At 43.5% G+C, this 288,358-nt stretch overlaps 1 protein-coding gene and 1 pseudogene across 3 annotated transcripts; both read right to left on the bottom strand.

The window, feature by feature from the left end:
• Positions 1–39,351: 39,351 nt before the first annotated feature.
• Positions 39,352–39,483, bottom strand: LOC147448753 (5.8S ribosomal RNA; annotated as a pseudogene).
• A 31,634-nt stretch (positions 39,484–71,117) lies between these two features.
• On the bottom strand, positions 71,118–215,789 carry LOC147448754 (phosphate transporter PHO1-3-like). Of its 3 annotated transcripts, XM_086521264.1 has the most exons (16): positions 215,666–215,789; positions 215,363–215,573; positions 214,249–214,563; positions 212,456–212,726; positions 154,778–155,132; positions 152,871–152,919; positions 152,668–152,739; positions 152,444–152,573; positions 151,717–151,852; positions 151,244–151,493; positions 98,097–98,201; positions 97,904–97,948; positions 97,668–97,823; positions 71,843–72,121; positions 71,545–71,681; positions 71,118–71,421 (listed from the first exon to the last, which is right to left on the bottom strand). In XM_086521264.1, the coding sequence occupies exons 3-16, from the start codon at positions 214,480–214,482 to the stop codon at positions 71,331–71,333; spliced, it is 2,310 nt and encodes a 769-aa protein (XP_086377390.1). In that variant the 5' UTR covers positions 214,483–214,563; positions 215,363–215,573; positions 215,666–215,789; the 3' UTR covers positions 71,118–71,330. The 3 variants fall into 3 exon arrangements, with proteins under 3 accessions (XP_086377390.1, XP_086377391.1, XP_086377393.1); XM_086521265.1 differs by lacking the exon at positions 215,666–215,789 and having other exon boundaries at positions 215,316–215,454; XM_086521267.1 differs by lacking the exons at positions 97,668–97,823; positions 97,904–97,948.
• Positions 215,790–288,358: the final 72,569 nt, after the last annotated feature.

The raw sequence follows: 288,358 nt of genomic DNA on the forward strand, positions 1-288,358 counted from the left end.
AAAACACCAACATGATCAAAGGGCAAGAGGAAGCGGGTTCAGTGGAAGGATACTGGGTAGTTTCATCTCAGAATCTAATGGTGGATTTTTTGAGCCGTTATTAGAATCAGACGATGGATTTTTCCAGCCAATTTTATAATCAGACGTTGGATTTTTCCAGTAAGGTGTTGGAGTTTCTTTGGCTGGACACCCTTGGAATTACAACTATAGGGGTGTCAAGCACTCAACACGCATGAAGTATGGTATAAAGCTAGCAATACCAGAAGAGTTAGCAACTTCAGAAGAGTACTATCATGAGGAACATAGGCCAACTCATGAGGAACATTGGCCAACCCAGCAAGCAGGCAAAGAGGTTCCTCAACATTTCACTGTAAAGAATGAGGATGCAAGAGAGCTACATAAGACAATCACAAAGCACACAGAGATGGAAAGCTTCTTCTTCTTCTTCACAGAAAAGAGAGTACAAAATGACTAAGTGCTAAAGCTGAAAAGTAGCACATATGTACATGCGGTCACTAAGTGTGAACTCGCTAGAAGCGTACTAGGCTGGCACTATAAGTGTAGTCCAGCTGTAGAATCACTGGCAGAGGTCCTCCGTGTCGGTCACCTAACGCGCCAGTGAGTAAATGCCGTAAGCGGCCAAGACCCGTAGTGGATGCCAGCTCAAGGTGTAGAGCTCGACATCTCAACACTCCCCCTCGAGCTCTGCATGTCGCAGAGTCCAAGCATAGTCCGGAAACGTCGAAGCTTCTCAGCTCCGAGGGCCTTGGTAAAGATATCCGCTATCTGCTCCTCTGTGCTGACGTAGACCAAGTCGATGTCGCCCGCCAACACTCGCTCTCGAACGTAGTGGTAATGGACCTCTATGTGTTTGGTCCTGGCATGGAACACTGGGTTCCTAGCCAACTGCATGCTGCTGAGGTTGTCACAATGGATGAAAATCTGCTGGTCCACCTGCACTCCCAAGTCCTCAAGTAATGTGCGTAGCCAAGCTGCCTCGCACGCCGCAACTGCTGCACCTCTGTACTCGGCCTCTGTGCTCGATAAAGCAACCGTAGGCTGCTTTTTGCTGCTCCAAGTAACAGCAGCACTCCCAAAAGAGAACATGAAGCCACTCGAAGATCTCCTATCAACAATGCTACCTGCCCAATCTGCATCTGTATACCCATACAATGCTAATGGTGCATCTGCTGCATAGAACAATGCGTAGTCAAGAGTCCCTTGCACATACCTAAGTGTGCGTCGTACTCCATCCAAATGTGGCTTCCTCGGAAGTTGCATGAACTGACTCTCCAAGCCTACTATGTAGCTCAAGTCTGGCCTCGTGATAGTCAAGTAGATTAGACTACCCACAATCTTCCTGTACATGTTGACATCCTCAACAACATCACCCTTCTCTGCACTCAGCTTTGCATTCACATCCAAGGGAATAGAAATTGGCTTACAATCAGCCATACCATACTTTGACAACATGTCCAAAGTATACTGTCTCTGTGATAGCCATACACCCTCTGGAGTCCTGATCACTTCAATGCCAAGAAAGTAGCGCAACTCGCCTAAATCTTTCATTTCAAACTCCTGTTTGAGAAGACCCTTCACATGGTCAATCTCCATAGCATTGTCACCAACAATAATAAGGTCATCTACATATATGGTAATGACCACAATCCCCACATCACTCTCACGTACATAGAGTGAATGATCAGCATGAGCTCTCCTAAAACCAATACTGACAAGATACTTGGCAATCCTGTCATACCATGCTCTAGAGCCCTGCTTCAAACCATACAAAGCTTTGAGAAGTCTGCATACATAATCTGGGTAACCTGGATCGACATAACCAGGTGGCTGATCCATATACACTTCCTCTTGCAACTCACCATTCAAGAAGGCATTCTTTACATCCATTTGATGCATAATCCATCCTCTAGATGCAGCCACTGCTATGACAGCTCTCACAGTCGTCATCTTTGCCACTGGAGCAAAGGTCTCCTCATAGTCTATGCCATACGTCTGTGCATAACCCTTTGCGACCAGCCTTGCCTTGTGACGCTCAATGTTACCATCAGCCTTATGCTTGGTTTTATACACCCATTTACAGCCAATAGCTTTCTTGCCACTTGGCAATGGCACCAACTCCCATGTGTCATTTGCTTCCAATGCAGCCATCTCTTCATTCATTGCATCATCCCAATGCACATTTCCAACTGCATCCTCAAAACATGTGGGCTCCACATCCTGTATCACCTTAGCCATGTAGGCTTGGTGATGCGCTAGATACCCATCATAAGTCAATTTCTGAACTGGATTTCTGACTCTATTAGATCTGCGCGGTCCTGGGTCACTCCTTTGCCCTCTAGCATCTTCTTGTACTTTCCTTACACCAGGTGTCCTGACAGCCGGAATTCCAAATTCCTCATCAAGACTTTGTTCAGAACCATCTGAATCCATGTCTACATGTGAAAAACCTGATGATGCATCAACCATAAAGGGAGGTTCATCAACCTTTTCCTTTCCTTTTCGTGATACATTCCCTGTACCTGTTGGTGGAGTAACCTGCGTACGTAGTCTACCATTCCATGGTTTCTCAACAGAGCCACGAGAAGAGGACTCTTGTGGTCCACTCAAAACCTGTGACTGTGGCCTCACATTTTGTACAACCACATCATCTTTTACATCAGCCCCAATAGTGCCATGTGCATTACTGTACCAGCTGCTCATCTCATCAAAGACTACATCTCTGCTCACTCATAATTCTCGTGTAGTAGGATTGTAGCACCTGTACCCCTTTTGTTCAAGGGAATATCCCACAAGAATACATTTCTCTGCTTTAGGATCCAATTTCCTACGCAACTCATCTGGTACATGCACGTAAGCTATGCAGCCAAACACTTTCAAGTGTGCCAAATCAGGCTTTGTACCTGTAAACTTTTCCTCAAGTGTTACATCATGCACCGCAGCTGTAGGTGTCCTGTTCATAATGTACACAGCTGTATTTACAGCTTCAGCCCAGAAATGATGAGGCATGTTCTTCTCATTCATCAATGCAGGTGCAACCTCTGCAATGTGCCTGTTTTTCCTTTCTGCGACCCCATTCTGCTGTGGAGTATATCTGCATGTAAACTGTCTGTGTATACCATGCATTCGCAGAAAATCTGAAAAATCATTGGAGAAGTACTCTCCCCCTCCATCTGACCTCAATGTCTTGATTTGCATATCTGTCTCCTTCTCAATCATGACTTTGAAGTCTTGAAAGTGACCAAACACTTCACTTTTGTTACGCATGAAGTAGACCCATACTTTCCTTGTATGGTCATCAATGAAAGAGACATAATACCTGCAACCATGTATACTTGCAGTATCGGTTGGACCCCAAACATCTGTGTGCACCACCTCAAGTGGACTTTTACATACATTGCGCTCATGTGGAAATGAGCCCTTTGACTGTTTTCCAAACTGGCATGCTGCACACACTTTATGCATACCATCCACCTTGAATTTGGGCAAACCTTTTACAATCTGTTTTGATTGCATGCTGCGCAATCTCTGCTCATTGACATGGCCAATGCGTTTGTGCCAAATGTCAACATCAGCCACAACACCTGTGCCCTGTGTAAATAATGCAGCTTTTACCTCAGGCATGTCTACATTCAGCGTAAACATTCTGCCCACACATTTGCCCTTTGTGATCAGCTTACAGCCATTCTGGAAATCTTCTACATAACAGCCATTTGGATTGAAGCGAACCTGCAAACCCTGCTCAACCATTTGTCCAACAGAAACAAGATTCTTTGTAATGTTTGGGACATGAAGTACATCTGCTAAGTACTTTGATTTCCCACTCTTCGTATTTAGAGGTATGTCCCCTACATGAGCAATGGGGTGAGCTGTATCATCTCCTGTCTGCACATAGCCTGACACATCTGGTTTGCGCATATCTCTAAACCACTCTCCACGAGACGTCATGTGATTAGAGGCACCTGAATCCACATACCAAACATCATCTTGGGTGGAATTCTCATGCTGCATAACAAACATGCTGTCATTGTATTCATTACATGTTGCATAACAAACATGCGCTCGTTTTTGCTGTCATCTGCAACTCTGCTAGTAGATGCATAGTTTCCCTGTTCTCTCTTTCTACTTGCTTTTCCCTTTGGACAGTCACGTGACATGTGACCTCTTTCACCACAAGTCCAACATTCTCTACTATCTGGAGTATGTTGCTGCCTGCTTGATCCTGCACCACGACCTCTTTGACTCCCCCTGCCTTGAGACTGGTTTCCCCTGCCACCTGTATTGTTTTGATTTGATTGACCTTCCAGAAATTGGCCCCTGCAACCCCTTGGGCCTCGACCATGACCTCTACCTCTACCTCTGTTGGAGTTAGAATAGAAGGCCTATTCAGAATTATTTCTGCCATGAGAAGAAGATGTGTCAAGGTTCTTCTCCTCAAGAATAAGCATAGAAATCAAATCTTGGAACACGGGGATGTCTTCTCTTGTATTCGTGGAAGACCTAAAATGTACATACTCATCTCCTAGACCATCCAAGAATGCACGGACAATGTCATCGTCTTCCACTGACACTTTAATAGATCCAAGAGCCTCAATGATACTCTTGATCTTCAAGGCATAATCATTGATTGAGAGGTTGTTCCTCTTAACCTGATTTAGCTCCGACTTTAGTTGAAGCTTCCTGGCCTTGGTGTTCACCTCGAACACTCTGCCTAAGTTTCTCCATGCAATGGTGGGGGTTTCAGCATCCTGTAGATAGCCCATCATGCCATCTGTGATGCTCATAGACAGCCAATACATCACTTTGCTCTGGCCTTGTTGCCAGTCCCTCAAAGCTTTCCTTTGTTCTGCTGTAGCATTTGCCTCGGGAATCTCTGGTTCCTTTTCATTGTCTCCTTCTACATAGTCCCAATAACCTTTTCCTTTTAGGAAATTTGTTATTCTGAACTTCCATGCAGGGTAGTTATTTTTCTCAAGCTTCTCAGTAACAATCTGACTGAAACCGTCAGACATCTTGAAGCACTAAGACAAAATAGCTGCAATCTGCAAAAACCTGCAAATCTGCTGAACCTGCTATCGTGGTTCTTGTAACGCTTTCTACACTCAACGAGTGTCCACAATCAAGCGTACATACAACCACTGTACTTGTACAGTAAATCTCTGTATACTGCACTTTGGAGACCTGTTCAGAAACTTGTGCGAAAAACCCCTAAAATTAGCATCTGGTCATGGATTGCGAACGAAGGGATTGTGATGCTCTTGCTCTCTTAGCCTCTCTTGCCTGCACCAGGCTCTGATACCATGTAAAGAATGAGGATGCAAGAGAGCTACACAAGACAAGCACAAAGCACACAGAGATGGAAAGCTTCTTCTTCTTCTTCACAGAAAAGAGAGTACAAAATGACTAAGTGCTAAAGCTGAAAAGTAGCACATATGTACATGCGGTCACTAAGTGTGAACTCGCTAGAAGCGTACTAGGCTAGCACTATAAGTGTAGTCCAGTTGTAGAATCACTAGCAGAGATTCTCCGTGTCGGTCACCTAACGCGCCAGTGAGTAAATGCCGTAAGCGGCCAAGACCCGTAGTGGATGCCAGCTCAAGGTGTAGAGCTCGACATCTCAACATTCACAAGGATCAGACGGTGGATTTTTTTTCCAAAAATTTTGGAGTCTTACCAAAATTCAAGAAAGGAGGGAAGGATGAAGACAGTGGAGATAGTCTCAACAGGCGTGAATTGTCTCCTGGAAGCCGAATAGTAGACTAGCCAGTAATTACCATGGCGGTTACCATAGTAACCTCAAGAGGCTATAAATAGGACCCATTACATTGTAATCGGGTTGATTGTACTTTTGGCTGCTTGTACTCTTTGACTTCTTACTTCTAGTCTCTTGGTTCTAGTCTTTGAAGCTATCTTGAGTTACAATCTCTTCATTTGTAATTCTACTCTGTAATCATTACTACAGTAGTCAATTGGGCTTCAGTCTGTGATACCTTTTATTCGTTCTTCATAAACTCTGAATCTGAACCTGAAACACTTTTCCAGTCATTCAATCTATTTCTAGTCCCAGTAGAGTATTTCAGTTCAGTTAACTATTCCTACTCAGTTTCTATATTCCATTCCAATTTCACTGATTGAACTGACGACTTCCAGTAACTGTAATTTCTAACACTGGAATCAACTATCTAAAGAGATCAGCTCCAATTCCAATCGTTAGCTGTAAATGTTGTCTTGATGACTGGAAACAAATGGGTCATCTTTGTAAGCATATCAACATCCACAAAAATAGAGTCATATCCCATAGATGTAGGAAGTCCTGTAATAAAATCCATGGATATGCATTCCCACTTCATTTGTGGAGCACCAATAGGTTGATGTTTACGGGGGTATCAAATTCATTCAGCTTTAATACATTGACATGTTAAACATCTTGTAACATAGTTCAACACATCACGCTTTAGTCCTGGCCAAAAGAAACTCTTTCTTATAGTAGAGTAAGTCTTAATGTATCCTGGATGTCCTGTTATAGGTATATCATGAGCTTCCTGTAACATCTGAAGTTTGATCCCAAACTGATTTGGAATACAAAGACGGTTGTAGAAGTAAAGGTCATCACCCTCAACATGAAAGCCTTTGATTTGCCTTTACTGCTTCTCTATGTGATTATTTAGGTTCATCAAGTACTAGATTTTTATGTAATATGGGTCACTAGTCATACCTTCTCGAATAAGGTCAATTAAAGAAGTAGTAGAGGTTGTGACAACTGCTACAATACTCTTCCTGCTTAAGGCATCGATCACAATATTTTCCTTCCTAGGTTTATATTCAATTCCAAAATCATATTCGCATAACAACTCCATCCATCTTCGTTGCTGCATATTAAGGTCAGGTTTAGTATAGATCCACTTTAGGCTTTTATGGTCGGTATGTAGTTCAAATCTCCTTCCAAGAAGATAATGTCACCATACTTTAAGAGCATGCACAACGGCCAATAATTCCAAGTCATGTGTAGGATAATTTAGCTCCTGTAAATGTAACTTACGAGATTCATAATCTAGTGGTTTCCTTTCTTGAGACAAAACGCCACCGATTGCTTGTCCACTTGCATCAGTGAGCACATTGAATGTCTTTGAGAAGTCTGGAAGCTATAGTATTGGAGCATTCACCAAAGGTTATTTGAGTTTCTCAAAACTAGCTTGAGCACGTTCATTCCAAGTAAACAATTTAGCTTTCTTAAGCATATTAGTCAATGGAGACGCTGTCTTAGCATAGCCTTGAATAAATATTAGATATAATGTTAAACAATTTAGCTTTCTTAAGCATATTAGTCAATGGAGACACTATCTTAGCATAGCCTTGACAATAACATCCTGTTAAACCAAGAAAGCCACGTACTTCTTGTACTGATTTTGATGTAGACCAAGCTATAATAACTTCGACCTTACTTGGGTCAGTAGAAACACCATCTTTGGATACAATAAATCCCAAATATTCCACCTTATCAATGAAGAAGGTGCATTTGCTACGTTTGGCATAAAGTTGATTTTGACGGATAAGTTCAAGTACTCATCACACGTTGTTCGTGTTCTGCTTTGTTTCTTGAATAAACTAGGATATCATCAGAGAAGACAAGAACAAAATCATCAAGATGCTCTCGAAACACATCGGTCATAAGACAATTACAAGTTGCAAGAGCATAGCAAATCCAAAAGGCATAACTAAATATTCATAATGTCCAAAACGAGTATTAAATCCGGTCTTTGGTATGTCCTCCTCCTTGATTCGGATTTGGTAATACCCTGACTTAAGATCAATCTTTGTGAAGATAGAAGCTCCATGTAATAGGTTAAGTAGTCATCAATCCTTGGTATTGCATACTTATTCTTGACTGTTACCTGGTTCAATCCACGATAGTCAATACAAAGAAGTAGAGTACCATCTTTCTTCCAATTAAAGAGAACAGAAGTACTCCATGGAGAAACGCTGGGTCGAATGAAGCCTTGTTCAAGAAGTTGAGTTAATTGCTCCTTGAGTCTCGGAGATTTAGGTACTGACATTTTGTATGGCCTACGAGCAACTGATTGAGCTCCTGGAGTAAGCTCTATCGCATGATCAAAAGCATGCTTGGGTGGTAACTGAGAAAGTTCTTTGGGAAATACATCATCAAATTCTGTTATCCATTTGGGTTCAAGTGAATCTATCTTCTTCTCTCTAGGGTTAATCTTTACTGCATAATTTTTTTCATTTTTCCTATGACTCTTCATAAGTTTGGTAAAGTTCACTAGTCTGAGCTTAGGCTTTCCCCGTTTCCCCGTAACTGTAACTCTCGATTTTTGATCATTTTGAAAAGTCAATGAATCATCTTTACAATGTATGTGAACATCATTAGCTTTAAGCCAATCCATTCCTAGGATTTCATCGTAGATTCCTATGGGTAAGAATCTGAAGTTTGCAAAAGTATTATGACCATCCAAAACAAAATTCAAGTTATCCACTGAAGTAGAAGATCTAACCTTCCTACCCGTAGCTAATTCTACTGTAACTAGGTCTATATCAAGGTGTTCAGGAAAAATGAGGTTTCTGATGCACTTAGGAGGTATGAAAGAATGTGTATTCCCTGAATCAATCGATAAGGTAAAATGGTTACCTTAATACTCCGTTGGAGTTTGAATAACTAAAAATTATTTATTCACTCCCTGATGTTCAATTGCAGTATGAACATACGCATTTTCTTGATTTCCTTCACCTCTAGCCCCTTGAGTTCTGTTAGCTTGAGGTCTTCCTTGAGGTCTTTGATTTCGTCCTCCTCCTGGATGAAGTTGACGGTTAATATTTTCATTGTTATTATTGTTGACAGGTGCCCCATTCCGAACAAAAGGTGGATTGCCTGGTCTAAAATTCCCTTGGTTTTGAGGTTGTCTTTGGTTTTCGTTAAAGTTTTGCTGATTGAAGTTCCTTTGAATTGCCGATGGTTTGAGAATTCCGATTCAGATTCAAGTTTCTATGTTCATAATTGTCCACCAATCCTGTGAAGCTTGAATTGTTGAAGGAACAATCCCTGGATTGATGACCAAGATCAAGACAAGTGTAGCATAAATGGTCCTATCTAGCTTTCATACGCCATAAGTTATCTCTTCTTTGTTGTGGATTTCTAGATCTTTGTTCCTCCTCGGGACGAGGTCTTTTGATTTCACGAACATTAAAAAGTTCTAGTTTCCTCTTTCTGGTAGTAGATATCTCTATTTCAATGAGTTTTCGTGTATCAAGGACATCTGCAAAATTGGTAAGGCGAAGAATCTGAAGTCTGGTCTTCATAAGATTATGTTGCCCTGATATGAATCGAGCTACCTTGACCTCTTTAGTCATCCCTGCTGGATCATACTTGACAAGGGTTAAGAAATGTTGGTAGCATGATTTCAAATCTCTCGTTCCTTGAGTACAGTCAAGAAACTCATTCATACGGTCTGAATGATAGACCTTGTTTGGATAGCTCTTCTTAAGCTGGGTCTTAAGATATCCCAAGTTGCAGCATTAGGATCAACATTGTTCTCTGTGCAATGGTCTCTCCACCAATGCTTGGTTGTTTTCTCTAGTTTGAACTTAGCGGTGATATCTTTGTTTACTGTTGATGACAAATGAGCCAAATCAAAGTATTCATTCATGTACTCAATCCAATTTTCAAGAACTTTGCCTACATCTTTGCCTTCCCCGCTAAAATTCCCAGGTTGTGACTTGCGAAGGATAGCATTGATGTCTCTATCGATGATGGTGTATTGAGGAACAATAGGTGCATTTGTGTTAACAGCAGCTGCATTTCCTCTAGGAGGCATGGTAACTTACTGCACCATATCAATCAAGGTCACACCTTAACAAAATATTCTATTCCGCTTGAAGTCCTTAAATCAAATAGAATAGACGTTTAAAGATAAGATGAGAAGAAAATAGGAGAAAGAATAATGAATAATTTAGTCCAATTTCTATATCACAAAACTTTGGGTTTTTGAAAGTCTACAAAGTGTCTTGAAAGTTTCTAATAAATCCTATTGGCTCTAACATAATGCACTTGATAATATCCATTGTGACATCCTTCCACCAATGGAGTATAGTTGTCCCATTCCTTGAGTATGTCTGATGGTTGAGTTCAATAATCCTTTATGATCTTTGGCTGGAACATCTCTTCGTTGGCGTGTGAGTCATACCATTCTTGAGTAAGAGATTTTTTTGCTATAGGTTACCCCATTTCGGTGTGAATAATCGCTTTCCTATACTCGAAGTAGTCATCAAAGAAAACAGATTCCTTTGGAAACACATCCGATGTGTCCCATCTCACTGTGCTATGTATGTTTTCACAATCTGCTAGGCCACTAAGGTCTTATGTAGGCATTGTATAAAATTTTTACATTGCGAGGATTGTAGATTAGTGACTTACCAAATAAGTCAAAGAATAAGTTCCAAGGTACCGCGCTATAGGAATGTCAGTTATTGTTTTTGCACTGCCGTCCCCATACATTAAATATAACAATGTCAAAGCCTCTCATAGCCATTACTAAAGGAAGTATGTTTCTGGCTATCTACGTTTCTTTTGTCGGTCTTAGGATAAGTTCATAGGCATTTATGTACAATATTTCATTCGTGACAACAATCTCCATTCCCAACTTAGATTGTATCCATTCGATGCTCCCAATAGGCGAGGGTTTGTGTTCAGGGGGTCTAAAATCGGGGTTCCCTGTAGCGTAATGATATCAAGCTCAAAAGGTATTTGGTACAATGAAATTTGTAGACATCAACCTTTTCTTCTCTCCCCCGTTATGCATGGTAGTGACAAGCCTTTGCACTTCCACTCAAGTTTGGAAATGCTCTTCCACCATAAAGCGAGAGAGTATATCCTCCCATAACCCTCGAGGTAAACGATCAGTCATCTATACACACACCCCATGACTCATGTAAGTTAGAATGATGAAAATCAAGATTCAAGCTCAAATATTATATCCTCAAAACAATATGTGTTATATCAAAATCAATTTTTTATAACCGCAAAAGACCAAAAAGGTACATAGTGTTTCTAGGGAGATACATTAATACAAAACAGTCCTATGAACCAATTCTTGGTTCCTAAAATTGTGGTTCTTCCCTTATACTTGTTCATATATCGGGTGTCAAAGTTGAACACTTCAACTTGTGCACTAAAAGTTACGTCTTTCTTTTCGTACCATTCTTCCCCCGGTGATACATCCTTGGGTGATAATCCATTAAAGCAGTTTTACATAAGCATGTCATTCATTTACATCATTTCTTTAGAAGTATCTACTTGAGTTCTCTATACTATTGGTTGTGCTCATGCAAAGTCACCAATGCACCTTGGTTTCTCATAGTCATCAAAGGTAATGGTAACATTGTGAGGATTGTATTTAAGAATAGGTCCATTGACTCTATTGAACCAATCCTGGGGCACATAATAGAATTGATTGCCCCCATTTGACTTCTTCCATACTCTAATTATGACCTTCTCACAAAAGCAGTATCTTTGGTTTAGCATAAGGGCCTTCTTACTAAGTATGAGTTCACGAATCGGTATGTCCAAAAGAGAGCATAAGTTAAGGTAAAGAATATATCCTTGCACTTTAACATCGACTTCTTGGATATTTTCCTTCACCCAAAGCTATGGTTTGGTTGTGAACCTATCAGGCACTTGTGTTCAATGTTCAGGCTGAGCTTCAACATATAACTCCCATGCTACATAAGTGTTGGGTACAAGGTAATCTCTAGTCCCCTTTGAAACTCAAACCACTTCAATTTCCCAATGGATACTAAATCCAACCGCATAATTGAAAAAGATTCTTTGTGCGAAATCACTCGGGAGTTCATCTAAACAATTAAGAAATCCATCTAAAACAAGACAATGAGAGAGAAAACTTAGTACACATGTGAACCAAAACTAAGTCTATGCTTCTTTTATTCCTTATCAAAATTTGATTTTTATGATTTCATTACAATATTATGGGTATCTCGGAGCTAATTCTCTAAATATTCTTTCAACTCTCATGACAGGGTATTCTCTCAGACCTCCCACGCGCGACAAAGTGGTCTGTAGTTATCTTCCAACTTCTCTTTTCCTATGACAGCTCCAAGAGCTTCAAACTTCTTAGCGACTTCAACAATCCTTTGAAGGCGATCGGGGAGCACCACATACGGAGAGTGAGAGAGAGAAGGAGACACACGACACATAGATATGGGTGGGGAGACTCAAAGAGTGAGCAGCCCCCTATACACTTATGCTATGTATAAGGTATACAAGTCAGTGGGTGCCCAGACTCTGGGCGGCCGGGCAAGGCACAGACGCCTATACCCCAACAACCTCCCACTTAAAGGTGACTGTGCCTTTAAGCAAGAGAACCTAGTCTAAAGACTACAAAGATGAGAGAAAACCGCTCTCAACCGACGCCCACTAGCTCGCTTTGATCGTGTGCATCCGGTTGTCCTGCTCCTGTGTAAGTCCATACACCACCAGACGTACCGCACACGTACTGCAAGTATGTACGCAATACATGCATATCATCCTCGTGCACTATGCCATCATCAGTCAACAAACGACTGACAACCCCAACTGCAAATGCTCCCACTGCAACTGCGATATCTGGTCTCAAGATCAGCATCTCATACATGAGACCACCGAATGCCGATGCAATGCTAGCGGGCCCTGCTATCTCTACGGAGCATGCATCAACATATATATCCCAGGCAATAGGCATCTCTGACTGACAAGGCGTGTCAGCCACATGCATCTCCTGACTGTCCACAAAAGATGCATCAACCTGTCGTGCAACCTCAGAGCAAACCAGCTGCTCTAGGTGTCTGCTGGAAGACATATCCTGCACAACTATATCCGCATGCTCACTGTCGAGCATAGAAAGGAATGACTGCATAATGGCTGATATCTCAGCCTCCTCTGCAATCATCCACTGCAAACATGACCACTCAATCTGCTGTGACTCACTAGAGCTCTCATGCTCTAACTCCGTATTCATAGACTCTTGCACAACGTCCTCCTGTCATGACTCACTAGAGCAAGACCGCTCTACCTGTCTATCCTGCATAGAAGTATCTCGCACAACTGACTCTCTGCTTTGCTCAGTCACTAGAAAAGCATGCATGTTTGATTCTGTCACCTCTCTGTGTGACTGCTCAAGTCGTGCCCCAACTGTGTGCACAACGAGCTCACTACTCTGCACTCCATGCAAAACACCCTGCAACCCACAAGCAAAAGAGACTCGCTTGCTCTCTCGCTGTCTACCTGGCTGCATGATCACAGAGACAACACCGTCTCTCGCGTGATCCACATGCAATGGGTAACCTGTACCACTCCTGGCACCTCTCGCAATCACTAGCGAACCTAAATGCATCACAAAATCTCGCTCTCGTAGATAAATCTGACATCCACTATCCCGTAACTGTCTGACTGAGATCAAATCCTGTCTCAGATCTGGCACATAATGCACATGACGCAGGGTAAATCTCATACCACTGGGCAAGGACAAACATACGTCTCCTGCACCCTCAATGTCATACAAAAAACCATCAGCCATGTGCACACAACCAAGTCTCCCACTAGAAAACGTGCTAAACCACTCACGATGCGACGTGACATGGAAAGTAGCATCTGAATCTAGTAACCAATGTGAAGACAATGTGCAATCCGATATGCAATCCGTAGACATAAGATCGTCTGAAGACAAGTTAGATGTAAATGTGACATCACCGTCACAATTATACTCAGTAACCACCATACCGATCTCACTAGCATCTGCCATGCCCAAATCTGCATCACGCATCTGTCGCCTCCGTTATCTCAAACGCCTGAAACATCGACGCCTAATGTGCCCTCTATGTCCACAATGCCAAAATGTCAAGTCTCTATGCCGTCGAGACTTACATGTGGGATCAATCTCTCCCATGGACATAGAAGTGGGACTAGACTCCCCTGTAGACATGGATGTCGCGTACATAGCATGTAAACTCTGCCATAAAGCATGAGTTGTAGTCTCCCTCGAGACCTGCCAGTAAACAGACTCAACCAGATGCAAACGAATCGTAGACATTGCTAACTCATCAAGATCCTGCCAATCATCATCACGCATAGACTTGGGCTTCGCCGATAAACCACACAAGGGTTTATCCTGCCCCAAATCCGTCAATGCAACAAGCATATGTTCCTTCCAAGCAACAAAATCTACACCATCAAACTGTGTCAGACCATAACGCTGGAAGTCAAATGAAAAATCAGCCATAATGCTCACAAAAGAGCAACCAACAATGAGTAGCAAATGTCAACCAAATCAGCCCTAAACTGGCTCGAATCGCATCAACAAAAGTCTGCAAATATGGCTGTAAATCAGCCCCAAAATTCAGCTCTTAAACAGCTGCATAAACAAGTCACAAATGTGTCCCAAATCAGCCTACAACTGAGCCATACATGGACACCTGCAAAGAGGAAACAATGGCTGAAAATTCAGCACCCAAATAAGCCCTCAAACCTACCTGTAAACTTGTAAACCTGTAGCTGAAACCTGCTGAAAAACCTCAAGCCATTAGTGCTCGAATCGGACTACCTAGCTCGTAGCCACACAAGCATACATCACAATACTCACTCCTATGAGTGTGCCAAGATACCTGTATGCCTGTCAAACTCATGAGCTAATCACCAAGCCCACAATGTGCGGTATCGATGCATACACACGCACAAATCTCCCATCTGCAGAGAACACCGCACGCAAATGCTGAGTGCAACACGCAATCTCTACCTAGATTGCATAAATGATACGCATAAAACTCCTGGGAAAATTTCGCCAGATTTTTGTCAGTAAAATGGCCACAAAACCAGTAACCAAACTGACAACACGCTCAAAACCATGAGCAACCAAAGCACATCAAACCGCACTCCAAATGCATGCACCAATCTCCACACTTTGCATGCATCATTGCAAACACCTACAAATCTAGTACACAAATATCTGCTTTACCTGTGACTGTCAAAAAACATGCTCGAGGCATACATTGCCGAGCTCAAAATGCAATCACATTAGTCTCCCTGAGCATCAAACCACATAAGGCATACATCGTATCCTCCCACCTGTGAGGAAACTTGCAGCAAATATCACTCTCACATCTGAGAGCAAACCATGTGTGGAATCCTCGACACACAATAAACAACTGCTGCTGCAAAAAATTCAGCGTTCAGAATTTTAAAATTCTGATATGGCGAGCGTGTCCAGAGCGTGCCAAAACCCCAAGGTAGACTCCTGGATCACATGTATCCGAGTCCGGGTGTGAAAGCTATGCCAAAAACCTCCGTTTCGACCCAAAAACGCAGCATAAATTGCCAAAAGAGGGCTGAAAAATGCAGCTCCTCAACCGTAGCTCAAATGAAGTTTTTGATGGCTCGAATGGCTTCAATACGCTAGGACATCTACTGGAAACGCTCTCGGAAAGCTGAATTTGCCGATGCCGAAGTCGAAACCCTGTTTGCACTCTTGAAAGTGCGCGTGCACGTGGACGCGATTTCAGGAATGAAACTAGCTCTCCACTGTCATCGTGATTGTGCACACACGCGCTCCCTCCGCACCTACGCTCTGATACCAATTGAAGGGGATCGGGGAGCACCACAGACGGAGAGTGAGAGAGAGAAGGAGACACACGACACACAGATATGGGTGGGGAGACTCAAAGAGTGAGCAGCCCCCTATACACTTATGCTATGTATAAGGTATACAAGTCAGTGGGTGCCCAGACTCTGAGCGGCCGGACAAGGTACAGAAGCCTATACCCCAACATCCTTAACATTTGAGAATGCATTGCCAAGTAGTAGGACATGTCTTCTAGGCCTAACCATATTCTAAGTTGAAGTAGTATGAGGTTGGCAAGCCAATCTCTTGGATTGTCGTCAATATAGATGAAGAATTGACCGAAGGATTCTTGGTGACGGGTAAGGTAGCTGCGATCAACACTCTTCCAACAAGTTTTGCTTCATGGTATGCCAAAGACTTTGGTCCCAATTTCTAAGTAAAAGAGTTCCCATTCATCCCTGGACAATCATGTCGCCATATTGTTGAACACTATGGTCAAAACCTCGTCCCCCTGGTTAAAGCATTCAGACGTCACTCTGGGAGCCATTTGTTACTACAAAACAAATATTCAAATAAAATTACATCGTCGTTGTTGAACACTTCAATCACTTTACCATAACTCAAACCAAACACTTCCACTCAAGAAGACAAGTCAAACAAGTGCCACCAACCAATGTTACTTATAGATGCATCATGAATATAATATCCTTTCTCAAATAGCATGCATGAATGCATGCACGATGCATAACTAACCCGACTAGTATTACGCTTTGAGCTATCCCCATAACCTTAAGCATTGGATCTGATACCAGGTGAGGGATACGCCTCCCCGAGCATCTACGCACAATATATACAATTTACACCTTTATGCAATTTTCAATATACATCAGAGTTGTGGAAGAGTTTGCATAGGAGAGGAGTTCTCAGCACCTAGCATGGTGTTTAGGCCATGAGTCGGTTTGCATCCAGAGGCACCTAGCGACTAGTACAACCCTTCAATGGGTGTTATGAATGAAAGCGTACTCAAGAAAAATATAACATTGTGGAGGGTGAATATATGTGTACACCGCGTTCCGGGAAGAGAGAGAGAGACAAAATAGTGGAGGGTAAAATAGAGTGCACAGAGACACAAGAAAATGACAACAGTGGATCTTTAAATGCCCATATAAATGGAACAGGAAACCATGTATTAATGCAATGACAAAATCTGGGTATACCATAACATCAAAAAGTTTATGACAAAATAACTAGGAGAGCACCGGACCCTGTGTAGGGATCGGCCGGTCCACCCATCCACTTCTACTCCACTAAGGACAAAGAGAAATTAACTTCATCGGGAGCGAGCCAGAACAACTCCAACCTACCTGAGCCAGACATAGGTCGAGGCCGCTTCACCTCCCTCCATGAACCCAAGCTCTGAAAGGATCTTAAGTACCAGCAGGTGGTAGGGTATCAACACCAACCATACCATTTTAGGCATCACACCTCTATGATGCCCAACACCGCGTGTTTAGGCAAAGCCAAGGTAAAATTTACGATGCGTTAGCCATGTAGGTCATTCAACCCGCGACACACTAACCATGTAGATGAGCCTAACAAAAAGAAGAAGACGTGGCAACATCCCCGATCCAGCAAAGCCCCAGGTAAACGACCCTTTAGTTTAAGTCTAAGCGATATAGGTGATCCTAGTCTTGCAGTGATGTTTCCATGAGATAAAACATGAGTCCAATCATAATAGCTCTTTCCGTATGCACAAACAATCTTTTCCAAGCAGTTAGAATGTACATGGTCTCTACCCTTACATGTTTACCATAAACCATCTTGATCACTTCATGATCCAATCCAAAACCATAAGCCGTAATCCAATCACATCACACGGGTGATTACTCCACCCTACTTGGGTGGAGCACGACCAATCCTGCATAACCACTTTAGAAGATAACATGGCCGTAAAAATTTTGGCAGCATAACCAAATCCAAAAAAAAAAACCATAAGCCACATCTTCTTCCACCATAAAATTTCAACCATAATCCATGAGGGAATCTCAGCCCTTAACCATAAATCATAATCACACTGAACCAACTCCCACACTTGGAGTTTGACACATCCCCTACAATCAATCGGAGTCTACACACATGTGACTCTTAAGACGTGATTATTTCATGCATAAAAAGAGTCCAACCACCAACTAATCATGATATAAAAATCCAATTTTGATAACATTCAACCATGCAAAGTTGATACATCACATCTGCACTTCACCTCTCTAGCACATAGACCTAGTTTTGACCTAGAAAGGTGCAAAGCAGTCATAACCATCCGTATGAGGCATCCACATCAATTCATGAGTTCCCATACATCATATTATAACATTCCAACACCATAAACATGATGCAAAATAGCTACGATCTTTAGGTCAACCATAAATCATAACTTCATACATATGCAAAAAATCATTTTTTGACATTTTCGGGAGCATGCGAAACATGCAAATGAAAGTATTTTATCTCAAACCAATGCATCAAGTTCAGCTCTATAATATAGACCATCACTCTATCACATCACTTTGACCATATGGTACTCACACAACAAACGATAACCCCAAAAGAAAGCCGCTTTAATCATATCTACCTATGCGGTTAGAGATGTTTAATCATACACTCTCACATAAGTTTATGGCCATCTAATAGTTGAAATCAACTCAAAACAAAACCATAAAACATATTAAAACATCTTGGTCAACTCACGACGTCATATGGAGGTCATATGGTACCCCCCCTATACGTGTAAGTAAAATCGGTTATAGAACAATTAATAACTCGCATTTCCGAAGTGATAACGGAGACCTAAATTTATTTATCATCAAGTTTCATCAATCTTTTCAGTTGGTTAAGTAGGTTTGCCCATCTGGTGAATCTATGTAGTGGTTCTCCAAGGAGTCTGGAGTCAAAAAATTTGGTTGTGTAGTGGACATCAAGCTGTTTTTTTACCATATCTCTTAGCTCGTGCGTGTCTTTCACATGACACTTGAGAGAGAAAATGTTCTAAATGATGTGTTTTATCTTTGGCATAAAGGATTTGGGTTGATTCATAATGGTTTGTGATTTATGACCAAAACAGTGTCCCTACCGCCTCTATGACGTGATTCAAAAAGCGCTTTTTATGCACGCACGTGATCATAAACATATCATTGCATAAATTAGCGTGTTAAACATGATGAATAGTCATGGGGAAACTATGTATGTACTCGGTTGATCCATACATGCACTCATAGGTGAAAAAACAATCATCGAGAGGGTGTCTACTCAGAAAAATGACATAGAGAGAGAAAGATGATGGCTATGGAGTTTAAAGATTCTCACCGTGCTTTAGAATTGATTAGGGCCTACCAAAAGGCTTCTTGCTTTGCCACAAGAGATCGGTGATGAGAGCTTTGTAGAGGTATCCGCCACGAACGCTTTCGAAGAGAGTGTACACCATGAAACGAGAGAGAAGATAACAAGCAAGTAGAGAGAGAGTGTCCTTCTTCTTCTTCTTCTTCTTCCTCCCAAGAGAGAAGAGCTTATGGAGATGGTGATGAAGAGCTTACACTACTCCGTATAACAGATACGTATAGCCTTGCGGTAGTAGATGCAACAAACCACACTGAAAACTAAGGCTTGCAGGTGCTTTTATAGGCTCTGCAGCTAGCTCCAATGAGTCCCAAGCATAAATCTAGTGCTAGTTTTTGAGCTAGGAATAGCTACAAGCTTTTGGGGACTTTGCTAAAAACAAGCCTTTGCTTTTAATGGTCAACTCTCCCACTTATCATTCAATGTTTACAACAAAATTGGGTATCTCAACAATATCTGGCCAATTAATGGACACCGTAGCTAGACTATGCCGCATTGTAATGTCTCGACATGATTATGACTTCCCTGTACTGTCCCAGTGTATTTACAGTACCGCTTTTAATAAAAATAATTTTCATAAAAATTCTGTGTGGTCCCGTTTTTGCTTTGGGTGATCATTTTTAAATCCGACAGAAACTAAAATTAATATTTTTACATTTAGGTCATCATAAAAAGCACATTGCTTTTCAAAAACGCCGAAAAACACAAAAAGCTAAAAATAACATAAAAAGAAAAAAAATAAAATTGAATCACGGGTCTTCCTCGTCCACCGGAATAAGAAAGCGGACTCGCTTTTCACTAAAAAGCACTAAAAATCATGAAAAGCTATAAATAGCGTGAAAAGCACTCAAAAAGCAGATTTTTACAAAACTGAACCATAGCTTCCTTGGAACATGTAGATTAAGGATCCGACCTTGCTTTTCGCAAAAAAGCACCATTTGCATAAAAAGCATGAAAAATCTAAAAATAATGGATTTCTCCAAAACTGCACCAAACGTCCGTCTAATCTACTGGAATATGGAAACGGCCTTGCTTTTTATTTTAGAACCTTGCAGTACTGTCAATCAAGCATCTTAAGTAAATATTTGGCAAAATAGATATTGAAAGCTATTTTTCTTATTTTTAGAAGAGACCCAAAAATTGGGAATCTTACAGTGGGTGCGTGCGTCTCTCTCTCTCTCTCTCTCTCTCTCTCTCTCTCTCTCTCTCTCTCTCTCTCTCTCTCTCTCTCTCTCTCTCTCTCTCTCTCTCTCTCTCTCTCCGTGACTCGTGCACACTAAGGAGGGTAGGGCCCAAGTCGATTCCCTCACGCTCTCATCTCTCTCTCACATAGGTCCCCCAATAAGATGCAGGCCTGAGGCCGCATTTTCTCTCACGTGAGGCATTTTCTCTCTATCGAGCGAGGCATTGGCTTCACCGCCCACGCCACGGCATGGAAGAGGTGGCAAGAATTCAACAGAGGGGATTGCAGGATGCAACAGGAGATGCAGTTGAGGAAGAAGGGCATGGGGGGCTTGCTTTGCAAGGAAAAATCTAGAGAGAGGACGAAGGGTGAATCTCTCGAGATTCTCCTTAATAGAACTGGAATAGAGCCAGTATATAGTGACATCTCTAGATTTACAATGCATTTCGTAGGCTTTGGTTTTCTCATGTGACACAAAAATATTGCAAACAACCATTGGACTTTGCTAGCGGCCCTGCTATACACCTATTGGTTTAAAAAAGTTTATGGCTGTTTTAGATTTTTGTTATGGATTTATATATAGCTTTTGTTCTGGTTTTTATTAGGCTTTGTTAAGTCTTTTATTGAATTTTTTCTTAAAACATTGTCGTGTTGTGGCACATTTATAATGCAAAATCAAAATGTTCACCTCAATTTTTTTGCTTTTTAATATATGGGACCAAATACGTGTCATATGCGTGAGAACGATTGTCATGGTTGCAGTCATATATATACCTTGCTAGGCAAGAGAAGCCCTAGACGTGGTGGCACCATTGTGTGTTTTTTCACATATAAACCTGCCTAATTTTCTTTAGAAATGTACATATGTCAAGTGCATCGGGATGGAACACTCATTTAGTATAGTAAGTTCCATGCAGATGATCTTGTCCAAAAATAGCACATTTTATACGCCATCGCAAACAATACATCTAAAGTGCTTGTTATGTGGGAAAATGAGATTCTTTGAGACAAAAGTGATTTTTCCACAAATTTAGGGAATTTTCATCTCATTTGGGATTTTTATCAGAAAAAAAGGACATTTTTGGTCTAAATACGATAAAAAATGGCCATAAAATAGCAAAACATATTCCAAAAAATGACAAAAAAATAACTATAAATGCTAGATCACTCATGGTGGCCATGGCTATTAGAAGGAAAATATCATTTGTGAGAAAAAATGAGCTCTTTTAAGCCTCTCTATGAAGGGATACACATGTTGCTTCTATTGTGTGCCACTGCAGTCCCGCTTTGTTCCTACCATGTATTTGAGTGTGTGGGTGATAATTAGGGTTTTCTCTCCTCAAAAATTTGTGTGGGCTTGCCTATGAAAGTGTTAAATCTTCCATGAAATGGCCTCAACAAAAAATTGAAGGAGGAAGGGAGGGTTTTTGATAGGGCCAACAAGCATTGTACCTGTGCAATTGGGAGCGATGCTATACCAAATCACCACACACAAGAATTTTGACTTGATCTTGGTTCTTTTCTAGAGTGAAGCTTTCATGACTGTAGTTTTGTTCATTTGAGGTGTTTCTCTTGCTTTATAATGCTTACAATTTGCTTGATTTTGCTATGAACCCTCATAGTTAGAGGGCCTACACTTCCCTAGCCGCACTACGCACTTCTTGACACACTTTTTGGTGAACTCGACGTGAAGTATACTAGGGTGAGGGTTTGTGAGTATGGGAAATCAAAGGTAAATGATGCAATTCTCACAAGACTTATCAAGTGCAAGGTCACCATACATTATATAGGTAACTAAAGTCAAGCAAATGGAAGAAGCAGTCGAAATCGCATTACAAGCAATGTATGAAAAATGTGATATCTTTGAGGATTATGATCTAAGAGGATATATTGAGTGCTATGTAAGGGAGATAAGGCTTCAAGGGGTTCCACAATCCTTTATACAGGTAACTAAAGTCAAGCAAATGCAAGAAGCAGTCGAAATCGCATTACAAGCAATGTATGACAAATGTGATACCTTTTGAGGATTATGATCTAAGAGATATATTGAGTGCTATGTAAGGGAGATAAGGCTTCAAGGGGTTCCACAAGGATTCATGATTGTGTCCTTTGAGCAATTAGTTATTCCAGAGCTTATTTAGCAAATCCAAGACCTTGCAAGGGATTATGAAGACAATTGGGATTACTTTGAAGAAGCCATTAAGCAAGAATATCTTGAACATGTAGACTTGGAGATGGAGTGGACTGATTCCACGATGTCAAATGGAATGTTACATGTACCAAGTGATGCATGTGGTCTTAATCAAGTTTGAGAAAAGTTGGAAGCCATTATAGATGAGTGTCTTCTACAAGATGACCAGTATTACATGCCCAAGTTGAGGACATATTCAAAGTTTTGTATGAAAATCTAGATATTCCATTTTCTTTACATGAAGTTTGTGCTTTTGGGGGTAAAGATATGATGTTTCAAGGCTCGCAAAATAGGGCAGAAGAAGTATGTAGAACCCAAAGGAGACTGAATATTCGGTCCTCCTTCCAGCCAAGCTTTTATAGGAGGGCCCATGGCCCTTTGCCCTAAATGGATCCCCTGTCCACACCTTTAGTCCGGCCCTTGGCCTAGGTCCGTGACTCCCCTAGGTCGGGCCCTGCCCTCTAGCCCTTGGCATGGAATTACTCCCCCCTTGGAGAAGTGTTTTCATCCTCAGAAACAAAAGTGGGAAACTTCTTCTTAAGACAACTAATGTTTTCCCAAGTGGCGCCTTCTTTGGGTCAATCTTTCCACTTGATTAAAGCTTGTCGATGTACATGATAGTCAAGAATCCTCTTAGGTTCATGCGGTGGGGTAGGAGGTTCAATGAAATCGACCAGAATCTGTTTTTCAATGACATTGTCGTCCCCATGTAATTGTTGCGTAAACGGTTTATATGAAATAGCGGATGGACACAAGAGTGTGTCAGTAATGAGAGTTTGTAGGCACGATCACCAAATCGCTTAAGTATCTTGAAAGGCCCACAATATCTTGGAGATAATTTAGGTGTTGGTCCACTCTCTGGCACACGCAAAAACATTTCTTTCCCATCCTCAAAGGTAACTTGCCGGCGTTTCTCATTAGCGTACTTCTTATACTGATCATGTGTTTTCCAAACATTTTGACGAGCGAGTTTCAACATATCCATATGGTCTTGGAGAAAATCCTTAACCTGTTGGAGTTTTTTGGCTACCAACCCCACTGTAACGGGTGAACGAGGTTGAAAACCATACATGAGCATGAAAGGACTAAATCCAATCGTGACATGCTTAGCACTGCTGTAAGCAAACTCAAGAAGAGATAGATACTCTTCCCAGTCTGTTTGTTTCTTGCTAACATATGTGCGTAGCATCTCCTCTAGCACTTGGTTAACTCGTTCAGTTTGACCATCCGTTTCTAGATGATCTGATGTACTGAGGTTGAGTTGTGTACCCAATCATTTAAACACAACCCTCCAAAAATGACTGTTAAACTTGGGATCACGATCACTCACAATGTTACTTGGCAAGCCATACAACTTGTATAGATTGTCCACAAATAACTTAGCTAATTTTGGAGTCTTTATGGATGACTTTGTTGGAATAAACTTACATAGTTTAGTCAACCGGTCTACGACCACCCATACTAAGTCATGACCTATACAGTGGTTGGTAAGCCAACAATAAAATCCATAGGGATATTTTCCCATTTCCCATTGGGAATCTCTAGAGGATGTAAGAGTGCTCTGCCTTCAAGGGCTCTGCTTTGTCAACTTGACATTATCGTCGTACTACAAGAGCATAAGTCTTTTTTATACCCGGGTGCCCCGCACTTGAACGTTCATGACATTCATAAAGAATTTGGCACCGAATGTCCGTGTCTGTTGGTACACAAACTCTCCCCTTGTGGAGTAGGTACCCATTATCGATGGAAAAATTCTTCCATAACTGTAGTTCATCACTTGATGGAGGAGAACTGTGTGTCCAGGTTAACAATGCACTATCAGCATTGGAGTGAGAAGGATCCCTCATTTACACATGGCTCCACACTTTGGAGTATGCATCATCATGCTCATATTTTCCATTCAGAGAATCCAAAAATTCACCGCGAAGTTTTGTGAACAAAAGAGAATTGATCTCAGGCATACGACTAAGAGCATCAACCACCACATTGTATCGTCCTTTACGATATTGGAGCTTTGCATCATACTCCTGAAGGATCACAGCCAACCTAGCCTTTCGACCCTTCAAGTCTGTTTGTTGTGTAAACCATTTTATGCTTTCATGGTCAAACAAAATCTCAAACTGAGTTCCATATAAATAATGTTGCCATATCTTTAAGACAGACACTATTGAGTAGAGTTCGCGCTCATAAGCAGAATAATTCTACTGCACTGAATCAAACTTCTTGCTTTCAAATGCAATTGGCATTTCCTCTTGTAGAAGGACTGCTGTAATAGCACGGTTATTGGCATCCGTTTCCCAAAGTGAATGGTTTCAAAGTATCCACAATAGCTAGAATATGAGCTGTAGCTAATGTATCCTTGAGTGTATCAAAACTATGATGCTAAGCGGCCCCCCACTGGAAGGTCTTTCCTTTGCCTTTCAGTTGGTCCGTCATGGGAACAACAATACTAGCATAGTTTTTAACAAACCTTCGATAAAAACCTGAAAATCCCAAGAAAATCTACAACTCTTTCAGATTTTTAGGAGAAGGCCACCTCCAAATGGCATCCACTTTGGATTGATCCATCTGCAGCCTAGTAGCTGAGATAACATGCCCAAGATAGTGAATTTCCTCCTTGAGAAAATCACACTTAGATTCTTTGGCATATTATTTATTTGTTCGTAATAGTTCAAACACCTCCCTTAGATGTTGCAAGCGTTCTTCCTCAGAATCACTATATACAAGAATGTCATCGAGAAAAACAATAACAAATTTGCCCAAGTACAGTCTCAAGACACTATCAATGAGTGTCATGAATATTGCGGGCGCATTGGTTAACCCAAAAGGCATAACCAAAACTCGTAATGTTCAAACCTTGTTCGGAATGTAGTTTTTGGTATATCAGCAAGTCAAATACATACTTGGTGATAACCCGACCACAAGTATATCTTCGTAAAAATACGAGCATGAGTGATCTTGTCGAACAACTCATCTACCTGCGGTAATGGGTACTTGTTCTTGACAGTGACCTCATTTAATCCACGTTAGTCTACGCACATGCACATACTACCATCCTTTTTCTTCACTAATAGGATAGGTGAAGCCCATGGTGAAGAACTCGGTTGGATAAACCCCATGCTAAGATAGTCAACAAGCTGACGTTCCACCTCAGCAGCTTCAAAATAACTCATTATGTAGGGTGGTTTACTGGCTAGTTTACTTCTGCAACGACGTCGATGCCATGTTGCATAGATCGTGTCAGCGGTAATCCGGATGGCAAATCATTAGGAAAAACATCATGAAATTCTGTTAACAAAATTTTCGACTCACTAGCAGCCTTTGCTTGTTGAGAAGTGGCCATTGCTGGAAGAGATGGGAGAGAAGCATGCGGCATTGATGAATCTTCAATATATTCAACATTTGAAAGAAAATGATACAATGAGTAACACAAGAAAACTTTGTCTATTTCATTATCAGAAACGAGCTTCATAAGCTCTGCTATACATATTAGTGGTGAGAAGGCACATCCTTCTCTCCTAACAACAACACATGTGCACATGGGATTCAAATATCAAGCTATTGGGCTCGAGCTACGCTTCAACGTTGGTTTTAGGTTATGCAAACATTCTCTACCAAGTACCACATTTGCCTCTCCATATTCATAACCTTGAAATCCAAGGATGTGGAATAGCCTTGCATTTCCAGTGGTACAACTCTGACTTGAGTATCCCATACTTCGGCATCATAAACATTCATCATTGGTACCTTGTAGTATTGGGAACTCAAATTTTGGGGCAGTTTGAGTTTTTTCACTAATCCATAGTTAATGAAATTGTGAGTAGCACCATCATCTACCAAGATACGCACCTTGTGTCCTTGAAGAGATCCGTGCATACACACTAACTCATGTGGACTGAAGGTCTGTTTCCACATGGAAGTTGTGATACAACATTCGTGCACCACCTCGGTGTGTGTCACCTCCATCGTGGAGAACAGAAGACTCAAGAGGTAGCAGCTTCATTGTGTGCACTGCTTTCTCCTTGTCGTGAAGCAGAAGTATTCCCCTTGGGACAATCCTTTTTGCCATGGCCCCTTCCCAAGCATTAAAAGCATAATTTATCTTTTTTAGCCTTCTTAAATTCCTCAAGAGAGATAGGGCCACGAGACCTCTTGGGTTTTTTAGCTGCTTCAAAATTGACTACTAGAAATTTATTTTTATTGTGCCCATACTGTGTGCGTGTTACACCATGTGTATTAGCAGGCAATTGATCATTATGTGATTTCTTTTCATTTGGATCATCATGAATGTGTGCTTTCACTATGACCTCCTCAAGTGTTTTAGGGTCCTGCGTCTTGACGTCAGACCAGGGATAAACCCACGTACTTGTTGAAAGGTGTCTAGCCCTTCCAACTTGAGGATAACATCCTGATAGTGAGAGATATATTCAAGCAATGATGGGTGTTGGCAGTACATGGAACATGTGTCCCAAGCTGTCCAATTTCTATCTGCCTCATTCATGGGTAGAAACGCTTTTTGAAATGTAGCCTCAAAGGCTGCCCAACTCTGTGGTATGATATTCTTCTCTTTGAGAGACATCCACCATTTGTAGGCCTTGCCTTCCAAAGTTATACTTATCTCTAGTGCTCTGACTGCATCCGGAGTACGCCGTAAGGCGTGAATTCCATCCCACTTGCTGAGAACTGCATCCTTATTGCAATCTCGGTCCTCTCCCTTAAAATTTGGTGGCTTGTTGTTTTTTATCAACTTGTCCACCTCCTTTGTAGTGAGAGAGTGCAGAGAATCTGGATATGGACCTTGTCCATGACCAAGGGCCTTGCCTTTGATCAACAACATGCTCATGCATGTGTGTGTCAACAGTGCGCTTGGCATACTGTTGCATGAATTGTATCACTGAAGTATATAATTTAGTGACATTTTCATTTCGGGATGCAAAATTTGTTTCCATTACTACGACGGGTGCTTGAAGTGCTCAAAATTCTTGGATATGGAGAAATTCATAAGCATCATCTCCTCCCATAGCGTCGCGGACAACCTCCATGAGAGTATCCGATCGAGCCATCATGGGGAGGATCAGGTGTATTGCGCTCAAAATCAAAGGTCATGTTGATATCAGAATCCATGGCAACACTATGCAGTGTGTGAGAGAGAAAGAAGAATACCTTGATTCCAAAAACAACCGCGTAGCCGTAGTATGCACCATCGATTTTGGTAGGTGGTCGAGCTAATCATACCTGCAACTGTATGGTCGTCGAAAGTCTCCAATTCGAGCTATCAAGCTTGTTGTAGAGTCACTGTGTTGTACGATTTTGCAGTACCATTGCACTATGTTGAGCTTTCCTTGAAACAAGGTTGATGTTCTATCTAGAAATATTACCGTGCAGTATTTTGCAACTTCAACGATTGGCAGCTTGTTGAAAGATGTGCCAAGCTACGGCACTGTGCCGGGGTCGGGTGCTAGGTTTATAGTCACGGGCACCTGGGTCCTAAGGATAATTTACCGTCGCGGGCACTTGCACTAAGGATAATTTTCTTGAATTTACCATCGCGGGCACCGGTGTTGGGTGTGAAAGAAACGGCAAGACACAGAAATGATTTGCCTCAAGAGGCCTTGCACACGGGTCCTTCCTCCTTGGCTTCTTCCCTGCCTGGCAAGAGAGGACATGCAAAAAAGACCACGCCCTCTGTCCCCAAAAATAGAACCAGCTCTGATATCACTGTAAAACCCAGAGGAGACTGAATATTGGATCCTTTTTTAGGAGGGCCCATGGCCCGTTTCCCTAAATGGATCCCCTGTCCACACCTTCAGTCCAGCCCTTGGCCTAGGTCCTTGACTCCCCTAGGTCGGGCCCTACCCTCTAGCCCTTGGTCTGACAAAGTATCTATGGATAATATATAGGTTGAAGAGACATCAAAGAGTGAAATGGAAGGTGAGTAGACTTATTTAGATATGGTTTGTGGTGCTATTTTGAATTCATGTGGAGATGCAAAAGAAGGTGCTTGCCATGAATTGATTTTTTTACAGTGTAAGATGAGTTTGGGTTGTCCATGGGTATGAAAATAGTATCCTGGGCATAAAGAGGATGGAAATGTTTTGTCATAGGGTCATTGTAAGTACAAGAACTCCATATTAGAGAATTTGGGAATCTCCCATGTCCCACTTTCAAACATTAACGGTTTTCTCTTTGAATTCAACATTGGGTTTAATTTTTGTACGCAAACGTGATATCCTATTCTCCTAAAGTTTGAAAATCTATGATGATTTCAAAGTTATGTATTTAGTTGAAACTTTGTCCATATTATATTTTATTTGTGACATTACAACTTTACAAAAGCCAAATTGATACCTTTTCTCCTAAATTCTAAGCCAAATTGTCTTTGTTCTTTGTCTAGTGATATAATGAACAAACTTATATTCTTTGTGTTCTTCATGCTTCGGTTTTCTATTTTCAATTTTTGGCTTACATTTCCAAGCTACAATTCATGGAGTAAAACCCTTCAAAATGATTTTCATTAATAGTTTTTTTATTGACTAAGTGGGTCTTATTTCATCTAATCCCATATTTTCTCTAGATTGTTTGTTTATTGGTCAAGTGATCAAATCTTATCTAATTCATAAGAGTTTCCATGGACCATTTGTTTATAAATCAATCATTCCAAATTCATTTAATTCGTAAGGATAGCCTTATGATGTTACATGCTAACAAATTATCAAGTCTTTTTCTATGAGGGAGGATAATCAAATGTGTCATTTGTGGGCCTGAACTTATCTCAAATATCATTATGCTAAATTTAAAGAACATGCATCCAATAGGTAGATCCCATGATACACTAAAATGGTCAAATCTTGTGATATGCTTATAGCTATAGTTAGCTAGCATATTGGGAGAACATGTCTCTTATATTCCAAGCTTACAAAACATTAAAATGGCCAAATTTGATGATATGACCATGGAAAAAATTATCTATCTTTGAAAGACATCTCTAACATTCAAATCTCACAAAACATTAGAATGCTCAAATCTTATGATAAAATTTCATTGCCACAATGCGCACTAATAGTTGACAAAAGAATTTTGTTTCCATTGTTAAATTTCTTGTCCATATACATGTGTTTGCATAGTACAAAAGAGATAAAGTGAAATTTTGGATCACTATACAAGTAGGTCTAGATAGTAGAGTTGAGCTTCTCAAGAACAATGGTGGTGTTTAAAAACACCAGTATTATGCTCCACAATGGAGCATGCAATTTGTTACGAGGCCAAGAGAATTGAAAACAAAAGTCTCAAATAAGAAATTTGGAAAAAATTGTCGAAACACAAAGTTAAAAAGAATTACAAAGTTACTATATTACTAGTTCATGTAATTGCAAATTTTTTATTTTACAAATCCAATCTAGTTGTCCGATTTTTGCTATAGCCCACTAGAATGTATGAATAAAGGAGTTGTAGTGCAGAATTAAAAATAAATATATTTGGCAATGACATCTTGTTAAATTTTCCACAAATATGATCTAATAAGCTGTTAGACTTTCTTCTTCGTATCCATGATGTTTACACGGTAAAAAAGAGATAAAATGAAATTGAGACCACATAGTAAAACTAGATAATAGAGTTCAACTTTTCAACAACAATGTTCGTATTTAAAAACACCCATAGCACGTTCCACAATGGAGAAACAAACTTTGTTATGAGGCCAAGGCAATTTGCAACCAAGACATCAAAACATACTCTCATGAAATTATTGATTTATTATATCACTATAGTTCTCGTAACTACAACTTTTGTAGATTTTGTAAGTATAAACTTTTTGTCATAGCCTAATTGATGAGCAAGGTGCATTGCTTCCATTGTTGGAATTAGGGTTGCAGAGAAACGCACACAGCTTGGAGAAGACGAAGGAAGCTCAAGGCACACAATAGAGAGTGTGTTACTTAGTGTGCAATGGAAAGATAGATAGCCCTAGAGTGATGGGTGTATATACAATTCACGGGGGGAAAAACCTCCTAAAGAGGGAAAAACTTCCCCGGCGGTCCACACATCACTACCACATGTATATGGTAACAAATCCCCCGTGGAGTGATGCGGTGAATGAGAGTTGGCACATGAGTAATGGGAAGTGCCATGCCCTACGGACATGATCAATCCACAAAGGGGAGTAAGCCCAAAGCTTTGCAGAAAGCTTCAAGCTTATCACGAGACAATGCCTTTATAAAAAGATCTGCAAGGTTGTCCTGTGTTGGCACATAAGCCAAGCTGATCTCTTTTGTTGAGAGCCTCTCCCCAACATAGTGGTAATGCACCTTAATGTGCTTTGTGCGAGCATGAAAAACTGGGTTCCTCGCATGCCAATGCGCTTTGACTGTCAGTGTAGATAGTGTTGGAAGTGTCCTTTTCAACACCCAAATCAACCATAAGGTGTCTGAGCCATACACACTCAACCGTACCTGTGAAGACTTCCGTGTACTCAGCCTCACAACTCGAAGTGGCCATAGTAGGTTGCTTCTTACTCAACCATGATATACATGAACTGCCAAGCATGAAACAAAAACCACTTGTGGACTCTCTCGTGTCAAAACAACCAGCCCAGTCTGAGTCTGAAAAAGCATGTAAGTCTGGCGGCAATGATCCCCCTTGGGATAAAACACGCCAAGATCTAAAGTGCCACTAAGGTAGCAAAAAATCCTCTTGATAGCCTACCAATGCTTAGACCCTAGGCTATGCATAAATCTGCTGACTTGTGAGACTACAAACTGAATATCCGGCCTCGTGTTGCATACATAATTGAGGCAGCCAACAATAGTTTGATAAAGAGTGACATCAGCAGGATCGCCAGCATCATGTAGACTCAACTTCAAACCTATTTCCATGGGAGTGGAAATAGGTTTGCAATCCTCAAGTCCAAACTTACATAGCAATGTCTCTATGTAACTTTTCTAACACAAGGCAATACCACCATCACACTGCTTAAACTATATACCCAAGTAATGATGCAATAGCCCCAAATCTTTCATCTTGAAAGTAGCATTCAAATCAGCCTTAAATTCAGAAATATGTCTCTCATTTGGTCCAGTGATCAGCAAATCATCGACATAAAGAACCACAATGAGAAGTACATCAACCTCACGGTTTACATACAATGTGCTTTCTGTTGGACTGTTACGGAAGCCTCGTTTAACCAAATGAGTGTCAGATTTCTCATACCAAGCACGAGGAGATTGCTTCAACCCATACAAAGCCTTCTTACATATGCACACTTTGTCCTCTTGTCCTTTTATGACAAAACCACGAGGCTACATTACATAAACTTCCTCAACTATGTCACCATTCAAGAAAGCAGTAACAATGTCTGATTGATGTACATCCCAACCAAAATGAGCTGCCAATGCACATAGAAAACGCACAGTAGTCATACGACAGGTGGGAGCAAAAGTCTCTTCATAATCTATGCCTTTTTGTTGTGCATAACCCTTTGCAACAAGTCGAGCCTTACGGCGATCGAAAGTCCATGTGTCATTTTCTATAAGTGCATCATATTCTGATTGCATGACAGCCATCTAATTTTCTGAATTCTGTGCTTCATCAAAAGACAGAGGCTCCTCAACATCATGTAAGCTTGACACAGCCAAAGCATAACAATCTGATGTATAAGATGCATGGCGAGAGCCTGAACGAGTACGACTAGACAAAGGTGCATCCAATTTACCATCACGCAAAGTGTGCACCAGCCATTTTGGATACCTCTAGCCTGCTCATTTTCAGCCCTTTCCTCATCAAGTACATCTGCATCAGTAATAGGTTGATCTGTAACATTTTCAAAAACCCCCATAGGCTGTACATTTGCCTCATTGGAACTTACATTCGTATTTCCACCATTGAAAAGAGGCAACAAAGTGTCATAAATGTCCTGTGAGCTTACATAGCTGTCTCTAGTACATGACAGCAAGGGCTGAACAGAATCTTCCACAAACACTACATCCCTTGAAACCAGAATCCACTTTGTTTGTGGGTGATATAACCTGTAACCTTTGCTTTCAGCACTATAACCAACAAAAATACATTTGATAGCCTTATCATCCAATTTTATGCGATGTGTTTGTGGCACCAAAGCATATGCCAAATAGCAAAAAACACACATGTGCTCAATGGAAGTCTTTCTATCTTGCCATGCTTCATATGGAGTAATAGACTGCAAAGCTTTCGTAGGACACCTGTTAAGTACATAAGTGGCACACATGATGGCCTCAAGCCAAAAAGAATGCGGCAAAGCTTGACTTTTGACCATACATCGTGCCATTTTTGTCCGTGACCTGTTTTTCCTCTCAGCAACACCATTTTGGTGAGGTGTATAAGGCACTGTATGTTGGTGTTTTATCCCATGACTAGCCAGAAATGTATTAAATTCATGAGACATATAATCCCCCCCTCGATCGGAACGGAGGGTGCCCATAGTACATTTCGAGACATTTTCAGCCATAGCCAAAAATTGTTTGAAGCATATAAAAACTTCGGACTTCGCTTTAAGCAGAAATACCCATGCATGCGTGGAGTAATCATCAATGAAAGTCACGAAGTAAAGGTAATTGCCCAAGGACGGAGTTTGCATGGGCCCACAAACATCACTATGCACAAGCTGCAACCTGCATGTGGCCCGAACTGAACCATCCTTTGGAAACTTAGAACGCTGCATCTTACCCAAAATACAGCCTTCACAAACATGTTTGATAGGTGCTTCAAGAGGCGGCAAAGAAGCAACCATATTAGATTTCTACAAACGCAGCAAACTAGCAAAATTCAGATGACCAAAACGTGCATGCCAAAGTTTTTCATCCGAAATAGCCCTTGAATCTGCAACAACATTTGCAAAATTTTGTCCACACTTGTCATACAAAGTGATCTTATACAGCCCACGGCACAAAATGCCAGATGCAACAATTTCATCACCAAAACTCAGATCATGAACTGTACATCTGTCATCCACAAATTTGACTACAAGTCCAAGTCTAGCAAGTGCAGATATAGACAAGAGATTCTTTTTGATCCCAAGTACATAAAGTGCATCAACAACTGTGAAGGAACTGCCATTTGCAGCAGTAAGCACAATCTTTCCAACTCCTTGAACCGGATGAGAGGCATTGTTGGCACAAGTGACTGAATTCCCATGAGGGACAGACTCGAGAGAGGTGAACAAGTCACGATGTGAGGTAATGTGCTTTGTAGCACCACTGTCGAAATACCACACATGTGAATGTGCAAAAACTCACAAGCATGCATCATGGATAGCATGATTGTAAGTGCACTCTGTGCTAAAATCCCATTCTACATCCATATCAGCATCACAGTCTCCTTTCACAGAAGACTCTATGGCTGCATTTATAGTGGAACCAGCATTTGTAGTGGAACCACCCTCTTTCTTCTTAGCGTCTTTGGCCTTCAACTTAGGACACAACTTGATCAAGTGATCATTAGCTTTACAATAATGGCAATGCATCTTCTTCTTGCCCTTATCATCAGGATTTCCAGACGAATTGTTGCCAGCAGAAGCATTAGGAACAGAATTTTTGCCACTCGCAACAGAACCATAAGAAGTGGTTGCATTACTGTTACCACCCTTTCTTTGAGAAGAAATAAAAGCCTATTCAACTGCACGCTACCTAGTCCTGTTTTTTCTGGAAGTGACTCTTGCAACAACAATGTGCATAATGCATCAAACTTGACAACTTCAGGATTTCCTTGAGTCATCGGTCTCCAAGTACTAGCAAAAGTCTGGTAGGAATCTAGTAAGTCATCAAGAATAGTTTGCACAAGGGAGCAGTCTGAAATGACTTCACATGCATAAATAAGTTGTTCATTGATATCCTTGACACTAGCAAGGAAAGTTTCCATATCATCTTCCTCATGCATAATCTTTGACTCCAGCTCTACGCAGCAAAGCAATTTTAGCCTCATTGCGACTTGCATAAAGACCAACCAAAATATCCCAAGCTTGTTTTGCAGATTTTGCTAAATGGATGTGAGGAACAATGGTGCACTTCATAGACAACACAATCAATGCATGAGCCTGCGCATCCTTTACATCCCAACGAGCTTGTTCTGTTGTAGGCAAAACAAATCTAATAGCAGCAATCCTTGCAGCAAGACCTGCAACATCGTCAACATCGCCTACATCCTCAAAACCAGGACGTACATCAATGCCCTACACAATATTCCAGTCGCCCTTTGACACAATAATGTGTTGCATCATATAAGCCCACATAGGGTAATTGTCCCCATCCAACCTGTCCTCAGCAGAAAACATCTTGAAGACATCTGTGTTGTTGTCAGCCATGGTAAATGCTGCACTTGATGTGAAAACTGCTTGAAAATAGGAGAAACAGAGCGGGAACAACATGTGCTGTATAGCACAAACCATAGAAGACTGTAAGGCACCTGTTATGCAGAAACGGCACTGACAGAAATTTTGCACAAAATGACAAAATTGCATGTGCAGACCTGCTTATAGTGGAAACTGAGGCTGAAATGAGTATGAATCAGAATTCTGAGCAGAGTAAGCTCTACGAGCCATCTCGAAATATTTGTTGACATGCGAACGCTCGCCAAACCTCACTGTAATCGGAGAAAGTAAGCAGGCGTGTGCTGGAACAGCTGGCGACTAAGCTCGGGAGGACGTAACCTGCTTTGATACCAATTGTTGGAATTAGGGTTGTAGAGAAACACACACAACTTGGAGAAGAGGTAGGAAGCTCAAGGCACACACTAGAGAGTTTGTTACTTAGTGTGCAATGGAAAGATAGATAGCCCTAGAGTGATGGGCGTATATACAATGCACGGGGGAAAAAAACTCCTAAAGAGGGAAAAAATTCCCTGGCGGTCCTAGTGTGTTCACACACATCACTACCACATGTATACGGTAACATCCATGTCTTTCAACATAGTCACAGGGGGTATTTGCTTTTGTATCGACAATTGTGAGATTCTCAATGGCAATGATGGATGACAAGAGGCAATCATTGATGAAGATCCTTGTGATGTAGTTGGTTTATTGAAAGAAGAGATGATTGAAGACTGGATAAATTATCTTTTAAGACTATGTGCAATTGTGGGTTTAATTGACGTAGATGATGAAACCCCTTCATTATATGATGCATTCCATTTATCAATCACAACTTTGAATTATTTGTATAATGCATGTCCAAGTTGAACTGGTTCTTGTCCATATCGATTGCCCTTGACAACTTCTAGTGGATTTTGAGATCCACTCAATTGAGTCAAGTAGGGTAAGAGTTCATCAATCAAGATTGAGTCTCCATGGTTGACATTGAATGGTTCATGGTAGATGAAATTCTCCATAGCATTCAAACATCCTTTGTATGGGCTATCATCTATGAGAATGTTCTTTTGATGAACACACATGTTTCCAAATTCATTACACGCATGCTTTAAAGGCTTGAACATTGCTTCTACTCCCATCTTGTCTGGCATGTATATGGTCTTCAATGGATATCTATGACATTTTTCTTGACCCCATACCATGAAAAAGGGATATTTCCTTTTTGTGAAAACCTCCAAACTTCAATAATTGACATGACATTTTTTTCTAGTGCTGTAGACCAAACCCCTACATGGAACACTGCAAATAAGGCTTCAAGAAATTGTGTGCATCCAGGCCGAAGTACAACATGGAACACTGCAAATAAGGCTTCAATAAATTGTGTGCATCCAGGCCGAAGTACAACCCATTGCTTGCCCATACAAAAACTTTGAAACTTTGTTGATTTTACAAAGCAACGTTGCAAGAGAAGACCATTGAGATCAAGTATGATGCATAGTTGTCCAGCATATCTCCTTGAGGAGACCTCAGGTGTTCCAATTCACTTTGATATTGACAAACCTATTGAAAAGTAAAGTATATCTCTCTTAGTAAAATGCTTGGCTTTTTCACGATACCAAAAAAAAAAAAAAACCATATATTGATGTCTATATAAAGCTTAAAAGATTTTGAGTGATCCAAAACACAATCTCAAGGTTTAATCTAGCTATAACTAACATTCACATAGTGAATTGTAGTGAACTTCATGATATAATATAGTGAAACATGTCAAAATTAGTTCACCCATGGCTATGTCAAACACAAAGTTTCACAACAATAAATCATTACACATTAGCATAGTGAATTGTAATGAAGTTCATGATACATTATTGTGAAACATGTAAACTTAGTTCATCCCATAGCTATGTCAAACACAATGTTTCACAACAATAAATCATTACACATTAGCACAACCAAGGGATCTAAAAGTTACATCTTTAGTGTCAAAAGGTCACAAGATTAGACCTTGTGACCAAAACTCTAGGCACACGTTTAAGATGTCAATGAGATACATCCTGATAGCCACCAAGGTAAGAGAACCTCTATAACTTGACTTTGTGATCAAATATCTAGGTACACACAAGGAATCTATAAGTTACATCTTCATAACTGCCAAATCACAAGATATGACCTTGTGGCAAAACATTTTTCAAAATTGGGACCTCTATGAGTGACAACTTCATACCACTAAATGTAAAGGAACTCTATGAGTTACCTCTTGATAGCTACAAGGTCATAAGATTTAACCTTGTGGCAAAAACTCTAGGCACACCCAAGGCCTTTATCAATTACCTCTTGTTAGCCATTGAGGTGAGAGGACCACTATGAATTGACCTTGTGGAAAAATATCTAGGACACCTAAGGCCTTTATGAGCTACCTACTAGTAACCAAGAGGTCACAATATTTGACCTTATGGCCAAAACTATAGGCACACCAAATGCCTTTATCAATTACCTCTTGTTAGCCATTGAGGTGAGAGGACCACTATGAATTGACCTTGTGGAAAAATCCCTAAGGACACCTAAGGCCTTTCTCAGCTACATGCTAGTAACCAAGAGGTCACAATATTTGACCTTGTGGACAAAAATTTTGGCACACAGAAGTCTCTACAAGTTACATTTTTAAATCCACAAAGGTTACTTGACCTCTATAAGATACCTCTTGACAACCACAACGTCAGAATATTTGACCATGTGGTCAAAGGTCTAGGCATACCCAAGGGCTCTTCAAGTTGTCACATGATATCCACAAGGGTGACCAAATTAGACCTTGTTGCCAAACTATGAATACACATCATTACAAGACCTCTATATGTTACCTCTTGATAATTATAGGGACACAACACCTATATGTGTGAGCTCTTGATGTCCACAACATCCAAGCATTTGCCCTTTCTCCAAAACTCTAGCAACATTGAAGACCTCTATGAGCTAAATGATTTAAACCTCTATGAAAAAAAACTTATCCACAAATAAAACCTATATGGTTTGCCTCTTGATAACCACAAAGTCATAACATTTGATCTTGTGGCCAAAGGTCTAGGCACAATCAAGGCCTCTAGAAGATATATCTTGAGCGCCCAATAATCTAGGCACACCCAAGGCATCTATGAGTTACCTTTTGATAACCATTCAGGTCTCAAGACCTCTATGACTTATCTCTTCATAACCAAAGGTCATAACATTTGACCTTGTGGCCATAACGTTAGGCACACCCAAGGCCTCTATGCGTTACCTTTAAAAACAAGTAAGGTCACAAGATTTGGCATTGTAACCAAACCTCAAGCACACACAAGTCCTCATTTGAGTTGCTTGTTGCTAAGTGATAATTTTTTTCCAACAAAGAACTCAAGTAGCACACAATTCTCAATGCTTACACCATACTTTTAATTGTGACAACAAAAAGTTGCAAAAAAAATTTAAAAACCATTTTTAATTTAGTTATAGAATTTTTTTAGTAAAAAGTAGAGCTTAGGATATAGATTTAAATTAGCTATGTTAGTAGCAAGCTAACTCTGATAACATTTTTTGGAGCTTTTATTATAAAAACACTTATTATTTGATGAATCGGGAATCTTGTAGCTCCTACTTTCCACATATACAGTGTAATTGACTACAAGCTTCCAGATTGTATCAACCTATTTTTAGTTAGAGCTCCCAGATTATTAGTTTTGACCACAAAAACCTTGGCTAAGGTATAAGAGCCAATTTTTGTAAGTATTTTATAACTTTTGGATAATAGGAACATAGTGTGAGCTAACGGCGCTCACTTCTCTCCTTCTCGCGCTTCCTACTCCCTTCTTGGTTATCACAATTGCAGTGCCGTCTGTTGCGTTGCAACCGTAGGCAAGAGCTCTACACATTGATTTAAGCATTTCATGGTAATCGGTAGCTTTTGGTGTTTCCTACCCACGGCCTAATTTCATCATAAGTAGGAATTTAAACTTCAAATCATAAAATAAGTATAAGCGAGGTATTGGGGCATCATTGCTAAGCATTTAGATGCATTCTAGGTCGAAAATGACTAGGTCAAAAACTCACTGTTGTTAATAATTGTGATGTTTTCACTTGACCTAAAGTGAGATTTGAGACCATAAGCATGTATGCTTAAGTCTTATAACCATGTCCTAGAAGTTCCGTAAGGTTTGGATGTTGTTTGATGTTGCAACGGTTATGACTTGTTTGCCGATGAGCGACTAGCTTTTGGTGATTTCTGTCATTTGAGTGTAGCTTGAGTTAGATGCGAGTTGTTTGTTTTTTTTCAAGAAATTGATAATCTCTTATAGACTCTGTGCACTGGTCGAGTCAGCTTTGTCCCATGCATTGACAATTATATTCATGGTTCTCGTTATGTTTACAATAAGATAGGAGTGAGGTTAGACACCCGTCCCACATTTGGCGCCGCTACCGGGGATTGAAGAGACCTAAACTATGGAAAAACACGAGCGTCTTGTGTAGTTGTCCTTTAACTTCCTCTAGGATCACCTAGAGTCAAAACTTTCTTCTTAAAACCACATAGCTTAAGATTGTCGTCTTTTGCTGTGTAGAGGTAGCTTGGAAGTAGGTTGTACTTGCTAAGTACCTTTCAAGATTGTAGAACTGTAGGATTAGATTAGGATTTGATTCACGGAATTATACAATTCACACTGCGTATTGCATTGTGCTGCATTCTTCATCGTTGCAAGAGCCAAGATATCCGTTGCTGAGAGCCGTTTGCTTTACATGATTCGCGGCCCTTGGAGGGAGCCACCTCAATCCAAGATTTTGTTCAGCTGTGTGCATCCCCCCTCGGCCCCCCTTCCCCCCCGTAGTTTAGGGAGGGGGAGGGACAAAAAGGGATCGAGTGGCCCCGTGCCTTGCGGCACGGAGGAGGGGGGCCGCCCGCACAGTGGGGCGAAGGGAAAATGTCCCTGCTCGGTGCCCCGTCGCGCGGCCGATGAACGGCCCAAGATTTGTGCCTTGTCCACTATGTCCCGGCTCGGGCACGGGGGCAAGGCAACGGCGACCATGCCTCCGGGCGGATTGATGGACGAGAAAAGTCATAAGATCAAGGCTCAAAAAACCATTAAAAAACAAGAAAATGAGTGTTTGTGGACAGTTTCCACAACCCCATTACAGTAGAATCTAGGAGTAGGATAAATAGAATCCGAGCTGGGATCTCAAAACATTGCTCACTCCAAAAGAATCAATTGTGAGTTGTGTATGTGAAGTTGCAAAATTTTAGGTCTACGGCTAGAAATAGCACCAAGAGACTGTCAACCACTGAATTTGACAGGAGATTATGCTTTAAAAGTTGTATGAACCAGTGGGTAAGCTTAAGGACGCATTTGAGATAAAAGTTCAAGAGTTTGCAAAAACTTAGATTATTTACTTTTTTTTGACATTTTAGGCCAAATTAAGTTTTGACTTGACTCAGAGGCTTAAAATAGTTCATAAAAAGACTGTCCACAAAAAAATTGAAAAAATGACTCATTTTAGGCCAAAAGTAAATAATCGTGATTATTTACTTTTAGCTCAAAAGTGACAAAGGTTGATACTAGAGACTCTATGCATGTGTAAAAACATCTTTTGTAAAGGCCCATACAATTTGGATCACCAAACTGACCAAAACCTTGGTAAAAATTGAAATCTATACTGATTGTCGAGAACTTGAGTGTAAATTGGAAAAATCTTGTTCAAACTCGGTGAAATTTGACTTATAGGCTTATATGGAAGTGTAAACTAAGTGTACATGCTCAGTTGACCAAAAAGATACAAAAATTTGTCATAAGTAAATAATCGCGATAATTTACTTTTGTCCCATTTTTCAACTTTTTTGACCAACCCTTCATACCACGAGCTGTACATGTTATATTAAGCCCACAAATCAAGTTTGGTAAGATTTGGATCATTGCAGTGAAAATTGTGGCCAAATTCACAAAGTCAGTCTTCTACATACATAAAATTGTTGACCATTTGAACAAGAATTATCCAAACTTGATGGAACTTGGCTAGGGGGCTTAAGTTGAGCTGCTTAATCATTCTGTTTCAACATTGTGACAAAAAATTTCATAAAAATATCAGGAGTAAATAATCGTGATTATTTATATCTGCTAGAAAATTGAACATTTTTGCACATTTGAGTAGTATGCAGACACGAAATAGTTGATAACTTGCCCATATTTTGTTCAAACTTAGTGAAACTTGTCCAGAGACCTTAACAAGTTGAATACTTGGCAAATCAAGCCAGAAAGTGCACAAAATTGATTATTTACTTCTGATACACAGAGACAGAATTTTGGACTTTGAGCTTGTACAGTGTTAGAACAACATAATACAAAGCCACCGGTCAATTTTGGGTTCAATCGGATCCAAATTAGTACATGTTCACTCAGTTTCCAGGTTGCAAATTAGTCCTTTGGCTTTTTCCAAAAGTAGATCTGAAAGTCTCAAGTGATGACTCACTTAGACCAAATTAAAGTGGTACACTTAGATCAGTATCTACAAGTTGAAAACCCTGATGTGATAGACAAATGGGGGTTAGAAGTAAATACCATAATTCCAGATATGCCAGCAAAAGAAGGACCACCGACTTTAGAATTTAAAGCATACGATCAAGTTGATTTGAAGCCTTTGAAACGGCTTAGCACGAATAATCCTGGATTGGAGTCTTTTGTTGGGAGGATAGAAACGTCAAAGATCTTCTATGGACTTCACATGCCAAATCAGGACAGTTAACACCCATGAAGATCATCTATATCTTCAAAATCAAAGACAAGGCTTCAATAGATCTACCAACCTGCCTATTCAGAGATTTTTATAACAATAACTTTGTTATGATGAGTCCTGGGAGGTGGAACAAACCGAATACCAAGGGTACTCCATAAGAGATTGGATATTAGGCCAAGGACCAAAGACTATTCCAAGAGAGAAACTCCATGAGAGATCTTTTGGGAGAAATATTAAAAAACCAAAAACTACCTAAACACGAAGAAAACCAGGTGACTCTAAAGCCAGTCTTGGGCTACACGAGTCACTATTTCCAATAGACTGGTTTGAAGGATTGGGAATAGGACCAACTATCAAGAGACCTTAAGTTGAACCAAATAGGCGTGTCACACCAGCTGATTTTCAAAAATGGGTCAAAAAATACAGTGGATCTGGGGATCCACATGATCACTTAGCCATCTTGAAGCAAGTGCTAAGAGCAAAACACATATTTTATTTCCATACTCAATTCGAGGGATTTGGAATGAGTTAGAAGGAGAAGCACTATCATGGTTCCAAAACATTCTACCAAGGTCAATCATGGACTTATATATATCAAGGATTTGTAGCTGCATGTTCTAATACGGGGATCAAACATAATACTGTAGCTCAAATCTATAGCTTCAAACAAAAACAAGGTGAGTCTGTTAGGGATTGTGCAACTAGAATGAAACAATATATTGCAAGATGCCCAGAAGTAGAAATACCTGCAGAAGAAAGATTAGTATCATTGTTTCTAGAGGGACCACTAAACAAATAGCTTCATGCTATATTGTATAGCAAGAAACACATGACCCTAGTAGAGTGTGTCTCAGATGCTATTGATTTAGGAGACAATTGTGATATTTTCAATGAAGAAGATGTCCCTAAGGATAATCAAAGTGAGAAAACAGCATCCACCAAAGCAGTACAAGTGGGAACGGTTGCTGCAGCACCACTTATATCCATAGAAGACATGCTCAAAAGGATGAATGAAATGATGAATAACATGCAAAACGCGCTTATAAGGGGACCAGGGCAAGGGATACCTCAAGAAGGACAACCAATTAGGCTGCAAACATGGTGTGCATTTGAGGGTCAATGGACCAACCATGATATGATGGGAATGTTCAATACGTGCCTATGAGGCCACAAAGACAACCCATATACAAATATCAACCTAATATGGCTCCAGCTCAAAGGCTACCGATGGGTATGGAAAGACCTCAACTTGTGTTGGGTCAACAACCTCTATATCTTGGACATAATGTAGTGACTTTAAAGTACATGCATTCAGAGGGAGTCGTAGATGAACAAGTACTAGTGCCTGTTACACCCTATGTTGAGCCTAGTCCATCTACAATAATGGTAGAAGGACATTGGTATAATTCATATCCACCACCAATGGAAGAACTTGTGACATACTACACTAGAGCTTGCAACGATGTACTATGTAGCTAATCAAGACATTAGACCTCCGATGGTAAGACCCATGATTAATCCAAGAATTGGGAACTGTCATAACTGTGGTGCAGATGATCATTGGAAAAATGAATGCCCAGAGCATGACAAGAACATTAAGCCAGTTGAATCTTTCTGTATACAATGTTGCAAAAAGGGAGGAAACTTCCTTGAAGATTGTCCAAAAAATCCTTTAAACAAAGGTAAAGTAGTAGTGAACGTAGTCCAAGTGATACCCAGTAGCTCATCAGAAAGTGAACCTATTGCTCCAATCAAGGTAATCACCAGATCCCATGCTAAGAAAAAGAAACATAACTCCTCTGATGATTCAGAGAATACTAAAATTTCCTATCAAAAGACCAAGAGAAGCATAAGCAAAAGGTATGAGATAAGAAAACAGAAACAAAGGGCTGGAATTGAGGAGAAAGCCAAGAAACTATACCAGGAAAAAGTAAAAGGAACTGGAAGTGAAATCAAGGAAACCACAACAAAGTCTAGAGGATCAATTTCGGTAGACAATTTTTTTGAGCCAATCAATGCAGCCTTGGAAGCTTACCAAGCGAGACTTAAAGCAGGCCAAAACATGGAAAACAAATGGAAAAACTATCCTTCTCTAGATATGGAAGCAACTAATTATCTTGAAGCTTATCAAAATTTGGTAAGAATTACTCAAGAGATGTTGGAAAAACAAAAACCCAAGCTCGAGAGTATGGCAAAACCCGAGGAGCTTGTGGTAGGAACCAGTAAAGAGAAATCCAAAGTGGAGAACACCACCTTGAAACAAAAGAGCCAGAACTCATAGTGCTTAACAGTGAAGATTCCATAGATGGAATCCCGTTCATATAAGAAGACTGGCCAGGACACTTGTGGAAAAAAGCTAGAGAAATTAATGATGGGAGCCTAACTTTGAAGTCAGCTCTTATAGAGGAAGTTTGGTTAGACAATCTACCTCCTGATATGGACATGGATGTACAATCCTTATATAAAGATTGTGGCTCTTAATCTTTAGGAATGTCTGAACCGATAACTTTGGAAACACTACCCTTTTACTTGGAAGATAACGAAGACGAATCCATAGTGTATAAAACCACTCAGATAAAAAGAGTGGAGCAGACCCTAGAGGTAGACAACATCCATTCAATCATGTCTACTCCCATTCAATGCACTCTTACTTTAGGAGAACTGTTAAAAATCATACCATAATTATGGAATGATCTACAGAAAACTCTAGAGCGGGTGGGGATAACAGGGCTAATCTTAAAAAATTTGGAAAATTGAAGCACGAAATGGATAACAAAGAGATTAGATATGTCCCAATGAACAAAGTTGGAGAATACTACGAAGGGGAAGAAGGAAACATAACCCTTCTAGTGAGATATAAAGATATAGAAACCATGGCAATACTAGATAGTAGGGCAGGTATAGCCAAAGCCACGAAAGTAGTATGGGAATCATGGGGGAAACCAACCATTAGACAAACTTGAATGAAATTGCAATTGGCTAATGGACACATCAAAAAACCCTTAGGATTGCTTGAAAAAGTGATAGTTAATTCCTTTGAAATTGATTATCAACACACTTTTGTAATAGTGGACTTTGAAAAGAAACTCAATTATGAAATCATCTTGGGAAGACCTTTCATGTGACAAGTACAACTCATCTACGATTGGGGAAATAATTATCTGTACTTGAAGCAAGTGGGATCCATAACAAGGGTCAATCTAAAAGATCACACTTATAAAGTTGTCATGAAAACGCCCATACAAGAATTTGACTCAGTCTCTTTGGCCGAAACTAAGCTTCCATCTTGGTTGAACAAAGACACACCCATTTGGATGTGCGGAGCCTCAAAAAATAGGAGCTTAAAATGAGAAGAATGTATCATAGAAAGGGATTGCACAGATGAAACCTATGTACCCGAACCCTTTTCGGAGCATTTGTTTGAGCCATTTGAGTGGACTAAAATTTTAACAACAATGGATAAGTGTGTAAATACGTCTATGCCTACTCAATTTTGCAACGAGGACGGCTATGACATAATTCCCATATAAATGATCTCAACCCTTCATATTAAAGATAACATTCAAGAATCCAAGGACTTAATGAAAGCTGAACAAGTCTTTGCAGACCTATACTATGATGTAAATGATGAGTTAGAAGAACATTCAGCTACCTCAGATGATTCAGGGTCGAAAACTAAACTACTCATGAAAGGAGGGGAGGAAAAGTTTTTTGACTTTCCAAACTAGAAACCGAGAAGAAGAAATGGTATAGAAGAAAAGAGACACAAGAAACTTGAAATGTAGACCTATGCCATCCGTCTCTGGTAGAACACAATTTTTGATGCAGATAGATATACATGATTGTGTCAAAGACAAAATCACTGGTAGATATACCTTTAAACAAAAAGCCGGAAATATAAACAACATGGAAAAAAACGAGAAAGAAAACTCAAGCAAAACCTAAATAAAAGGTCAAGGATTCAACCATGACACGAGTTAAACGGAGAAAGAAGTATCAAGAGTTGAAGAAAGCTCTAAAGGAGATATATACAACTGAAATAGAAACCACTGAGGAGGAAATTAAAGATGTAGTGAGTGTTCGAGTGTTCCATCCCATTACAAGAAATATACTCTTCAGGACCGAAAGATCATAGTCAAACAACTTGTGCTCCTTGACCGAATCGTGGCACCTCTGTCAAAATTTAGCTAGAATAATAATATTCTTGGCCAAATTAATTTAGTCCCAGTTCCTAAGGATTCTACCTGATTCTAGGTCCAAATTTTAGGTTTTAGCGAGACTTCAACTCAAATTTTACCTATTTTTGTCTAAAATCTGCTATTCTCAACCCCGATTCGCAATTTCGACACGTGAAACTACCATAATGGCTTGATTTTACACAAAAATCTAATTTCGAATTCAGTTTCAAGTAAATGTGTACAAGCTAGTCAGCTTTCGATAAAATCTTGATTTCTCAGTTTTCACGGTTTCGCTTTCACTAACTGCTCGACAAATTATTGAATGCATCCCCTGTCCACGACTCGATTTAACTGTTTTCGTACTTCTCGCTTTTAGCACGCTTTGCGGTGTGTGAATTTTTCTCTATGGTGTTTTTCCCGCTTACTCACTTTTGCGGTGTGTAATTTCCCGACGGTGTGTTTTTTTTTTATCTTCTGCATGTTTCTGGCTTTTTTTGGCACTTTCGACGACTTTCTTTTTATTTTTATTAAAAATTTTGTGAAATTTTGAATTTTCTATTTTTTTTAGTATTTTTATCCTTTTTTGGCAAAGTTTTGATTTTTAATGAATTTTCTGTGAATTTTACAATTTATTGTGATTTTTTAAAATTAATTTTTTATTTTTAATGGATTTTTTAATAAAAAACTTATATTTTTTGTTATTTATTTGTGAATTTTTTATAGTCTTTATGAATTTTTTAAGAGGTTTTTGTTTTTTGGTGATTTTCTTATGAATTTTTCTATTTTTTATGATTTTTTAAATCCCTTTTTTATGTTTTATTGGATTTTTGTGAAGTTTTTTTTTTTATGAGTTTTTTTATTTCCTAGAGCTCTTTTTTCCTAAGAAATAAACTAAATTGAATAAAAAAGAAAAAATAAAATAAATTTTTTTTTACCTGGACTTACATGTGGCAGCACGCGTGGGGTTGACTTCTAGCTCGCAGGGGCGTGGAAGTGTGCATACGGGCTTGAAGGAGCAGAGTCAGCAGACCTGCGTGCGACAGTGAAAGAGAGAGAGTGAGGGAATGCGCGTGCAGCTGCCAGCGGCAGTCAACAGCGCTGATTGAGGGACTTCTCGGTGGCGCGCAGCAGAGGAGACAAGGCGATGATGTAGACGGTGGCAGACCGAGTACGACGGGGACGGGGAGGGTGTGTGTGTGTGTGTGTGTGTATTGAAAACGACAAAGAAGGGAGAGAGAGAGAGAGAGAGAGAGAGAGAGAGAGAGAGAGAGGTTCACGCTAGAGAGAGAGTGAGAGGGGGAGGTGAGAGATTATATTCATTGTGCTTTTAGTGAGAGAGTGAGGGGAAGAGAGAGAGAGGTTGATTATCGGAGTTTTGGGAGGGGGAGGAGAGAGAGTAAGTTAGAGAAAGAGTGAGGGTGTGGGGTGGGTTCACCCAGAGCGAGTCAAAGAATGCGGCAGCAACAAAAGAAAACGAGGATTATTTTAACGTCGTAGGAAACTATCCCAAGAGACCGGGCATCAAGCTCGAAAATCGTCCTTTTATTATTTTTTTAATTTCCAAACGTCCAAAAATAAGCCAAAAATTAGCCGTAAACGCTAAAATTCACCCAAAAAATCCAAATTTTTTTGAAATTGTTTATAAATCTTAGAAAATTATTGACAATCATAATCGAACACTTTCAACACACATAAGCACACCAAAAATAGCAATTTTTATCGAAAAAGCCAAATTGGACAAAATCATCAACCCGGCTCTCGAAAATAGCAAAACGCTCGAAATTTGACGAACAAAAGCCCAAATGTGCTCGAAATCAAGCTGTAAATATACATTCAAAACAGCTTGTAAAGATTGCAAGATATCAAATTTTTATGGAATTAAGCAAAAATTAATGCAAAAACCAGCAAAAAAATACCAAAAGTTGTAAAAATTATCCAAAAAATATCTTTTTTTTTTTGGAAATTCTCCCCCACGTAGAGGATTAATGTAGCCAAATAAAATCACAAAAATCACATCTATTCAATTGCCAAACAATTTAATCATTAAAATCAAAACTAGGCAATTAAACCGTCAAAAGTAGCGACCAAACACTTTAATCAATAAAATCCAAACTAGGCAATTAAATCGGCAAAATTAGCGACAATAGTTAGATCAAAATTTGACGCAATTGAAGTGTGTAAATCCTTGTTTTGAGCTAAAAAACAAAGCAACTAACCATTACACACATCAATTATACAATCAAAATATCGAATTAATCATGCGCATTAAGCACTTTTTAAGCACACACACTAAGGGGACGATGGCCTATGGTAGTGTAATTGTGGCATAATCACATGTGTTTCCTCACTAATTTCACTACTATTTCACTTGTGTGTTTATGATTTTGTGGATTTTGGATGTGTGTGCATGAAGCAATGTGTTCATAATTCCCTAATTTGACACCGTATCTTGCCAATTGTGTGTTTACACATTCTAATTTCACACTAACCCCTTACTAATTTCACTATTTTTTGCTAACTTACTAATTTGTTACGAAGGATTGGAGCATTCAATCATTAATTGATCTTCAATGGAAATGTAATCGAGGTGGTATTCTTAATCTCCCTAGAATCTAAAGATATATAGAATTGTGTAGAGATCCCACCATGATGCAATATAATGTTGATGCTATGTTGATGCAATGCAATGTTAATGTTATGATGCTATGAAATTTTTGGATTGTTCGTTTTCATGCAGTCGTAATGTCGAAATTTTCCAGATTTGGTGGCGTATGAATTTGACAAGTTCAATTGTTGATTGGTGATTGTACATTGCTAATTGGGTGACTAATTGAGTTAATTGCATGCTTGAATGTTCAATTGCAAGTGTGTGTGCATTCTAATTGAGTGTGTGTATGCCTAATTTTAGGTGTGTGTGCACTATTTTGCCCTTGATTGTGTACCTAAAAATCAATGTGTACTTAATGATTTTTCAATGATTGATTTGTGTTACGCTCATGCCCAACTAGAGATTTGTGAAATCACGTTGCAATTTCCACAAGATTAACCCTTTTGTGTGCGCACCTAAAGATTGGTAAAAACTGTCAACTGTTTGTAGACAAGGTCATATGCAGGCTCTGTACCAATTTTCATCAAATTATGAGGTTGAGGTACATGGATTGCGACCCATGTTCAACCACATCTAGACTTGATCTCTTGGTAGCTTGTTGCACTTTATGTCCATAAGCTAAATCTCAATTTTCTTTGGAGTGGACTTGGTTTGATAGATCAAATAGCCAGCACTAGGTTTGCACTGCGGTTTTCAGTCTGTCACCTGTTTTGCACCCTTTTGACCCAAATTTGCTCAATTTTTTTGAAAATTCGACTTGGGGATATGTTTCCTTGTGTATGCACTATTGGTCTAGAAAGTTTCAAGTCAAGCTGTCACTATGGGTACATGGATCGCGATCCATGTTTGGAGGCCAAATTTTCTTTTCTTGGTACCATCAGATTCAACATGATTAAGAGGTCCTATGGTATCAATGCTTTTGAAAATGGACCTCTAGATTGAAAGCTAGGTCAATTCTGGCTAAATCTCAATTTTCTTTGGAGTTGGACTTGGTTTGATAGATCAAATAGCCAGCACTAGGTTTGCACTGCGGTTTTCAGTCTGTCACCTGTTTTGCACCCTTTTGACCCAAATTTGCTCAATTTTTTTCAAAATTGGACTTGGGGATATGTTTCCTTGTGTATGCACTATTGGTCTAGAAAGTTTCAAGTCAAGCTATCACTATGGGTACATGGATCGTGATCCATGTTTGGAGGCCAAATTTTCTTTTCTTGGTACCATCAGATTCAACATGATTAAGAGGTCCTATGGTATCAATGCTTTTGAAAAGGGACCTCTAGATTGAAAGCTAGGTCAATTTTGGCACTTGCTCAAAGTCCTTGGCAGATCTGGGCTTTTGGTTTGGTTTTTGATATTTAAATTCAGTTTTGAAAAGACCACTAGACTCCTTGTGATGCCCTCTAGCTATGGTGCAAGTTTGGTATCAGTCTATGATAAAGGAACATGGATTGCGATCCATGTAATTCTGCGTCAGATGGTAATGAAACTTGACTCACAGCTTGCCCTTTGTCTCTTGATCCCTGCTATATGTTTTTTATGTGATTTGGAATTGTTTAGGTCAGGTAAAAGTCAATCCATAGATCTGATTTAGGGTTTTCCTCTTTGCAATGTTTTTGGCTCTTTTCACCTACTTTTTGAACTTTTGTGACAATGCTTCTTTGGGGACTTTTGTTCACAATGGTCTCTGCTACAGACTTCAAAAGTTTCTATCCAAAAATTTCTCATGGGTACATGGATTGCGATCCATGTTCCACCACTTTTAGATTTGAATCTTTGGTGTGCTGATAGCTTATGATGTTTGTAGCTTACTCCACAAATATTTTGAATTTGGATCAGTTTTGCCCTACCAAAACTGACTTCTACAGTCTGCTCTGGTAGTTTTGAAAATGTTCTATTTTTGGCTATTTTGACCAATTTTTTTGTAACTTTTTTGTATATGGTTCTTTTGGGAAAGTTGTTTGTCTATTCTCAACTATCTACAACTCAAATCTCACCCAAAAAATTTTCAAATGTTTTTCATGAGGTACATGGATCGCAATCCATGTTTGACCTCATTTTGACATGAAACTTGGTCATCTTATAGTCCATGTTATGGTGATACTCTTCCCCAAATCTTTTTGAATTTGGACAAATTTTTCTCAATCAAAAGTGACTTTTTCTGTCTGCCCTGCGGTTTTTGGCTATCTGGCAGAATTTTGGTGTTTTGATCAACTTTTTTAAATTTGTTGACTTAGTTCCTTTTGGCAAAGTTGTTCCACTAGTTATCAGGGATATACTTGTCAAATATCAGCCCCAAATGTCAAAAGATACATGGATTGCAATCCATGTTTGACAACATTTTTTCACGAATCTTATTCTACTAGTTCTCTTTTCCCTGTAGAAGCCAAATCTCACGCCTTTTTGAATTTGGATCCCAAAATCTCAAGATTTGCCTAATTTTGTGTATGAATCCCTGTTTTTGCCCTAACAGCCAATTTGTATGTGATTTTTGAGTTTTTCTTTTAAGAAAAATTGATCAGAGCAATATCCCACTGATGCACAATGTCATTGATCACTTTTGATCAAAAATGATGTCTGGGGTACAGGATTGCAATCCATGTTTCTCCACAGAATCTGGCCAAACTTCTCAGATTGCTCCTAGAGAGTATGTTGATGCCCTTGATCCACAAATTTTTGAATTTGGATCACTTTTGAGGTCTCTACCATCAAATTTTCATAATTTCAAAGTTATGGTCATTTCGGCCAAGCTATGGTTTTCATCATTTTTTTTCTTCAATCTTTTAGCCCAATGATGGTGGTAGTTTCTACTTATCCTACTTCGAGGAAATCCATACACCGAGCAAAAAAAACCGAGCGTGTCATTTTTCGAGCGAAAATAAAGAGAATTGTAACACAAATTTGTTTTTTTATTATTAAGCCTTGCCATACTATCAAGTATAGACAGTCCAACAAAATGGTCAATCCGTAGAGGATTGAAAACTTGAGCATACGAAGGTGATTGTTGCTACAATATAAATATGTGTTTGATTATAAAGCATAATCTATCAAAACTCTAGGCACCCTCCTCCAATGGCAATTGCAAGGAATCCAAAAAATGGCCAATCTAAATTGGACCATAAACCCTAGCCTTGTAAATTTGAGGCTAGGCTGAAACTATGACCCCACCCAATACCTAGAACAACTCCAGTTTTGTTAGTGTATCCTAATGCATAAACTCATGAGCTATAAAGTTAAACCCAAGGACACGAAAATACACAAGTTCATGTGTTTGCAAGGCACACATGTGAGGCATCGATTGTCTTTTTTGGGAAATCCTCACAAGTACATCAAGGGAAGTTTGCAATGGTCATAGCATCTGTCACCCCCTTTTAAAAAGATCCTCAAGTGCTAACAATAAAAACATGCGACACATTAGGTACCAAAATAACCTCTCTCACTAGTTTTGCATGCATGCTTCGACCCAATGTGATCCTTCCATTGAAGTCTTTGGTTAATTTTAAAATCAATATAGCATGCTTTTCATCTTTGAATTTAGCACAGAAAGAGCTAGGTTGTGCTCCACATTGCTCAATAGCTGTTCATCTGTGTTGTTAAAGTATTGCCTTGTAGCACAAATCCATTTTTTTTTAACAACTCAACCTCCCATGAAAGTAGGCAGGTTCCCTCTTCCACAACATACATCCTTGGGTTTGGCCCAGGGGTCCAATAATCATCTCATCAATATTTAAATCATGAGTGTTAATATTGTTGTAAAACCATATGAACCCCTCCATAATTCCTCTTGGTTTGACATCCTTCCCCAAAAACATGGTGCAAAATCACCATTTTGCACATTATCTGAATTGTTGTATCTAAAAGAACACCAAAACACGTCATTTTTCTATCAAACTTTGTGCGTCTAATTGTCCAAACCATTCGAGGCACCTTCTTCTCTAGCTAGAGACTCTGAGAGGCAGAAGCATTGCGCTTGCTATGTGGTACAATTTAAACAAGTGTAGTGACAATAACAACTCTGTTTTGTGGCTGCAAAAACTTTGGCAATTGGCACTTCTATTTAATGGGCCCATATTTCTTGTCACTCTTGGATAATTGAATTTGTGGCTTACAGATTCCAAGATGAGCAACTCATGTCGCCATGCCAACTACGTCGGCCATGCTTGTACGTACGAGAAGAACGACACAAAACCATTGGCAATTGTCACTTTTATTTAATGGGCCCACATATCTTGCCACTATTGGAGAATTAAACTTGTGGCTTATCGCTTCCAAGATGAGCATCTCGTGTCGTCATGCTAGCTAAAGAGGTCAAAGTTGTACGTACATTGGGGGTGCACTGAGAAGACATGCATGAGAATTGCATGTTTTATCTTAAACATGCAAGGTAATGAAATAAATCAAATATTATTTAAACTTTCTGTGTGTGTGTGTGTGTGTGTGTGTGTGTGTGTGTGTGTGTGTGTGTGTGTGTGTGTGTGTGTGTGTGGATGCACTCTCTCTATCTCCCACACGAACTAGCTAGATACGAGGAGCACTTGGATACAGCAGGCACAAGAGTTCGGCACAAAGATGTCTTTTCATAGAGAACATCTTCTCCAACTAAAAAAGGATGAATATGTGATCAGACTGGACTAGTTATGGACACTCATTTATCCTATGGGATACGATGGGCTATTGGTCAGATGCGCACATCATCGCATCAATTAGATATTGAGACAGGCATATTTAGGAGAGTACCAATAGAGGCCAGGACTTGCAAGTTGTGTCATATAGACCCAGAGACAGAGTTACGTCACATTTTTCATTGTCTAGGCTACTATGAAATACGAGGCCACTTTCATTGTCTATTCAGAGAGCGCTTTGGACCGTTGGCTAGAGTCATGAGATATCAGGATTAGAGATGCCTCAGGTTGTTTTTGGTACAGCTACGTAGGCACAGGGAGAGTTTCTTGAGGAGATTAGATAGTGAGAGACATTCATAGAGGCCGATCATTGACTTCTTTAGAGCAAGGACTCGGCAATAAGATGAGCAAGCTTCATAGAAAACTTCAAAGGCCGATCCAATACTTTCTTAAACGACTCTTGATGCTAGAAATCCTCGGTCATTGATGATGATGATGATGATTTTAGTTTTTCGCTTTACCAGACATTGTATTAGATCAACCAAGATTGTATCACTTTGGTCTCATAGTTCATTTTGGCCTTTTGAAGACGGAGAGAATTTAAAAATGCCGTTTGAGAGCATGAAGAAAAGGTCATACACCGTCTGTAATTGGCAATAAACAGGGTAAATTTCTTGCAACATGCCAAAATGTCTAATTTGTTTAATACACAACATTAATTTTCTTAATTTGTATAATACACAACATAAATTTTCATAAGCCTCACAACACGTTTTCTGCCCTTTACCCTCCCGTGCCGACGCGGTACCAGTTAGGGGCACGTCCCGGCATTATAGGGAACAAATGGCGCTAGTTGTATCTGCCAAGAAGGTGTGCGCTCTGCCATGTGGATTTTTCTTTTTGCATCGTTAATCCAACAAAGACATAGCGCGGGACCTTTAGGGCCAGATCTTGGATAAAAATTTTCATGCAAAAGGTCGCAATGATCACGTGCCCGACCAGCTCAGAGTCATGGAGGCGGAAAACCGTAAGGCATGCAGAGCACGGAACACTGAGCAGCTTAGCTTCCCCTCGCCTCAGCTCGGCCCAGATTTCCTCTCAGTACAGCTGAATGAGAGAGAGAGATTGCTGAATGATATTTCCTGGGCATGCATCAAGCACTGCGAGGCTTTCACCAACCACGGGCAGCTCTTACTACACCAGGTGACCAGGTGGTGCAGACAAACGCACAAGGGTCTCTTCCCATGTTGCAGAGTGCAGAATCGCATAGCTTTGTACACGCTCCAATAGGAGTCAAAACTCAACAGTTCTCTTTACCTGTGCATGCATCTTCTGCCACTCCGTCCAGTTGCTCTCTCTCTTCAGACTGCGGAGTCCTCTTTGTCCCTCCTTCCGTCACACACCCACGGTGACACACCCACTAGTCTAGGGATGGCATGCAAAAGAAACTTCTTGTAGGGAGAAGCTATGAAAAGAAAATTACATAGGTGGGCACAGCTCCCCGCCTGTCTCATTCTCTCTCTTTAATAACACCGGGACCTGCCCCTAACTAGTACCGCACCGGCGTGGGAGAGTTAAGGACAGAAAACGTATCGAAATTAGCATTTTTTTACTCTTAGTCTCTCTCATTCGGGCCGCAAGCTGCAGTAGCTCCAAATGGGGTCAGGCTGAAGGACGGGTTATAGCTGGGGAGCTGAAGTAGCTGCTTCTTGTATAACTTGCTCGGCGCTAGTCCATACTGCATCGGCGCGGGACCATAAGGGCCAAAGACATGAAGCTAAAGTGCATGCAAAGTGTTTTTCCCTTTAATAACGTCGAGACCACCCCTATCTAGTACCGCGCCGACGCGGGAGATTTAAGGGCGGAAAACGTGCTATTAAAATCAATATTTTGTATTAAACAAAATGTCGGGACCCGCCCCTAACTAGTACCGCGCCGACGCGGGAGGTTTAAGGACAGAAAACGTGCTATTAAAATCAACATTTTGTATTAAACAAATAAGTGTAAGCATGCACACAACACAGAGCCAGCGTTCAAATTTAGAATAGGAGTGTATGGTTTAAGGAAGGTGTGTTCATTCATAAAGTCATCAATTAAACAAACCAAATTAGCAGTGCCTTAGGAGCAAAGAAGCAAACTAAACATCAAGTGGAACTTGGCCCTACTCGATACCGCATCGGTGCATCTTTCATGGGACACTTCCCTAACTTCTCTCATGCTCGCACGGTACAGTTTAGGGTACAATCCCATTTTTCTATTGTCAAACATTGAATAGGAACATCAACAACACAAGCAAAGCGAACCCAACAGTATCTTGGCTTGGCGGAATCAGCTCACGCACTTCAATGCTCTTTTTGTTTTGGATACGTATTGACTCTTGAGCATGTCAAAGCATGAAGAAAGGCCTAGGTGTGGTAGATAAAGGAATATATGTGATGTTGATTGGGAAATTATTAGCTCTATTTTGATTTACTATGAAATCTCTTTTTTGTAAAATGGGATCATGCCATAACTAGTTCCGCGCTGACACGATATGCTCAATGGCCTTGTCCAGATAGATAGTAAATGCAATGGATTGGGAATTTTGACGATGTGGGATGACAAGCAATTAAAATGGAGCACTCTTGGGACCTTATCGGATTAGCCTCTGCACCAACGCGGAATGCTTAAGGGTCCTGTCCGGATTGAGCTTGAAATTAAATGGAATGAGAAGAGCATATGGGCACCATAATTGGGACTATATCTTAATGGATTTCGTGCTGACGCGCAATGGTTAAGGAGTGTGTCCTAAATATACAGCATAGCGACTTCCCATCAATGTTCAAAAAAATCAATTTCACAAGCATACAAAATTTCCTTTAGGTAGATTCAAGAAGGAATTTTTTCAAAATATATTATGGCTTTTTTAACAATTTAACTCTATTTACTTGAATTTTCCAAGCGGATTTTCTTCTTTCCCCCCTCCCTTCAACAGGTTATTTTGATTTTTCAATTGGCTCAAGGCTAAGCCAAGGCACACTTTTCCCGAACATTGAAGTATCCATGGTTATTAATAACGACCACCTTTTTGGGTGCACAAAGAAGTAAATATGCTCGGGTTGAATTGCATGGGATTTTGGGAGATGGGTTGTCAAGCGCATGGAGTGTTGTGACTCTAGACGTTGTTGTCATTAGTAATGTAAACCCTTGAGATTATTTCCATGGATTTCTCCCTTTCTCATGCTTGAGACGAATTGCATCAAATTCATTGTGATGTAAATGATCGGTGTCTCATTATGAGGTTGCTAAATCTTAGTGATTAATATTTTTCTAAAATAGATATATAGGCGGGATTTTGCAAAATCCAAAGATAATTTGCTACAAAAACTTACGAGTGTGCTTTTAATACCCATCTTGTCTCCCTTGAGGAAGAAAATTGTAGGGCTGGCTACGGTGTGAAAATGAACCCATGGTTTAGTAATTTCATTATCGTTTATAATTGACAGACGCTATTGGCACACAGAGCTTGTGTATGGAATAATTAAAATATTCCATTCTAATTGTTTTCATGTTTCTGTGTAGTGTGATAGTTCAATGTTGTTCTTCATTCATAGGCGTGGTGCACGACCTCCACTATACCTTGATGGGAGCATGCCATTTTTTTGGGCAATGGACATTACTCCTACAGATACCATCATGCGACACTACTTACCAGAGTTCGCTCACACAACTATGGAGTATGGGCTTGCATGGAGAGGATACATGCAACGTAGCCCTTCTTTCATTGCTAGACTTGTGTGGAGCTTTTGTGTAGGCCAAAGGTTCTTTATTTGAATTTTGGTTGTGGGACTGCTGCTGTTCTCAGAGCATGTCTCTCTTCAAGACGTGCTTGTGCAACATTGGATAGTGAGACGACGCTTTGATTTTAATATTTGTGTTGCCTCTTCTTCATCCCTAGTTTAGAGGGCACGATAGGCGAGAGGCATGAGTTCTGCAAATGTAGTGGATGAGGAGAATAGACCTCCCGCTAGGAACCCGTTCAATCATTTATGAGCATTCCATTTCTTTTGGTCATGGACATGTCATTTTTTGAGTGTCTCCCCTTACTTAGATTTTACTTTTGCAAGCTATGTATGTTGATTTCAATATTTGATAGCAATTAGCCAACTATTGATGTGGTTTAGAATGATTTGCAAAAGAAAATCACTATTTGAAGCCCGCTTATTTACTTTGATGTGTTGATTTTTGCCTTGTGAGTGTACATTGAGGTTGCGGCTAAGGATGGTGCGAGATCCATGCTACAATGTTCAAACCGTAATCATGACTTGAAAATGGAAACAAATAATTCCTTCTCCTGTGGTGTGTGTGTGTGTGTGTGTGTGTGTGTGTGTGTGTGTGTGTGTGTGTGTGTGTGTGTATTTTCCCTAGATATCACTCGGTTTTTGTGTTTGCTCGGTAAATCTTGCTCGGTGCTTGGTAGGACTCTCCTACTTCTAAGTACTGAAATGAAACATGAAACAAAAACAAACAAAACGGTACAAAATAAAGTCAAAATGAAAAATGGTACAGCACTCTGAAAGCATAAAGTAAATCCAAAAATGAAATGCTTTTGGCTATCTCACTCACAATTCTCTTTACCTCTTGACAATAGATCTAGAAAGTCCTCGACTTCTAATCTACCAAGCACTAAACCCAATGTCTAGCTACTTCACTGTTAAAGTGCAAATGGAATGGAGAGACAAATCTTCAAAAAAGAACACTCTAAGCACTAGGTCACTCATCATCTAAGGATCATATCCCCGGCAATGGCGCCAATGTTAGCGGGTCGTCGTGACGGACGTTTGCAGCATAGCGATTTGGCACTAACATAATGTCAATACTTAGGGAAGTAACTCGGATGGGGCACAGAGACTCTTTGAGATCATGAATCTCAAGAAGTGAACCTTAAAAAGCAAACACATCAACTCAACAAGCAAACTAACACTCAACGATCAAGCAAATCCGCCTATGTTCTTTCTCACAACTCTAGGTGATCACGCCATTTCGGCACTTGAACGGAGTCGAAATGCAATGAAACTTTAAGAGGAGGTGTAGGACACCTAGTGGCACTATCCTACCAAGTTTGGTCGTTGTCCAACAAGGTACCAAAATCACGATCCATCATGAAAATGGTCTTGAAAACTGCAATAAAACTATCCAAAAAGGTCTCCCTATGGTCTAAGAACACTCTCCTATGGTCAAAACAACTATAAACAATGACTTAAGCACTCAAATCTGAAGCTTAGGCTCATAGATGCGTAGTCGTGAACCACAACAAAACTGACAATGCTTACACTTGAAAAAAAGAGCAAAGAGAGAAGAACACAATGCAAGTTTCAAAACTGAAATCTGATTACCCATTCATTAGTTGCGATGATAACAAGGTGGAGCAGCTTCATAGCTTTAGCGTACATTTTTAGAGGTCCTTTTTTCTCTAAAGATAAGCCTTCTTTCACATTAAGGTTATTGACATTTATACCTAGGGCATTCTAAATGGCCAGTGGTCGCTTCACATGTACCTTTATAATTGTCATTACAGAATTACAACTCAGGGAATTGACTGCTACTCTGGAATTAGGATTTACACAAAGTATCACTACACTAGCTCGACAAAACAAGTGTCCGGACAATTCGGTGTCCGTTTGATCTGTCCTCAAACAGATGCCATGGGAGTGAAGCGTGTTAGGCACAAAGAGGCCTCTCAAAGGGAGGAAAAGATGAAAGGAAAAGGAGAGTCTAGCAAGCAAGCGACTAAACCTTGGTGGAAGATCAACATCATGGATGTTTTGCTAGGCTAGTATGCTGAACCATATGAACTAGTTCAAGATGTTTTGATACAGGATCCGAAAATAACATGGCCCCAATTACTCCATCTTGCACCAAGGATGAGGAGACAATGGAAGAAGATGGTAAGTACTAGAAAGTCAGGACCAAAGATAGCTGGGGCTATCTCTGGGAGGAATCTAGATGACATCCTACCTATCATGTATGTCCACATCAAGGGGCAACACATCTCAAACATCTACATAGATGGTGGCACACAAATATGCGTCATGAGTGAGAAAATGATGCACCATCTAGGTCTAGAAGTAAGTAGGCCGGCACCCTACCGAGCTAAAATGGAAAATAACATCAAAGTGAAGTGCGTAGGCATTGTGAATGCAGCCAAGGTGAAGGCATTCAACACAAAAGTGGAGGTAGACATTTTTGTCATGCCACACAAAGGGGAGGGCTACCCTATCATTCTCGGAAGACCATGGCTCATGGCTATGGAGGCTAAGTAGGACTGGAGCACCGGAATGATCCAGATGAAAGATGCTAAGGAAAATCCCATATTCTACTACATGAAGAGTGGTAAGCAATGCAACATGATCTTGGAGGCCTCGGAAGATGAATTCTCTAGTGACTCTTTGACCACCTCGAGAGAAGAGACGACAACAACTGGAGAGAGACAGTAGCATCGAAGTGATTGGATCATCCTTAGAGATCCAAAGAGATTGACACAGTCTGAAGCACCACTAGAGAACCAAGAAGGACCATTAGGTACGCAACCCTTGGTGGATACAAGTTACATCGGATTCTCTCCAGCGAGTTAGCTAGTGAAGAGAGAGAATAGTACATATCTACGCTGGGTAACTTCACCACACTTCTCATTGATGGCTATAACAAGATCATAGGAATCATAGTGGTGCAGCACCGCATAAGACTCAAAGAAGGAAGTAAGCCTATAGTGCAAAAGCTCGGGAGGCTTGGGGTAATTCAGCAAGAGGTATTGCTCAAAGAGGTAAGGAATTTTCTACGCGTAAGTTTCATTTACCCCGTCAAAGTCAGAGCGGATCTCTTCAATGGTGGTCACGCCAAAGAAGAACGGTAAGTGGAGGGTTTGTGTAGACTACAAACCTCTCAATGCAACAACAAAGAGGGATCATTTTCTCCTCCCATCCCAAGACGAGATTCTCAACAAGGTAGCAAGTCATGAGCGCTACACATTATGTGATGGCTACTGAGGCTACTTCCAGATTAGCATTGCAGAAGAAGACAAAAAAAAGACAACTTTCATAACACCATGAGGATGTTTTTCTTATAGAGTGATGCCCTTTGGCCTCACCAACGCCCCGAACACATTCCAACGCTATGTAACTTTTTCCTTCCAGCCATACTTTGGTAAGTCAATACGGGTTTTCATAGATGATTTCTGCATCTACAACTCTCACTCCCTCCATTTGAGCAAGAAGTGTCACATTGGTGAAAGAAAGGTCACTCTTCTCAGCCATGTAATTTCAGCCAAAGGGATTGAGGCTAGCCCAAGCAAGGCTCAGGCTTTACTATCTTTGTCATCACCCACAACAACTAAGCAATTGGTCTCTTTCCTTTAGAAGGTAAGGTATTTAAGCAGGTTCATTCACTTTCTCTCTCAAGTGGTCCTCCCTTTACAACAAGTCACCCATAGAGATGTCTTCTTATAGAGTGAAGAAAATGAGCAACAGTTAAGCAAAGTGAAACAAATCTTGGCTTCACTTCCCACCATTGCATCCCCTAGATGGGACAAACCATTTTATGTTAACCTCGGTGTAGGAAGTGATACACTTGGGAACGTACTAATGCAGAAGGACCCCCAAACCTCTTTCATGCGTTCTATCTACTTCTCTAGTCGTGTCATGACTCCATCAAAAAAAGGATTCACCACGGTAGAGCATATGGTGCTTGCATTGATTTTTGCCACTACAAAGTTTCGCTCTTATCTATTGCCTAGACCCTTTGTAACTCTAAAAATGGAAGAAGTTTTTCCGTATATAATGCAACACATGGATGTCTCATCTAGAATCTCTAAGTAGCTTGCTAGATTACAAGAGTTTGATTACACTATGCAAGTGGAGAACTCCACCAGAGTTAGTCTAGCAAGTATTCTTACTTATCGTCACTATGAGAAGAAGCTAAAGGTCAACACAGAAGACAAAGGAGTGACACCAATGGTGGAAGTTACGAAGCTAAAACGAGCTCACTCTCTTTTATTTGATGGAGCTTACAAGAGAACAGTGGACTAGGCTGCATCTGATATCTTCATTTTCAATGAGCAAAGGGAAAAGGTCTTCTCTATTGGCCAGCTATTACACTCCCACTCCAACAAAAAAGTAGAGTACACGGACCTAATTCTTGGATTAGAACAATGTGTTTTGCAAGGGGTTCAACGCCTAAATGTGTTTGGCGATGCCATGCTCTTAATAAAGCAGATAAAGGGCACTTGGGTTTGTAAAAATCAGGTTTTGCTTGGCCGATTATGCCAAGTTAAGGATCTTTTAAGAAAGTTTGAAGCGGTGCAGTTATTTCATGTCCCTAGGACAAAAAATCAAGAAGCAGATGCTCTAGCCAAGGAGAGGAAACAAAATGCTCCTATAGGAGCAATCAAACTGAAGTTGCCCCTCTTCCAGGGTAGCGATGCTATGCCTGATATCAACGGCTTCTTAGATACAGAGAATGTCATGAAGGGTATACCAAGGGCCAGAAACAATGTCTTCTCCGAAAGGCAACAAGATACCGCCTTATAACAACACCTTGTACTGCAAGGGCAAAGACCAGATTCTCAGGCGAGTGCCAATCTCGAATGAAATCATGGAGGTAATCTCAAGTTGCCATGATGGTGCTTGCGGTGGCCACTTTGCTCTAGATATTACTAGTAGGAAGATTCTACAAGCAAGATTCTCTTGGCTTAGTTTGAACAGGGATGTGCATCAGTGGTGTAAAACATGCAGAGCTTGTCAAGCATCCAATGATCGAACATTAACCTATGAGCCACAGACCCCTATCATCTCATATAGCCCGTTTGAGAAGTCGGGAATAGATGCAATTGGTCCTTTACCAAGGGCCCCGTTGGGTAAACTGTCCATTCTAGTTGGTGTAGACTACATGATCCGATGGGCGGAAGCAGCAACCACCATACGCATTACAGCCCAAGAAGTGGTGAAGTTCATATTTGAGCACATCTGTTGCCGCTTTGTCACACCTCTGGAGATAATATATGATAGAGGACCAGGTTTGAGAGGCGACTTGGTGGGAGAACTGATGAAAAAGGTAGACATCACACGCCGACACTCAACTCCATACTATCCATAGTGCAATGGTCTAGTGTAAAAGGTAAACGATGTGATTGCCGCTTTGTCACACCTCTGGAGATAATATATGATAGAGGACCAGGTTTGAGAGGCGACTTGGTGGGAGAACTGATGAAAAAGGTAGACATCACACGCCGACACTCAACTCCATACTATCCATAGTGCAATGGTCTAGTGTAAAAGGTAAACGATGTGATCTGTAAAAGGTACTATCCATAGTGCAATGGTCTAGTGTAAAAGGTAAACGATGTGATCTGTAAAAGGTAAACGATGTGATCTGTAAAATCATCACAAAGCAGGTGAATAACCACACAAGTGATTGGAATAAGCATCTCATGGCGGCTCTTTGGGCCTACCACATGACATTTTGAACATCACTAGGTTTCACCCTTTCCATTTGGTATATGGAAAAGAGGCCATTCTACCCATCAAGGTGCAAATAGCCAGCTTGCGAGTCATGGATAACCAATTACAGTGCCCAATTGTCCATCTCTACAACCACATCTTGGATCTAGAAAGGCTTCAGTTAGATAGGGAAGATGCAATCAACTACTATGCGGCGCAAGTAGAACGACGTCGACTCACATTCAATCAAGGGATTAAGGAAAAGGGTATGAAGAAAGGCATGTTAGCATTGAGATACGACGACAGATTCGACACAAGGAAAGATAAGAAGTTCTAGCTCAGATGGGAAGGGCCATTCATTGTCTAAAAGAGATACGCCAATGGTAGCTACAAATAAATGAAAGCACATGGTCAATTTCACAAGACCAAAGTCAATGGATGGAGGCTCAAAAGGTACTTCTTAAGATTTGATCCGGAGTTTATGGTAGATATTCCAGAGGAGGGAGAACCCTCCATGTCACGTGACACATCCAACCCTATGTATCCATGGACAAGCTACAACATAACAGGGTTCAGTCAATCCAGTCAGTAGAAGTAATCTGGCACTTTTGTGAGTCTATTCGTAGACCATGCATGCCCAGTCACTTAGTGTAGATGCATATCCTCTGGTTGCACACAACATGATCATCAGTATTCCCATCATATTCCATTAGGGGACTTTTCCAGTGCATTTAGCCTATTTTACCTATTTTTGGTATTTTTCACTTATTAATTTAAGTGACTTTCCAACAAAAGTAGGTAGGGCAATTTGGGTAAGAAAATATATAAGCAGACCAAAGTTAGCACTGAATGGTTGACGAGGCAGCAGGAGCTCCATGCTCAATAGGCAACTTCTCAGCAAACACCCTCAGGAGACCTAGCGTTTTGCAGATCCAGCATCACCTAGCGTTTTTTCCCATCAGATCAGCCTCGGCTACCGCAGATAGCAAGAGCCCCAGCGTTTTTGCAAGAGATCAGCAGATCAGCCTAGCGTTTTGCATTTTGTAGAACCACGACAGCAGCAGGACCAAAATTCAGCCCTAGCATTTTTGGTTGCAGATCAGCCTCGACGTTTTGCACCTTTACCGCGACGGAAAGTCAAGGAACATTAGCGTTTTCAGTTTTCAGTAGTTAGTACCCGCAGATCAAGTCCCGAACCTCGCAGATCTCACCTTCCTATATAGCAGTTACTCGTCGCACGGCCAATTTCCGCAAGGTTTATAGTTTCAGTCCGAAAAACGCAGATTTTAACATCTGCGTTTTCAGTGCGTCGTCGTCGCATCGTTTCCATCGACGTCGTCATCAACATAGTGTCAGAATTCAGTAGATAGAAGACTAGCATATTTCAGTCCATAGCATTTCTGGACAGCAGTAGAAAGATTGCAGATTTCAGTCCTTAGGTCGACTTCGTCATCACCGTCGTCATCATCGACATAGCCTAGACTTGCATCACTCTCATGCATACCATTTGTACTAGATTGTGCAATCAATAGTAGATCACTCTCGCCAACGAGAGTGCGGTCTTCGGAGGAGGGTTTTACAACGTCTCTGGTGTCGTATCTCTCTTCTCTCTACCTCTTAGTCTCATCCACTTGCACGCACAGTGTCCATTCACTTTTTTGTGATCATAGCATTCTCTCAATAAGAACGGAAGGCTCTACCTTCCATAAGAACAGAAGGAACCTTGAGCACAGTTTGGAGCACTCATCTTGAGCAAAGCACAAACAATCATTCCGCTGCACCTAACATTGGTATCAAAGCTTTGGCAGTGTTCTGTATCACTCGAGGAAAGAACCACAATAATTTTTTTGCTAGTTGCGGTCGCACGAACCTAAGTTCGCTTGGGCGTGTCGATTCCTCATCATGTTTTTGAAGAGTGATAGGAATCCCAGGAAAGAAGGGCTTGTCCAGCCTCCCCTTGTGCCTCATTTCACTCATTGAGAGCGGACCATGCACTTAGCATCCGGCCAATCGACGTGAGGTGGAAAAAAGCAACCTTGGTGTGAGCTCAAGGCCGCCAAGGGGTGCGCCCTCGAAAAAGAGCAGAACTCGGGTGAAGAGAAGATCCTTCTCGAACATGGTTTGCAAGCGAAACAAAAACTCAAGAACCTCAAGACCCTCAAGAACCCAAGTTCCTCGTGAACTTAAGAACCCAAGACCACAAGAACCCAAGAATTCAGTGGATGGTCATCACTCGAAGCAGAATGGATACTTCGCTTGGAGGTGATGAGCATGAGAGAGGTGAAGAAGAATTTTCCCCACCAGGAGGTTTTTCCGACCCTTCTCCATCTATGACAAAGATTGCACTAACTCCTATGGAGGAGTTGAAGCAATTGTTTAAGAAAAGACAGTTAGAACGCGAAGAAAGAAAAGCCAAAAGAGAAGCAGAAAGAAAGGCCTACGAAGAACGAAGGGCAGCCATAGATCGTGAATACGAAGAAGGAATGGCAGCCATAGACGTGACTCTTTTCTCAAGTGCAGGCACAGATGCAAGAGATTCAGGAGAAGGAGACTCTCTCGGTCTCTTCTTCTCCAAAGCATGACACACAAGATTTGCACGATTATGATAAGCATGATGATTTGAATGACAATGATTTGCCTGATGATTTGGATGATAAGGACAAGCATGATGATTTGAATGACAATGATTTGCATGATGATTTGGATGATAAGGACAAGCATGATGATCAAGATGCGATTTCTCACAAGCATGATGATTTGCATGAAGATGTGATTTCTCACAAGCATGATGAGTTGCATGAAGATGATGGATTGCTCACAAGGGTGATGTGTTAGTTGATACTTTCCCTAGTGAAGCTAACCTCATTGCAGATTCGATCAATCATGAAGCACCGATCTTCGCTCTCGAGTCGAGGTCCAAAGAACCCCCTCACGAAGAACCGATCTTGGCTCTCGAGCCTAGGTCCAAAGAACCCTCATAGGAAGTACTATGTGTTCGCATGATTGATACGCACGCATTGTACGAGTTTTTCATTCGTGATTGTTTCCTGTATTTTAGTCAGCGTCTTTATGTGATCCCTTTCCAAAGGCATGGCATATTGTACGTTGAGCACGTTTCCCTCATGAATGAGCACGAATGTATGCGGATTGTTCATGAAAAGCTGAAAGGTATGCATTCAAGGAAGTCACATTCCATGTCTCTTCCTTGGCAGGACACAGTTGTAGAAAGAGCACATGAAAGTATGAGCACCAAGAATGGGCATTTTCGTTGTGAATTGCCACAGTTGATTGCTTTAGATCATAAGAGAATGATTCGATCTCATTGTTTGCGTGTGTATGGTGAACGGTTTGGCACTCCGTCTCTATCTTCATCTACATTGCATAAACAGTCATACAGTTCGGTACCAATACCTCACTTTGAAAAGGAAGCGATTTCACGTGACACATCCAACCCTATGTGTCCGTGGACAAGCTACAACATAACAGGGTTCAGTCAGTTCAATCAGTCTATATTAGAAGTGATCTGGCACTTTTGTGAGTCTATTCGTAGACGGTGCATGCCCAGTCACTTAGTGTAGATGCATATTCTCTGCATGATCATCAGTATTCCCATCAGATTCCATCAGATTCCATCAGGAGAATTTTCCAATGCATTTAGCCTATTTTACCTATTTTTGGTATTTCTCACTTCTTAATTTAAGTGACTTTCCAACAAAGTAGGTAGGGCAATTTAGGTAAGAAAATATATAAGCAAACCAAAGTTAACACTAAATGGCAGAAGAGGCAGCAGGAGTTCCACGCTCAACAAGCAATTCTCAACAGACACCCCCAGGAGACCTAGCGTTTTGCACATCCAGCATCACCTAGTGTTTTTCTCCATCAAATTAGCCTCGGCTACCGCAGACAGCAAGAGCCCCAGCATTTTTGCAAGAGATCAACAAATCAACCTAGCTTTTTCATTTTGCAGAACCAAGGTAGCAGCAGGACCAAAATTCAGCCCTAGTGTGTTTGGTTGCAGATCAGCCCGACGTTTTGCACCTTTACCACGACGGAAAGTCAAGGAACATTAACGTTTTTAGTTTTCAGCAGTTAGTACCCGCAGATCAAGTCCCGAACCTCGCAGATCTCACCTTCCCGCAGCAGTTCCTCGCCGCACGGTCAATTTCCGGAAGGTTCACAGTTTCAGCCCAGAAAATGCAGGTTTCAACATCTGCATTTTCAGCGCGTCGTCATCGCCGCCATCGACATCGTCATCGACATAGAGTCAAAATTCAGCAGATAGAAGATTAGCAGATTTCAGCCCATAGCGTTTTTGGACAGCAGTAGAAAGATTGCAGATTTCAGCCCTTAGGTCGACTTCGTCATCACTGTCGTCATCGTCGACATAGCCTATACTTGCATCAGTCTCATGCATACCATTTGTACCAGATTGTTCAATCAATAGTAGACCACTCTCGCCGACGAGAGTGGGGCCTTCGGAGGAGGGTTTTATGACGTCTTCGGTGTCGTATCTCTCTTCTCTCTACCTCTCAGTCTCATTCACTTGCACGCACAGTGTCCATTCACTTTGTTGTGATCATAACATTCTCTCATTAAGAACGGAAGGCTCTACCTTCCATAAGAACAAAAGGAACCTTGAGCACAGTTCAGAGCACTCATCTCGAGCAAAGCGCAAACAATCATTCCGCTGCACCTAACACTCCAACTCCACTACTAGAGAATTAGAAGCAAAGCTAGAGGCATGAATGCCTTTAGCCAGAAGGGGACGGCTAATGATAGCCAGTTTTTGAATATTAAAAAAAAGGAAAAAAATGCTTCTTTTTCCCTCTATCCGAAGCACGTGCGACATGGCCGATAGCCTCGACAATGCCTTGGTCGAACTAAGTACCACAACTGGCCCAATTCTAAGCGGAGGCCGCAACTCAGAGCATAGACCACCCTCATGGCCTCCAACACCTTGAAAAGAAGGTTGCACGACCTTCGTCCATGGGTACTAACCCCAAAGGGGAGCCTTATCAAGATAACAAAAAAAAAAAAGGTTTTTTTCCACAGCAAGTAGGGCCGCCACTGTCCCCTCCTTGCGCTCGTAACGGGGGCCACGACCCTCCCCCTCTAAAACTCTCTCTCTCTCTCTCTCTCTCTCTCTCTCTCTCTTCTGGCCCACCACTACCCCTCGTACCCCTCCTCGTCCTCTTCCCCTGCTCCCTGTCACCATCCCCTCATCTCGGCCCCATGCTCTCTTGCGCCCTCTCTGGCCAACCCACCCCCGTCACCTAGCCTTCATGGCCCTCGTCACCCACGACACGCCTTGCATCACCCCTTGGCCCCGGTTGCATCACCCTCAGGCCATGCCTTGACCCCTTGTACGCTGCCATACACACACCCCCCCACACACACTCACCCTCCCTCTCTGATTGGCTCTCTCGCGCCCTCACTGGCTCTACTCTTATTATATTCATTTCTATCATAGATTCTTTATGATTCCTTCCATTACATTTGAAGGTTATCATAGGTCTATTGACCTTGCCTCATAAAAAGGAATTGAATTCGAACTCAGGCGGGTGGAGCAGTGACTCCGTGTGCCGTGACCTAACCACTCGGGCAACAAGCGTCATTTGTTCCAGAACGTCGTATTTTTTTTTACATAAAATATAATGTTTGCAGCACAGCCTTGCCATGGACTCCATGAGATGACGCCCTAGACAGGAAGTTCTTTTCTCTCTCTCTCTCTCTCTCTCTCTCTCTCTCTCTCAGCGCGCCTCCTCAGGAGCATCTATCTTGATTCGCCTCTTCTTTTTTTTTTTTACAATTGTATCACCTACTAGCTCTAAAAAGATTGGTCTCTCTCTCTCTCCCATACACACACACCGCCTCTCTTACTCCGCTTTGCATGATCTCGCTTGCCACGTCCTTAGCAAGAGCACCGATCCATCATCCCATTTCCCACTGGCTCGAGTTGAGCACGCCGACCCTCAAGTTCCGAATCAAGCCCCACAACCCAAGAGATTGAATACGTGGATGACCAGCTGACTGAAGCGCGCATGACACAACATGAGATACCACTCTCGAAGAGCGCATGCATTCAGGCAGTTAGAGCGCCATGGCTTGCCAGCGCAATAGTAGTGGCTAGGTGCCCTCAAACAACGTACACACTCTGGGTTCAGAGCACCATGATGGGATGCCAACGCTACAACCAAGAGTCAGAGTGCGGCCGTTTACGTCCCCTCAAGTTGTGGGAGTTGCCACATGGTTTCAATAATTTTACCCTCGAACTGATCAAGAAGCTGCGCCTTTCTACCAAGTCCTCAAGCCCGAACACCCCCTTCACAATATATTAAATGAGTAAACGACTCTACCTTGCCTACCACACACTCCATACATTAGAACTCGAGAGTCCAAAGAAATATGCGTTGTGGACCTGCAAATGATCACTCTCGAGGTTGGCCATGCATGCTTTCATCTCGTCTCCCTTGCAGAGTTTAATCCATGGCCGTGCTTCGTGCAGATTCTGTTTTTGTTTGGCGGGTTGTGAATACTTGCAGATTCGTATGCTTGCAAAAGCAGCATGCAGTTACGAGCGCGTGCAGCGACTGGCTGAACCATAAATGCGAACAAATTGAGGTATGCACAATGCATCAATAACAAGTTGGGATTGCGATATTGTTGCAAACAAGCGGGTTGGGCATGCATTTTGGGTATGGGCATACGAAAAGCTGGTGAGGGCCAGCAACACGAGATGTAGACAAGGGCAACACCCGCTAATTGGATTCAACATATGATGCATAACTCTCAACTCTCGTAACTTTAATAGGTAGTTAAATTTATGTTGCTAATCAAGCAAGTGACGCATTGGGGATCTCTGAAACAACTCGAAGGAGCTGGCACATGGCACAACACAAAAGGTAGTTGTGCTTTATATTGAAGGAATGATTGGCCACCATGACCTCAAACATGTAAATTGGAGCTAGCCAAGGAGTATTGCAACGCTTAACAAAAGCCTAGCAAGTAAGGTAGCAATATGCGGCTTATTATTAAAGATGTGGTGATCAAACAATTGGGGATCAGTTAACGGCTAGGTGCTTCTAATTTAGTCCGTACATGCCTCTGTGTGCAACGAACCTATTGCTTTTGACACCACCTTAACAAGTTGATTTGCCATGGCAAGGGAGCTTTCGTCGATTTTTCCACAACAAAATGCAGAGAGAGAGAGAGAGAGAGAGAGAGAGAGAGAGCCCTTGCCCCACAAGCAGTTACAGAGACGAACGTAGGAGCAATCCCAAGTAACCCCACAAGCAGTTACACAGACAAACGTAGTAGCAATCCCAAGTACGTAGGTTCTCTCTCTCTCGCAAGGAAAGGGGGCTCCAAGCAAGAATGGCCATTCTGCATGAGCCAGAGGGCAAATGGTGCCAACCCTGCAAGGAGACGTTCGTGAGCTATAGGGTTGTCATCCTTGAGTTGTTGGCTTCTAACTTCCTGAGGTGAGGTTGAATATAACAAAGGACCCCTAGCTCCTCCCACCTTGATTGTTCCACCTCCAATCTTGTCAAAGCATCCCACAACACACACACAACCCACAGTAGCAAAGCAATGTGAGTGAAGTCCGGCATGTAAACAAAATGATAGTAAGGCAGCAAATCTCTGTCTCTCTCTAGCTAGATCTTTAAGGTCTCTTGGGATAGTTTCCTACGATGTTAAAGCTCTCTTCTTCTTCTTCTCTCAACTTGGAGAAAGTGAGTTGGGGATTTGGGGATTCCATTCTAGTGTGTCGTCTCATGGATTATGTTGTTTGCAAGATATGCTCTCAATAAAGGTATGGCTAGGATGCACTTGCATAGTGTAGAGCAAGAGATTCTCACCAAACCTGGTATGTTGAAATGTACTCATAAGAGGATATGCCAACATATTCAAGAGAGCTTTGGATGGTTTTCGACAAGAGGGTACAACTCTCGAGACGCAATTAATTTTTTTGAGTGTGGTCCATGTGCTTTTGGTATGATGTGTGTGTGTGTTTTGCCTCTAAGTCTCAAGCGACCAATTGTTGATGAGGGTGATAGAGTGGAGTTGCCAAAGGTAAGCATTGTGCCGGATACAATGATTATGACCCATGTCAAAGGTTCAAGAATAGAGAAAGGTAGATACGCAAGGCCACAATAACAAATATGATTTAAACAAGGCCATCACTCACGCACAAACAATAGACAACGACACTGCTTGTTGTGTGTGTGAGAGAGAGAGAGAGATCGGCAAAGCCTTTTTTTTTTTACACAAGCTATTTTTATTACGAAGCCTTAAAAAAAGCTTTAAAAATGTGTACGCGATTTGAGTCACCTATATCACTACCTACAAGCAAGCAGCGCCAACAATTGTTCATGGTATGTAGATTTCTTTGTTGCTGCCAGAGGCGGCGGCTCTTGAATAACTTGAATAGTAAAAAGTTGCCTCCAAGCAGTCCACTCAAGAGCTACACAAGGGACGGTTAGCTTAAGGATGAGAGAGCTACGCTCACAAATGGAAAGGAAGAAGACGGAGTTGTGTGAGAGCTGCACAAAGTTTTTTGTAAGTAAGAATTCCATGTATGAGTTGAAGTTTGGAGTGAGAGCTTCTCTCCAGAAACTGCAGACAAGGTAAACGCAGGCAATTGTAGCTATATACACACATATTCGCTGTCTTCTGCAGCTGCCCCAAAAAGAAAATAGCGGCAGGGCCGTTTAAATGGCCTACAAGCCTTGGCAAGGATGGAAAATGACAAATCCAAGTAGCCCAACAGATAATGATGGCTGATCAAACACAATTAGCTTAGGATTACATTCAAGCCTTTGCTGTATTGACTCCTCAAGCAAAGATAAGCTGAGCTCCTTATACATTACATTTTCAAGAGAGCCCCTTTACATCATATGATGCACTCATGCATTTGATCAAAAGGCATACATTTGCTTGTTTGCTCTTGACCAATCCCGCTCATTACAGTCTTAATCGTCCTCATCTGGGTTGATAAATGGCAAGGGAATCACTTTGGTTGCTCTGAAATTGCCCACATTGTTCAGATGCTCGTTCTCCAGCCTGTCACAAAAAGTTCTTGGCGGGTAGTTTTTTTTTTTTTTTTGGGGGGGGGGGGGGAGGGGGAGGTTGCATATGGACAGAAAATGGCAAATGAGAAGACAAGAGATCAGCAGCAAAAACTACCTGTAGAAGTTCCAATGAACCCTCCTTACAACTTCAAGAGAAGCAAAAAACCAATTTGTGAAATGCCGATCGACCCCAAAAAACTTCATCTGCGTAACTGACTGCAGCCATGCAAATCTGAGAATGGTGTTCAAACCCTGCATGACAAGAAAACATGAAGATGACTTGCCTGCTGCCCTTGGAATTAAAACACCAGCTAAAACCTTCTCAGATATTAGGTTGAGAGGTTGTAACAGAAAGAGGGATAATTTTTAGCGTCCATTCATGTGCTTCTTCACTCTAGTAAAAAATTGCTTACCATTGAAGCATAGTATAAGCTTTTCCTTCTAAGCATAAGCTGATCTCTTAGCAGGTAGTTCTTTGAACCAGAGCGCAAAAGCCCCCAATCCTTGTAAAGATCCCAATACAACTGGTACACTGCTACCACCGACGAGATCACAATAAAAATAGCCAACCATGTTGTCGTTTTTTGGTGGTTATATGTCAAAGCAACGCCAGCAGCAACTAGTGCAGAAAAATATTTGACCCCATTTGTTATATGTTCTGGATTGCGTTCATCAATCCATCTCCTGATACACTGCTTGCAGGTGCAAATCAATCAGAACTTATCCATACGACTTTGATGAACAAGGTGAGAGATCAACATGCCTTGCATAAGTTGGAGTAGGTTATCAACCAATCTAGAGCGAAATGTTATTATTCCTCACCAAACACAAATCCAAGCATGAAAGTCAGATTCATCATTTTGTTGTGACCTTATATTGCTATCTACTTTTTGTTCAACTTGGATGCACAACTACAAAACAAATCAAGATGGCAACTAAGAAAAGAAAAATAAGAGAGAGAGAGAGAGAGAGAGAGAGAGAGAGAGAGAGTCCTATTGTCACCAGGAGGTGTATTTTTTGTGTTGCCTTCTTTAAATATGTACTACATATTTTTATTTATTTTGATTTTGCTTGTTTTCTCCAGAACCCTTGAAAAGGTGCAAGCCACGACATTGCATGGCTAGTGTGAAACGACTACAGCCAAACCAGTTTCTCACATCGGGAATCTAGGTTGCTCAGTCGAAGACTGGTCGAGCTAGTTAGCACTGAATTTTGATGAGTATGGAAGCTTCTGTGTGCCTAGAATTTGAGCCACTCGAAAAGTCACTAACAATTTTATAAGTTGGGAGGGGTTAGAAAACTTAATTAGGGTTGCCTGAGGAGACACAGAGCATCCAGCTACGAGGCATGAGAGGGGCGCAGAGCATGTGCCAGGACATTCCAGAGGCTTTACCAGTTGAGTGGCTCACCCCTCTAGAGACAGCGGCTCCCAGATGGATGTGGGCCTTCACACGACTGGAGGTCCTCATCACAGTTGTGCTTGCTCAGAGTCCTTACCCCACATGTTCTTTGAGATCCAGGGAGAAAGTCGTCTACACAGAGTCTCAATACAGGCTCCTCGGGTAGCAGAGTGCTGTTTTCAAAGGATGCATGTAGTGGGTATCTGTGGGAGGACGTGTCATAGATCCTAACCCAGTAGAACTTGAGATAGGCCACTGGCAGCTTTGGGCTTGGGAGAGTTGCCGTTGGCACAAGTGCACTGGGACCCTGGAGAGTGGTTTTGGAGAGACTCCTCTTCAGCCGATCACCTTGGGATCACCTTGGGACCCCCTTCTTTCAGTACGATGTTGGTTGTGGTGACACATACTAGCAACATCAAGAGAGGCTTGTCCTGCTACCCCTGCAACACCTCATTGGCAAGAGGAGGGTCTCACAGCTGAGTTCTTGTCAGGTTTTTAGGAGCGGTTGTGTGTCACAAAGTGATGATGTGGATACTGACAGCAGAAACCCTGATTTCTGCCAGAAACCCCAAAAATCCTGCAAACCCTAATTTCTGTCAAAAACCCTAATTTTGCAAAAACCCTAAGTATTGGAAACCCTAACCCTAACTGCTGGCTAGAAACCCTGATTTCTAGCGCGAGTGCCACGTGGCAGCAGGTACGAAAAATTCCGAAAATTACGGAATCTGAGAAAAAACACCAGGCGATGCAATTTGAAGCTTTTGGGCCTTTTTTTTGGCTACGCTTGGAGAGAAAGAGAGAGAAAGAGAGAACTTGCTTTATTTTGACTCTCATTGAGAGAGAGAGAGAGAAAAAAAAAATTGCTTTTGATTTTAAGCTTTTGGGGCTCTGCTTTTGGTCATCCCTTGTAATCTTTTTATACACGGTGAGGGCCTCACTTCTCATAGCATCTGGACCCAAAGTCTGAGAGTGAAACCCTAACCGCTCTTGTACTTTGACATTGACTTTTAATACAAAAAGAAATACCCGAAAGGGGCGCCAGTCTATGGGGCCAATATCTCTAGGCACGGAACTCCGCCGGGTCAGTGCAAATCTATTGTGATCTGTGAATTGTTTGAAGTGGTTATTTGGTGCTGTCGTGATTGATTCTTGACTTGGAGTGTCCAAGTCTGTTACAGTGATATCAGAGCACGGCCGATTTCTCTTCTATGAGAAATCCGATCCCCGATTTTTTTTAACGCGGCACCTATGGCTTCACGCAAGGATCAGTCGACTCCCTCTGCATCTGGAGATGCGGGCAGGGATCACAACGAAGATTCCGGCAGAGAGAATGGCCCATCTCGGCCTACTCAGGCGGAGCAAAGAGAGATGAAGCGTTGTCAATTGATTGGCGATGCAACAAAGATGATGCTCAGTTTTGCGAAGGATCGGAAATTGATAAAATATATGAGCGAGACTTCTTTTCAGAAAGTGCATGCACAATGACAGAAAACCACTACAACACCCCTGAAACCCACTCTCAAGAAACCTTCTAATCACAAACAGTATTCAGAGAAGGAATTACAAGAGGTGGTTGATGCACGGATTGCTCAGCTTTTTGACGCACAAAAGAAAGCCAAAAAGCACAGCAAAAAGCAGAAGAAAAGCACCGACTTTCCGGGATATTTGGGTCGTCGGTCGACTTTTGACAAGGCAAAGAAACAGAAGAAGCGTGTTTGATTTGAAGAAGTACCCAATTCTTCTTCTTCTTCTTCTTCTTCTTCTGACAGTTCTTCTAGCTCTTCAGATTCGAGCGAAGAAGACAGAAAAGGTAAAAAGCGAAGCAAGAAACAAATCTTCGGAAAGGGCAAGAAAAAGGCAAAGAAGGCTAAATCTCGCCCAGAGACTGACAGTTCTACTGAGGACTCGTCTACAAACAGATCAGATTTTGATGATGGAAACTTCTATGCGAACAAGAAGAATTTTTACAAAGCCAACCAGTATGACTTTCTCGAAGATAAAAGCAAGAAAGTCCGAGAGTTTAAGGAAGGTGACCTCTCGATCCAGTTTGATACTTTTTCAAGATATTTAGATGCTTCGAAGGCTTTGTCTTTTATACAGCATTTGACATTGCTTTTGCGGGAAACGCTATTCAGAGCACTCCAAGATTCAAATAGCTACCTCGTACCTTAAGGGGAATGCTCGTACTTGGTGGTCCACGCTTCTTTTAAACAAGACTGCGCCAGTTAAATGGCTAAAATTTAAAAAGCTTTCTATTTCTTCTTGGTTGACGCAAGAATATGAACGAGATATACGAGTTGCTTGGAACCATCTTCGGATGACCAAGAAAGATACAATCAATGCTTACTGTGAAAGATTCTAGAGCTCTTCTCTACCCGCCTCTTCATTCAAGAAGATCTCGGTCAGAGAACAGATTGAGCGGTTTACCTTGGGTCTACCTACAAAGATCCGAGATCACTGCTTGGAACAGAAGTCAGCTTCTATTCAGGAGTTGATGAGTCATGCGAAGCGGGGCTTTGCCATTCACTCTGGCAGTCTGACCTACCCCACAGATGAGGCCATGACACAAGGAGCCGAACAGACTTCTGGGAATGAAAGTAGAAAGAAAAAGAGCAACCCAGAGAAAAAGGATGCACGACCCAAGCTTAACTCTTGAGGAGAGAGCTCGCTTCATCGAAGAGGGGAAGTGCTATGGATGCGGGGAACGTAGACATATCTATGCAAAGTGCCCTAAAAAGGCACAGAAAGAACAGAATGATAAAGACGACAACAGGCCTAAGAGTTCGAGAGCAGCTAAGGAACGTGGCAGATAGAAAAGCAGAAATGGTACCACATGCCGTGGGACCTACACCGAATCAAATGAACGAAAGTACTAACTTTGCCGCTTTTTGGGGCAAAGTGAAGAATGAGGAAGCTCTTTTGAAGAAGCCAAGGCCAGCTTCTTTTCACTTGGAATTGGCGGCTCAATTTGGAATTACGCCCGACAGACTAACGCCACAGGCGGAGGTAGTTCGACTGGCACCCGAATGGGATGTTGCCATTACACCGAGCATTGGCAAAATTCGTTTGCAATGACAAGGGTGTTCAAGGCACGCGAGTGACGTTCTAGTCAGGATCCCTTGGTACCACAAGAACTACGCCGTCGTTGACTATCGGGCCGAGAAAGCGACTTTGACAAATGAAGGGCTCAGAGATTGTACTTGATGAACTTCAGTTTTCTTTACTCATTCTTTTGGGAGAGAAGTGAACGATGGATAAAGGTTGAATATGTTTTGACTTGAACAAAAGAACGCCAAGATTTTTCTCCACACTCATGCCGATTGCTTTTTAGAGGACCTGAAGATCAGACCATTGACCTGATACCTGGAAGCACGTCACCGAACCGGCCACCTTACCGTGTGAGCCAAGTACAGAATGAAAAGATTATGAACCCAGTGAAAGACCTCTTGGAAAAGGGTCTTTTCCAACCTAGTACTTCACCGTATTGCTCTCCACTGTTGTTGGATTTGAAGAAAGACGGATCTTGAAGAATGTGCATCGATTATAGAGCTCTCAATAAAATCACCATCAAGAATAGATTTCGGATTCCTAGGATCGATGATATACTCGAAAGGTTACAGGGATCCTCGTGCTTTAGCAGGATTGACTTGAAGAGTGGATATCATCAGATCCGAATCGCGCCGGGAGACGTCTACAAGACAGCCTTTTGAACGACTTTTGGGTTATTTGAGTTTTTGGTGATGCCTTTTGGCTTAACCAATGCTCCTACGACATTTAACCGGATGATGGACAGGATTTTTCGAGAATACAGGCTATTTGTTGCACTTTCTTTTGATGATATCATTGTTTTCTCCAAGAATGAGGCAGAACACAAAGATCATCTGCTTCAGAGATACACTTTTTTGGGATACTTTGTCTGAGCAGCAGGAGTGCAACTGGATCTGGCCAAGATAGACTAGTACTATCCGTGATTGGCCCAATTTCCAGAATGTCCATGAAGTTGGAAGCTTCTTGGGACTGTGTTCGTACTACAGACATTTCATTCAAAAGTTTGCAAAGGTTGCTTCCCCTTTGCATATCTTGATACAGAAAGGAGTCCTTTTCTCGTGGGGATCCACAAAGGTCACTGCCTTTCAGACATTGAAAGAGAAATTGACTACAGGACCAGATTTGACTTTGCTGGACTTGCACAAGTCATTTGAAGTATTTTGTGATGCTTGTGGTCGTAGTCTACGTGCGGTCTTGATGCAACAAGGCCATGTCATTGCTTACGAGAGCCGATTGTTCTCTAGGCCGGAGATGACAGCATAGATTTATGAGAAAGAGCTTTTGGTGATTATCCATGCTCTTACTCAGTGGCGGCATTACCTACTCGGAGCGGATTTTACTGTCTTTACAGACCATCAAAGTTTGCGCTACTTCTTGTCACAGAAGCAGCTTTCGGAAAAGCAGATGCGGTGGGCAAACATCTTGTCACAATTTCACTTCCAGATTGTCCATGTGCAGGGACAGAAGGATGTGGTGGCAAATGTTTTGTCTCGGAAGCCGTTGGTTCTGGCTATTTCCGCGATACATCATAGGAGCTTCGAGGATATGGTCGATCATTATGCCACAGATACAGATTTTGCAAATATTTTCACACGGATACGGGATGGGGAGACAGTAGCTGGATACTTCCTTCGGGAAGGCTACTTGATGAGAAAGACTATGTTGTGCGTTACACAGCCGTTGAGGGAAAAGGTTATAACTCAATGCCACTGTCCACGTTTTACGGGTCACCGTGGCATTGCTACCACCATGAAGGGGGTAGAGAGATACTTCTTTTGCCCGAGACTCAAAAAGGCTGTGGAAGAGTTTGTGCACAGTTGCTTAGTATGCCAGAAGGTCAAGTTCGACAGGCATAAGGCACAGGGATTGTTACAGCCTTTACCCATACCCACCCATCCCTGGGAAAGTATTGCAATGGATTTCATTTTTGATCTCCCCAGAACACAGAATGATCACGATGATTTTCCGATTACATGGCACGTCTGAGACGATTGTCTCCGACAGAGACCCCAGATTTATGAGTTTGTTTTGGAAGGCAATTTGGGAGAACATTGGCACGTGGTTGCAGTTCTCGTCATCGTTCCACTTGCAGACTGACAGGCAATCTGAGATTGCCAATTCAGTGCTTTTAGATTTATTGAAGTCTTGTATTTCAAATAAGAAGACTCAATGGGAAAAGTACTTACCTTTGGTGGAATTTTCCTACAATAACACGATACACTCTTCGACGGGAAAGGCGCCATTTGAGATTATCGAAGGTGCTATGAAGATTCGACCCTTCCCAAGTACGAAAGATAAGATCTTTGAAGCGGATGAATATACGCGAGATTTGGATACGGCTTTTGCCAAGATTCGCGAGACTTTGCAGGAGACTCAAGAACAACAGAAAAAGGCAGTGGATCGCCATCCTCGCGACTTGAAATTGGAGGAGGATGATTGGGTGCTCTTGCGTTGAGAAGGCACGCCTAAGAAAGAAAAAGGAAAGGAGAGGCTTTTTCCAAAGCTTAGTATGCGATACTACGGACCTTTCCAGATCACTGAGAAGATAAATGATGTCTCCTTCCGATTGAAACTGCCAGATACTTAGAGGATTCACAATGCATTCCATGTGAGTCTCTTGAAATCTTTTAAGGATGATGTGCCTGATGATGGGGAGCATGATGAGCAACCCGAAGTGGAAGAAAACGAGGAGATCCTTGTTCCTGAACATATTTTGGCACATAAGGATACGAAGACTAAAGGTAAAGTCCGAAGGCGGTTCTTGGTTAAGTTCAAGAACTATCCTCCATTTTGAGAAGGACCTAGCAGATACTCCTCGGATTGTGAAACTTTAACTCGATGCTTTGGTTTAGCATAGTCTACTCCAAACGGAACCCAGAATTCAGCTTGGCCGGAGATTTGGTGCAGTGGGATGCACAAGAGGGGAGTCACTCCGCTCCTTTGTCAACAGATGTCTCGATATTGATACTAAAGTCACTGATGTCTCTTTGAGCTTCACGGATACTAAGAGCTGACAGTATTCTGCTGGATAACTTTATGAAATGGAATTCCTGATAATGATACTAATTTGTTCTTGACTTCTTTTGAGTGCAGGAACTGATAGACGAAATGACTGCAGCATTTTGGTCTGATTGATCTCGAATAGACATGGTTGCAATAGGGGTTAGTCAATTGGACATCGATGAGGTCCCGATTGGATCTAGATGCGATTGCTAGCTACATTGCCGACAAATCATGGTCTAAGATCCGAATGAATGTTGAATGTCATGTGATGTCCGGTGATGTCATGTACTGTGCCTGTCGATTTCGTACATGTGCTAGATGTGTGTTCCTAGTACGTAGGTACTAACAGTCAGTGTCTGCTAAGATGGTTTATGGCTTTTGTCAGTTTTGCAGGCGTAATCGCGGTCGATTACAATGCTTTCAAGAGGGAAGTAAGTCACAAAGTGATGACGTGGCTACCGACAACAAAAACCCTAATTTCTGTCAAAAACCCTAATTTTGGAAACCCTAACCCTAACTACTCGCTTAAACCCTAACTGGCTCGAAACCCTAATTTTTTGCGCCAGTTCCACGTGGCAGCAGGTACGAAAAATTCCAGAAATTACGAAAGCTGAGAAAAAGCACCAGGCGACGCAATTTGAAGCTTTTGGGGCTTTTTTTAAGCTTCGCTTGGAGAGAAAGAGAGAGAAAGAAAGAACTTGCTTTATTTTGACTCTCATTGAGAGAGAGAAAAAAACTGCTTTTGATTTTAATCTTTTGGGGCTCTGCTTTTAGGCATCCCTTGTAATCTTTTTATACACGGTGAGGACCTCACTTCTCAAAGCATCTGGACGCAGAGTCTGAGAGTGATACCCTAACCGCTCTTGTACTCTGACATTGATTTTTAATACAAAAAGAAATACCGAAAGGGGCGCCAATCTTTGGGGCCAATATCTCTAGGCACGGAACTCCGTCGGGCCAGTGCAAATCTATTGTGATCTGTGAATTGTTTGAAGTGGTTATTTGGTGCTGTCGCGATTGATTCTTGACTTGGAATGTCCAAGTCTGTTACATTGTGGGACTCCAGATAGACAAGGAGAGTCACTTTGTTCCCAGTGGCTAGTTGCACATAGAGCTACAACAGTGGGGAGCTGGCTAGTACATAGTGGCTTGTGAGTAGCTTGTGCAGCTTGTAACCATCCTTTGGAGAGTGGGACTGCCCCATGGCACAACAGGTTTGGCTTCCGGTACTTCGACCGATGCCAACTCTTACCACAGCGCGACAATTCACTTGGGATGTTGTAGTCTGGTCCACCCTCACAAGACCTGCGCTCCATTTTGAGTTAGCCTCCACCAACAGGATGATAGTGATTCAGGGGGGCTGACCTACACTTAAGCCTGCCACGGAGCTTACCCCCAAGAGAGGTGTAGTGAGAGAGATATGTTGGGAGCTCATCTCTGGCCTGGCACTCCGGTTTATCTAGCGGGCCCGCTGCTTCCGCATCTTCAAGGCTCGCCGTGTCCCACCGACGGAGACTGTACATGACTTTTGGTTGGAGCTGATTCATACTCTTAGTGGTCAACTCTAGAGACTTCATGGCAACTCCGACCGCATGTGGAAGCGCAGAGAGGCTTTCCTCGACACTGGCGTCCAGGACCTCTCTTCTCCATGGTCCAGGGTGCACCCAGATGGCACTACCGGTCACCTGTGTGGCTCTTCCCTCCTCCCATTTTGTGATTTAACCTCATTGTACATATTTTGTTTACTCACTGGGAGAGTCTCCCCATGCCTTTGATGTAGCCCTCTCTAGTAGAGGTGGTTTGTAGCCCTATGGGCAGTTTTATCAACTAATGGAAGGATAGGTTTTAATGGAGAGTCATGCTCCACGATATGTTGGGCATCATGGAATTGATAACAGTGAAAGCAGTTGAGGCATTCTTTTATTGGCCAACCTTACGCCAAGATGCTTACACATTTGTCAAATCATGCCTAGTATGCCAAAATGTCAAATTTGACAAGCAAAAGCAAATAGGATTGTTGCAATCATTACTGATTCGTGGTAGGCCATGGTAAAGCATAGCCATGGACTTTATCTTTGATCTTCTAAGAACGCAAACAAGTAATGATGGGACGTTGACTAAGATTTGTAGGTTCAGTAGGCAGGCCCATTCCATTCATATTAAGAAGAAGACAAATTCAGAACACATGGTTAAGATATTTATGAGAAACATCTTTAAGTATCACGAGATGCTTCAATCTATTGTCAGTGACAGGGATCACGATTGACGAGTCTTTTTGGAAAGCATTGTTTGAGAACATGGGCACTACACTAAAGTTCTCCTTTTCGTTTCATCCACAAACTGATGGACAATCAAAAGAGAAAAATTGTATTGTCCTAGATTTGCTCAAATGTTATGTGTTAGAGCACAAGGTAACTTGGGAACATCATTTACCATTGGTTGAATATGCTTACAATAACACTGTGCATAAGTCAACAGGCAAGGCGCCGCTTGAGATAGTGGAAGGAGGGAAGAAAGGCCCACCCATTTTGAAGACTAAGAACAAGATATTTGAAACAGACAAGTATGTGCAAGATATGGATGAAACATACAAGAAGATAAAGATAGCTCTTCAGAATACTCGAGCTAAGCAAAAGAAAGCCGCTAATTGTCACCGTCTCGTGAACTTGTATTTTCACTTGGTGATTGGGTATTTTTGTGCTTTGAAAAGGCCAAGTTAAGGAAAAGGATAGGCAAAGGAACGTTTGTTTCCAAAGCTCGGTATACAATACTATGATCCTCACATCTCGGACAAGATTGACAACTAGCTTCCAGGTTAAAGCTACCAAAAGACTCGAAAATACATAATGCTTTTCATGTCAACCTTTTAAGGTCCTCTAATGGTAATGGTAATGTACCAGAGAAGATGCTTGATGAGGAACAGCCCAAGGTGGAAGAATTGGATGAGATTCTTGTTCTTTGGCAAGATGCTTCTTTGTGAAATTCAAGAATTATCAATCATTGGATGCCAAATGGATGGAGGAATCTGAATTGGTTGATATAGCTCTATGGAGCAATGAGAGAGCATGGTTCATGATGCTCAAACGAGTAGTTAAGCAATCGTATCTACTCTTTGAATACAAATTCGGGTAGAGAAGTTTGCACTTGAGAGTACACTAGAAGACTTCTATGCTTGATATATGCATAATATGCATGTTGGTGGGATTGTCTAATTGTCCAACGATACATTTTCGGAAGCATGTATATCTTTGATTCCCATCATAGAATATATTTGATATCAGCATATTTTATTGGCATGCAAGCGAGGTCGTTTGCAATATTTCAAGGGCGGGGTATGTCACCAGGAGGTGTATTTTTCATGTTGCCTAGTGGACATAGCATGGCCAATGTTAAACGGCTACAACCAAACCGGTTTCTCACATCGAGAATCTAGGTCGCTCAATCGGGCACTGGTGGAGCCAGTTGGCATTGAATTCTAATGAGTATGGAAGCTTCTATGCGCCTAAATCGAATTTGGGCCACTTGGCAAGTGACAACTTGATAAGTTGAGAGGGGTTAGGAAACTTAACCATAAGGGGCATAGTGGACACATGGCTGAAGGAGAACCACCTGTTGGTCAACACACAATCCAAATGCCTCTTCCCAGCTGGGGCCGCCTAATATAAGTGTGGAGGCTGCATTTTCAGCTTTTGTGAGTGGATTTTCAGCCTCGAAGCTTTAATGGAATGCTTGCGGTCTGGTCTCATATAGCGCAATGATTCCGCTCTCGTGCATCTCTCTCCCTCTTACACATATGGTAATGTCCCACTAGTTGGGCTACTGAGATGACTATGTCCAATCTTGTGGGTTTTATGCAAGTTTTCTTAGACAAGAGCCTTCTAAACACGAACCGGATTAGCTAATTGCTAAATCCCCCATACGTACGCACAGTTCCATCGTGACAAATTGCAAAAAAGAAGAATTTTCTCACATGAAAACTCGTCCAAATCAAAGGGAAGTGTCCCACTGCATGTGGGAGCTCCTAAGACATGCATAGACGTGTTTACTCCGCTCAAAATGATCCAAAACAGAGAATTACAGCTTGCTGCGTTTATTTGCAGCTTTAGGGGTTTTGCACTTAAACTACAAGAAGCACCAGGGAAGACTCGAGGAAGCCTTGGGGTGGTTATACAAGAGTTTTGGCACCTATCGATGACCAAATAGAACATTACAGCATGCTGAAATTTACTTACATCTCACCAGGAAGCTTCTAAAATGCAAGGGAGTGTGTCCTAGGCTTGTACTTTTGACCTACAAAGATTTTGGCATCGTTGTCGAAATTGGGTCGAAAACCTGTAATTTCAGCCCTTGACAGGTTTGGAGAGCTTGGTGAGGGTTTGGTGTAAGTGTTCGGGCCATTTGTTTGCACTTGAATAAAGAAATACCTAAAGGGGGCCAACCTACAAGGTGTCGGTCTTTGTGTGCATAGTGTGTCACGTGACACATCCAACCCTATGTGTCCGTGGACAAGCTACAGCATGATCAAGGTTCAGTCAGTCCAATCAAGTCTAGATTAGAAGTGATCTAGCACTTTTGTGAGTCTATTTGTAGACCGTGCATGCCCAGTCACTTAGCATAGATGCATATCCTTTGGTTGCACACAGCATGTCACGATTGTGACTATGTTAACAACAATACATCTACTCCTAGTTGCAGATACGCGAAATGCCATGCCAAGGAGGACCCCTGCGCTTGGATGGTCACACCCCTTCGCCCAAAGGACGTGTCTCTTCGTCAAAAGCCACACTCCTTCAATGACTGGTCACACCCCTTCGCTCTATGGGTGCGACTCTTCGCCCAATGGTTGCAACTCTTCTCCGAAAGGATGTGTAATTACGTCTAAAGTCGTGTCTCTTCACCAAGAGACGTGTCTTTTCATTTATGTCTCTTCGTCTCCTATATAAGGAGCCCTTGTATCACACATTCAATCAATCAAACACAGAGTCTTCTAAGTCTTGTCTCGAGTACAGTTCAAGTTTCTTAAGTCTTAATCATGAGTTTAAGTACTTAGTAAAGGATTAGTACCTAGAATCCTCAGAGTGGTATCAAAGCAAATTTTTTCCGGGACCCGAAGGTTGTGAGCCTCTCACCCTCGCCGCTACCCTCTACCCCCCCCGTTCCCGGAGTTGTATGGAAACAGAAGAAAGATGGAATTCAACCTCTTCGCCGATGGTCTGAGGTAACTGATTTAATTCTACGCATATAAAAGCAGCATAAACAGAAACGGGACAGCAGTGTGTGTGAATGTGTGGCGTACCCAGAGTATGTGTGTCACGTACCCGGACGTTGCACCCTTTGGCATATGCAACAGTGTACCCCTTGGAGCCAACTCTTCACATGCTCACCCCTTGCGTGTGCGTGGGCAACCCTTCCCACTCGTGACCTTTTACGCTGGCTGCACCTCTTCAGCAATCAAATTCGGCCGTCAACACCCCTTCGTGAATAGGTGTTGCTCTGTGTGTGCCCCTATGAAAGGTCACACCCCTTGCAGACTGAGTGTTCTGGTGTAGGCACCCCTTGGTGCTACCCCTTTACTGGCGCACCCATTGCGTAGCAACTCTTCATGTTTGAGCTACTCATTCACTGGCCCAACCCTTCACGTCGCGTACGGAATTACTAACGCAGCCATCGATTCTGGACCTTCACGCTAATGGCTATACTTTTACACATTATTAAATTGGCCGGACACCTTCAAGTTGACCAAGAACAATTTAATAAAAGGTGTGAAGTCACTTAACTTTAAAAAAAAAAACAACTTCATATTGCTTGAGTAAAAGACCAGCGATCTAAGTTTTTGCAAGCTGCTCCTACCCCATCCTCCAACGCTGGCATGGTGTGCTTCTCCTGCACGCGGTGCTCCCGTCCCAAAAGCTGTAACCGTTTCAAAAACCTGCTTTAGCACCTGTTCGAGTTCCCTTTAAGGTGTAACCATGCCGAATTCTCAAGATGGAGGTGATCAATCTGACGATGCCCTTACTCTTATTAAGGAGCAGATGGCAACACTTTCTGCAAGCCTCACATCACTTCACACTCGCTTGGATGAGATGCACACGGAAAACACTTCTCGAAGTCGACTTGCTGTTTCTCGAACTACTAATGCAGCATCTTCAACACCGTCTTCCGAAGCTTCAGTGGACGAACCAAACGAACCAGATCCAACTGAAGAGGTAGACAATCGCGAACTTCAATTACTTTACAAAAATTTTAATGTTGCACAGAAGAAGAAGCTTGATGTTAAACTGCCGGAACCATACACTGGTCACCGCGACAAGCGCTTGCTGGACCAATGGCTGTTCAAAATGGAGATTTACTTATCGAACACAAACTTGGTCGAGAGTAAAAACGTTGCACTTGCTAGTTCTCTGCTCAAGGACACAGCATTTCTTTGGTGGCAACGACGGGTTACTGATGGTAAACACACACCTTCTTGGGATAAATTCCGGCGTGCTATTCGCAAGGCGTTCGAACCTGCCAATGCGGATTTTCATGCCCAGTCCTCTCTTCGCCGCTTGAGCCAGACAGGTTCCTTGGCCGCGTACATCACAGAGTTTCAAAGGCTAACTCTGGAGATAGAGACCCTTAGTCCCTCTGATAAACTTCACAGTTTTATCGATGGACTCGAACCCAACCTGAAGGACGATGTGCATAAATACAACCCTACCACCTTGGATGCTGCAATTGCCTATGTGGAGCGTCTTGGCGATAATCGGCGCCCTACACGGAATATTCTCTCTGGTGACAGATCTTCAAATAGCGCTCGCTTTTCACAGCGCGATCGCAGAGACAGCTATAGACAAAATCAGCAACATCGGTCTCAGTTCAGACAACAAGCAACGCAATCTTATTCAACTTCAAAGTTCTATTCTCAAGATCGACAATCTGAAAGCAGATCTTCTTCACATGTTCCTCCACTTGATCGTAGTAAAGGACGTGATTTTTCTCAAGATGGGCATTCCAATACTCAGCAAGGCTCTTCGTCAAATGGATCTTCGACTTCAAAGAAGGAAGGATTATGTACAATCTGCAGTGGTGACCATAGATGGTATCAATGTCAAAAGAGACCAAATCCGTCTAATTCGAAAAGAAATTCCAACGCGGAAACATCATCGAATTTTGAACAACCAGACTTTGCTAAGGATAAAGGAAAATCTGTGGTTAATACGATTCATGTCTTAGAGGATACGACTATTCTTATGAAGCATGCTCAGTGCAATTCTTCAGATTTGGAGCCTCTATCAAAGCAATTTTTGAGCCTTCTTGGACTACTCAATGGTCGCTCCATCAATATTTTGGTTGACAGCGAATGCTCGAATAATTTCGTCAGCACTCAGATAGTTCAACAGCTTGGCTTACCAACTCAGAAGACATCTCACTTATATGATGTGGAATTAGCAGATGGATCGATTTTAACTTGTGATCAGACAGTTTGACAGTTGCAGTTCGAGATTCAAACTTATGCAGATCAACTGAATTTTAAAGTCATGCCTTTATCTTATTACGACATGATTCTTGGTCAGCATTGGTTATTCCAATATGATCCAGCAATTAGCTTTCGAGGACATACTATCAATTTGTTCAAAGATGGACGTGAATTGACTTTACACGGGCTTTCTCATGAGGAAAGAGTGATTCAAGCCTCACGTATACTAGTCAAGTGACATGATACAATGGATTATGAAGAGAATATGATTTCCGATGCAGATGCAGATATTATTATTGATGAATTTTTGAATTCATTAACTTCTCCTAAATCAATTGATGAAGACAAAGATAAAGATATAGTTGTAGATTCCGAATCTGAAGACGACTATGCTTTCTTTGATTCTTTATTGGATGATGATATGCCAATTACAAGTCATGAAGTTACAGTTCCAGAAGATGATTCTGAAGAATTTTGGGATTCATTATTGGGTCAAGCCAAGATCCTCTCCAGAGATTACTAAAGTTGAAGTCATCTCATATGAAGAGTACCTTGAGAAGATTTCCTCTTCCCCAAATATTTCACAGTTATTGGAAGATTTTGAACTAGAAATCTTACATCACACGAAGGATATTGAAGATCAACCTCTTGTTGCAGTTAACCTGATTATGCCAGATTCCTCTAAAAAGTCTTTGAATAATGCAATGACATGGGATTTAGCAGTCAAAGCAAAAAAGTTTCGCAAGAAGCAAAGGTTAAAGACAAAGACTTTAGATAACTCAAAGACTGAAGATTTTCGAAGTTTCAATGCTTTCCAAGAGTTCTATCAACATCAGAAGTCATTTCTTTGACACGGGCTCTCATTTTAAATGGGAGGGAATGTCACAATTGTGACTATGTTAACAGAAATACATCTACTCCTAGTTGTAGATACGCGAAGTGCCATGCCAAGGAGAACCCCTGCGCTTGGATGGTCACACCCCTTCGCCCAAAGGACGTCTCTTCGTCAAAAGCCACACTCCTTTGACGACTGGTCACACCCCTTCGCTCTACGGGTGCGACTCTTCGCCCAATGGTTGCAGCTCTTCGCCAAAAGGATGTGTCTTTACGTCTAAAGTCGTGTCTCTTCACCAAGAGACGTGTCTTTTCATTTATGTATCTTCGTCTCCTATATAAGGAGCCCTTGTATCACACATTCAATCAATCAAACACAGAGTCTTCTAAGTCTTGTCTCGAGTACAGTTCAAGTTTCTTAAGTCTTAATCACGAGTTTAAGTACTTAGTAAAGGATTAGTACCTAGAATCCTCACACAGCATGATCATCAGAATTCCCATCAGAATCCATTAGAATCAGTTAGGGGAATTTTCCAGTGCATTTAGCCTATTTTTCCTATTTTTGGCATTTTTCACTTATTATTTTTTAAGTGACTTCCCAATAAAAGTAGGTAGGGCAATTTTGCTAAGTTAATATATAAGCAAACCCAATTTAGCACTTTCTGGCAGAAGAGGCAGCAGGAGCTTCCCGCTCAACAAGCACCTTCTCAGCAAGACCCCCCTCATCAGCACCCCCAACGTTTGTGTTTCCCTCATCGCCACAGTCAACAAGCCCCAGCGTTTTAGTCTTCACCAAAATCGCCATCATTACCAGATCCCTGGCCTTTTTAGCTTCCCATCATCGGCATCCCTAAAGTCCCCAGCGTTTTACTAACGCTACAGCAGAGCCCAGCGTTTTTGGTTTTCAGCCCATTTCGCATCAGATGCACCAGCATTTTCAGCTTTGAAGACGGTAGCAGATTCAGCCCTAGTTGATTGCAGAAGACCCCCATTTTCAGCCCTAAAAAACGCAGCCAAAACAGTCATTTTCAGCCACCGAAACAGTCCCGAAATTCAACAGATAGAAGACCACAGATTTCAGCCCTAAAGTCGTCGTCGCCATCACCGTCGTCGTCATCGGCATAGTCCCAAGTTGCATCAGTCCATTGCATACACATTGTACCACTTTGTGCAATCATAAGTAGACCACTCGCCGACGAGTGGGGCCTTCGGAGTAGGGTTTTACAACGTCTCTGGTGTCGTATCTCTCTCCTCTCTTTCTCTCAGTCTCATACACTTGCACACACAATATCTACTCACTTTGTTCGTGATCATAGTACTCTCCATAAAGACGGAAGGCTCTCTCCTTCCCTAAGAACTAAAAGGAACCTTGAGCAAATATAGATCACTAATCTTGAGAAAATACAACATTCATTCAGCTGCACCTAACATTGGTATCAGAGCTTTGGCAGTGTTCTGTATCACTCAAGGAAAGAACCACAAGAATCACAAGAATTTTTTTTTGCTTGTTGAGGTCGCAGGAGCCCAAGTTCGCTTGGGCGTGTCAATTCCTAATCGTGTTTTTTGAAGAGTGACAGGAATCCCAAGAAAGAAGGGCTTGTCCAGCCTCCCCTTGTGTCTCTTTTCACTCATTGAGAGTGGACCGTGCACTTAGCGGCCGGCCAATCGACGTGAGGTGGGAAAAAGCAACCTTGGTGTGAGCGCAAGGCCGCCAAGGGGTGCGCCCGCAGAAAGGAGAAGAACTCGGGTGAAGAGAAGATCCTTCTCAAACACGGTTTGCAAGCGAAAGAAAACCTCAAGAACCTCAAGACCCCCAAGAACCCAATTTCCTCGTGAACTTAAGAACCCAAGACCACAAGAACCCACAAGAACCCACGATTTCAGAATGGTCATCACTCGAAGCGGAATGGATACTTATCTTGGAGGTGATGAGTATGAGAGAGGCGAAGAAGAAATTTCCCCAACAGGAGGTTTTTCTGACCCTTCCCCATCTACGACAAGGATTGCACCAACTCCTATGAAGGCTATCGACAAGAGGATGATGGACAGGAAGTTAGAAAGCGAAGAAAGAATAGCAGCCATAGAGCGCAAATACCAAGAAAGAATGGCAGCCATAGCGCGTGAGAGCGAGCAAGCATGCTTGGTAGCCAAAGCAAGAGAAGCAAAATTTGATCGCGAGAACAAAGAAAGACTAGCAAGATTTGATCGCGAGAACAAAGCAAGAATGCAAGAGTTCTTGTAACTCTTTTCTCAAGTTCAGACACAGATGCAAGAGAAACAGGAAAAGGAGACTCTCAGTCTCTTCTTCTCCAAAGCAAGACACACATGATTTGAATGACAATGATTTGCATGATGATTTGGATGACAAAGATAAGCATGATGATTTGAATGATATTAATAAGCATGATGATTTGGATGACAATGACAAGCATGATGATTTGCATGATCAAGATGTGATTTCTCACAAGCATGATGAGTTGCATGAAGATGATGTGATTGTTCACAAGGATGACGTGTTAGTGGATGCTTTTTCTAGCGAAGCTAACCTCGTTGTAGATTCGATCAATCACGAAGAACCGATCTTGGCTTTCGAGTCGAGGTCCAAAGAACCCCCACAGGACGATTCGGTCATTCAAGAAGGACCGATCTTGGCTCTCGAGCCTAGGTCCAGAGAACCATCACAAGAAGTCTTATGTGTTCGCATGATTGATACGCACGCATTGTACGAGTGTTTCATTCGTGATCGTTTCCTGTATTTAATCAGCGTCGTTATGTGATCCCTTTTCCTAGGCCTGACATATTGTATGTTGAGCACATATCACTCATGAATGAGCACGAATGTATGCGGATTTTTCATAAAAAGCTGAAAAGTATGTATGTAAGGAAGTCACATTCCATGTCTCTTCCTTGGCATGACACAGTTGTAGACAGAGCACATGAAAGTATGAGCACCAAGCGTGGGCATTTCCGTTGTGAATTGCCACAGTTGATTGCTCTAGATCATAAGAGAAAGATTCGATCTCATTGTTTGCATGTGTTTGATGAACGGGTTATCACTCCGTCTCTATGTTCATCTACATTAGATACACAGTCTTTAGCGAAGACAAGATTTTTTCCACTCACTTTACATGGAATGGGTATGTTCATGGTTTTGTGTTGGAAATGGTTTCAGGAATTTTCAGCCATGGAGATTCTTGAAGACGGAAGAAGCATAACTCTAGACGAAGTTGAAGCATCGAAGGAGCCACAGAAGACTTTGTGTCGCTTTCGGCGCGGCCCAAAGAAGCAAGCGTTGCAGACCTTTATGAAGTTCAAGTACCGCACGACCCACACATCAGCGTAGGCCGGTGAAGAGTCCCTTCGAGGATTCTGGATGCTATTGGCGATCTCCCTTGACGCCATACAGTTCGGTACTAGTACCTCACTTTGAAAAGGAGAAGATGTCACGTGACACATCCAACCCTATGTGTCTGTGGACAAGCTACAACATGATCACAATTCAGTCAATCTAGTCAAGTCTAGACTAGAAGTGATCTGGCACTTTTGTGAGTCTATTCGTAGACCGTGCAGGCCCAGTCACTTACCATAGATGCATATCCTCTGGTTGCACACAGCATGATCATCAGAATTCCCATCAGAATCCATTAGAATCAGTTAGGGAAATTTTCTAGTGCATTTAGCCTATTTTCCCTATTTTTGGTATTTTTCACTTATTATTTTTAAGTGACTTTCCAACAAAAGTAGGTAGGGCAATTTTGCTAAGTTAATATATAAGCAAACCCAAGTTAGCACTTTTTGGCAGAAGAGGCAGCAGGAGCTTCCAGCTCAACAGGCACCTTCTCAGCAGGACCCCCCATCGGCACCCCCAGCGTTTATGTTTCCCTCATCGCCACACACAACCAGCCCCAACGTTTTAGTCTTCACCTACATTTCCATCATTACCAGATCCCTGGCGTTTTTAGCTTCCCATCATCGCCAGCATCCCTACGTCCCCAGCGTTTTACTAACACTACAGCAAAGCCCAACGTTTTTGGTTTTCAGCCCATTTTGCATCAGATGCAGCAGCGTTTTCAGCTTTGAAGACGGTAGCAGATTCAGCCCTAATTGGTTGCAGAAGACCCCTATTTTCAGCCCTCGAAAACGCAGCCAAAACAGTCATTTTCAGCTACCGAAACAGTCCCGAAATTCAGCAAATAGAAGACCACAGATTTCAGCCCTAAAGTCGTTGTCGTCATCACCGTCGTCGTCATCGGCATAGTCCCAAGTTGCATCAGTCCATTGCATACGCATTGTACCACTTTGTGCAATCATAAGTAGACCAATCTCGCCGACGAGAGTGGGGCCTTCGGAGGAGGGTTTTACAACGTCTCTGGTGTCGTATCTCTCTTCTCTCTTTCTCTCAGTCTCATACACTTGCACGCACAATATCCACTGACTTTGTTCGTGATCATAGCACTCTCCATAAAGACGGAAGGCTCTCTCCTTCCCTAAGCACTAAAAAGAACCTTGAGCAAATATAGATCACTAATCTTGAGAAAATACAACATTCATTCCGCTGTACCTTACAGAGTGAAATTCCAATCATTGGACACATTTGTGGTCTCTCTTTTTCTCAATCCTCTGTGTAAAGTTAACAAGTAATTTAATTAGTACTGCCCTCTACTATGTATTGTCCGGTTATACCTATAGCCCTTGCCAGCCAAGGTCCCTTGGCAATGTTCAACCTGAATGTTGAGCACTACAAACAGATTGAGAAAGCAAAGAAATGATGACCACGAGGGGTCGACCATTGCAAAGCTTGGGCTAAAAATCAGCAGACCTACACGTTTTAAGTAAAGTTGCCACAAAAAAGGGAGTCTCAAGGATAAGAGAGGAGGCATCAATAGACCCAAAAGAAGAAACAAACTCGCAAGCCTAACCAAGGGTTTATGGTGATAGATAGTTATTAATTTGATGGTGATAGATAGTGGTATCTATTTGATAACCCCCTTTAGGCAAGGTTAATCTAATGCCTCTTCTTTCGGCAATCAAAGAAGCCCTCGCCTCCCCCAATCTGTATTGCCCCTTGCACAACCAAAGGAGCCAATGACCCGTCACCCCCAACCCTTTGCATGCACTGGAGAGAGACAACCACTATAGGTCAAGACACTACTAATGAAGAGCATTGTGCCTTGTGGTTTACCACTTGAAAAATGCCTTGTGGTTTACCACTTGAAAAATGCTGCTCTGGAAGAAATTTGTGAATAACCTCTCAGTGCGCCCTTGCCTAGAGCATGTCATCGTGTGTAGTAGAGACCATCTCTGTCTCCATACCTCCAACAAGAAAAGCCAAGGCGTCTCTGATCAATATAATCCATCACCATAGACAAAGGTTTGAAGAGAGAATGAAATCGTCCCCAGATCTCATTATACGCTAGGCATCAACACAAATAGTGTTCCTCTATCTCTGGCTCTAGGTCACATAGCTCACATGTCCTCTTTTTCAAAAGTGTCGAAATGTATCTCTCTATCTTATCTGCAACTGATGGGAGGAGGTACGAAGTCTATCTATCACACATCAAAGGCCGTGCGAGGTGTGAATCCATGTATCTCGGTCGTACAATGAATCCATTCTCAGTAGTGTTTTAAGAAAATGCTCTTTGTAAAAAGCCATTTTCTTTCCCAACTCATATGGAGGTCCTATCTGAGTAAGATCCTATCTGACTATCCTATTGATCTCCGAGCGAGTCAATGCAAGCGATAGTGCATCCAAGGAGTATTGAAAAGGTGGCAATCTATCCATTGTGAAGCCGTCTAACTGAAACCAAGCTGACATCTGTGCATACCAATATCTGGAGCCTCCCCCCATAGCTAGTTGGCGAGAAGACTCGAGAGCCAATCTAGCATAACAATGACATGGGAGATCCCACAAGCTATGTATATAGTTTACTGATCTGGAAAGCACCTCAATCACAACTAGGGTAGCTGACAACTCTACACTAGAAATCTCATGTGGTACTACGGCCTTACATCAGGGGATCAACTTGGAGATCATAGTGACAAGAGGTTTCTCGATTCCTCTCCACCCATTAGATGTTCCATCAGAATTCATGCGATGATCAAGACTAGGTCCCCATATATGTACCGCATACAATAATGTGGATGTCACTAGGGTATCAAACAACCATAACCTAGTTCGGGCTCTTGAAGTTGTACCAACAAGCACGTCTGCTCCAAGCGTGCAAGGGCTGCATACCCTGGTGTAAGTCTAGAGTCTTTTGCCTCTCTCATAGAGAAAGCGGCTCCCCTAAACACAACTCCGAGTTATGTGTAGTTCTGTGTAACCTCTACCACCTCCTCTCCACAAAGAAAAGAGAGAGAATGCCTAATGGAGACAAGGTGGAGCTAAAAAAAGAGATTAAAACTATGATGCTTTCTACACAATATGAAGCCTTCAAACACACATAACAAGTGGATGCAATGGAAATAGAGATAGAGAATGCACAAGAAGGGTTTCATCACATGGCACTGTGATGTACATGCCTTATATAAACTAGGGACCACACACAGCCTCTACCTACATGGTGGCCCCAAGCATAGCAAAGGAGGTATCTACATACCTTGCTGCTACACCGAAAGGAAAAATCACCCACTAGCTCGCTGCATAGCATTCATGGTGCCATGCGTGCAATTCTGGGAATTCATAGCTTCCATCCACCAACGAGGAATCTTCAGCATCCGGTAACAAAGGGGAATGTGGCTTCCATGGCACCACATGGGTAAGCTAGACCAGGTTACCAGGTCCATCCCCTCTGCCACACACACACCAAGAAGACCCACATTTACACATAATCCATAATACATAATATATACCCTAAACCAGGCTAGTAGGCCTATACATGGCAAGAATCGGGGACAGATGATCCAATGGTCCAAAATTTGCATCAAAATAACGACATCTCTCTATAGCCTTCTGCAAGCCAGAAAGAATTTATTTTGACAATGACAGTAGTGGGGGGCACTGCTCGAAAAAAACCATTTTCTTGGCCATGCTTTTTAAGAATAAACTAGTCAGACAACTGGGATTTGTGCCAAATCCTAAGGTAATCTTTGGGATTTTTCATTCTTTACCAAGAAATTTAGACTACAAACCGCAATATGTGAGCATTGGTGGGGGGTCTATTTACAAACTCAAGTCTTTGTAGTTGCATCATGCAAGCATATGAGTGACGCGAAGAAAGAAAGAAGAATATATCTATCATCTATTAAGGGCTGCAAAGAACTGATCTTTGAAACAAAGTGAGAAAGGAAAGAAAGAGCGAAAGACTATATTGACATCTCAAGGAGGCCAAGCGGACTATCAGACCAAATCACTGCATACAATAAAAATGTAGCTCTTATTTTTTAGAAATAAAACAAGAAGCGTAAACCTAAAAGGAATATAACTTCCTATCCACAAGTACATCTCTGATCCAAAATATAAAAGTCTTCATTCAAAAGTTGTTTCTCAAGGTTTCTCTCCCATGGGAAGATGTACGTCAACTTGATTTGGATGCCTTGGCATCTCCTCCTATGATGGTGAATAATAGCTTTGATCTGTCTATGATGCAGCTGATGGGGTCTTCTCCAAGGTTGGCTTGGGCATCTCGCTTTGCTGAGCACCACTGCTCTACAAAGCATGACACCTTCAGAAGATGCAACCTCTTAATGTTGTATCCCTGAAGGTGTTGATGAAGCCTGTATGGTGTAGCAAGTGTGCTATAAGGGCATAGTGGCTGCCTCTGAAGCAGAGTAAGTAATTGTGCTCTGCCTGGATGGGCTTGATTAGTGAGGTCTTCTTTCCCGCTGAGTTTCAAGAGGAAAACCTCTGGTGTTCTACCTCCACGACCTGCCAAACTGGCCCAAAACACTTTGCAAAACAAGCAGTGGTATCGCCCTTGGATGATAAATTAGTACACTGTAAATCTGCAAATGTAATGCTCCTCTGTGTGTGGCTTTCTTTCACATTCCTGGCAGACCCGCTCCTTGATCTCTATACCCTCCCCTCTACCAATCTCTACCCTCAACCAACGGGATGATGTATGGATCTGATGAATAGCTCTGCGTCATCCACGTAGCTTGGTATCCATGTAGCTTGGTCAAATGATCAACCTGTCCATGGAGAGCTGAAGAACGTGATTGGAATTGTGCAATACTTGTGCCAGGAGGGAAAGCGGCTCTGATCCAGGTCCTCTTTTTCTCCACTCTCACTATGTTTGTGCTGCTCTAATTACCCAGTTAAACTTTTAGCTGCTTCGCACAATTGTAGGGCAACGTAAAACAAATTCAAGCTGTCGGCCTCATGGAGAATGATCTCTACATGGATCCCACCCATCATAATACTCACTCTCTGGCCCATCATCCTTTGCCAGTGATTGTATCCACCTATGATGAAGGCCTTTGTTAGTCTATCACTCCATGTATGGTAAAGGCCTGGTCTTCAAATAGATGCTCCATACACGAGTGTGGAAGTGATTATTCTATCAAAAATCCACTGCGCAGTCCGTGGCTGCACACTGCCTCTTTAATGCATCAAGTGCTGCATATGCTCCCGATGGTAATCCCCATATACACATACTATTTGACAGATTCTTTACGCTCTCAAGTTCCCCACAAAGGCAAATGGATATACAGGTCTTATCACCCGAGCATCTCACGTGTTATAAACAATAACTTTGGTCTTTTCACCCTCAGATTTCTGTCTGGGAAAAAGACCTGCAATGCATTTAAATGGTCTTATAATCCCTTGAGTGAGTTTGATATAAACTACAATATCATCCGCACGAAGAAAATTCGGTATCAAAACCTAGGCTAGTTTAGCTCGCGCATCCCCTCTCCACTTTTTACTAATGGCAAAAATTATATGATTGACCAGCTAGCTAGAAACTTCTTGCAAACTGCCTTATTGAGTACAAGGGTCAATGTTAGCACCAGTAATCCACAAGCATGTGCCAAGTATTCCACTACCAAGCTATCATGGCCATGGGCTCTTCCAATTTTCTATCTCCAATGCCACATAGACATGCTACTACGTCTTTAAATCCAAGGTTTGTCTACAAAGACCAACGGAGGCAATTTTGAGAGCCTTGGAGGACTGCATATCCGAAGAGTCCATTAGATTTAGTTTTCCAGTTTGGAACCCTCTTATGTATATGGCTTGTACAGGTTTTTGATGGTTGTTGTTACAATTCGATGGGAATCCAACAACACGGACATGTAGATTTAGGCTAGAGGAACCGATCAATCCAATTCCCACGACGATCGGGTTCCTCAGTTGGGACGTGTGTGGTAGTTTCACCAAAAACTACGCATATCCATAATTATTAACGAAAGCCTTAAGAGTTGATTCATTAATTCAAGTCAAAGTAATCTGCCTGGTCCAGACTGAAGGAAATCAAAACGCAGTCCTGTAGTATAAAGGGACCACAGATCCTCACCATCTGACAGAAGATTTCCAGCCTCCACAGTGCCCTCATCTGGCCTCTCTCTGGCATTTTTCTGGGATCGACCTCTCCCTTCTGCCAGCTTTTTTGCAACAGTCAGTGCCCTCCCATTTGCAGCCTTTGACCAGCGATTTTTCTGCCATCTCCTCTCCTCCCTTCTGTCACCCCATCTGAACCTTAGACGAGCATCTTCTGCCCATCAACCGGTCTATCAACGGGGACATTTTCAGCCTGCGTTAACGATTTGTTGTGTTCTCAGCATCGCAGTCTGCGTTTTTGCAGCCAGCATTCAGCCCTTAAACCTCTCACATCGAATTTGCAGATCACCCCTTGGTAGCCATCCACAACCCACATCAAGGCAGATCAAGGTGGATCGCCCCAGAGGTGCTTTAGTTTTGAAGAGAGTTACCGCATGTCATATGCGCATTGCAGTTGAGCCAGTTGGACACGCTATTGCTACAGGTCAGCATCAATCTTAGTTACTATAGCTTAGGATCTAGCCCGGCTCTTTGTGAGACTCTATAAGGACGTGCATGATCAGGCACGTCATAGTTTCCTACCCTTCACTTGTACAGTACAATCACTTAAGCATATAGGCATATAACCAGTCACTTAAGTGATTTATTAATGAGTGACTTTGACATGCCACTTATAAAAAGTAGGTGTCTAATTAGCTCCCTGTGCTTAGCCAATGAGTAAAACCTCATGATCAAGCACTTGGAATGGTTTATATTGGTTGCTTAAACATGACAACCGATCACTGGTTTTTCAATGTGTCATGAGGCCTTCTTTATTATTATAGAGATGGACAGCTAGCCCAAGAAACCTTTGTACGTCCAAGATGGGCCAATGCAATCTTCATACCTAGATTTTCATTATGCATCCCCATTCAATCTTGTGGTTGGCTCTATTTGAATGCCTCACTAATCTCTTTTCTCAAAGGCAAGAAACAGTAAATATTCTATGATTGCTAGTCACTTGAAGACCTATTGACTCTTGCAAGGATGTATTCCTAACAATTTTCATGACATACCTGTGCCAAACGCCACCAATAGGGTACCATGGAGACCACATATGCAATTATCAAAAAATCCAAGTTGTCACTTGTACAGCTGTCAATGTTCCCTTCTTTAAAATGACCAAAAATGCTGTAACATAAAACATATTCTACATTCCTGAACATGTACATCTACACCCCAAAAAAGGCCGTGAATTAGAGTGGCTTCTTGCAGATAAGAGCATGCACACCATACAAGATGGTATGTTTACCTGACTCGTCAATTGGTCGGCCAGAAAAAAATCTACCATTACAACCTGATACCAGACTTAACAAAATCAAAAAGACTCTTAACAATTATTCTTCGTTCTTTGCTATAACTTTCTAGTAGTATATCACAAAATATCAATTCACATGTACGTTTACATGTTTTATTTACCTTGTAAATGCTACATGTTCATTTACCTTGTAAAAGGGTGCCAAAACAATATGCTTGAGGCAAGTTAGGAAAAAGAAGCGAGTTGACCGATAGCATATGTTGAGGGGACAAAGAAGTAACAGCAGGAAGACCTGTACAAAGTCACACCTTGTTAGATAGCAGTATGCCTCTTAAATAGCGACATTCACACCTTGTTAGATAGCAGTATGCCTCTTAAATAGAGGCATTCACACACAAAGAGACTATTTAATAAGCATTGGTCTAAAAAACGATAGATCAGAAATATGTAAATCTAAATCCTGAAATGAATTACAATTAATAGCTTACAATCTGATGCATGGAGAAATAACAAGAGACAAATTTTTGTTTGCAACTCTAATTTGATCAATTGACAAGTGGTTAATTAGAAAGTGGAACACAGAGCAGGATTGAGATCTCCAGCTTGCTGGTGCATTTACGCAAGCATATGTGCCGTGTAGCAGGGCTACACTGTTACCTGCAGAGGACAAGAAGTTACGGTCTTGGATTCACATTGGGATGGACTCTTGCCTGGGCAGTGACACGTGGCAGACACACGAGTTGTGGTCTAGTAGACACCATGGCCGGTTCACTACTACCACAATTCGGAGATAGACATAAGTGGACTGTCAAGAATATTTTGCTAGCCATTGGTGGCTCTTCATGATTATATATATGTATAGTTGGTTCTTGTGGTGGTATGCTTCATCTACTTTCTATGGTCTAGCATCTTTAGTAGTGTCTTGTGTCCAATACCGCACATTTGCATCCTCTGCACATTGAAGCCTCGACACCCCCAATGTACCTGTGAGTCCGGGGCTTGGAACTTAGTGTGCTGCCAACCAAAGTCTGTACTGGTTCCATGAGTTAGTGGAGTTTCATTGAGTTTGAGTTCTGCTGTTGTGTTTTTGAGCCCACCCAATGAATAACCCTCTTTGAGAGGTTGACAAGCCATCCCCTACTGCCAAGATAGGGTCTTCATCTCTGCTCTCCGATATTGATAGGGCTTTCTTGGAAGCAATAGCTGACCTACAACAGATCAACGTACCACAGAAAACACTAGTACAAAATGAAAAGCCTACAGCAGGGGATATCTTTTTTCCGAAAAAGGGATCTTTCAATAGTTAATGAAACTGCCCGTAGGGCTACAACCACCTCTACTAGAGAGGTCTACAAAAATCAAAAGGGGGGACTTTCCCAATGAAACAAAAGCATATGTACAATGAGGCTAAATCGGGAAATGGAAAATCCACACAAGTGGACGGTAGTGCCATCTGATCACACCTTGGACCATGGTGAAGAAAGGCCCGGGGCGCAAGAGTCGAAGAAACGCCTCTCTACGCTCCCGCATGCAGTCGAAGCTGCCTGGAGTCTCTCGAACTGTCCCCTGAGAGTATGGATCAGCTCTAGCCAAAAAATCTCAAACACTCTTCGTTGGTTGCACAAGACGAGCCTCAAAGATGCGGAAGCAGCGGACCGGCCAGATGAACCAAAGTGTCAGGCCACAGACGATCTCCTAACACTCCTCTCTCTCTCACTGCACCACTCTTGTGGAGTAAGCTTTGTAGCAGGCTGGAGTGTAGGTCGACCCCCCTGTATCACTATCATCTTGCTAGTGGAGGATAGCTCAAATTGTAATGCAGGGCCCGTGAGAGTGGACCAAGCAGCTACCCCCCAAGTGTACTATCATGTTGTGGAAAGAGCTGGCATCAACCGAAGGACCCGAAGCCAAACCTGTTGTGCCATAGGGTAGTCCCACAGACAATGACGCTGAGCTAAAATGGAAGTTAGCCTAGGGCCCTGGAGCAAATAAGGAGTCTACAGGAACAAAGGCTCATTGTCAGTCCGAGCGAGGTCTGTCTCGGTCACCAGCTCGCTGCTGCTCCCCCCCCCCCCCCCCCCCCCCCCCCTCCCCGGCCGCCCCGCAGGCCTCGCTTGAATTGCCTTGCAATGGATTCACCGTTGGATTCTTCTTGCCGAGTTCTTAAGCGATAGCCTTCTCGCCCTCCCTTCTCCTTCAGAGCAGCAGACACTAATGGAGGCTCATGCTCTGCCCCAGAGGGACTCCTCCGAAGCCCCCTCGCCCGACTCCGCTCAGCCCACCATTCGACTTGCTCTTTCGCTGACAGAGCAAGCGAGCCTAGCCGCAAAGGTAGAGCGATTGCAGGCGACTTCGGTCATCTGCAACATTCTAGGCACCGGACCTAGCAGAGGAGAGCTGCATGACCTTCTCCAGGCCCGCCTTCTTGCAGAGGTGGGCAAGATCTTGGACGTACAGATTCTCGGACGAGGTTACTATCAGATCGAGTTTGAGACCTCCGAGATGGCGTCCAAGGTCATCGTCATGAGTCCACTGACCCTCCGAGCAGCACGTGCCGACTTTCGACAGTGGAGACATGGTTTCGTTTGCAGAGGGAGTACTTACCACTTTTATCCAAGATCAGCTCAGCCATTGGGACTGTCCTAGAGACACCTCACACAACAGCCTCAGTAGCTGCCAAGGCGGCTGGCATTCCCTCAGTTTGCGTTTTGGTCAGAGACACCCACACGCTCCCGAAGGTTATTCTTCTTCCTGGGGTGAGTGGGGGTTGGTTTAGACAGAGTGTGGAGTATTCGGGCCTCCCGAACCAGTGCTTCATTTGTCGACAGATGGGGCATCTAGCGAAGGCCTGTCCATGGAGGAAGCCTCGACCTACACCACAGCCTCAACCCCAGCCTGCAAGGGCTGGCCACTAGGGCTCCAGTGGAGGAGGGATGGCAGCACGCCCGTGGCAGACGACGACAGGGGCCGCAGCGTCAGCCTGGCACTCAGAGTGGTCCTCAGGGCGCCTACTCAGTAGCAGTAGGTTCCCACGGGAAACCGTTTTGGTCCTCTTGAGCAGGAGGAGGTCCTTGCTCCAGCCCCCACCCCAACTTCACCCTCGACAACCCCTCCCCCCCAGAGTTTCCCCCCTCTTCCTCATCCTCCCCCACGCCTCCTGCTCCCGCAACCTATTCCCCCCGCCCCTCTACCTCTGTCGCCCCCTCCCGACCCTCTTCTCCACTGCTCCCCCCAGCTCCATCTCCCCCCCCTCCTGCTCCAGTTCCACAATCGACCCAGGGGGCAGAGCCTTCTCCAGCGGCTAGGAGATCTCTTGGGAGCGCCTTTGCCACGAGTCGCCTAGCGAGAGAGGGACAACCTTTCTTATGGGCCCCTCTGCAGATACAGACATCTTCCCTTGCAGCTATCCCTCGTGGTCTGACGAGCATTGACATCCGGCACCGATGGGACTTCTTCGACTACGGTTTCACTCGTTTTCTCGGCGATCCCTCAGCAGACCATGAGATAGCCTGCTTCAGGGTCCATGTTCTGTTCCTTGCCGCTAGGGGGACAGAGGCCTTGGACTCAGCAGTTGGTTTCTCCTTCCCTCTTTGCGGCAGGGCCCAGATAGAGTGGACTCTCGACTCAGTGTTGGGATGGTTGCACACACAAGTCCTACAGTTCTCTCACCACATGGGAGAACTAAGAGTTACAGACATGCTCCAGACTTGTGGCCATTGGCCAAGTTTGCGGTGACACCTCCAGACTCAGCAGGATGTAGGCACACTATGGTTTACTTCTTTGCTGATACACAGTGCTTGCCATGCTATGTATACATTCATGAGGACTTCTGGACAGACGAGGTTCCTTTACGCACGGCTCGCTCTGCTTGGGCTTGGGCTTGGGCTTGGGTTAGGCACTCACTACAGTCACGCCTATCTAGAGGACGCTCGGATGCGGATTACTCCCCATCCAAGCCAGCCTCGAAGACAGCCCGTCTAGCTGCTATGGCAACATCTATTCTCTCTCGCTCCCCATGAGAATCGTCTCATGAAACGTGCAAGGACTAGGTGGGCCCCAGTTTCAGCGTCAGCGAGGCCGTTTGCGTCAGGAGCTTCAGCGTTGTCTTGTGGAAGGAGAGATTGATCTCCTTGTGCTTCAGGAGCACCATCTGTGTGAGAGCCGCATTAGACGTTGTGGTCAGCTCTTGCGTGGACGATACGATACTTTTTGGTCAGCTGCTTTTGGACCTGGAGGCATCCAGGGTGGGGTATGTATGACTATTGCGGACTCTTTGCAACAGGCCATTGTGGGCAGAGAGATTATTGTGCCAAGCAGGACTCAGTGGATTACTATGCAGGTTCAGGGTGGACTAGTGGGTTTCCTGAACATCTATGCGCCCAATGTGGCGAGTGCTCGTGCAGAGTTTCGGTCACAGATAGTTGACTCTCTACCGCAGGCAGAACATTGGTGCATAGGAGGGGACTTCAACATGTTGGAGGACCCTTCTGACAGGATTGGTGGTAGCCACGCTACTGTGCATGGAGTTGAGTTGGCAGCTTGGGAGAGGTTTTGTATGACTCTGAGGGTCTCGGATGCGTGGCAGCACTCTGGTTTTGTGAGGCCCCCAGACAGTCTTGCCTTCTCTCGATCGGACCGCAGAGCGGGAGGAGTGAATCTATCACGGATAGATCACTTCTACACCAGTGACCACTTCAATGACTTGGGAGGGTCAGTGGGCATCTTGGCAGGGACCTCCTTCTCGGACCATGCACCAGTGATCCTCAGAATGGTAGACAGGCAGAGGAGTGGAAGCACGATGCTTCGCATCCCAGAGAGGGTCTTGTTGGACTCAACACTCAGAGAGAGAGTAGAGGCTCTCTGGACAGAGGGCTTGGACAGACAGGATTCTCTTGCTGTTAGAGTGGCCTCAGGCCTAGCTCAGATTAGCCATTTTTTCCTCCAGGAGTCTTTGGCTCGCCGGCCTGCAGCGAGAGAGGCGGAGCAGCGTCTTAGACGGGGCATTGCTTCGTTACAGAGGATGCAAGAGCAGCATCCAGACAGTCCTTGGTTGGAGGAGCAGTTACAACAGGCTCGACAGGAGCTCACTAGCACAGAGGAGAGGCGACATGAGTTTGCTTTCCATCGACAGGCATCTCAGTGGACCCAGGTGGGCAACAGAGTGACTGGTGCTTTCTTTGAGGCAGTGGGACCTAGGCACTCGCATGCCAAGGTCAGTCAGTTGAGGAGGCCCGACGTGTCAGTTGCTTCTGAGCCCGAGGATATGTGTGCAACTGCTAATGAATTTTACCGTGAGTTACTGTCTGCAGAGTCCCAGTCAGAGCGTCAGGATGCATGCAGGGAGCAGGTTTGGGCACAGATGCCTTGTCTTGAGAGTGAGGAGATGCGTGAGAGGCTTGAGCTGCCACTTCAGCTTGAGGAGCTGCACACGGCTCTTAGGGCCCTCCCCCGTGGTAGCTATCCAGGCGAGGATGGGTTGACTCCCAGTTTTTTCTTGGAGTACTGGGACCTGCTTGGCCCATATCTTTCTAGTGCTTTTCAGTACATTCTTCACACAGGAGTGATGCCTGACAGCATGAGTGAGGGCCTGATCTACCTAATTCCCAAGGAGGGTGGCTCCTTGGATGAGATTCGACAGTGGCGTCCCATCACCATCCTCAACTCAGCCTACAAAATTCTTGTCAAGGCTATGAGTTTGAGGATTCAACCACTTCTAGAGAGCCTTATACATGGGAGCCAGAAAGGTTTTGTCAAGGAACGCAGTATCCTTGACAACATCTTTACTTTTTGGAAGGCTTCTGCCCTAGCACGGCTCCCAGGTGAGGACCTCATGATTCTTCTTCTCGATTTTGAGAAGGCATACGACAAAGTTGACTAGGACTTTCTAGAGGACACTCTACGCAAGATGGGCTTCTCAGATGCTTGGATCAGAGGGGTGTCAGCCTTATACAGACAGGCTCATAGTCAAGTACTTTTGGCAGGAGGTAGAGGTGGTCGCTTCATGCTTACACGCTCGCTCAGACAGGGCTGTCCTCTTGCCCCCTTCCTCTTTCTGTTCTATGCGGAGGCGATGAGCACATTTTCTGTGTCGCAGCAGGTTGGTCTACAAGGCTTAGCACTCCCTAATCGGGGAGATGAGCTACTGGACGCTGAGTTTGCCGACGACTCAGCCTTGTACTTAGATGGCCAGGAGGCCAACCTTCACACGTGTGAGCAGGCTCTGGAGACCTTCTCTTGTGCATCAAGCGCACTGATCAACTGGAGAAAGACAGTGCCTTTCTCAGTTGGTAGTGGTCCTGGATGCTAAGGAGAGGGTTTTAGGTGGATTCCCCAAGGGACTGCAGTTCAGTACTTGGGCTGTCAGGTTGGTTTGGACTTGTCTTCTGAGCAGCAGATTGCTCCCCTTCTCCTGTCTATCAGGAGAAAGTTGTTACATTGGAGCTCAACATGACTTTCTCTGGCTGGCAGAGTAGTAGTTGCCAACCAGGTGTTGTTGGCGACTATGTGGTATATCACTTCCTACTGGATCTTCTCGAGTTCTTGTATCGGCCAGGTAGAGAGGTTGATCAAGAACTTCCTTTGGTCAGGACGTGACACTCAGATAGCCCGAGCCAAGGTGGCTTGGGAGGTCATCACTCTTCCTTGTTCACAGGAAGGGCTTGGGATCATTGATCCAGCACAGCAGAGCACAGCCCATCTTGGGAAGTTCATCGTCAGAGGAGTTCTTCCAAGTGAGCAGCCCTAGAAGGAGTTCTTCCTACAGAGGCTTCGTTCTAGGGTGCCTCAGGCAGGAGGCCCTTGGCAACCTTCGACCAGATGGATCTTTACAAAGATGCGCAGAGTTGGTTTGAGCAGGAGACAGGAGGACCGCTTCGTTGTGAGTTTGCTTCGATCTTGGGAGCTCTTGCGGCGTGGCCTGGAGCAGAGACAGCCTACGTGCACGGAGGAGCGCCCATGGCAACCCCTCGTCTGGAACCCGATGGTTAGCACTCAGAGAAACCACTTGGTTGGTAGTCGGCCTCATGTTTCCTGGGTCCCCATGACAGCAGGCCCAACGCGCTCTTTAGGTGACTCGCTAGAGTTCACAAGTTTGTCAGAGGAGGTGCAGGGTCTCCAGCTACAGGGCATGAGAGGGATGCAGAGCATGTGTCAAGACATCACAGAGTCAATTCCAGCTGAGTGGCTCACGCCTCTTGAGCTAGTAGCACCCCGGTGGATGGGAGCCTTCACACGACTGGAGGTTCTCATCTCAGTCAAGGCTTGCTCAGAGACTGTCCCAACCCTATTCTTCAAGCTTCAGGGTGGGGGACGCCTACAACGAGTTACAGTAGACGCCCCGCAGGTAGCAGAGTGTTGTTTTCAGAGGATCCGAGTAGTGGGCATCTGTGGGAGGACTTGTGTCATAGACCCTGACCCAGCAGCTCTTGAGACTAGACACTGGAGGCTGTGGGCTTCGGAGTGCTGTCCACTAGCACGAGCACAGTGGGATCCTGGTGAGTGGCTATGGAGGGACCCCTTCTCTTCTGCAGACCACCAAGGAGTCCCTTTCTTTCAGTACACTGTTCGACTGGGACATTGTCAAGAAGTGCGCAATGCGACTAGGAAAGCGCCGGGCCTCTGACTGTGAGGATTCGTAGCAAAATCAAGCAAGGCGTGGACGATTTGAAGCCAAAAACACACTAAAAAGAACAAAACTCCAGCCATGAAAGCTCCACTTTGAAAAAGAACCAATAGTAACTCAAAAATCTTGTGTGTGTGAAGATTAGGTGTAGCCTCGCTCCCAATTGCACAGATGCAGTGCTCATTCAGCCTGTTAAAAACCCTAAATTTACACTTCGATTCTTCGTCGGGACCATTTCATGGAAGCTTCAGTACTTCATTGGAGAAGCCCAAGTAGTTATTTGAGGAGGGGAAAACCCTAATTGGAGGCCTCACAGCCTCAACCATGTAGTGGAAGCAGCACGGGACTGCACTAGCACCCTCTAAAGGAATGGCTGTATCTCCTTGCTCTTGAAAGCATATCTGCAACTGGATTATCTTTCCCTGCAATATGCTTAAATTCTGGATTCAAGGACTTTATGTAGGCAATCCATCTCAACATAGCAATGTCAGGAGTTGAGCAGCTTGTGATCATTCCAAGAAGGGGTAGACAATCAATCTCCACTATTACATTTGCTCCTATTAAATACTCTTTGTCACATTTCAAAGCTGTGACTACTCCCCATAACTCTCTTTTTACCTGTGGATAGTTGCGTTGACGAGCACTTAGTACTTTTTCTCCAAACCTCACCACATATCGCTTGCCATCATTATCATCTTGCCCAATCGCCCATCCGATTCCTGTGGGGCTGGTATCCACTGTCACAATTACATATCTTCCACACTCATAGTTTGCTTTCCTCAAAGTTGGGGACATAAGCAGCAACTTCTTTAATTTCCTCATGGCATGTGTATGCATTTCTTCCCATTGAAACTTTTGGTTCTTTCTCAAAAGTTGATACAAAGGCTCTGCTACATGTGCATAATGCGGAATCCAGATAACATAAAACACGCATGCACCCAAGAACCTTTGAACCTCAGTGACATTTATACATTTCTCTTTCATTCTCTGGATTACATCAATCTTTGCAGGACAAGGCCTTCTACCATATGGCCCGCACATATGTTCACAATAAGAACTTCATTCACACCAAACACTAACTTTTGGCCAGAGAAGGTAAGGTTCACCTCTTCCAACCTTGACAAGATATTATCACAATCACTGATATGGTTTGCCACATACTTTCGGCACCCCCTCGAGTCTAGAGGCACATCTTTATCACTTACATCACATCCTTTGATTGGCACATCATCAAGGAAAGGCATTGTAGTTTGTGGTATGAAGTCACGTAGGACTTTGTTCATACCATTCATCATGTGTGCAACTGAATTCGTTGCCCCCTGAGGTAAGGTGCAGATCCTTACTAAACCCAAGGGTGTCCTCATGGTAGTCAGGTCCCTGCTTTCCATTGCTAGTTGGAACTGATCATACCCTGAGTACAAATCTCCCATAGAATATATTGCCTTTCCTGCAAATGCCTCTGCAAACTCATCGACAACTGGCCCTATACCCACATTTCTGATTGTCACCTTGTTTACAGGTTGCATATCTTGAATAAAGCGTAAAGAACCATTTTTCTTTGGAACAGTGAACCGGCTATTTGAATATGGAGCACAAGAAGGCTCCAAAATACCCATCTTTATCTTTTCATTAAGCAACTCAATGAGTTTTGGCAAATGAGCCTTTGGAACAGGAATAGGCCTCAAGTTCCAAGGTACATGAGGGATAGTGAAGATCACCATAGGAGCAACAATGGATGGATCAACACACCCTATCTCATAAGGCTCAAATGCAAAATCTTTTCCGTGTTTGGCAAGCATGTCTTCAAAGCATATCTTTTCAGCTTTTGTCAAACTGTCCTCGCAACGAGCCTTTAACTCTTTCAAAGAATCCTTTGCGAACTTGTGTCCAATCTTGCTTGGGTCACGAAGGCTAGGTTGCAAAGCAGCTTGTTCCATCTTATTTGTGCAGTCTTTTGGTGTAATGCCACTGGTTTCACTTTCTTTGCCACAGACTTATACTTAGTCTCCACTCGTACATCAACACTTTGAGAGTTTTTGAAATCCTCAATGACTTTGTACATTTCTATTGAGCATACTTTCACGACCTCACTTCCCACATGAAAATTACAATCCACTAAAGACTCCAAATCTTGCATAGTATCCACGAAAGAACACTCATCAAACACACCTGCAATGCATTCTTTGTCTTCTAGCAAACCATTCATTTTCAAACGTCTTTGTACACTATTTACATGTTGTCGCTCACCCCGCTTTAAGTCCTCACACTCTGTAAAAGCAATAGATCCATAGTTTGATAATCCTACAAAACCTGTAGAAAATGTATCCTTTGCATATACATCATGCGGGAACCTTTCTCTTCTTGTACCACTGTAATCCTGCTCTACAATGGTACATGGCCAAAACCCCTCATATCCCTGTAGTCCTTGAATTCTTTGTTCATGTTTGGCAAGGGTTGCTCTCTAAGACTTTCACGGTTCCTTTCATGGTCTACACAAACAGTAAGGAACTGTACTGCACGCTTTCCATCCCTGCTCCTTATTCTTGCATAAGCTGACCCATCATCCATCACCTTGGTTTCCATGCGAGTAGCAGTGATGTATGGCTGCCCAAGGATAAGAGGATATGTAAACATCTCTTGTACAAAGAAATTTTGGTTATGTTTCACATCCCCAATAGTCACCTTTACATTTGGACAAGCTCCGTACAGCTCCCCTGATGAGTTGTTTTGTTGCACGAATCATCTATCCATGATTTATATCAATTAGCCATTTTCCTTTTTGATAAAGACTCTTTGACATGAGGTTAATTTCTGACCCATGATCTATCAACGCAATGTATGGCTCTTCCAAGTCTCCCACTTTTACCAGCGTCTCAGTAGTTGCTCTTGCCCAGTGACTATTCAAGTAGTAGCTCTTGTGAGTGGTCTCCACTTCATCTTCATCATCCAAGAAGCGAACGTGTTTTACTCCTCCCCTAGACTTGTAGCATCCAACAACAGTTTCTTCACCTTGCTCGCCATAGACCTGTACACCCTGTGCATTTAAAGTCTCTTCTTCACCCTGTACATGGATAGATTCAGTAAGAGACTGCCGCTTTCTCTTTATGATATCAATTATTTCTTCGTGGAATTCTCACTTTGCTATACCATGGACCTCGCCCAAGGTAAATTCCACCTTACTGTTTAGAATCCTCTCTTCCAAAACCTTTTTGAGATACGTTGCTGCCTCTATATCGGATTGGAGTTTGTAGGCCGGACCCTTTGCTTTGGATTTTGTTGCATCCTTCTTCTTTTCTTTAGAGGCTTCTTGCATGGGCACTTCGGGAACATGCATCTGTTGCAGGGAAGGTGATCTAGGAGGCACTGTGTCATTTCTACCTCCACTCCTTGTTGCCCTCTTTGAAGGCCCTTCATCCCCATTCTCGCGCCTACGTTTCTCTTCAACAATGGCCTCATTTGCTCGACATTTGGCAATATATGCATGCACTGACAAAGAGTCCACAGGGTCATTCCACCCTGTTTCAAGCCGAAAGCAATCTCCAGCTTCATGTAAAACCTCTGTAGTCATTTTACCCTTCGTAGCAGACTCTATAGCACATGGCCATAGCTCTCCAATACCATTAGATTCCTCTTCTCCAACCTTGATTGATCCTTTTCTTTTAATAGGATCTACCTTCAACCCATAGGCAGCTGCCTCAACCATTGAGATGGCATGGCCAGTAGCCATGTCCTCAACTAGTTTCTTCATCCCACCTTTGCCAAAGTTTGTTCCCAAGAGCTTACATGTTTCACTTAAGTGAATATTTCCATCTTTAAAGAAAACGAGCTCCTTTGTCAAAGCGTCTTTAAAACTTTCACAATCCCTCCTTCCATGGTCAGTATTGTCGCACCATATGCATCTATTGACAAAGCCTTCTCTGGTTTGCTGTCGTTGCCCTGTAGATTGACCCGATGGTTGCCCCTTTTCTTCTAGCCTTGTAAGCTTTAACTTGAGCTCTTGCATTCCTTTGACAATATCATCTAGGATGGATTTGTCACTCTTTGGAACCACAATCACAGGCTTTATAAAACTCTCAAAAACACTTGGGACTTAAGTAGGGTTAACTATCATCTTGTCTCTTCGTCGTGGACGCTTAGTTAGCAGCGAAATGGCATCTTCAACATCATTCCAATTAGTCTTTAAGCCTTGTTCCGCATCCTTATCCTCAAGTAGTAGCTCTAACTTCTCTTGAATCTCTTTACCTGCGGCTTGCAAAAACAGCTCTGTCTTCTCCGAGTTTAGAGTAGCCTTTTCAGTTCTTGAAAGTTGATCATAACGGCGTTCGAATTCCCTTACCAGTTCGGTAGGCGAGAGCCCCTCTTTTGGCCGAACTACCCACTCTAAGAAAGTCCTCTTTGTTACCCTTTCGGAGTCCTCCATGAAATACTCTTCCTTCAAGCCCAAGTTGCCCCATGCTCATTTTTAATTCCCCTTACATGCTCTCTGATCTCGGAAACCACAGCAAGTTCAAAACTTTGCACCATCTCTGCTTCGGGCACTTGATGAAGCTCCATCTCTTTTACATATCCACATAGATACTTTGTTATATCTTTACCTTTGAATTGGTCCATTTTCTTTACCACAGATTGAAGCGCTTTGGTTGAGGAAAGCTCCCTCCTTTCTGCAGCTTGCTGCTGCTGCATAAACACTGCAAAAGCTTGAAACATTTGCATTGTGACTGGATCAAACCGAACCCCCTGTTGCTCTTGTTGCTCCATAGCTTTAAACCTTTGTTTTGAGACCTACAATGAGGCTTTTGAACCCTCACCCTAGCCTACTTCGCGTCGGGTTCACCAAAAACGTGTCAAGAAGTGCGTAGTGCGACTAGGAAAGCGCCAGGCCTCTGACTGTGAGGATTCATAGCAAAATCAAGCAAGGCGTAGACGATTTGAAGCCAAAAACACACTAAAAAAGAACAGAACTCCAGCCATGAAAGCTCCACTTTGAAAAAGAACCAATACTAACTCAAAACTCTTGTGTGTGTGAAGATTAAGTGTAGCCTCGCTCCCAATTGCACAGATGCAGTGCTCATTCGACCTGTTAAAAACCCTAAATTTACGCTTCGATTCTTCGTCGTGACCATTTCATGGAAGCTTCAGTACTTCATTGGAGAAGCCCAAGTAGTTATTTGAGGAGGGGAAACCCTAATTGGAGGCCTCACAGCCTCAACCATGTAGTGGAAGCAGCACGGGACTACACTAGCACCCTCTAAAAGAATGGTTGTATCTCCTTGCTCATGTACCCAAATGAGCTCATTCTTGGCTCTAAAAATTCCCACACAACTTGAGCAACAACGCCAGTGTCATTGATGTGGCATTTTGAGCTATTTTGAGCATTTTTTAGGCTATTTTTGACCATTTTTAGCCCAAAAATGTCACTTTTTGTCCGTAAAAAGCCCAAACGAGCTGGGAAAAATCCCTAAAATTGTGGGAAAATCCCATTGGACTCAAATTTCATGTTGAACCTCATTTTCACACTTGGTAAGCACTTTGGATACGTCTTTTACGCCAGCGCACGAAACCTGCTATTTTTGGCCGAGATTGCCCGCATTGAACTTTCTAGGCAAAACGAGCGTGGCACTTCGAAACACTTGACATTTGTACATTCCCAAAGAAAATTAGACATATATTTATGTGTAAAAGCGTTCCATGGTGCCACATGTACGGCCTCGCCCGCCCGGCAAGGTATGTACACGACTGCAACCGTGACATTCATTTTTGCATATATCACACTATGTACATTCTAGCATTCGGTCCCACACATCATAATAATTAAGAGTGAGGTAGATACTTTCATTTCACATTATGAACGTTCAATGGCACGACAACGTCATATACTAGCAGCACAGAGAGAGGCCCGCCCCGCTGCAACACCTCATTGGCAGGAGGAGGGTCTCACAGTTGAGTTCTTGGCAGCCTTTTGGGAGAGGTTGTGGGACTCCAGACAGTAGAGGCGAGTCACCTTGTTTAAGTGGCTGGTCGCACAGAGCTACAGCAGTTGGGAGATGGCTAGTGCATAGTGGTCTCTCGGCCGCATCTGCAGCTTGTGACCATTTGGTGGAGAGTCAACGTCGCTGTCTTTGGGACAGTCCCTCGGCCTAGCAGGTGTGGCTACGGGTTCTTCGGCTGATGCCTGCTCTCTCCACGGCTCGACAGTACACTTGGGGAGCAGCAGCTTGGTCCACCCTCTCAGGCCCGGCACTTCAGTTTCAGCTATCTTCCACCAGCAGGATGATAGTGATGCAGGAGGGGCGACCTACACTCCAGCATGCTATTACAGAGCTTACTCCACAGGAGTGGTGCAGTGAGAGAGAGGAGTGTTGGGAGCTCATCAGTGGCCTGACACTCTGGTTCATCTGGCAGGCCCGTTGCTTCCGCATCTTTGAGGCTCGCCCCGGGCCACCAGCAGAGACTGTTAACGATTTTTGGCTAGAGCTGATCCACACTCTTAGAGGACAGCTCGAGGGACTACAGGGCACCTCCGACCGCATGCGGGAGCGCAGAGAGGCTTTCCTTCGACTCTGGCGTCCTGGGCCTTTCTATACCATGGTCCAGGGTGTACTCCGATGGCATTACCGACCACCTGTGTGGCTTTTCCCTCCCCCCATTTCTTGATTTAGCCACATTGTACATATACTAGTTTTTTCATTGGGAGAGTCTCCCATCATGGTTGTTGTAGCCCTCTCTTAGAGAGGTGGTTGTAGCCCTATGTGCAGTTTTAGTAACTAATAGAAGGATCTTTTTCTCATGAAAAAAAAAAGACAATGACGCTGACTCTCTAAAGGCTAGTCACAAGCTGCGCATGCTACCGAGAGGCCACTATGTACAAGCCAGCTTCCTACTGTTGTAGCTCTATGTGCAACCAGCCACTGGAACAATGTGACTCGCTGTGGCTGTCTGGCGTCCCACCTCCTCACCCAAAAAGCTGACAGGAACTCAGATGTGAGACCCTCCTCCTACCAATGAGGTGCTGCAGCAGGACGAGCTTCTCTCCGTGCTGCCAGTATGTGACGTCCCAATCGAACAGTGTACTCAAAGAAAGGGACACTTGGATGGTCGGCTGAGGAGAAAGGGTCCCTCCAAAACCACTCTCCACGATCCATTGCACTCGTGCCAATGGTCAGCTCTTCCAAGCCCACAACCTCCAGTGGCCAAGAGTCTCAAGAACTGCTGGATCAGGATCTATGACACAAGTCCTCCCACAGATGCCCACAACTTTGATCCTCTAAAAGCAACACTCTGCAACCTGTGGGGCCTCTACTGAGAGACTATGTAATCTACCCTCGCCTTGTAGCTCAAAAAACATGGAGGGTACAGTCTCTAAGGAAGCCGGAACTCTGATGAGGACCTCCAATCGTGTGAAGACCCCCATCAATCTGAGCGCTGCTGACTCGAGAGGTGTAAGCCACTCAGTAGGTATTGTCTCTGTAATGTCTTGACACATGCTTTGCACCCCTCTCATGCCCTGTAGCTGGATGCTATGAAGCTCCTCTGACAAACCTAAGAACTCTAGCCAGTCACCAAAAGTGCGTGTTGGACCCTCTATCATGGGACCCCAAGAAACATGAGGCCTACTATCAACCAAGTGGCCTCTCTGAGTGCTGACCATGGGGTTCCAAACAAGGGGCTGTCTCAAGCGCTCCTCCGTGCAAGTAGGTTGGTGCTACTCCAAGCCTCTCCGCAACTGCTCCCAGGAGCGAAGCAGGCTCACAACAAAATGGTCCTCTAGTCTCCTGTTCAGACCAACTCTGCTCATCTCTATGAAAATCCATCTAGTGGAAGGTCTCCAAGGGCCTCCAGCCTGAGGTACTCTAGCTCTAAGCCGTTGAAGCAAAAACTCCTTCCAAGGCTCCCCCCTAGAAGCAATTCTCTGACAACAAACTTCCCAAGAAGGGCTCTGCTCTGCTGTGCTAGGTCTATGATCCCCAACCCCCCCTGAGAACAAGGTAGAGTGATGACCTGCTAGGCCACTTTGGCCCGGGCTATCTGAGTGTCGCGCCCTGACCAAAGGAAATTTCTAATCAGCCTCTCTACCTAGCTGATGCAAGAACTCGAAAACATCCAACAAAATGTAATGTACCATATAGTAGCCAATAAAACATGGTTGGCCACTACAACTCTGCCTGCCAAAGAAAGTCGTGCCGAGCTCCAATGTATCCTGATGGACAGGGGGAGGGGAGAAATCTGCTCCTCAAGAGACAAGTCGAAGCCGACCTGATAGCCCAAGTATCGAACTACAATCCCTAGAGGATCCATCTGAAACCCTCACCTGGTAGCGAATCAGGCGTAAGAGCACTGCCAACCAAGAAAGTCATTGTCTTCCTCCAGTTGATCAGTGCGCCTAATGCACAACAAAAGGTCAACAGGGAATATCTTGAAGGATATCTTCCAACAAGTGTTACTCTATGAATGCTTCGCTAGATGCGAATTTTCGTGTGGCACCCTTGTTGTTATTCAGTGGCTTTACCCCAGAGCAGGTCCTAGTGGCGAACACCTTCCAATGCAACCCTCAAAGTCCTACATGATCTCCCATCCTGCTGCTCCTCTCAGAGTCCTCGTCTAATTGTGTCCATTCTAGGGTGCCAATTTTCAAGTTTAATAGTGGATGGTGGATTTGGCATCAACCTGATGCTGGAATTCACAATGTTGGCGTTAGGCATGCATCCTACCCAACCCGTCCCCTTCACAGTTACTTTAGCCAACCAGAGGACAGTCTACCCACTCAACTGGGCATAGTGGACAAGGTACAAGAATTCACCTTTAGCTTGGATTCTATTGTAATTTGTCTTTCCTACCGCTTTCTAGAACACAATCATGTTTGATGTGGCCTATGTTCCAGAAGAAGATTCACATCTCTTTCAAATAGATAGAAGAGTCAAGCACTATTGATTTTGCAAAAGATTGGCTTGTAAAACTTCTGGCAAGACCAGTGATTGTATAGCTAGCAGATCCTACTGACTAGAATCTTCATAGGAGATTGCTTGCATGGGCTACAAAGGGGTTACGGGGATGGATAGGGGTGAGGGGGGCTACGGGGAGTGGGTAGGGGCGAGGAGAGTTAGGGGGTGGGTAGGGGACGAGGGGAGATAGGTAGAGGTGAGAGGGGTTAGGGGGCGGGTAGAAGCAAGAGGGGCTAGGCCCTAGGGGGTGGGTAGAGGCGAGAGGGGTGTGTAAGGGCGAGGGCGATGCGTAGGGACTAGGGAGAGAAGGCTACATGGGGACATTGAGCAAAATCCCTCATCTAGTAAGGCCACAACACTAGAAATGTCAAGTCTAACCTTGTTATGTAGAGAGATCGTAGAACAATTTGTTCCAGAATTTGAAAGAAACCCCTACCCACCCCCTAGCCTCTCTACTCGTCCCTATCTAACCCTCACCACTCCCTATCCGACTATGAATTATCTTGGTCTACCTAGCAATTTTTAGTGTTCTCTCTCAAGGAGACAGTGAGTGGTTTTGTGGTGAGCAACATGTAGCAAGGTTATAGTGTCAATTGCACAGGATAGGTAGTTACAATTAAGTTTGGTCTTGTGTTCACATTGAACTGACTCTCGGCTGGGCAGCGATACGTGGTAGAGATTTAGGTCTAGTGGACACCGTGGCCGGTTAACCACCACCACAGTCCGGAGAAAGACGTAGCTGGACTATCAGGGATAATTTGCTTGCCGTTGGTGGCTCTTTATGATTGTATATGTATAGTTGGTTCTTGTGGTGGTATGCTTCATCTATTTTCTATGGTCTAGCGTCTTGAGTCATGTGTGTTGTGTCCAACACTGCACATCTGGACCCTCCCTGGGCATTGGAGCCTCGACACCCCCATTGTACCTGTGAATCTTCTGCCAGTCAGAGTCTTCTAGTTCCATGAATTAGTCGAGTTCCATTGAGTTCTGAGTCTATTGTTGTCTCTTTGACTTGCTCATTCCATTGCTCTATCGTGTTTTCTTTCGGTTGCAGTGAGGTTTCACACATTGCATTGAGGAGCACTCACAATAGAGCACGACACACTTTCTACTACATGCCGGTATCAAGACAAGACGAGGACATTGTGGGCGCTACTTAATCATTTGAGAGGAGATTGGAGCTACTTAATCATGCTCTCCTACTAAGAACACGGGAGCCAAGGAGTGAGCACTTCGTTGCAATTTGATTTACATTTTCTCTCTAGTGAGATTAAGAGTAGCCTAGACAAGAGCAACACAACCCCATTGTGGATCCTTTCTACCATTCTTAATCTCTTCAATAGTACATATACTACTCTCTACATGTTTTCTATGATCACAATCAGTTTTCTTAGAACCATAAATAAAACAAGGATACAAGCCACCCCCTACATTGCCTGAGATATTGATGAAAGGACCTCATTCTGGCCAGATCAAAGGCAAAGGAATCTAAGAAATATAAATCCTTGACGTCATCTTAGCTCTAGCTCATCTCTAATATAAGGATCGTTTGGCCTACTAGTGGCAAAGGCCTTGGTGTTTGATTGGTTATTTTAGCTTTGGGAATAAAGTATTGATGGTTTTAAGTGGATACCTTCAAATCATTGTTTGTTACTTAATGCTAAACCTTGAGATTGAGAAAACCAAGACCATTCTCTTTTCTTTTCCACTCATTCCTCTCTCTCTCTCTCTCTCTCTCTCTCTCTCTCCCCTAAGAGCAGAATTTGCAAGTTATGCGGAATGGAGCCGGAGACAGAATTACACTACATATGCCATTGCACCGTATACAGGGTAGTTTTCGTACGTCGAACGGAACCTCTCGTTCCGTCCGGCCGGACCCGTCCCGTCCCGTGCGTTCCGTTCGTTCCGTCCGGTGACTTTTTTCAGCAGTTTATGACCGTTGGCAGCTTTTTGACCGTTTTGCAACGTCCAGTTTGTAGGCCTTTTGGAGCCGTTTGCGGGCAGTTCTGAAGCCAAATGCCATTCTTATTGCCCATGGGCCATTGGCACATTGCCATGCTTATTGTCCAAGTTCCAATGCTCATTGCTCAAATGTCAAGCCTCACATGCTCTTTCTCTCCTATTTAAGCAACCCTTCCCCTTTGTTATCCAACACAACCTACAACTACAAGCTACAAGCTTTAGCCCTAAGCCTCTCAATGCTCTACCCTCTCATCTCCATGTGCTTCCATTGAAGCTTCAAGCTCTCAAGCTCTCGAGTCTCCATTGGGTCTACCATCTCTCTCCTTCAAGCTCCCTTGGGTGACACCGTGACGGGTCTCTCCTTCAAGCTTCCTTGGGTCTCTCTCTCTCTCCTCTCTCTCTCTCTCTCTCTCTCTCTCTCTCTCTCTCTCTCTCTAATCTATTGATACATCATACATCATACTAGTAGCTACTAGCTACATACTACATAATGCCGCCTCCTCTTCATGAAGCCTTTGAGAAGCATTGCCGATATTTTGAGCGGGTGGGGGGCAAGCAAAACTCTTGCAAGTGGTGGTGCAAATATTGCCCAAAAGCTATGACCTCTTCCGTCACCCGTCTCATCATCCACTTGACAAAGATGGGAGGACAAGCGGGGCCATGTCCTAATATCCCCGAAGATATCCTTGCGGAATGCAAGAGAAAGTATCTTCCATTGAAGACACGCAAGGGTAGAGTCACCTCGGATGAGTTCGTGTCGCCGGATGTTGATAGCTCCGATTCGGAGGAAGAGGCCTCTCCAACTATGTCCATGGCTACCGGTGCCACCGCGGCCTCATGTGATGGTAGTGCCTCCTCCAAGAAGTCCAAGAAGTCCAAGGGGTCTTCAAGTGATGGTGGCCGGCCTCCGAAGATGGCAAAGCAAACTTCTCTTGCGAAATCGGTGGGTGGATGCTCCGGCCCCTTGTCTTTCCTCAAGGAGAGACAAAGAATCGCGGAAATAGAGATTGCCCGCACGATGATTGAATGCAATCTCTCCTTCAACATTCTTCGTTTGGAGCGATGGAAGAGGATGATCATAGCAATTGCGGCAGTTGGTCCATGCGAAGGGTGGACGGGTGTGTCATACCATGACATGAGAACAAAGAAGCTTGATGAAGAGAGGGCAAGGATTGACAAGTCACTTGAGCCCGTACGTGCGGGTTGGGCAAAGTATGGATGCTCTATCCTCTCCGACGGATGGAGCGACCGCAAGAAGAGGGGCATCATCAACATTCTTGTTTCTTGTCCTCTTGGCACGTACTTCTTACGGGCGGTGGATGCGGGTTCGAGAGGGAAGAAAGTGACCGGGGCATTCATTTGGAAGCACATCGGCCAAGCCATTCTTGAGGTAAAACCGTAAATCGAGCCTTTATATCTTGAGCAATTGCCAATGAGTCCTATGTTTTAATTTTTAAGTTTTAACTCTTCTTGTCACAAATGCCTCTTGTGTAGGTTGATGCAGAGCATGTCGTGCAAGTGATTACCGACAATGCTTCAAATTGCAAGGCAATGAGTAAGAGGCTAGAGAAGGAATTCCCATCCATAGTATGGACTCCATGTGCCTCTCATTGCCTTGACCTTCTCTTTGAAGACATAGGGGAGCTAGGTTGGGTGAAAGATATCCTCAACCAAGCACTCTCCATCATCAATTTCATCAACGGCAAAGTGAGGGTGCTTGCCATTTACCGCACCTACTCCGACCTTGAGTTGAAGAAGCCATCGGCCACTCGCTTTGCCGCCATGTGGCTACTTCTAGAGCGGCTCTATGATGTGCAAAACAAAATACAAAAGACCATGGTCTCCGATGAGTTTAAGGAGTGGATGAATGGAGAGTCCGCCGCTTCCCAACAAGATGCAAAAGCCATCCAACGGCTTTGCTTGCGGGAGGAGTTTTGGCAAGAAATTAAGGGTCTTGTCGTTGCAATCTTGCCCTTGTACAAGGCTCTCCGCATGACCGACATGGAAGGGGCAACTATTGGGCTTCTATGGAACTTCATGGAGGAAGCTTACAAGGAGATTGAGAAGGCTACAATCCTAGATGGGGCTCCCGATGGAACACGGTATAACTACATATTTATTATTACATATGTCATTCTCTATATATTTAAATTCTACATGCTTGTTTCTCTACTTAGTACATTTCCTCTCTCTTCTTGTAGTGATTACCTCGAGGACTCTTCCAAGAGAGACGACATTCTCCTCCTAATCACAAAGCGGTGGGATTGGATGAAGAGACCTATCCATTACTTTGCGGCTCTCTTGCATCCGGCTTACAAGAAGCCCGAACTCTTTGCAAATCAAGAGCTTATTGAGGAGCGCAACAATTACCTCTTTAAGGTGCTAAAAGAAGAGGACATTGGAGCATTTCTCCAAGAGGTAATCAACTATAGCGACCAACGAGGCACCGCATTTACTTCCAACTTGTGTTGGAAGCGGCAATCCTTGGTGAAGCCTTTATTTTGGTGGGAGAGCTTTGGCTATCAATTGCCTATTCTCAAACGACTTGCTTTGAGGGTTCTTGGCCAAGTAAGCGACAAGCCTCAACCTTTTACATTTTATGCTTAATCTCTTCGACTATAGTCTCTTATAGCTTATGCCTCTCTTGATGTGTTTTAGGATTGCTCATCGGGAGCATGTGAGCGTAATTGGTCCGCATACTCCCTCATCCACACCAAAATCCGAAACAAGCTCTCAACGAAGCCATTAGAGCGACTTATCTATTGTCGCTCCAATTTACGCATGTTGCGCTCTATGCATGAGATGCCTATGGCTCGACAGGTATAAATTATAAATTATAATCACTACTCACTCCATTTTCTATACTCTAGAGTCTAGTCTTTAATTAGTTTGAATATACTAATTATGTTTTCATTGTCCAATGTTGTAAATGTCAAATAGGTCAACGTGGATGAGCTCACACTTACGATTGACACTCTAAAGAGTGTCAATAAAGAGCAAGACCCTGAGGAGCAAATGATTTTTCGTGAGCTCTACTTGGAGCTTGAGGAGATTGATCGTCGGGTTTCTCGCACACGATCACGCAAGAAGGTCGTCATCCATGGAGTTACATCGGCTACAAGAGGCAGAGGTGCCAGGGCTACAAGAGGTAGAGGCAAAGCATCAACAACACCCACGGAGGCTCCTAGGACCTATGTGCGGCGAGGCTCCGGAAGCGGCTCTTGTGCGGCGGCCATCACTTCCGAGGATAGAGAGCCTCGAGAGCCAGAGTATGATGATGAAGGCCACCTCATTAGTGATGGAGATTATGAGCCGTCATCCTTCGACTCTTGTGAGGAAGAGGATGATGTTGATGAGCAAGGCTCAGAAGAGGAAGATGAGGAAGATGATGAGAGCACTAGTGACTAGTGACTTTACTATTTAGTCTCTCTATTATGGTGTGCCACTTTTTGAGTACTTTGTAGCCCTTGCCACTTGGTCCCCCCACTTTTTTGTATCCCTTGCAACTTTTTGAGTACTTTGTAGCCCTTGCCACTTGGTCTCTACTTATCAAATTTCAATGATCATTTTGGTTTATGTAATGCTCATTCTCTTTAGTCTTTGAGTCTTGACTCTTTACATTGTACTATGTACTATGTAGTATTGTAACTACTAACTTGTAATCTATACAAATGTCAAGCTTCTATAAGTAAGTATTAAGGCCTAAGCCTTAGGCCCTTAAGACTTGAGAATTATTTGTTTTTTTAAATTTGAACGTACATAACGTCGTCGTACATCATAATTTTTTTTAGTTCGTTTAGTACCGCACATCATCGTACGCGTACAAAACGTACGGGACCGTACGAGACTACTATGACCGTATACTATGAGATACGTGGGCGTTTCCATTGCCTATTCAAAGAAGTCTTTGGACCTCGAGATAGAGTCATGCAATACCAAGAAAAAATGTGCTTAGGTCTGTACCTACTGGAACTACATCGGCACAGGGATAATCTAGTGAGAAGACAAAGAGCACTACAGCCTCAGAGGCAGATCACAGATTTCTTCAGATCGAGAGAAGCAAGAATGGAAGGAGAAGCAAGAGGCCAGCAGCGAGCACAAAGGAGTACCCACATTCATACCAAAGGCACCCTCATTGACAAGGCGATTGAGCTTAGGAAATCGAGACGACCACGACCGAGATGCAGAAGCACACTTCACCGGAGGAGACTACAACAAAGGATTAGAAGCATTCTAGACAGACACCCAGAATGCTCCTAAGAAGTCTATCTAACACTTTGTAGTTAGTTTTTCGCATTTATTTTCACACTTTCACACTTTTCAGACATTGTAACAGATTCACCACTTTTGTATCAGTTTGGTCTCATAGGTCACTCTGGCCTTTTTGAAGACGTTAATATAATATTTCATTTCATTTCATTTCTCTCTAACATCATTTTGGCCTTTTGAAGACGTTTAATATAGCTTCTTCTTCTTCTTCTTCTTCTCTTCTGGTTATGTACGTACTCCAGAAGGGGATTCCAACATTGTTCATTCCACCGTTGAAGTAAAGCAGGGATGTCCATTGTCCCCTACTTTATTTGGTATGTATATAGATGAGGTATCAGATTACATTGATAGAGAGGGTGACAGAGGTGCTCAACTTGCAGGGTCATGGATCCCTTTGTTGTTGTATGCAGATGATATTGTATTGATAGCAGAATCACCAGATGGAATGCAGAGGCAGTTAGATGCATTACATAAATTCGCGGAGGACAACGGACTGTCGGTGAATTTGGGTAAAACCAAAGTTATGGTGTTTAACACCACACCGCAGTGGGTTAGGAGATCAGCACCTACATTTGCATATGGCCAGGATACAGTAGAGTACACAGATGCATACACATACCTTGGTGTGGTATTTGCAGGACCGAAGTTTACTCTTAAGAAAGCAGCAGAGGCTAGATTGTCCAGAGCCTCAACGGCCTTGGGAGGGTTGGAGAGGATGTGTTCACAAGTGCAATTTCAGGAACCACGAACAAAACTTTGGCTCTTTGATACTGTGGTGGCTTCGGCTATGCTCTATGGGGTCCAGATTTGGGGACCATCTGTGGATCAGGATAATTGGAAGCCAATGGAGAGACCTTTGGTATCTATGATTTCCCGAATGATTAGAGCTAAGGCCTCCGTACCACACGCGATTATCCAAGCGGAACTAGCTGCCCCTCCGATAGAAATTGAAGCTCTTACCAGATCAGTGTCCTTTATACATGGTTTGTGAGATACAAATAGTTGCCGCTATACTAGATTGGCCCTCGAATCCTCTCGACAGTTAGCAATGAAAGGGGATACATCATGCTGGTATGCGCAACTGTCTTCGTGGTTTCAGAGACACGGGTTCAGTATGGAAAGATTACCCCCCTACCAATACTCTCTTGAGGCTCCATCACTGGCAATTACACGAACGGAGATTAATAAAATCATCTGTCAGGATCTTATACAGTTGGATACTAAGAGGACATGGGTAGACCCTACACAAGAATTGGGCACGAAGATGGCCGACTACAAAGAAAACTTCCTACAGCTATCTGAAGATGGATTTGTGACTCGCCCGAGCTACATGGATACCCACTTGTCTCATGGTTTGAGATGTGCTATTGGTCAGATTCGTACATCCTCATACCAACTGGAAATCGAATTTGGCAGATTTAGGGGAATCCCACCTGAGAGCAGAATTTGCAAGTTATGCGGAATGGAGCCGGAGACAGAATTACACTACATATGCCATTGCACCGTATACTATGAGATACGTGGGCGTTTCCATTGCCTATTTAAAGAAGGCTTTGGACCTCTATATAAAGTCATGCAATACCAAGATCAAAGATGCTTAGGCTTGTACCTACTGGAAATACATCGGCACAGGGATAATCTAATGAGAAGACAAAGACCACTACAGCCTCAAAGGCAGATCACAGATTTCTTCGGATCGAGAGAAGCAGGAGGGGAAGGAGAAGCAAGAGACCAGCAACCAGCACAAAGGAGTACCGACATCCATACCAAAGGCACCCTCATTGACAGGGCGATTGAGCTTAGGAAATCGAGACGACCACGACCGAGATGCAGAAGCACACTTCACCGGAGGAGACTACAACAAAGGATTAGAAGCATTCTAGCCAGACACCCAGAATGCTCCTAAGAAGTTTATTCAATACTTTGTATTTAGTTTTTCACATTTATTTTCACTTAGTACTTTAGTACTAAGGTACCCAGACTTTGTAACAGATTCACCACTTTTGTATCAGTTTGGTCTCATAGGTCATTCTGGCCTTTTTGAAGACGTTAATATAACATTTCATTTCTCTCTCTCTCTCTCTCTCTCTCTCTCTCTCTCTCTCTCTCTCTCTCTCTCTCTCTCTCTCTCTCTCTCTTCGGATAGATCTTTAAGGTCTCTTGGGATAGCTTCCTACGACTTTAAAATTCTCTTCTTCTTCTCTCTCTCTCTCTCTCATAAGAATTCTTGAGTTCAACTCTTCTCGTCGGATAGATCTTTAAGGTCTCTTGGGATAGTTTCCTACAACATTAAAATTCTCTTCTTCTTCTTCTTCTCTAGGATCTCCTCAAAGATAGATATGCTTGCCTAGCTTTGGAGTCTTCTCAACAGCTTGCCTCACAAGGACACACATCTTGTTGGTATGTACAGATGACATCATCCTTTCAGCTACATGGATTCAGTATATGGACAGACTACCCTCCTTCGATTACTCGCTGGATGCACCCTCCTTGTCCCGCAGACGGATCGAGATTACCTGCCTCATTAGACAGGATTTGACTCAACTAGACACCAAGAGGACATGGACAAAGCCAACATGAGAGCTTGGCCCGAAGATGGCTTTCTACAGAGAGCATCTTCTCCAGCTTACACAAGATGGATATATGATTAGACCTACCTATATGGACACTCATTTATCCCATGGGATACAATGTGCTTTTATTCAACTAGAGATTGAGATTGGTAGATTTAGGATCGTACCAGTAAAGGCCAGAATTTGCTAGTTGTGTCATATACAGCCAAAGACTGAGTCACATCACATTTGTCATTGTCCGGTATACTATGAGATACGAGGCCGCTTTCATCACTATCTATTTAGAGAGGGCTTTGGACCACTCACACTAGTCATGAGATATCAAGATCAGAGGTACCTCAGGTTATTTCTGCTAGAGCTACGCAGACACAAGGTGTCACGTGCACATCTAACCCTATGTGCATGTAGACAAGCTGTTCCTACTTCTAGGGTTTAGGTAGCCTAGGAAGTGTTTTGGCACCCTTGTGAGCATGTACGCGGGCCATGCATGTCTAGGAACATAGAGTAGCTGCATACGCTCCGATTGCACAACCCATAGCATGAGCATTTTCCACATAGGAACCCATTTCGGCGACTGCATATGAAACACCCCTAAGAAGTCAATTAATTAATAAGTGATTTTATTAATTCCAGAATCATGAGGCATCATGATAGCTGCTCGACCCAGTTTCTGTCAGCTATATAATCAAGGCTAGTGTGCTAGCAAGAGGCAGAGGAAGCAGGGAGCACAAGGAGGTTCACCAATCAACAGCACCTCAGGCTTCTCAGCGTTTTTCTTTAGAAGCAAGGCTAGCGTTTTGCATCGCCAAGACCTGCATTTTCAGCCCATTAAACCAGCATTTTCAGATCAGCCCTAGCATGGCCATACTGCACGCATCCGGTAGCAAAACCTCGCCACAAACTTTCTGTCACAACAGATCATCTAGCATTTTTTGTTTTCAGCCAGCCGTAAGCAGATAGCGTTTTTACATTCTCAGTCCTTGCAGGCCTTGGTGATAGCGGATCAGCCCTCGCCTCGCACTAGTAGCAGATCCATAGCACCAAAACCTATCGTTTCCATTTTCATCCATCAGCCTTCATCATCGTCGTTGAGATTGTCTCATCAACTACCACAACATCTAGAAGCATTGTACCAGACTTTGTGCAATCTAAAGCAAATACCCTCTAGCAATAGAGAGAGGGGCCTTGGAGGGGGGTTTGGGATCCCATTTGGTGTCGTCTCTTCTCTCTCTCTCTAGCACTCTCATGCACTTTGCACTCACAATTTTTGTCAAGTACACATCTAACCCTATGTGCATCTGGACAAGCTACTTCATGACAAGGGTTCAGTTAACTTAGCTTAGGAACTGTTCTGGCACTTTTGTGAGTCTGATCGCAAACCGTGGATGTCCAGGCACTTAGAGTAGATGTATATCCTCTGGATGCACACAGCATGATCATCAACAGTACCATCAGATTCCATCAAGAGCATTTTACAGCGCAAAAAACCTATTTTTCCTATTTTAGCCATTTTTCACTTATTGTTAACAAGTGGTATTGTTGGGAAACTGGGTAGGGCAATTTGACCAAGCAAGTATATAAGAAAACCTAGAGCTAGCACTTTCTGGCAGAAGAAGCAGCAGATAGACTCTGAAGTTCACCTTCTCAGCAAGACCGGCACGAAGACCTAGCGTTTTCAACCATCAGAATCAGCTTGGCGTCCCCAACGTTTTGCCACTTGCAAATTAGCCTGGCGTTTGAAGATTTCCTAGCGTTTTCTACAGAGACACATTTTCAGCCCTAGCGTTTTTGGAGTTGCAGATCAACCCTAGCGTTTGCAGATCCTTGACAACAAATCCCAATTGTGCATCAGTGTTTTCAGTTTTCAACAGTCCGACTCCGCACCACAGCCCCCAAACCTCACAGATTTCACCTTCCCGCAGCAGATCCTCGCAGCACGATCAGATCAGCCAAAGTTTACTGATTCAACCCGCTATTAGCAGATTTCAGCATCTACGTTTTCAGCGCGTCGTCACATCGTTGTCACTGACATAGAGTCAGAATTCAGCAGATACAAGATTTGCAGATTTCAGCCCTTAGCATTTTCAGTTTTCAGCCCGTCTTGTCGTCGTCAACCTCGTCGGCAAGTCCATTGGATTGTAGAGATTTGTGCAATCAATAGTAGACCGCTCTCACCATAGAGAGTGGGGCCTTCGGAGGAGGGTTTGACAACTTTTCTGGTGTCGTATTCTTCTCTCTCTATCTCTTAGTCTCAACACCTTCATTCACAATGTTTATCCACTTTGTTAGTGATCATTTGCACTCTCTCACTAAAGGAACGGAAGGCTCTCCCTTCCGTAAGTAAAAGGAACCCTTGAGCACAATTCGGAACACTCATTTTGAGCAAAGTTCAACATTCACATCCGCTGTACCTTACATTGATATCAAAGCTTTGGCAGTGTTTTGTATCACTCAAGGAAAGAGCCACATTTTTCTTTTGCTTCTTGTGGTTGCACGTAACCCAAGTCCACTTGGGCGTGTCGATTCCTAATCGTGTTTTTGAAGAGTGACAGGAAACCCAAGAAAGAAGGGTTTATCCAGCCTCCCCTTGTGCCTCTTTTTTTTTTTCCCGAGAAAAAGATCCTTCTATTAGTTAATGAAAGCTGCCCATAGGGCTACATCCACCTCTGCAAGAGAGGGCTACAACAAACATGATGGGGAGACTCTCCCAATGAAAAAACAGCATATATACAATGGGGCTAAATCAAGAGATGGGAGGAGGGAAAAGCCACACAGGTGGACAGTAGTGCCATCTGAGCACCCCCTGGACCATGGAGTAAAACGGCCCAGGGCGCCAGAGACGAAGGAAAGCCTCGCGGCGCTCCCGCATGCGGTCGGATCTGCCCTGTAGTCCCTCAAGCTGTCCTCTAAGAGTATGGATCAGCTCTAGCCAAAAGTCACGAGCAGTCTCTGCTGGTGGTACAAGGCGAGCCTCAGAGATGCGGAAACAATGGGCCCGCCAGATGAACCAGAGAGCTAGGCCGCTGATGAGCTCCCAACACTCCGCTCTCACACTGCTCCACTCCTGTGCAGTAAGGTCTGTAGCAGGCTGGAGTGTAGGTCGACCCCCCTTTATCACTATCATCCTGCTGGTGGAAGATAGCTCAAACTGAAGTGCCGGGCCCGTGAGGGTGGACCAAGCCGCCGCCCCCCAAATGTACTGTCGAGCCGTGGAGAGGGCAGGCATCAGCCGAAGAACTCGTAGCCACACCTGCTGGGCCGAGGGACAGTCCCAAAGACAGTGTCGCTGACTCTCCACCAATTGGTCACAGGCTGTACATGCGGCCGAGAGACCACTATGTACAAGCCAGCTCCCTACTGCTGTGGCTCTGCGTGCAACCAACCACTGGAACAAGGTGACGCGCCTCGGCTGTCTGGAGTCCCACAGCCTCTGCCAAAAAGCTGCCAAGAACTCAACTGTGAGACCCTCCTCCTACCAATGACGTGCTGCAGCGGGGCGGGCCTCTCTCTGTGCTGCAAGTATATGACGTCCAAGCCGAACAGTGTACTGAAAGAAAAGACTCCTGGGCGGTCTCCAGAAGAGAATGGGTCCCTCCATAGCCACTCACCAGGATCCCACTGTACTCGTGCCAGTGGACAGCACTCCCAAGCCCATAGCCTCCAGTGTCCTGTCTCAAAAGCTGCTGGGTCAGGGTCTATGACGCAAGTCCTCCCACAGATGCCCACAACTCGGATCCTCTGGAAACAACACTCTGCTACCTGCTAGGCCTCTACTGCAACTCTCTGTAATCGTCCCCCACCCTGAAGCTCGAAGAACAGGGCTGGGACAGTCTCTGAGCAAGCCCTGACTGAAATGAGAACCTCCAGTCATGTGAAGGCTCCCATCCACCGGGGTGCTACTAGCTCAAGAGGCGTGAGCCACTCAGCTGGAATTGACTCTGTGATGTCTTGACACATGCTCTGCATCCCTCTCATGCCCTGTAGCTGGAGACCCTGCACGTCCTCTGACAAACTTGTGAACTCTAGCGAGTCACCTAAAGAGCGCGTTGGGCCTGTTGTCATGGGGACCCAGGAAACATGAGGCCGACTACCAACCAAGTGGCTTCTCTGAGTGCTAACCATCGGGTTCCAGACGAGGGGCTGCCATAGGCGCTCCTCCGTGCACGTAGGCTGTCTCTGCTCCAGGCCAAGCCGCAAGAGCTCCCAAGATCGAAGCACACTCACAACGAAGCGGTCCTCCTGTCTCCTGCTCAAACCAACTCTGCGCATCTTTGTAAAGATCCATCTGGTCGAAGGTTGCCAAGGGCCTCCTGCCTGAGGCACCCTAGCATGAAGCCTCTGTAGGAAGAACTCCTTCTAGGGCTGCTCACTTGGAAGAACTCCTCTGACGATGAACTTCCCAAGATGGGCTGTGCTCTGCTGTGCTGGATCAATGATCCCAAGCCCTTCCTGTGAACAAGGAAGAGTGATGACCTCCCAAGCCACCTTGGCTCGGGCTATCTGAGTGTCACGTCCTGACCAAAGGAAGTTCTTGATCAACCTCTCTACCTAGCCGATACAAGAACTCGAGAAGATCCAGTAGGAAGTGATATACCACATAGTCGCCAACAACACCTGGTTGGCAACTACTACTCTGCCAGCCAGAGAAAGTCATGTTGAGCTCCAATGTAACAACTTTCTCCTGATAGACAGGAGAAGGGGAGCAATCTGCTGCTCAGGAGACAAGTCCAAACCAACCTGACAGCCCAAGTACTGAACTGCAGTCCCTTGGGGAATCCACCTAAAACCCTCTCCTTAGCATCCAGGACCACTACCAACTGAGAAAGGCACTGTCTTTCTCTAGTTGATCAGTGCGCTTGATGCACAAGAGAAGGTCTCCAGAGCCTGCTCACACGTGTGAAGGTTGGCCTCCTGGCCATCTAAGTACAAGGCTGAGTCGTCGGCAAACTCAGCGTCCAGTAGCTCATCTCCCCGATTAGGGAGTGCTAAGCCTTGTAGACCAACCTGCTCCGACACAGAAAATGTGCTCATCGCCTCCGCATAGAACAGAAAGAGGAAGGGGGCAAGAGGACAGCCCTGTCTGACCGAGCGTGTAAGCATGAAGCGACCACCTCTACCTCCTGCCAAAAGTAAGCATGAAGCGTGCTCGAGAGGCGTGAGCCAATCAGCTGGAACTGACTCTGAGATGTCCTGACACATGCTCTGAACCCCTCTCATGCCCTGTAGCTGGACAACCTGCACCTCCTCTGACAAACCTGTGAACTCTAGCCAGTCACCTAGAGAGCGCGCTGGACCTGCTGCCATGGGACCCCAAGAAACATGAGGCCTACTCCCAACCAAGTGGCCTCTCTGAGTGCTAACCATGGGGTTCCAGACGAGGGGCTGCCGTAGGCGCTCCTCCGTGCACGTCGGCTGTCGCTGCTCTAGGCCACGCCGCAATAGCTCCCAAGAACGAAGCAAACTCACAGCGAATCGGTCCTCCAGTCTCCTGCTCAAACCAACTCGGCGCAACTCTGTAAAGATCCATCTGGTCGAAGGTTGCCAAGGGCCTCCTGACTGAGGCACCCTCGCACGAAGCCTCTGCAACAAGAACTCCTTCCAGGGCTCCTCGCCTGGAAGAAGTCCTCTAACGACGAACTTCCCAAGAACGGCTCTGCTCTGCTGTGCTGGATCAATGATCCCAAGCCCTCCCTGAGAACAAGGAAGTGTGATGACCGACCAAGCCACCTTGGCTCGGGCAATCTGAGTGTCGCGACCAGACCAAAGGAAGTTCCTGATCAGCCTCTCTACCTGGCTGATGCAAGAACTCGAGAAGATCCAGCAAGAAGTGATGTACCACATAGTCGCCAACAACACCTCGTTGGCAACTACTACTCTACCAGCCAGCGAAAGTCGTGCTGAGCTCCAATGTAACAGCTTTCTCCTGATGGACAGGAGAAGAGGAGCAACCTGCTGCTCGGGGGACAAATCCAAACCAACCTGACAACCCAAGTACCGAACTGCAGTCCCTGGAGGAATCCACCTGAAACCCTCTCCTGGCATCCAATCTGGCACAGGAGCACTACCAACTCAGAAAGCCACTGTCTTTCTCCAGTTGATCAGTGCGCCCGATGCACAGCAGAAGGTCTCCAAAGCCTGCCCACATCTGTGTAAATTGGCCTCCTGGCCCTCTAAGTACAAGGCTGAGTCGTCGGCAAACTCAGCGTTCAGAAGCTCATCTCCCCGTATAGGGAGTGCTAAGCCCCTCAAACCAACCTGCTGTGACACCAAAAATCTGCTCATCGCCTCCGCACAGAACAGAAAGAGAAAGGGGGCAAGAGGACAACCCTGTCTGACCGATCGTGTGAGCATGAAGCGCTCACCTCTACCTCCTGCCAAAAGCACCTGACTGTGGGCCTGTCTGTACAAAGCTGACACCCCTCTGATCCAAGCCTCTGAGAAACCCATCCTGCGTAGCGTGCCCTCTAGAAAGTCCCAGTCAACTCTGTCGTATGCCTTCTCAAAATCGAGAAGAAGAATCACAAGGTCCTCCCCACGGAGCCGTGCAAGGGCAGAAGCCTCCCAAAAAGTGAAGATGTTGTCAAGGATACTGCGTTCCTTGACAAAACCTGTCTGAGTCCCATGTATAAGGCTCTCCAAAAGTGGCTGAATCCTCAAACTCAGAGCCTTGGCAAGAATTTTGTAGGCTGAGTTGAGAATGGTGATGGGGCGCCACTGTCGAATCTCATCCAAGGAGCAACCCTCCTTTGGAATGAGGTAAATCAGGCCCTCACTCATGCTATCCGGCATCACTCCTATGTGCAGAATGTACTGAAAGGAACTACAAAGATCTGGGCCAAGCAGGTCCCAGTACTCCAAGAAGAAGCTGAAAGTCAGCCCATCCTCACCTGGACAGCTACCACGAGGGAGGGCCCTAAGAGCCGTGTGCAGCTCCTCAAGCTGAAGAGGTAACTCAAGCCCCTGCCGCATCTCCTCATTCACAAGACAAGGCATCTGTGCCCAAACCTGCTCCCTGCATGCATCCTGTCTCTCTGACTCGGGCTCAGCCGACAGTACCTCACGGTAAAAGTCAGTAGCAACTGCACGCATATCCTCTGGCTCACAAACAACTGACCCATCGGGTCTCCTCAACTGATTGACCTTGGCATGTGAGTGCCGAGGTCCCACTGTCTCAAAAAAAGCACCTGACACTCTGTCACCCACCTGAGTCCACCGAGATGCCTGTCGGTGGAAGGCAAACTCATGGCGCCTCTCCTCTGTGCAAGCAAGCTCTTGTCGAGCCTGCTGTAGCTGCTCCTCCAACCATGGACTGTCTGGATACTGCTTCTGCATCCTCTGTAGTGAAGCAATGCCTCGTCTGAGACGTTGCTCCTCCTCTCTCGCTGCACCCCGTCGAGCCAAAGACTCCTGGAGAAAGAAGTGGCTAAGCTGAGCTAGGCCTGAGGCCACTCTGTCTGCAGGTGGAGCCTGGCTGTCCATGCCCTCTGTCCATAGAGCCTCGACCCTCTCTCTGAGTGCTGAGTCCAACAAGACCCGCTCTGGAATGCGAAGCATCGTGCTCCCACTCCTCTGCCTGTCTGCCACTGTGAGGATCACTGGTGCATGGTCCGAGAAGGATGTCCCTGCCAGGATGCCCACTGATCCCCCCAAGTCACTGAAGTGGTCACTAGTGTAGAAGTAATCTATGCGCGATAGATTCACTCCTCCCACTCTGCGGTCCGATCTAGAGAAGGCAAGACTCTCTGGAGGCCTCACAAAGCCAGAATGCTGCCATGTATCCGAGACCCTCAACGTCATACAAAACCTCTCCCAAGCTGCTAACTCGACTCCATGCAAAGTAGCATGGCTGCCTCCGATCCTGTCAGAAGGGTCCTCCAACATGTTGAAGTCCCCTCCTACACACCACTGGTCAACCTGTGGCAAAGACTCAACAATCTGTGACCAAAACTCTGCACGAGCACTCGCCACATTGGGCGCATAGATGTTCAGGAAACCCACAAGGCTACCCTGAACCTGCACAGTAATCCACTGAGCCCTGCCTGGTACAATAATCCCTCTGTCCACAATGGCCTGCTGTAATGAGTCCGCAATAGTCATACATACCCCACCCTGGATGCCTCCAGGTCCAAAAGCAGCTGACCAAAAGGTATCATAGCGTCCACGCAAAATCTGACCACATCGCCGAATGCGGCTCTCAGACAAATGGTGCTCCTGAAGCATAAGGAGATCAATCTCTCCTCCCACAAGGCAACGCTGAAGCTCCTGACGCAATCGGCCCCGCTGTCACTGAAACTGGGGCCCACCTAGTCCCTGCACGTTCCACGAGACGATCCTCATGGGGAGCGAGAGAGAACAGATGCTGCCGCAGCAGCAAGACGAGCTATCTTCGAAGCAGGCTTGGATGGGGAGTAATCCGCATCCGAGCGTCCTCTAGATAGGCGAGACTGCAGTGAGTGCCTGGTCCAAGCCCAAGTAGAGCGAGCCGTGCGTAAAGCAACCTCCTCTGTCCAGGAGTCCTCATGAATGAATACATAGCAAGGCAAACACTGCGTATCAGCAAAAAAGTACACCACAATGTGTCTACATCCTGCTGAATCTGGGGGTGTCACCGCAAACTTGGCCAGTGGCCACAAAGTCTGCAACAAATCTGTAACGCCAAGTTCTCCCATGTGGTGAGAGAACTCGAGAACCTGTGTATGCAACCATCCCACCACTAAGTCGAGGGACCACTCTGTCTTAGTCCTGCCACAGAGGGGGAAGGAGAAACCAACTGCTGAGTCCAAGGCCTCTGTCCCCCTAGCGGCGAGGAACAAAGCGTGGACTCTGAAGCAGGCTGCCTCGTGGTCTACTGCGGAATCGCCAAGAAAACGAGTAAACCCGTAATCGAAGAAATCCCAGCGGCGTCGGAGGTCAAAGCTCGTCAAACCACGAGGGATAGCTGCAAGAGGAGATGTCTGAATCTGCAGTGGGGGCCGCATGAAGGGCTGACCCTCTCTCGCTAGGCGACTCGTGGCGAAGGCGCTGCCAAGAGATCTCCTGGCCGCCGGCAAGGGTCCAGTCTCCTGAGCCGACTGTGGTACTGAAGCAGGAGGAGGGGGAGAAGGGGCTGGGGGGGGCGGGGGAGAGGAGAAGCGGGGTGGGGCGGCAGAGACATGGGGGGGGCGAGGTGGGGAGTGAGAGGTAGCAGAGGGCGGGGGAGGGCATGAGGAGGAGGAGGGGAGATCGGAAGGCGGAGCGGCTGGCGAGGGTGAAGCGGAGGTGGTGGCTGGAGTAGGGGGCTCCTCCTGCTCAAGAGGACCAAAGCGGTTCCCCGTGGGAACCCACTGCTGCTGAGTAGGCACCTGGGGGCCACTCTGAGTGCCAGGCTGTCGCTGTGGCCCCTGGCGTCGACGGCCACGGGCCTGCTGCCACCCCTCCTCCGCTGGAGCCCCAGGCTCGGAGGGTGGCGCTGAATCTGTGCTCTGTGTCGCTGGCCGTGGCTGCAGCCCAGCCTTGGCAGGCTGGGGCTGAGGCTGGGGTGTGGGTCGTGGTCTCCTCCGTGGACAGGCCTTCGCTAGGTGGCCCATCTGTCTGCAAATGAAGCACTGGTTCGAGAGACCCGAGTACTCCACACTCTGTCTAAACCAACCCCCACTCACCCGAGGCAGAAGGATGACCTTCGGGAGTGTGTGGGTGTCTCTGACCAAAACTCGAACTGAAGGGATGCCAGCCGCCTTGGCAGCTACTGATGCTGCCGTACGAGGTGTCTCCAGGACAGTTCCGATGGCGGAGCCAATCCTGGAGAGAAGTGGAAGGTACTCCCTCCGTAAACCCGGAAAGCAGACTGAGATGGGGATGTCCGCCTCCTCTACTAGCACATCCGAAGACGGGTCAAAACCATGTCGCCACTGTCGAAAGTGGGTGCGTGATGCTCGCATGGCCAATGGACTCATAGCTATGACCTTGGAGGCCATCTCGGAAGTCTCGAACTCAATCTGGTAGTACCCCCGTCCGAGAATCTGGACATCCAAGATCTTGCCCACCTCTGCGAGGAGGCGGGCCTGGAGAAGGTCTCGCAGCTCTCCTCTGCTGGGACGAGTGCCGAGAACCTTGCAGATGACAGAAGTCGCCTGCAAGCGTTCTACCTCTGTGGCAAGGCTCGCTTGCTCTGCCGGCATAAGAGCAAGTCGAATGGTGGGCTCAGCGGGGTCGGGCGAGGGGGCTTCAGGCGAGTCCCTCTGAGGTGAAGCTGGAGCCTCCATCTGTGTCTACTGCTGAGTCGAAGAAGCGGACGGCGAAGAAGAAACCTGCAAGCAAGTCAGCCAGGCACTTCTCCGAAGAGAAAGTGCTGCCGAGCCAGGTGCAGAGGGCCTTCGGGAGCGAAGAGGATGGGGGGGGGGGGTGATGAGGAGACAGCGAGGGCGAAGAGGGCAGCTGTGCAATGTGCGGGTGCACAAGCAGCAGCGAGCGGGGGGGATGGAACGGGGAAGGCAGAGCAAGAGGAGGGTAGCGGGCTGCGGCAGCTAAGGGGCAGCGCGCAGACAAGGGGGGGCAGCGGGCTGCGGCAGCTAATGGGGCAGCGCGCGCAGATAGGGGGGGGGCAGCGGGTGGGTTGAGAGGCAGTGCGTAGGGGCTGAAGGGGGTGGGGGGGCAGCGAAGGGGCAGCGGGGGGAGGGAGGAGGGGGGGGGGAGGAGAGCGATGGCGCAACAGCAAAAGGCGGGGGGGGCGAGCAGTAGTAGCGGGCCTTCCTTGTACTGTGATTAAGGCAGGCTATCTTCACTCAAGCCCCCCTTGTGCCTCTTTTCACTCATTGAGAGCAAACCGTGCGCTTAGCGGCCGACCAATCGACGTGAGGTGGGAAAAGCAACCTTGGTGTGAGCGCAAGGCCGCAAAGGGGCGCGCCCATGGGAAAGAGTAGAGCTCAGGTAAGAGAAGATCCTTCTCTAACACAAATTGCAAGCCGAAGAAGAAACTCAAGAACCCAAGAACCCAAGAATCACAAGAACCCAAGTTCCTCGTGAACTTAAGAGCCCAAGACTTCAATGTATGGTCATCACCCGAAGCGGAACGGATAGTTCGCATGGAGGTGATGAGCATGGTAGTGGCGAAGAAGAATTTTTCCCACCAGGAGGTTTTTCCGACCCTCCCCCCTCCCCATCTATACCCAAGATTGCACCAAATCCTATGGAGGCTTTAGTCAAGACGATGATGGACATGATGTCACAATAAGAAGCGCAGCGCGCTGCCTTGGAGCGTGAGCGCGAAGAAAGAAAAGCAGAATTAGATCATGAGCGCGAAGAAAGAAAAGCAGACAGAAAGGCATACTTGGAGCGTGAGCGCAACCAAGCGCGCTTGGTGGCCGAAGAAAAAAAGGACGACTTAGAACGTGAGCGCGAGCAAGCGCGCTTGGCGGCCGAAGAAAAGAGGGTAGCCTTGGAGCGTGAGCGCTAGAAAGCGCGCTTAGCAGCCGAAGAAAAAGGGTATCCTGGGAGCGTGAGTGTGAGCAAGCGCGCTTGGCGACCGAAGAAAGAAAGGCAGCTATTGAGCTTGAGCGTGAGCAAACACGCGAAGCCGAGCACGTGGTGGCCGAAGATAGACGTGCAACTGTCACGTGACACATCCCAACCCTATGTGTCCGTGGACAAGCTACACCACAGCAAGGTTCACTCAATTCCATCAGTTTAGAATAGCAGTGATCTAGCACTTTTGTGAGTCTATTCGTAGACTGTGCATGCCCAGTCACTTAGCATAGATGCATATCCTCCTGTTGCACACAGCATGATCATCGAAATTCCGATCAGAATCCATTAGCATCAGTTAGGGGAATTTTCCAATGCATTTAGCCTATTTTCCTATTTATTGGGATTTTCACTTGTTATTTTTAAGTGACTTTCCAACAAAAGTAGGTAGGGCAATTTTGCTAAGTTAATATATAAGCAAACCCAAGTTAGCACTTTCTGGCAGAAGAGGCAGCAGGAGCTTCCCGCTCAACGGGCAACTTCTCAACAGTACCCCCCCTCAGTAGTAGACCCTCGCCATCCACTCCTTCCCTTTGGCATTTCCTCCCAGCAAGCCATCACCGACAAGTCCTCTTGCCTGGCGTTCCAACCTAAGCAGATACATCCCAGCCAGCGTTTTTCAACCCTTGACAAAAACGCCAGCATCATTGCAGATTCAACGTTTTTTCAGCCCTTGACAAAAACGCCAGCATCATTGCAAATTCAGCGTTTTTTCAGCCCTGTCAAAAACGCCAGCTCAGCAGTAGCAAAAACGCAGAATTCAGCAGTTGGCTTCTCGCAGTTTTCAACCTATGACGCAGTAGCAGATCAGCCCCTAGACAGTTGCAGATGTTCCCCCCATTTTCAACCAAGGAAACGTAGCCAAAACAGTCATTTTCAGCCACCAAGAAGACCATGAAAATCAACAGATAAAAATCCACAGATTTCAGCCATCGAGCCGTCGTCGTCATCACCGTCGTCGTCGGCATAGTCCATTGCATCTGTCCATTGCATACGCAATATCCACAAAAGCTTGTTTAATGCATTTGTACCCTCAAAAGCACACTTTTCCGTGATTTCAAATGCAATTGTACACCTTTGTGCAATCAAAGTAGACCACTCTCGCCGACGAGAGTGGGGCATTCGGAGGAGGGTTTTACAACCTCTCGGGTGTCGTATCTCTCCTCTCTCCTTCTCTCAGTCTCATTCACTTGCACGCACATTATCCACTCACTTTGTTCGTGATCATAAAATCCTCCATAAGACAGAAAGCTCTCTCTTTCCCTAAAGAACTAAAAGGAACCTTGAGCAATAAAGATCACTAATCTTGAGAAAATACAACATTCATTCCGCTGCACCTAACATTGGTATCAGAGCTTTGGAAGTGTTCTGCATTACTCAAGGAAAGAACCACAAGAACCACGAGTTTTTTTTTGCTTGTTGCGATCGCACGAACCCAAGTTCACTTGGACATGGCAATTCCTAATTGTGTTTTGTTGAAGAGTGACAGGAGTCCCAAGAAAGAAGGGCTTGTCCAGCCTCCCCTTGTGTCTCTTTTCACTCATTGAGAGGTGACCGTGCACTTAGCGGCCGGCCAATCGACATGAGGTGGGAAAAAGCAACCTTGGTGTGAGCGCAAGGCCGCCAAGGGGTGCACCCGCAGAAAAGGGTAGAACTCGGGTGAAGAGAAGATCCTTCTCCAACGCGATTAGCAAGCGAAAGAAAACCTCAAGATCCTCAAGACCCCAGGAACCCAAGAACCCAAGTTCCTCGTGAACTTCAAAACCCAAGACCCTCAAGAACCCAAGTCCCTCGTGGACTTAAGAACACAAGAACCCACAAGCACCCACGACTTCAGAATGATCATCACTCGAAGCGTAATGGATACTTCGCTTGGAAGTGATGAGTATGAGAGAGGCGAAGAAGAATTTTCCCCACCAGGAGGTTTTTCCGACCCTTCCCCATCTACGACAAAGATTGCACTAACTCCTATGCAGGAGTTGGACCAAGAAAGAGAAACAGGAAGAAAAACCTACGAAGAAGATATGGCAGCCATCGAGCGTAAGTACCAAGACGGTATGGCAGCCATAGCACATGAGACCAAAGCACTACCAGAACAGAGCGACCGACAAATCAAAGAGTTCCTGCGACTTTTTTCTTAAGTACAGGCGTACTTTGCACAGAATCACGGAAAGGAGACTATCTCCGTCTCTTCTTCTCCAAAGCAGGATACACAGGATTTGCATGATTGTTTGAAGCCTTATGATGATTTGAATGATATTGCTAAGCATGATGATTTGAATGACAATGATAAGCATGATGATTTGGATGCCAATGATTTGGATGACAATGACAAGCATGATCAAGATGTGATTTCTCACAAGCATGATGATTTGCATCATCAAGATGTGAATTTTCACAAGCATGATGAGTTGAATGAAGATGATGTGATTGTTCACAAGGATGATGTGTTAGTGGATGCTTTTCCTAGAGAAACTAACCTCGTTGTAGATTCGATCAATCACGAAGATCCGATCTTGGCTTTCGAGTCGAGGTCTAAAGAACCCCCACAGGACGATTCGATCATTCAGGAAGAATCGATCTTGGCTTTCGAGTCGAGGTCCACAGATCCCCCACAAGAAGATTCGATAGATCCCGAAGAAGCGATCTTGGCTCTCGAGCCTAGGTCCAAAGAACCATCACAGGAAGTATTATGTGTTCGCATGATTGATACGCACGCATTGTTCGAGTGTTTCCTTCGTGACGGTTTCCTGTATTTTAGTCAGCATCGTTATGTGATCCCTTTTACTAGGCATGACATATTGTATGTTGAGCACGTTTCTATCATGGATGAGCACAAATGTATGCAGATTGTTCGTGAAAAGCTGAAATGTTTGTGTGTCAGGAATTCGCATCCCATGTCTCTTCCTTGGCATGCAACAGTTTCCGAAAGAGCACATGATAGTATGAGCACCAAGCATGGGCATTTCCATTGTGATTTGCCACAGTTGATTGATTTCGATCAAACAGAAAAGATTCAACCTCATTGTTTGCATGTGTTTGATGAACGGGTTGTCACTCCGTCTTTATGTTCATCTACATTGCATACACAGTCTTTAGAGAAGACAAGATTTTTTTCCTTCACTTTACATGGAATGGGTATGTTCATGGTTTTGTGTTCGAGATGGTTTCAGGAATTTTCAGCCATGGAGATTCTCGAAGACGAAAGAAGCACAACTCTAGACGAAGTTGAAGCAAGAAAGGAGATTCAGAAGACTTTGTGTCGCTTTCGGGGCGGCCCAAAGAAGGAGGGGTTGCAGACCTTTATGAAGTTCAAGTACCGCACAACCCACACATCAGGGTGGGTCGGCGAAGAGTCCCTTCCAAGATTTCTGACGCTGTTGGCGATCTCACTCAACGCCATACAATTCAGTACCAGTACCTCACTTTCAAAAGGAGGGGTTGTCACGTGACACATCCCAACCCTATGTGTCCATGGACAAGCTACACCACAGCAGGGTTCAATCAGTTCCATCAATTTAGAATAGTAGTGATCTGGCACTTTTGTGAGTCTATTCGTAGACCGTGCATGCCCAGTCACTTAGCATAGATGCATATCCTCCGGTTGCACACAGCATGATCATCGGAATTCCCATCAAAATCCATTAGCATCAATTAGGGGAATTTTCCAGTGCATTTGGCCTATTTTTCTATTTATTGGGATTTTCACTTATTATTTTTAAGTGACTTTCCAACAAAAGTAGGTAGGGCAATTTTACTAAGTTAATATATAAGCAAACCCAAGTTAGTACTTTCTGGCAGAAGAGGCAGCAGGAGCTTCCCGCTCAACAGGCAACTTCTCAGCAGTACCACCCCTCAGCAGTAGACCCTCGCCATCCACTCCTTCTCTTTGGCGTTTCCTCCCAGCAAGCCATCGCCGACAAGTCCTCTTGCCTGGCGTTCCAACCTCAGCGAATACATCCCAGCCAGCGTTTTTCAACCCTTGACAAAAACGCCAACATCATTGCAAATTCAGCGTTTTTTCAGCCCTTGACAGAAACGCCAGCATCATTGCAGATTCAGCGTTTTTTCAGCCCTGTCAAAAACGCCAGCTCAGCAGTAGCAAAAACGTAGAATTCAACAGTTGGATTCTCGCAATTTTCAACCTATGACGTAATAGCAGATCAGCCCCTAGACGGTTGCAGATATTCCCCCCATTTTCAGCCAAGGAAACGTAGCCAAAACAGTCATTTTCAGCCACCAAGAAGACCATGAAAATCAGCAGATAAAAGTCCACAGATTTCAACCATCGAGTCGTCGTCGTCATCACCGTCGTCGTCATCGGCATAGTCCATTGCATCAGTCCATTGCATACACATTGTACACCTTTGTGCAATCAAAGTAGACCACTCTCGCCGACGAGAGTGGGGCCTTCGAAGGAGGGTTTTACAACCTCTCGGGTGTCGTATCTCTTCTCTCTCCTTCTCTCAGTCTCATTCACTTGCACGCACATTATCCACTCACTTTGTTCGTGATCATAGCATTCTCCATAAGACGGAAAGCTCTCTCTTTCCCTAAAGAACTAAAAGGAACCTTGAGCAATAAAGATCACTAATCTTGAGAAAATACAACATTCATTCCGCTGCACCTTACAACAGCCTTGGAGTTAAGAGCGTGAGGCACAGAGAGACCAACGCATGCAAGAGTTGGTCCTACAGGTACTCATCTCAAAACCCGAGTTGGCCAAAGATGTTGGTGGTTCATCAAGTGGAGGAAGCCGAGATTCGGACTCCAACAACCCTGTCACCAAGAAGTTGACATTTCAATAAGTATGACGGTAAAATAGATGCTAGTGTTATTCATTCTTGGTTACATCACTTTAATGCTTATTTTGCGACAACTAAGAAGACAGGGAATAGCAGGGTTTTGACGGCAGCCATGTACCTTGCCGGTGATGCCATTAATTGGTACCACGCATGGCAAGAGGCACATTTGGCCCGCACTTAGAGGCAGCCGACGAAGACACGCCCCTTTCCTTCACTTGGGCCGACTTCCAAGACAAGCTCAAGGCGCGGTTTATGCCTCCTCAGTACCTAGCGCGGTTGAAAGAAGATTGGCACAATCTCAAGCAGAATAGTATGTCAATCATGTCTTTTTCTAACCGTGTTTTGCAGCCCGGCACCCAATTACGCAAATCGGATGATGAGCGCAAAGAGGCTTTCCTTTTTGGGTTGGATGAATATATCATGTTTGATGTAGAAGTCTTCGACCGTGCGGATCTCAACAAGGCAGTAGCAATTGCTCTCTCCCAAGAGATGAAGCACAACAAGGGAAAGCCTAAGGAGAAGAAGCCCTCTCAAAGTACCATTCAGACTTCTCAGAACCCTCAGAATGGTAAGAACGGTAACTCTTCTAGCTAATCTTCCTCTAATTCTTCGAAAAAGAAATCTAACAATGAATCTAAGGGTAAAGCTAAAACGCTTGCTAAACCTAAGCTAAGGCCTGATGAAAAAACCGCAAAAGGAACTATTGGAGAATACATAACGGCAGAAGAACAAGTCATTTATGCTAAGGAAGGTTATTGTTATCAATGTCACGTCAAGGATCACATTAAAGCGGCTTGTCCCAAGACAGCCCCACCTAAAGAACCCAAGGCACCCGCAGCAACCACAAGCAATTTAATGAATCAAGCTGAATCTTCTCATCCTCTGACACACACATTGATGAGTCTCTCATGAAGTGTTATGGTCATGTAAAGGGTCAACGTTTTGTCATATTGTTTGATCCAAGCAATATGCATGATGTGATTAGTGCCTTTCTTGTAGAGAGAACCCGCCTAGAGATTAGTCAGACATCTCCTCTCGAGGTGTCTGGCTTCGCTCCCTGTATGGACTCTTCATCACGCAAAATTGCCTTGATGTGTTGTTTACAGTTCAACAAGCTCCTTTCCGTAGGAAATTTGTCGTGTCTCCTCTCTAAGGATGTGATACGCTTTCGGGCATTAGATGGTTTCGTGAGCATAACCCTCTCATTTATTGGGAGAACAACACTCACATTAAATGCCAAGAGTGACTCTCACATGATCATTCGTGCTGAGGAGGGTCTGCATTCTTTGCCTCTCGTTTCTCATCTGCAGGTAAAGCGTGGATTACGACGAGGAGCACAAGCGACATTCATCTATGTCTCCAGTTACCCAAAGCATTCAGGCTCCGGACACGTATTCAGCTTTGTTTACCAAGTTTAAGCATCTCTTTTTGGCACCCCGTCTCCCATCCGAGCGGTCGGAGGACCATTGCATCGAGCTTACGAAGGAGGCACAACCTGTCAGTAAGGCTCCCTACCGTTTGAACAAGACACGGGAAGAAGAGTTAGAGCAGCAACTCACGGAGTTGGTGGCTAGAGGATTCATACGTCCTAGTGTAAGTCCTTTTGCTGCTCATATTTTGTTTGTCTGCAAGCAGGATGGTTTGTCTCGTTTGTGTGTTGATTACGGGGCATTGAACAAGATGGCCTTCAAGAACAAGTTTCCGATGCCTCGCATTGAGTATATCCCTGATAGGCTCAATGAGGCAAAGGTTTTTAGTAAGGTCGATCTCAAAAGTGGATACTATCAGGTAAGGGTATTCAAAGGCGACATCTATAAGACCGATGGAATGGGGGCAATGGGAGTATGTTGCTATGCCTTTTGGATTGACAGGTACCGTGGGTACATTTAACCGTCTCATGGTAGGCCGTTTCGGCGATATGGTTGGTGTATGTGTGTTCATCTTTCTTGATGGTATTCTCATTTTTTCTACATCGTGGGAACAACATGAAAAGAATGTAGAAAGGATACTAGCCCATTTGGATGAGTGTCAGTTATACATTGCAACTAAGAAATCTGAGTTTTTTCTCATGAAGTTACTTATCTGGGTTATCTCATTTCTGCAAAAGGCGTCAAGCTAGACCTCGCGAAGGTGGAACAGGTACGTAATTAGGATCTGCCCAAAACTGCATATGATGTGCTTTCTTTTCTTGGTTTATATCAAGCATATAGTTCCCACATAGAGAATTTTTTACGCATTGCCGCACCTATGACTGATGTTTTGAAAGGGATAAAGACTCACCGACAGCGCGTGGAATTACCCGAGGCAGCCATTGAGGTTTGCGCAACTCTCAAGGTTACGGTGACAGAAGCACCATGTCTTATCCTTGGCTCTTGAGATGACCCCTTTGAGGTGTGGACGGATGCAAGAGAAATGTATCCATAGGCGTTGTGCTTCAAAAGCATGATTGTGCAGTAGCTTTCCTTAGTTGGAAGCTCAATACTGCAGAAAAGAACTATTCAGTTTATGATAAAGAACTTTTGTCTGTCATTCACTCTCTTAAGCATTGGAAGCATTTTCTTTATGGTAGAGAGTTTACAGTTCGCACAGATCACCAAGCCCTCAAGTGGCTTCAGTCTATGCCTAGTGTACATCAGAGTGATCGCCAAGCACGATGGTCACAGTTTCTTGAGCACTTTGGAGGTTTGATTAAGTATGTGCCTGGAAAAGCTAACCCTGTTGCAGATGCGTTAAGTCACAAAGGACAGATCTTGGTTCTTGCGTCAGGGTCCACAGTTTCTCTTCAAGGTGTACCTTTCAACAGCATGAAGAACCAGTATGCGGATTCCGAGTTTGGTAAGCAATGGTTGCAAGCTCTTGCTTCCCAAGGACCAAGCAACTAACTATCTCATTCGTGATGGTTTGTTGTATTTTCGTCAACGTCTATCTGTGTTGTCCTCTCTCAGGACAACCATATTGCATGATGCACATGACTCTCTCACGGGTGGACGCAAGAGAATGAACACCACTCTGAAAAAAATAGAAAGATTCTTTCATTGGCCTAAAATGCGAAAAGATGTGTTTCTTTATGTCACACAGTACACTATTTGTCAAAAGGTAAAAGATCCTCGAGGGAAGCAGCAAGGCCTCTTGCTTCCGCTACCTATTCCCGATGGAGCTTTTCAAGATATTTCCTTGGATTTTGTGACTAATCTTCCACCTAGTTTGCATTCAAGGAACACTCAATGTTTGACAATTGTTGATCATTTCAGCAAGTTTTGCATGTTGATTCCTTGTAAGGCCAGAGTCACCGCACAAGATGTAGCACGGTTGTTCATTAAGCATTGGTACCCCCTCTATGGTTTGCCAAAATCGATTGTTTCAGATAGGGATGTGATGTTCACCTTCAATTTTTGGCGCGTACTCTTTGAAAATTTTGACAATAAGTTGAATTTTTCATCGGCTTTTCATCCACAGTCAGATGGTCAAACAGAGATTTACAATCAGTTGGCTTTTGATGTTTTAACGTCATATGTGCATGATCAACAGTCTCATTGGGAGCTCTATCTCCCATTGGTTCAAGCTATTTTGAATGACTCTTTTTCCTCTACCATTGATCGAACTCCGTATGAGCGAGCTTTTGGCCGTCCGTTCCAGTCACTTTTGACTCACTCGGTCAATCAAATGCCTGATGCCAATGCTGAAAGTCAGTCGTTGGATGAGATTTCTGAGAGTGTGAAGCTTCGACTAATCAAGGCTCGGGAGTCTTACTCATGGCAGGCTAATAAGCATCGTCAGGATGTTTCGATCAAGGAAGGGGATTGGGTGTATTTAAGAATCATGAAGCAACGTCTTAAGCAAGTTAGAAAGAAGTGTCCAAAGTTGTCTTTTAAAATATATAGTCCATTTCCTGTCATTAAAAAGATAAATGAGGTTTCAATGAAATTACAATTGCCTAACTCATGGTCAATGCACAACGTTTTCCATGTTTCTTGGTTGAAAATGTTTAAGGAAACACCTCCAAAGGACATTTCGGAAGAAGAAAAACCGGGGATCATAGATGAAGCTGAAGTCATGGAGCCGGAGCAAGTGTTGTTGCATCCGTTTCGCCATGGTTCAAAGAAGCAAGTGAGATAGTACTTTTTGAAGTTCAAGGATCGAGACACCCACGAGGCAGTGTGGGTTGATAAAGAGTTTTTCAAAGATTATCCCGGATTGTTGGCAGCCTACAAGGAAGCCATGCAGATCGGAACCAGTACCTCACTTTAAAAAGGAGATGTCACGTGCACATCTAACCCTATGTGCATGTGGACAAGCTACTTCATGACAACGGTTCAGTTGGCTTGGGTTAGGAAGTTTCCAGGCACTTTTGTGAGTCTGTTCGCAGACCGTGCATGTCCAGGAATTTAGAGTAAATGCATATCCTCTGGTTACACACAGCATGATCATCAACAATACCATCAGATTCCATCAGGAGTATTTTATAGTGCAGAAAACCTATTTTCCCCATTTTTAGCCATTTTTCACTTATTATTAATAAGTGACAGTTGGGAAACTGGGTAGGGTAATTTGATCAAGCAAGTATATAAGAAAACCTAGCGCTAGCACTTTTTGGAAAAAGAAGCAACAGATAGCCTCTGAAGTTCACCTTCTCAGCAAGACCGGCAAGAAGACCAAGCGTTTTCAGCCATCCGAATCAGCCTGGCGTTTTCATCAAGTGCAGATCAGCCCCACCGTTTTGCCACTTGCAGATTAGCCTGGCGTTTGTAGATCTCCTGATGTTTTCTACAGCAGACACATTTTCAGCCCTAAGTTAACACCTGATCAAATGTTTGCTCAACAAGGAATCGTAGCAGTAGGCTAAGTTTTGAAGAATGCACCGAATACCAAAAGGACGGAAGATGTTTTGAGTGTCACACTTTATTAAGGTCACATTAAATGAGATTGTCCTCAGAAAGCACCTAAAGAACCCACTGAATCCACATCATCTGTGAATTCACTCAATGAGAACACTAATGTGTCCGAAGTTTCTCATGATCATGTTGATGAGTCTTTCATGCAGTGTTATGGTCATGTGAATAGTACACGCATTGTGATCTTGTTTGATTCGGGTAGTATGCATGATGTGATTAGTGACTCTCTTGTGAAGAGTGCACGTTTAGAAGCTCTTCCCGTAGATCCCATTGTGATCTCTGGTTTTTCTCCTAGCATGCACTCTTGTTTTACGCATGAATGTGCTCATGTGACAATGTTAGTTCAAAATGTCGGTTTTCGTCCTAGATTTGTGGTTTCCCCTCTCAAAGGATATGATTTTATTTTTGACATCAAGTCGCTTAAAGGTTATAATCCACGCATTGATTGGAAAGAAAACACTCACTCTCTCCCTCTCACAGTTGAAAGAGCACCTCCCATGGTCCTTCACTGTGACGAAACCATTCCATCTTTGCCATTAGTCTCTCACTTTCATGTTTTGAAAGAGAATAAAACACGTAGTATAATTTTTTCTCTCAGTACACAGTTCCATAGTCTAGAAAAGCATGAGTCATTGCATGAAAAGAACTCTTGTTGTCATGTCTTCTCCGAAGCATGACACGCATTTTGTGCATGATAGCACTGTGATTGTTCGTAAGGATCATCAAGTCTTCAAGTTTCTCCGGTCTGTATCGAGTACACCTTTGAATGGTCGTCTAGCCAGATGGTTCCAGTCTTGTGAGCAGTTTGGTGGTTTGGATGATTCTGTGCCTAGTAAAGCTAACCTCATTGCAGATATGATCAGTCACGCAAGACTGATCTTGGCTCTTGAGTCGAGGTCCAAAGAACCCATTCAGAAAGTATTTTGTCTTTGCAGGATTAGTTAGTACGCATTGGCTAAGTTTCTCATTTGTGATGGTCTCTTGTATTTTCGACACCGCCTTGTCTGTTCCCTTTTCACAGGTATGCCGTATTGCACGATGCACATGATTCCCTCACGAATGAGCACGGATGTACGCAAATCACTAAAGAAAGAAAATTTGCTTTCAAGGAATTCGCAATGTCTCGCGATTGTCTGTTGTGTCAGTCACTTTTGCATGTTCATTCCTTGGCATCACACAATCACAGAAAAAGCACGAGGACGATTGTCCATCAAGCACTAGTATTTCTGTTGTGACTTGCTACAGTTCATACGTTTAGGTCGAAAAGTCAATATTAGATCACACTTTTGGCATGTATTTGGTGAACGGTTTGACACTCGGTCACTTTGTTCATCTGCATTGCATGCACAGTCATTTGAGAAGAATAGTCATTTTCCAGTCATTCTACATGGAATGGATATGTTTATGGTTTTGTGTTTTAAGTGGTTTCAAGGATATTCTGCAATGGAGATTCTTGAAGAAGGTGGACCCACAACCATAAACGAGATTGGAGCATTGGAGACGCAACAGATCATTCTATGTCGCTCTCGGCGCAGCCCACATGAAACAAGCATTGCAAATTTTCATGAAGTTCAAGTATCACATGACCCACGCAGCAAAGTGGGCCGACGAAGTGTACTTCGCAAGATCCCAGGAGTTGTTGGCGGACTCTACGGACGCCATACAGCTCGGAACCAATAGCTCACCTTGAAAAGGGAGGGAAGTCACGTGTACATCTAACCCTGTGCATGTGGAAAAGCTGTTCCTACTTCTAGGGTTTAGGTAGCGTAGGAAGTGTTCTGACACCCTTGTGATCATGTACGCGGGCCGTGCATGTCCAAACACTGAGAGTAGCTGCATACTCTCTGATTGCACAACCCATAGCATGAGCATTTTCCACCATAGGAACCCATTTCGGTGACTGTCTATGAAACACCCCTAATAAGTCATTTAATTATTAAGTGACTTTATTAATTCTAGATTCGTGAGGCATCATGATGGCTACTCGACCCAATTTCTGTTATCTCTATAAGCAAGGCTAGGGCGTTAGCAAGAGGCAGAGGAAGCAAGGAACACAAGGAGGTTCACCAGTCACCAGCACCTCACGCTTCCTAGAGTTTTGTTCCAGAAGTAAGGCTAGCATTTTGCATCAGCAAGACCTGCGTTTTCAGCCCATTAAACCAACGTTTTCAGATCAGCCCTAGCCTCGCCGTACCACACCCATCCGGTAGAAAAACCTCGCCACAGACTTTCTATCGCAGCAGATCATCTAGCATTTTCTGTTTTCAGCCCTAAGCAGATAGCATTTTTGCATTCTCAGCCCCTGCCTTGGCGGTAGCAGATCAGCCCTTGCCTTGCAACAGTAGCAAATCCACAGCATCAAAACCTAGCGTTTCCATTTTCAGCCATCAGCCTTCATCATCGTCGTTGTCGAAATCATCCTCGTCGTCATCAAGTACCACAGCATCTAGAAGCATTGTACCAGACTTTGTGCAATCTAAAGCAAATACCTCTCTGACAATAGAGGGGGGGGCTTCAAACCCCCCATCCGGTGTTGTCTACATTGCATTGAGGAGCAACCACTGTAGAGAGCACAACACATTACCTCTGCTACAGGTTCACAGAGCTCGACTGATGCAAAGCATTTGATATGGTTCTCGGAGCTTGACTGATGCAAAGACTACAGAAGATGGGAGTACCCACATAACTGACCTAGGCAGTCATGGCTTTATACAGGACAATCATGGGGTAGATTCGTACTCCCAAGGGGTTATCTGAGCATATTCACTACATTGTTGGCAAGGTTATGGTGTTCAACACCACATCACAGTGGGTCAGAAGGTCATCACCCACATTCACGTATACCTATCTTGGGGTAGTCTTCAGTGGACTCGTGTTTCAGTTGAGGAGAGCAAAGCAAACAAAGCTCTTGCTTTTTGACACTAGTGGCTTCAGCTATGCTTTATGGAGTTTAGATATGGGGAGCCTCAGTAGACCACCAAGGGAGATCTGGCAACACGGATGGATGAAGATGTATAGAGAGGCCTTTGATCTCTATGATTTCTCGGATGATTCGGGCTAAGGCCTCAGTGCCACATGAGATTATCCGCCGAGCCGAGCTAGCCAAGCTAGCCAAACCACCCTATTGACTAGATCAATATCCTATATACCCAATGTATGGGACCTCCCCAGAGACAGATACGCTCACAGCAGGGTGACACAGCATGTTGGTATGGGCAGATGACTTCATGGTTTCAATCACATGGTTTCAGCATGGATAGATCGTCTCCATTTCAATACTCCTTGGATGCACCCTCCCTATCTTTCACACGGACAAAGATCACCAGACTCACACGTCAGGATCTGATTCAGGTAGATACCAGGAGCACATGGATACAGCCATCATGGGAGTTGGGCACAAAGATGGATTTCTATAGAGAGCATCTTCTCCAACTCACGGAGGACGGTTTTGTGATTAGGCCTGCATACATGGACACACTTATCTCATGGGATACCGTGTGCTATTGGGCAGATACGCACATCCTCACATTAGCTTCAGATTGAGACTGGCAAATTCGAGGGGTGCCAGCAGAGGCTAGGATATGTGATTTATGTCGCCTAGAGCTAGAGGCAAAGCTACGCTACACGTCACTTTTCGGTGTACTATGAGATACAAGGCCACTTCCACTATCTGTTCAGAGAAGGTTTTGGACCATTTTCTAGTCATGAAATACGACGATCAGAGATGTCTTGGATTGTTTCTACTAGGCTGCGCAGATATAGAGAGAGCTTGCTGAGGACATCAAGGGAGAGAGAGTCTCAGAGACAGATCACAGACTTCTTTATACCAGGTAGGGGACAGCCAGAGGAGCATTCATCACAACAGATCTCAAATCCCACTTACACCAGAGGTGCGCTGATTGACCGAGCCATTGAGCTAGGCAGATCTAGGCGCCCACGACCACGGGGGGCCTCGCATCATCGATGGAGGTGGCAGCAGAGGATTCAGCTCATCCTAGCTCGACATGCGAGACAACAGATCAAAGTATCGACCACGGAGGATATTGAGGAGATTCAGCAGCGATCAATGAGGGATCTCGTCTGAGCTTGACCCGCCTACCTCCGATGATTTGTATCTCATTTGCATTTGTGTCAATAGTGATGTGTATCCATCAGCTAACCCATTATATCATCCCTCACCCCATCACCCTTCCCCGCCTATTTCGTTTCAGCTTCATTTTTTTCAACTCTTTGTACTTTCTGTACTCAACATTATATCAGATTCACCAATTGTAAATTTTTGGTCTCATAGGTCACTCTGGCCTCTTGAAGACGTTAATATAACATTTCATTTCATTTCATCTCTCTCTCTCTCTCTCTCTCTCTCTCTCTCTCTCTCTCTCTCTCTCTCTCTCTCTCTCTCTCTCATATGGTTGGGCACAGGCAGGGTTGTATGCATCCATTCTTGAGCAGCAATTGAGTAATTGGGCAGAGGGTGAGGGTGTACGGGCAAAGGGCCGGGCCGGTTTCAAGAGGGGTTTCTCCACTCTTGATCATACGCTGACACTCAGAGCCATCATTGAGGAGGACAGGTCACATGGAAGACGGATTTATTGTAGCTTTGTGGATTTCCGCAAAGCATTTGACATGGTACCGAGAGCTCGATTGATGCGCAGACTGTAGGAGATGGGGGATACCCATAGTGTTGATTTGGGGGATTATGGCTCTATACAGATCAATAATGGGACATGTACGCACCCCGGAGGGGATATCTGATTTAGTTCACTCCACCATTGGGGTGAAACAGGGTTGCCCATTGTCTCCTACTCTATTTAGTATGTATGTTGATGAGGTGTCTTATTACATTGACAGAGAGGGTGATAGAGGTGCCCAGCTGATAGGGACGTGGATCCCATTGTTATATGTTGATGATATTGTGTTGATCTCTGACTCACCAGAGGTGTATGCAACGACAGTTGGATGCACTACATAGTTTTGTAGAGGATAGTGGATTGTCTGTAAACCAAGGTTATGGTGTTTAACACCACACCACAGTGGATCAAGAGATCAGCACCGACTTTCACATATGGTCAGGAGATTGTAGAGTATACAGATGCATACACTTATCTTGGGGTTGTCTTCACTGGGCCGAGGGTTTCTTTGGGAAGAGCAGCAGAGACTAGACTGACTAGAGATTATGCAGATTTGGGAAGCTTGGAGAGGATGTGTTTACATGTTCAGTTCCAAGAACCTCGAACAAAGTTATGGCTCTTTGATACTTTAGTAGCCTCAGCTATGTTGTATGGGGTGAAGATATGGGGACCTTCTCTAGGCCAGGATGGTTGGAGACGTATAGAGAGGCCTTGGTATCTATGATCTCTCGATTGATCGGAGTCAAACTTTGTACCCCACGCTATCATTCGAGCAAAGCTAGCTACCCCTCCCATGGAAATTGAGGCGCTTACCAGATCAGTCTCCTTTGTGCACAACTTGTGGGATACCACGAGAGACAGATGTGCTAGACTGGCCCTTGAGTCTTCCAGACAATTATCTCTTCAGGGGGACACTTCATGCTCGTATGCATAGATGACATCATGGTTTTAGACGCATGGCTTCACCAAGGACAAGCTACCCCCTTTCCAGTACTCTCTTCAGGCACCCTCGATGTCTCTTACACGAGTGGAGATTACTACACTCATTCGTCGAGACCTGATCCAGCGAGATACTAGGAGGACATAGATAGAGCCGCCACAGGAGTTGGGCACGAAGATGGCTTTCTATAGAGACCATCTTCTCCACCTCACAGGAGACGTGTTTGTGATTTGACCCAGCTATATGGACACACATATATCTCATGGTTTGCGATGTGCCATTGGTCAGATACGCACATCCTCACATCAGCTGGAGATTGAAACTGGTAGTTTCAGAGGGATACCAGCAGTCAGCAGGATATGCCGCTTATGCCAGCTAGAACCAGAGACAGAGCTACATTACATATGTCATTGCACAATGTACTATGAGATACGGGGCCGTTTCCATTGCTTATTCACAGAGGGGTTTAGTCCTTTCTCTAGGGTCATAAGTTATGAGGATCAGAGATGTCTTGGGCTATATCTACTTGAGTTACACAGATATAGAAACACTTTATTGGGGAGAGCTAGAGAGAGACAATCCCAGAGACAAATAACAGATTTCTTTGCACTAGATATGGGACAGCCAGAGGAGCAGCCATCGCTGCAGATCTCAGCCCACACTCATTCGACCACTACTGGCACTCTCATCGACCGAGCACTGGAGCTACGGAGATCCAGACGGCCACGATTGAGGAGGGACTACACAACATCGACAGAGACTAACTACAGCAGAGGATTCGATCCATACTCTCGACATCGAGAGTGCAGATGAGGATGGATTCTAGTAGTAGTATCTTTGTTCTAGTTCTTTTGTACCCAAGCATGGCATCCAATTCACTATTTTGTAACAGATTGGTCTCATAGGTCATTTTGGCCTTTTGAAGACGTTAATATAACATTTCATTTCATCTCTCTCTCTCTCTCTCTCTCTCTCTCTCTCTCTCTCTCTCTCTCACACACACACACACACACACACACACTCACACACACACACAGCCCTTAGATATACTATTCTTTATTTATTGAACATGACTTTTCTTTCTAGGCACGCCTTCATAAATTCTTGAAGATTTCTTATGCTTGTTTTCAAAGCATCACACAAAACAATGAGCAAGTCCTAACGAATAAGAGGCATGTTGCAGCCCACTGAGGTGAAACATACCACCAAAATAGAAAAAGGCATGATAGCAGTCAGTAAATTTGATGTCACATCAGTATAAATCATGAAATGAACTAGTAGAGTTGCTGTGACTAATGTTGCAAGACCCATGGCTATTATTAGGAGTTCTCTATACTTTATCTCCAATCCAGGTGGAAGTCCAAAAATAAAGGCATAATTAACTCGTTTCTCCCGCCATGAGTAAAGGTTCCAAGCGTATAAGCATAGGTGTAGCAGCACCAAGGCCATTATGCTGCAAAGATAAATGACATGTTGGTAATTAGTACAAGCTAGATATCAAGAGTGGCAGTGCTTCTGAGGTCAATTATTTCATGCTTTTGAGCTTGTGGACTGTAGCTGTCATATGTATTAATGATAGACTGGGCCAATCTCTACTTCTTTTACTGATAAGATGCATTTCAATGCACTGCTCATGAGGTTGTCATGCCGTTTAGCTTGCACAAGATGACACTTACCTGAATAAGGGATATATAGCACTCAGGTACAAATTCTTTGCATTTTGTAAAGAGTTATCGGTAGCCTGAATCCACTTTAAATCAAGCAGAGCAAAGAAAGCCACAAGACAAGCGAGCGAGAATCCTGTGAATAGACCTGCATATATCATAGAATAACAGTTATGCTGATAAGGGACACATACATGAATACAAAGTCCCAGATCACATCAGAGAAATGCACGAGTATATTGTGCTGGTTTGTAGTAGGCAAAAGAGGAAGAGTACAGACATGCAAAAGATACAATAGGATGTAAAAGCTACATGTAATATATGCAATGTTAAGTCATCCACCCGGGGGTCCACCTTTCAAAAATACCTACACCACATGCATCAACATGTATTTATAGAACCCCTCTATACACACAGTTCACCATGAACTAAAAGACCCTCTGTTTCATAAACCTCTAAATTTTTTGAGAACATTTATTTCTAAACCCCTCTTGTAGATGTATTGTTGTAACTCTTTGTATTGTTGTCACGTGCTATTTTGAGGTGGACCCCCCACGGTCACCAATGAAGTGTTTTCTAGAACTGAACATTATGGAACTGAGAAAGATGATGATGACAAGTTATTTTGACAGCTTGCCAGCATGATTCAAGGATGAATTCTGAATATTTGAATGAATACATGAAGGAATTATTTTTTAAAATTGCACCAGTCTCAACTTTCCTGTCACAGACTTCTTACCAAGGAAAAAGGTCACTTTGTGTGAAGCTGATTTTGGCACAGGCCTCAACAAAGCCATGGCCCTCTTGTGGTTACCATCTGTGAATATTTCGATGAATATCTTTTCCAAACCATCCATCATTTTCAAGACCTAGTTCCCGATGATTAGAAAAGTTAGATAAACTGTTAATTACAGCCACTCTAAAGACAAGCATAGAAGTTTTGAAAGCAGCCATGTAGATTACCTTGTCAGAAGAGTGAAAATATGCATCCTCCACCACTTTCATGTACACAACTGAAGCGTCTCGGCCAGTTTTCTGTGCAGCATAAAATAGAGATGAAGCTAATTCTAAATCTACAAGAAACATAGATGCTATTTAAGGTTGTCACTACACTGATTCTTGCTGCCCCATTTTATAGGCTAAGAAAGGCCACCAAAAGAATTTACCTTGTCATATTTTTTTAAAATCTTTGAAAAAGCTGTGACATTCAAAGAGCTGCAAAGTGAAAACAAAAACTGTGTTCACTGCCTCAATTGCAAAAGAATAGAAATAGATGAGAACAATTGACGACACCAATGAACATAGCTACACGCTCATAGAAAGAATGAATAATAACCACATGTTGGTAGGCTCCGATGATGCAGTTTACAGACAAGCTGGAAAAGAAGCACTTGATAGATGCAAATGCATATAGCACACAAAATTGCATTTTCGGCAAATGTCTGAGTCATTAGCACGTATGTTGGCAGGCTCTAACATCAAATCACTATCAAGAACTCATGAAGCACTAGTGGATGGTTTAGAACTTCAAAGATTGTGAGCGCTACATAATACTCTCACAAATCTGGGAGTTTATGATGTGGCCAGCGTTATTCATCATGATTCTTAAATGTAGCATCCCTAAACTTGGCACCAGCAATGCTCACACGTTCAAAAACTTGAGCCAGTCACTCTGCTTAGGAAGAGAATTGTCCTAACAAGTATTCATAGAATCCATTTGCACAAAGAATGGGCTTAGGGTCGAACACACTCTTCCTTCCACTGATTCAGAGTATGTATATTCCCAATTGCATCTCCTCAAGCATACCAATATCTTGCAGCCTCCTCATAACTCTCATAAGTGGCAATATAGTCTCCTTCATAGAGCACATCTCTCCTCAATCAAGCTTCGCATAGTGAGTATATAATCCATGGTGAAGAATCCCCTCTTGAAACAAGCCTGTCCCATCGCTCTTTGCCGATACCTCTTAGCCCAACAGCTCCACTCATGATCCAAGGTAGATCCATAATTTTGACAAATAATGGTCAATCATGATAGTGTGATAATTACTAGGAACAATGGGGGATCTCCACTTTTTGGGACAATAGGGTTTTCTGTCCAATTCAACAGAAAACCTCACACATGGTCTAACTCAATATGTGGGCCAAAACAACATCATAAGTATCTTTTCCACGTAAGAAATGTTCTTTTTCTGACTGTCAATTTGGGGGGCAGCAGCATAGTCAGCCCTCTCTGGTACGCTGGCGCTTGGCTAGGATACCGAGCCTCGCCAGGCTATTAGGCCTTGGGCGGGATGGCCTCAGCAGTGGGCTAAGGCTGATATCTCGACACAGCAAGAGCTGATCAACACTCTTGGTCTCTGGTCTATATGGAGGGCTCGAAATTACCGAGTTTTTGAGAGATTGCCCGAGTCACTAACAGTGACTATTTAAGCTTTGCTCGAGTTGATCCACTCACTCAGAGGGCAGTATGGTAGCATCTGGGGCAGCTCTGAAACGATTGAGAGGCATCGACATAGTCTGTGGCAAGGACCTTTCTTCGCGGTGGAGCACAGCCTTCACTAGCATTACAAGACACCAGTTTCAATCTTTCTACCTCCTATTTTGTGATTTGTGATGTAGTCATTGTTTTGTTTGTTTCATACATTTTGGGGGAGTCTCTTCACTTTCTATATTTTCCCTCATGGTAGGAGTTGGCAATATAGGAATCTCTTAGCATAAACACAAAAAATGTTGTGTTGTAAAGCCACCATGGTTCTGGGCCCTCCCACTGTGTAATCTATCAACTATATCAAGCATCATCACTCTATGATGAAATTGCTACAGTCCAGCCAAGATGATGAGGGGGACAAAAATGGGTATATCTTCTAAAAGCAATTCAAAACTCATAACAAAGTGCCGCACATCCAAGCGAGCAAGTAACCACTATAACATGGTGCACCATAGACAACATAAATGTTAAAAAGCAACCTCATTGAAGCTATACTATATGAAGATATTTTGATGATCAGCATGTGGATGTCTAAACAAGATAGAGAAACTTGGGTTCATCAAAAGAGTGAGAATTCCCAACCTGAACCTTCTCAAATATCCAAGCCCTCGATATAACTCCATGCATGCATCTCGCAAGGTTTTTTCCGCATATTGTACTCTCTTTCGATCAAATTTGGTGAAACTACTACCCGGAAGTACCTCATCAGCCGTCGGTTGGCGGGAATGATTGGATATGTCATCCATAACCTTCTGCTTGAGTGCTCCAATTAGTAAGGAAGGGGTGTCTTGAGGTACAACAAGACCAAAGTCGCGTGCAAGAGCAGGTGCGGACATATTGCCCTTTGCAGCAACTTCTTCCAGAGATGCATCATTTTCTGATATTGAACTCAACTCAACATTCAGCATCACAGAGTCAGCATTACTATTGTTTGAACCTGTGAGAAACCCATAGAATCTTTATTTTAGGCTAGAAATTCAAAATCTGCAAGTAATCTAAGGAAAGACACAAAATGATGACAAATCTTTTACCAAAATTTAATATTGCTTTTTATTTGAAAAAAACAATGTGAAGGTTTACGTTGGCATTCTAATAAAAATCAAATGAAAAGGAACTCATATGAGATTCTTAAATGAAAGCACCCATTTATAACCCAAAAAGACAAAGAAGATTACAATGCTTTACATGCAAATGTCAAATGGTATGCCTATCTCCCTTCTTCACTAAGGCTTGTTTAAGAAAGCTCAAAATCTGTAATAAACCGACAGATGCAGAACAATGTACGTACCTAGATGAATCTTGGATAAGCCCAGAGTCACCTCTAAAGGAAAGTGCAAGGTATAGACTCATGGTAGTCATCCACAAGTCAATATAATCATCAGCTTCATCATGCATATTATTGACTAAATACTAAGATATCCCCACTAACGTCATCATTGCACAAGAGTGTTTGTAGAACAAGGTACCAATATGTGCTCACCTTGAGTGATGGGATACCATTGGGAGACTACTTGTAGGCAAGATGTGCAATCAGCGCATAGAGGACGTGGGTCAAGAGGTGTGGCAGTCCTATTCAGGGAGGAGCTTCAGCCCCTTATTTGTATTGTTTGGAGAGATGAGCAGGCCAGATATATGTTGGTCAAAGTGAGAGTGGAGACGAGCACGCCACTCTACATTGCAATATGCTAGTTTGCCTCCAAGACATCTCATTATGCATCGCCCAAGGGACAATCGACCTACATGATATTGGATGAGGACATAAGGGAGTTCTCTAGGGATGTAGATGCCATTCTTCTCGGAGACTTTGATGCTAGGATGGGCTAGTCTCAGACAGTTGTCTACGATACCTCCGAGGAGATGTTGAGAAAATTGGATGTCAATGATATGGGATTGGCTAGGTGTTCACAAGATGAGGAGCACACTGAGTATGTGGGATAGCTAACAAATATGGGGACTACACATGGACTAGCCATTCAAGATGGCCTATAGAGATTTCCAGCATCGAGTAGGTTCATTTGTTTTCCTCATAGACATGGGGCTAGCACAGTGGATTATGTTTTGGCTCAACCCAGTTTTATACCCTCTATATAGGACTTTACAATCGGGCCCAGGTCTATCGAGGTAGTTGTACATAATGCCCTCCTCACATATACCGTATCATTCCAGTTCAGGACAGCCCCCGACTGGCACAACCATCTACGCATACCCCATACACTTTTACTTCAGAGACTGATTCTATCTACATAGATGGTATCTACAAACGCTTATGCATAGAGGATCCGGGGAGACCTCTAGAGGAGCTCACTTATATATTGACAGAGACATTGCATGATGTAGCAACATAGACATACCCACACACTGAGCTTGGGCACCGATGACGTCCTAAGAGCATACCCGATATAAATGAGTGGAGGGAGGTACTTCTAGGAGTCATCACTCACAAACAATCACGGATTGCTTCTCGGCGTTTAGTGCGACAAAAGAAGAGGGCGTTTCTAGCTCGATTAGAGCAAGATTTATACCAGTTGTTTTTGAGCTGGGATTCAGGCGGAGCCATGGCGATTCTTCCATAGGGTATTTTCCCCCACCGGTCATCACTACTACGGAGGTTTGGGGTCAATATGCATCATCTCTCTACACAGTCTCAGGCTGTCACCTCTTCCAGATCCGTCAGAGCCATGCCCACACACACGTGCTTTCTTTACCACCAAGATGGTAAAGAAGGCCATTGACAGGATGAGGACTAGGAGAGTATATGATCATGATGGCCTAGTGTTGGGGTAAAGCCCCATGTGGCCGGTTAGGCCAGGTGGCCGTCCACTATACTTATTCATCATATACATAATAGAATAAGCGGGATCACATGTAGAGAGTGAGTTTTAGCCCCTGCAAACACAAGGTCTCCTCTCTTCTCCATGGCTGCTCAAGTTGAAGTGCGCAAGTGGGAGCGTGTGTGAGTGTGTGCAGCAACGGAGAAGAGAGGAGAAGAGACCTTGTGTTTGTAGGGGCTAAAACTCACTCACAATATGTGAGTCCCCTTATTCTATTATGTACATGATGAATAAGTATAGTGGGCAGGCACCTGGCCTAGCCGGTCACATAGGGCTTTACCCCAACAATCTCCCATGTAAAGGCCAATGTGGCCATGAGAGAAAAGAAAACCGTACAAAATCTGTACAAGGCCATCACAAGTATGACCTCAGCCAACGCCCACTGGCTCACTGAATCTGTGTGCATCCAGCTATAATCGTAGAGAAAGTATAGAGCAATCGACACCATACTCCTCACCAAATCCGCACACATCCTGCAGGTATCTCACCATACACTGCAAAGTGCCCCTATGCTCAAGCCCAACGTCAATCACTGCATGACTAACTGCTCCCACTGCAAATGCACCTACGGCAAATGCAATCTCGGGTCTCGAGATGAGTATCTCGTACATGAGACTCCCGAATGCCGATGCAATCCTAGCAATATCTGCCAATTTGACCATCTCAATCAAATCTGGCCGAGAACTCCACTTATCAAAATCACCCTGACACCCGAACTCCGATCCTTGGAATCCATCCTCGTGTCCATCACATGTCACATGCGCACCAAGAGCATCTATCTGTCCTAAACCCTGTGTGATAAGAGCAATGCCTAGCTCTAACTCATACAAATCAGCCTCTGGCCTAAGCATATCCATGAATGATTGAGTCACGGCCGAATCCTCAGTACTCAAGCCATCCATATCTGTCATCATATCCACGAATGACATGCCCTGCTACACAACTGGCTCAACATGCTCACAAACCGGAGCATCATGCAACCTATCCGCAAAGGAGATATGCCTCGTCTCTCTCCATGGCTGCGTACTCACAAAGACTGTGCCCTCTAGTACGTGATGTACTCGCATGAATCGTACCAACACTAGCACCTCTCACTATGACTAGCTGACCATGATGCAATCTGAAATTGTGCTCATCCAGCACTACCTGGCATCCGCTGTCTCGTAACTGACCCACAGAGATCAAGCTCTACGTTAAACTTGACACATGGCATACATTTCGCAACACGTATGATGCACCACTCAGCAACAATAGTCTGACATCTCCTGCACCAACTATGTCATGCACCGAATCATCAACTAGATACACACGTCCAAGCATACCACTAGTATATGTGCTAAACCGCTCACGACTCAATGTGACATGAAATTTAGCACTCACATAATGTGTCGTCAAAAACCGACATAAGAAAGTCAAGAGTAAACATGGAAGCAAAGGAGACATGTCCGTCATGCGTAGCCACATACGCTACATCTGCTCCCACATCATCCAAAGTGATAGCATCCCCTCTTGTGCTATCTCCTGCGTTGTCTCATCCACCGAAAACAACGCCTACGTACATGCCTTGTATAACCACAATGCCAAAACACAACATCTCTATGTCTGCAAAATCGTCCTTTGACTGTAGGCATCTCTCTAGACTCATTTGTGCCAAAAGCATTGCACAATCTTTGCCATCACTCTCTAGCTGTATATGCATCCAAACCAATGCAATAGACAGACTCACCAAGGTGTAACATGATCATTGAACGTGCAAGCTCATCCAAGTCCTCCCATTCATTGTCAGTCATAGACTTTGGCCTAGCAACACTTGGCCCAACCAAGTCAAGACATCATGCATACCTGCTTTCCAATGCTCAAAGTTTGAACCATCAAACTTTGTATGGAAAAGCACAAACCCTAACAATGATGTACATGCCAAATCCATGGCAATAACTTGTGACAAGACCAAGCACAAATCGATCAACTGACAATAGCCAAATCCTGGCTAACTCATACACCAAGTACTGTCAAAATACAACATAAGCTGGTATAAGCTGTCTGAGAGAAGTATCAACAAATATGGTGACCAATGTAACGAAACAAAATGAGCAAAACCCGCACTAATCCAAGAGCACTATGTGATAACCGATGAAACTATCATCAACAATCTCCCTCGTGAAGAGATTACCACATATATGTCAAATGACGTAATCTGGTGAGCAAACACTCTCACAATGCGATGCCAAAACACTATGGCAAAGCAATCATTGAGTGTCAAATGCAATCAAAACACGATTGCAAACCATCTCGCAAGAAAAATCCGGCAGAGTTTCGACAATATTTGGCTATTTAACCATAATAGCCATACATGCCATAAACATGCACAAAACCATGAGCAAATCATGCGCAAAATCTGCACTCAAGCATACATGAGTTGCACCAAAGTCTCAACTCCCTAAACTTGAAAAACAATCCTTTAGTCCGAAACACAAAGTGCATCAACCGGAGTCTACAAGCGAGGCATATATTAGCATGAACTTGTATGCAAACCAACCAAAATATAGCATAAATTGATGCTCAAAACAGTTGAAAATCAGTCCACATATGCCATTGCAAGGCGAAGAATCTCATCCGCCGAAAAGCGCACATCATGTGCATCCACATGGCAATATAAACGAGCATCAAGCATGTACTGAATGTGTATCAAATGAGCATCCAAATCAACTCACAATCATGCTAAAACTACTTGCAAATCCGTGCACCACACTTTCCGAAATCTGCTCAATCGCATAAGTCAATGCTCATAACCTGTGATGAATCCACTCTCCAACCTGAGAGTCCACAAGAATGCTTACATCCACAAAGTGTTCTCAATGTATGCGCATAAATTTGTTAAAAATCTCAACCCACACTCTCTTCTCACTAAAAACAAAACATCAATGCGCAAACAAGAGACTGACGAAGCTCAATCCGAGCTCTCCGAATGTAGCAAATCACCACATTAGGCATACATAATCTTCAACTTTCTGAATACCCTACAGCCAATCAACCCATATCTCCCAAAACGTTCAGAATTTGTAGAAACTTCTTTCTGCAAATTTGTAGACCACGCAAAAACGATTGGGAATTGCGGGTATGGACCTGAAATGTGATGTTTTTATAGGTTGAAACAGATTTATAAAACTCTGTAGCTGTGTACCCTAGACGTGCAGGCAGTCTAAGTGACATATCTCAAAATTGGTAAAGATTTTAAGAAAACTTTCTTTTGCAAAGTTAGAGGACGAAAAATCGGTCACGAATGGCGGGAATCGGTTTGAATGAAGACGTTTTGATAGCTCAAAACAAATCTGCAAAAACGTGTTGCAGTTTTTGTTGCTTCTCTATCTGCTTCCTCGTTGAGCTCCAATGGTGCTCCCAATCCCTGAGCTCTGATATCAGTTGAAGTGCACGGGCAGGGCGGGAGCGTGTGTGAGTGTGTGCACCAGCAATGGAGAACAGAGGAGAAGAGGAGACCTTGTGTTTGCAGGAGCTAAAACTCACTCACAATATGTGAGCCCCCTTATTCTATAATGTACATGATGAATAAGTATAGTGGCCGGGCACTTGGCCTAACTGGCCACATGGGGCTTTACCCCAACACCTAGTAGTAGAGCATTTTATACATGCCAGAGATCTTCTTGCAGAGATTCTAACAGTGATGTTCAACCGTGCCATGTGCGAAGGCCTACTTGATACTTGGAGTTTGTCTACTATCGTACCTATCTTCAAGTCAAGGGACCCTATGGAGCCTCGGAGCTACCGCACTATCATGATTGGACACACATTGGCACGGTTGTACAATCCTTGAGCAGCAGTTGAGTAGATGGACAGAGAGAGAGGAAGTACAAGCAGCAAGACAAGCGGGTTTCAAGAGAGGTTTCTCTACTCTTGATCATATTTCTGACACTCAGAACCATTATTGAGAAAGGAAGATCACCTGGGAGACGGCTCTATTGTTTCTTTGTGGATTTCCGCAAAGCCTTTGATACAACACCCAGAGCTAGATTGATGTGCAGACCGCAAGAGATAGGGGACCCATAGAGTTGATTTGGGGGATCGTGGCTCTATACAAGAGAGTAGTGGGGCATGTACACACTCTAGAGGGGATTTCTCATTTGGTTCAATCCACTATCGGGGTGAAATGAGGTAGCCCGCTATCTCCTACACTATTCGGCATGTATGTGGATGAAGTTGCTAACTACATTGAGAGGGATGGTGATAGAGGAGCACGGTCGCAAGAAATGGATCCCACTATTGTTTTATGTTGATGATATTGTGTTGAATTTTGACTCCTTGGAAGAGATGCAACGTCATTAAGATGCTTTGTATACATTTCCCATGATAGAGGATTGTCTAATAACATGGGAAAAACCAAGGTTATGGTGTTTAAGACCACACCACAGTGGGTCAATGTCATGTGTACATCTAACCCTATGTGCATGTGGACAAGCTACTTCATGACAAGGGTTTAGCCTAGCTTAGGAATTGTTCTCGCACTTTTGTGAGTCTATTCGCAGACCGTACATGCCCAAGCACTTAGAGTAGATGCATATCCTCTGGTTGCACACAGCACGATCATCATCATTACCATCAGAATCCATCAGGAGCATTTTCCAATGCACAAAACCTATCTTCCCTATCTTAGTCATTTTTCACTTATTATTTTTAAGTGACTTTTGTTGAGAACTCGGTAGAGCAATTGAACTAAGCAAGTATAAAAGAAAACCTAGCGCTTGTGCAATCTGGCAGGAGGAGGAAGGAGAGCACAGGCACCCAGTCCAGCAGACCCTCTGGAGAGCTTCTCAAGCAAGATCCCTCCACAGAACCCCCAACATTTTCAGCATTGGAATCCAGCATTTTCAGCCTGAAGTACAACGCTTTTCAGCCTCATTAGACAGTGATTTTCAGCCTGCATCAATAGCGTTTTTCAGCCTCTGGGACAATGTTTTGCAGCCATTAGCCAACGTTTTTCAGCCCCCATTGGTCCAGCACTTTTAGCCAAAATTAGCAGCAAATTCAATGGTCTACATCAGCGTTTTTGCAAGGCATTAGCAGCGTTTTCTCAGCCCTAAGAGCAGTGTTTTTCATCAAGCCATCAAGTACGCAGATCAGCACCAACTTGGTGCGACAAGGACCGACTCACAGCATTCCGTTTTCAACCCTAGCATCGTCAGCATCGTCGACTTCGACATTGCATCATAGCCTCACGACTTGCATCAACATCTTGTACCAGATTTGTGCAATCAATAGCATAGACCTCTCTCGCCATCGAGAGAGGGGCCCTTGGAGGAGGGTTTGACAACTTTCCTAGTGTCGTATTCTTCTCTTTCTCTCTCTCTCTCAGTCTCAGCACCTTCATTCACAGTGTTTATCCACTTTGTTTGTGATCACTTGCACTCTCTCATTAAAGGAACGGAAGGCTCTCCCTTCCGCAAGTAAAAGGAACCTTGAGCACAATTCGGAGCACTCATCTTGAGCAAAGTTCAACGTTCACTTCCGCTGCACCTTACATTGGTATTAGAGCTTTGGCAGTGTTCTGTATCACTCAAGGAAAGAACCACAAAAAAAAATTTGCTTGTTGCGGTCGCACGTAACCCAAGTTCTGTAGGGCGTGTCAATTCCTAATCGTGTTTTTGAAGAGTGACAGGAAAACCAAGAAAGAAGGGCTTGTCCAGCCTCCCCTTGTACCTCTTTTCACTCATCGAGAGTAGACCGTGCACTTAGCAGCCGGCCAATAGACGTGAGTTGGGAAAAAGCAACCTTGGTGTGAGCGCAAGGCCGCCAAGGGGTGCGCCCGCAGAAAAGAGCAGAATTCGGGTGAAGAGAAGATCCTTCTCTAACACAGATTGCAAGCTAAAGAAGAACCTCAAGAACTCAAGACCCGAGACACGCAAGAACCCAAGTTCCTCGTGAACTTAAGAACCCACGACTTCAGTGTATGGTCATCACCCGAAGCGAAATGGATACTTCGCATGGAGGTGATGGACATGAAAGTAGCGAAGAAGAATCTCACCACCAAGGAGGTTTTTCTGACCCTCCTCCTTCCCCATCTACGCCAAGGATTGCACCAAATCCTATGGAGGCTTTGGTCAAGTCGATGATGGACATGATGGCAAACCGAGAAGCGCAACGCGTTACCTTGGAGCGCGAGCGCCAAGAAAGACAAGCATCCTCAGAGGAACGGATGATTCGCGAGCGTGAACAAGTGCGCTTGGCGGACAACGAACAAAAAGAAAGAAAAGCAGAAAGAAAGGCAGCTTTGGAGCGTGAGCGGGATCAAGCGTGCTTGGTGGCCGAAGCGAGACAGGCAGCTATTGAGAGTGAGCGTGACCAAGCACGCTTGGCGGCCGAAGCAAGACAAGCCACTATTGAGCTTGAGCGTGAGCAAGCGCGCTTGGCGGCCGAAGAAAGACGAGTGGCCTTGGAGGCGGAGCGTGAGATGCAGAGAGACCTATGCATGCAAGAGTTGGTCCGACAGGTTCTCACCTCAAAACCCGAGCCGGCCAAAGATGTTGGTGGTTCATCAAGTGGCGCAAGCCGAGATTTGGACTCCAACAACACCGTCACCGAGAAGTTGACTTTCAGTAACTATGATGGTAAGAAGGATGCTATTGTTATTGATTCCTGGTTGCATCAATTTAATGCTTATTTTGTGACAACTAAGAAGACAAGCAAATAGCAAGGTTTTGACGGCGACCATGTACCTTGCCAGTGATGCCATTAATTGGTACTGCGCATGGCAAGAGGCACAGTTGGCCGCGCACCTAGAGGAAGCCGACGAAGACCCGCCCCTTTCCTTCAATTGGGCCGACTTCCAAGACAAGCTCAAGGCGCGGTTTATGCCACCACAATACCTAGCGCGGTTGAAAGAGGATTGACGCAATCTCAGGCAGAATGGTATGCCAGTCATATCTTTTTCTAACCGTGTTTTGCAACTCGGCACCCAATTACGCAACTCGGATGATGAGCGCAAATAGGCTTTCCTTTTTGGGTTGGACGAATATATCAAGTTCTTTGACCCCGCAGATCTCAACAAGGCGGTAGCGATTGCTCTCTCCCAAGAGATGAAGCACAACAAGGGAAAGCCTGCACTGGCAGGATAGTGCTCGTCACGGTTTTTTGCAGCGAAATTACTCTATCCGCTTCTCCGACACAGCAGTAGACACAGATGAGGGCTCCAGCTCTGCCACAAAGGGACTCTTCCGAAGCCCCCTCGCCCGACCCCGCTGAGCCCACCATTCGACTTGCTCTTTCACCGACAGAGCAAGCGAGCCTAGCCGCAGAGGTAGAGCGCTTGCAGGTGACTTCTGTCATCTGCAAGATTCTCGGCACCCGACCCAGCAGAGGAGAGTTGTGTGACCTTCTCCAGGCCCTCCTTCTCGCAGAGGTGGGCAAGATCTTGGACGTACAAATACTCGGACGAGGCTACTATCAGATCGAGTTTGAGACCTCCGAGATGGCGGCCAAGCTCATCGCCATGAGTCCATTGACCATCCGAGCAGCATGAGCCCACTTTCGACAGTGGAGACATGGTTTTGACCCTGCTCCGGATGTTCTGGTAGAGGAGGCAGACATCCCAATCTCTGTCTTCTTTCCTGGTTTACGGAGGGAGTACTTACCACTTTTGTCCAGGATAGGCTCAGCGATTGGAACTATCCTAGAGACGCCTCGCACGGCCGCCTCAGTAGCTGTCAAGGTGGCTGGCATTCCCTCGGTTCGCGTTCTGGTTACGGACACTCACACGCTCTCGAAGGTCATTCTTATGCCTCGGGTGAGTGCGGGTGGGTTTAGACACAGCGTGGAGTATTCGGGCCTCCCGAACCAATGCTTCATTTGTCGAGAGATAGGCCATCTCGTGAAGACCTGTCCACGGAGGAGGCCTCGACCTACAGCACAGACTCAGCCCCAGCCTGCAAGGGCTGGCCAATAGCCACAGGCAGAGACACAGCGCACACATGCAAAGCCACCCTTTGAGCTTGAGGCTCAAGCGGAGGGATAGAAGCAGGTCTGTGGTCGAGGACGGAAGGGGCCGCAGCGACAGCCTGGCACTCAGAGTAGTCCTCAGGCGCCTGCCTTGCAGCAGTGGGTTCCCACAGGAAATTGTTTCGGTACTCTTGAGCAAGATGAGGTCCCCGCTCCAACCCCCACCTCAGCTTCACCCTCGACAGCCCCCCCCCCCCCCCCCCCCCACAGAGTTCCCCCCCTCCCCATCATCCTCCCTCCCCGCCGCCTCTTCCCCCCGCCCCTCTTTACCTCTTCCCCCTGCTCCTACTTCCCCCCCCTCCTCCTGCTCCAGTTCCACAATCGTCCCAGGGGGCAGGGCCATCTCCGGCTGCTAGGAGATCTCTTGGCAACGCCTTTGCCACGAGTCGCTTTGCGAGAGAGGTACAACCTTTCTTGCGACCCCCTCTACAGGTACAGACGTCTCCCTTCACAGCTATCCCTCGTGGTCTGACGAGGATCGACATCTGACTCCGATGGGACTTCTTCGACTATGACTTTACTCGTTTTCTCGGCGAACCCTCAGCAGACCATGAGGCACCCTACTTCAGGGTCCATGTTCTGTTCCTTGCAGCTAGGGGGACAGAGGCCTTGGACTCAGCGATTGGCTTCTCTTTCCCCTTTGCGGAAGGGACCAGACTGAGTGGACTCTCGACTCAGTGTTGGGGTGGTTGCATACACAGGTCCTAGAGTTCTCTCACCACATGGAAGAACTAGGACTTACAGACATGCTTCAGACTTTGTGGCCATTGGCCAAGTTTGCAGTGACCTCTCCAGATACAGGAGGATGTAGACACATTGTGGTTTACTTCTTTGCCAATACACTGTGCAGCTCAGCATAACCGCGAAACGTTTCAAGACCGAAACGTTTCACCCTGAAACGCAACGTTTCACCCTGAAACGCAGCGTTTCATCACGAAACGTTTCAGTCCAAAATGAGAGCACAGTGAAACGTGAGACCGAAACGTGCGTTTAGCGACTTTGAAACTAAAACTATGGTAACTTGTTGTTAGTGAAACGGCTTGTGTTTCACTTGGTGAGCGAAACGTTTTAAGGCCCGAAACGTTTCACCTGTCCTTACCTGTCGAAACGCGTTTCATGGTGACGCTGACTATGCTTGCCATGCTATGTACACATTCATGAGGACTCCTGGACAGAGGAGGTTTCTTTACGTACGGCTCGCGCTACTTGGGCTTGGGCCAGGCACTCATTGCAGTCTCGCCTATCTAGAGGACGCTCAGATGCGGATTACTCCCCATCCAAGACACCCTCGAAGAAAGCACGTTAAGTTGCTGCGGCAGCATCTGTTCTCTCTCGCTCCCCATGAGGATCCTCTCATGGAACGTGCAAGGACTTGGTGGGCCCCAGTTTCAGCGTCAGCGGGGCCGACTACGTCAGGAGCTTCAGCGCTGCTTTGTGGGAGGAGAGATTGATCTCCTTATGCTACAGGAGCACCATCTGTGTGAGAGCCGCATTAGACGTTGTCGTCATCTCTTTCGTGGACGATATGATACTTTTTGGTCAACTGCTTTTGGACCTGGAGGCATCCAGGGTGGGGTATGTATGACTATTGCGGATTCTTTGCAGCAGGCCATTATGGGCAGAGGGATTATAGTGTCAGGCAAGGCTCAGTGGATCACTATGCAGGTTCAAGGTTGCCTTGTGGGCTTCCTGAACATCTATGCGCCCAATGTGGTGAGTGCACGAGCAGAGTTTTGGTCACAGATAGTTGAGTCTCTGCTGCATGCAGAACATTGGTACATAGGGGGGGACTTCAACATGTTCGAGAACCCTTCTGACAGGATTGGTGGTAGCCATGCTACTGTGCAGGGAGTTGAGCTGGCAGCTTGGGAGAGGTTTTGTATGACTCCAAGGGTCTCGGATAAGTGGCAGCACTCTAGTTTTGTGAGGCCCGCAGACAGCCTAGCCTTCTCTCGTTCGGACAGCAGAGTGGGAGGAGTGAATCTATTGCGGATATATCGCTTCTACACTAGTGACCATTTCAGTGACTTGGGTGGGACAGTTGGCATTCTGGTAGGGACTTCCTTGTCGGACCATGCACTAGTGATCCTCAAAGTGGCAGACAGGCAGAGGAGGGGGAGCATGATGCTTCGCATCCCAGAGAGGGTCTTGCTGGACTTTGCACTGAGAGAGAGAGAGTAGAGGCTCTCTGGACAGAGAGCTTGGATATACAAGATTCTCCTGCTAACAGACTGGCCTCAGGACTAGCTCAGACTAGTCGTTTCTTTCTCCAGGAGTCTTTGACTCGCTTGGCTGCAATGAGATAGGAGGAGCAGTCTCAAACAGGGCATTGCTTTATTGCAAAGAATGCAGGAGCAGCATCCAGACAGTCCTTGGTTGGAGGAGCAACTACAGCAGGCTCGCGAGGAGCTTGTTAGCACAGAGGAGCGACGACATGAGTTTACTTTCCATCGACAGGCATCTCAATGGACACAGATGGGCGACAGAGTGACTGGTGCTTTCTTCGAGGCAGTGGAACCTCGGCGTTCGCGTGCCAAGGTCAATCAGTTGAGGAGGCTCGACGGGTCAGTTGCTTCTCAGCCAGAGAACATGCGTGCAGTTGCTACTCACTTTTACCGTGAGTTACTGTCTGCAGAGCGTCAAGATGCATGCAGGGAGCAGGTGTGGGCACAAATGCCTTGCCTTGTGACTGAGGAGATGCTTCAAGGCTTGAGCTGCTACTTCAGCTTGAGGAGTTGCACACGGCTCTTAGTGCACTCCCCCGTGGTAGCTGTCCAGGTGAGGATGGATTGACTCCCAGTTTTTTCTTGGAGTACTGGGACTTGCTTGCCCTAGATCTCTATAGTGCTTTTCAGTACATCTTGCACATAGGAGTGATGCCTGACAGCATGAGTGAGGGTCTGATCTACCTCATTTCCAAGGAGGCTGGCTCCTTGGATGAGATTCGACAGTGGCGCCATAGTTACAGGGGACGGGGGGGACGGGCCCTAGGACGGGGGGACGGCCGTAACCGGGCCGGGAACAGCTGGGAACGCCGAGGGACGGACGGAAAACGGGCCGGACGGGCGAGTCACAAGGGGGACGGACCGGGGACGGCCGGGGCCGGACGGACCGGACGGGGACGACAGGGGTCGGCCGGGGTCGGACCGGAACAGATTCAAAAAAATGGCCGTTTTTGACCGTTTGCAACGGCTCTGTGCAGCCCCAACTACCATATTTTTTAAGCCTTGGCCCTTGGGAGGCTATAAAAGGCTCCCTTGGGCCTCTTAATACTCATAGTCTCAATGCTCAATGCTCATTCCATTTCCCTCAAGCTCAAGGCTCAAGCCCAAGGCTTGCCGTGGAGCAAGCGGCCCAAGCAACAAAGGATTTGTGGGAGACCAATGGCATCTCCCTTCTTGTAGATGGATGGAGCGACACCCGCAAGCGGTCCATCCACGGGGTGGTGGCCTACTCTCGGGGGGAGATGTACTTTGTGGAGTCACATGATGCATCCGATAGTGGCAAGGCCGCCGAGATGCTTGCTGCGGAGTGGACAAGCACCATAGAGATCACCGGCCCGGAGAATGTCCTTTGTATGGTTGCAGATGGAGAGGCGTCAAATAGGGCAGTCGGAGCTATCATTGAGGGCATGTATCCCAGCATCCATGTCACATTTTGCATGGCGCATTGCCTCAATAACCTCCTCAAGGACATAGGGAACTTGTCATGGATTTCACCCACCATTGGTGACGCCTCTCGAATTGTCTCCTTTGTGCTCAACCATCAAAAAGTGCGCCATGAATTCTCAAAGAGGAGCCACTTGTCTTTGCTCAAATATTCAGAGACAAGATTTGCATTCAATTGGCTTATGCTAGGCCGCTTGTCTACATGTGGCGGAGCCTTAAGGGGCCTCTTTCTCAGTGATGAGTTCCAGGCCATGCTGGAGTCTACATCAGCAGTAGGATTGAAATGCCGAGAATGGGCCGACGACGCCGCTTGGTGGGAGGAGGTGAAGACTCTTGACGCCATGGTCAAGCCTATTCTACACCTACTTCGAGTGGTGGATGGCTTGCAGCCATGCATTGGCAAAGTCTACGAAGCCATGGATCGGATGATAGAGGCACTTGAGAAGCTTGTGCCTGACCCTGTTCAGTATGCGGAGATTCATGGCTTGTGTGAGTCGAGGTGGAATGGATACTACTCTCCACTTCATGCGGCAGCTTATGTGCTTGACCCTGAGTTTCAAGGAAGGTGTCAAGAGACCGACAAGGAGGTGAGCAAAGGATGGCTGCTTGCATTGGAGCGCCTTGAGCCTAGCAGTGACATTAGGCACAAGATTAGAGACGAGCTACAACTACAGGCAAAAGAAGGGCGCCTATGGATGTGTAGATGCACATCTTGATCGCAACAAGATTGGCTCGGTTTTGTGGTGGGAGGACTATGGAGGAGATGGCCCACATTTGCAGCGCTTGGCTGTTCGTGTCCTTAGCCAAGCATGTACCACTAGTTGCTTGGAGCAACTATGGAGTGTGTACAGCCACATTGCCTCTAAGAAGAGGAATCGCCTTGGGGTTCAGAGGGCCAATGATTTGGTGTTTGTGAGCGCTAACTTGCGCATGCTTGCCAAGAGCGTCACACACAAGGCAGATCCTTTTATTGAGTGGGAGATGGCACAAGAGAATCCATCTATGGCCGATACTCTTTTGGAGGAGCTAGAGGAGGATTTCGAGCCTCAATGCGAGCCTCCCGAGCCGGAGCCCTCATACATCGCTGACGACCTCGACTACGACGACGATGTGGAGATTCAGCAGGCGAGCACTTCTTGAGTTTGATGCTCATTGATCACTCGACTCTCGAGTCTAGACTCTTGAGTCTACGACTCTACCTACTACATAGCCCTTTGTACTTTTTGTTATCCTTGAGGCCTCAAGCTTGTCCTAAGTCCTTTAGGCTTTTTGACTCTTGAGCCCTTGTGGCATGCACTTCTCATTTTGTATCCATCGATCATCAATGTTTTATTACCACATTTCAACCTATATGACTCGTGTTCTGTAAATTTATGGTCAAAGTGATGCTCTATGTGTGTGGCATGTGTGTAGGTCAAAAAATGCCAAAAAAACTCTCTTTTTTTTTGCCGTTCCGACCCCCGTCCCCGTTTCTTGACTTTTGCCGTCCCGACCTCGTTCCGACCCCGTTCCCAACCCCGACCCGCCGTCCCATGTAACTATGAGTGGCGCCCCATCACCATCCTCAACTCAGCCTACAAAATTCTTGCGAAGGCTCTGAGGTTGAGGATCCAACCACTTCTAGAGAGCCTTATACATGGGACTGAGACAAGTTTTGTCAAGGAGCACAGTATCCTTGAAAACATCTTTACTTTTTGGGAGGCTTCTGTCCTAACCCGGCTCCGTGGTGAGGATCTGGTGATTCTTCTTCTCGATTTTGAGAAGGCATACGACAGAGTTGCCTGGGACTTTCTAGAGGCCACTCTATGCAAGATGGGCTTCTCAGATGCTTGGATCAAAGGGGTGTCTGCTTTGTACAGACAGGCACACAGTCAGGTTCTTTTGACAGGAGGTAGAGGTGATCGTTTCATGCTCACACGTTCGGTCAGACAGGGCTGTCCTCTTGCCCCCTTCCTCTTTCTGTTCTATGCTGAGGCGATGCGTAGGTTTTGGTGTCGCAGCAGGTTGGTCTACGGGGCTTAGCACTCCCTATTCGGGGAGATAAGCTACTGGACGTTGAGTTTGCTGACGACTCAGCCTTGTACTTAGATGGCCAAGAGGCCAACCTTCACAGGTGTGAGTAGGCTCTTGAGAGCTTTTGTTGTGAATCTGGCGCACTGATCAACTGGAGAAAGAATGTGGCTTTCTCGGTTGGTAGTGCTTCTGTGCCCGATTGGATGCCAAGTGAGGGTTTCAGGTGGATTCCCCCAGGAACTGCAATTCGCTACTTGGGTTGTCAGGTTGGTTTGGACTTGTCTCCCGAGGAGCAGTTGATCCCCTCCTCCTATCCATCAGGAGGAAGTTGTTACATTGGGGCTCCGCACGACTTTCTTTGGCTGGCAGAGTTGTAGTGGCCAACCAAGTGTTGTTGGCTACTATGTAGTACGTCACTTCTTGCTGGATCTTCTCGAGTTCTTTATCAGCCAAGTTGAGCGGCTGATCAAGAATTTCCTTTGGTCAGGGCGAGACACTTTGACTGCCCAAGCCAAAGTGGCTTGGCAGGTCATCATTCTTCCTTGTTCTCAGGGAGGGCTTGGGATCATTGACCCAGCACAACAGAGCAAATCCCTTCTTGGGAAGTTCATCGTCCGAGGTCTTCTTCCAGGTGAGGAGCCCTAGAAGGAGTTTTTGTTACAGCGGCTTCGTGCTAGGGTGCCTCAAGCAGGAGGGCCCAGGCAACCTTCGACCAGATGGATCTGCACAGAGATGCGTAGAGTTGGTTTGAGCAGGAGACTGGAGGATCACTTTGCTGTGGGGTTGCTTCGATCTTGGGAGCACTTGCGGCGAGGCCTGGAGCAGCGCCAGCCTACTTACACGGAGGAGCACCTAGGACAGCCACTTGTTTGGAATCCCATGGTTAGCACTCAGAGAGGGCACTTGGTTGGTAGTCGGCCTCATGTTTCCTAGGGTTCCATGGCAGCGGGTCCAGCAAACTCTTTAGGTGATTGGTTACAGTTTTCAGGCTTGTCAGAGGAGCTACAAGACTTTCAACTACAGGGCATGAGAGGGGTGCAAAGCATGTGTCGGGACATTTCAGAGGCAGTACCAGCTGAGTGGCTCACGCCTCTCAAGTCAACAGCACCCAGATGGATGGGAGGCTTCACGCGACTGGAGGTTCTCATCTCTGTTCTGGCTTGCTCAAAGACTGTTCCCTCCCTGTTTTTCGAGCTACAAGGAGAGGGACGCTTACAGTGAGTTGTAGTAGAGGCCCCGCAGGTGGCAATGCTGCTTTCAGAGGATCCGAGTGGTGGGCATCTGTGGGAGGACTTGTGCCATCGATCCTGACCCAACAGCTCTTGAGACTAGACATTGGAGGCTGTGGGCCTGGGAGTGTTGTCCACTGGCACAAGTACAGTGAACCCTGGAGAGTGGCTTTGGAGGGACCCTTGCTCTTCTTCAAACCACCCAAGTGTCCCTTTCTTTCAGTACATTGTCACATACTGGCAGCACAGAGAGAGGCTCGCCCCGCTACAGCACCTCATTCGCAGGAGGAGGGTCTCATAGCTGAGTTTTTGGCAGCTTTTTGGGAGAGGTTGTGGGACTCCAGACAGCCGAGGTAAGTCACTTTGTTTCAATGGCTGGTCGCACACAAAGCTACAGCAGTTGGGAGTTGGCTCGTGCATAGCGGTCTCTCGACCGCATATACAACTTGTGGCCACCTTGTAGAGAGTCAGCGTCATTGTCTTTGGGACTGCCCTTTGGCACAGCACATGTGGCTTCACGTTCTTCGACTGATGCCTGCTCTTTCCACGGCTCGGAAGTACACTTGGGGGGCAGCGGCTTGGTCCACTCTCACGGACCCGGCACTTCAGTTTGAGCTATCTTCCACCAGCAGGATGATAGTGACGCAGAGGGGACGGCCTACACTCCAACCTGCCACCAAGCTTACTCCACAGGAGTGGTGCAGTGAGAGAGAGGAGTGTTGGGAGCTCATCAGTGGCCTGACACTCTAGTTCATCTGACGGGTCCACTGTTTCTCCATCTTTGAGGCTCGCCCTGTACCACCAGCAGAGACTATTCGCGATCTTTGGCTAGAGCTAATCCACACTCTTAAGACGACAGCTAGAGAGACTCGAGGGCAGCTCCGACCGCATGCGAGAGCGTAGAGAGGCCTTCCTTCGACTCTGGCGTTGTTAGCGTGCAAACGACAAGGAAAACAAGCGCCTCTATAGCTCTGCATGAGTCACACCGTTGGAAAGAAACCCTGTATGACGGTAGAAAACACCAAAGTCGAACACTTGTGAAGATGGACAAGAAACAGCTCTAACTCAAACCATGGCTAAAATTTTAGAAAACCGAGACCATGAAGACGAAGCTTGTGTCGTGAGGATCTCCGTAGAGCATCCATATGCTTGATTCTGATAATCGACGAGGAAGTTACAAGATTTTGAAGATGGAAGGTCTCTCAAAAGCTTCAAAAAACAAGTCTCTGTAAGCAAAAAAGGATGTGCAGGAAAATACAGCTATTAAAGGGGGATGTTTTTTATTCTTATCCCAAGGGATTTTCTCTCTCTTCTTAGCCGACTTCATTTCCCTCTTTAGGCACCTTTTTATTGGTCCATTTTTGGCCTTTTTTGGGTCAAAAATGAGCTGTCGGCCACTTTTTGACCAAGGCAAGTGGGGAAAGGGGATGTCCGATGGACCAAAAAAGTGGCCAGGCGCTTGGGCAGCTGGTGTGGACTGAAAATGGCACCCCCTCTCTCCCTCAAAGTCCACGAGCCCTCACAAGAAAGGCCAAGAAGCTCCATTAGCTCCTTTGATACACCCTTAGGGGGTACCCACTCCCCCCCTTATACCCTCCAATTTTCACTTTGTCCCCCCCATGTGGGATTACTCCATTGCCACTTGGCACCATCCTCCCACCTCCCCAACTTCTCAAAAATTTCTAGCTTCTCTCAAAGCATGAGGGGACTTCTCGGACAATTTTCCCCGAGGCATATCTTGTTACTCCAGTCACCGAATGACGCACCGTAACACACGGCTCGAAGCCCATCACCTCGGCTATCTCCAGAAATATAAAACTTCAACGTTTCTAAACTTAGACCCCCAAGTTGGCCTAGTTGCCCTTCTCGCATGCACCCGCAATCACCTTCTAAGTTGAGACCGCCCGCTTCGGATGCTCATAATTCATGACGTACAAGTCCAATTCACAAGCTGTTAAGCACGGTTGAAAACCCTTATTAAAAACCATATTTTGGAGTCTCGAACAACCCAAAACATCAGCCAATAGCTTGACCAAAACCAAGCCTTTGTACAGGGTTTTTTACACGGACACTTTCAAAGTTGGAAGCACTATGTACATATATATACATGGGGATGGTCACCAAGTTTTTTTGGCATCATCTATGGCTTTTGTACTCATCCAAAAAATGCCTGACATAACTTGTCAACCCCCCCTAGCCTGCTTGATCATTCATGACAAGCAGAGGTCCCGAGGGTGAACAATTGCTGCAGCTCATCCCCAGAAACCTCATCCACCTTTTGTGGCGCATTCACACTCTTTGTTTCCATTGATAGCATCTCATCTGTCACAATAGTCATCAACCGTGCTAAATACTTCTTAAGTCTATAACCATTAACACGGTAGCTATGTAGTGTACCATCTAAATCAGCCAACTGATATGTCCCATTATCAAAATTGTTTACAACAGTAAAAGGACCCTCCCACTTGATCTGAAACTTCTTTGGAAAGTGTGGTCCAATTTACTATTGTATCGCAAAACAAGATCTCTTTTCTCAATTCCCTTATCTTTCATGCATTCATTAGCTCTTTTCTGAGCCTTTTTACATATTTCTTGATAGTAATCCAAGGCCAGAAGCCTGTCTAGCTGCAGACATTGTAAATCCAATAACCTTTGTTGCCAAGTATCTTGTTGCTCTTCATCTTGCAATGACAAAAACATGAGTGCAGGGATTTCCACTTCAATAGGCATCAAGGCTTCTTTGCCATAAACCAAGTGATATGGTGAGAATCCCGTGCTAGTTTTTATTGTCGTTCTATATGCCCATAACGCACAAGGCAACTCTCAGTCCCAAGTTTTGGCATGTGTTAAAGTCATTTTTGTCAGAATCTTCACCAATTCTCCATTAAACCTCTCATTAAGTCCATTGCACTGCGGATAATAAGGGGTGTTGTATTTATGCTCTATGCCAAGCTTCTTGCATAAGAAATCGAACATTTCACCTCTAAACCCTAGCCCTCTGTCAGACAGTAACTCCAATGGCACCCCGTACTTACAGCATATGTGCTCATACACAAATTTTCTCATTTCCTTGCTGGTAATTTGTTTGACAGCCTTGGCCTCTGCCCAACGTGATAAATAATCCACCGCTGTCAAAATATACACATGCCTCTTACTTGAAGTGGGTAATGGCCCAATAGCATCGAGGCCCCATTTTTCAAACACCTCATTAGCCAGGATTGTCTTTCGCAGCTCAGGTTTAAGAACCCTTTTACCCATCTTTTGACAAGCCAAGCAAGATTTACACCAGTGATTGACATCCTGTTGAATACTAGGCCAAACATAGCCTTCTTGCAAGATCTTGTGAAGCATAATCTTCATAGCAAAATGACCTCCGCAAAACCCTTCATGGTTTTCTTCTAAAATTTTGTAAATCTCCTCCTTCCAAGACACATTACGTAACACCAGATCACTTCCTTTCATGTAAAGCATATCACCAATCATTTTGTACTTTCTTGCTCTTCTCATAAAAGCATACTTTTTAGATGAAGGCAAGTCTTCAGGCAAGAGACCGGTCAATAAGAAATCCACCTCTTTTGACAACACCTCTCTTCCATGATACAAAGGGGCATCCGCTTTCAACACAAACACACAAGTAATCATTGCTTGCGCGGCCTCATGCGCTTCCTCATTTTGAGTCCTTTCAACATGCTGCAAGCTCCATGCCTCAAACGTTTTGAGTAGCGATTTCACTTTGAAGAATAGATTCTTCAGTCTAGGATTCTTATTCTTCCATACTCCCAACACCTGCTTTACCACTAACAACGCATCACCTCTGATTTGAAAACGTTTGATTCCCAATTGTAGACAAATGTGTAACCCGCCTTCAAGAGCCATATACTCCGCTTCATTATTACTCTTTGCATTAAGTTTTAACCCTTGCTTCCTCACAAGATTTCCCTGCGCATCATAAATAACAACCCCACCAAAGCAGCATCATGACTTCTTCGATAAGAGCCATCAAAATGTAGCAGTGAAGCATTTGATATAGCAAAGGTTTCTACTTTTTTCCTTTAGACTACCTCCTCTTTAACCAAAACAGGAGTCTCTTTATAAGTGAGTAAGTCTGTCAAAGTAGCCCGAGTGCTCTCTTCCACTAGAAAAGTGAATTGGAACTCTTGCAGCTCAATAACCCATTTCATCACTGCCTTTGATATATTTGAGTTATTGAACAATTGAGGAAGCAATGAAAAACTAGTGAGAAAGGTGAACGATTTCTGCAACAAGTAATGTCTAAACCGTCTACACGCATAGACCATGCTAATCATCACCAATTCAACCTCTGAGTACTCTCTTTCATGAGGAGTTTTCACCCTGCTAGCATAATAAACAGGCTTCATATACTGAGACTCTTTCCCTCTTTGCAACAACATAGCCCAAATAGCATCTTCTCCAACTGACGGGTTAACATAAAACTCCTTCTCCCAATCAGGGGCCTGCATAACAGGTAAGGTGCTCAACACTTCTTTAACTTTGTCAAAAACATCCTCACAATCACGTGTCCACTCCAAAGGATCATTTTTTATCACTTGCTGCAAAGGATACAACAGCTGTGACGCTAAAGGTATGAAACGAGACAGAAATTTAACCTTCTGAATGAAAGTAGCCAATTGTCTTGTATCCTTTGGGAATGACAGCAATAGCAAAGCTTCTACTTTCCCTGGATCTGCTTCAATTCCATTTTAAGAGATCATATGCCCAAGAAGCTTCACCCTTGGCTGTGCCAAATGACATTTTTTAGAGTTTAACTGACCCCCGCATTCATCATACCTTGCAAAATTCATCTCAAGCTTTTGAACATGCTCCTTGCATGAGCTGTACACACAAAAATCATCTATGAACCCTTTGACAAACTTTCCAAGGAATGGGATAAAAACCCAATCTACCTTTCTCTCAAAAGCCCCAGGCCCATTTGTCAACCCAAAGGAAAGGCAAAGAAAGTAAAAACAACCCCATGGAGTGATAAAAGTAGTCTTCTTCTTATCTTCAGGAGCAAGGATAAGCTGAAAGTATCCTAAATAACCATCACACACGCTATACCTTTCAAAACCAACCACTGTATCCAAGAGTTGATCAATAAAAGGCAACGGGTAAGGATCCTTTTTGGTCACTGCATTTAATGGCTTATAATCAACACAAACTCTCCAACGCCCATTCTTCTTGGGAGTGACCACTACAGGGCTGACCCACTCAGCATTATCGACTGGAACAATAAACCCTGCATTCAAAAGCTTATCCACTTCTTCTTTTAAAGCATTCATTTGCTCCTTACCCATTCTTTTTAGTTTCTCTCTCACTGGCTTTGCTCCTTCTATCAACTCAATCTTCACTGGGTCCCCAACAAAACCCCTTATTTCTTGATATGATGTAATGAAAAGATTCGGAAACTTGTCCAGCATCTTCAGGTATTCTGCCCTTTCTTTTTGTGACAAATCTGTACTTAGCATATTTTGAACAAGTCCTTTCTTCACTGATAGCTCCTACTTGGGCTGCATTAACTCTTCAAGCTGCTCCAATCGACTTGACGCATTTATATCCTCTGAAATCTGTAGCACTTCGCCATCTTCTTTCTCCTCTTCATTTAGTAACAAAAAGGACACTTCACCCTCGTACTGGAACTCGAAGTAGCACTACTATCTGAATCCTCTGAACTTCCCTCACTGGTGATTTCAGATTCATCATCTTCAGACACCTCTTCTAATGCCAGAGGCTGTTTGGTAATCATATCAAACATCCTCTTCTCTCCCTTCTTGCTATACACAGGGATTGTGCCCTTGCCCCAATCTTGTACAGCACCAACAGCTCTTAACCAAGGTCGTCCCAATATGAGAGGAAAAGCTCCTAAACCTGCCCGCATAACGTGAAAGTTCACCATAACTTTCACATTAAAAACATCAATCTCCAAACCTTTGACTAGTCCCAAACACTTAACTTTGGCGTGATTTGCTAGTCGAATCTTGAACCTAGAGCTTCCAGACATGATCAAGCCAAGTCTCTCGACACATGACTGTGTGATCACACAAACTTGCGCACCTCCATCAATGTAGGCCTCTCCCATGCCCACACCTTTGTGCCAAGCGTTCACCACAGGACAGATGTCGGGTAACTCCTCCAGAGACAACACTCTAACATGACCACGCTTCGGCTCTTTTTCAATAGGATTCACTAACGACTTCCACTACCTCTTAAATTTGGGCACCATATTCATCAACTGTCCAAAAGTACAATTTACTTTCCTCCCAATCACATCCTCCTTGAGACTATAAGCTATCTGACCTTCTCCCAATGGCAAATCCGCTACTTCAAACTTCCTGCGAGGTCTCCTTTTCTTCTTGGTCTTTGCATCTTCACCCTCTTTCTCCTTCCCTTTCTTCTTGCTAGGGCCAGCACCATTTGGTGCCCTTTCACGCTTCCCCAATGGCATCATATCTGCCTCTTTATTCTCAACTTGCACAATACCCACGTGACCACCTGATGTTGAAGCTTGATTCTCTTGTTCAGTACCACGATCCTCTCGTATATCCAAGGCATAATCATTAGACCTGTCACAAACCTGCTGGGGAAGTGGGTACATATCACCTCCCATCCTCTTTGGCTTTGTACAATGAGTGTTGATATGTCCCAGTTCACCACAATTATAACAAGTAGAGATAAACCTTTTTGCTGGCGGAGGAGCACCTTGTCCACGACTCGCATTGGCATTAGGTTGAGCTTCATATGGCTGGGCCACCCCTCTACCACCGCCACGACCACGACCACCTCCGAGGACATTGAGCCGTAACTCCTGTATCATGGTCATCATGTCTTGCATATTATGATGCAATTGCTCAATGTCTACAGCCCTTCGCATAGGCTGAACTCCAGCCTCTACCTGGCTCTCCTCATTTTGGCCACCATTAACCTGTCCATGGACCACTCTCCCATACTCGTTAAGTCTTTGAGCTTTTTATTCTTTCCCCCTGGCAATTACAACTGCTTCTTCAAAAGTGGTAGGCCGCTTCAACTCAACTTTAAACTTCAAACTCTCCTTCAAGGTTGCGACAAAAGGGTCCTTTTCTAACATGGCGGGAGGGGTTTCATTTCCCAATGCTTGGGCCCATTTATCCCAAAGGCGGGTAAAATGCATGACAAAATCATCCACACTCTGATTAGCCCTCTGAGTGTAGCCCAAAATCTCATGCCAAACTTCATCAGGTGCTTCGACATTCCTGTATTGTGCCAAAAATGCCAGCTTCACATAATTATAGTCCAACACAATCCCTGGTGTTTGTGCCTGTGCCACCTCTCCATAATTTTGTAGACAAGCTTTTGCTTCATCCTGTAAACTGTATTGCAGTAGCCGTAACAGTATAGCCGGATCCTGTATGTCCCGAAGCAAGCAAGTAACTTCCAATTTCTCGATAAAAGAGTACGCATTTTCACTAGGCAATCCATGAAACTTAGGAAACTCGTCTGCCATGTTTGATTGCCACACAAACACTTACATGTGACATCGAAACTGCAAGGGATGTCGATGGATCGCTCCAGTACCTAATCCACCTCACACTGGGTAATTCTTTTTGCTTTAAAATTTGCAGCTTAGCTTTCTCTTGAGCATGGGCTTGATTAGCTTGGGCTTGATTCTTCATTTATGTTGCATTGTGTATCTTTTATAACATTTTTGTGGTTAGTGGTAGATGATATTTCTTCAAGTTGCAGCCACTAATCTAGTTGGGTATCTCTTCTCCCTCTAATGTTACAAGTTTAAGGGCTCCACTCGATGATATATCATGAATCACAAATGGGTCATTGCCTTGCTTTTTTAACTTCTTAGAGTGTTGTTTTAATGTGTATACTAATACATAGTCACCCTTCTTGAACTCCTTATTGATCACATGTTGATTGTAGGACTCCTCCATGCGTCATTTTTGTGCATGGATGCATGCGGAAATTCTCAAGCATGCTTTGTCTAGTTTTGCAAGAACATCTACCCTTTCTTACATCTCATGCCTATCCACTCTAAGTTCTTCGCTACTCAAAGTGATGGAATCCAGAATTCTATGGTAGTATAGCATTAAGTCCAAACACTAAGTTAAAAGGTATCATTCTATTTATTGATTTGTAAGCTACTTGGTATGTCCATGTTAGGGAATATGACGTAGCTAAAGTATATATTTGATTAGTTCACTTAATGGAGAGAGATATTGTTTCACACAAGAGAGATTAGAGAGAGAGAGAGAGCACATGATATACGTGGTTCACCCAATGTGAAGCACGTCCATCAAAAAGCAGCCACTTAATGGCTTTAGTACTTCAAAACAAGAAGTAGATAACAAAGGGATTATACCCTTTTGGAGCTCCCACCTTTCTTCACTCTCACCACCTCACGTCCACCTTGTTGCATCAACTTCAAAATAAATCACAATGATTCACCTCTTCAATCGGTTTTTTTGTGTAGAAAAGGCCTCCTTTTATTGGCCAAAAGGGATGCCCTCGCTCATGAGAGGTAGCTGTGTGTAGCCACCCTTCTGTAGACAAGTACAAGTTGAATTCTCCCATGCACCCATGTGTGGCCGCCCTTGAGAAGACAAGTCTGATTTGAAATGGGCCACTAACCATTGACTTCTTGCCACCAGCAATTGGCCATTGACTATCGACCACTGGTCAACCGGCCATTTTTTGACCACTTTTCGATCGACGTCTCTTCTGGCCATAATATTCCGACGAAAAAGAATATTTTGACGGTCATGGAAATTTTTGTTTTCCAGTGAGTGATTTTTCTTCATGCACGATGGCTTCTCCTCACAGCAAGGGCCTTGCAAATGTACGTTTTCAATTAAAAAAATAACAAGGGGTAAATCAGGCTCCATACTTAACAATCTCCCACTTGGAGATTGATCTCCACACCAAACCTGTGACTGCTTTCCATCATGGTTTTTATCCTTGAATGCCCATTGAAGATGAGCAAAAGCTCAACTTCTCCTTGTTGACCACGTTTGTAAACATGTCTGTAGGATTTTCACTTGTATGCACCTTTCCTAGCTTTAGCTGTCCCTCTTCCAAAAGAGTGCATATGAAGTGATATCTCACCTCAATGTGCTTTGTCCTTGAATGAAAGGCCGAGTTCTTTACAAGATGGATAGCACTTTGGCTATCATTGTACACGACACAATAGTCTTGCTTGAATCCAAGTTCTTCTAAGAATCTATGAATCCACATAATTTATTTTCTTGCCTCTGTCATTGCTACATACTCTGCTTTCGTGGTAGAAAGTGAGACCACTTTTTGCAGCTTTGCACCTCATCTTATAGTTGTGCCTCCAATCGTGAAAATAGTGCTCCTTCGAGTATCTTTGTCACCTGCCATATCTGCATCAGCATACTCTTGCATAAAAATATCAGCTCCTCAAAAATACAAAGCATTTGTTGTTGTTACATTTTTCAATTATCCTTGAAAGGTGCTTTCCCCGTGGAAGTATGTACAGTGTTATTGTAAGCATACTCCACTAAGAATAAGTACTTCTCCCATTGGGACCTTTGATCTACTTCCGTTACGTAGGCTTTCGGTAGACCAAGAATTGTTAGGTTAAGTATTTCACTTTGGCCATCCATTTGCGGGTGATAGGCCGAAGAGAAATTTAGCCTTGTCCCTAAATTCTCAAAGAGACCCTTCCAGAAATTACTGGTCGTTCTAGGATCTCGACACTAAATCTCAAGCGATAAGCTTGCAATGCTTTGTTCTTGCTCCATGATTGTTCTGTACATGATTTTTGAAATGCCAAGTTTTTTAGGCTTCCTTGGGGTTGTCCTTTGCCTCCGAATGCCATTGCTAGCACAAAAGCTCTCAAAAGCTTGACATTCGGAGGAATTTAACCTTGGTACCTGTTTCATTCTCCACAAAGGCTTTCCACCTTTGAAATATGGAAAACACAGAAGATTTATTCTTCATTACATAAACCCATGTTTTCCTGGGTAGCTGGTGTGGACTGAAAATGGCGCCCCCTCTCTCCCCCAAAGTCCACGAGCCCTCACAAGCAAGGCCAAGAAGCTCCATTAGCTCCTTTGATACACCCTTAGGGGGTACCCACTCCCCCCCTTATACCCTCCAATTTCCACTTTCTCCCCCCCATGTGGGATTACTCCATTGCCACTTGGCACCATCCTCCCACCTCCCCAACCCCTCAAAAATTTCCAGCTTCTCCCAAAGCATGAGGGGACTTCTCGGACAATTTTCCCCGAGGCATATCTTGTTACTCCAGTCACCGAATGACACACCGTAACACACGGCTCGAAGCCCATCACCTCGGCTATCTCCAGAAATATAAAACTTCAACATTTCTAAACTTAGGCCCCCAAGTTGGCCTAGTTTCCCTTCTCGCATGCACCCGCAATCACCTTCTAAGTTGAGACCGCCCGCTTCGGATGCTCATAATTCATGACGTACAAGTCCAATTCACAAGCTGTTAAGCACGACTGAAAACCCTTATTAAAAACCATATTTTAGAGTCTCGAACAACCCAAAACATCAGCCAATAGCTTGACCAAAACCAAGCCTTTGTACAGGGTTTTTTACACGGACACTTTCAAAGCTGGAAGCACTATGTACATATATATACATGGGGGTGGTCACCAAGTTTTTTTGGCATCATCTATGGCTTTTGTACTCATCCAAAAAATGCCTGACAGCGTCTTGGGGCCTTTTTTCACCATGGTCTAGGGAGTACTCAGATGGAACTACCGTCCACCTGTGTGGCTTTTCCCTCCTCCCATTTCTTGATTTAGCCCCATTGTACATATGCTGTTTTTTTCATTGGGAGAGTCTCCCCTTCATGGTTGTTGTAGCCCTCTCTCGAAGAGGTGGTTGTAGCCCTGTGGGCAACTTCATTAACTAATAGAAAGATCTTTTTCTCGAAAAAAAGAAAGAAGAGAAAGCCTAAGGAGAACAAGTCGTCTCAAAGTACCTCTCAGAACCCTCAAAACGGTAAGAATGGTAACTCTTCTAGCCAATCTTCCTCTAATCCTTCGGAAAAGAACTCTCAAAATGAATCTAAGGGTAAAGCTAAAACACCTACAAAACCTAAGCTAACCCCGGATGAAAAAGCTACACAAGGAATTATAGGAGGATACATAACGGCTTAAGAACAAGTGATTTATGCTAAGGAAGGTAGATGTTATCAATGTCACGTCAAGGGTCACATCAAGAAGGCTTGCTCTAAGACAGGCCCACCTAAAGAATCTAAGGCACCCACAACAACCACAAGCACTTTAATGAACCAAACTGAATCTTCTCATGTCTCTGACAAACACATTGATGAGTCTCTCAAGAAGACTTATGGTCATGTAGGGGTCAACGTTTTGTCATATTGTTTGATCCAGACAGTATGCATGATGTGATTAGTGCCTCTCTTGTAGAGACAGTATGCATGATGTGATTAGTGCCTCTCTTGTAGACAGAGCCAGCCTAGAGGTTAGTCCGACATCTCCTCTCGAGGTGTCTAGCTTCGCTCCCAGTATGGACTTTCTCATCACGCAAGAGTGCCTTGATGTGTTCTTTACAGTTCAACAAGCCTCTTTCCGTAGAAAATTGTCGTGTCTCCTCTTTCAGAATGTGATATGCTTTTGGGCATTAGATGGTTCCATGAGCATAACCCTCTCATAGATTGGGAGCACTTTCACATTAAATGCCAAGAGTGACTCTCCCATGATCATTTGTATTGTGGAGGATCTGCATTCTTTACCTCTCATTTCTCATGTGCAGGTAAACCGTGAATTACGACGAGGAGCACAAGCGGCATTCATCTATGCCTCTCCAGTTTCCCAAAGCATTCAGGTTCCAAACACGTATTCAGCTCTGTTTACCAAGTTTAAGCATCTCTTTTTGCAGGATGATCTTCCACTCCGTTGTCGGGAGTTTTTTGGAGCAAGGGATTGCACATATGTACATATACATGCATGGTGCATCAAATAAAGAATTGCCCATTTTTCAGAGTCAGGTGGTTATGTGGGGCCGACATGTGTACAGGTAGGACAGGGTGTACATAATGCATCGATTTTCAATATTACCAGTTCCGGTGTGTTTTTTCTACAATAAGGAGGATTTGGTAGCGCGTAAAACTTCTCGAGGAAGCTATCCGCGGGCCGACGACATGAGGTAAGCAGGTGCGTCAGATGGCATCTAGTGGCGTCAGGAGGCTGAACGAGGTCAATACTTGCACGTGGATGAGTACGGACACAACGTGGATGTTTTCTTGTGATAATTATGCACAAAGGTCATCATGAGGACCATACTTTGGGGCCACTTCACATGGTGGCAGGATGCATTATTGAAAAAAGCTGAGTGCCAGTTGTGCGGATGATGCAAAAAGGTGACAACTATGCACTGTGAGGTCAGTTTTTGGCCTGTTCGAGGTCCGTTTGAGGTCAACTAAAAGGCCAAGGGTGCCCAAGTGATAAAGCTAAGTGTGGGAACTAAAAAAACTGAGAGAAGACCAGAAAAAACGTGGAGAAGAGAGGAGAAACAGCCGTAGGTGTGTTTTTGGGGTTTTTGGAGCCTGTTTTGGTCGTAAACTGCTCATTCGATGTTGGATTTGAGCACTTTGACATTGTAAACTAGGGTTTTGGGCCGTTCCGGATGCGATGGCACTGTCCATTTTGCCAAATTCCTCATTCTTTTTCTGTTTTTTTGGCTGTGTAAGTTTCTCCTATGAGCGAAGCTTCTGCTCCAATTTGTGATTGTATCTGGTATCTTTTACCTATATTGTGTGAGCTATTTGCCCTATTGGTGTTGGCCCAAGCTCAATCGTATCTAAACATCAGAAATTCTCCTCTTTTGAGCTGAGTTTTTTGGGTGTGTGTACGTGTATGTGTCTGTGTCTGTGTCTGTATGGAGTGGGCAAGTGGATAGTCTCTCTCCTCTCACTCCAGAGGTGTGTTCCCTGTCTCGGCCAGGTGTGTTGTGTAAGCCGAGTGGTGCCCCATAGTGTGTGTGTGTGTATCATTCCAAGAGTGTGTGTCAAGTCGTTATAGAGGCGGTGTGTGTGTTTTCATCCCGCTCACATTCTTTTGGCGCCCCCACGGAGGATCTTCTTCGAGTACCTTCTGCTTCGAGCTTCGAGATTCGGGATTCGGGATTACAGGTTGCAAACTACAGGTTACAGGTTACAGTGACAGATACATGTAGAGGTGATTCACACAGGTACAGGTAGCTGGAGTACAGTGATATACTAGCAGTGATGTCACTTGCAGTTGTTGTGGGTATGCATCACTTGGCGCCTGTTTGAGCTCATTGTCTGCTGGATTGTACGTTACTTGTGGAAACTGCCTTTGTGAAGCCATATTTGGTTTTATTTGGCAGTCCCAGCCATTTCTGAGACTAGGTCTGGAAGATAGTCATTTCTGAGACTTGACTATACGCGATTTGCATGAGCCTTCGTGTGAGGGTCGATAGCGTGAGGTTTTATTGAGCTGAGGGATTCTCAGATATGGAGATCCTTTCAGTGATACAGGTAGCTGGAGCACCCTTTTCATGACCTCGCCATAGGCTATGTACTAGTGATTCCTAATTGATGCTCGGGTTCTATTGTTGACAATTTATGCATACATATACAGTCTATATTTTGGGTTGTCACTGCTCTACTTCTGGGGAAACTCTGTCAAAATTTTTCCAAGTTAGGATGGCTGGTGTTTTGGTCTTTTGAGCCATTTATGCTGTTATGCTGCTGAAATTTTGGCAAAATCAGAGGATAAGACAGGTGTTCCTTTTTGGGAGCTGCATGGTTGACTTTAATGGATGATCAAAATGGACCTCAATTCACTCCATTTCATTTAACTCAAAGAATCCAAATAAATGTTCATGTGTCCAGGAAGATCTTTTTCCAGCAGCGCATAGTCTTTATGTTCAGGCCAAGAAGATTACGAGAGATCTTGGAATGTCCTTTGCCTGTTGTAATTCCGATGATCAACGATGAAAACTCATTTGATGTGCATGTGTTTGTCCTTATCTAAAGTTGAGCTCCATTGAAGTTTCTAGGAATTGAGTAAGTAAAAGTTTTGGGTTCTTGCACGTGTGTTCAAAGGGGTTCTCAAAGCATTGTAACTTGGGTGGCCATGGCTTTCTCCTATCCGGAGTTTCATGGAAGAAGTGATGAAGATGTGGAAGATTTTTTGGAAAAGATGGAGGTTGTCTACATTAGCAACCAGATTCATGACACTACGTAGATGTTACGTCTTCTCCAAATTTGTTTGAAGAGTGATGCACGAGTCTGGTCCAAAACATTTGAAGAGGAGTTGCGTGCAGTGGATCCACCTGTAAGATTGAGTTGGGACAATCTAAGGCATGGGTTGGAAGTGGAGTTTGTGAAGATAGAAGATCCTGACAAAGTGTGGCAAGAAGTACAAGGTTTGGTGCAAAAGGAAGGTGAGCCAGTAGATGCGTACATACGTAAGTTCTCATTGGCATGGGAGCGGATGTGTAAGGCCTTAGCACCACAGGTACCCCCGCCTGACATGATGAAGAAGGACAGGCTCTTGGCTGGTCTTTGGGAGAATATACGTTGGAGAGTGGAGCTAAAGAAGCCTAGGACATATGAAGATGCACTAGAGGTAGCAAGGAACATAGAGTGGAAGTTGAGGAAAATGAGCCAGTTAGAGGTGGAGTCTTTGCCCATGAGGTCTGAATTTCAGCCTATAGAGTCTTTACAAGGTCGCATGTCAGGGGTTCATCATGAACCAGTGGTTCCTGTTACTACTTAGGTTATGCCAGCAGTGGTCACTACATCGGTGCAAGATGATGGGCTAAGGCAAGACATGAGGCAAGTGGTAGATTTGATGAAGAATCTCAGCCTAAACATGCTAGGTCAAGTGGGAAATAATCGAGGTCGAGGGAGGTTTGCAAATCAGCCAAGAGGTGAAGAAAGTCCTAGGAATGGTGTTGGACAAAGCAATGGTAGGTTTTGGAGGCAGACGCCCACATGTTACAATTGTGGAGAGTTGGGTCACATCAACCCGCAATGTGATAAGCCACCAAGGATAGGGGGAGACATGTATCCATTGCCAAGACAGGTGTTAACTAGGTCAAATGATTATGGCATCAAAATTAAGGGAGATGAAAGAACCAGTGGATTAACCCAAGAGGAAAAGGGAAAGACAAAAATGCTAAGTGTAGTCACCTTGGAGAAGGCATCAAAGTTAGAGGATACATTAGTGATGCCTATTGGGAAGAGGACCACAAAGGATAAGGAAGAAAGAAGTACCCCAGGTCCTAGTAAGAAGAAAGGAAAGAGCCATGAAGGCGAGGATGTCAAGGCCAAGAGGAAAAGGAGAGCTCGTCGAAAGTTTCATTTTTCAGATTTAAGCTATGACTTGAAGGAGGATCTGACGAGCAGGAAGGCAGATGTTACTTTTGGGCAACTTATAGAGATGGTGCCTAAGCTAAAGCGACAGTGGAAGAGGATGGTTAACCCAATGGAGAAAGAGCCAGAGAGAGGTTCAGTAAAGGTGTTGGCAATGGATGAGCTACCAGACATTTGTCCAATAGTAGATGTGTGGCATAAAAGGAAAAATTTGGGACAAGGTTATGTGGATGGCGGAGCCCAAATATGCGTCATAACACACTCATGCGTTGAGAAGATGGGTCTGACAGTGGCTGGGGTGTCAGGTTTTCGGATCAGATTGGCAAACCATCAAAAAGTAAAATGCTTGGGTGTTGTAAAGAGCTTAGAAGTGGAGGCATATGATGCAAAGGCAGTGGTTGATTTTCATGTGATGCCAGCAGGGTTGGGAGCATATCCTATTATACTGGGCACACCATGGTTACGTGCAGTGGGAGCTGCTCAAGATTGGCGACATGGTACGATTAGCCTCTATGGAAAGACAGGTACCAAGAAGCTTTATAATATGGACACAAGGAACCGATTAGAGAAGCTTTATGAAGATGAGGATGAGTCTAGTGATGAAGACTATTCCACGGTGACAGATCAGGACAGTGATAACACTACCAGCAGTGATGAGGATGCTGATGTTGCATTTCTTTTGATGGATAAAGAAATCCAGGAGTCTGGTTTAGTTGCATTTGCGAATGAAGTTGAAGATGAAAGTGAAGGGCCTTATAAAGTGATTGAAGGGCTGATGCAAACCAAGGTTGAATTGTCAAAGAAGCAGGAATTGATGACACAAATGATCAATGGAGACCTCTCAACTATGGAGAAGGAGATATATTTGCAAATGTTGGCTAGTTTTCCTGATTTGTTCATTACTTCATATGAAGAGATCAGAGGGTTCAAGGGCGAAGAGATGCATATAGAGCTGAAAGAAGGTGCTAAGCCAGTACGGCAAAGGCTAAGAAGGATGGGTCAAGAGCAAATGAAAGCCTTGCGAGAAGAGGTGGACAAGTTATTGAAGGCAGGGTTCATAGTCCCTGTGGAGACCACAGAATGGGTGAGTCTAGTTGTAATCAGTCCAAAGAAGGATGGGGAGTGGAGAATTTGTATAGATTTTAAACCCTTAAACGCAGCCACTAAGAAGAACCCATATCCTCTTCCATTCATCGATCAGATCTTGGATTCAGTGGTAGGTTATGAGAGGTACAGTGTGTGTGATGGTTTTTCAGGCTATTTTCAATTGAAGATTGCTCTTAAAGACCGCACAAAGACCACTTTTATTACGCCATGGGGCTGCTATTGCTACACAGTATTGCCATTTGGGTTGTCAAATGGGCCTTCCTTCTATCAAGAGAGAGCAAATTGGGTGCTGGAACCATTCATTGGTAGTTGTGTTAAAGCTTTTATGGATGACTTCTGTGTTTATAGCAGTAGGGCTGAACACCATGAGAAGCTGCAGATGGTATTGGCTCGATATGATGAATGTGGAGGACAACTAAATCCAAAGAAATGTCATCTAGCACAGCCAAGGGTGAAATTATTGGGCCACATGGTGTCAGAAAATGGCATTGAGGCTGATCCAGACAAGGTTTAGTCTATTATTCTTCTTCCATCACCTACGATTACGAAGCAATTGGCAACCTTTATACACAATGTGAAGTACATGGCACGGTTTATTCCATTGTCTTTGCAGCTTCTTTATCCATTATAGCAAGTGGCAAAGCATGATCCATTGCAATGGGATGACAAGTGTGAAGAAGTGTTTCAAGAGGTGAAAGAGGTGTTAGGGGGGTTGTCAGCCATACAGGCTCCTGATTGGGAGAAAGTGTTTTATGTAAATCCATCAGTAGGGGATGATGCCATTGGAGCCATGCTATTGCAAAAGGGGAAGGGCAGCCATTATATGAGGCCAGTGTATTGTGCAAGCCGAGTGAAGTTGGTAGCGGAGAGAAAGTTCTCGGAAGTAGAGCTAGTGATGGCCAGTGTAATATTTGCTTATCGACGATTTCGTCATTACTTGCTACCACGACCTTTTGTTTTCTTGACGAGTTATGCCTTTTTGCCACAATTAATTAATGGTACTAACATGTCAAATGTGGTGAAGAAATGGGTAATTGAGCTGCAAGTGTTTGAGTTCTCTTTTCTAGTGGAAGATAGTACAAGGGCTACCCTAGCTGATTTGTTGACCTACAAGGAGAATCCCCTTATTGTTAAGGAAGAGGTGGTGAGAAAGGTAGTTGAAGAAGTGCCACAGATCAGCAATGCACATGTGTTGTTCTTTGATGGTTCATACAGAAAGAGCCATGATGCAGCTTCAGGGGGTATAGCACTTTATGATCCAGAGGCGAAGCTAGTATGCAAGAGAGGGTTCAAATTGGATGCTCATAGTAACAATGAGACTGAATATGCTACTCTGGAAGCCGGATTACACATTTGTTTGAAGCATGGGGTTCGAAGGTTGAGCATAAAAGGTGATGCCTTGTTAGTGGTGAAGTAAGTGCTGGGTGTGTGGAAGAGCAAGAACACCTCATTGAAGGAAATGTGCTTCAGAATTAAAGGCCTGTTAAAAAAGTTCGAAGCATGGAGCATCAGACGCATTGAACGTGCTCTAAATGGAGAGGCACATGAAGCAGCTCAAGGCATGATTGGGGAGCCATTTGTGTTGAGGACCACTTTACCTCTTTATCATGGCCGGGAAAGTTTGGCTCAAGAAGAGGAGTTTTTGCTAACAGGAATCATTCCAAAGGAGATTCAAAAGTCTAAGAAGTATGGTTTTGTGCGTAGAGCATACAGGTACAAATTGATTAGTGATGTCTTATACATGAAAGGAGCTGATCTCGTGTTGAGACGTGTACCTTGGCGGGAGGAGCTTTATAGAGTGTTGGAAGAGAATCATGAAGGCGCATGTGGTGGCCATTTTGCTCTAAAGATCACCTTGCATAAGATTTTGCAAGAGGGGTATGTATGGCCTAGTTTGCACAAGGATGTTCACCATTGGTGTAGGTCTTGCAATAGGTGTCAAGCATTTGGGAAGAGAGTGTTGAAGCCAGAGCTACGAAAAACCATTATGAGGTTTGCTGTGTTTGAAAAGTGGAGGATTGATGCAATAGGCCCGTTACCTATCACAAGCAGGGGCAAAAGCTATATTTTGACTACAGTGGACTATCTCTCTAGATGGGCAGAGGCTATAGCAGTAAAACAGATCACTGCAAAGGATGTGGCAAAATTTGTGTATGATGAAATATGTTGCAATTTTGGGGTGCCATTAGCGCTACTTTCAGATAAGGGGCCAAGATTTAGAGCTAAACTGCTAGACTTCTTATGCGCAAAGATGAAGATTAGGCACCAGCATACCACTCCTTATTACCCGCAGTGTAATGGCTTAAATGAAAGATTCAATGGTGAGTTGGTACAAATTCTTTCTAAAGTGACAGAGCACCAAGGAAAGAATTGGGACTTGGAATTGCCTAGTGCATTATGGGCTTACCGTACTTCGGTGAAGACAGGTACAGGGTTTACTCCATTTCATTTGGTGTATGGAAAAGAAGCACTATTGCCTGTGGAAGTAGAGTTGCCTGCGGTTAAGATGTTAGAGAAGTTGCTTGGGCCGCCTAGTGATGCATTTGAAGAGAGGCTCTTACAGCTACAAGAGGTTCAGCTAGATAGGATGAGTGCATTGGAACATTATGGGCAGATGCAAGATAGGGCTTTGGCAAAGATAAATGAAAAGGTCAAAAGTAAGGATATCAAGAAGCATGACTTGGTTTTGCGCTACAACAGTAAGCTGGACAACACCTTCCAATAGAAGTTTCAAATTAAGTGGGAAGGCCCTTTCAAGGTAGTGGAGTGTTTCCCGAATGGTACATATCAGTTGGCTAACCTGGATGGGTTTCTACATAAGTCAAAGGTAAATGGATTGCGTCTTAAATTGTATCATGCTAGATTGATGATGGTGGAGCAAGATGAGCTGTCTGTGGATCAAGCAGTGTTGGTGAGGGATGAGGAGACCTGTGATGGGGCGAGTCTCATATCTCTCTTTGCTGCTGCTGATCATGAATGATCTAGCAGGCTAGGGGATGGACAAACTATGTCAGGAGTTTTTTGGAGCAAGGGATTGCGCATATGTACATATACATGCATGGTGCATCAAATAAAGAATTGCCCATTTTTCAGAGCCAGGTGGTTATGTGGGACCCACATGTGTACAGGTAGGACAGGGTGTACATAATGCATCAATTTTCAATATTACCAGTACTAGTGTAATTTTTCTACAATAAGGAGAAGTTGGTAGCGCGTAAAACTTCTCGAGGAAGCTATCCGTGGGCCGACGACATGAGGTAAGCAGGTGCGTCAAATGGCATCTAGTGGCGTCAGGAGGCTGAACATGGTCAATACTTGCACGTAGATGAGTACGGACACAACGTGGATGTTTTCTTGTGATAATTATGCAGAAAGGTCATCATGAGGACCATACTTTGGGGCCACTTCACGTGGTGGCGGGATGCATTATTGAAAAAAGGTGAGTGCCAGGTGTACGGACGATGCAAAAAGGTGACAACTATGCACTGCGAGGTCAGTTTTTGGCCTATTCGGGGTCCGTTTGAGGTCAACTAAAAGACCAAGGGTGCCCAAGTGATAAAGCTAAGTGTGGGAACTAAAAAAACTGAGAGAAGACCAAAAAAAACGGAGAGAAGAGAGGAGAAACAGCCGCAGGTGTGTTTTTGGGGTTTTTGGAGCCTGTTTTGGCCGTAAACTACTCATCCGAGGTCGGATTTGAGCACTTTGACATTGTAGACTGGGGTTTTGGGCCGTTCCGGACGCGATGGCGCTGTCCATTTTGCCAAATTCCTCATTCTTTTCCTGTTGTTTTGGTTGTGTAAGTTTCTCCTATGAGCGAAGCTTCTGCTCCAATTTGTGATTGTATCTGGTATCTTTTACCCATATTGTGTGAGCTATTTGCCCTATTGGTGTTGGCCCAAGCTCAATTGTATCTAAACATCAGAAATTCTCCTCTTTTGAGCTGAGTTTTTTGGGTGTGTGTGTGTGTGTCTGTGTCTGTGTGGAGTGGGCAAGTGGATAGTCTCTCTCCTCTCACTCCATAGGTGTGTTCCCTGTCTCGGCCAGGTGTGTTGTGTAAGCCGAGTGGTGCCCCATAGTGTGTGTGTGTATATCATTCCAAGAGTGTGTGTCAGGTCGTTATAGAGACGCTGTGTGTGTTTTCATCCCGCTCACACCGTCTCTCACTCGAGCGGCCAGAGGACCATCGCATCGAGCTTACGGCGGGGGACACAACCTGTCAGTAAAGTTCCTTACCGTTTGAACAAGACACGGGAGGAAGAGTTATAGCTGCAACTCACGGAGTTGGTGGCTAGAGGATTCATACGTCCTAGTATAAGTCCTTTTGCTGCTCCTATTTTGTTTATCCGCAAGAAGGATGGTTCGTCTCGTTTGTGTGTTGATTAAAGGGCATTGAACAAGATGACCGTCAAGAACAAGTTTCCGATGCCTCGCATTGAGTATATCCTTGATGGGCTCAATGTGGCAAAGGTATTCAGTAAGGTCGATCTCAAAAGTGGATACCATCACGTAAGGATATTCAAAGGCGGCATCTTCAAGACCGCTTTTAGCACAGAGCAAGGGCAATGGGAGTATGTGGTAATGCCTTTTGGATTGGCAGGTGCCGTGGGTACATTAAACCGTCTCATGGTAGGCCGCTTTGGTGATATGGTTGGTGTATGTGGGTTCATCTTTCTAGATGATAGTCTCATTTTTTCTGCATCGGGGGAACAACATGAAAGGGATACAGGAAGTATATTGACCAGTTTGGATGAGTGTCAGTTGTACATTGCATCTAAGAAATCTGAGTTTTTTCTCACTAAAGTTACTTATCTGGGTAATATCATTTCTGCAAAATGCGTCAAGCTAGACCCCGCGAAGTTGAAACAAGTACGTAATTGGGATTTGCCTAGAACTCCATATGATGTGCGTTCTTTTCTTGGTTTATGTCAAGCATATAGTTCACACATAGAGAATTTTGCACGCATTGCCGCACCTATGGTTGATGTTTTGAAAGGGGTAAAGACTCGCCGTCAGCGTGTAGACTTGCCCAAGGCATCCATTGAGGCTTACGCAGCTCTCAAGGTTGCGGTGAGAAAAGTACCGTGTTTTATCCTTGCCTCTTGGGATGTCCCCTTTGAGGTATGGACGTATACGAGAAATGTCGTCGTCTGCGCTGTGCTTCAACAGCATGGTCGTCCAGTAGCTTTCCTTAGCCAGAAGCTCAATAGTGCAGAAAAGAACTATTCAGTTTATGGTAAAGAACTTTTGTCTGTCATTCACTCTCTTAAGCATTAAAAGCATTTTCTTTATGGTAGAGAGTTCACAATTCGCACAAATCACCAAGCCCTCAAGTGGCTCCAGTCTATGCCTAGTGCACATTGGAGTGATTGCAACGCACGGTGGTCACAATGTTTTGAGCAATTTGGAGGTTTGATTGAGTATGTGCCAGGAAAAGCTAACCCTTGCAAATGCATTGAGTCGCAAAAGACAGATTTTGGCTCTTGAGTCAAGATCCACGGTTTCTATACAGGGGGTGTCTTTTGACAGCATGAAGAACCAGTATGCAAATTTCGAGTTTGGTAAGCAATGGTTGCAGGCTCTTGCTTCCCAAGGGCCAAGCAACTATCTCATTCGTGATGGTTTTATGTATTTTCGTCAACGTCTATGTGTGTTGCCCTCTCTCAAGCCAACCATATTGCATGATGCACATGATTCTCTCACAGGTGGGCACAGGGGAATGAACACCACTTTGGAAAAAATAGAAAGATTCTTCGATTGGCCTAATATGCGAAAAAGATGTGTTTCCTTATGTTACACTGTCACGTGACCCATCCAACCCTATGTGTCCGTGGACAAGCTACAGCATGACCAGGGTTCAGTTCAATCAAGTAAGTCTAGAATAGGAAGTGATGTGGCACTTTTGTGAGTCTGTTCGCAGACCGTGCATGTCCAGACACTTAGATTAGATGCATATCCTCTGGTTTCACACAGCATGACCATCAGATTCCAATCAGATCCGATCAATAGCGTTTTTACAGTGCATAGACCTATTTTCCCTATTTTTGACATTTTTCACTTATTATTTTTAAGTGACTTTTGTAGGAAAGTAGGTAGCGCAATTTTGCTAAGTTTGTATATAAGCAAACCTAGCGCTAGCACTTTCTGGTAGAAGAGGGAGCAGGAGTACCTTGCTCAACATGCAACTTCTCAGCAAGACCGACCCCATGACAACTCTAGCGTTTTCAGCATTGCAGAAGGCCTAGCGTTTTTTGCCATAGATCAGCCAGCGTTATTGCACTTGCAATTTTCCACTTAAAGGGTTTTTCTAATCATTCACGGCGACAGTAGATAGCAGATCAGCCCTAGCGTTAGCAGATTCCCCCACAACAACAGATCAGCCCTAGCATTAGAAGTTTTCCACCGCCAGAACCCCAAATCAGCCTAGCGTTTTTAGATCAGCCAGAGACCTAGCGTTTTTGCAGATCTTCGCGACAGAAGCAATAGTAGCACCAGCGTTTTCAACTTTCAGCAGTCAGACTCCGCAATAGAACCCCTAAACCTCGCAAATCTCACCTTCCGAAAACAGATCCTCACCGCACGGCCAGATCCCGCAAAGTTTGCAGTTTCAACCCAGAAAACGCAGATTTCAGCATCTGCGTTTTCAGCGCGTCGTCGTCACATCCTCGTCACCGACATAAGAGTCACAATTCAGTAGATAAATATTTGCAAAATTCAGCCCTTAGCATTTTCAGATTTCAGCCCGTCTCGTCGTCGTCCTCATCACCGTCGACATCGTCAACAAGTCCAAGCATTGTAGAGATTTGTGTAATCAATAGTAGACCACTCTCGCCATCGAGAGTGGCGCCCTTGGAGGAGGGTTTGACAACTTATTGGTGTCGTATTCTTCTCTCTCTATCTCTCAGTCTCATGCACCTTTACGCACAGTGTCCATTCACTTTGTTTGTGTCGATTGCATCTCTCATTAAGAATGGAAGGCTCTCCCTTCCATAAGAACAAAAGGAACCTTGAGCACAGTTCGGAGCACTCATCTTGAGCAAAGTTCAAACATTCACTCCGCTGCACCTTACATTGGTATCAGAGTTTTGGCAGTGTTCTGTATCACTCAAGGAAAGAACCACAAGAACCACAAAAAAAAAATTCGCTTGTTAAGGTCGCACGAACCCAAGTCCGCTTGGGCGTGTCCATTCCTAATCGTGTTTTTAAAGAGTGACAGGAGCCCCAGGAAAGAAGGGTTTGTCCAGCCTCCCCTTGTGCCTCTTTTCACTCATTGAGAGTGGACCGTGCACTTAGCGGCCGGCCAATCGACATGAGGTAGAAAAAAGCAACCTTGGTGTGAGCGCAAGGTCGCCAAGGGGTGCGCCCGTGGAAAAGAGCAAAACTCGGGTGAAGAGAAAATCCTTCTCTAACACAGATTGCAAGCAAAAGAAGAACCTCAAGACCCTCAAGAACTCAAGACCCTCAAGAACCCAAGAACCCAAGACCCACAAGAACCCAAGTTCCTCGTGAACTTAAGAACCCACAACTTCAGTGCATGGTCATCACCCGAAGTGGAATGGATACCGGGCATGAGAGTGATTGGCAAGAAAGTAGTGAAGAAGAATTTCAACAACAAGGAAGTTTTCCTGACCCCCCCCCCCCCCTTTCGCCATCTACGCCAGGAATTGCACCAAACCCCATGGAAGCTTTGGTTAAGTCAATGATGGACATGATGGCAAACCAAGAGGCGACTTGCATTGCTACGGAGAGTGACCGCCAAGAAAAACAGGATCACGATCGCTTGGCGGCCGTGGAATGGAAAGCAAAAAAAGCGGCAAGAAAGGCCGACTTGGAGCAAAGCTCGCTTGGCGGCCGAAGAAAGAAAGGCTATTATTGAGCGTGAGCTTGTGCAAGCGCGCTTGGCGGCCGACGGAAGAAGGAGAGCAGCCGAAGAAAGAAAGGATACTTTGGAGTTAGAGTGTGAGACCCAGAGAGAACAACGCATGAGTGACTTGGTACTACATGTCCTCACCTGGAAACCCGAACCGGCCAAAGATGTTGGTGGTTCATCAAGTGGCGCAAGCCAAGATTCGGACTCCAACAACCCCGTCACCGAGAAGTGACAATCAGTAAGTATGATGGTAAGATGGACGCTAGTGTTATTCATTCTTGGTTGCATCAATTTAATGCTTATTTTGCGACAAACTAAGAAGACAGAAAATAGCAAGGTTTTGACGACAGCCATGTACCTTGCCGGTGATGCCATCAATTGGTACCACGCATGGCAAGAGGCACAGCTAGCCGCGCACCTAGAGGAGGCCGACGGAGACGAGTCCCTTTCCTTCAATTGGGCCGACTTCCAAGACAAGCTCAAGGCGCGGTTTATGCCTCCTCAATACCTAGCATGATTGAAAGAAGATTAGTGCAATCTCAAGCAACATGGTATGCCAGTCATGTCTTTTTCTAAGTGTGTTTTGCAACTCGGCACTCAATTACGCAAATCGGACGATGAGCGCAAAGAGGCTTTCCTTTTTGGGTTAGACGAATATATCAAGTTTGATGTAGAAGTCTTTGATCCAATCGATCTCAACAAGGCGGTAGCGATTGCTCTCGCATAGGAGATGAAGCACAACAAGGGAAAGCCTAAGGAGAACAAGACTTCCACAAGTACCTCTCAGACTTCTCAGAACCCTCAGAACGATAAGAATGGTAAGAACGGTAACTCTTCTAACAATCTTCCAATAGTCTCTCAGAAAAGAACTCTCAAAATGAACCTAAGGGTAAGGCTAACACAATTGCTAAACCTAAGCTTACTCCAGATAAAAAGGTAGCACAAGGAATTTTAGGAGGATACATCACGTCGGAAGAGCAAAGCACTTATTCTAAGGAAGGTCGTTGTTTTCATTGTCACATTAAAGGTCACATAAAAAGAACATGTCCTAAGCTTGACTCTAATGAATCTAAAGAATCCACAGAACCCACTTCCTCTGTCAATGCAATCACTAACAACACGTGGTATGACAGGGCAGTGTTTTGTCATATTGTTTGACCCAGGCAGTATGCATGATGTGATCAGTCCCTCTTGTTGAGAGAGCCCGCCGCCTAGAGGTTAGTCAGAAATCTCCTCTCGAGGTCTTTGGCTTCGCTCTTGGTATGGACTCTCTCATCACGAAAGAGTGCCTTGATATGTTGTTTACAATTCAACAAGCTGCTTTCCGTAGAAATTTTTTTGTCTCTCCTCTCTCAGGATGTGATATGATTTTGGGCATTCGATGGTTTCGTGAGCATAACCCTCTCATTGATTGGGCGGAAAATACGTTCATTTTCAATTCCAAAAGTGACTCTCCCATTGTCATTTGTGGAGAGCAAGTTGTTCATTCTCCCTCTCTCATTGCTAATGTGCAGGTGAAGATTGAACAGATTCAAGAGAAGGAGACTCTCTCAGTCCCTTCTTCTCCAAAGCATGACGCACAGGTTTTGCATGATGATTTGCATAACAAGCATGATGATTTGCATGATGATCAAGATGTGATTTCTCACAAGCATGATGATTTGCATGAAGATGATGTGAGTTCACAAGGATGATGTGTTAGTTGATACTTTCTCTAGTGCATCTAACCTCATTGCAGAGACAATTAATCACGAAGGATCGATCTTGGCTCTCGATCCTAGGTCCAAAGAACCCTCACAGGAAGTATTATGTGTTCGCATGATTAGTACGCACGCATTGTTCGAGTGTTCCATTTGTGATCGTTTTTTGTATTTTAGTCAACATCTTTCTGTGATCCTTTTTCCTAGGCATGACATATTGTACGTTGAGCACGATTCACTCATGGATGAGCATGGATGTATGTAGATTTCTCATGAAAAGATGAAACGTATGCATTCAAGTTAGTCACAATCCATGTCTCTTCCTTGGCACGACACAGTTGTAGAAAGAACACAAGAAAGTATGAGCACCAAGCATGGGCATTTCCGTTGTGAATTGCCACAGTTGATTGCTTTAGATCAGAAAGACAAGATTCACTCTCATTGTTTGCGTGTGTGTGGTGAACGGTTTGGCACTCCGTCTCTATGTTCATCTACATTGCATGCACAGTCTTTAGAGAAGGCAAGATCTTTTCCAGTCACTTTACATGGAATAGGTATGTTCATGTTTTTGCGTTGGAAGTGGTTTCAAGAATTTTCAGCCTTCGAGATTCTTGAAGAAGATGGACCTACGTCCATAGACAAAGTTGAAGCATTGAAGGAGCTACAGATCATTTTGTGTCGCTTTCGGTGCGGCCCAAAGCAGCAAGCATTGCAGACATTTATGAAGTTCAAGTACCGCACGACCCACACATCAGAGTGGGCCGGCGAAGAGTCCCTTCCAGGATTCTGGATGCTATTGGCGATCTCCCTCGACGCCATACAGTTCGGTACCAATACCTCACTTTGAAAAGGAGGGGATGTCACGTGACACATCCAACCCTATGTGTCTGTGGACAAGCTACAGCATGACTATGGTTCAGTTCAGTCAAGTCAGTCTAGAATAGAAAGTGATCTGACACTTTTGTGAGTCTGTTCGCAGACCGTGCATGTCCAGACACTTAGATTAGATGCATATCCTCTGGTTGCACACAGCATGACCATCAGATTCCAATCAAATCCCATCAGTAGCATTTTTACAGTGCATAGACCTATTTTCCCTATTTTTGACATTTTTCACTTATTATTTTTAAGTGACTTTTGTTGGAAAGTAGGTAGGGCAATTTTGCTAAGTTTGTATATAAGCAAACCTAGCGCTAGCACTTTCTGGCAAAAGAGGCAGCAAGAGCACCTTGCTCAACATGCAACTTCTCAGCAAGACCGACCTCGCGACAACTCTAGCATTTTCAACATTGCAGAAGGCCTAGCGTTTTTGCCACAGATCAAGTAGCGTTTTTGCACTTACAGTTTTCCACTTAAAGGGTTTTTTTAATCATTCACGGCGACAATAGACAGCAGATCAGCCCTAGCGTTAGCAAATTCCCCCCACAACAGCAGATCAGCCCTAGCGTTAGCAATTTTCCACCACCAGAACCCCAAATCAGCCTAGCGTCTTTGGATCAGCCAGAGACCTAGCGTTCTTGCAGATCTTTGCGACAGAAGCAGCAGTAGCACCAGCGTTTTCAGTTTTCAGTAGTCAGACTCCGCAGTAGAACCCCCAAATCTCGCAGATCTCACCTTCCCGCAACAGATCCTCGCCGCACGGTCAAATCCCGCGAAGTTTCCAGTTTCAGCCCGGAAAACGCAGATTTCAGCATGTGCGTTTTCAGTGCGTCGTCGTCACATCGTCCTCACTGACATAAGAGTCACAATTCAGCAGATAAAGATTTGCAAATTTCAGCCCTTAGCATTTTCAGATTTCAGCCCATCTCGTCATCGTCCTCATCGTCGTCGACATCATCGGCAAGTCCAAGCATTGTAGAGATTTGTGTAATCAATAGTAGACCACTCTCGCCATCGAGAGTGGGGCCCTTGGAGGAGGGTTTGACAACTTACTGGTGTGGTATTCTTCTCTCTCTATCTCTCAGTCTCATGCACCTTTATGCACAGTGTCCATTCACTTTGTTTGTGTCGATTGCATTCTCTCATTTAGAATGGAAGGCTCTCCCTTCCATAAGAACAAAAGAAACCTTGAGCACAGTTCGGAGCACTCATCTTGAGCAAAGTTCAACATTCATTCCGCTGCACCTTACACACACAATGCACTATATGTCAAAAGGTAAAAGCTCCTCGAGGTAAGCAACAAAGGCCTCTTGCTTCCGCTGCCTATTCCTAATGGACCTTTTCAAGATATTTCCATGGATTTTGTGACTAACCTTCCACCTAGTTTGCATTCAAGGAACACTCAATGTTTGACAATTGTTGATCGTTTCAACAAGTTTTGCATGTTGATTCCTTGTTAGGACACAGTCACTGCACAAGATGTGGCACGATTGTTAGCATTGGTACCCCCTCTGTGGTTTGCCAAAATCGATGTTTTAGATAGGGATGTTAAGTTCACGTCCAATTTTTGGCGCGCACTCTTTGAAAATTTTGGCACTAAGTTGAATTTTTCATCATCTGTCACGTGACACATCCAACCCAATGTGTCCATGGACAAGCTACAGCATGATCAAGGTTCAGTTCAGTCAAGTCAGTCTAGAATAGGAGGTGATCTGGCACTTTTGTGAGTTTGTTCGCAGACAGTGCATGACCAATCACTTAGATTAGATGCATATCCTTCGGTTGCACACAGCATGATCATAAGTATTCCCATCAAAATCCATCAGAATCCTTCAGGGGAATTTTCCAGTGCATTTAACCTATTTTTCCTATTTTTGACATTTTTCACTTATTTATTAAGTGACTTTTGTTGGAAAGTAGGTAGGGCAATTTTGCTAAGTTAATATATAAGCAAACCAGAGTTAGCACCCTCGGGCAGAAGAGGCAGCAAGAACTTCACGTTCAATAGGCAACTTCTCAACAAGACCCTCCACGGGCGGTAAACCCTTGCGTTTTCAGCCACAGTCAGCTCAGCGTTTTTCATCAAGAGCAACCTAGCAACAACAAGACCAAGCAAGACACCTAGCATTTTGCATCAGCACAGCAAGACACCCGGCGTTTTTGCAGATTGATCAGCCTAGCGTTTTTGGGAGCAACATATCCACCTAGCGTTTTGCAGTTCCTCCGCGGCGGCAGATCAATAAAGAGGACCAGCGTTTTCAGTTTTCAGCAGTCAGATCCCACAGTACGACCCCCAAACCTCACAGATCTCACCTTCCCACAGCAGATCCTCGCCGCACGGTCAGATTCCGCGCAGTTTGCAGATTCAGCCCGGAAAACGCAGATTTCAGCATCTCCGTTTTCAGTGCGTCGTTGTCGTACGGTCGTCGTCGACATCGTCATCGACATAGAGTCAGAATTCAGCAGATAGAAGATTTGCAGATTTCAGCCCTTAAGAGTTTCTAGATTTCAGCCCGTCTCGTTCTCATCCTCATCGTCATCGACATCGTCGGCAAGTCCAAGCATTGTAGAGATTTGTGCAATCATAAGTAGACCGCTCTCGCCATAGAGAGTGGGGCCTTTGGAGGAGGGTTCGACAACATTCTGGTGTCGTATTCTCTTCTCTATCTCTCAATCTCATACACTTCCATTCATTATGTCCACTCACTTTGTTTGTGCCAATTGCACTCTCTCATTAAGAACGGAAGGCTCTCCCTTCCATAAGAACAAAAGGAACCTTGAGCACAGTTCGGAGAACTTATCTTAAGCAAAGTTCAAACATTCATTCCGCTGCACCTAACATCATCCACAGTTAGATAGTCAAACAAAGATTTACAATCAGTTGGCTTTTGACGTTTTAAAGTGATATGTACATGATCAACAGTCTCATTGGGAGCTCTATCTCCCTTGGTTTAGGCTATTTTGAATGTCTCTTTTTCCTCTGCCATTGGTCGAACTCCGTATGAGGCAGCTTTTGACCGTCCATTCCGGTCACTTTTGACTCGCTCGGTCAGTCAAATGCCTGATGACAATGCTGAAAGTCAATCATTGGATGAGATTTCTGAGAGTGTAAAGCTTAGGCTAAGCAAGTTTCAGGAATCTTATTCACAGCAGGCTAATAAGCATCGTCAGGATGTTTCGATCAAGGAAGGGGATTGGGTGTATTTAAGAATCATGAAGCAACGTCTTAAGCAAGTTGAAAAGAAGTGTCCAAAGTTGTTTTTTCGAATGTATGGTCCATTTCCTGTTATTAAAAAGATAAATGAGGTTCCAATGAAACTGCAATTGCCTAACTCATGGTCAATGCACAACGTTTTCCATGTTTCTTGGTTGAAAGTGTTTCAGGGAACGCCTCCAAAGGACATTTCGGAAGAAGAAGAACTGGAGATCGTCGATGAAGCAAAAGTCATGGAGCTAGAGGAAGTGTTGTTGCATCGGTTTCGACATGGTTCAAAGAAGCAAGTGAGACAATACCTTTTGAAGTTCAAAGATCGAGGAACCCACGAAGCAGTGTGGGTCGACGAAGAGTTTTTCAAAGATTACCTAGAGTTGATGGCAGACTACAAGGAAGCCATGCAACTCGGTACTAGTACCTCACTTTAAAAAGGAGGGATGTCACGGGCACATCTAACCCTATGTGCATGTGGACAAGCTACTTCATGACAAGAGTTCAGTTAGCCTAGCTTAGGAAGTGTTCTGGCACTTTTGTGAGTCTCGTCGCAGACCGTACATGCCCAAGCACTTAGAATAGATGCATATCCTCTAGTTGCACACAGCATGATCATCATAGTTACCATTAGGATCCATCAAGAGCATTTTCCAATGCACAAAACCTATTTTCCCTATTTTAGCCATTTTTCACTTATTATTTTTAAGTGACTTTTGTTGGGAACTGGGTAGAGCAATTGAACTAAGCAAGTAAAAAAGAAAACCTAGCGCTAGTGCAATCTGGCAGAAGGAGGAAGGAGAGCACAGGCACCCAGTGCAGCAAGCCCTTTGGAGAGCTTCTCAAGCAAGATCCCTCCACAGAACCCCCAGCGTTTTCAGCATTGGATTCCAGCGTTTTCAGCTTGAACGGACAGCGATTTCAGCCTCATTAGACAACGATTTTCAGCTTGCATCAATAGCATTTTTCAGCCTCTGGGACAGCGTTTTGCAACCATTAGCCAGCGTTTTTTAGTCCCCCATTGGTCCAGCAGTTTCAGCCAAGATTAGCATCAAATTTAACGGTCTACATCAGCGTTTTTGCAAGGCATTAGCAGCGTTTTCTCAGCCCTAAGAGCAGTGTTTTTCATCAAGACATCAAGTACGCTGATCAGCCCCAACTTGGTGCGACAAGGACTGACTCACAGCATTCGGTTTTCAGCCCTAGCATCGTCAGCATCGTCGACTTCGACATTGCATCAACATCTTGTACCAGATTTGTGAATCAATAGCATAGACCTCTCTCGCTAGAGAGAGAGGGGCCCTTGGAGGAGGGTTTGACACCTTGTCTGGTGTCGTAATCTTCTCTCTCTATCTCTCAGTCTCAGCACCTTCATTCACAATGTTTATCCACTTTGTTTGTGATCACTTACACTCACTTATTAAAGGAACGGAAGGCTCTCCCTTCCGTAAGTAAAGAAATCTTGAGCACAGTTCGGAGCACTCTATCTTGAGCAAAGTTCAACATTCACTTCCGCTGCACCTTACAGTCTAGAGGTCAGTACCCACATACCACATTTACATATGGCAAGGAGACGGTGGAGTATACAGATGCATACACCTATCTTGGGGTAGTCTTCAGTGGACCAGTGTGTTCACTGAGGAGAGAAGTAGAGACTAAATTGACGAGAGCTTATGCAGCCTTGGGAGAATTAGAGAAGATGTGTTCGTAGGTTCAGTTTTAGGAACCTCGAACAAAGCTCTAGCTTTCTGACACTAGTTGGTTCAGCTATGCTTTATGAAGTTCAGATATGGGGGCCCTCATTGGACCAACATGGCAGACCTGGTAGCACACACGGATGGAGATGTATGGAGAGGCCTTTAATCTTTATGATCTGTGATCAGACCCCCTACATAAACACTCATTTATCCTATGGGATACGATGTGCTATTGGTCAAATGTGCACATCATCGCATCAACTAGAGATTGAGACTGGCAGATTTAGGAGAGTACCAACAGAGGCCAGGATATGCCAATTGTGTCACATAGAGCCAGAGATAGAGTTACAGACTCGGCCGCCAAACGAGCATGCTTCATAGTAGACTTCAGAGCCCATCCATACTAGAGGTATATTAGTTGATAGAGTCATTGAACTCGGGCAAGCTAGACGTCCACGTCTACGAGGGCGACCATGACATAGATGGAGGCTCCATCAAAGGATCAGGACTATTCTTGCACTACATGGGTGACGCCCATTACGACTATTTATAGAGGCAAACATTGACGAAGCTCTTCAATGACCCATGCAATACTTTCTCGGACATCGATGGAGGCTCCATCAGAGGATCAGGACTATTCTTGCACTACATGGGTGATGCCCAGTACGACAATTTACAGAGGCAAACATTAAAGAAGCTCTTCAGTGACCCATGCAATACTTTCTCGGACAACACCCGATGCCGGGCATCCTTGGGCATTGATAACGATGATGATGATGATTTTAGTATTTCACTTTACTTCGTTATTTATTTCACTTTTTTGTACCCAGACATTGGATTAGATCTACCAAGATTGTATAAGTTTGGTCTCATAGGTCATTTTGGCCTTTTGAAGACGTTTAATATAACATATCATTTCATTTCATTTCATCATCTCTCTCTCTCTCTCTCTCTCTCTCTCTCTCTCTCTCTCTCTCTCTCTCTCTCTCTCTCTCTCTCTCTCTCTCTCTCTCTCTCTCTCTCTCTCTCTCTCGTATGCAACGACAGTTGAATGCATTACATAGTTTTGCAGAGGATAGTGGATTGTCTGTAAACCTTGGTAAAACCAAGGTTATGGTGTTTAACACCACACCACAGTGGATCCGGAGATCAGCACCGACTTTCACATATGGTCAGGAGATTGCAGAGTATATAGATGCATACACTTACCTTGGGGCTGTCTTCACTGGGCGGAGGTTTTCTTTGGGAGAGCAGGAGAGACTAGACTGACTAGAGCTTATGCGGCCTTGGGAGGCTTGGAGAGGATGTGTTCGCAGGTTCAATTCCAAGAACCTCGGACAAAATTATGGCTCTTTGATACTTTAGTAGCCTCAGCTATGTTGTATGTGGTGCAGATATGGGGACCTTCTGTAGGCCAGCATGGTTGGAGACGTATGGAGAGGCCCTTGGTATCTATGATCTCTCGACTGATCAGAGCCAAGGCCTCCGTACCCCACGCTATCATTCGAGCAGAGCTAGCTGCCCCTCCTATGGAAATTGAGGCGCTTACCAGATCAGTCTCCTTTGTGCACAGCTTGTGGGAGACTACTAGAGACAAATATGCTAGACTGGCCCTTGAGTCTTCCACACAGTTAGCTCTTCAGGGGGACACTTCATGCTGGTATGCACAGATGACATCATGGTTTCAGATACATGGCTTCACCATGGATAGGCTGCCCCTTTCGAGTACTCTCTTCAGACAACCTTGATGTCTCTTACACGGGTGGAGATTATTAGGCTCATTCGTCAGGACCTGATCTAGCTAGATACCATGAGGACAGGGATAGAGCCGCCACACGAGTTGGGTACGAAGATGGCTTTCTATAGAGAGCATATTCTCCACCTCATAGAAGATGGGTTTGTAATTCGACCCAGCTACATGGATACACATAGGTCTCAAGGTTTGCGATGTGCCATTGGTCAGTGTCATGTGACACATCCAACCCTATGTGTCCGTGGACAAGCTACAGCATGACCAGGGTTCAGTCAGTCAAGTCAGTCTAGAATAGGAAGTGATCTGGCACTTTTGTGAGTTTGTTCACAGACCGTGCATGCCCAGACACTTAGAGTAGATGCATATCCTCTGGTTGCACACAGCATTACCATCAGAATCCATCAGGAGCATTTTCCAAGGCATAAAACCTATTTTCCCTATTTTTGATATTTTTCACTTATTATTTTTAAGTGACTTTTGTTGGAAAATAGGTAGGGCAATTTTGCTAAGATTATATATAAGCAAACCAAAGCTAGCACTTTCTGGCAGAAGAGGCAACAGGAGCGCCTTGCTCAACAGGTAACTTCTCAGCAAGACAGACTCCGCGACAACTCTAGAGTTTTCAGCATTGCAGAAGGCCTAGCGTTTTTACATTAGATCAACCAACGTTTTTGCACTTGCAGATTCACGGCGACAGTAGACAGCAGATCAACCCTAGCGTTAGCAGATTCCCCCACAACAGTAGATCAGCCCTAGCGTTAGCAGATTTCCGCCGCAGAACCCCAAATCAGCCTAGCGTTTTTTGGATCAGCCAAAGACCTAGCGTTTTTGCAGATCTTCGCGACAGAAGCAGCGGTAGCACCAGCGTTTTCAGTTTTCAGCAGTCTGACCCCACAATAGAACCCCAAACCTCGCAGATCTCACCTTCCCGCAGCAGTTCCTCGCCGCATGGTCAGATTCCGCAAGGTTTACAGATTCAGCCCGGAAAACGCAGATTTCAGCATTTGTGTTTTCAACGCGTCATCGTCGCATCGTCACCATCGACATCGTCACCGACATAGAGTCAGAATTCAGCAGAAAAAGATTTGCAGATTTCAGCCCTTAGCATTTTCAGATTTCAGCCCGTCTCGTCTTGTCCTCATCGTCGTCGACATCGTCGGCAAGTCCAAAGCATTGTAGAGATTTGTGCAATCAATAGTAGACCGCTCTCGCCATAGAGAGTGGGTCCTTCGGAGGAGGGTTTGACAACATTCTAGTGTCGTATTCTTCTCTCTCTATCTCTCAGTCTCAGTACTTCCATTCACAGTGTCCATTCACTTTGTTTGTGTCCATTGCACTCTCTCACTAAAGGAACGGAAGGCTCTCCCTTCCGTAAGTAAACCCTAAACCTTGAGCAGAGTTCGGAGCACTCATCTTGAGCAAAGTTCAAACATTCATTCCGTTGCACCTAACATTGGTATCAAAGCTTTGGCAGTGTTCTGTATCACTCAAGGAAAGAACCACAAAAACCACAGAATTTTTTTGCTTGTTGAGGTCGCACAAACCCAAGTTCACTTGGGCGTGTCGATTCCTAATCGTGTTTTTGAAGAGTGACAGGAAACCCAAGAAAGAAGGGCTTGTCCAATCTCCCCTTGTGCCTCTTTTCACTCATTGAGAGCGGACCGTGCACTTAGCGGCTGGCCAATCGACGTGAGGTGGGAAAAAGCAACCTTGGTGTGAGCGCAAGGCCGCCAAGGGGTTTGCCCGCGGAAAAGAGCAGAACTTGGGTGAAGAGAAGATCCTTCTTTAACACACATTGCAAGCGAAAGAAGAACCGCAAGAACCTCAAGACCCTCAAGAACCCCAAGAACCCAAGTTCCTCGTGAACTAAACCCAAGACCACAAGAACCCACAAGAACGCCACGACTTCAATGGATGTTCATCACTCAAAGCGGAATGGATACTTCGCTTGGAGGTGATGAGCATGAGAGAGGCGAAGAAGAATTTTTCCCACCAGGAGCTATTTCTGACCCTCCCCCTTCCCCATCTACGCCAAGGATTGCACTAACTCCTATGCAGAAGTTGATGTAGTTGTTTATGGACAACAAGTTCGAATGCGAAGCAAGAGAAGCAAAAAGAAAGGCCTACGAAGAAAGTATGGCAGCCATAGATCGTGAATACAACGCAAAAACGAAAGCCATAGAGCGTGAGCACGAGCGCGAGAACAAAGAAAGACTAGGAAGATTTGATCGTGAGAACAAAGCAAGAATGCAAGAGATGATGCGACTCTTTTCTCAAGTGCAGGCACAGATGCAAGAGATTTGGGAAAAGGAGACTCTATCAGTCTCTTCTTTTCCAAAGCATGACACACAGGATTTGCATGATGATAAGCATGATGAATTGCCTGATAATGATAAGCATGATGAATTGAATGATAATGATGAGCATGATGATTTGAATGACAATGACAAGCATGATGATTTGAATGACACTGACAAGTATGATGATTTGGATGACAATGACGAGCATGATGATTTGCGTGATGATCAAGATGAGATTTCTCACAAGCATGATAATTTGCATGATCAAGATGTGATTTCTCACGAGCATGATGATTTGTATGACCACGATGTGATTGTTCACAAGAATAATGAGGCAGTTGATACTGTTTCTAGTGAAGCTAACCTCATTGCAGATTCAATCAACCACAAAGAACCGATCTTGGCTCTCGAGCCTAGGTCCAAAGAACCCTTACAGGAAGTACTATGTGTTCGAATGATTCGTCAGCACACATTGTACGAGTGTTTCATTCGTGATCGTTTCCTGTATTTTAGTTAGTGTCTTTATGTGATCCCTTTTTCTAGGCATGACATATTGTACGTTGACCACGTTTCACTCATGGATGAGCACGGATGTATGCGGATCTCTAATGAAAAGATGAAATGTTTGCATTCAAGGAAGTCACATTCCAAGTCTCTTCCTTGGCACGACACAGTTGTAAAAGAGCACATGAAAGTATGAGTACCAAGAATGGGCATTTCCGTCGTGAATTGTCACAGTTGATTGCTTTAGACCAGAAGAGAAATATTCGATCTCATTGGTTGCGTGTGTGTGGTGAACGGTTTAGCACTCCGTTTCTTTGTTCATCTAAATTGCATGCACAATCTTTGCGGAAGACAAGATTTTTTCCAGTCACTTTACATGGAATAGGTATGTTCATGTTTTTGTGTTGGAAGTGCTTTCAGGAATTTTCAGCTATGGAGATTCTTGAAGCAGAAAGAAACATGACTCTAGACGAAGTTGAAGCATCGATGGAGCCACAGAAGACTTTGTGTCGCTTTCGGCGCGGCCCAAAGAAGCCAGCGTTGCAGACCTTTATGAAGTTCAAGTATCGCACGACCCACACATCAGAGTGGGCCGGGCGAAGAGTCCCTTCCAGGATTTCGGATGCTATTGGCGATCTCCCTCGACGCCATACAGTTCGGTACCAGTACCTCACTTTGAAAAGGAGGGAATGTCACGTGACACATCTAACCCTATGTGTTCGTGGACAAGCTACAGCATGACCAGGGTTCACTCAGTCAAGTCAGTCTAGAATAGGAAGTATCTGGCACTTTTGTGAGTCTGTTTGCAGACCGTGCATGCCCAGACACTTAGAGTAGATGCATATCCTCTGGTTGCACACAACATTACCATTTGTATCAGCTCACCCTTTGTATTCCCTTTGTATCAGCTTTCACCCCACCCCTACCCACTATTTTCTTTTCAGTTCTTTATACTTGTTGTACCTAGACCTGGTATTAGATTCACCGCATGTAACCTTTGGTCTTAAAGGTCATTTTGTCCTTTTGAAGACGTTAATATTACATTTCATTTCATATCTCTCTCTCTCTCTCTCTCTCTCTCTCTCTCTCTCTCTCTCTCTCTCTCTCTCTCTCTCTCTCTCTCTCTCTCTCTCTCTCTACAGCCTCAGAGGCAGATCACAGATTTCTTCGGATCGAGAGAAGCAGGAGTGGAAGGAGAAGCAAGAGGCCAGCAGCCAGCACAAAGGAGTACCCACATTCATACCAAAGGCACCCTAATTGACAGAGCGATTGAGCTTAGGAAATCGAGACGACCACGACCAAGATGCAAAAGCACACTTCACCGGAGGAGACTACAACAAAGGATTAGAAGCATTCTAGCCAAACACCCAGAACGCTCCTAAGAAGTTTATTTAACACTTTGTATTTAGTTTTTCACATTTATTTTCACACTTTCACACTTTTCACACTTAGTACTTTAGTATTAAGGTACCCAGACGTTGTAACAGATTCAACACTTTTGTATCAGTTTGGTCTCATAGGTCATTCTGGCCTTTTGAAGACATTAATATAACATTTCATTTCATTTCATTCTCATCTCTCTCTCTCTCTCTCTCTCTCTCTCTCTCTCTCTCTCTCTCTCTCTCTCTCTCTCTCTCTCTCTCTCTCTCTCTCTCTTTTCTGTTTCAGTAGATGAGAGATGTATTACCAGATGTATAGTTTCTTGTCTCATGGGCCATTTTGGCTCTTTCGAGACGTTAATATATCTTTCTTTCTTTCTCTCTCTCTCTCTCTCTCTCTCTCTCTCTCTCTCTCTCTCTCTCTCTCTCTCTCTCTCTCTCTCTCTCTCTCTCTCTCTCTCTCTCTCTCTCTCTCTCTCTCTCCGTCTATGATCTCTCGGATGATTCGGGCTAAGGCCTCAGTTCCACATGAGATCATTTGAGCTAAGCTAGCTCCCCTCCCTCTTGTGGAGGAAGCCCTTACTAGATCAGTTTCCTTCATGCATAATTTATGGGACCTTCCCAGAGACATATGCTCGGCTAGCCCTTGAGTCATCCCAACACCTAGCGCTACAAGGGGACACAGCATGTTGGTATGGGCAGATGACATCATGGTTTCAATCACATGGCTTCAACATGGATTGACTGCCTCCATTCGAGTACTCCTTGGATGCACCCTCCATTTTTCTCACACGAGTAGATACCACTAAACTTGTACGTTAGGATTTGATTCAACTAGATACCAAAAGCACATGGATACAGCCGGTATAAGAATTGGGCACGATGATGGCTTTCTATAGAGAGCATCTCCTCCAACTAACAGAGGATGGAGATGTGATCAGACTGGCCTATATGGACACTCATTTATCCTATGGGATACGATGTGCTATTGGTCAGATGTGCACATCATCGCATCAGCTAGAGATTGAGACTGGCAGATTTAGGAGAGTACCAACAAAAGCCAGGATATGCAAGTTGTGTCATACAAAGCCAAAGACAGAGTTACATCACATTTGTCGTTGTCCGGTATACTACAAGATACGAGGCCGCTTCCACTGTCTATTCAAAGAGGGATTTGGACCGTTGGTTAGAGTCATGAGATATCAGGATCAGAGATGCCTTGGGTTGTTTTTGCTAGAGCTACGCAGACACAAGGAGAGTCTCTTGAGAAGACCAGGTAGTGGGAGACATTCACAGAGGGAATGTCTCCCACTGACTTCTTTAGAGCAGGGACTCAGCAGCCGGATGAGCATGCTTCACAATAGACTTCAGAGCCCACTTCTACCAAAGGTATATTAGTGGACAAAGCCACTAAGCTCGGGAGAGTTAAGACGCCCACGTCTACGGGGGCGACCTTGACATTGACAGAGGCTCCACCAGAGAATCAAGACTATTCTAGCACGACAAGGGAGACCCCCAGTACAACTATCTACAGAGGCGGACATTGACGAAGCTCTTCAATGACCGAAGCAATACTTTCTTGGACAACGCCCGATGCCGGGCATCCTCGGGCATGGATGATGATGAGATGATGATGATGATGATTTTCAGTCTGACTTTTTAGTCTTTTAGTTTTAATCTTTCACTTTACTTCTTATTTTTGTACCCAGACATTGGATTAGATCCACAAGAATTGTATCAGTTTGGTCTCATAGGTCATTTTGGTCTTTTGAAGACGTTAATATAACATTTCATCTCTCTCTCTCTCTCTCTCTCTCTCTCTCTCTCTCTCTCTCTCTCTCTCTTTGAGGTCTCTTGGGATAGTTTCCTACGATGTTAAAATCCTCTTCTTCTTCTTCTTCTTCTTCTTCTTCTCTCTCTCTCTCTCTCTCTCTCTCTCTCTCTCTCTCTCTCTCTCTCTCTCTCTCTCTCTCTCTCTCTCTCTCTCTCCCCTCCCCCGAGGCTCCACCAGAGAATCAAGACTATTCTAGCACAACATGGAAGACACCCAGTACGATTATTTACAGAGGCGGATATTGATGAAGCTCTTGAACGACCAATGCAATACTTTCTTGGACAACACCCGATGCCAGGCATCCTTGGGCATGGATGATGATCATAATGATTTTCAGGCTGACGATTTAAGTCTTTTAGTTTTAATCTTTCACTTTACTTCATTTTTATTTTTGTATGCAGACAGACATTGGATTAGATCCACAAGGATTGTATCAATTTGGTCTCATAGGTCATTTTGGCCTTTTGGAGACGTTTAATATAACATTTCGTTTTATTTCATCTCTCTCTCTCTCACGCACACACACATGAGCATACATTAACAATACAAATATCTGCTACTGAGCTTCTGTCATAGCTCTAGAGATGCAAAACAAACTGAAAATAGTAGCAGACATTCATGATTTGATGAACATCATAATAGAGAGCATAGAGAATAGGCTCTCATCATTATTATGTTGACACAAGAACTACTTTCAATGTGCATGACCACGGTTTATCTATCATCAAATTAATTCCAAGACCATGCAAAATGGGGGGTTGATCCGAAAAATTTCATTTGCCCACATCTTATCTGAGATATTGGAGGCTCTGTTATCCAAAGATAAAGTAATCTTTACCATTATAATATGCAGTGCCAGTGCCATGTGGCCTTGGATATGCAGAATTAGTTCATACTAGTAACAACAGCCGTGAAATACAGACCTTTCTCATTTGAGGGGTCAGAATCTTCCTGCTCCTTCAACAACTTGCGCATGGTAACAAGCTTTTCTAGCTGCTGTTTTATTTCGTCTGCCTTCTCATAAAACTCTTGTTCCTTTTTCTTGTAGAATAGATTCACCTTGTTAAGCTGCCCATCCAGCCTAGCAAAAAAGATCCTTTCATTCTCTACCTCACCATGGGAGAGACCAACTAGCAATTCTGTCTCATACAATTCTTTATCAGCATCATCAGCCGGAAGATGCCGCATATGTACCTATGTGAATGAAACACAGAAAATGCACTAAGTGACTCAGTATCGAATGGAAGAATGTAATTTGGTTCTTCCCATTGCACACGATTGAAGAGGTAAGAACTTAGAATTTCATGAAAGAATTCAGAAGACGTACAAGAGAAATTTTAAGATCGTAGGAACATTTCCAAGAGAGAATCAATAAAAAAAAACTGCACACAAAGCTGGCATTGAAGACTGGCATTTGCAACTGTTTCAGATTGTGGTAGTGAGCAGGTGGTGGAGCTTTTGCCTTTGAGATGGTGCTGTCTTATTGTTTTGTTGCAGTGCTTGGCACAAACACGAGGTTCAACCTCAGTTTTCTCCCAATATCAGGGGTTACCCCCTCTGTTTCTCTTGTATTTTGACTTCGTATGTTTTCTAACTGCTATGAGAGTCAAGGTATGCAACCTCCTTTTCTTCAAAAGAAAGAAAGAGAGATACTATTGTCTCTAGAGACCAATGTGGCCTATGAGATCAAAACAGTTCATACATTGATGATTTTATCTCTCTTCCGAGAAAGCTAAAAACCAAACCTAAAGCTGAAGTCAATTGACTGCCAATCTAAGCAGTACATCCATACTACGAGATATCTCAAGCAGTGTCACACTCCTCAAAAGATATATCAGATGTTTCTCTATGTGGTTTATATGCTATGGCATCCTCCACCTATGGTGCTCAAGAATAGTCATGATCGGATGGAAATGGGGGTGTGAGTCTCCTCCTTGGTAAATGTGGACATCTCGTTCGACTGAGGGCCAATGCCCACTCACAGGGGACTCCTCTTGTGAGAGCTGAGTATCCATATAGCTTGGCCAGATAATAAGCCATCTGGAAAGAGCTAGTGAAAGTCGCTCTGGTAGCATACCATCCTCGTGCCATGGTGAAGAGCAGTTTTGGTCCAAGTCATCTCTATGTCCCGCCACAATATGTCAGCTCTGATGATTCTGATCGGGTCTGACCGGCACATCAGCTTGAGTGTAGGGCAATCAAGATTGTAGGGACAGTCCATCAACTGAGATGACACATAATACAAAGCTTTGTAAAGAGGTTGTAGTTGTGGAAATGGAACAGAGCCTCAAGGCTAGACGGGCCAAAAATGGATGCACACTACTCTGTGAGATTTTACTTCATGCCATTCCACAGTAGATATCATTTTCAGACATATAGGCAGGGCTATCCAGGCAATGCATCCAAAGAACATAGTCCAGATCATCACAAACAGTGGCTTCAATTGTGTGTCCTTCAGTAGGTTGCCACAAGACAAACTCCCTATGATTGTCTCAACTCTTTGTGCATCATTAAAAACATGCCCCATGAGCACTGTTTCTACTCCCAAAGGGCAAAAGGAGGAAATTTCATATAAAGAGAGCAAGACCTCAATTCTGGCTTGATGTATGTTAAAGTGGGTGTATGCAAGAGTCAAATGCATCAAAACCGTCAGAATTTTTCCAAGTATAGTCAAACTACAATTAGATGTGATGATGAGAGAAGAAAATCTGCACACCTTAACTGCAGCATTTCTTAAACGGCCACTTATCCGTCTGGTAAGACTGCCCAACTGTCGAAATGAAGGAGCCTGATACGATTGTCGACGAGGGCTGATGGCAGTCAGTAGATTTAACCTTTGGGGTTGGGCCTTTATGTTCTCAAGGTCCTTCTTCAGCTGACTGTAGTCACAAAATGCATGCTTCCACTCTGGCACTCGCTGGCTCTCCAGCCTCTCAGCGAAGTTAACCATGTTTTCTCGCTTAGTAAGTTCTAGCCTGAAATCCTGGTTGTTGGACTGTGACTACTTCAGAAATTTTCCACTTCCAAAACTCTGCAAGGCATAGAGGTAAGGTGAGTGTCAGTACTTTTCCTAGAGATTAATTAATCCTTACTATGCCATAGTGCTATGTCTGTGAGCAACATAATTAAAATACCAATATATGTTCATCATATACACGCCCCCACAGATACATACATGTGCATACATATATGAATGAAAACCAATCAAGCATTCACAAGATTTCTCTGCCTTTTAAAGATGCCAGAAATCAAGAATGACGAGCTGTGTTTCTATTCGGAAGAGGCAGGGATTGGCTGCCAAAATTTGATGTTTGTACCTTGAAATGCTTCAGAACCACACACACTTTGTTGTGGGTGGGGTTATCAAAACAAATATGCCAGTACGTGCTTTTCAAGACCCACTCGAATCATTCAATTTCACATAATCCATTCCCCCTAGTTTACTGATATCATTCATTACTTAGATTCCATGGGCTACATGGAATTGCAGCATCCAACCTACACAACTGTGTCATATATGCATGCACCTCTTGGCATGGACTCGGAAGCCTGTTAATACATATGTGGGTAGCTGTAAGCAGATATATGAACTGTGTTGCATACAAGCCAATTTCCCTTAAGACATGATGATGTGTGCAGTGCAGATTTAGGTGCAAGACAACAGGATGTGTGCAACTTTTTTGTTCGCTTATTATGAGCTCAAATACATTCAAAAAATGTTACTTTGTCCTTGCCAATTCCTTTTGTTTTTGGGATTTTTAATGGTAAAACTGTGTACTTAACCATTGCTTGGCCACACACATATGTGTAAACTCTTATCCTGTCTAGACCTTCATTCAATGAAATTTGTAGGCAAATGTTCGCGTGTGGTTGCAAGTGTGTGGGCAATCATAGCTGTGTATAGGTTTAATGATCCCAATGCATTAAGCAAAGATGTTGCCTCCTGAGTCCTTCTTGCAAGCTTTGAAAGGCACCAGCTGCAGCTGCAGCTGCAGCTGATCTTCAACTATTGGGACCTTCTTCCCTGTTGTAGGTATGCAGCTGCAGAGAAACAGAAACAAAAGTATGTAAATGGATGGCGCTTTGACAGAGTGCAAGAGAATTGATGGAGAGAAAAGCATACAAACGAATACCTATTACGAGCTGTGCTTTGCGGTTGTGGGAGAAGAGGAGGGAATTGGGAATTACAAAGGATTATGGGTGACTTTGTCACGTGAGATGTGAATATGGATTTTGGTGACTCTCTCTCCGGGCCTGTGACGCGCGGACATGGCGCGGGAAGATATTTTCAAATATTTAAATCTTTTACTTGAGTCGGTGGCTGGTGGCTGTCCTGTGACGTGTCTTCCCTTGGGCCTTCAACTGTTCAACATAAACAAAATCCTCTCTCTCGCTCCGACAGACAATACAATTGCCGATTTGTTTGATGACGCCTGCGACTTTTCCCGGACGACATTTTCAATCTAATAATCTGGATTTTGTCCCATATGCCTGAATTACAAATCTAAACGCTTGACGTTTTCAACTAGGCTAGTACTCATCCATTGACACTTGTGTCATTGTCTGGCGATTCTGTCATTGTCTTTGTCAGCTTAAGATTTGAGTCTTGACCTCCACAGTCCACTATGCTTTGACCTGCATTTTCCCTTCTTTAAGCCCTTTTGGCATGCCCCAAAAGGGCACTGAGCCCTTTCCCCTTAGGCCCGTGTCACACTGGGACAGGCAGTTCACGGCCATGCTGAGATGGCGTGTGGGAAAACTGAAAGTTGGCCTCTCGAGATTTTCAAAGGGGCGGCCTAGCTTGCTCAACCAACTTTTGATAATAGCGGTCAACTTTCAAAACTGAGCGCGTGAAGAAAGCTGGTAGGGTTTGAACCCAGGCGACTAGCCCGAACTGCGAAGGCACAACCAGTTGGCTACACGCGGCCAGTTGACTGAAAGCTGGTGCACTTGTATAATTGCCTAGTGTGACACGAAATGCCACGGCCACCTGACGAGAGTGGGCGCTCCACTGTGTGACAGGGGCCTTAGTGATGCCCCTAAGCACTATCTCACACGAGCATGGGCTGGATGGGCTCAATGCCCCGTGCCTTTTTTGAGAAGCACAGGCACCGTGGCCCATCGATCTTGCAAAACCCCAAATTTACCAATTTGCTCAAGTTTACTAAACTGATCCAAATTCACAGTGCGGCAAGTTCATCCTAGAAGAAACCATGTTGGGATTTGGAAAGGGAAAAGTGAAAGTTGGCCTCTTGAGATTGTCAGAGGGGCGGCCTAGCTTGCTCAGCCAACTTTTGATGATAGCAACCAAGTTTAAAAACTGGGCGCACGAAGGAAGCTGGTAGGGTTTGAACCTAGGCGACCAGCCCGAACTGTGGAGGCACAACCACTTGGTTACACGCAGGCTGGTTGACTAAAAAAGCTGGTGTGCTTGTATAACTTCCTCGTGTGACACAAAATGCCACAATCACCTGTAAAAAGCAAAGGGGGCGGGCGCCCCAGTAGTGTGACAAGGGCCTAAATGATGCCCCGCAGCACTATCTCCCACGCGCATGGGTAGGAGAGGATCAATGGCCCACGCCTTTCTTGGGGAGCACAGGCATCGTGGTCCGTCGATCTTGCAAAACCCCAAATTTACCAATTTGCCCGAGTTTACTAAACAGATCCGAATTTACTATGCGACAGGTTCATCATAGAGGAAACCCTTCTCCCAATGCTTTCAACAAGCATGCCCAAGTGAGGTGGTTAAGGTGATAAGCTTGCAAAAGCAACGCCCCGAGATGATAGATTTAGAATCTCCAATGGACACGGCACAAAGTTAGCAATCAATGCAAGGAAATTCTCCAAAAGCTATCGCTACAACAACCGAGCACGAGGAGAAAAAAACTAATCCGTACAGAGCAGCAACAAGTCCCACTAAAACTACCCAATCCTCCTCCAGTTGACAAAAAACAAGAAGAAGTGAAAGATCAAGGTGAAAAGAGAGAATCTGAATAAAAGAAGGATGAAGTTCAAACAGAGCTCAAAGATTTTGAAACCACAAAATCCGACCAAAGCAAGCAAGAAGAAGAACAAGGCAGCTAGAAGACCGGTTGAATCAAGATCAAGAGAAGAAAGAACGGATTCCGGAGGGCTCATAGCAACCAACAACTCAAGTACGGAGACTCAGTACCACCTCTCTCAGGAGGTGAAGATGAAGCCGCTGACAAGCTTATTAGAGAGTTTGATTTAGAAGAACATGTGGAGATGATTCGGCTACAGTCCCAGTGCCAAAGAGCGATATCCAACCGGTGAAAGTTGGATATCCAAGATGCAAAAGAAGAATCCAATGTGGCTATTAGGGAGATTGAGAGGCTTTGCCAACAAATAGAGTGCCTGAAAATCTAGAGGTTGCCTTGGAACGAGAGAAGCAAGATGTGGCTAGCATCTTCCATGATCTTGAAAAGTAAATTGAGGGCAATATCGAGTTCAAGTAGAGCATCAAGCCCTAAAGAAGACCTTGGCAAGAGAGCAGAGGAAACACTCTAAATTGTGTGAATCAAATGATGTTTTCAATCACACATTGTCAACTCTCCTGGAATGCAAGAAGCCACTGCTCTTGCCTTGACATCTCAAGCTCCTACATCTATGGCAGGAGAGGTCAAAGCACTTAAACTGGAGCTTGCCATGAGAAGCTTCAAAGACAAATGATGTTGGTTGGACAGATGGCTACACATACACAAAGGGATCAAGAGATCAAGGAGCTCCAAGGCCAATTAGCCAAAGCCAAACCGGATCTAACTAGCCAAGCGGAGAGACATGCTAGGGAATTGCAAAGTAAAGATGAGGCAATAAGTGCCCTACAAACCAAGCGAGTTATACATTTCCAAAAAACACAACAAGTGGTAGAGTTTGAAAGCACTAATCTACCCCCCTGTGGACTTACCAAACACATCAACCAAGGGAGGGTTGCATGATTTTGAAGAGGAGACAGAGCAAACAGATGCCCGAGATGAGCTAAAGAAGTGCATTGAAGGTATGTCCAATGGCTCACACAAAGGATACATGCTATATGAGCTCAAGGTGCTCAAATTAGTTGCTCTACTTGTGATAAAGCCAAATGAAGTAGCCAAAAACTTTGTCCATGAAATGATGAAGCAGGAGGCAGTATTGTGGAAGAAAAATATGTTACCCTCTTGGAATCGAATGCCAAGGGTGACTACGAGAATGTTTCATTGACAACAGATCATGTACTACTCATTTTGGAAAGTCAACGCTTGTGGAGAAAGAACTGCTTCGAGAAGAGACCTCAAGATGAAACAATGTACAAAAATGCACCGCAATATCTTAGGATTGACCCCACCTATTGTCCAATTCCTAGATGGAGATCATGGGATGTTTATTACATATGGAAGAGTCAAAGACCATCAGTCTTGAATTACCCAGTGCTTTCCAAGCTGATCAACAATTACAAGCCAACAGAGTCATACATGGTCCATACCATGAATGCAGTGACCGGCTTACAAGGCTAATCTGGGCTCAAGATAAAAGAATACATCTCGGAGTATATAGTATACGGCTCAAAAAATATGATGTCTCTTTTATATAAGGTTTTTTGGGAAAATGACATGAACTACATCAAAATTTTGGGCATTGAGGTGGTGTGGTCAGTTAGGAGGGTGCTCATCATTTGTATCTGCCAAACATTCTCCCTTTTCTAGCCATTGTGAATCCTAGCTTGTGCAAGCTTTGTCCTCATGTCGTTAGTAGTCAAACTGCCGCTTTTCTAGTGTCTTTGTGATGCACGTAAACTTGGCAGCCGTAGCTACTATGTCTACTTGTAATGAGAGATCTTTGAATAGATTGTTGAGGATGGGCTCTGGTATGCTATGTGCCACCCTTGCATATCTTTTATGAGGGGATTGAAGATGGTGGAATTCATCTCCAAAACCCCCTTCACAAACGCCTCCTCAAAGGTTTACATATAGTGCGAGGGGAGGAGCATTATTCCGGCATACATCTCCATAAGTATGTTCCTGTTGGGGGCTTCAATCTCTAAATTCCATCCAATGCCTTCAATTTCTTCAAGGAAAACCTGGCATGGATGCTTTGATGCATCAATGTCTTCAAAAGCTTGTATGCATGTGATTATATCTTTGATATCTTCATCAGCATCTGGCAAGTCAAGTCCGGCACATCCCTCGTCTGAACTACGTGTTGCCATCTCTCCTTGATGGAAACAACTTTCTTTGATCAAAATCGATGAGCAATCAGTTGCTCCTCAGTGGGGGCACTAGAAGATGGAGAGGGGGAAAACAAGGAACACACCCAACAGACAACACAATGCCTCCCTATAACTCAGGGTATCCACATCACCCCTAACCTCTCGAATAACACCTTCAAATTGGCTGATTTGCACTAACAGACCCACCTTTGCACACAAAAAAACAACCTCCTACTTTGCAGAAACACCACTCAGCACGAATGCACCTATACAACTCGACTCACACAACTCCCCGATTCTGCCCTCTTTGCAACATAATTCACGCCGCAGGTACACACCTCCGGAAGCACCGACATGTACACAAAGAGCAAGAGAAAAGGAGGGGGGTGGGGAGAAGCGACACAAGAAAGTGGGGTAAAGGTTTAGTAGTATTGAGCAAGGAGATAGTAAAAGCAAGTTTGCAGCTCCAATGGCAAACTTCCAATACAGAGACTTGTAGGCCTTCAAAAGCTCCTCCTGGCAAAAAGCCCCTAAAAATTCACGATTACATCCTTTTATAGGGGTTGGCTAAGAGACCCAAAAAAAGAAAAAAAGAGGACTTCGGTAGCTCGTACACTTCAACTTGAGAGCTCTTTAGAATTTTCTTTGCATTGCTAGTATTTGGTTCACTTTCTTTTTGGAAACTATTGCATGGGGGCACATCCCTTTGTCCTTTGTCAGTCCGGTTCTTCCGCCACCCACTTCCTCCTCGCACTTGCCCTTTGGGACCCTCCTTTGAGTACCCATGTGAACCCCTTTGGCTCTCTCTCTCTCTCTCTCTCTCTCTCTCTCTCTCTCTCTCTCTCTCTCTCTCTCTCTCTCTCTCTCTCTCTCTCTCTCTCTCTCTCTCTCTCTCTCTCTCTCTCTCTCTCTCTCTCTCTCTCTCTCTCTCTCTCTCTCTCTCTCTCTGGCTCCACGAGACACCTCCCCTTCTTCATCCTTAACTGCCCCTTCACCGGCCTTGGGTCCTCCCTCTCACACCCTGTCTACTACCACAGGACCGTCATCCAACTCCTTCTCTACCTCTTCTTTGACTACCATGGGACACATCCCCCCCTCCCTGAGAACTAGCGATATCTCTAGTGGGGGGATTGTGCTCGATTTCCTTCAAAAGAGGGGGGCGCTGATGCGTGTGAATTGCCCCATCCCGGTTGAACCCAACTGCCACATCATCACTGCGTACCACCTACCAAGAGACACCGGATGCCGCTAGATGCTAGCACGCCACGGACGCAAGGCAAAAAACGTCGGGCTCAACCCCCGGGTGCCACCGCGCAGAGCCCACAGGCATCCGCCATCGCTAGAGCACCAGAGGAACTCCCCTCATGCCTTCACGCTCGAACGAGGACACGGACCAGGTCATATATCCCTGCTACATTCCACCCACCATCGTATATGGGACCACTCCTGCTGCCATGTGGAGCCCTCCTGTGAGCTCCCTCCAAGCCTTCAAAAAAGTTCATTTGATACAAAAAACCCCATTGGGTGCCCCCCAATTTCCAAGCTTTGCCATTTGTGACTCCGATGTCGGACTGCCAAGCCGCAAGGCCCGGCCAAAACTTCACTATGTCTACTTGAAAGCCCCCAACTCCTACTGCATTTTGAGATTCCCCAAGACTCCAAACCAAGGCTGCAAAAAGTGAGAAAATCATATGTAGCCAACTCCGAGCAACTACGCCCGATCTTCCGACTTCTATAACAATCCGCTCCGGGCTCCATTTGACGAGCAGTCAACTCTTGCTAGCTCCATACACTACATAGCACCTTCTCAAATTGATCTGTTGCAGCCCAAAAACCACTTGAAGGCATGAATCCCCGTGCGGTCAAGTGGACACCAACCCGGCCCTCGACAAAACTTCAACTGGCCATAACCTGCAATCCATAGCTTTAATGTGCAATCTGAAAATACGGACATGCTCCTCAATTTGAGCACTGCACACCTATACATTGATATCCACTTGGGCCACATGTCCCCAACTACCCTGTGCGGAAAGAATCTGCAACACACCGCACCTTCAAACTCAAATAGCTTGGGCTCCATAGCTCGGTTTGATGAGCCATCTGGACCTGCTCCTTCATTACTTCAAGCTCTACATTTCTAGGCCCAAAGACTTCACCTTGAACCTCCTTCATCTGCTCCCCAAATTAGCCCCTCTTGGAGCATTCCTTGGCCTATAAACCGCATCAGCCATACATATCCGCTACTACTTGTCTGCCCATGATCTTTGTAGTTGATCTAGCCCTTTGCCATGCTTCTGCTAGTCTGCACATACCTGCCCATGCCATCTTGTATGGTCGACAAAATTTGGTTGCACCAACGTGGTCCGAACAAAAGTATCAAAAGATGGAGCACTCTTTCTTTAAAGTATCCACCTACCAATCCAAAGTTTCTTTGTAAGTTCTCATACATGGAACACCTAGGATGAGTGTTTAGTTAAGATGTGTGTCTGCCATGGCATAAAATGGATGAGGGCATTGATGGCCATTGATGTTGATTCATAAATTGGATTTACCTCTATTTGATTTTCTGTTAAGGGTACATGTAATAGCTTCATGTATGTAGAGTACTTGATGGATAAATTGGATTTACCTAGAAGCTAGCCATCTTTTCTTGATTCACCGTTCAAGCTCTATTTGATTTTTTGTTAAGGGTACGTCTAATAGCCTCATGTATGTAGAGTACTTGATTGATAAATTGGATTTACCTAAGCTAACCATCTTTTCTTCATTCACCGTTCAAGCTCTATTTGATTTTTTGTTAAGGGTACATCTAATAGCTTCATGTATGTAGAGTACTTGATGGAATTAGCTTGAGCTCTATTGTCTACAAGTGCTCCCTCTATGGATCCATTCAAAAGCTGTGTTTAGATGCATACATCCATGTCTCTATGCCAATTTTTCTCTATCTAAATTGCTTCAATTGGAGGAGGTGCTACTGTAGTTTGTGGCATCACTTGCAAGTTGTTGCAACATTCTTTTTGCTTTAAAATTTGCAGCTTAGCTTTCTCTTGAGCATGGGCTTGATTAGCTTGGGCTTGATTCTTCATTTATGTTGCATTGTGTATCTTTTATAACATTTTTGTGGTTAGTGGTAGATGATATTTCTTCAAGTTGCAGCCACTAATCTAGTTGGGTATCTCTTCTCCCTCTAATGTTACAAGTTTAAGGGCTCCACTCGATGATATATCATGAATCACAAATGGGTCATTGCCTTGCTTTTTTAACTTCTTAGAGTGTTGTTTTAATGTGTATACTAATACATAGTCACCCTTCTTGAACTCCTTATTGATCACATGTTGATTGTAGGACTCCTCCATGCGTCATTTTTGTGCATGGATGCATGCGGAAATTCTCAAGCATGCTTTGTCTAGTTTTGCAAGAACATCTACCCTTTCTTACATCTCATGCCTATCCACTCTAAGTTCTTCGCTACTCAAAGTGATGGAATCCAGAATTCTATGGTAGTATAGCATTAAGTCCAAACACTAAGTTAAAAGGTATCATTCTATTTATTGATTTGTAAGCTACTTGGTATGTCCATGTTAGGGAATATGACGTAGCTAAAGTATATATTTGATTAGTTCACTTAATGGAGAGAGATATTGTTTCACACAAGAGAGATTAGAGAGAGAGAGAGAGAGCACATGATATACGTGGTTCACCCAATGTGAACCACGTCCATCAAAAAGCAGCCACTTAATGGCTTTAGTACTTCAAAACAAGAAGTAGATAACAAAGGGATTATACCCTTTTGGAGCTCCCACCTTTCTTCACTCTCACCACCTCACGTCCACCTTGTTGCATCAACTTCAAAATAAATCACAATGATTCACCTCTTCAATCGGTTTTTTTGTGTAGAAAAGGCCTCCTTTTATAGGCCAAAAGGGATGCCCTCGCTCATGAGAGGTAGCTGTGTGTAGCCACCCTTCTGTAGACAAGTACAAGTTGAATTCTCCCATGCACCCATGTGTGGCCGCCCTTGAGAAGACAAGTCTGATTTGAAATGGGCCACTAACCATTGACTTCTTGCCACCAGCAATTGGCCATTGACTATCGACCACTGGTCAACCGGCCATCTTTTGACCACTTTTCGATCGACGTCTCTTCTGGCCATAATATTCCGACGAAAAGGAATATTTTGACGGTCATGGAAATTTTTGTTTTCCAGTGAGTGATTTTTCTTCATGCACGATGGCTTCTCCTCACAGCAAGGGCCTTGCAAATGTGCGTTTTCAATTAAAAAAATAACAAGGGGTAAATCAGGCTCCATACTTAACAATCTCCCACTTGGAGATTGATCTCCACACCAAACCTGTGACTGCTTTCCATCATGGTTTTTATCCTTGAATGCCCATTGAAGATGAGCAAAAGCTCAACTTCTCCTTGTTGACCACGTTTGTAAACATGTCTGTAGGATTTTCACTTGTATGCACCTTTCCTAGCTTTAGCTGTCCCTCTTCCAAAAGAGTGCATATGAAGTGATATCTCCCCTCAATGTGCTTTGTCCTTGAATGAAAGGCCGAGTTCTTTACAAGATGGATAGCACTTTGGCTATCACTGTACACGACACAATTGTCTTGCTTGAATCCAAGTTCTTCTAAGAATCTATGAATCCACATAATTTATTTTCTTGCCTCTGTCATTGCTACATACTCTGCTTTCGTGGTAGAAAGTGAGACCACTTTTTGCAGCTTTGCACCTCATCTTATAGTTGTGCCTCCAATCGTGAAAATAGTGCTCCTTCGAGTATCTTTGTCACCTGCCATATCTGCATCAGCATACTCTTGCATAAAAATATCAGCTCCTCAAAAATACAAAGCATTTGTTGTTGTTACATTTTTCAATTATCCTTGAAAGGTGCTTTCCCCGTGGAAGTATGTACAGTGTTATTGTAAGCATACTCCACTAAGAATAAGTACTTCTCCCATTGGGACCTTTGATCTACTTCCGTTACGTAGGCTTTCGGTAGACCAAGAATTGTTAGGTTAAGTATTTCACTTTGGCCATCCATTTGCGGGTGATAGGCCGAAGAGAAATTTAGCCTTGTCCCTAAATTCTCAAAGAGACCCTTCCAGAAATTACTGGTCGTTCTAGGATCTCGACACTAAATCTCAAGCGATAAGCCTGCAATGCTTTGTTCTTGCTCCATGATTGTTCTGTACATGATTTTTGAAATGCCAAGTTTTTTAGGCTTCCTTGGGGTTGTCCTTTGCCTCCGAATGCCATTGCTAGCACAAAAGCTCTCAAAAGCTTGACTGCAATACTCGCCTCCATTATCAGATTTGAGGAATTTAACCTTGGTACCTGTTTCATTCTCCACAAAGGCTTTCCACCTTTGAAATATGGAAAACACAGAAGATTTATTCTTCATTACATAAACCCATGTTTTCCTAGTTGCATCGTCTATGAATGTTACATAGTACAATGAGCCACCAAGGGATGGTCTACTTGCAGGACCCCAAACATTAGAATGAACCAATTCAAGTTTTTTTATTTTTCCTTACATTTCTACTTTTAGAAATTTTACTCTCTTTTGTTTACCATAAACACAATCTTCACAAAACTCTAAATCCACTTCTTTCAAACCTGGTAGAAGCTTCTTTTATTGAAGGATTTGCATTCCTTTGGCACTCATATGGCCAAGCTGGTAGTGCCACACCACACTGTGGACTTTTCTAGTTGTGGCACAAGCTGAATGTTTTGTGCTGATAGTACACAAGTAAAGTGTACCAACTTTTTCTCCTTTGGCAACCACCAAAGATCCCTTTGAGATCTTCCAACGTTTGTTTCCAAATGCAATGTTGTCACCTTCATCATCCAATTGCCCTGTAGAGATTAAATGTGTGCAAAGAGAAGGAAAATGCCTAACATGTTTAAGGTTCCATTCATTTTTGTTAGCAGTTTTGACACAAACTATACCTTTACTAACAATTTCACAAGCTTCATCATCTCCCAAGTATACATACCCAAAATTACCTTAGGTGTAGTCTTAGAAATGCTGCTTGTGTAGTGTTGCATGGAATGAAGCCCCAGAATCTACTATCCAAGAATCACACACATTGCAATGAGAGAATTAGAGCGTCTTCCTCTACTTTACCTGCCACAATGGCCTCCAATGTTGCCTTGTTGTCTTGAGATTTCGACTCCTTCTTCTTCTTGGACCAGCAATACTTCTTGATGTGGTCCTTCTTACTGTAGTTCCAACATTCAAGAATTGAATTTGTACGTGACTTGCTCCACCTTGAGCGATCATGACCCTTTTGTCTTTTAAACCTCTCCTTAGGCCTTCCTCTTATTTCCATTGACAGTGCAACACTTGATGATTTACCTATGCTTCCATTTGCATTTCCTCACTTAGGAGAACCCCACAACATCATCAAAATTAAGAGTATTTGTGCCAGAGATAGAGTTACTTACAACCATCACTAGGATGTCCCCACTATTTGGGAGAGACGATAGTATAAGGAGAGCTTGCACTTTGTCATCGAAATTGACTTTCACCGATCAAAGTTGAGTTATGTTGGTGTTAAATTCATTTAGGTGTTGTGCAACTAAACCATTCTCTGCCACTTTAGATTGAACAAGCACTTCATAAGAAATACCTTATTGGATGCCGACGGTATCTCGTAGAGGCTGTCAAGTGACTTCATCAAGTCCTTCGTGTTCTTCATCTCCAAAACGTTGAAGGCCCCCATTGACGCCAAGCTAACCGGATTTTTTCTAATGCCTTTAGGTCAAGGACAATACATTCTTCATCTATCATCATTGTGGGCTTCTTTGCAAGATTGCCTAGTGGCGAATAGAGGTCCTTCTAGTAGAGATAGAATTCAATTTGCATCTTCTAATGTTGGTAGTTCTTGCCGTTGAACGTCTAGATCTTGAGCTTCCCTTCCTCCCCCATTACTCACACTCAATTCAAGGAATCCTTTGCTTGAGATACTTTAGCTACAAGAAAACCTTGCTCTAATACCAATTGTTAGGGAATATGACGTAGCTAAGTAGATATTTGAGTAGTTCACTTAATAGAGAGAGATAAATTTTCACACAAGAGAGATTATAGAGTAGAGAGAGAGAGAGAGAGAGAGAGAGAGAGAGAGAGAGAGAGAGAGAGAGAGAGAGAGAGAGAGAGAGAGCACGATATACGTGGTTCACCTAACGTGGGCTAGTCCACAGGAAAGCAGCCACTCAATGGCTTTAGTACTTCAAAACAAGAAGTAGATTACAATGGGATTATACCCTTTTGGAGCTCTCACCTTGCTTCACTCACCACCTCACGTCCACCTTGTTGCATCAACTTCACAATGCATCACAATGATTCACCTCTTCAATCCATTTTTGTGTGTAGAAAAGGCCTCCTTTTATAGGCCAAAAGGGTTGCCCTCTCTAATGAGAGGCAACCGTGTGTAGTCGTCCTTGTGTAGACAAGTACGAGTTCAATTCTCCCATGCGCCCATGTGTGTCCGTCCTTCAGAAGATAAGTCCAATTTGAAATTGGCCACCAGCCATTGAATTCGGCCACCGGCCATTGACTTCGTGCCATTGGCCAGCACACTACCGACCAACGGACTGGCCATTTTCCGACCACTTTTTGCCGATCGCTGTCCGACCATAATATTCTGACAAAAAGGAATATTTTGACCGTGGAAATTTTAGTTTTCTGTAGAGTGATTTTTCTTCATGCATGATGGCTTCTCCTCATAACGGGGGCCTTACAAATGCGAATTTTTAATACAAAAATTACAAGGGGTAAATCAGGATCCATACTTAATAGTCTAAAGAGTTGAATGTAGCTTTTGGAGGCTTGTCTGCTCTTGACTCACTCACTATCTTTGTGAGCACTGTGTATAGGACTTTTTCCATGCGCTCTACTTGTACATTAGCTTGAGGATGATAAGGTGTTGATTTGTGATGATGAATTACCATGAAAACATCCAATAAAAATTCAATCACTTCGTTTAGAATGTGAATCCCTTTGTAGATAACTTTTTCTATCGATGGCTTGTATCTTGCAAGAATTGCATTGTCGTTTTTGCATCATGACTCTATGTAGATTTTGCTTCAATCCATTTGGTCATATAGTTTGTGGTCACTACAATATACTCATTCTGTGTATGATAAGTGGGAGGTGCTATGGGTCCTACAAAGTCTAAGCCCCACTTGGCAAAATCCCTTGCCCCCATCATCGATCGTAAAGGAATTTTGTCTCTCCTCATAGGTACTTTCATTTGCTGGCATTCATCACATCTCTTCACATATGCTTCAACATTCATGAACAAGGTTGGCCACAAATTCCTACAATAAAAATTGATTTTATTGTCTTGTCAATAGAAAAATGTCCACCTACTTGTCTAGCATGAGCTTGCTCAAGAATCAGACCTTCTATGACACACATCCACAATTGAGTATCTTGTCCTCTCTTGTGGAGTGATCCTCAATCAGCACATGTTTTTTTTCATTGATTTGAATGGATTTCATTCTTTCTCTATTCAATTCCTCTTGTAAGGCCTCTTTTGTCAGGTAATCCACAATGTACGAGCTCCACTTAGGTGCTACCGTCTGTCTAAAGAATGTTGCATATTCTATAGGTGCTTGAGTTACACAGATATCACATGAACCAATGTAATCATGAACAATTCTTTGCATTCTAGGCCAATATACACCAATTCACATTCGTTTGTGGAATGTTTGTGCTATTCCATTGTGAATTCTTGTGTTTTGCACATGAGATTGAGTCAAGTACACATTTCTCTTAGTTAGATCTATACACAACCACAATATACAATCATTTTCTTGCTTGTATAGTCCTCCAGATATTAGCATGAGTGTTTGTGTTTTCTCGATGACTAATGGTTGCTTGTATGTCAATATGTGGTGATCCAATGGTGACCAAAGTTATGACACGTTCACTCCACCTTGGCACCATGTCAATGTTGAAAAGATAAGAATCATGCAAGTCATCATCAACTTCTATGGAAGCTTCTCTATGAGTCAATCTTGGCAAATGGTCAGCCCTCCCGTGATGTGTTGCTCCTTTCTTTGCTACCACTATGAATTCAAACTCGTGTAATATAATAAACCATCAAAGAATACATCTTGTATTGAAAGGTTTATTCACCAAATATAATATTGTTGTATGGGTCCACAAAAAAATACAAACTTGCTCACAAGAAGGTAGTGTTTGAACTTCTTCTTAACATCGACCATTTCTAGCCCTTTTGTCTTCGTGGGCATGTAGTCTATTCTGCACTATTTAGGTGTTTGTCGGAATAATAATAGATGGAAAAATATGTGTTTTTCTCTCCAAGCTATGCCAAAATGCATCCTGTAGCATAGGTTGATGCATCGATGTGGACATGAAAGATCTTTGTCCAATGGGGAGATTTTAAAATTGGAGAATAAATCAATCTCTGTTTCAATGACTAGATTGCTTCTTCACATTCAATGATCCACTTGTTTTTTTAAAGAATAGAATAGAGAGATTTGGCGATGATTGCATAATAGATGAATCTTTTATAGTATTCGCAATGGCCCATGAATGGTTGTACTTCCCTAACTTTTGTCAGTGTTGGTAGAGCAACAATCACTTGAATCTTCTCAAGATCAATGGAAATGCTATTCTCGAACACTATGTATCCTAGAATTTTCCCTTGCCTTACCACAAAGACAGATTTATCTAGATTTAAATAAATGCAGTAGTTTTTCACTTCTTAATTCAAATGCTATATATGCTCATTTATTAAGAGAGAATGCAGGTATAAGTCATCCATCTAGATCTCTAAGAATTGTCTTAGTTATTCCTTAAAAACATGACTCATCAACATTTGGAATGTGGTAGGCAGATTGGTCAAGCCAAATAGCATCACTCTATAAGTGAATATACCCCATTTTGTGGTAAAGGTTGTCTTATGCTGATCCTCTAGCTTTATAGCAAGTTGGGTGTAGCCTAAAAATACATCAAGAAAGCTATAAGCTTCCTTGCCTACAACTCGCTCTATTACATGATCAACAATTGTTACAGGATAGGTAGAGGATAGTTGTCTCTGATGGTACTCACATTTACATGTTTGAGATTCACACAAACGTGCAACTTCTCCATTCTTCTTAGACACTAATACAATCAGTGATGCCCAATCTATGTGCTCAATCTCATAGATAAACCCCGCTTCCTTAAGTCTTTCTATCTCCTCCTTGATTTTTTTAGAAAATGTTTCATTTTATGTATAGGGACGTTGTCTGCGAGCCTTCATATCACTCTTAAGGAGCATGGTGTGTTGAATTATACTTGGATCTATACCCTTAAGGTCTTTGAATGAACTTGCAAACACATATCTATATTGTTTGAGTGTAGTTATTAATAGTTTCTCTTCCTCCTCTATGAGGTCAGTGAAAATGTATGCCGAATTTGTTTACAAAAGTTTGACCGACATCTCTATAGCTGTGGTACTTGATGCTAATTTAGATGGTCCTATCCCCAATCTTGTCCCATTTTAAGCTGATGTATGAACGATATTTGTAAGATGACATCAAAGTTGTTTCTTTGCCAAAATCCACTATGGGAAAGGTATGCTCGAACTCTATTCCGCATGAGGATACTATGATTTGTTCCAACATACCCACCGGTCTTTCTACGTACCCATCTACAAGTTATAGTTATTGAGAAGACAGAGGAAGAGAAGAATAGGGAGAGAATATGTAGATATTGCAACCCCAAAGTGTGTAGAATATGCACACAAAATGGTATATATATAGGTGGCCCATGACTATATTTAAAGTAGCTTCACATATAAGCTCAACATCCTCACTCAAATAAGGGTCCCTAACTGTGGATGAAACAACCCTTAAAGACTCAAGGGAAAAACCCACAGGCCTATATATACCCACAATTATATTAATATATTGGCTAATTCACAAAAATGGTTTATACTAGAGCTGCATCACTCCCGTTACATACTTGAAGATAGCCTCAAAGACTCAATGAAATGATTTTTTTAACTCTCCAAATAACTTTGTATTTGAGTTATGTATAATATGTCAATATCACAAAATCAAAGAGCACAAGATAGAAATCATATCAACGTTAAAAAATACACCCACATAAATTTTTTTAATCAAAGAGCACAAGGAGTGAGAAAACCTGCACCGTGCCCTTTCTCCTCCAAACTTGACTACACATACTCTCACCTTTGGGAAATCCCTCCTTGGTTACTTGACCGCCTTTGACCCCACTTAGCTTCGGCCTAATTTACTCTTAACCACTCCTTTGAATCCCTTGAACCCACCATTGGAGCTTTTTAAATTGGCTCTCTCTCTTTGGTTCATCTACCCAATCACCTCCCATTGGTGCCAGTGGGGGGTGTGTTGCGGGCCTTTGCTTCCTCAAAATATTGGGCACCCTCAGGCCCATGGGAACTCACCCCTTATGGGTGCCATGTTAGCATTGCATAGCCACCCAAAGACGACGTAAATATACCCACCGCCCCTCAGCGACCGTTGGAACAGGAAAAGGGGATACACACCCAAAACACACTAAATGCCTCTCTACTGCACTAGGCAAACACAACACCCCTAACCACTAGGTTTCACCTTCACAGTCGACACAAAATCACTTGCACACACCTATTTTGATGCGTTGACCCACACGCACGCTTCTCAGGAAGCTCCAACATATATATACTTAAAACCTTTGTTCCACACCAAAAACACACACAGTACTCTCTCTCTCTCTCTCTCTCTCTCTCTCTCTCTCTCTCTCTCTCTCTCTCTCTCTCTCTCTCTCTCTCTCTCTCTCTCTCTCATTTTGCACACCAAGACCTAGGTTCGGGGTTGCAATCAACCACACTGACACCGAAAATGCATGCAAAGAACACAAGCAAAGCGAAAGGAGGGGGAGTGAGGAATCAACACCAAGACAAGGGTAATGGCAAGCTTCTTCTTTCCCAAGAGTTTACAAAGTCACCATAGCTTATACAGAGCAATCTATTCTTTGCTCTCCTTGGCTAAAAATCCCTCATAATCTAAAAAAGAAACCCTTGTATAAGGTGCTTTATTTCAAAAAAAAAGAGAAAAAAAGAGGTTTCTTCTCGCTCATGCAGCTCAAAGAGCTTCAATTAGAAGTTTCTATTCATTCTACACATTTGGTACACCCATTTTAGCATCATTGCATGTGGCTTCCATATCTGTAAGATTTCCATTCTCACTCTCTTTTACACTACATAAGAGCCGCCTCTTATTGCCATTTAACTTGCACTCCAAGTCACCACATGAATAACCCCTAGGAGCAACGATGATGCAGTCGTTGCTACCCAAGGTCCTCCTAAAAAAGGAATTGGGAGTAACAGGCGTGTGAACCACCTCTCTATCAAGTCTGCTAGAGCCACTGACAACCAACACAACTGTTGCCAAAAACACCACCACAATGCCAACAATGGCTCCACGTACGTGCAACCAATCGCCCACGCACAATGCCCTTGATGGCACCGCCATGGCCAAGGAGCAAGAAGCTCCTCTATCTCTCCCACTCATTGATAATGGGGGCACCCCTTTGTAGTCTATATACTCCATGATTTGGGGTCGTGGTAGCGCATATGGGTTCTTATCCCTACACAACATGGCACACATCCCTTGACTCCCCCTCAAAGGGCTCGAAAACCCCCCCAAGTTTATAAAAAAGCTTCAAAACAAACCTTGTTTTTCTTCCCTAACTTTTCCTGCTCCCATTTGTTCCACACAACTCAAATCAACGGGCCGTAAAGACCAGGAAAAACACTATTAGCCAACTCTAGAACTCCAAAACTGTTCGCATTTGATATTTTCCGGACCACCCAACCGTTCCGATCAAAAGTAAAAAAAACCATCTGGACATGCCTTGCCGCCAACTGGTCCTGCCTTACTCTTGCCATATCTCCATGATCCGGTCTCCATTTAATGTGGTGTCACTTCATGCTATCTCCATATGCTATCCATTACCTCTGTGAACCATGTTGAGATTCAAAGACACATGATGCCATGCTTTCCAAAGCGGCTCAGAACCAATCCCCGACACAACTTCAAACACTTGTAACTTGTCAACCAGGACTCCAATCGTCGATTTGAAAAGACCGATAAGCTCCACAATACAAGCTCACCACAACTATCTATTTTAAAACCAACATTGACCACCTTCCATCACCTGTCCTGTCCGTCGGAAATTTGCAATGCACTTCATCTTGAGACAGCCATAACTCGCAAAGCATAGCTCCGTTTGAGGAGCCGTCTAAACCAACTTCTAGATCACCTTGAACACTCCATTCTAGAGCATTCATCCAACACTTGAAACACCTGGACCTTCCATTCAAATTGTCTCTTTCTGGAGCCCCTTTGGCCTAAGAAACCACATAAAGCATACATTTTAGTTGCATATTTCCTGCCCATGCCTTATATACCTGCTTTAGTTCTTTCCCTTGCACTTGCCAGCATCTCTAGCTCTGTATGGCACACCTTTCCTCACCAACCAACTTTGGTCGTACCATCATTGCCCACCCCCTGTTGAACATTTATGACCAAAAAGAGCTCTATTGAACTTGAAATCTGCAACACTTTGCTTGCACTCAAACAAACAAAAAAGAAGCATAACCATATGTACAATATGTACAAAATGACATGTCCATCACACTCAATCTTGTTTAGGTGGGAAAAAGAAGCATAACCATATGTACAATATGTACAAAACCACATGTCCATCACACTCAATCTTGTTTAGGTGGGTTTCCCAACCCCCCAAGCTATAATTTTGTTCACATCATGTACCAGACTCCTATCAAAGTACAGCTTAAGCCACACCCCATTCACCCTGTTTCTAAGCAGCTTGCCATTTGACCATGCCAACTTATAGGTCCCATTAAGAAAATATTTATTTACCTTGTATGGACCCATCCACTTCTTCTTAAACTTCTTTTGGAAGGTGAAATCAAAGTAGCTCTCGTACTTCATCATCAAGTCTCCTTCTTCTATCTTCTTATCTAGCAAGCTGGAAAATATTCTCCCCATTTATCCTTTTCAATGTCCTCCATTTCAACACATTATTTGAATGCATGGATGTGAATGTCGGGATCATCCTTCTTTCCATCCTTATATAGGAAAAGCAATCCTTAGATCAGTGGAAGACTCAATGTGTCTAGTTCAATGATGGTTTGAGTCATGATCCACATTTTAGGATTTTTTCTATGAGTTTGACTTCTAGTCTTTGGTGTGATGCTTGCTATAATGGTTGGGACCTGAATCCCACTTATCGTTGTGTTGATAATTGGTTTCTATGATTGTGTTTATCTCATGCTTCCTCTATGATTTCCTCTGTGCTACTCTGCAACTCCATTTTTTGTTGTCACATCATTTTGATCTTTCACTTGCCCTTATCTATCCTTTGATATCTATGCCAATTGATATCTATGCCAATTGAGAGTGTCTCTCAGATCTCTCTAAATATTGTCTCCTTGAATGAGATAACTATTGGGAACCCCCAAGTCCCTCAACCTCCCCCTGGTCGAGGTGAGAATTCATATCATTTTTGAGGTTAGGTTCAGTGCCATAGCCTCCTTCCAAGTCCTCAACCATTATGTTGACGACGTGATCCTGCTTCTCCATGAAGACAATGGTCAGTCTCCTTGCGCGTCCTACTCTTTTGGGTGGCATTGTTGAACTGAAACTATCTCAAAACTCCAGCTAGGAGATATGTTCTCTATCAAGAGCATAAGCTCACCATTGTGATGCCAAAATGGAATGAACCGCTTACTTCTAACAACTAATCTAGGTTAGAGACTTGAAAGTAGTCAGATCAGATTAGATGTTCAGACAATAGGTATTGTTGAACGGAAACCAGCTCAAAACTCCAACTAGGAGATAGGTTCTCTATCAAGATAATAAGCTCACCATTGTGATGCCAAAATGGAATGAACCACTTACTTCTAACAACTAATCTAGGTTAGAGACTTGGAGGTAGTCAGATCAGATCAGATGTTCAGACAATAGGTATAGACTTTAGATAGCAAACAAGCTAGACAAATTTTGAAAACAAACATGAAGATAAGATTTTGGATATATATTTAGATACTGAAAATTGTATAACTCGCACCAATTAAAGCTACAAAAGAGATAAATTATCGTTGAACTATAACAAAAGGGTAATTCTAGACTCCAAAATGTTTAACCCAAAAAATGAGGTAATGGGTCTGATTTGTAGGTAATGGATCCTATTTATAGGTACTGGACTAGGTTTTCACTAACTGTACATTGTACAATTACAATGGTAAATATATCTAGTAACTGATTGTAAAACTTGTATTGGCACCCCATCTATTCCCACCGTCTACAGATCTTTATGATTTCCAAGAATCATTTTTTAATTGAACATTGCTTGCATATTGCATGTAATCTCCTACAAGCACATGTTCACAAATTTTCCATATTTTGCAACACAAACAAAAAGCATAAAGATTGGAAACTTCCTTGGAACACACGACCTTGGTGGCAACTTAAAACTGCTCAAATGTATGAGGTACTTCTCTCTCCCTTGATTGTATTCACATTTGGGGCATACATAGGCTTTCTCATTGGTGGATTTAGAGATTGCATAGCATTGGTCTTGCATGTCTATATAAGGATAGAGTTCTGATGTTGTGGAGATTTACTATTGGATCTTTACCCATAGGGGACATTCTTGCCATCATGAAGCAAATCATTGATGGAACATGTACACATTATGTGAAGCTTGAAACAAGTAAACACTTGTTTGGAATTGTGCAGATGTTTCTCGATGAGGAAAATGGATTCAGAGTCAGTCCATGAAGACGTTGCAAGTTCACATCACTAAATTTATCTCTACATTCGGTTTTATGTTCTTGTAGGACTTAGCTATGCAATTTTACCTAGTATTATTCAGATATTGGATTCTTTAATTCATTTGATCCATTAAGAACTATGCAAACTTTGATCATTCTATCAATTGATATTTCCATGGTAGGTAATTGTAGATAGAGTTTGTGAGGATGTTATGGCCTTGGGAAAAGTTCAAGACCCTCAATATAAGAGGATCCTACAAAGGATGTGATATGTAACATGTAATATATGTAGATTTTGAGAGAGAGAGAGAGAGAGAGAGAGAGAGAGAGAGAGAGAGAGAGAGAGAGAGAGAGAGAGAGAGAGATTTTCTAGTAGCAGTCAGTCCAGCAATGTTCTCCTCATTAAAAGTACATCCCTAGACATTGTAGTTTTGACATACTTAGAAGCCTTAATCACTTCACATTTGTTCTACTTTGTCACAACCTTCCCTACATTTTTGATACATCCCTACATCTCTATTCACGAGTATTGCCAAGCTATGCTCTTCCAAGATTTTCTTTAGCATGCTGAAATCCAAGAATGCTAGATAGAGAATTCATAGGATCATTAAGGAGGATGGGAGTGTGGTGATTGACCTTGCTAAGATAATGGGGGAATGCAAAAAATACTACGCTTTCAGAGTATTTGGATCAAGGATGTGGATCAGTCTCTTGAGAGAAAGCGAGATATTGATTTGTTGTTCTTAGTGGTGGATCCATATATTGAGCCAAGCAATGCCAGAAGGTTGGAGGCTCCTTTTGATGAAAATGAACTACTATGGGCTCTCAAAAAATTGGGGAATGATAAGACCCCTGGTATCTATGGATTGACAAAGGAATTTTTACTAGAATTTTGGGACGAGTTGGGCCCTTTGGTTTTGGCAACTATCAACCAAATTTGGCTAACTCAATGCATGGACCCCTCACTGAAATAAGGAATCATTATGTTGCTGCCTAAGAAGAATAATTATTCCTCCCTCGCTAGTTGGAGACCAATTAGAATGATGGGCATTCTACATAAACTGCTAGTAAAGGCAATTGTTGTAAAAAATTCTCCATTTTTGAGAAAACACATTCATGAAGCTCAGCTTGGGTTCATTGGGGTAGATCTATTTGGACAATATATTTACAATGATGGGCCATGGTGGGCATAGAGGGATGTAAGAAAACCAATCAAAAAATGATGATGTAGCAGTTAGACTTTGCCAAAGATTTTGGTTTTGTCATTTGGGAATTTGTGGTCAGAGCTATGAGGAAGCTTGGGGTTGGTAGTAGAATATTTGCATGCATATTTCTTCTGGGAATGGGTGCAATGTCTAGCATATTGGTTAATGGGAGAATGCAAGATGCAGTGTCTATGACCAAGTCACTAAGGCAAGGCTATCCTTTAAGTCCCTTGCTATTTGCAATGGTCACTCATGAATTGTATTGTTTTGGAAATGAACATGCCACAAATGGTAATATTAAAGGCTTGCAAATTGGTCATGATAATGTGGTTGCTTTGGGCTTTGCTGGTGACACTATTGCTTTTCTGCAGACTAAGAATATGAATATAGAGAAATGTATGAATTACTTGAGTTTGTATTCTTTGGCTGCTGGGTTGGATCTAAATCTTGCTAAATCTCATCTGATTCATATCTTTGTTGAGAATTTTTACAATCTCATATGGGGGGGAGAGAGAGAGATAGATAGATAGATAGAGAGATAGATAGATAGAGAGAGAGAGAGAGAGAGAGAGAGAGAGAGAGAGAGAGAGAGAGAGAGAGAGAGAGAGAGAGAGAGAGAGAGAGAGAGAGAGAGAGAGAGAGAGAGAGAGAGAGAGAGAGAGAGAGAGAGAGAGAGAGAGAGAAAGAGAATTCACAGGGGAAATGTTTCTAGGCATATTGGATACCTGATTGGCATGGATGTTACCAATAGATAGTTGACTATCTAGGTAGAGGAAAGGGTATGTAGAAAATTGCCAAGCTGACATTGTGACAAGTGAACTTTCCATGTGAGAGTGAGGATTATACATTGAGTTTTGCTTTCATATATGTTGTTTTTCCTCCCATTGTTGGATTGGTTAGACAAAGCCATGGATAGATTTAGATCTCGGATTTTGCAATTTTTGTGGGGCTCCTCCGATAAAGCCTGCATTGCCTAGGACTATATCACTTCGTGTGCTAACATCAGCGTTTTGGGGATACTGAATCTAAAATACCATATGATGGCTAGGAGATCCACCATCATTAAACACATGCTCAATTCTGACACATGTTGGTCTAGAATGTTGTGGTGACTGATTGACAAAGCAGTCGTATACTTTCATGGCACTTGGGATTTGAAATCTTGGGATAAATTGTTCTCCATTGCACCCCTTAAAATGTGTGGGAAAACACGCAACATGCTAGCAAAATCTTGGAAAAAATCTAGGTTCTAATCTTGTGTGGGCCAAAAGGATCAGATATACTAGGAATTCCTTAGAGCAAGAACCATATTTTTGGAGTTTTGTTTTAAAAAAACCACCTACATTGTTATCAGGGATGAAAGCGTTAACCCTCTTCAAAAGGGGGCTCATCTCAATTGAACAAGTAATGGACTCTAACAGAAATTTGGTGGCTTTTTTGATTGCCAGGAGAATATGCAAATTGGGGAATGGGCTCAGAGTGCCATGGGGGGCATGTGTGTCAAATTTATCATTGCCATGCAATCAGGACACTACTCAAAGATTTAGTGATTGGGAACTACCAAATCACTCATCCAACTGGTGGAACTCACCTACAACCTTTTTCTATTAGATACTTCATTCTAAATGTTCGATTGAAATCAAATGTAACAGGATATGGGGTCTTTCTAAAAATAGAGATTGGTGGCTGCAAAGGATTCAATTAGTGTGGAATGTTCAATGCTCATACAAGGATAAAGTATTTATGTGGAGAGTGCTCACAGGGGCTCTACCCATTGGGGAACTGTTGTATAGGAAAAATGTAATGCTGGGGAAATGGATCACATATAACCGAATGGAAACTATGAAACATCTATTTCTTAATTGTGATGTACAATCTTGGTGGCAGGATTTGCAGGATATCTCTATGCTCCATTGAAAAGTAAAACTTACTAAGTTCAAGCTTGTTTTTGGCTTAGTTCAGCAGTCTGAAAAGCCCGACCTTGAGTTCTGCTTGTTATACATCTAAATTTGGATGTTGGTCCTTATTTGGAGTGCTAGAAACTTTGCAATTTTTGATAAGTCTTCTTTCAATTATTTGTTGCCATGGACTCATCTTAAGAACAAACTTCTCGAAGATTACTTTGCATTGCCCAAAATTTTCCAAAGGCAGATGCAAGAACTCATTGGGATGTTGTGAGAGATGTAAAGAGAAGCTTAAAGATGTAAAATACATGACAATGTAATATAAAAACAAAGATTTCCCCCAAAGAAATGCGCGCGCACATGTGTGTGTGTGTGTGTGTGTGTGTGTGTGTGAGAGAGAGAGAGAGAGAGAGAGAGAGAGAGAGAGAGAGAGAGAGAGAGAGAGAGAGAGAGAGAGAGAGAGAGAGAGAGAGAGAGAGAGAGAGAGAGAGAGAGAGAGAGAGAGAGAGAGAGAGAGAGAGAGATGCAAGAGTACATTGATGTATAGTGGGGGATGCAAAATGTAATATGTAAAAATGTACATACATCAAACAATGTAATATAGAACAACAATTCCACACACACACACACACACACACACATAGAGAGAGAGAGAGAGAGAGAGAGAGAGAGAGAGAGAGAGAGAGAGAGAGAGAGAGAGAGAGAGAGAGAGAGAGAGAGAGAGAGAGAGGAGAGAGAGAGAGAGAGAGAGAGAGAGAGAGAGAGAGAGAGAATGGCAAGCTAGGGCATGTTAGGGCATGGATTCATCATTGATCCCCTGCACCCTAATCACGTGCCCGCAAGGAGAGAGAATGGCAAGCTAGGGCATGGCTTCATCATTGATCCCTTGCACCCTAATCACGTGCCCGCAAGGAGACATCTTCAATGTAAAGTCAAGCTCCACGGGATTGAAAACAACTATGTAAGGTCCCCTCTTGCGCTCTTGCGCTCTTGCACTATGTATCTCCCCCATGCATTTCAACTTGACCTGTGTACTGCGGTAGGCCATGCTGTGTTGGTTGGGCTTATAAGAGCTCTAAAAAATTTGACCTTGTTGTAATGGCAAACATTTTGAGGGATGCCCTAACTCTTGAACCTAAAATTAACGGGAAAAGTAAGGTGTGTTTGAAGTCGACTCAGGTATGGTCTAAGTTGTCTATATTTTGTGAGCGTGCTACTGTATTATTCTCCACTGGCAAGTTGCCTGACCTAATTGTCATAGCTAATGAAATTGACTTTGGATTTAAACCTGCAGTAGTAGATAAAACTTCTTGGGGTCTCACTTGTTTGAAATTCTATTTTTCCAAGTGGACGATAAACTAGCTCTCCTCTCTGCACCCACCATTATACTGTGTGGACAAGTGTTCACATTTTGCCATGGAAACCATCAAATTGATCAAGGACAAAATGTTGTCAAAATCCCCTGTCTAGGTGGAATTTTTAGACCTGTCAACCTTCCTATGGCCTTGTACTGGAGATTTGGCAACCTCCTAGGGAAAGTACTCTTTTCTCCAACCATCCATTCCCCTAATAATAGGAACAAGGAATGTGTGTTGTGGCAAACTGATAAAAAGTTTAGAGAGACTCTTGGAGTTGATCTAGATACTGTTGGTAAACTAGTTATTTGTCTTGAATGGGGAAATTAGCTGGAGCATGCTTCCATTGCAGAAATTGGGACACTTCTCCAAAATGAGCTCCAAAAGTTATCCTATGATCAACAAAGATTCTGATCTCATTCCATCATATATTGGTAGTAAGATTCTAGTCCCTAGGGAAAAAATATATGGAAAACCCCCGGGTAAATGGGAGGAGAGAAAAGGGGGCAATGCCCAATCCAAGATTATCTCTTCCATACGCTCATATGCCAGAACCTTTTGTGCTTGAGCTCCCTCCAATCCAAGATCCCTCTTTCGAGGTCAAAATGCACCTTACCTTGGGGCCTCCACCTCTAATACCACCAAAACTCAGGAGAATGGGAAAAGGGTGGTAGACTCAAAAGGTTTTATCACTTCCAAGAAAACATTTAAAGTTTAAGGGTTTTCATCATGCTATTCTTCTCAAAACTTCTATGAGGTGCTTATGGAGAATTTGCCTTCTCTTGAGAAACTAGATGCAATAGATAATATAGCTGAAAAGCACGACTTCAGTAAGAAATCCAGAATGCATGAGGATGATGGGGGTACCAATGGAATTCAGATTGAGGTGCATATGTAGGAGACTGAGGTAGTTCACAATAACCCTCAATGAAGGTCTCCGCTTTTAATGTGAAGGGGTTGAAGGAACCCACTAGATTATACACTTTTAAAAAATGGTTCCTGTCTTCTATTCTTGATATTTGTCTTGTCCAAGAGTATAAGCATGATAGAGTAGGTAAGATGTACCACTATCGGGGTATGCAATGTTTCTATGGGCGGGCTCAATCTATCTACTTAGGGGTCCGTACTTGCATCAAGGCTTCTCTCTTAACCTCCAATGGGTGCTAGACCATCCTAGTGGGAGATGCTCAATGTTTTCCATTGACAATAAGTGGGAACATAAGTATTTGGTTAATATTAATGCTGATAATAATCCCACCTTGAGACAAGAACTCTGGCAGTGGATGTTTGATATTAAATCTGTCTGCTGGCTTAGTTGGAGGGGATTTCAATATGTTATGTTATTCTAGGGACACAAATTCAATTGGAACTGTCATATCTAAAACAAAATCAGGAGCTTGGGATAATCTGACTACAGGAAAATTGATAGAGTTTTGGGAGGCATCTATTGTAGCCATTGCGAGTTTTACCTTGACACTGCTCTAAATAGGATAAGGTCTAGATACTTGCAATTTTTATGGTGCTCTAGCCACAAGGCTTGGTTTGCATGGGATTATGTTGCTCTGCCTCTTCATATTGGAGGCCTGGGAGTACTGCACCTGAAACTTCACATGGTAGCTAGAAGGGAAACACTTCTCAAGCACATGCTGATCTCTGGTTCAAGTTGTTATGGTTTTTAATTGATAAGGCTATTGTATACTCTTATGGTATTTGGAATATGTTGTCTTAGTATAAGCTGTTCTTTGCTGCCCCCTTAAAGTTATGTGGATTAACTGGTAATGTTGGGGGTTCACTAAGAAAATGTAGAATATCACGTGAGTTCAATAAAAGAGGTTAATTTCTCTTATGAATTAGGTTATAGAAAATATACATACTGAAGGGGGTTTTAAATTGAAAAAGTGAAAATTTTGGCACATAAGGGGTCTCTATATACCTCAGAAAAAGTAGAATAGGGGGTTTTATAAATACCTCTTGAATGCACGTGCTATACAAGAATATAGTGAACCCCTCCAACTGATATATGCACTACAAGAGGTTCTTCATATTAGCAACATTAGCAGTGCGACGCTCAAATGTGAAAATCCAGGGCGTCGCTATATTATTTGTTGCATAGCGACGCCGACAGGGTAAAAAAATAATCCGCGAGCGCCAAAAACTCAGATCTCAGATCCGAGTTTCGGTGCTCTAGCATAACAAGCATTCGAGATGGATGTTCTTTTTAGAACGTTTCATGAAAACGCTCAAGGGATATGTGCGTCAGAAAGCACGTCCGGAGGGTAGCATGGCAGAGGGTTGGTTGGTATCAAAGTCCCTAGTTTACATTTGATAGTGGCTAGACGGATTTGATCGTACTTGAGATACACTATGATGAACCATAGATGATGAGTACATATCTGGGATTGTCATGTGCAATCTCCGTGTTGAAAAAAATGACGGAAGATCTAGAGGCTAAGATCAATCGATTTTGCATGCTTCACAATCCAGTGATGCAAAAGTGGATTTCACAATATGAGGATGCAAAGCAAGAGCGACAAAGGGTACGAATAGAGTGGAGACGGGGAAGATGACCATCGATGCATTATCTAGCGGGTCTTGAGAGCCTATTAACATTCATGAGCTTAAGTGGTTGCACAACCAATTGAAAAGCGTATTGAGGAGGAGTGGGAGCACTCTCGGGGTTGCGCGATCGAGATAAGTTTGCAATGTACGACTTGTGGCTTTCTAGATTTTTGGACGGCCACTCATTATCTTTGTTGGTTATCGTATAAGTCACACACGGTAGCATGGTGTAAAGGTCGATAGTTTAGGGTAGAACGGATCGACAAAAAGCATTTTACACAAGATTTTGGAATCATGGCAAAATTCAAACAATCTAGTCAATGACGGTTCTCTGATGCAGATCCTGTGGTGGCGAAATTCACTTTCTTTGGCCACTACAAGAGGTTTTGAGGATCGATTATACAGGATTTTTTGTGGAGACGCCACTTGAGGCCCCTGTTGAGACACCCAGGTCCATGCGTCACAGGCGAGAGGGCTTGCCGTACTCGATCGACATCATCGGCATCATCATCTTGGATGACGATGGCAAGAAGGTGATCTTGTGCATGCGCGGCCTTTGCTCTCAGGTGTTTCGATACTACATACTAAACACTTAGAGTGAAGTGTTAAATGAATTAAAAGACAGAGTCATCAGCATGCTGCATGACGAGTTTCCCGTTTCAAATCAGGATGAGCACTTCAATGAAGACCTGATGAAGGTACGGATGCGTGTATACTGCAAGCATAAGTGTTCTGAAGTGCTTAAAGCATGGGTGGAACATGTCAGATTGGTTGACCAAAGAAGATTGGAAGAATGCAAAGCGAGCAGCGCGCGAGAATCTTGACAAGTGAAAGCAACAAAAGAAAGCGCGAGTAGAGGTAGGGATCTCACACCACTTGGGAAGCGACGGATGGGCATCATTTGAGGCCGACTTTGTAAGTGTTTTTGCATTTCCCTTTAGGTTTGGTAGTTATAGATAATTGTACTTTTAAATTCTAACATAACGTATTCTTTGTATGAATTGAATAGTGGTTGATGACAGGACATGAACCCACACCGTACGAGTGTGAGTAAAAAAGGACTTAAATGCCCTTATGGACATTCTCAGTTCTCGCTCCGACATGCTTAGTAATTTAATTTCACTCTCTTACATTTGTTGTATTTTAATGATAAGCTAAAAAATAGATTGTTTTGTAATTATATATTTATACTTACAAAAAGTCTTATTGTTTTTTTTTGCAAAATCCGACAGATACGCCGCTTGGACGCGATGAGACGTCTGATTAGACAATGTCAATCTAGCTGTAGCCAGATAGCACTAGTTTTCTTTTATCATAGCACGTATAATGAGATGACGTGTGTACGTTATTTTTGTAACTATTGGTCAATGATGTATTTTCTCAATAATGACAATTGTGTTGCATTACAAGAGGCTATTCATATTAGCGACGCTCACACAGCGACGCTCAAAAAAAAAATTCCCGGCGTCGCTATGAGCGTCGCAAATTTACAAGTAAATTTGCGACGCTCATAGCGACGCCGGCTGGGCTAAAAAAAATAACAGAGAGCGCCCAAAAACTCAGATCTCAGATCTGAGTTTTTCGGCGCCCTCAAGCAAGGAGCAGGTAACGCTCTCCCTCTCTCTCTCTCTCTCTCTCTCTCTTTCTTCTCCACACACACACACACACACACACACACACACGAGGAGAGGAAGGAGAGCCAAGTATGCTGCTTCCCTCTCCTCACTCTTATGTTCCCTTCCCCTCTTTCTCTCTCCCTCTCTCTCTCTCTCTTTCACACACACACACACACACACACACACATAGTGTTTTAGAGAGAGAGAGAGAGAGAGAGAGAGAGAGAGAGAGAGAGAGAGAGAGAGAGAGAGTACAAACATAAACAAAAACGCACACACACATACATAAACAAAGAATGCACACACACATTGAGAGAGGAAAAGAGAGAGAGAGCATGCATAAACAAAAAACGCACACATTGAGAGAGGAAAAGAGAGAGAGAACATGCATAAACAAAAAAACGCACACATTGAGAGAGGAAAAGAGAGAGAAAACATGCATAAACAAAAAAACGCACACACATTGAGAGAGAAAGAGAGAGAAACTAATTTAACGTCGTAGGAAACTAATTAAAATTAAAAGACCTAAAGATCTAGCCGACGAGGAGTTGAACTCAAGACCTATTATTCAAGAGGGAAATGGCATAACCAATCTATCATACTTGGCATGGGTGATAGAAAGGTTATACCATTTATCTCTTTTTATTGGCACACACATCCACACACGCGCACACACACAAGAAGAAGAGAGTTATAACGTCGTAGGAAACTATCCTAAAAGACGTTAAAGATTAGGTTAGATGTAGACTTACGTTAAATTAGATTTAGGTTTATTTAAGTTAAATTAGATTAGATTTAGGTTTATTTTTAGTTAGATTTACGTTTATTTACGCTAGATTTAGATTTACGTTATATTAGATTAGATTTAGGTCTCCATAGACTGCGATGCCTGCATGAAGCGGGTGAAGAAAGCCCTCAATGGAATATAGGGTATTGCTGCCTTCACTCATGGTGGGCTCCGTCGATCCAAAAGTACTGGTGAAATGTCTTCAGAAGATAGGGAAGAAGGTGGATCTTCAGGGCGGCAAGAGTCACTACATCCCCGACAATGACCATCTAGACAACCTCTAGTCATTCAACAGCAACTTCAAAGTTAGTAACAAGAGCAAGAACGGTCCAAAGGGCCAATTGCTGTCGTCAGATGTGGATGGAGATGAGGCAGCGTCACCGCCGGAAGTTAACTCTCACATCTTTAGTGATGAGAATGCCAACTCTTGCCGAGTTATGTGAAAAATTATGTGTTAAATCAGTTTTAAGGTTCTTATAATCCTTGTTAGTTTAGTTCTTTGTTTTTAATATAACATAATTTACGTTAGATTTAGATTTATGTTATATTAGATTAGACTTAGGTTTATTTAGGTTTACCCACACACACACACACACACACAAGAAGAAGAGAGTTTTAACGTCGTAGGAAACTATCCCAAAAGATGTTAAAGATTAGGTTAGATGTAGACTTACGTTAAATTAGATTTAGGTTTATTTTTAGTTAGATTTACGTTTATCTGGATTTATGCTTATTTACGTTAGATCGAGTCCACGCAAGAATTACTTACGGTTTAGGGTTTAGAGTTAGACGAACAGTGAAAAGATCTACTATGAAAAGATGTTAAGATGCTGTGAAGTGCTACAGCTAGAGAAGAGGCAAAGGGGTTTTGTCCACTACATGCAGTATCATGTAGACGTGGGTCTGTAGATTTCTTGTACCCACAAATATAGGTATTTACCAATAAAGACGAGATTATAACCCTGTGGTTCTCATCTCCGTGCACCTCTAGACCGAGGTGTGCGGGGATTGGACATGACTAGAGAATGTGAGGTAGAGAGAGAGAGAGAGAGAGAGAGAGAGAGAGAGAGAGAGAGAGAGAGAGAGAGAGAGAGAGAGAGAGATAAGACGAAGAATGCCAATAGAATATTAAATTTGTTGTCCAGGTTATAAGATTTTTATCCTCATTATGAGTAGTGACGAGGATGTGGGACCGTCCAACCGAAACACCTATCTCTCAACGAGGGTCTTATGTCCTTGTAATCAATGCAAGCATGCTGTGCGACGGACAAGACGTGTTTCTTTGCAGCACGTTCGCGAATTTGGCGAGTTCGATCCATATATTATAGATCGAGTTGTTGCCAATTATAACTCGTCGGACTCTGACGCTGGCCAACAAGCAGCAATCTTGCAACCCAATAGACGTGTTCGCAGGCGCTTTGGTCAAGCAGCATATGTGAGGCCACAAGATGTAGCCTCTAACAGCTCGGGGGATGATCATGCAGAGCACATTCCCAACGAGGCAATGTTTGAGCCCGAGATTGATGAAATGATCGAGACGATCATGGATTCAGAAAGGCTTATCTATGATGATATGAAAAGTGAAGCTGATACGCCATTGTATAATGGAGCACGTATGTCTAGATTGAAAGCACTCCTGGTTCTTCTCAACATGCAGGCAAAGTTTGGATGGAGTGACACTAGCGTCACAGCGCTTTTCAGGTGATCTATTACAATTAGTTTACTTTAATAAAACTCTAAATGTATAATGATCTGATAGATTTTTACACGACTGTATCGTATTTTTATGTTGTGTAGATTGCTTAAAGAGCACATACTACCTGCTGACAATGTGATGCTAGATTCCCGAGATGAAGCAAGAAAGATTTTGCGAAACTTGGGGATGGATTACAATTCTATCCACGCTTGTCCTAATGACTGCATTCTTTTCAGAGGGGAATACATAGGCATGGAGAAGTGTCCGAAATGTGATTCCGAAAGATATCGAGTAGATCTCCACGGGACAAAAATTCCACAAAAGGTTTTGCGATATTTTCCTCTGCTTCCTCGCATCAAGCATTTCTTCGAATGTAAGTACATGGCCGCCCTAGCATCATGGCATGAGGAGAATAAATCTTCGGATGGTGTGCTACGAATTCCTGCAGATTGCGCAGCCTGGAAACATATAGATGGAACATGGTCGGATTTTGCCAAGGAAGCTCGAAATTTGCGCTTAGGCCTGGCTATGGATGGTGTAAATCCATTTGGTCAAAGATCAACATCTTACAGTGTATGGCCCGTTGTCATCGTCAACTACAACATTCCCCCATGGTTGACTACGAAGAAGGGGCACCTATGGCTAAGCTTGATTGTGCCAGGGCGATATAAAGTGGAGAATATGGATGTGTATCTTCGTCCACTATTGGAAGAGCTACAACAATTGTGGATTGGCATAGAGGGATATTTTACCTTACATTGCTGCACATACTTTACAGTTTATTTTACCGGTTTGCATTGAGGGATGTTTGTCTCTCGACATCCGTAACACAATCTACAAACTTGCAAAGCTGGTGCAATGGATCTCACAAAAGGAGATCAACGTAGACTCCATACCATTCGCCAAACTAAATGCTACGGAGCTTGTGTGCATGTTTGAGAAACATTTTCCTACTAACATGCTAACCATTCAGGTGCATCTTCTTGTTCACATAGTTGATGAGGTGGAAATAGCTGGCACAGTTCATTCCAAATGGATGTTCTTCTTAGAACGTTTCATGAAAACGCTTAAGGGATATGTGCGTCAAAAGGCACGTCCGGAGGGTAGCATGGCAGAAGGTTGGTTGGTATCAGAGTCCCTAGTGTACATTGGAGAGTGGCTAGATGGATTTGATAAAGCCCGGGACACGCTATGGCGAACCATAGAGGATGAGCGCATATCTTGGATTGTCATGTGCAATCTCGGTGTTGAGAAGAAGATGACGGAAGATCTAGAGGCTAAAATCAACCGATTTTGCATGCTTCACAATCCAGTGATGCAAAAGTGGATTTCACAATATGAGGATGCAAAGCAAGAGCGACAAAGGGCACGAATCGAGTGGAGACGGGGAAGACAACCACCGATGCACTATCCGACGGTTCTGGAGAGCCTACCAACATTCATGAGCTTAAGATGGTTGCACAACCAATTGAAAAGCGCACAACAATGCGGTGACGAAGTGACTAAGGAAGAGTGGGAGTACTCTCGGGGTTGCGCGACCAAGGTAAGTTTGCAATGTACGACTAGCTAGTGACTTTATTTCTAAACGTTTGAACGGCCACTCATAATCTTTGTTCGTTGTAGTATAAGTCATACACAGCAGCATGGTGTAAAGGTCGACATTTTAGGGTGGAACGGATCGACAAAAAGCGTTTTACTCAAGATTGTGGAATCATGGCAAAATTTGAAGAGTCTAGTCGACGACGTTCCTCTGATGCAGATCCTGTGGTGGCGGAACTCACTTACTTCGGCACGCTACAAGAGATTTTGAGGATCGATTACAGAGGATTTTTCGTCGACTTGTTCGACGTGCAATGGTTCAAGATAATCATGGAGGGTCGCAACGCTACTGTGCGTAGAGGAGAGTCTAGTTTTCTTGAGGTGGATTCTACTAAGAAATGGACTGACCTAAGAGACACTTTCGTACTACCCGAGCATTGTGAACAAGTAAGTATGTAAATAGTTAACATCCCCCTTTTACAAGTTATGTGCTTGAAAGCTCTCATGTAAGTTATGTGGCTCTGGCAGGTAATATTTCATCCTACAAAGTCTACATCAAACTGGTGGTACGTCATAGAGGTAGCCCCTCGTAGTGCAAGGACGTATGAAGGCTACCATGTGCCAATCACAACGGCATCAATGGAGGAGATCAGAGAAGATGCTCAATCAGAAGCCGCTGCGGTGGTGCCAGACGAGCATCAAGATGCTACTACTCTATATGGGGTGCATGCAGAGGAGCTACAAAATGAAACAGAGGATATGTGTTTAAACGGAGAGCTCTATATAGCTATAGGAAGTTATGCTGAGTTATGCGAGGATGAGAGAGAGATCTCTTAAAGCCACAAATATTGTATTTGAACAATTTTGCTCCGTGTTGTAAAAGCTCTGGCTCTCTAAGTACCTTCCATGGTGTATGACGCTCTTTTCTACTCGCGCTCACATCTTTTGATTGAAAATTCTGAGTTTTCGACTTGCCTCTTCTATCACTCAATTCATTGCGTCATTGTATTTATATGCGTCATTACGTCATTGTATTTAATGGTCTTTGTGTCATTGTCTACTCTATTCATTCAATATTAAGTTTAAATATTCGTGTGTTTAATGCAGGTATGGATGATGAGGAGTTTCTTTCTTCTTTGTCACCGCAGCAGAGACAGTGGTACGTGGAGCGTCATTGCTCTGGCGTCATCGCTCTGGCGCATCATCGGGCATTCCTACTCCATCCGCATCTCCCTCTCTTTCGGAGCATTCGACGCGCTCCGAAGCTTCGGTGTCGACGAGACGATCTTCACACTCGTCTAGACACCGGCGCTCTAGTGGTGGCGGTGGCGGTGGCGGTTGTTGTGGGGATTCCGCCGCCGATGCCTCCACACCGCCTCGTGTTCGACGAGGCTCTTTACCCTCCCCTTCTTTGCCCGCCCCCACACCAGCTATAGCATCGCCATCTACGCCAGGTTTTGCGCGGCTGACTGTTCCTAGCAGCTACACACCTCTACCTACTCCGCCAGGAGCCACCCCACTCGACACTCCTCGCTTCGGGGCCCAGACGCCGGTGGAGACACCTGACGTCCGTACCCCCATCGACATGCCGCTAGAGACCCCTGCCGGGACACCCAGGTTCACGCGTCACCGGCCAGAGGGCTTGCCTTACTCCGTCGACTTCAGCGGCGGCATCATCATGGATGATGACGGCAAGAAGGTGATCTCGCGTATGCGTGGTCTTTGCTCTCAGCCGTTTAGACACTACATACTAAACAAATGGAGTGAAGTACCAAGTGATTTAAAAGACAGAGTCATCAGCATACTTCATGATGAGTTTCCCGTTCCAACACGGGATCAACGCTTCAATGAAGACCTGATGAAGATTCGAATGCGCGAATACTGCAAACACAAGCGTTCCGAAGTGCAAAAAGCAATCAAGCATGGGTGGAACACGCCAGATTGGCTGGCCAAAGAAGATTGGAAGAATGCGAAGAAAGCAGCGCGCGAGAATCCCGACAAGTGGAAGCAACAAAAGGATGCAGCCAGAGCGCGAGTAGAGGCAGGGAGCTCGCACCACTTGGGGAGCGGTGGATGGGCATCATTTGAGGCCTATTTTGTAAGTGTTTTCGCATTGCTCTTTATGTTCGATAGTTTAGGGTTTATGAGTTTTTTAATTCTAACATAATGAAATCTTTGTATGTTTTGACATTGGTCGATGACAGGACGTGATCCCACACCGTACGAGCGCGAGTACGCAGGCAGGAAGGGCTTAAACGCCCTGATGGACATTCTCAGTTCTTGCGGTGGCATGGTTAGTATTAGGGTTTACTCTTTTCTATTTTTTGTATTGTTTTATAAATGTCGTTATATGTTTATACATACTGAAAGCTGTCTTATTGTCTTTTTTTGCAGAATCTGACAGATACGCCGCTTGGACGCGATGAGACGTCTGACTAGACGACGTCAGTTTAGCCGTAGCTGGATAGCATTAGTTTAGGGTTTCTCATAGCTTATGTATCATGAGACGGATTTTATACGTCTTTTTGAACCATGTATATTATTACATTTGTCACCGCAGTTCATTTTGCCAATCAATTTTTTATGCCTATGATGTTGTACAATTGTCATTATTACATTTGCCAATCAATTCATTTTGCCTATGATGTGTACAATTGTCAATTTTATGCTTGTCAATTTTGCAAACAATGCGTCTTGCGGGTGACTATTTTGGGTCTATTATCTACCCTTGCACTTTTTTTAAAAAGTGAATCAAGTACAATATGGTTGATGGGTGGCAGGGCATTCAATGCCCTGTCACCAAAAAAAATTTCTCTCGGGCGTCGCTATAACCGTCGCTATTTATGGCTCTGGAGCGTCGCTATAAGCGTCGCTATAGACTTCTGTGTAAACGTCGCTATAACCGTCGCTATGAGCGTCGCTATGAGCGTCTCTATATAGCGACGCTTATAGCGACGCATATAGCGACGCTCTCGTAGCGACGCTATTAGCGACGCTTTTAGCGACGCCGGGGGTTATAAAAACCCAGTGTATTTCCGTCGCTAACAGCGTCACAAGAGCACACAACCTCTTGTAGTGTTGTAACTATTATGTTTTGGTCGAAGCTTAACAATCAAGTGATTTTGCCTATGATGTGTATAATGTTGTCATTGTATTACTTTTGTCGAAATACTTTTGTCAGTTTTACATCTTTATTCTGGAAACTATGTTTAATATGGCTGCAGATTGCCTTGCTACCCAATGTTTTTTAATTCTCGAGCATCGCTATAGGCCTCTCTATTTAAGGTTCTATTATAGCGTCTCTATGACCGTCGCTAAATTCAAAACTGTATGCGTCGGCTATAAGCGCGGCTATATGTGTCGCTATATAGAGACACATATAGCGACGTTCTATTTTCTACGCTTGTAGCTACGCTTTTAGCGATGCCATGGGAAAAAATAACCCATTGTATTTTCATCACTACAGCCGTCACAAGTGCACATAACTTCTTGTAGTGATGCTCGTGGAGTCATGGAAATATGTATGTTCCAAGTTGGTGTGGGATCGCACATGGAATCATGCTTTTGGAGTTTTGTTTTTAATAAACCCCTTGGCATTGCTATTAGGAAACAAAGCATTATCCATGTTTACGAGAGGTTTTATTACCATGAGACTCTAACATCCAGGTTATGGCTTTTTTGATAGCTAGGATAATCTTTAGGATGGGGGATGGATTCAAAGTGCCATGGCTCTGTTATGTGCTTTGACTATATTCCATCTCCACGTTGTCGGGGGATATGTGTTCAAAACGTGAGCTGGGTAGGCGCCGGGCCTCTGGCTGTGGGAGGTGTCAAGAGAACAAGAACAACAGGTGAAAAAGACTCTGTCAATCACCGTAACCTTCACTTAATCAATTTAAGCTCTGAGTACATTCTGCTAGCAATAGCCAATTCGGGCTGTTAACAGCACCGACACTTAGGTTCACTGAAATCAATGAGTTTAGGTTCCCGTTACAATTACCCGGGCCATTAACGGCTCCACGATTCATCAAAAAGAAATAACTAATTTAAGTTGCCAGTGACAAACAAAATCTTACTGTGCCAGTTTTCTTAGATCGGTTGTTCTACTACTTGATATGTCTTCAATTAATGTCTTCAAATCCCTTCTTGCCCCCTCTTTAGCTCAAGAACGAGAGATTCTCTTGTCCAAGCTCGGAAGAGAGAGAGAGAGAGAGAGAGAGAGAGAGAGAGAGAGAGAGAGAGAGAGAGAGAGAGAGAGAGAGAGAGAGAGAGAGAGAGAGAGAGAGAGAGAGAGAGAGAGAGAGAGAGAGATTTTCCCTTCTTGACCTCGACTCGAGCTTCTCACCTTACTTGCTTGCTTTAACCTCTACAAGATTCTCTTTGCTTGCTTCAACCTTGGTTGCTTGTTTAATCTTGACTTACTCCTCTGCTTGCTTTGACCAAGCTTCAAGATCCTTCTTCTTCGCTTTGCTTCCTTGCCTCGACAAGCCTCAACAAGATTCTCTTTCAAGCTTCCTCGTCCAAGCTCCTTCGGGCCTCTTCTTTAGCTTGAGAATGAGAGAGAGAGAGAGAGAGAGAGAGAGAGAGAGAGAGAGAGAGAGAGAGAGAGAGAGAGAAGAGAGAGAGAGAGAGAGAGAGAGAGAGAGAGAGAGAGAGAGAGAGAGAGAGAGAGAGAGAGAGAGAGAGAGAGAGAGAGAGAGAGAGAGAGAGAACACCCCGTTATCAATCTTTGGATGCTTCAAACCCTCCCTTCCCCATGATCTTTCCTTTGCTTAATGCTCTTGGTTGCTTTGGATCCTTGGTTCCCAAGCTCTCCCGGGCCTCTTGCTCTCTCAAGCTTCAACCATGGCTCGCCTTCGACCAAGCTCTCCGCCTTGCTCCTTCTTCCGCTCTCTTCCCAAGCTCTTCAACCTCTCTCGCATGTGAATAATACTCTTCCCTTTCATGCAAAAAGCACCCTATTAATAGCGTGCCCTCTCCCTTAGCAACGACGGCGCCGTCGTTGCTAGGGAGGCATAAAAACACCTCTTGATGATGTTGCAGCTCGGGCATTCAACCTGCAAAAAATTCGACGGTTACAACACCGAAAGGGTGCACCCCGGCATGTCCAACAGATTTCGCTGCATGGTTGCACTCATCCAAGCTTGATACTAGACGCTACGAAGCGTTTTCTTTCCTGCGCCATCTCTCCACGCTGCTTGCTACGCCATCTCCTCTCTTTTTGATTTTCACACCCACTTAAAATTAGGGCCAATAGTGGTCGACCAAACCCTTACTCAATTGGACGGGCGGCCCCTTATTGCCTTGGGCAGCCATTGCCTTGGATTTTGGTCTTGACATTGTCGATGGTGTCACAGCTTTCCACCTCAAGGGTGATGGTCTTGCCTTGTTGGGTATATCCCGCAGTCAATGCATTCCAAGAGATCACATTCCGATTGGGTATATCCCCCAATCATTGGATTCCAAAAGAAGTCATTCTGGTCATGATACTCCTAAAGCACTTACTGCTCTCGCATTTCAATCTGGATGAAGCTCAAAAATTCCCAAATGGCACTCCGACCGAGCGGAGTGGATTGGTACGGAGCCAGCCCCCGGTGAATCTTTAACGGCTAATATCTTGGTAACCGGAACTCCGATCGCTAATCGGAAAAGACCAACACGCTCCACAAAATGATCACTTTAAGCCCGTGCATTCATTTCATTTCTGTCACCTCAGCTACAGTTGCCCAATCTAGTACGAATCTGCTTTAACTCAAACTTCAAACTGCCATAACTTCTTCATCATAGCTCCAATAGATGAGCCGTAAAGACAGGCTCGTAGAGCACTTCAAGCACTGCAGTTTGAGATCATAATCTCCCATCTGTGCTCACTTGAAGCATAATCATTTTTTGGCATCATTAAGACATCTGTTGGCCCTTTTAAGCCGCATCTGGCATACATTAATCATTAAACTTGGCCTGTTAACAAGCCTTGGTCACTGGCCATTAATCAAGTAAGCTTTAAATAAGGTCGATACGTATTTTTGTGGCATCTTTCTTAGCATGGGAGAGGAGTTGTACGACATCCACCCCCTCTGAACCTGCATAGCCTCTGGTCTATGCCAGCCGCACTTATAAAGCATCATTAAGAGCATTATCAGACTCATGTAACTGTACGAAAAATGAAATAAGGCTTATACCCTATCATCAATGTTCTAGCTTGATCATTAGGTAGTTGTCCATCAAAAATCTTTGAACTGTATCTACCGTATCTTCAAAGCATTCAATTATGGATAACCTGTTTAGTGAACCCCGCCAAACTCAAGTGCTCTAGCTAATGATGCACACGGCTTGACCATTAATCTCTCTTTAAGTAACCCTGTCAAGCTCAAGTATGCCTTACTCTGTCTGCACACGGAATGGCCGTCAACTCCTTTACCTCAAGTTTAGGTAGCAGAGCCAACTCAAAAGATGTAAAGATACTTCAGCAATTATCCAAAGAAGTCCACTGGAAGCCAGCCATGTAATCTTATTGACTGCATAACCAAACACTCTTCTAACTTAGCATAATCTAGAAAACAAAACCTTGTATCATGCAGCCTGCTACATCAGGCATCTGGTATCCTCTCTATCTGCAATCTGCACTTTAGTAACCCCCAGGATCAAATGGGATAACAAGAAATTGCCCAAATATTAGAGCAACATAATATCCACATGAGCATACATTTGCTGTATCTATCAACATCAAGAATTTTTGGTGTAGATATGCTACCCTTGGTTCAAATAGCACGCAATTACTATGCATACTGATCAGTATCCATCCATATTGAATCTTCTTATGAATATCCTTAGAATCTCCTGGGTCAAATACCATCGAGATCACATAGCATTGATGGGCTCCGCAATATACTAGAGCTTCACCTGAAGCATAGTGCAACACCCACATCCCATAAACTGTTGGCAACTTAAGCTCGTTACCAGAAAGCATTAAAGAAATCTGACTCCCTTTTACTAGCAGCCAAGACATCACTGACATAAGCATCAATAGGAATAACATCCAAATCCATCTACATTTGGCACATTGTCCAAGTAAATGAAAAACCCTGTGCATTTTTTGCAGTATAAAGGATGATTTAGCATCATCACTCCCTCTAGATTCATAGCCATCACGAAAAACCTTGGGAGTTTCTCGACCTATATCATCAGACAAATTTTCACCTGTTGGGATTTCAGCTTGATCATGAAAAACAGCTTTATCATGTAGATCTTCATCTATAACATCCTCGGGAAAATCACCCTTGGAAGTCTCAAAGTTAATCAAAACTGTAGGAGTTATCTCCTCATGCAGCCCATGTACAAGCATAGATGTAAAATCCTTGTCTATAATCTGTTCACAATCAGCATGATCCGAGCAATCTTCATACTCATTGATATCATCCTCTGCTTCCTCATTTGCATCCATGTTACTTAGCAATACATCATAGCATTGTAAAGGCTCATCTGGCACCCCCTTTGAAGAGGTACAAGCATCAAAAAACTCTTCTATACTGTCATAATCATCTCCTTCAAATCTAGATAAGAAATCATTGATTATGGCATCTTCTTCCATGATAATAGCATCTGAAAACATATGGTTAGTAGCAATTATAGGTTCATTGACATCCTCAGGCTCATCCTGTACTGGGTCCACAATCTTGGTCACTTCATCAGCTACTGTGTATATAATAGCTTTGTTTATGCAATCATCTGTAGCAAACATGTTTTCCTGCTCGCCTATAGTACTGATAGTTTTAGAAATATTCTGTAGAGGCGTATCTGCTTGATGAACTCGTTCAAAATAACCCATGTCAAGGTCAACAACTTGTGAACCACTTGCTGTACAGTCTATGTCTTCACTGGAACCATTATTAGAGGTAGTGTCCATGCGAGCAATCTTTGAAAAAAATTCATATAAATCTGTTCCAGCATTAAATTCATTGTTTACCTTTTCTTCGTTGCTCAAATTATGCTCCTCTAAAACTAAATCCGCTACTTCCAGCTCAGCATTTTCTTTGGCTTTACTTCTTGCAAAAATATGCTCCCAGAATTCATCATAGTTGAGGAACTGCATCTGATCCCCTTCACCTTTACTGAAGACAACCTTACTTCGTTCAGTAATCTCCTTTATTTCCCGATCTAGAATCCTTGAGCTTTTGTAAATAAATTCCTCTGCAAAATACTCCCACCGTGTGGGATATGCTTTTGCCAGTTCTTGAATCTGCTTTTTAAAATCCGAGTTTACAGCCTCTTCAAAAGCTGCAATCATCTGCTTTTTTGGAACATTTCGGCTCTTCATCTCAGCTTCATAACATGCAATAAAACCTTCTGGATCATATCCCTGATCAAAAACACGATACTGCTCCCATACAGCATCAAGTGCTAGCTCTACAACATCATCAATCTGCTTTTCTACCTGCATGGCTTTTGCTTCCTGCAGATACCCCTGAACCAGTTCCATCATTTTTGGCAAATCTGTAACTGCCAGATATTTATCAAATCCATTCGAACTGAAATCGTCAATAAACTGCTTTAATTGTTATGGCATCTCCATCTTTACCTCCCACCCCGGCTCGTTTTGCGTCGGGTTCACTAAAGATGTCGGGGGATATGTGTTCAAAGTGTGAGCCGGGTAGGCGCCGGGCCTCTGGCTGCGGGAGGTGTCAAGAGAACAAGAACATCAGGTGAAAAAGGCTCTATCAATCATCGTAACCTTCAATTAATAAATTTAAGCTCTGAGTACATTTTGTTGGCAATAGCCAAGTCGGGCTGTTAACAGCACGGACACTTAGGTTCACTGAAATAAAGGAGTTTAGGCTCCCGTTACAATTACCCGGCCCGTTAACGGCTCCGCGATTGATAAAAAAGAAATAACTAATTTAAGTTTCAAGTGTGACAAACAAAGTCCTACTGTGCCGGTTTTCTTAGATCGGTTGTTCTACTGCTTGATATGTCTTCAATTAATGTCTTCAAATCCCTTCTTGCCCCTTCTTTAGCTCAAGAACGAGAGATTCTCTTGTCCAAGCTGGGAAGAGAGAGAGAGAGAGAGAGAGAGAGAGAGAGAGAGAGAGAGAGAGAGAGAGAGAGAGAGAGAGAGAGAGAACACCCCGTTATCAATCTTCAGATGCTTCGAGCCCTCCCTTCCCCATGCTCTTTCCCTTGCTTAATGCTCTTGGTTGCTTTGGGTCCTTGGTTCCCAAGCTCTCCCGGGCCTCTTGCTCTCTCAAGCTTCAACCATGGCTCGCCTTCGACCAAGCTCTCCGCCTTGCTCCTTCTTCCGCTCTCTTCCCAAGCTCTTCAACCTCTCTCGCATGTGAATAATACTCTTCCGTTTCATGCAAAAAGCACCCTATTAATAGCGTGCCCTCTCCCTTAGCAACGACGGTGCCGTCGTTGCTAGGGAGGCATAAAAACACCTCTTGATGACGTGGCAGCTCGGGCATTCAGCCTGCACATATTCGACGATTACAACACCCAAAGCGTGCGTGCGCCCCGACATGTCCAACAGATTTTGCTGCATGGTTTCACTCATCCAAGCTCGATATGAGCCGCTACAAAGCGTTTTCTTTCCAACCCCATCTCTCTACGCTGCCTGCTGCACCATCTCCTCTCTTTTTGATTTTCCACCCACTTAAAATTAGGGTCAATAGTGGGCGGCCAAACCCTTACTCAATTGGGCGGTTGGCCCCTTATTGCCTTGGGCGGCCATTGCCTTGGATTTTGGTCTTGACATTGTCGATGGTGTCAGAGCTTTCCACTGCAAGGGTGATGGTCTTGCCTTGTTGGGTATATCCCGCAGTCAATGCATTCCAAGAGATCACATTCCGACTGGGTATATCCCCCAATCATTGGATTCCAAAAGACGTCATTCTGGTCATGATACTCCTAAAGCACTTACTGCTCTCGCATTTCAACCTGGATGAATCTCAAAAGTTCCCAAATGGCAGTCCGACCGAGCGAAGTGGACCGGTACAGAGCCTTCCCTGGGTGAATCTTTAACGGCTAATATCTTGGTAACCGGAACTCCGATCGCTGATCTAAAAAGAGCGACGTGCTGCAAAAAATGAGCACTTTAAGCCCGTGCATTCATTTCATTTTTGTCACCTCAACTGTAGTTGCCCAATCCAGTACGGATCTGCTTTAACTCAAACTTCAAACTGCCATAACTTCTTCACGGTAGCTCCAATCGATGAGCCGTAAAGACAGGTTGGTAGAGCACTTCAAGCATTGCAATTTTAGATCATAATCTCCCATCTGTGCTCACTTCAAGCATAATCATTTATGGCATCATTAAGATATCTGTTGGCCCTTTTAAGCCGCATCTGACATACATTAATCATTAAACTTGGCCTATTAACAAGCCTTGGTCACTGACCATTAATCAAGTAAGCTTTAAATAAGCTCGATATGTATTTTTCTGGCATTTTTCTTAGCATAGGAGTGGAGCTGCACGACAACGTACTATGTAATCAGGTTATACCCAAAGGTTCAGAGACTTGGAGCCTCCGAACACATCTGTTAATTGGTGGACATCCAACTCGATAAAGATATTTTATTAGATGCTTTTGCCAGAAAGTCAGATCCATGAGAGATGTAACGGGATTTGGGATTTTCATTCACTCTAATCACTAGTGGTTAAAAAAATTTCGATTTAATTGGGATGCTCATTATGCTTACAAACACAAATTTTTTCTTTGGAGGATCATAACAGGTGCCCTATCTATTGGAGAATGTAATACATGGGAACTTCATCAAATGTAATAAATTAGAGTCGACGAAACACTTATTTCTTGATTGTACTCAAGTTAATAGATGGTGGAGAACTCTTCAGGAGTAATGTATGTTATGTTGGCAAACTAAAATCACCAAGTATAGGTTGTTATTTGGATGATTGCATTTTAGGATGAGGGTCTGCATTTGTGCTTGATGTCACTTAGAGTGTGGATGGTTATAACATTCATATGGGAAGCTAGAAATGTTGCCATCTTTGACAAACATTCTGAAGGTTCCCCACTACCATGGGGCCTCTTGAAGAATAGACTTATGGAGGATTATCTAGCTATGCCTAGATCTACGCAGAATAAGATATATTGAAGCCTTATAGGTATGTATACAACAATGTAATATAGGCTAGGTTCAGACTCAACCGGCGGAAGAAACAAGCCTTCCGAAATCTTCCGTCGCCTAGTGTGAACAGTGTGGAGGAGGAAAAGTGAAAAAGTAATGGGGGCTGAGAGAGGCCATCAACTCTTCCGAAGGGGTGGGGGGGGGGGAGTGTCGGAAGAAAAACGGAGGGCCCGGCAGAAGAGTGCCTCAAACTCCAACCAATTGAATTTTTCCATGGAGGATCGACGCCTCTTTTCATTTTTCTTGCGCCGCCTACGCTGAACCCACACATAGAAATAGGTTTCCCCGGGGCGTCCACTAGGAAACATGTAAGATAACATGTACGAACAAAATAAGAGATTTATAATTAGGTACATTTACAAAAAAATGTACTTATATAAAGAGTTTTTTATTGAGAAAGTGATTTTTTTAAAACATTAAGATTAATCTTTTTACAAAAGTGCATACATAAGGGTAACATACAATACTTAAAAATATACAAGTAAGAGATTATTTAAATACCTTTTGTTCGTTTGTGGTATATGCAATTTTAACATAGTGGACTCCCCAAGGAGGTTTCTGAAGAGAGAGAGAGAGAGAGCCATGAATTCCATGTGGAGGGTGTTATTGAAATGGAGAAACTATCTTCAATTAGCAGGCATTCTTTAAAAGTCCTGGTAGGTACTGAGGATTCACCTTTGTTCAGCTTCGAAGTGCCTCGAGATTCCCACCATCAGATTAGGGATAAATCATTCATAGGAATCAAGTTTGGTTGCAAAAATGGAAAAAAAAACCCGAACGTCGTGTAGGGTTTCGACGGGAGGCTCGACGGGAGGCCAGCCGGCAACACTACTTCCCATCATGCCTTAATTCTCTGGTGGAATATAGAGCCCATTACTTACAGCGATCAGTGTAGCCAATGCTGCACGGTTGTTGTTTTACGTTGTTTTGTGTATATATATGCACCGGCTAGCGTGCGCAATTACGTCGTCGCAGTGGAAGGTCTCTCTCTCTCTCTCGCTCACACACACACACACACACACACACACTCACTCCCTTATATACACGCCATTACCTGAGATTAGACAAACACATGCGAGTGCCATTCATCTCGATACTAGTAACCTCAATATCGTGAATTTGAAAAACGCAGATAGAAGCTGGAGCAGCGACTGCAGTACTACTTCAACCAGCTTGGGGATGGAACCAATTACATCAGATTTGCATGACCACGAAGAGGTTATCAACGAGCCAATATATAGTACTCATCTCGTGAAGGAAGTCGATGAAGACGGTGGGAGAAATGTGCTTGATGATCAGCGCGAGCCAGCTAGCTGGGCCGAGAAACGTGAACCTCAGGCTAATGTTGCAGGGGCTGCCGACTTTATATCTGATGATGATGCTGCTGATTATGAGCTTGTGGAATATTTATCACCTGAGGCATTAGATCATGACCCCACACCTCCAGCTTGGGCAGGCCATGGAGGCAGCTATGAGCTTATCCCTGACTACTTTACTGGTTCTCAACCGCGGACAATAACAGCTGCCAGCGGGGTTAACGTCAATGCTGAGAAGCAGAATGTAGAAGCATGCCACAATATTTATCCCCTTCTCTCTAGGGTTTTTGAATCTATGCAGCCACCTTCCAAGATAGATCAGGATAACAATCAAACTTCGAGACAAAAGATAACATTATTGAAAGATGAAACTCTGTCAGCGTTAGATTTTGATGGAATGAAAGATAAGAGTGCCCAAAATCTCAATGAACTGAGCTATGGATTCTATCCATCTGAACCTTGTCCGTCAGATCTAGTTAGTGGGACCGTTGAAGAGGTCCTGTCGTCATCGGATATGAAGGAATTAGGCCCTAATGAGAACAATCCAGATAAGAATGAACAGCTCTTGTACACCATGAAAGCAGAACTCCCATTTCAAGATGAATCAGTGGAGCCAGTGGTAGATTATACAAAGGATGTCCTGCAAACATCTACCGACAACAATTTTGAAGAGGTTAGCAATATGACACGGCCATCACTTGTTGATGTATCATCAGTTGTTGAAAGCACCATGCACGGTAATACCGACATTGGAAGTAGTGAATCTCAATATTCATCTCAACCGTCTCCCTTAATATTACATGCTGATGCTGATGTTGCCGAAGGTGTTACGGAAGAAGAGTCGTCAACGTCGGATTTAGTGGAGGAATTAGTCACTGACACTGAATGTACATTAATGGAGAACGTTGAAAAGGAATCGTGTCACTCAGCACGTCAGGATTTAGAGGAAAAAGACCCATTGGGTGCATGTGCTAGTGATAAGCTCATCGAAGGGGAGATCAGTGAGGCAGCTAGCATTACTGACATGGATGAAGGCAATAGTACTATTAATAATGAGGCTCAGCCATCGGTCGGGTCTAAAGAGAACAATGCGGATACGAATGAACAGCTCTTGTACACCATGAAAGCAGAACTCCCATCTCATGATCAAGATGAATCAGTGGAGCCAGTGGTAGCTGATTATACAAAGGATGCCCTGCAAACATCTACCGACAGCAATGTTGAAGAGGTGAGCAATAGGACACCATCACTTGTTGATGCATCATCAGTTGTTGAGAGCGCTATGCACGGTAATACCGACATTGGAAGTTGTGAATCTGAATGTTCGTCTCTCTTAATTACACATGCTAACGTTGCCGAAGGTCTTACGGAAGAAGAGTCGTCAACGTCGTCGGCGGATTCAGAGGAATTAGTCACTGTCACTAAATGTACAATGGAGAAGGTTGAAAAGGAATCATGTCAATCAGCAGAACTGGATTTAGAGGAAAAAGACCCAATAATGGCTGCATGTGCTAGTGATAAGCTCATCGCAGGGGAGATCAGTGAGGCAGCTAGCATTAATGACATGGACGAAGGCATTAATGACACGGATGAAGGCAATACTTGCACTAGTAGTGAAGCTCAGCCATCGGTCGGGTCGTCACGTATTAGCTCTGACGCAGCAAGCAATCATGATCAGAGGCCGGGAGAGCAAGCTGAATTGCCCACGTACATCCCCGTAGAATATAGTACTGCTTATATGGATGAAAGGCAGCCCAATCCTGCGCCTTACAGGCCTTTCTGGGCGGCCCATGATTTGAACGGAGCCCAGCGAGGTCTGCAACTCCTCGTAATGAATCCTGCCCAAAACGGCAGTTCAGCTAGGAGGAGCCGGGCAGATTTTCCGGCCGGCAGCTGGCGACTGCGCGAGACCAACCCCCGTCCATGGTTTCTTAATTTGCCAATATTGGCAGAAGTGAGGAAGTCCCTTACTAAAATAGGTAGTAGAAATGGTGAGAACAAAAATTGAGGAAAGAGTAGCTGGTGCGCTCTGAGAATGCTCGAAGGATGTTTGACGCAGCAGCTTGTTTTCATTTTCGTTTTGACAATTTGTTAATTTTTTAAGGCGTTTAAATTTCAACCCTCTTCTTAATTTGGACTTCATAAAAAAAAAGCTATTTGCATTTACTCGCATTTAGAAATGCATGTGTTTTTGGTCGAATAGCAAAAGAGACTCTAAATGAGAGTAAATGCAAATGGCTTTTTTTAGCAATGGTCGATATACTAATGCATGATGGGTTATGGTGAATAAAGTAATGTGGCTTTTGTTAGCAATGGTCGATATACTAATGCATGATGGGTTATGGTGAATAAAGTAATGGTGTAATCAGAATGATGTGTGTGTGTGTGAGAGAGAGAGAGAGAGAGAGAGAGAGAGAGAGAGATTAGTTGAATTTTAGAAGAGATTAGAATGTAGACACACACACTTGACCATTCAACTTGAGAAAATGATTACAAAGAATTTTCAAAGAAAAAGGAGAGAGAGAGAGAGAGAGAGATTAATTAAGGATTAAACCAATGCACAAGAGATTAGAATGTAAACACACATAGTAATGTATCCAATATTTTTCAATAAAAACTATTTCATTTACTTTGCAAAAATGTTCAAGGTTCGTATTTTATTAAGATATAGAGAGTTTTAATGAAACAATGGGATCGAAAATCGGACTTTGGAACCATTAATTATGGCCCTTATTTACTTGAAAACAATTAGTGGATATAGAAAACTTAAACTTCAAGACTATATCCAAGGATAGATAAGAGTTGACCCTTTTGAAAGGAGGAGCAATTTTAGAAGAGAGAGAGAGAAATTTTTGGAAAGGAAAAGTAATTTTAGGAAAGAAAGAGTATAAGGAATATTTGTAAAAAAGGAGTATTTTTAGGGAAACAAGAGAAACAAGTCAAGTTTAGAGCTTTTTTTCTTGGAAGCCAAACTTCTCCTAAAATCGGAGTCTCAAAATCGCACATCGAGATAATGTGTGCTCGTAAAAAAATTAAAAATAAATAAATAAATAAATACATATTTAAATAGCCGCGAACGTGCGAGAACTAATATCTAGGAGGGCTTGCTAAATTGAGGGAATATCGAGCGTGTGCATGGCGGCTTAGGCAAGGAGAGAGTGACACTTGACCTCTACCAAACAGAGTGCGAGCCGGCTCATTGGGAGCGCAGGATAGGGGGAGCAAAACCGGTTGCAGCCGTAGGCCTCACATAGCAACATAGATCTCTCTCTCTCTCTCTCTCTCTCTCTCTCTCTCTCTCTCTCTCTCTCTCTCTCTCTCTCTGACCTCTCTGTACTCTCTCAAATTTTTCCTCGCGCTGTTGCTATAGCTCGTCGCCATGTCCATAAAAGCGCTTTTTTTTTTTGCACTTATTTTCTCATTGGTGGTCGTCCGTGGCCAAAGGGTGACCACCCTTAAGCCTTTGGGAAGGGTATACACCCCAACCACGCCATCGAGCCCTTACACCCATGGTCGACAGAACATCAAAAAATGAGCAATATTAAGAAGATGAATGTCATGATAGATTTACTGTTGATCAATAACCAGATTTGAATTTTGGATATGCTAAAAATCCCAATAAATATTGGGTTTCTTCCGAAACGGTAGGAGGAACTTGAAGGTGTAATTACTTCTTGATGCGCTTCGGAAGCTTCAAAAGAGGACTAAACAAATTGTTTAAGGCCATATTGTCACTTTTGACAAGTTATTACAACAATTTGGCAAGTTGTCAAGGCTTACTCGACAAGTATTGCAGACTCGTTGACATGCCTATTTGCCAACATGCGTAGGGGTTCATCAGGTGATTATTAGAATAAGATATTCTTCTTTCTCTTGCTAGCACATCACATACTGCCATGGATTCGGATGTTAACATGAATCATGCATTTGATTTCAAGCACTCTATACCAAATCCACCTGATGTTGCCCCATGATCGAATACATTTATAGAGGGTACGGCCTTTGACTGTGAGGATTCGTAGCAAAATCAAGCAAGGCGTAGATGATTTGAAGCTAAAAACACACTAAAAAGGAGCAAAACAAGCTCCACTTTGAAAAAGACCCAAGACTAACTCAAAACTCTTGTGTGTGTGAAGATTAGGTGTAGCCTCGCTCCCAATTGTACAGATGTAGTGCTCACTCGACCTGTTAAAAACCCTAAATATACGCATCGACTCTTCGTCGTGACCATTTCATGAAAGCTTCAGTACTTCATTGGAGAAGCCCAAGTAGTTATTTGAGGAGGGGAAACCCTAATTGGAGGCCTCACAACCTCAACCATGCCGTGGAAGCAGCACGGGACTGCACTAGCACCCTGTAAAGGAATGGCTGTATCTCCTTGTTCATATGCCCAAATGAGCTCATTCTTGGCTCTAAAACTTCCCACACAACTTGAGCCAGTGTCATCGATGTGGCATTTTGAGCTATATTCAGTTATTTTTAGGCTATTTTTGATCATTTGAAGGCCATTTTTAGCCCAAAAATATCACTTTTCGTCCGTAAAAAGCCCAAATGAGCTGGAAAAATCCCATTGGGCTCAAATTTCATGTTGAACCTCACTGTTTACCACTTGGTAAGCACTTTGGACACGTCTTTTATGCCAGCGCACGAAACCTGCTATTTTTGTCCTAGATTGCCCGCATTGAACTTTCTAAGCAAAACGAGCATGCCACTTCGATACACTTGACATTTGTACATGTCTAAAGAAAAATAGGTATATATTTATGTAAATAAGCATGCCATAGTGCTACGTCTAGTGCCTCGTCTTCCCGACAAGGTATGTACACGACTGCAGCCGTGGCATCTATTTTCACATATATCACACTATATACATTATAGCATTTGGTCCCACACATCATAAACATTTAGGGTGAGGTAGATATTTTAATTTCTCATCATGAACGTGCGATGGCACGACATCCACCCCCTCTAAGCCTGCACATCCTCCAACATGTGCCACAGATATCTTTTGCAGGTTCAATCTTCATTTAAGTCCACATACATGTCGATTTCATCATTGCTTTCAACAAAATCTAAAGCATCATTTTCTTGTTCTTCATCCACATCTATACCATTTTCATCAGAGCCTTCATTCTGACCTTCCTATGAATCAAAGGAATCTGTATCACCTCTTCTTTTGAATAACTTGATTCTTTTCCCTGCGATGGGAATCTTCATTTTTGTCCCATCTAATTCATGCAAGGTATAAGTTGCATTCCCATGTACATGCTGAGCCACATAAAGACCAAACCATCGCTTTATTATTGTTGAATGTTGGTTGTCAAGACTGCTGTCATACACCAACACCCAATCAGCTTCCTCAATAGCTTTAGGTCTGAGCGTATGCCTCTTATCAAATCTGTTCTTATTCTTTAACCTTGCATCTTTCAATTGTGCTACTGCAATCTCAATATCTTGGGGCCTTCTTTCTAACTGTTGTATGCGCAAAGCAAGAAGGTCTTCCCTACTCATTCCATCTTCCCAAGGTAATATATTCCATGTGGGAATTACATCCTCAATTGGCATTATAGGTTTCTGGCCATACATCAACTGAAAAGGCATATAACCAGTAACGGAGCTATGAGTTGTACGATCAGCCCATAAAGCAGAAGGCAATAACCTAGGCCACTCTCCCATTTTACCTTTGCAAGCCTTAGCCAAAGCTTTAATGATATTTAATCTTTGTTGTCCAAATAAGCTGCGGATTGCTCTTTGGAAATGTAGCTTTGTGCTTACTATAATGTATATGTTTTGTCTAGCGATTGGGACTAGTTGTGAGTACAAATCCTCTTGATTCATAATAAAATAACCACATTCACATCAAAAGAGAAGTCATAGTCAAACATAGGTAGTATGATGGGATCTGGTGAGAGAAGTATTTCGTTGAGTCTTTCAGGACCAAATAGAAACACTATGTGTTGCTGAAAGTGAATCTTTCGACTAATCCAAATGTTGACCCTAATAGATTACACTGAATGGAATTGAAAGAAATTACCTCTATGTGGATTATGGTTATTCATCAGTGATATACCGAGTATGTTCAAAGATAAAGGTGTGAAAGAAGTGAAAGGAGAAGAAGAAGAGAGTTTCTCTCCCAAGCCCTATTGTTGCCCTTAGGCAATAAGGATACTGCGGGGAGAGAAGTACCTGTAGCTATGTCAAGAAGTTGGCGGTCTTGCCAGGAAGGCACCGAGCGTCTTGCTGTGAGAGTTTGTGAGGAAGCTCAAGGGTTATGAGAAGGAGCTAAGATGTAGATAACATAGCTTCTAAAGCTAAAGAAGAAATGTAGCCAAAGAAGCCGCTCACTTTTGCTTACAAGCACACACGTGATGGAGAGAACTCATGAAAGATAGTCAGAACAAAACAAAAATGAAAACATCGAGATTACGATCATATCGTATCATGGGTAGGATAAAAGGGTTAATGGATGAGTTAATGATATTTAATCTTTGTTGTCCAAATAAGCTGCGGATTGCTCTTTGGAATTGTAGCTTTGTGCTTACTATAATGTATATGTTTTGTCTAGCGATTGGGATTAGTTGTGAGTACAAATCCTCTCGATTCATAATAAAATAACCACATTCATATCAAAAGAGAAGTCATAGTCAATAATAGGTAGTATGATGGGATCTCGTAAGAGAAGTATTTCGTTGAGCCTTTCAGGACCAAATAGAAACACTATGTGTTGCTGAAAGTGAATCTTTTGAGTAATCCAAATGTTGACCCTAATAGATTGCACTGAATGGAATTGAAAGAAATTACCTCTATGTGGATTATGGCTATTCATCAGTGATAAAGCTAGTATGTTCAAAGATAAAGGTGTGAAAGAAGTGAAAGGAGAAGAAGAAGAGAGTTTCTCTCCCAAGCCCTATTGTTGCCCTTAGGCAATAAGGATACTGCGGGGAGAGAAGTACTTGTAGCAAGGAGATTCTAGAGTTTGTGGAAGAGAATGAGAACCTTAAGAGAGAGAGGTTCTAGTGAAAGATGAAGATATGGTTACTAACCTTGTGCACATAATTGTTTCCCGCAAGAAGGTTGTGCCCGTTACATTGACAAGATTGCTGCTTGAATACCTTCCAATGAAACAATTAGGACACAACGAGAGAGATGAAAGGAGGAGTAAAGATAGAATTAGAGATAGATCTAAGTGTGGTGGTGGTATTAAAGATAAATAATGAGAGATAGAGAAGGAGTTAGAGACAAGTATTGGACTAGATATGCAAATGAAAGAAAAACTAGCAACATATATTTGACATGAGAGCAATCGCCACCACCTTAATGGAGAGAGAAGATGAGGCAAGACTTCAGACTTTCTTCAAGAGAAAGTGTGGCACTAAGATGAGTGTATCACTATGGAATTGAGCTATTCTCACTCACTCATAACTTGCTTCAATGAAGAGAAGGTTGCCCTTTTTATAGGTGAGGGAGCCATGTTTTACATAATCACTTGATTAGGCTAAAGAGTTAGCCCAAATCAAATGTTCTTTGAATATTTCTTAAAATGGGCAATATTAGGACTCAAAATATCATGAAATTCAGAATTTTTGGTCGTTGAGGCTCCATGTGGGTGCATGATGTATGTGGACCCCATCTAGGCATCTTCTGTGTGGTTGCAGCAGCAGGGGGTCCCAATTTGTGTGTCTTGTCCTTCAAGGCATCTTTGAGGTGTCACATTCACATGCTTGTGTATTTTATCCTCCAAATATCTTATTTTATGGAAAAAGACCAAGATTACGTCTTTTCACTTGATTCACCTGTTTACCATCTCTTCTTGGAGTGTAGTTGTGAGAGGGTTTTTCATTGGTTTCCCTGTAACTTTTGACCTGTAACTCCGATTGACATGCTTCAAAAGGAAAAATTGGCCTACTAAAAGAGCTTGAATTGGTTTTGGACTTTTTTTCCACACCCTTAGGTCAGGATGTTCAAATTGGTATGGTCCAAGAAGCTTTGGATCTTCCTTTTCATAAAGTCTTCTAGTAGGCCCTTCCCTCTTGTATGTATCCAAGAAGGTATGCATTATTGAAGGGTTATATTATTGAATAAATGTGAAAATAAGAAAATAACTTATATATGGTAGGGTATAGCTGAGATATTAGAAGAAATATACAAATGCTTTTCCCCCAGACAAAAAGAGGCACAATCATTGATACTTCTCTTGCAGTACTTTCTAATAGTAATGTACATTTATATTACTTCAAAGGTAATACTAAGGTATGGTAGAAAGCTTTTATTTATGCATATGAGTATTATATGAAGAATACTTATGCATCAAAAAGTCACAAGATAAATCGTTTAATGCCCGTTCCCACTATATACGTGCCACAACACGACATCCACCCCCTCTAAACCTGCACATCCTCTGGTATGTGCCACATTGTCTCTTTGTAAGATCAGACCTCTTGTACATCTTCCTTGCTTTCTTCTTCACTGGATGATTCCAGAGCTTCATGTTCACTTTGATCTTCACCTGTGTTTTGCTCTTCTTCCTCATCAACATCTTCTAGATCATTGTCTCCTCTTCTCTTAAACATTTTAATCCTTTTTCCTGCAATGGGAATCTTTACTTCTGTACCATCTAGTTCAGACAAGCTGTAAGTAGCATTTTCATGCACATGCTTTACAACATACGGTCCAAACCATCTTTTTGAGAACTTGCGCATGACTGTGTGCTGGTTATCAAGGCTACTATCATACACTAAAACCCAGTCACCTTTGTCAATTGCTTTGCTCCTGAGTCGATGTCGCTTATCAAAGTAGTCCTTGTTTTTCAACGTTGCATTTTTGAGTCGTTCTTTTGTAGCTTCAATGTCTATGGGTCTTCTCTCTAGTTGCCTTATACGCAGTGCAAGGAGATCTTCCCTACTAAGCCCCTCTTGCCAAGGTAGTACATTCCATGTGGGAATTGTATCTTCAATCGACATCACTGGCTTTTGACCATACATTATCTCCGCAGGCATGTAGCCAGTTAATTACTGAGCTATGTGTTGTACGATCATCCCATAAAGCATATGGTAACCGTTTTGGTCACTCACCAACTCTTCCTTCACAAGCCTTGGGCAAAGCTTTGATGATAGGAGGATGCCCTCTTTCACTCTTTCCATTGCCTTCAGGGTTGTAAGCTGTAGTAAGAGAAATCTTGATTCCTAATCTAGAAAAGAACTCCCTTGCTTCTTCGGCATCCATTTCACCTCTATTTGAAGTGATTTTTCCCACACAACCATAACGGCAAATCACCTCATCAAGAAGGAATTTGCACACAGCTTATGTGGTTTTAGCTCTTAATGCTCTTCCTTCAACCTGATTAGTTAGGTCTTCTCGTGCAAGAACCAAGTATCTCATCTGCCAGAGTCCTAAAGGCATTGTGACTAGATCCACTACCCATTTATAGTGCATGGCTAGTGGATATGTAGGATGCAATCCATCACGATGTAGGACATTTGAATACATTTGACAAGTTACACATGACTCTACAAATTGAGATACATCTTTATACATACCCTTCCACCAATATGTTTCTTTCAACTTGGAGAAGGTTGCCCACACACCCCTGTGTCCAGCCCATAGACTCTCATGAAACTCTTGCATGAGCTTTACTTGAGTCTCTTTTTTACATATAACCCGTTGTGGTGTAGCACCCTTTTGTTTAGGATGCTTCCACAAGTAACCATCCCTCAAAAAGTACCCATATGCTTTCCTGCGTATCCTCTTGAATTCTTGTTCAGACCAATCATCCTGTTTTGTTAGAGTACTCAAGTAGCTTCCAATAGAAAGCCAATCACCTTCATAAAGTTCTTTCAAGAAAAATTCAAGTGAATTAGTCATGCAGACATTGTTACCTTTGACATGAGAGATAGAATAGAACTTTGTACCTACATCATCTCCCTCATCAATCATTTGTGACTCATCTTCATACCTTGCCCTTGATAGCATATCTGCCACTGTATTGTCTTTACATGCAATGTGCTTAAACTCAGGATTTAAGGACTTAATGTAGGCAATCCACCGCAACATAGCAATGTCTGGCGTTGAGCAGCTTGTAATCATCCCAAGAAGTGGTAGACAATCTGTTTCTACAACCACACATGCACCAATTAGGTACTCTTTCCCACTTTTCAAGGCTGTAACCATACCCCATAACTCTCTCTTTATCTTTGGATAGTTTCTTTAGTGAGCACTTAGTACCTTTGCTCCAAATCTTACCACATACCTGTGTCCTTCTTTGTCATCTTTCCCTATTGCCCATCCAATCCCTGTAGGAATGGTGTCTACTGTCACAATTACTGGCCTTTGACACTCATAGTCTACCTTTATCAAAGTTGTTGCTGACTGGAGCAACTCCTTTAGCTTTTTCATGGATTTTACATGTGCTTCTGTCCATTTAAACTTTTGATTCTTTCTAAGCAGTTGATAAAGAGGATCAGCTACATGTGCATAATGTGGAATCCAAATAACATAGAAGACACATGCTCCCAGAAACCTTCTAACCTCAGTGATGCTAGTGCATCTTTCTTTCATTATTTGGATGGCATCTACCTTTGATGGACAAGGTTTCCTACCATATGGCCCGCACATGTGCCCCACAATGAGCACTTCTTTGACACCAAACATAGACTTTTTCCCTGACAATGTAAGATTCACTTCTTCCAACCTAGACAAAATTTTATCACAATCATTTATTTGATTTACCACAAACCTGCGACATCCCTTGAGATCCAAAGCTTCATATTTGTCAGTTTCTTCACATCCTTTGATAGGCAAATCATCAATGAAAGGCATTGTGATTTGAGGAATAAAGTCAGGTAAGACCTTATTCATCCCATTCATATGTGCAACCGAGTTGGTTGCTCCCTGTGGTAAAGTACACATCCTTACCAAACCCAAAGGTGTCCTCATGGTTGTCAAGTCTCTGCTTTCGATTACAAGATGAAATTGATCATACCTTGAGTAGAGATCCCCCATTGAGTAGATTGCCCTCCCTGCAAACGGGCCTCTGCAAACTCATCCAGAATTGGACCTGTACCTACATTTCTAATTGTCACCTTGTTCACTGGTTGCATATCTTGGATGAAGCGTAGAGAACCATTCTTCTTTGGAACTGTGAACCACCTGTTTGAGTATGGAGCACAAGAAGGCTCCAAGATTCCCATTTTGATTTTCTCATTCAGTAGCTCTACTAACTTTGGCAAATGAGCCTTTGGAACTTGAATAGGCCGTAGATTCCAAGGCACATGAGGTATTGTGAAAATTACCATAGGAGCTACAATAGAAGGATCAACACATCATATCTCATGTTGCTCAAATGCAAAAGCCTTACCATGCTTTGAAAGAATTCCTTTAAAGCACTTTTTTCTCCTCCTGTGTTAGAAACTCCTCGCGACCAATCTGCAACTCTTGGAAAGACTCCTTTGTGAAGGTATGCCCAATGTTTTTAGGATTCCTCAAACTTGGTTGTAAAGAAGCCTGCTCAATATTTTCCCTATTGTTGGGTGGTAAGGGTGAAGCTACTGGTTTCACCTTTTTTGCTACACTTTTGTATTTAGTTTCAACATGGACTTTTGGGCCAACTATTTGGTTTTCTTTAAAGGCTTCTATTACTTGATACATTTCCATAGAGCAAACTTTCACAACTTCATTTTCAAGATGCAAACTAGACCCCATTATAGCATCAAGCTCACCCATACTATCTACAAAAGAAACTTGTTCACACAAACCCAAAACATTTTCAGTACGCTCTAGCAACCCACTCTTTTTCATGCCTATTTGTACATTGTGCACATATTGCCTCTCACATCTCTTCAAATCTTCAAGTTTTGTAAACCATACTGGTCCATTCCTTGTTACCAAGGAGCTCGTTGAAAAAGTTTCACCTATTTTTGGATCAGGCGAGACTCTTTTTCTTTCTGTACCATTGCAATCCCGCTTTACAATGGTACTTGGCCAAAACCCATCATTTCTCTATGATCATGAAACTCTTTGCTCACCTTTGGTAGAGGATGTTCTCTAATGTTGTCACGATTTCTTTCATGGTTTACACAAATTGTGAGAAATTGAACAGCTCGTTTACCATCTTTGCTACGTATCCTAGCATATGCTGAACCATCGTCCATTACCTTTGTTTCTAGTCGAAATCCCACAATGTAGGGCTGTCCAAGGATGAGATGATATGAAGATGTATCTTGTACAAACAAGTTTTGGTCAATCTTTACTGTTGGGGTATAAAGCCCAATGTGGTCGCCCAGGTAAGTGGGCGGGCCGCCAGGTATGTACACATATTCTTTTGTAAAAACCTAATAAGAACTCACTATGCTCTACACATTACAGTAGAGCGAGTTCACCATATCGTTGTGCTGTTCTTCTCGCACTCTCTCTCGCGTCGCACTTCCGCTTGTACTCCTTCAACTGGTATCAGAGCTCAGATCGAGGCTCGGGGCAGCACTGCAGGAGGCTAGAGTCACCAGCTCATATTGAAGTGAAATTCGACAGGCAAAGACACGACCCCAAATCTTCTCAGAATTTCAATCTGAGGTCATCTCGGTCACCGTTCGGCTTCGACAAAGTTCTGCGCAGGCCATTTTCGACTACGTGGTCTCAGTGAGTGCAGATCCGACTCTGCAAATTTGGGGTTTTCGGCCTACGACTGCAGGTGTTGAGGATATAGACACTCCCAGAGTGTTGATTTGTGGCTGTCTACACATCGAAGGACGGCTCACAGTTCTTGGAGGTGTGTCACATACGACACGGGCGCATCTACACACAGACTATAGGCGACATCCACTAGTTCATCAGGTAGCTTGTGTTTGCTGCTTGATATTCCAAATTTCATCCTGACATTGCAGGTACTTCCACATGGGATGTATTGTCAGAGATGATGTATGTCTGTTGAGGGTTTGCTGGCTGTGAGTCACGCAGCAAAAAACCGCCGCAACGGTTACAGCATAGAGTGGGAAATTTGTGGATGTATGACTTTGCGGGAAGTCTATGTAACGTCAGATTTACTGCAGGCTTTGTTGAGGGTCGAGTGAAGTTTTATTGAGCTTGGGGATTCTCGAATGTTGAGATCCTTTCAGTGATTCAAGTCTTGGAGCGATCCCTCGAGCACCCTTAGATAGGCACCTATGATGTATTGACTGTGAGTTAGACAGTTGGGATTGCATCTTTGCTTTACTGCCATTGAGGCATTTTCACAGTCTATGCTTACAAGACAGTGACAGGACAGTCAGAGACAGTACAGGTGCAGGACAGGTTTACCCACAGCTTACAGTGTTAGAGAGACAGTGGTATTTTGAGCTGTTTTTTGGTCTGTTTTTAGTACACCAGAGCCATTTTACAAAGGAGACTCTGCCAAAATTTATGCAGAATCTGAAGCTTTCTTGGTTCATTTGACAGGTTGATATTGGTTCTGAGGTCAGTTTACAGGGGAAACTCTGCCGAATTTTTCGCAGGAAAGTAAACTACTGTGAAGCATAGCTATGGCTGGATCACAGGACACTGCTCTTTACAATATCAAGAAGCTGGATGGAACCAATTTCCCATTGTGGAAGAAGCAGATTTGGCACGTGTTGGTACAAAAGAAGCAGATAAAACCTATGAAGCTCAAGGGGATAAAACCAGAAGATATGGACGAAGATGAATGGAGCGAAATGGATGAATTCGCACTTTCTACCATTATGCTGACTTTGGCAGAAAGCGTTTACTTCAATGTAGCAGACGAGATGTTGGCTTATAAGGCATGGTTAAAGCTGAGTGATCTTTATGAGAAGCAAAGTGCAGCTTCACAGGTATACTGGCTTAAGAAGCTTGTTGACTTGAAGATGAAGGAAGGGACACCTATGTCCAATCATCTGAATGAATTCAACACAATCTAGAGTCAGTTGTCAGCTCAAGGTGTCAAGTTTGATGAACCTGTTAGAGCTATGTTCCTGTTGATCACATTGCCGGAAAGTTGGGACACTTTTCGCACAGCTTTGAGTAATTCTGCACCTCCAGATGGTTTGAACATAGCAGGTGTAGAAGGAAGTCTGCTTACTGAAGAAACCAATAGAAAGACAATGGACAAAGGCAAAGGAACAGCTTTAGTTGTCAGGGGAAGGACCAAAGAAAAGTACAAAGGTGGAAAGAGGAATCAGTCTCGTAGCAAGTCCCGCAGTGCTAAAGGCAAGAGTGGCATAGAATGCTACCATTGTGGCAAGAAGGGTCACATGGAAAGAGACTGCAAAGAATGGAAAGCAGAAAAAGGCAAAGAGAAAGCTGAAGACCATGGTCAGAAGAACAAGTCCTCAATGAAGATTCAAGAAATAAATGTGACAAACACTGTTGCAAAGGATGACAGTCTAGGGTCAGGAGACATCTACTTCTTGAAGAATACAATGGACTCAGCTCTTCTTACAGTATCTGATGGCAATGCTCTGAGTGACTGGATTATAGACTCAGGGGCATCACTTCATGTGTCTCCAAACAAGGAGTGGTTTACCTCTTATGTGACCACTAAAGATCATGTTCGGCTAGGCCATGGGCAGACATGTGAGATCTTAGGTGTTGGAGATGTTCAATTGAAGTTTCAGAATGGCTCTTCTTTCATACTGAAGAATGTGAGACATGTTCCTGCAATTACAAAGAGCTTGATCAGCACAGGTTTACTTGATGATTCTAGCTATGTCACCATTTTTGGACAGAACATGTGGAAGATATCCAAGGGTTCTATGACAGTAGCACATGGAGTAAAGTCTAGAGGACTTTACATGATTTATGTATCAAATGTCTCTAAAAATGTAATCAATGTAACCGAGCAGCCGAGGGTTTCTTTGTGGCATAGCCAGTTAGGACATATGTCCAAGAAGAGAATGGAAATCTTGTCTCCTTCTGGTTATTTGCCTGGCTTTTCATTTAATGATTTTGAATTCTGTGAACATTGTCTGTATGGTAAGCAAACACAGCAGCCACATAAGCATAGAAACAGTAGAAGAGAGACACAATTGGCTCTTGTTCATAGTGATTTGTGTGGACCTATGCCTAACCTATCTCTAGGGGGAGCTTCTTACTTTATGACATTTATAGATGATTACTCGAGGAAAGTATGGGTTTACTTTCTCAAGCACAAGGATGAAGCGTTTAGTGTTTTCAAAAAGTTTGTGACACTTGTGGAGGATGAGAGTGGCAAGAAGCTTAAATGCTTATGCACTGACAATGGTGGAGAGTATGTTTCAAAGGCCTTTCAGGACTTTTGTGAGTCAAAAGGTATAAAACGTGAACTTACTTCTCCTTACAATCCTCCTCAAAATGGTGTTGCTGAGAGGATGAATAGGACCATACAAGAGAAGGTCAGAAGTATGTTGTCTAATGCACAACTGCCAAATGTGTTTTGGGTGGAAGCTGTACCAACAACAGCTCATCTTATAAATAGATCTCCTAGCAAGGTTTTGCAGAAGGATTTAGTGGTAGAGATGGTATGGTCAGGCAAGGTGCCCTCATACAAGCATCTCAAAGTCTTTGGCTGTGAGGCATATACTCACGTTGCAAAGGAATTTAGGAACAAACTTGAGCCAAAGAGTAGAAAGTGCATCTTTCTAGGCTATGGTAATTCTGGTGAGATGGGGTACAGACTTTGGGATCCCGAATCCAGAAAGGTTATCCGCAGCAATGATGTTCACTTTAATGAAGCCAAATATCATTCTAAACCAGAGAGGGTTGAGGAGATTAGAAGAGTTGTCTTCCAAGAAGATGGACCTGCACGTGCAAGACAAAATGTCAGGGCTCAAGAGGAGCAAGGATAGGATAGAGTGGAACCACAGGTTGTGGCTGAGCCTGAGCCACCTATTGTGCATAGATCTGGACGTGTCACGAGACCTCCTGATAGGTTTGTTCCATCTATGAACTATGTCATGTTGACTGATTGCAATGAGCCTTCATGTTACAAGGAAGCAGTGCAAATGAAGGACTCCGGGAATTGGCAATTGGCCATGCAGTCAGAGATGACAGCTCTGCATAAAAACAAGACATGGAAGCTAGTTAAATTACCACAGGGCAAAAAGGCTCTACCTTGTAAATGGGTTTACAGGTATAAGATCACCGCTCATGATAGTCAGCCAAAGTACAAAGCAAGGCTTGTTGCCAAGGGCTTTAACCAAGAACAAGGCATTGACTTTGATGAAGTCTTCTCTCCGATGGTCAAGATGACTACATTGAGATGATTTCTTGCATTGGTTGCCATATTAGATTTGGCGTTGCACCAAATGGATGTCAAGACAGCGTTCTTGCATGGTGATTTAGATGTGGAAATTTACATGCAGCAGCCAGAAGGGTTTGTTGAGAAAGGCAAGGAAGATTGGGTATGCCAGTTGTTAAAGAGTCTTTATGGCTTAAAACAATCACCGAGGGCATGGTACCATAAATTCCACAAGTTTATGCTTTCTCAAGGCTACAAACGTAGTGAGTTCGATCACTGTCTATATACAAAGAAGGCTAAGGATGGTAGATGGCTGATCCTTATTTTGTATGTGGATGACATGTTGATAGCTGGGAAGCACTTGGAAGAAATTTCAGCTTTGAAGTCAAAGATGGCAAAATCGTTTGACATGAAAGACATGGGTGAGGCAAGTCATATACTTGGTATGCGCATTGAGAGACACAGATCAAAGAAGTTGATTTGTTTATCTCAAAGAGAGTATATTGACAAGGTTTTGCAACGTTTCAATATGGAGAAGGGAAAGGCACTGAGTGTTCCATTGCCACCATATGTGAAACTTAGCAAACAAGATTGTCCATTGCTTCTGCACTGGGTAGTTTGATGTATGCAATGATTGCTACTCGCCCAGACATTGCATTTGCAGTGGGAGTAGTAAGTCGATACATGTCAAACCCAGGCAAGAAACATTGGGAGGCAGTGAAAGGAATATTGAGATACCTGAAAGCTACAAAGAGTATGCGTATATGCTATGGGAGTCAGGAGCTAAGTGTAAAGGGTTTTACAGACTCACATTATGCAGGTGACCTAGACAACCGAAGGTCTACGTCAGGGTATGTCTTTACATTGGCTGGCGGAGCAGTATCATGGCGTTCTAGATTACAAGATTGTGTTACTCAGTCTACTACAGAGGCTGAATATGTTGCATCATCAAAGGCATACAAAGAATCAATTTGGCTTAATCGACTAGTAACAGATTTGGGAATCAAAGAAGAGATGCCTGTGTTATATTGTGATAGTCAAAGTGCTATACAATTGGCTCGCAATCCAGTTTATCACTCAAAGACAAAGCATGTGGATGTGAAGTATCATTTCATCAGGGAAATGCTAGAGGATAAGCAACTTCAGCTTGTCAAAGTTCACACCACACAAAATCCTGCTGAGCTACTTACAAAAGGACTTCCCTCAGAGAGCTTTGCGCATTTTCGCAAGCAGTTAGGTGTAGGGTAGTACATCTCTTGTATATTAGCTTGTATAGTAGCTTCTCTCACACTTAAAGTACCACATTGGACTTTAAGTGGGAGGTTGTTGGGGTATAAAGCCCAATGTGGTCGCCCAGGTAAGTGGGCGGGCCGCCAGGTATGTACACATATTCTTTTGTAAAAACCTAATAAGAACTCACTATGCTCTACACATTACAGTAGAGCGAGTTCACCATATCGTCGTGCTCTTCTTCTCGCACTCTCTCTATCGTCGCACTTCGCTCGTACTCCTTCATTTACATCACCTATTGTCACCTTCACACTTGGACATGCTGCATACAATTCACCGGATGAATTGTTTGCCACTTTTACCATCCAGCCATGATCTGTGTCCATTGGCCATTTGCACTTGTTGTAGAGACTCTTTGACATTATGTTTATTTCTGAACCATGGTCAATTAAGGCAACAAATGGCTCTTCCAGATCACCTATCTTGATCAAAGTTTCTGTAGTAGCCCTTGCCCAGTGACTTCGTGAATAATAGCTCCTAAGAATATCTTCAACTTCTTCATCATCATTTGAGAAATGCACTTGCTTTACTCTCCCACTAGATTGGTAGCATCTTACCATAGTTCCATCATCCTCCTCCTTATTTTGCAGCTGTATCCCTTGTGTCTTTGAGGTTTCCCCTTCAACCTGTGGACGAGAAACTTCAGCAAGAGTTTGCCTCTTCCTCTTGATGATGTCAATGATCTCCTCATGGAATTCTTGCTTTGCAATGCCAAGAACTTCTCCCAGAGTAAACTCAATCTTGCTATTCAAGATCCTTTCCTCCAAGACTTTCTTTAAATCTCTAGCAACCTCAGTAGCAGATTATAGTTTATAAGTTGGGCCTTTTGTCTTACCTTTTGTTGGTTCTTTCTTCTTTCCTGTTGTAGACTCCTCCATGAGTACTTCAGGTGGAGATGCTCCTTTTGTTGGGGGTGTTTGAAAAGGCATTGAGTCGCTTCTTCTCCCACTTCTAGAAGCTCTTTTTGATGGTCCTTCATTAGCATTCTCACGTCTGCGCTTATCTTCTACAATTGCCTCATTTTGTTGGCATTTTGTAATGTAGGCATGCACTGACAATGAGTCCACTGGATCATTCCATCCTGTTTCTAGACGTATGCAATCACCTGCTTCATGTAGAATCTCTTTTGTAAGCTTTCTCTTTTTAGCTAATTGCATGACATTTGACCAAATTTGACCACGATGGCCAAATTGCATGACATTTGGCCAAATTTGACCTCCATAAGTAGCTGCCTCAACTGAAGAGCTACCATGGTTAGTTGCCATATCTTCAACTAAGGTTTGCATTCCCCCCTTCCCAAAGTTAGTTCTGTAGGGTAGATTTGTCTCTCTTAAGCGGAGTTTACCATCCTTAAAAAAGACAACATCTTTTGACAAAGCATCACTAAAATAATCACAATCCCTTCTTACATGGTCTGTACTATCACACCAAATACATCTATTAACAAACCCTTCTTTGGGCTGTTTTCTTTGCCTAGGAAGTGGCCCTGATGGTGTGCCTTTTTCTTCAAGCTTTGCAAGCTTCACCTTCAAGTTACACATTCCCTTCACAAGTTCATCTAGCATAGACTCATCAAACTTAGGAGCTATATAAGTAGGCTTTACCATTTTGTCAGAAGTTGAGGTTGAAGGACTTGTAGTGTTTACTACCATCTTGTCCCTTCTTCTTTGTCGTTTGGCAAGCAACGAGACAACAGCTTCAACTTCATTCCAGTCGGTCATTAATCCTTGCTCAGCATCTTTATCTTCAAGAAGAAGCTCCAAATTTCCTTGAAACTCTTAACCTGCGGATTATAAGAAAAGATCTGTCTTCTCTGCATCTAGTGTGGCCCTTTCTATCCTTGTGAGTTGTGCATAGCGCCGCTCAAATTCCCTAAGTAGCTATGTTATTGATAGTCCTTGCTTTGGCCTGCCTACCCATTCTAAGAATGTCCTTTTGGTCACTCTCTCCGAGTCGTCCATGAAATATTCCTCCTTTAAAGCTACTTTGAGTTCTTCCCAATTTCTCCCATGCCCATCTTTAATTTCCCTAACATGCTCCCTAATTCTGGAGCAACAACTAGCTCAAATATTTGAATCATATCACCTTCTGACACGCGATGCAGCTCCATCTCCTTCATATACTCGCGTAAGTACTTGGTTACATCTTTGCCATTGAACTGTTCCATTCTATTGACGACCGCTTGTATGGCCTTTGTTGCTGAAATCTCCCTTCTTTCAGTATCATGTTGTTGCTGCATGAACATTGCAAATTCTTGAAACATTTGCATTGTTGTTGGGTCAAAATGCATCCCCTGTTGCTCAACATGATCACCCATGGTTACCCACAAACTCTCACCCTGGCAGATTCGCGTCGGGTTCACAAAAAATATGTCAAGAAGTTGGCGGTCTTGCCAGGAAGGCACCGAGCGTCTTGTTGTGAGAGTTTGTGAGGAAGCTCAAGGGTTATGAGAAGGAGCTAATATGTAGATAACATAGCTTCTAAAGCTAAAGAAGAAATGTAGCCAAAGAAGCCGCTCACTTTTGCTTACAAACACACACGTGATGGAGAGAACTCATGAAAGATAGTCAGAACAAAACAAAAATGAAAACATCGAGATTACGATCATATCGTATCATGGGTAGGATAAAAGGGTTAATGGATGAGTTAATGATATTTAATCTTTGTTGTCCAAATAAGCTGCGGATTGCTCTTTGGAATTGTAGCTTTGTGCTTACTATAATGTATATGTTTTGTCTAGCGATTGGGATTAGTTGTGAGTACAAATCCTCTCGATTCATAATAAAATAACCACATTCATATCAAAAGAGAAGTCATAGTCAATAATGGGTAGTATGATGGGATCGCGTGAGAGAAGTATTTCGTTGAGCCTTTCAGGACCAAATAGAGACATTATGCGTTGCTGAAAGTGAATCTTTCAATTCGAGTAATCCAAATGTTGACCCTAATAGATTGCACTGAATGGAATTGAAAGAAATTACCTCTATGTGGATTATGGTTATTCATCAGTGATAAAGCTAGTATGTTCAAAGATAAAGGTGTGAAAGAAGTGAAAGGAGAAGAAGAAGAGAGTTTCTCTCCCAAGCCCTATTGTTGCCCTTAGGCAATAAGGATACTGCGGGGAGAGAAGTACTTGTAGCAAGGAGATTCTAGAGTTTGTGGAAGAGAATGAGAACCTTAAGAGAGAGAGGTTCTAGTGAAAGATGAAGATATGGTTACTAACCTTGTGCACATAATTGTTTCCCGCAAGAAGGTTGTGCCCGTTACATTGACAAGATTGCTGCTTGAATACCTTCCAATGAAACAATTAGGACACAACAAGAGAGATGAAAGGAGGAGTAAAGATAGAATTAGAGATAGATCTAAGTGTGGTGGTGGTATTAAAGGTAAATAATGAGAGATAGAGATGGAGTTAAAGACAAGTATTGGACTAGGTATGCAAATGAAAGAAGAACTAGCAACATATATCTTACATGAGAGAAATCGCCACCACCTAATGGAGAGAGAAGATGAGGCAAGACTTCAGACTTTCTTCAAGAGAAAGTGTGGCACTAAAATGAGTGTATCACTATGGAATTGAGCTATTCTCACTCACTCATAACTTGCCTCAATGAAGAGAAGGTTGCCCTTTTTATAGGTGAGGGAGCCATGTTTTACATAATCACTTGATTAGGCTAAAGAGTTAGCCCAAATCAAATGTTCTTTGGATATTTCTTAAAATGGGCAATATTAGGACTCAAAATATCATGAAATTCAGCATTTTTGGTTGTTGAGGCTCCATGTGGGTGCATGATGTATGTGGGCCCCACCTAGGCATCTTCTGTGTGGCTCCAGCAGGGGGTCCCAATTTGTGTGTCTTGTCCTTCAAGGCATCTTTGAGGTGTCACATTCACATGCTTGTGTCTTTCATCCTCCAAATATCTTATTTTATGGAAAAAGACCACGATTATCTCTTTTCACTTGATTCAGCCGTTTACCATCTCTTCTTGCAGTGTAGTTGTGAGAGGGTTTTTCACTGGTTTCCCTGTAACTTTTGACTTGTAACTCGGATTGACATGCTTCAAAGGCAAAATTGGCCTACTAAAAGAGCTTCACTTGGTTTTGGCCTTTTCTCCACGCCCTTAGGTCAGGATTTTCAAATTGGGATGGTCCAAGAAGCTTTGGATCTTCCTTTTCATAAAGTCTTCTAGTAGGCCCTTCCCTCTTGTATGTATCCAAGAAGGTATGCATTATTGAAGGGTTATATTATTTAATAAATGTGAAAAGAAGAAAATAATTTTTATATGGTAGGGTATAGCTGAGATATTAGAAGAAATATACAAATGCTTTTCCCCCAGACAAAAAGAGACACAATCATTGATACTTCTCTTGTAGTACTTTGTAATAGTAATGTACATTTATATTACCAAAGGTAATACTAAGGTATGGCAGAAGGCTTTTATTTATGCATATGAGTATTATATGAAGTCTACTTATGCATCAAAAAGTCACAAGATAAATCGTTTAATGCCCGTTCCCAAGATAAATGTGCCACAGCACGACAACACTTCCACCCTTCTTTTCTTTTTTGAAAGCTCCCTTTAGCGACGTGATGTATCTTGTTAGTGTGAGAATAGAGGTGATGGTATCCTTCACCTTGTATGATTCTTGTTTTTTTTAACATCTTTGCTGCTTTAGGAAGCACAATCTTTCTATTTGGGGCATGCCATGGAGTAGCAGAGGCAGGGAGACGTTCTAAAAGCCTCAAATCCTCCCTCGCATCCAAAGAGTTCTTCTTGCCAATAAAGTGATCCCATAGTGTTTGGGCTACATTCTTGAATATGTGCATGGGATACAAGAGGTGTTGTATTTTTAAGTCCTTCCAATATGGAATCCTTAAAAATATGGAATACCTTGACATACCTTTTGGTGGAGGACACGAAGCCGGATTGTTGTTGTGGTGCTCCTCCCAAATGGTTGCCCAATCTACCATCATGAGCTTTAGAGGAGCCTTCCCATTTGTTGGAGCCTTGTGCTTGTTATGCCCTTGGGGTAACAAACGATGGTTGTTTGGGTAGATTACCTTGCACAAGGAATCAGGCCTCTCCATCACCAATGATGGCCTGCAAGTAGGACATGCATTGTGCCCCGATGTGGACAACCCATACATATCATATGGTCAGAGAGATGAGTGAACTAAAGTGAGCTAAAGGTAGAGAGGGAATGAGGGAAAGAGAGATAGAGGATAGGGGGTTACCGGAAATCTCTCAAAGCCCAGGATAGTCGTGCATAGTCCACATAAGGATTCCCCTCACTTGAGCCTCTCTCCCCCCCTTATCAAGTGAGACATCGACAACATGAATGCCTCTCCATAACTCCTCCAACTCCTCGATGAGGGGCTCAAGGAAAATGTCAATATTTGACACTTTGTACTTCCCTGGCACAAGCAAGGAAAGAAGTATATTTCCCTTCTTGGTTGTCTCCCATGGTGGAATATTGTAGTTGATGATCACCACAGGCTTAAGCAACTGATAAAGAGGATCAACTACATGTGCATAATGTGGAATCCAAATAACATAGAAGACACATGCTCCCAGAAACCTTCTAACCTCAGTGATGCTAGTGCATCTTTCTTTCATTCTTTGGATGGCATCTACCTTTGCTGGAAAAGGTTTCCTACCATATGGCCCGCACATGTGCCCCACAATGAGCACTTCATTGACACCAAACATAGACTTTTTCCCTGACAATGTAAGATTCACTTCTTCCAACCTAGACAAAATTTTATCACAATCATTTATTTGATTTACCACAAACCTGCGACATCCCTTGAGATCCAAAGATTCATCTTTCTGACTTTCTTCACATCCTTTGATAGGAAAATCATCAATGAAAGGCATTGTGATTTGAGGAATAAAGTCATGTAAGACCTTATTCATCCCATTCATCATATGTGCAACCGAGTTGGTTGCTCCCTGTGGCAAGGTACACATCCTTACCAAACCCAAAGGTTTCCTCATGGTTGTCAAGTCTCTGCTTTCGATTGCAAGCTGAAATTGATCATACCCTGAGTAGAGATCCCCCATTGAGTAGATTGCCCTCCCTGCAAACGCCTCTACAAACTCATCCACAATTGGACCTGTACCTACATTTCTAATTGTCACCTTGTTCACTGGTTGAATATCTTGGATGAAGCGTAGAGAACCATTCTTCTTTGGAACTGTGAACCACCTATTTGAGTCTGGAGCACAAGAAGGCTCCAAGATTCCCATTTTGATTTTCTCATTCAGTAGCTCTACTAACTTTGGCAAATCAGCCTTTGGAACCGGAATAGGCCGCAGATTCCAAGGCACATGAGGTATTGTAAAAATTACCATAGGAGCTACAATAGAAGGATCAACACATCATATCTCATGTTGCTCAAATGCAAAAGCCTTACCATGCTTTGAAAGAATTCCTTTAAAGCACTTTTTTCTCCTCCTGTGTTAGAAAATCCTCGCGACCAATCTGCAACTCTTGGAAAGACTCCTTTGTGTAGGTATGCCCAATGTTTTTAGGATTCCTCAAACTTGGTTGTAAAGAAGCCTGCTCAATATTTTCCCTATTGTTGGGTGGTAAGGGTGAAGCTACTGGTTTCACCTTTTTTGCTACACTTTTGTATTTAGTTTCAACATGGACTTTTTGGCCAACTATTTGGTTTTCTTTAAAGGCTTCTATTACTTGATACATTTCCATAGAGCAAACTTTCACAACTTCATTTTCAAGATGCAAACTAGACCCCATTATAGCATCAAGCTCACCCATACTATCTACAAAAGAAACTTGTTCACACAAACCCAAAACATTTTCAGTACGCTCTAGCAACCCACTCTTTTTCATGCCTATTTGTACATTGTGCACATATTGCCTCTCACATCTCTTCAAATCTTCAAGTTTTGTAAACCATACTGATCCATTCCTTGTTACCAAGGAGCTCGTTGAAAAAGTTTCACCTATTTTTGGATCAGGCGAGACTCTTTTTCTTTCTGTACCACCTCAATCCCGCTTTACAATGGTACTTGGCCAAAACCCATCATTTCTCTATGATCATGAAACTCTTTGCTCACCTTTGGTAGAGGATGTTCTCTAAGGTTGTCACGATTTCTTTCATGGTTTACACAAATTGTGAGAAATTGAACAGCTCGTTTACCATCTTTGCTACGTATCCTAGCATATGCTGAACCATCATCCATTACCTTTGTTTCCATTCGAACTCCCACAATGTAGGGTTGTCCAAGGATGAGATGATATGAAGTTGTATCCTATACAAAGAAGCTTTGGTCAATCTTTACAACACCTATTGTCACCTTCACACCTAGACATGCTGCATACAATTCACCGGATGAATTGTTTGCTGCTTTCACCATCCAACCATGATCTTCCATCATCATTCTAACTCCTGCGCTTTTCTTCTACAATAGCCTCATTTTATTGGCATTTTTTAATGTAGGCATGCACTGACAATGAGTCCACTGGATCATTCCATCCTGTTTCTAGACGTATGCAATCACCTGCTTCATGTAGAATCTCTTTTGTAAGCTTTCTCTTTTTAGCTAATTGCATGACATTTGGCCAAATTTGACCACGATGGTCATTCATCTCTTCATCACTAAGATGCTCCATTTTTACTCCATAAGTAGCTGCCTCAACTGAAGAGCTACCATGGTTAGTTGCCATATCTTCAACTAAGGTTTGCATTCCCCCCTTCCCAAAGTTAGTTCTCAAGGGTAGATTTGTCTCTCTTAAGCGGAGTTTACCATCCTTAAAAAAGACAACATCTTTTGACAAAACATCACTAAAATCATCACAATCCCTTCTTACATGGTATGTACTATCACACCAAATACATCTATTAACAAACCCTTCTTTGGGCTGTTTTCTTTGCCTAGGAAGTGGCCCTGATGGTGTGCCGTTTTATTCAAGCTTTGCAAGCTTCACCTTCAAGTTACACATTCCCTTCACAAGTTCATCTAGCATAGACTCATCAAACTTAGGAGCTATATAAGTAGGCTTTACCATTTTGTCAGAAGTTGAGGTTGAAGGACTTGTAGTGTTTACTACCATCTTGTCCCTTCTTCTTTGTCGTTTGGCAAGCAACGAGACAACAGCTTCAACTTCATTCCAGTCGGTCATTAATCCTTGCTCAGCATCTTTATCCTCAAGAAGAAGCTCCAAATTTTGTTGAAACTCTTAACCTGCGGATTATAAGAAAAGATCTGTCTTCTCTGCATCTAGTGTGGCCATTTCTATCCTTGTGAGTTGTGCATAGCGCCGCTCAAATTCCCTAAGTAGCTCTGTTATTGATAGTCCTTGCTTTGGCCTGACTACCCATTCTAAGAATGTCCTTTTGGTCACTCTCTCCGAGTCGTCCATGAAATATTCCTCCTTTAAAGCTACTTTGAGTTCTTCCCAATTTCTCCCATGCCCATCTTTAATTTCCCTAACATGCTCCCTAATTCTGGAGCAACAACTAGCTCAAAGATTTGAATCATCTCACCTTCTGACACGCGATGCAGCTCCAACTCCTTCATATACTCGCGTAAGTACTTGGTTACATCTTTGACATTGAACTGTTCCATTCTATTGACGACTGCTTGTATGGCCTTCGTTGCTGAAATCTCCCTTCTTTCAGTATCATGTTGTTGCTGCATGAACATTGCAAATTCTTGAAACATTTGCATTGTTGTTGGGTCAAAATGCATCCCCTGTTGCTCAACATGATCACCCATGGTTACCCACAAACTCTCACCCTTGCAGATTTGCGTCGGGTTCACCAAAAATATGTCAAGAAGTTGGCGGCTTGCCAGGAAGACACCAAGCGTCTTGCTGTGAGAGTTTGTGAGGAAGCTCAAGGGTTATGAGAAGGAGCTAAGATGTAGATAACATAGCTTCTAAAGCTAAAGAAGAAATGTAGCCAAAGAAGCCACTCACTTTTGCTTACAAACACACACGTGATGGAGAGAACTCATGAAAGATAGTCAGAACAAAACAAAAATGAAAACATCGAGATTACGATCATATCGTATCATGGGTAGGATAAAAGGGTTAATGGATGAGTTAATGATATTTAATCTTTGTTGTCCAAATAAGCTGCGGATTGCTCTTTTGAATTATAGCTTTGTGCTTACTATAATGTATATGTTTTGTCTAGCGATTGGGATTAGTTGTGAGTACAAATCCTCTCGATTCATAATAAAATAACCACATTCATATCAAAAGAGAAGTCATAGTCAATAATAGGTAGTATGATGGGATCTCGTGAGAGAAGTATTTCGTTGAGCCTTTCAGGACCAAATAGAAACACTATGTGTTGCTGAAAGTGAATCTTTCGAGTAATCCAAATGTTGACCCTAATAGATTGCACTGAATGGGATTGAAAGAAATTACCTCTATGTGGATTATGGTTATTCATCAGTGATAAAGCTAGTATGTTCAAAGATAAAGGTGTGAAAGAAGTGAAAGGAGAAGAAGAAGAGAGTTTCTCTCCCAAGCCCTATTGTTGCCCTTAGGCAATAAGGATACTGCGGGGAGAGAAGTACTTGTAGCAAGGAGATTCTAGAGTTTGTGGAAGAGAATGAGAACCTTAAGAGAGAGAGGTTCTAGTGAAAGATGAAGATATGGTTACTAACCTTGTGCAAATAATTGTTTCCCGCAAGAAGGTTGTGCCCCTTACATTGACAAGATTGCTGCTTGAATACCTTCCAATGAAACAATTAGGACACAACAAGAGAGATGAAAGGAGGAGTAAAGATAGAATTAGAGATAGATCTAAGTGTGGTGGTGTTATTAAAGATAAATAATGAGAGATAGAGATGGATTTAAAGACAAGTATTGGGCTAGATATGCAAATGAAAGAAGAACTAGCAACATATATCTTATATGAGAGAAATCGCCACCACCTTAATGGAGAGAGAAGATGAGGCAAGACTTCAGCCTTTCTTCAGAAGAAAGTGTGGCACTAAGATGAGTGTATCACTATGGAATTGAGCTATTCTCACTCACTCATAACTTGCCTCAATGACGAGAAGGTTGCCCTTTTTATAGGTGAGGGAGCCATGTTTTACATAATCACTTAATTAGGCTAAAGAGTTAGCCCAAATCAAATGTTCTTTGGATATTTCTTAAAATGGGCAATATTAGGACT

The sequence above is a fragment of the Adiantum capillus-veneris genome, chromosome 10, assembly GCF_014529385.1.
Source record: "Adiantum capillus-veneris isolate H3 chromosome 10, ASM1452938v2, whole genome shotgun sequence".
In the NCBI taxonomy this organism is placed as follows: domain Eukaryota; kingdom Viridiplantae; phylum Streptophyta; class Polypodiopsida; order Polypodiales; family Pteridaceae; genus Adiantum; species Adiantum capillus-veneris.

Coding starts and splice junctions, on each gene's coding strand:
- LOC147448754 (XM_086521264.1), bottom strand. CDS start 214,482: ATGGTTAACTTCGCTGAGAGGCTGGAGAGCCAGCGAGTGCCAGAGTGG. Junction 155,133..212,455: donor TGACCCCTCAAATGAGAAAG/GTCTGTATTTCA, acceptor GGTTTCTCACAG/GTTCAAACAATAGTAATGCT. Junction 72,122..97,667: donor ATTGGTGGCGTTTGGCACAG/GTATGTCATGAA, acceptor ACCTGCAAGCAG/TGTATCAGGAGATGGATTGA.